The sequence below is a fragment of the Fundulus heteroclitus genome, chromosome 20 (genome assembly GCF_011125445.2).
Source record: "Fundulus heteroclitus isolate FHET01 chromosome 20, MU-UCD_Fhet_4.1, whole genome shotgun sequence".
NCBI lineage: Eukaryota > Metazoa > Chordata > Actinopteri > Cyprinodontiformes > Fundulidae > Fundulus > Fundulus heteroclitus.
Genome location: NC_046380.1, coordinates 23,539,599 through 23,748,071, shown reverse-complemented (window position 1 = coordinate 23,748,071; position 208,473 = coordinate 23,539,599). Strand labels below are relative to the sequence as shown.

Sequence of the window (208,473 nt, the reverse complement as noted above, 5' to 3'; positions counted from 1 at the left end):
AAGAAGAAAAAAGTGTTAAAGCAGTAAAAGCATGCACTATAGCCCAGTGAGGATAGGAATAAATGCCTCGGGGGAGAGGACCTGAGTGTTGAAAGCGGTGTAAAGTGAAGGTTTCTGCAGTTTCCATGTGGGAGAGGGTGATTCTGTCCACAAAGCTTTCCACAGGGGGATAGTGAGAAAGAGATGCTCATGTTGTATTTGTAGAGCCAAATGTTTTGGACCAGGCTTCAGGGTGTGTGCTGCAACCTTCTGCTGGGAAAGAATGTGCTCTCCTCATACTTTTATGCCTCTGCTCTTGTCTATATTTGAACATGAGAACCTCAGCTGTGGTGAACCAGATGCCTTTTCGCTGGGCTCAGACTGGGAGTTTCTTCTTGGTGTGGCCTTGAGATTAAACACTGTGGCAGGGAAAATTTCAGCAGCTTGGATCTCCCATCATAAACCAGAATCACCATGCAGTAATGCAGTAATGTGGTTACAGGAAGATTGGAGCTATTGTTGTGCGCATTGTTCAGTTAGGTACTAGGTTTTTTTTCTTTAGTCCCTACTTTTTTTCTTTATCGACAAACAATGGGACAAAGAACATTCCTATGGCCTTATTTTATGCCCAACAGGTCAGAAAAGTATTGACATGATTGAGATAAAGGCTTTTTAAAATATCCCATATCGGTGTAAAATTGCAAAGTGGTCCTAACCAAAACCAGATGAGCTGAAGGGGCAAATGTCTCCCCTCAGTGTTTACACTCTGACTCCCATTTTCATTCTGCACACTTTCTGGCTTCTGTTATCGTCTTCATCTTGTTATAGCTCGACATGGCTGTGCAAACATCACAGTGCACATTTGTGTGACTTTAGAGGTGGGTTCAGTAAGTTGGTTGTTGCCCCACTGGATTTGCCAAAGCTTTTCTCACCTGGATGTGAGGAGGAGGGGAGGTGGAAGCTGCACAAACCCAGCATTGTACGGATCTGTACAATAATGCCTACTCAGCAGCTGTATGCAGTATAGTAAAAATCAACAATGGGCCTGAAAAAATAAAGCATCAGAATTAATTATGGAATTAATATTAAAGTCATTGCACAATGCCTTGTACCTGTACCTGGGTAATGACAATAAAGTTGAATCTAATCTAATCTAAAGTAGTTCTAATTTTAGTAACGCATATCTTCTTGCTGGAGGTGATATTTTAAAAAGGATACATATGTTTTGACAGGATGCTTTCTTTAAAGTAAAACATGTTTTTTTATTTATCCTTCTGATATGTCTGTCTCATTTACAAATGGAAATAACATTTATTGGTTGAATACAAATAATTCTGAAATTAAACTTGACAAAGGTCTGAATAATTTTGAGTTTTAAATTTAAATCAGCCGTCCACCCCTGTGGTTCTGCAATGCTAGCTTCATGTGTGAAAGCTCATCTTTGTGAGGGAGACCACATGGTAATGATTTACAGAATGAACAACCAGAGGGGCTTGGTTTTGCAGCCGGGCTGTGTAACAGAACTGGTAAGTAAAATGGACCAGTGCTACGGATTACACACATCAATCAGCGTGATGAATTTTGAGGTTGGTTTGGTGATAAACCACCTACTTTCTTGGACTTCAATGGGCTTTCATATTGATTTTTGACTTCTGGGAAAATGTGGAGCTTCTACTGGCAGTGAGCTTAGGATGAAGAGACAAACTGAACAACTTGCTCTGTAGGAACTCCTGTGTCTAAAGTCAACAATGTTTAAATGTCTAATTTTCATACAACTTCATGCATTATCCATGATAGAGGCAGCTGCCCCCTACAACAAAATTACGCTTTTTTAATTTTCTGAAGAGAAAGTCAGCAATGTAATGCTATTTTGCCCAAATGTATAAAAAATAGATTCAAATAATATCATTGTATAAAGAAAGTTTACAAATGAAACAAGACAGATTTGGTAGGACAGACTCTACAAAACCTATACTTAACATCTGGTTTGAATGTATTTTTGGTGGGAGAAAGATTTTTAAAAGTGATGTGAAACAATTGCAGAAGGCTTATCAGATCCATTTAGGACCTTTATAGCAGTGCAAGCTGTCCATTCTATGCATTACTTTTAACCAGGTAGAAGTAATGAAGCAATAGCTTTGGAGCAAATCCCCAGGAAATAGCGCTGCACTGATTTATTGAATGCCAGGACATACCATAACACTCAGCTGTGCAACAATGAACCCCTAAAAGTGTTAAGAAAAGGGGAGGGAAAATCCAAGCTAAACCTTTCCTTTGTAGCTTGCAGTCTGGTGCCAATTATCCTGATTGGACAGGGTCTGCTGTGAGAATGTGATTACATCCCAGCACCAAAGCCTCCCAACATCAAGTGTTGGAAAAACCTGAAATAGGAGATGGATGATAAGGGGGGATTGGGGAGGTACAGCTTAGTTGCACTCACAGAAATTAGAATTCTGCCCTTTTCACAGTCAGACAAAATGAATTCCTTCACAAAATGGTGTATTAATTACAAAGTCTGAGATGCGCCTGATTTTAATTTCCATAACGTTTGCACAGTTTACCAAGAAGTCTACAGGAAAAACAAACTCACTGGTTTCTTTTCATTCGTCTTCAAAAACAGCAGCAGACATCAATGCGATTAAGGAAAGACCAGATTCAACTTTGAGCCAGAACAAACACAATCTATGGTCCAGATGGAGAATTCAATCATTCAATATTATTTTGAAATGAAAAAGATTAGGTCACTCCCTCTGGGATCATGTGTTTTTTTTTTATTTATTTATTAATTGGGAGGGGGTGGTTATTCCCCTTTCTTCCTTCACATCTCCCAAAACATGGAGAAACTCATTCAGAAAGAGACAGATAAGCTGCAGCTGTCACTTTCAGCCATATACGGCTCTGGTTAATGCAGAAGCCTTCTTCGCCACATCTGCTTCTTGCTGTTGTTTAGACAAGTTGCTGTAAACCGCTACCCATGGACATGAATGGAAAAAAGTTGGAGACTGTTTAAGCTCAACGGTGCTTCTTGAGTTGTCTCCTTGTATAAACCCGTATCTGTTTGGTCCTACAGAGCCGGAGACAGCGAAGCTCTGCAAGAAAAGGCAGCCCTCTGGGTCTGGGAGGTCACCCTGATCATGGCCCTTTTAGTCAGAGTGGACCCCTGCTTCATTGTGTCCTCCTTTTCACCTAATGCCACACTTCCTTCTGCTTTAATTAACAGCTAAAGTCTTTGCAGCCCAAAGAAGACTGCGCTGTAAAATGCCAGCCTGTGGTACGGTCTGCACAGGCACAACTGGCTCTATTGATCTTATTCAGCTACCATGACATCTGCTGTGCACTAATTGAGCGAAGCTTCGAGTGTACAACTGTCAGTGGACACAGTAAAGTCCAGACTGTTGTAAAAACGAAGTAGCCCTGTGGTGCTAACAAGTCTGTGTTATTTACTGATGGGCATTGACCAACTGCTGAAGACAACTTTAGAAAGAATATTTGTGGAGACATTTTTTGTACCTTTAAAATACAGCACCTTGCAAAAGAACACATTTTGTCGTGCTGAAACCTCAAACTTCTTTGCCTTTGTTGAGATTTTATGTCATACAGTAACACAAATTAGCTCCTGTTTTAAGGTGTAAGCGAAATGACAGGTTATAGCATGACTATTCTTTGATTTAAACATTTCAATTTAGCTCTGTGGGGGTTTTCTTGCCGTTGATGGTGCACCTCAGTCTGAAGTCTTCTGCAGCGTCTTGCAAGTTGCTTCTAAACATAACTAATGAAAAGAGATTTTTTTTTAGGTTTAACACAAGAACACATTTAAAACCCTAACATCTTCCAGCCTCTGAATGCCAGTTTGCTTTCAGAACAGAGAAAAAAGGGCTTGCTCATCAAGGAATACAAACTGGAATTTGAATAATGTTTAAAATAGTAGAAATTCACAAACACATAATAGCTACAATTTCAGACAAACAAATTGGGATGATTTAATAGTTTTTAAAAATTAAACCCAACAAAAAAACAGACTTTTTGTTGTTTTATTGTTAATTGTTAATCCTGACAATGTTCTGCTATAATAATTGGTATGGATTCAGTATGAAAGCTATAGAAAACAGTTAGTGGTTGCACAAAAAACATAAAAAAAATGGATTCCTGGGAGAAACCTTAAATCCGTTACACTAAATACAAAATCTACTAAAATATGACTTTGAAAGATGTTTTATAATTTAGTATTCCACAAAGATCTGATTATATCCACCATCCCCATGAAAGGGTATTTGGTCCTATAGCAATTTGACTGTATTCCTTAACATGTGGGCCACAGAGATCAGAGAGCAGACTGAGGGTAACAAGTCACCTCAGGGTCCAGAGGTCAAGAGGAGCCACACTTCCTGTAGCCAGCTCCGTCGAACCCCTGCTGACTTCTTTACTGGCTCTCTCATTGTTCAGATTTATCATCCCTTCCATTGATGTGGCCTCTCACAGAGGCCATTAAAGACCAAAGGAGCATCACCCCAAACCAGATGTTTCATCAAACAGCGCAGCCTGTCACAGAAGTACATGAAGGATGGGGCCGTGGATAATGTTTAGAGGTCACCATCCAAGATAATCCAGATAAAACGTTCCTGCAAATGAAAAGACCTGCACAGGTACGGGATGCTGGTTTGTTCATTCGAAGAACTACACCGAAGGTTAATTTCACGGCATCTATATCCCGCGACTGGGATAATCTCGTTGGCTATTATTTATGTTTTTGAGTTAATCATGATGCTTGAAGATTTTGGTGACAGCAAACTGAGCTAAAGTTTTATCTTACAGCATATAAAAAGGCAGTGGCTCCTATTTGTACAAACACTTTCTGCAAAAAGCAAAGAAAAAATCACAGTTATCTACATAATTCCAGTTATCTACATAATTCCAGAAGGCTGGTCCATTTTGGAGGACCAGCCTTCGTGCCCATGCTTTAATTTCCGGCTTGATGTCTTGAGATGTTTCTTCAGTCTCTCCACGTAATGATTATTCCTCATGATGCCATCTATTTTGTGAAGTGCACCAGTCCTTGCTGCAGAAGATATTTCACTGGTGTTCCAGTCATAACCTGGACTGAGCATAAAATAAGAAAGAGCTAAAAGACTCAACATCTCATCGATGAAGTGGACCCTATTGTAAACTATTAGGTTGTTCAGCCAGTTTTGCTCATAAAGATGATGTAGAAAATAAAAACTGCACGGAAAATCTTCACAAAGAAGGATATAAGTACTTAAAATCTGAAGAAAGGACAACCCCACAACCACTATCGAGGAAGATACTACTATACTCAACACAGCCGTGGAATTTAGTAGCCAGGACCGGTGTTTCAGGAAGCAAACAGCAAGGCAACCAATCAACCAGCCAAGGAAAGGCAAATTAAACAGCAGCAAATATTACAGACATCTTGGTTATTATCAGCAAAGCCAAACACATTGAGATAAAGTTAATCTTCTTTTGTGGTCTCATTCTGTTGAAAAAATATATACTATTCACATTGTATCACAAAGCCACAATTTAAGACTTACAACTTCAAAATATTGAAAATAGGAGAGCTAACCAAAATGCTAGCTTCACTAACTAATGTTCCACTAATAAAAATATTAATTTCATGCCACTAAATCTCTGAATAAATAAGGAAATTAACAGAAGTTAACCGCTAACGGACAGCCATCAGTCTGTTTCACACGTCTTCAGGCAAAAGATGCTGCACGTGCACACAGGGCACATGAGGAACGCAAGCAGCACTGCGCGTCAGAGAGGATAGTTGTTTTAGTTCAGGATGAATAAGTTACAAATTGAACATTTACACAGCAGTGTAGGCATTTGAGATGCTCCCCTCTTTGTTTTGATCACTGCTTTGCACACTTTTGGTATTCTCTCAGTAAGCTTCAGGAGGTAATCACCTGAAATGTTTTTCAACTGTCTTCAAAGAGTTTGCAGCGTTACAAATAAAGACAAACAATTGAATAAGAAGGTGTGTGCAATTGTTTGACTGGCAGTGTATGTTTGTGCACATGGTTTTTAACTGTTTGAAAGAAAAATGCAGAGACGCACCAGATGCTTTTAGCTCACATAGAAACCTGCCTGCTTACTAAGTACAAGAATTGACAACTTGTGACTAGAACATGGTTAGGTTGGACTGAATATCATTGCTAGACCAAGTTGTCAATTTTAGTGGTAAAATCAGGGTTATCAGAGTAACCAAGACACTTCACTTTTGAGTAGTATCTCAAGTGCAGGTATCCGGTAGTACTAGTCTTCTTGACCGTTTGTGTGAAAAACCAGACAGGCAGGGAACCTGAAAATCAGGCCAGACACGCTGGCAAGGTAAGGAAGGAAAAATCCAGAAACGTGATCAAAACAAGGAAATCACGCACAAAGAACCGCTACACATCTACTTGCAGTAGCTTTCAATAATCTGGCTGTTGGCATCAGCCTTAAAAGGCAAGAAACAAGTGTGTGAGACTGCAGCCCGTGAATATTCCTTGAATACAGTGGGGAAAATCCAGACAGCCCGGGTATATTTCTGGTAATAAAGGGGTTATTATCCACTTTACACTGATCTGCATGGTTAAATGATGGTTTGGGGGTCATGACCCAACTCTTTTACAGAAAATGTGTGTTTTTGCTAAATTGAAACTGAACTTAAGGTATTAGGGAAGGGTCTTATCTGAAAAAACATCTATGAAATGTTGTAAAAGCATAATATGTTGGCGTGTTTCCAACTCTGCAGTGTTGTAGATGTCATTTTCTACTGTGTCTTTGTTTGTTTTGTTTTTTTTGTCTGTGCCAAATTACACACATTCTCTGTTTTACATAGTGACACATTGCTGAAAGCCCGCCAAGATCATTGCCTCCTTTTACTGTGTAAACAGGAGCATAAACTGAGCTGTATTTGCTTACATGTTCGTATTCAAAAGTAGAGCGGTGAAAAGACTGTGCAGACATGAGACAGAAACCCACCTCTGATTCAATTACAGTGTTTATTTGATTAATAGTGCTGATAAGGATGAATAGGAGCTGTTGTTTCTGCTATTATGGAGATAGTGAACACACTGAGAAACAATACATATGTTTGATGTTGCGCTAATCAACTTTTTTGTACAATGCAACAAAGTAACTTTATGTGAATCAGAATATATCTTCATCCAGCCAAAGTTCGTCTCTCAGGCCAAACTCTCACTTTCAGGAGCTGTGTTTGGGGGAGGGGTAATGAGCTGCGTGCTGGGTGGGTTGTGGCAAATCACAAGGGACCAGAGAGGTGACGGGGCTGAACAGCACAGCAATTAGTAGCACAGTGGTCAGCCTGTGTTGCCAGATATAAAAGCTGCTGTACCGTTTAGCCCTGAAGCCACGCAGCCCGTCTGCTGCCCCATAATCAGAGACATCACAGGGTTATTGTCTGACTTTGTTTTGGCTTTGTAAATCAGCGTCCTAGATCACATGTTAAACCTAGTGTGATTTCATGACATTTGAACGGATGCTTTTGTATTAAGGGTTAATCCACAGAACATCTAGAGTGACGCAGAATAAAAGTATTCATTTTACTGAAAAATAAATATATAGTATATAATAGTTTTAGAAATATTGACGTGTCCAAAATATATAAATATTCGCTTCTGGTTACAATGCCAACGTCAACACGAAAGGATTTTCCACCAATAGGAATAATAGGTTGAAGTCACGTTAGATGAAGCTCCGGCGTTGCCAGATCGTAGTAGCTCTGTGATAGCGCTGAGAAATGGCTTCTTCTCTGCGCCACATTTCTAAGATTCAAGCGGATCAAAAGAGAAGCAAAATGAGGATGAACATCGGTCAAGCTTTTGAGCGTTGGTGCTGACTGGAAGCAAAGACACTCAGACGCAATGCGGAGGTTCCTGTGTTACTTCTGAACAGCTAAATTAAATGTTTACTAATGCTAACCATAATGCTAATGCTATCGGATCATTGGTGCTCAAAACACTAATAACAATTTTTGATTTAGCAACACAACCTGAAACAAACAAAAGTAGCATACTCCCAAATCATTTTTCAGTGTTCAGACAGGCACAGGAAAAGATTGTGGGGAGCTTAATGCAAGGAGTTTCCATAGGCTACAAAGTGCATTTCAGCATTTCACCACCAGGTGCAATACAAATGATTGCATTCAATGGTGCAAAACACTGGGTCACTGGACTATAGAGCAGTAGACATGTTCTCTGTTGCGATGAATCGTGCCCCTCCGTCTGGCAACCCAGCTGACGGGACAAGGTTTGGCAGCTGCCAGGAAGACAGTACTTTCCATACTGGACTTTGTGACATTTAAGGTTTGGTGTAGAACAGATTATGGTGTGTCTGACTTCCTTCGATTTTAATTTTGAACAGTGTCCTTTAGTGTTATGAAAGACGCTTTTCAAATAAAATGCATTGCTATTTTTATTATTATTTTTTAGTTCCATTCAAAATACTTCTTAATGCGTCGGCACATTAAGACATAGTGAACAATTGCATGAAATCTTTTGGTAACAGTTTGGAAATCATTCTATTCAGTTCAAACATGAGTGCACACCAGAGCACAAAGCAATATCCATAAGGATACAAATAAGCAGGCTAGGGATGGAAGAACTTCACTCAGAGACCTGACCTTAACACCTTTAGGATGCTTCAGAGTGAGTCCAATATATATGTTGTTTATGTTGTTTTTTCATTTGCTGTAAGTGGAAAATCATTGTATTTGAAAGAAATAAAGCCCTGAAAATGTCTGTCACTGTTTAATTAATCTATATAATCACTGCTCTAAGTGAAAAAATAGTTTTATTGAACATAAATTTCAAATAACAAAGCCAGTTCTAAATCAAATCCACATAAGCCAAGTTCAAAGTGTCATCCAACCACTTTTATTCACTGTAAGCCTTATGGCATTAACATGGATATGAAAAATAACGTCTAAAAAATCTTGACATAAAATAAACTTTTCTTAAAAACAAAATAAGTGATAAATCTCTTTTAGACTCAAGATTTCAATAAGCTCATTACTGTAATGATTTCCTTCTGTAAAATGTATTTCTTCTTGGTATTAGGCCGGGTGTCAACAAACCCATGCCACTTTGGTAACATCTTACCTTTTATCTGAAAACATGTCCCACGCAATTGTGCAGCAGCAGGATTTCTCGTGTGAAGGACCGTTCAGAGAGCTGCTGTTATCAGTCAACTTTTGAAGCCAGGTAAACATCAGAATCAGAGATTGTTTTCCTCAAGGTTTCCCCTTCCATCCAAAACACATACATACACTTGTATAGCAAGCTTTGTGCACCAAAATAATGTTTCATTTGAGGTGATATTTTACAATATTCTATTATACCAGTGGATATCGGACCACTTGAAGCACTGTATGAAATGTGTTTCACTTAGTGAATTTAATTTCTACATACCCTTACTTTAGTTTGCCTAAGATGACTGTATGCAGTAAATTAGTATTCATAGCCCTCCACATAAAAAAAATAATTTCAGTTAAGTTAGTTGTATGTCCTAAAGTTAGAAACATAGATTATGACATACCAGTAAATGGATACCAATTCAACTGGCAGTTGATTCATCACTCAAAACAAAACTTATGGCCCAGCCTTGTTCAACCGCTCTCTGATCCCTGAATTTGACAGTTTGCAAACACTGCATCCTGCTTGCTGTTTTCGCTTGTCACCAAGGCTGGTTCAGCCGGTCTACAGAGGTCTGAAGAGTTCCCTTGGGTGTAATACCGATCCATCTCGTTTCCTGACTCATTATTCAAATCAAATCTTCTTAGTTCCTTCCCTTTACCTTCTTTTCAGGGGAGAGAGGGTGTGGCGACAGGTAAAGGAGGAACAGCAGTTCATTTTTTAGACTGATCTATAGGTAGGAAACAGAGGCGTTGGAGCCACATATCTGAAATTGCTCTGGTTTAAAGCCAGAACCTCCAGGAAATAGTATTTCTGGAGATAATCAGATGTTAATGAGATATTGCAAGTAGGCTGAGCAACTCCTACTGCAGATGGAAAATTTAGTAAACATCCCTGATATGCCTGTGATGGGAGACAAAGGCATACAGTGACTTGCTAAATTTACTCATTCCCCTCTAACTTCTTTCCATTTTGTGACATAACAACTAGAAACAATGCATTTTTTTAGAATTGTATGTCATATATCAACACAAAGCAGTGCATAATTGTAAAATAAAACAGCTTATAAATTGTTTCCAAGCTATTTTATTAATAAAAATCTGACTCTGTGGTATGCATTTGCATTCAACTCCCCTTACCAAAATAAATCCAGTGAATAAAAATGTGTTTTTAAGTCAGCAAATCCTTAATTAGTAGAAGTGTGTGTCATTTAATCTTTGTGCAAATCCAGGTAATCAGAGGTTTCTTCAACAGACAGCATCAGGAAGATCTAGGAACACTGTTGGGTAGTTTAAAGAAGGATTTTTATTTTTATTTTTCTACTTAACCATTATTTCTACATGTATTCTCATGGAGTTCCGAGATCTCATTTCCAAGAGAGACTTTCTTGATAAAACAAAACAAAAAACGATAAAATTTTGCAAACACAGTAACAATACAATTAAAACATTTGATTCAATTAAATAAGCTTTTAAAATATGATTTAAAAAATCAGGGTTAGGTTGAAAGATGTATAAAAATCTGAAAAAAACTGAAAGATTTATGGCTCAACTGATGCAGATGTGGTCCACCACCAAAACTGAGAGGCCAGGCAAGAAGGGCGTTAATCAGAGAAGCAGCCAAGACACCCATAGTAACTCTGGAGGAACCACAGAGGTGCCACAGCTCAGACGGGAGAATCTGTGGACATCACAACTATTAGTCATGCCCTCCATAAAGCTGGCCTTTGTTGGGGAGTAGCGAGAAGAAAGCCGTAAGAAGCTATAGTTGCAGTTTGTAGGGGACACATACAGAGGAAGGTGCTTTGGTCAAAAGACCAAAACCTTTTGCTGTACATGTAAAATACAAGGTGTGGCAGAAATACTACACATTACTCTGGGCACATGGTGGTGGCACAATCGTGCTATGGGGATGCTTTTCTTCAGTAGGAGCATTGAAGCTGGTCAGGGTAAATGGGTGACGCTAAATACAAGGAACTTCTGGAAGAAAAGCATGTTAGAGACTGTGTAAGAGGCTCTAACATGCTGAGTCTGGGGATAAAGATCCTAAACATCCAGTCAAAGCTACAGTGGGAGGATTGAGATCAAGATATTTTTCCTTGTTTGAATGGCCTAGTCAAAGTCTACCTAAAACCAACTGAGAACATGTGGGAAGGAAATTAATGTCAATAAATGACCTTTATTCAATCTGACCGAGCCATTTAATTTTAATAAGTTAACTGGGCAATGATATTAGTCTCTAGATGAGTAGAGCATAAGATTTTAAAATGTTTCAAGAGCAACAAAAGGCTGTTCAACAGAGTATTGACTCAGGTGGGCTCGACATTGATGCACATAACACTTTTTCAGTTTTTTTTTCATTGGAAAAAATATAGGAAATCCATGAATCAGTTCTCCTTCCTCTTCACAATTATTCACTCTGTCTTGGTTGACTACATCAATGATCTTAATAACATAAGTGGATGTTGGTGTGATGCAAGAGAATGTGAAAAGCTTCAAGGGGTGAGAATACATTTGCAAGGCGTTGTAAGCGTTACAGTCACCATAATCAAGTGTCTTTCCACGAATAATTGTTGTCAACTGATGCCCTCAGTCCATCAGGAAAGGTTTATGTCCTTTTTAAATTAGCCAACGCAGGCCTTTAATCTAGTTTCAAATGACACCAATTCAGACTCCAAGCATCAGCCACTTTGACCGAACGTTACTGCTCCCTTCTCTGCCTTCATCCACTGTGAGATTCTTGTTAGCATGCCTGTTTTGGTGTTACTGACTGCTGTCAGGAGTCCCGTTACAAACCGAAGGCGACATGCAGAGAGGTGATTAGTTAGAGTAACAGCTGACCGTGTCAGTCTGCATAGGGAACATTTGGCTAATATGTCAACCAACCAGTCCCACCATCTTGTGCACCGTTGACTCTGCAAACGGTGCACAAGTAAAAGAAAAAAGTCAGTTGCTTACACAGCAGGAAATTCTGGTTATGAAACATTTGGGAAGGTTGTTGTTGACTAATTTTAAAGCTGTTACTCCACTCTAAGCTCCTTGGGGTTGTTGTTTCCCGCTCAAAATGGGTGTGAACAAAAATAAACAATGCCCAGGGAGTTTCAGGAGGTAATTCAGTCAACTGATCAAGAACATCAGAAAACCGATATTTAAAACGATGACTTTTAGAGGCTCAAATGCTTTTAGAAAGACTAGCTTTTAATTATCTGTATTTGTTGAATCACACAACTTTGCTAAATAATGAAAGCTGTTATTTTTGTGAGTTTGGAATACTTTCAACCTTTTCTAAGAGAGTTAAACAAGTATGTTAAACAAAGGCTACTGTCATAACTAATACTAATAATGCCAAATGTTTACTCTGAGAACCAGCTAATCATAAGAAGTATGCTCAACACTACATCTTGCTAATGAATATATTTATATAAAATTCTAAAAAATAACCACGATTAAAAGACCAATAAGAACTAGGTGATTTTTATAATGTTTCAGTTGAGGTGAAAGTAGGTGGCCAGGTACTGAGGATTGTTGGCTTAATATTTTACTGCGGTCTGTATTTGGACCGACAGCTTTGTTTAAACTCAACAGCTGTCCAGGTGCAGCCGGCAGCCATCTGCTGCCGGTCATCCATCACTGCTGGAACTTTGATTTCCAGATGAAAAGCTAAATGAGCAACAGTCCAGTCCTTTTTTGTCCTCGGACTAGGTAAGACACCTCTGATTCATCTGTGTCAGCCGTGGCTTAACACAAGGAACATAACAGCTGTAGCCCATATCTGAGATACTTTTTTTGAAGCACCGACTCTAGCCGAGGTCCGTGCTTTGTGAATCTCTCCCCAACTCTTAAGCTTTGCTTCAAAATCTTCCTTAGACAAGGGTTATCCTTATTCCTTGTGTAAATTTTTTCACCCACCTTTTTTCCTTTCACACAACCTTCCATGTCAATAGCTGAGTTAGTAGATTCGCAGGCGTGGTAGATTTGTCCGCCCTAATAAATCCTTAGAGAAACCTTCATATTTAAGCAACATCAAAACAAAGACACAGAACAGGAAATTCACCTTCTGGGAGAAAAAAAACAAGATGCATTTATATCGTGCAGTACAGGTTCTAAAGTGGTGAATTGTAAAATGTAATATTACCATCGTTATAATTATGAAATACATTTGGTCATGCCATTTCAACCAGGTTAATTATTCGGTAGCTACACTGTATCCAAAAGTTCAATCTGTACATTTTACAATACTACATTTCACTGTTCCTTTGCTGACCCACTCTTGCTCTTGAGGAATCTCTCGTTTTACTGTCCCGCCCTTGTCTGTGGCATAACCAGAAATCTGCTGAGCACAATGGAGTACGCGCTCCATCTAATCTGACTGACCTTGAGCTATTTGGCAAAGAGTTTCAGTCTGGAGATGTTCAAAGTTGGTGGAGACATAAAAGAAGGCTGTGATTATAGCAAAAAGACACTCAGAATACAAATGCACACTTTGCAGATTTTTATTTGTAAAAGATTTTCAAGACCAAGATCAGTTCTCTTGCTCTTCAATTTTTTTAATTATCACATGTTTATTTGTTATGAATACTTTTGCCAGGCACTGTTAGGCTAAAAAAGGCAGCTGTTTCTCTAAAATATGTACAAGCCTTTTGCTAAGGTCCATAATATCCTGCCCTGTTTACTTTCTGCAAATAAATAATCATATTTAATTTCATTAACTTTTATTTAAAAAGGAGGAATCTGTTCCCTCACATGTTTCCGCTGCATCTTCTTGTTAATGACGCACTTTCCCTCCAAGATTCAGGACCAAGCTGGTCCTCTCCACTTTTGGTTGACACGTGATTTCAATTTAGAATATGACATTTTTCCAACTTTTGTCAGACGACCTGTTCCTGACGTAAACTTTTCCCTCACAAGACACGGTGGGTGGAAATCAATTGTTAGACCACATTGCTGCCTGTTTTTAGTAGGCTTTTTTCTTAAATTGCTCAAACTCTTTAAAAGGGGTCAAACGTAGGGTTAAATGTGAGAAAATCACAGCATTTCTTTATATGAAATAAATCTTGGCAAATATAAACAGCTCACAGAGCGCTGTGATTATAACTTGTGCAGCACTTCATGACCTCTACAGACATTTTTTCTCATTATTCTCGCCGTTTCTATTTACACTCAAGCTGCTCTGGCATGTATCAGGAGATGAGGTCAATAAAGCAGTTCAGCTATCATGACAAATTCACAAAAACCTTAACAGTTGGAGACTTTAGTCTCCACCGACCAGCCAAAACAACACGCACATCTTAATCAACAAAAATCTCCGGGGGTGTTTTCTGGGAGATTTGTAAAATGATTTCTTTTTCAAATCGAATTGAGAAGACATGACATGATGAAGGATATTAAATACAGGAAGTGGAAACGTCATAGAAAAAAAAAGAGAGAAGCAGGAAGCTGGAGACTGAGAGATCTTTCAAACCATACAATGTCTGCTTTCTGTCTGTCTCATCAGTGAAACCCATCTGTGACTGCAGAGTCGACTTCATTGTGCAGAAGTCTAATGAGGCTTTTCTGTCTGCAGCTGACAGTCGGTGGCAGGACCATGCTGTGGAGCACCGCAGGGTGACAACTTATCAAGGTCACGCTTCCGACCTCAGCTTCCTGCTCAGAAGAAGGGCCGATTGTGTGACCAGGCTTTCATTCTGATTGCCCCAAAGAGACTTCTCTAACTGTGCCTTGGTTTGACAAAACTATCCTTTCTTCTACCTCATCTCCATTTTGCTCATTCGCCTCTCCTCGGAGAAGCATAATTGACTCTTCTCTGTAGCTCTTCTTATCTATTTACACCTTAAGTTCAACGGACCACGAGCCGCAACCGTGTGGTCTCTCCCACACTCCTCTAACCTCCTTTATGTGCCTGTAATATTTGGGCAACACAGAAGCTCTATTGCTCTTGAGGGCTTTTGATGTCAGTCACATGAGATACTGTCAGTCAGGAATAATGGAGGCAAACTGGGTAACGTTTATCATCTCATTTATCTTTTAAAGTCTGCATTTGGTTCCACGGAAGGTCACGTAAAGGTCATTCAACAGAGAAAGTTTTTTCCGGAGCTAAAATCAGTAAAAAACTTGGGTATCTGCAGTAACCCTGTTGTTGTAGATGTAAATGGTAAATGGTAAATGGACTGAACTTATATAGCGCTTTTCCAGTCATGCTGACCACCCAAAGCGCTGTACACTATAGCCACATTCACATTCATGTACAGTAGGAAAAAATAAGTATTTAATGTGTCATTGTTTTCTCGGTATTCTTTGAAATTCATACCAGATGTTGGCAAAAGCCAAGTTAAATCACAAATAAAACTTAATAAACGCAAAGTCATACACTATCTACAATAAAGTGGTATAGCACAGAGAGAAAGGCTTGTAATTTCTGACCAACTTTCATTTAGTAGCAAGTAGAAAAGCTTGTTTTGATCATCACAGCTTGCCTCCTGGTTGAAGAACTGGTCACATGCATTAACCAGGTGTGATTTTGACCCATTCTGTCATCAAACCTGATGCTTCTAAGGGCATCTTCTACTATACACTGACCTTCAGAGCTTTCCATGGAGTTTTAGTTACATTCAAGTCGAGCTATTAAGTGGGCCATTCCCTAAGCTTTATTTTACATTGACTGACTCAAAAGTATAGTGGACCATATTTTTTTTAACTTCGAAATCCGGTGGGATCATCTGGCTGGGCACGCACACTTGTAGTGTTTATGTATCCAGTGAGCTTCGGTGTTAGCCGTTCATTGTAGTAGCTTCGCTGCTCTTATTGTATGTTTTGGAAATGGCTAAGAGGCACAAGAAGCAAACCATCTTACAAGTTTTGAGAAGAAGAGAAGGACTCAGAAGAAATAAATAAGACCAGATTGTTTTTGGGGCGATTTTTTTCACATGATCCCACTGAGGAGTGGAATAGCAGGTAGAATGGTCTTGTGCATGCGCAGTTATTCAAAAAGTGACTTGGGCGTTTCTTACTTACATTTCTGAAAGAATTGTCTGCATATAACCTTATGTCCGTATTGTGTCGAAGCAAGCAGGTAGACAAAGTGTATGTGTGCAGTATGTGACTGTGGAGGGTTGTTTTCTGCAGCCAAACTGTGTTAGACAGAGCTGGGACGGTAAAGTAGGGACCTTGGCTGTGTAACCACAGACGGTCATGTGCCTGTGAATGGACTCTGAAAGACGCTCTCTCACTTGGATGCTTTAACAGCAAAAGCGCAAAGGAATGTGGAGAATTTGCGGCTTTGGCATCTTCCCAGCGCTTTGGAAAAGTATCCTTTGTGATATTTGTTGGCCTCCTCTTTGTAGCGTTTCTTAGATGGCCCTACAAACAAGTAAGGCAGCAAGACAATAAATGTTAAGTCCTAAATTATCCGTATAGAAATGATCAGGATCTCTGTTAAAGTTTATAATGATAAAACTTTCCACTGAACCCTGCAGGCTGCTTCTAATGAGAGGGAAATAGTTGTTTTATTAGACTGCTTAAACGGGGGGCCTCAAAAGACACTAAAAACCCAAAGTCTCCAGAGAAACTAATGTTTTTTCCATCCCCTCTAAAGCACTGTTTTTCCATGTTTTTCCACAGCAAAGTGTCCCGATGTCACGTTTGGGGTCTGCAAGATAAGTTCATTGAATGTGCTTGCTGTAGGCGGTAGCTGAGACTTGTCATCATGTCATGGTGCCAAAATGTGTGTGAGAACTGGGACATAAAATGACATGACAGGATCAGGCATGTCCACACCACCCTTCACAACAGTTCACAGTAAGAATAAAAAGACGAAAAAATGCTCTTCATTCCAGAGGCCGCTGCATGTTGATGCTGGAAATCAATCTGCAATGTTGGGATTGCTTGCAGGGAGCCAATCCAGTTTTTTGAATTGAAAAATAATTTGACACCATATAAAATCTTTGTCCTAATAAAAAGAAAGGTACAAGGGCATCTAATGTGTTACAGTCACCAGTTTCCAAAATTGACAATCAACAATTTAGAATTATACTCTCCAAATGAGTTAATATGCAATGAGTTTCTGAGTTGACTTGTAAAGTCATATGTTGTACTGAACAGAGGAAATAGGGTCTGACCCAAGGGGCACCCTTTGGCCATGAGAACCAAAGCAAGGTCTCCTGGGATATTTGGTCTGTGTCATCTCAACTGTTATGATTCCCATGAACCCAACAGTCAGGTTTATAGTAAGCAGAAGGGCAAAACAGATGTGGAGTTTCTAAATAAGTCATGTTTGACGACTTCCTGTAGTCCTCGGGCTCCAAAGATTCCTGCAAAAACAACAGCAATTCAATTTGTAGGGAAATTTGGCTCTAATTAAAACATCAAACACATTTTTTTGGGACTTAATTAGCTGTAACTGAGTACATTTTGTGAATTCTAATTAAACTTGTCCACTTATAAAAGGAATTTAAAAAGACATGTTTGATAACTCAGTACAGTAGGTTTTTGAGGAAAGTAGATGCCCCGTATATATGTGTGAATTGTGTTTTTAAAAAATCTACATTTGGGATTTAAAGTCTATTTTCCTGAATTTTCTATATCTAAAGTAGACAGAATGAGAGTTAAAAAGAGCCCTAATCATATCCAGTCTTTGTCAGAGCGCAGGCCAAAAGCTCCCCCAACTCCTCCACTTCCTGTCCAACTTTTAATAGGCTAATCAGAAGAGTCTGCGTGTGTGTGTGGACATGTCTCGGCGGTCATGAGAGGGATTCCTCCTCAGTAAGCTGATACTCTGTCTGTGCCGGAGCGTTCTCCTGGCTCTGCTGCAGACAGACCCTTGATCACTGTCCACCTCTGTGACAAAAATGGAAGCCAAATGTTGCGGTGCTCTCTGGCAATTCTAACAACTTTTTCTCATTTTCAACAGAGTCACTATTTTTTTTTCCTTTATTATTTCCTAGATTTAGTCTGTACACAACATTATTACACAATTTAAAGGTCTGCCACCTAATTATAAGAGTGCACCTTCCGTTTAGAAAATTTCCGAAACTCAGAGTTGCACAATCGCCTCGTTAGTCAGTTCACTGGAATTCACACGGAAACTGGGAAATATTATGCAAGCTTCTCCGAGGAAGTATTAATCCCTTTTACTTTCTCCCTGCTTAGCTCCATCCCACTTGGGAATTTAAATGCATTTTTCCATTGTTTCCAACACTGAAAAGTGGACCAATACAACATATCTGCTTTTAAATAGCAAATGATCCTTATGTGTAAACCAAGCCAGGACAGACAGAAAGCAAATGTCTGTATTCTTTGCTGTTATTCCTCCAAAAACTGATACTTTGCAGAGACCATTTTGGTTCCTGTTACAGCTGCAAGACACTTATCTCATGTAGCCTTGCCTCAGTCAGACTTTGGGATAAAGGCCTATTTCCTGTATGCACAACTTCAACTTTTAAATGATAGATGAGTCCTGATAAAGCACAGTGATTCTAGTTAAATTGTACTACAGTCTAGCTGTAGCTATTTCAAACATTTTAAAATATTAAATGTTTCTCTTTAATATAAATCGTTTTTGCTTATTTGTGTCACTCATTACAATGACCATCAGTACTGTATCTTCTGTACCTAATCATTGCCATTATTTTAACACCAGTCATCATTAGACCATCTTTATACATCCTGTTAATAAGAGACATCCCCACAGCATGATGCTACCAATCTGGGAGGCGTATTCTTGGCTTAATAGGTCTATTATAAAGGTTGTTTTTCTTTTTAAGGACAATAAGTTTAAAACCTTCAGTTTTAGACCCCAAATTAGCATTTGGGTGTTTGAGGTTTCTCTATGCCTTTGAGGAAACCTTAAATATTCTCCCTTTCTTGTTTAGGTGATGGCTGCTGCTGTCCCTTTAAATAAAACTCCAGCTCCATCTAGGTTTCCTCTGACTTTGTCCTGGCCTTACATGTCAAAAAGCACTCAAAGCTTTTTTTTTAATTAGTTGATTGCACTGGCCAACAACATTCCCCGAGAGGCTTAAGCATGCAAATGGTCTTCAGCAGCTAATGGACTAATTTTCGAGTCAAAAGTCAAAAAACAGTCGGCAGTACTGTGCGATAAATTTAGATCTTCAAGTTACAAAGCTATTTGCATGGATGTCTAAACTAACTGTCCCTGAGAGATTGACATGTACGAATACACATTTGCATGCTAGAGGCTGAGTAAATAATTTTCATTGGATCAAGAACCTGTGGAACCAGTAGTGTGTTTGTAACGTATAACTAACTACGAACTGGGCTGGTGGCTTATTGATTCTCAGCAGTGGGTGATAACCCTTACAACTTTGGGAAATACGCTGTTTATAAGTCCGCCAGTTTGTGATTTATTGTTCCTAAAGTCTCCCTGATGGAAGTGGAACAAACTGGACTCATGCAGCATGAACCGTATCTAAATCTTATAGGTGGCACCCTACAATCCCCTGGGCTGTCTTCACGACCTGTGCTAAATCCTTCCTGTCCTATGTCGTGCAGCTCCCACATGGCGCAATCATGCTGAAACACAAAATGCTTTCTATTGTAGCACTGTAAAGGTTTATTAGCAGCTTTGTAGAAAGTCTAGTTCATTTGATTTCCCTGAGAAAGAAGAGCTGTTGTTGGGCCTTATTCGCCCAACAAAGGCTAATTAGAGGAGATGTGAATGCCCAGGAACTTTTTGCTGTCCACACGCTCCACCGCCTCCCACCTGTATGCAGAGAGAAGCATGTTCAGTCTTTCTGGACCTCCTGTTGTCCAATATGACCTACTTGGTCATGATATATCGTTTTTATATTGTTTTACAAGAAAAAAAGATAAGATGGGTGGAGCAAAATACAGGGAAATCCTTGAAATTCCTTAGTGTTTCATGAGCTTTAACATTATTCAGCATTATTCAGAGGTGCAACAAGAAAGTCTATGGTAACTCTCCTGTAGCTGCAGAGATCTGAAGCTCATGTAGAAAATTCTGTTGACAGGACAACCTTTAGACATGCACTTCATTCACATTATGGAAAAGTGACAAAAAGAAAGCCATTGTTGAAAAGAGAGGCCAACAGTAATCCCAATGTAGTCAACAAGCCATGGAGGTGACAAAGCAAACATGTTGGAGAAGGTGCTTTGGTCAGATAAGAACAAAATCACCCTTTTTGACTTACACGCAAAACTCTTTGTAGGTCAGAAAACCAGCAAGAGGCTGGAGGTTCCCCTTCCAGCAGAAACAATCATGTTGAACATACAGCCACAGCTATATTGGAATTGTTTTAGATCAAAGTATATCCATGTTTTAGCACAGTCAAGGTCTAGGCCTCACAATTAAATGTTAGTGGAAAGACTTGAAAATTGATGTTTACAGATGCTCCAATCTGATTTAGTGTGAGCATGGACATAATCTTCAGCCTTTAGACACCCAAGGCTGTTAGGGCATACTAACAAAAGCTGGTTCTGGCTGAGAGGGGCTAAATAAAGATGGATGCAACACCTATAAAAAAAAATATTGAAAAAATGCCTCATTTTACTTCCACACAACAATTGTGTAAGATTAATACAAAGTAGAGCATAACATCCCAATAAAATATCAATGTAGATGGTTGTTACAAGTCAAATATCAAAATATTTTAAGTGGCCTGAATACTTTTGCAGTGCACCCGATATTTTCTGATCGTAAGATTCAGATTAAATGCATTTAGGCTTTAATGAACTTATTCGAAATGTAATTTACAGAACAAAATCTTAGTTGCTACTTAGATTCAATAGTCAAAGTTGAGCACATTTACAAAGCAATGTGGGGGTTTTTCAAGCCTTAATCCTAAAAAGCTTACCTCAGTATCTAGACATTGTGATTTAACAGAACCTTGTTTCGCCTTTATTTAAAACAGGAAGATCTCCAACCTTCTCACTCCTCCAATATTACCTTCCCTTGCATGGAAACCTGACATCTGTGGTGGCACCACATGCTATGCCAAGAAAGAAAAGCCTTCACATGATGCCATTCAGCTCTAATTTCCACGTAACACTGTGTCATAAAGCACTGAAGGGTCTGTGAATATGCGTAATCAGAGTCAGCAGCTCTTTCGTGCAAACCCTGCAGAGACAAAGGAGAGCCTTCACCAACTACAAAGACAGTCACAAGATCATATGATCAAATCTTTATATTGCTCACATTTATGAAATCTTGTTTATCTTATTACATCAGACAAAAAACAAGAGTCGCCTGGTTCTTTGGAGATTTTCATTTATCAGAATAAGCTGTAGGTCAAGTTCTTCTGACAAATAATGGATGCTAACTTGCTGGCCTCACTTGGATGTACCAGTCCAATCCCACATTCAAAGCGTCCTGCAGGATGAGCTCTCCTTGCCCACTGAGTAACACCTGAAACTGTTCTAAGCACCTCATGACAGTTTTTTCAGCTAATTAGTTGTTTCTTGATATTTTAGTACAGATCTGTGCTTTAATTAGAGTGTGTCGGTCAACAGAGAGGAATAACCTATCCGTGACGCTTGCCAGCCTCTAACCCCAACTCCAACTACTATTTCCATTACATGGATGATAACATCGTGGCTGGTTGGAGAACAGGAACAGCGCGCCTGAGTTTATGTTTACAGAGCTACCAGTGATGAGCATGAATAAACTCAAAGCTAACCGTCTAATTAGCAGGACGTATGCTGCGTGCTCACCGTGTTTCACTGAGCCACCCAGAGAGAGCCTGATGCTTAAACTGACCTGCACTGGATCAGTGTCCTGAGGACTGTTTCTGGGGTCTGACAGGAACAGAGCTTAACTTGGTGCACAAAAACTCAAGGCCTGGACCATGATTCACACTTGACATGTTTGGATTTAGGTTCATTTTAAAGCTACAGTTAAGTGTTTCATTGCATGTTAACAAAATGCAACCATGTTTTTCTCATTAAACAAATAATATAAATAAAAATGGCTATTTTAACTAAGAATTGAATTGCTATATTTGAAATTGCATTTCAGTACAGCCCACCCAAGGTAGACAGGTGCCTGAGGCTACTGCCCTGAAGTCGTTGTCTGGAGCGTAGTTTTGCCACGTCGGTCTTGGGACAGTTGGCTACACTCTACATTTTTTGCCAGGACATTTTTGAACGGTTTCTATTTCATGTTACCCCACAGCATTGTGGGAAGATCAAGAGTTGGACTTAGATTTGATCCAGAACTTGTCAATAATTAAATTTCCAGGCCTTGGTGGATTTACTGGTGTGTTTGGAGCATTGTCATCTTTTATGGTCCAGTTCTGCTTCAGTTTTTTTTTTGTATAGGTGGTCGCTAGTGCCCCCTGACCGTATGCTGTAATGGTGTGTCAATTTCACTCATTGCTCCAATCGGTTTACTTAGCTGCAGAAGCTTCCAAATTGGTGGTAATTTACCCAGAAATTGTTTTTCTTTTAATAATCTTTGCATTTTAAAAGCAGACATTTAGGTGGACCTTTGCACTACAATTTAAAAAATATATATTTTGCAATTTGTGCACTAGTGATTTTTTTTATTAATTTATCTTAAATTGAGATAGTGTTTTAAAGCTCTGGAAGGACAGGCTCACTGATTCATATACAGATGTTGGCACTCTTTCCAACAGATTGACTTGGAAAAAGAAATATAGGCTTTTCTATTCTACCTTTTTTCATAGCCAGTTGATGTTTGGTGCTGAACACAATGCTGTAAAGACTGAAAGCAGTGGACTCCACGTGGGTTAGTACACTGAGAAGCGTAAGGAAAGCATGGAAAATTAGCAGCTCTGGAACTGATTTGTGACGTTGCCATCTGAGGTAACATTTCCTTTAGGTTTTCAAGCAACGGCAACGACTCCAGCAAAGACATGGTTCCGATAATATTGACATTTTAACCGGAAATCATTGGAGCCTGCTGCTGGCTTTGCATCAAACCTATAACTAATTGAGTTCCTGCACATTCTGTAAGCACCTGATACAATTAAAAGTTTACAAATCAAACTACCACATGCTTGCTTGTAAGCCATTTGGATGAGTTTAGCTTATTGCTCCCTGACCTTTCTTCCTACATCTCTTTTACTGATCCCTGGTCAGCTGACAGCTAAGCAGATTGGCCATTGAGAACCAGCAAGTCTTAAAAAGCAGAACCCCATCAAAAGCGAATAAATGTTTGCTTTAGGTGTTAGTAGCAACATTCCTGTTTTAGCATTATATCTGTGAAAAAACACAGTATGTTAAGACAAAACTCCTTTCTAATCTGAAGCTGCCCTATCTTTGATAGCACGAGTTATCGGTGAGGACGACTCCAGAGGGGAGCATGAGAAATCCCCGTTTTATCTTCATTCTGCTTCTCCCTTTGAATTAATGAACAGAGCGCATTTGTAAAGTCAAAGGTGATGTAATCTTTAGCTTATCTTAAGTATACCTTTAATCTACTTTCTGTCTGCCTCGTTCCTTTTTCTCTCTCTCTCTCTTGGAGGGCCCAGAGTTAGCCGAAGTGTTAACCGGAGTGCGCGGCTGAGTTGATCCCACAACAAGAGCGGACACCGGGTTAAATGGGCCGGAGAGCTGTTAGTGAGATGTTCTGCTTCACAAAGCAATACAGCCGAGCAAACGTCGGCTACATCTCCAACCAGCTGCTCAGCTTCCTTCACCTCCAGCTGCACAGACACACGGGGAATGACCTCATTGGGTACACAGCACTCTGTGTTGACACAGCCTCTGGTTCTGGCCCGTAAATAGTTGCCTTGCCCCGCTTAAAGAGTTCAGCTTTTCCTTGAGAACGAAAAGAACTTCTGGAGGGAGTTGTATAAGATTACTAAAATCCCCTAAATCAGCAGATCTGAGATACAGTGCTGGTTTCATTTAAAGGGAAACTTGGTGACAATTGGTAAAAAGCTTTAAATGAAATGTACCTTTTGTTGTGGCAGTAGTCTCACATAAAAAATGACCAGTGTGAGACCATCCTTTAGTTGGATTTCAGTGTATGTTGTAGATTATTATGCTGCTGAAAGATTTAACTGTTTTTATGTATTCATTTGGTAGGGGACACCCCAGTTATATTAAAAATTTAGCCCACAGCATCACCAGGTCTCCACCATACGTATCAGTAAGCATCAGGACCTTTTACAAATAGTTTCACACCAAACCCAGCTAGGATGTTACAGAGAAAATCGTCCTTTGTCAAATCTGACCAAAGTGGACGATTACGATTAAAGTCACGGTGGAGTCGCGCAAACATTTTTTATATTTGAGATGGTAGAACAGAAAAAGGGATTTTCCTGCCGTGCCTCCCAAAACAACTGGCCTTCAGGTAATAGGACTCATTGATTGTTATGGAGACCTGCTGACCTCCGGCTCCAACCTGTGGCAGTGGAATGATTTCACTCTTTTCCTCCCTTACGGAGGATGCAAGTAGTGAAAGAATAAACTTGGTCTTAATTATTGCTCTGGTTGTAGATACGAGCATGTTAAGGTGTGTAAAGTAGCTATTTTCTTAGGATGATCGATTTGAATCCACAAAACTTACCCAAACGTAATTTCTTGACATTGATTACTTTCACACGAAACAAGTTAAACATTAAATATTTGGATTTTTAATGTGTGAAATTATGCTACTGCAACAAAACATTAATTTAAAGGTTTTGTACTCAATAAATGTGCCTGTACTGTTTCATATTTATAAAACAAACTTGTATTAAAGTCATCTGTGCAATTAAACATAAATTACCAGTGGTTTTTAATGAAAATAGATGCAACCGCAGTCAAACCTTCAGTAAAAAACAAGCGTCATCATTGCAATGATGCTGTGAGATAGGGCTGGACGATAATTCAACAATATATATATCGATCGACAGACGTATATCGATGGGAGCAAAAAAGAAAGATCAATAAAACATTCAATAGAAGAACAGTTTACCTTCCTTTTGCATTCTAGCCCTGAAGAGTAATACTACAGTCATTACATTCCCCTAACCAATCACAAATGCAGATCCAGGACCCAAGCCCCACCAAGAGTTCAGAGAGCATGCTTTCTTTTGTAAAAACTTGCAATTTTGGTAAGAAGTTGGTTGAATAAAGGGTTGAGTTTGAATTCAGTGTTTGTGTGTTCTGTATCTACGAATAGGTCGCTAAGCAACAGCATAAAATGGGCAGGGCTACTCTTAAAATATTTGTTTTGAATTTGTTGATAACTATCGATATCGATCAATATGATTTCTATTTTATCGATATATGCTTGTTTTCTATATCGTCCAGCCCTACGTGATATAAGACATAAATTAGAGCAAATACTGGAGGCCTGAGTCAGGAGAACATCTTTATTCCAAATACTTTAACAACAGAAATGATGCAAAGTGAGACGCGATCGTATAAAAATAAAGTGACTGTCCGGTCGGCACATGGAATGACACGAACATCCGTCAGACGTAACCAACGATGTCCTTGCATATTATCGGCTGTCGGCTGCCTGACTTCATCATAGCAGCAAAGTGGTAGAAGTCTGAACCCAGCTCATTGATGCCCGAGTGAGACTGGTGGAAAAACGGCACTTTGGGCTGCAACGGCCCAACAGGACAGGACAGGCGCTTCGGAGCGTTGGCCGCTCGGTTCAGATGAGAAGGGTCCGTGGATCTCATCCTCACTCTGTCCTCCACAGTCTTAGAGAGGCCAGACAGCTTCTTCCTCATGTTGCCAAAGAAGCCTCTCCCCAATTTCCGTCGAGGGTTTAGTTTCAGTTCTGTGGGTTCTGGACAATCCGGCAAGTCCATCCAGTTCTGTATGAGGTCTGCGAAGCTATTGTCACCCAGAACCAGAGGCTGCCGGTTGCGCCCTCTGGTCAGCAGGGAATTAGTCCAGTCCTCTGGGTCACTGACCTCGAAAGAAGTCCAGGTCTCAAGGCAGGCGTCGGACGTGGATTTAGGCCGGATGCGTCCGCTCGGCGCCCTGTTCATCCGCATGCAGGCGGAGGACGAAACGCGCACGTTCCTCGTCCTCCTGAGGACGACGCCGTCGTCCTGCCAGGACGCCTCGGAGTAACCCGAATCAAACTCCAAACTCTTCTGGCTACAGGGAGAGCGCAGGTCCCGTCTGAAGCTCAGTCCAAGCCCGCTGCTGGCGTCATCGTCGTCCTCGTCGACGTCCTCCAGGGGGCTGGCGAGGCAGCAGGCCGAGTCGTAGGTGCTGGCCGTGCTGGCCTCGGACACCCGCAGGCGTGCGCGCTGCTCCCGCTGCAGAGCCCGCTGCTGGCAGGCCCTCGCCACCGCGGAGTGACGCGCCATGGCTGGGAGCTGGCTGTTGAGGGGAGCGAGGGGGTGTCGCACTTCGGGGCAGGCTTTCCGCAGCTGCTTCAGATCTTGCAGTGACCTCATCATGTAGTGCATCTGCTCCTGCAGGCAGTCACTGGAGTCACGTAAGCAAAACTGAGGAGAGAATAGAGAAAGGTTCATTAGTCCACAAAGTTATCGCATAAAACCTACAAAGAAAGAGGACAGCGAACTTCTTCAACGCCTTACTTACTGCTAAATGTTTCCAAAAAGGGCTTTATGGGCAAGCTGGGGCTTGTCCAAGTGAACGCCAATCAATGACTAAATGCCTTTTCTCTTTCTGTAATCCCTCAGACCAGCTGACCTGCTGCTGCATAAAGAACAGGGCACGCAGCTCCTAAACAAGTACACATCGTGATCAGACACGTCTGTTTGTCCGTTAATTTGCTCAATCGCACCAACACCTTGGGTGAACGCCCTGCCTTCAATTGACCCACACGGGATTCAAACCCAGACAGCTCTGGTTACGCCTCAACTGTTTATCGGCACAGTGAAGGAAAGTAGCGGCGGGTTCTTCGTTTAGCTCCAGGGGTCCTGTTTAGCATGCCAAGAATACAATACTCCAGTTTCCTCTCCAGCTCCGAGCTAATTGGTCAAGAGTCAGCCAGGGAGACTGGATTTACTCCCGTATTCAAACAGGACATAAGGGATCATGTGATTTTGAATCTGAGAATCTTTAGGAGTAGAAGTTGAGTAAAACTGGGGATTTCTGCCAAATACATTAAACCTGCAAATTTTCATTGCTTCTAAGACAGCTTTGCATCGCTTTAACCAAAATGAGACAAAAACAAGAATAATATGCAACCAAAACCAGTAGGACAGAAAATTTCAGGGCCTCTTCAGACTCCAGTGTTAAACTTAATAAACTACTGGCTGAGTTTACATGCGTTTCTACAAAATCAGTTAAAAGGGACACAATAAAAACAACACCGACAGCCAATTCAGTGCTATTTTCTAATCTCTTCTCTAACATTAATAGGATCAGTAAGCTTCAACATGATCATATTTGCTGCTTTGGTTTGATTTCGCAATCACAGTCTATCCCAAACTCTCACTGCACACCTTATTTTCTGCGCAGCATATGCCAAAATCCAAATCTTTGCAGCCCTTTCTGTGAATTTCTGCTATAAAAAATCCAATCCTGTTGCAAAAAAAAGCTCACGTTTTGTTTTTAAACTTTTACTCAGTGTTATTTTATTTTTTTTGTTGTTGTTGTTTTTTGTAATCATGACCTCAGCAGGAAAAATACAACAGGAAACAGCGCGGGTAGACCAAATCACAAAATGTTCTCTATGCAAATTAATAATTTTGTAGATATAAACAACGCTGGGTGACAGCAGAGCTGGAAATTTCCTCTATTGGCTGCAGGAAATGGGTTAGAGATCAGAAACAAACTCCTGATATGAAGGAATCAGAGCATCACTCTCTGCCCACAGTTGCTGCTGCAGGTCTGTGGCTGCAGATGTTGTCTGCACATGTTGGGAGACTGGATTTATTTAATTCCCTAGTTTTAAATAACTCTCTAACTCAAGCAGGTCTGGTTGACAAAGCCAAATAGCCTACTATCAAACTTATAGTAGTGAATAAGAAGGAAACTCACCATCTTGTCTAGTTCTCGTATCTCAAATAGTCACCTCCTGCAAAACACAGATGATGGACCCGATTAATAACCGAGCTGTCTCTTTAAAAGAACATCCCTACAGGTTCATTACAGCACAAACACTTACCTCCGATGTGACCTTGCTTGTTCAGTGGGTCTGATTCGTCCCATAAGGAGAAAAACGTCCCGGTTCGTCTGGTGTTGCCGCGGAGAAAACACAAGTTTCCACTCTGAGAGGTTCCGTCTGAGCTGAGGGTTGGCAGCAGCCGCGGAGTTGATATTTCACTGCTGCTCTGATCAGCAGCCAATCAGCAACGACCCGCGTCCGAACGAGCCAATCAGAAAGCAGGAATCGTATGCCACTAATTTCCAAACCTGAACTCTGCGGTTCGCTGGTCTTCACCGATGTGGCCACACGGAGCTGTAAAAATACATCTCAAATTATACTCAAGCGCTATTCTTTTGTCTTCTTTGGAACAGCTGCACTCTTTGTCTGCTTGTTGAGGTCAGAAATAAAAATTACGCCTAATCAGTTTCCCTTGGCTGTCGACAGGAGGCAAGCAATTTAATTTATTCGCAATTTCAATAAAGGTAGCTACGAATTCAGGTTGATTTTTACCTTGTGTAAATGTTAGGAACTGGGTTCATTTGTGAAATAAAATCAATAAAATTCGGCTGAACAAATTAAACCTCAAACCTATTACGTTATAGCGTAACAGGTTTTAAAAAAAACTTAGATCATCGCTATGACCCAAGCTTTTTTTGTGAAATCAAACTCACTGTGGACCGATTTTGCCACATAAAGTAAAGCTAATCACATTAAGTGTTTCTGTTTGTTTTCAGTATTTAATCAAGATCAATTCCCCCTCTCTGAAAAGCAAGCTTCCATGCTTCCATCCCTTATAAAAAAAAGGGGGGGCCTGAGACAACTGATCAGACTTCTAGGTACATTGCCTGTTGTTTTTCTACTTTACCAGCACATTTTAATTAAGTTCCTCCTCCAAAGATGTTCACTTGGATTCTTCAATAAAGACAAACTGCCATCTGATTACTTTTATGCTCATAAACACACATTTGCTGGTTTTTTTTTTTAAAGTGGTGCATGTTTTGGAAACAGATTTTATGAAACCCTACACTTAACTCCATACTTCATTTATCACTGCATTAAATGCAAACTCATTGCATTTAATAAAAAATTGCAGCCTGTGTACACATATTGGAAACAGTTGTCTTTTTCCCCCTCAGTTTGTTTTCCTCTCTGTATCCCATGTCTGCTTTAATCTAAGACTTCACACTTTATTCCTGGTTGTCCTCGCATTCCTTTAGCCAGTTTAGCCTCGCTTCCTGCTGTTGTTTTGCAGTAAATGACTCATCCGAGTGAATGCAAAATGCATGAATGCAAATGTTCACCATACAGGAGCATTTAACCCATCGCCCTGGCCGTCTATTGATGCTCCACCTTTCCATCTACAGCATTCAGAAGAGTGATGTCTATGCTAATCTGACGGTGTAGGGATGAATGCTTCAACTCCTCACTGTTTGGGAGTAATCCGGGGTTGATAGGCCGCTGTTCAGGTGCAGATTCCTCCTCACATCGAGACCAGCATTATCATGTAAAACACGTCTTGACCAGGTCGTCCAATGTAAACCGGCAACACAGACATGGAGTACAACTGTTTGCAATGCCGGCCCCATCATTCATTTCTTTAAACAGGAGAATTTACATGGAAAACAATGTTGTTACATTAAAAAAAAAACAAAATAGAGTAAAATAGACATCCAAGAGAACACAGTGTGTACAATCCTATCTGCGATCTGTAGAGGGGACTGGTTCCATTCTGGTTCTGTCAAAAGGCCCTACTCCACCCTCTCTAGGTGGACAAACAGCATATGAATCAAGGACTTGCACAAGAGCCGGCTCTAATGGACCAGCGATTAATTCAATTATCTACATCTTCACCCTTGCTTTCGTAAAGCCTTAATGGGTTTTAATATTTTACAAGTGGTGCTTGACCAAATCCAGACCAGTAAAGGTCTGAGACGAGCTCTTTGTTCTCTTGTCTAACATCATACAGGTGGTCTGTGTTCTGTTGACATTATTGTCACAAATGTTGCAGGATCATCAAGCCAGGCTGGGAGCTCAGGTGTCAATAACTCAAGCAGCTTTTACATCTTTTCTTGATGTTTTGTCCTGCCTGGGGTTGTTCTGTTTTGTTTTTTAGACCCAGAGATGTGATTTTAAAAGGTCAAACACAGTTGCCTGTAGCCCAGGTCTGGATTTAAGGAGAGTACTACTGTCTCAAAGACAAGGCAGAAGATTTTTTTAAAACCCTTTCTTCTAAAAAGGCTCCAGTTTATTCCCACAGACACACATCTACCAAACCGCAGCATTCAAGAAAACGTAACATATTCTTGAACTTTTCAAGAACATCCCCCCTTTCACGTCTGGGCACACAAACAGTGAAATGTTACACTGATGGATTCAGCTTTCATGCGCAACAGTTCAGACATGGATCTGCAGCGCCCCCTGGCGAAAAAACAGATCCCTTTCGCTTCACGGTTTATAAATATCAAAAAGTAATCTTTCAGTAATTCAACTCAAAAAGTGAAACTCCTACATATACAAAGATTAAATACGCAAAGTGGCATATTTCAGTTATTCTTTTTGGAGCTTAACATCAAAATGGTATTTCATTATTTCCTTTTTAACAAAGCTTATAGTTAGGGAGGCTCATGCTGCTGTAGGCTTAGGCTACTGGAGGACATCAGGGTCTATCTTTCTCACTCTGTTGAGTTATCCTAATGTTCTCCATTTTGCATTGTCAGCTTTTAACTTTTTGTTCTCTCTCTTTTTTTCTTCATAGTAGGTACACCTGGTCAGACGTTCTGTTAGCTGTGACATCATTCAGGGAAGACAGATCACCCGCTACTACCATCTAATGTAGAACAGATCACTGGATCAATGTGTGCTTCTGTGCTTTCTGTGTCTCTGCTCTGTCTTCTCTAACCCCCAGTCGGTCGAGGCAGATGGCCGTTCATACTAAGTCTGGTTCTGCTGGAGGTTTTTCCTTCCCGTAAATGGGGAGTTTTTCATTCCACTGTCGCCTAATGCTTGCTCAGTAGGGATCGCTGCAAAGCCATGGACAATGCAGACGACTCTCCCTGTAGCTCTATGCTTCTCCAGGAGGAGTGAATGCTGCTTGTCAAGACTTGATGCAATCAACTGGGTTCCCTTAGATAGGAAATATATTTTGACCAATCTGTATAATCTGATTGAATTTGACTTTGGAAAGTGTCTTGAGATGATATCTTTCATGAATTGGCACTATATAAATAAAATTGGATTGAACTGAAGGGTGAGTTACAAAATGATATAGCTAAAGAATCTGGATGTTCACAGAGTAGCATTTTAGTGGAAGATTAAGTGGAAGGAAGAAAACTATCATTGAAAAAGGTGCAGAGGCAGCAGCAATAACCACAGCCTCAAGATAATGCAAAACAAATGGCATTCAAGAATTTGGAAAGATTCACAACGTGTGGACTGCAGCTGGAGTCAAAGCTTCAAGAGACCCCACAAACAGAAGCATCCAGGAAATGTGGCCGCAACTCTTGAATTTACTATTAGTAAAATCAGCTTTATTATCAGCTTTACAAGCAAGGAATTTGATTCCACTTTTCTTTCATTTTACAGATATTTAAATATCTAAATACCAAAAAATGTATGCAAAAGAAGCCATGACTCACTATTGTGCATACAGTATATACTGTAGACATATGGTACTTTGCTGCAGGTCCAACATTTCTGTATGAAAACACCTTTTTATTGGTCTAATGTGATGTTAATATTGTAAACAGAATTTCAGGTTTTCATTAATGTGATCTATAATAATTAAAACAGTAACAAGTGCTTGGAACACATCACTCTGAGTTAACGAAATTATGAGTTTCGCCTTTTAAACCGTCTTACTAAAAATGTATTAACTCTCCAATGATGTTGCATAGACAACATCTTTTAAAAAAGTAATAATAAAAAAACGCAACCATTTAATCGATAAATCCCAACCGAGTCCATCAGACAACCTACATGTTTCTTCCACTTTAATCTCTCTTAGAAACTCTTAAATCAGATGCAATACATTCAAAAACAGGTTCCAGTCTTCATGTGTGGTTAACATCAATTTGTTTTAATCAGACTTGAGAGTGGACAACAGGTAGAACCAGTCTGAGGAAGGTTTGATTCTTCAGCTTAATTATTTAGTAGTTTTCTTCCCATAGCATGCCTTACAACTGCTGCTGCTGCTTGCCTTGCAATACGACAGGTTCAGGCACGTCACAGTTGGCTTTGTTTTAATCTGAGGCTCTTAGTTTTTTAACTTTCTCTCTATGATATGAACTTTGATTTATAGGGAAGAATAAGGAAAAAGGGGGAGTTTAAAACTGTTATTGTGCTTCCTCCATATTAATTTCAGAATGATTTCTGTGTCTGGGCAATTACTGAAGACATGAACACGAACAGATACGTTCACCTGTTTTTAATAAAATACTTATGCATTGAATGTCCACCAGGTGGCGGTATTAGTCTGTGAAAATAGTGTGGGCTGGTTTCATAAAACGGAGAAATTTCTCTTTTCAATGGAAAACTTTGGCACTCAAACTAAATTTGATCAATATACTTTGAACACTTAAATAAGTAAATAAATAAAACACACACCTCAGAAACAAGTAGTTTAAGTGTATGCATATAATTTGATGCAAGAATTGATTAGCTTAAATCAAACAATTATGATAAATGACATAACAATATAATTGCATATTTTAGCTTTTTTAATCTGTTATAATTCAGCAATTTTTCTGTTGCTGAAGATATGAGTGTAGACATTATCCCCTAACTGTCAGGCCTCCAACTTCTCATTTTATTTTCATAATTTAAAATTATGACGCAATAGCTTTAGCCACAACCGTACAAATTTGCATCAAGCATCAAAGCAGCTTATGTGCCTCTGTAACAACCGAGGACAAGACTGCTCAGTGCAGATCAGTGGGAAAAAAGGGGAAAAAAAAAAAACAGATACAGAAATGGCTCAATAAATTTTAATATAATCCGAAAGTTTGATTTACTCAGTAATTCAAACCTATAGGTGAGACTTGTATATAGATTAATCATGATGTGCTTCAAGTGTTCATTTTCGATATTTATGATTATGGCTTACTGCTGATGAAAACCTCAGATTCAGTTTACATTTTATATAGGCCAATAAAGAAAATCATATTTTAACCTGAAATATAACCCCACTTAAAAAGTATGTTTATGCATTTGGCAGACGCTTTTATCCAAAAACAACTTACAACCGAGGATATAACAGTGCAATTAATACCAAAGCTAACAATAGGCCACTTAGAAGGAAGACCACTAGTCAGGCTCTCACAGTGCAGAAACAAACTGCAGGTATAGACTGAAGAGCGAAAAGTATCTTACAGGGTAAATAGCCCACTAAGAGAGGCTCTCTGAAGAGATGGGTCTTTAAATGATTCTCACAGATGGACAGAGACGCCCTTGTTCTGGCAGTGCTCGGCGAGTCGTTTCATGACAAAAAGAAAGAGGGGATGTATGTCCAGGTGCTGTGCATTTCAAAACCTGGTTCAAACTCCTCTGGCATGAATAACTGCATCAGTAGAGCGTGGCTTAGAGCTCATCTGCATTGTCAGCTCTGGTGTTTTGTCATCTTATTCTTCGTTTTGTTTGTTTCATTTGTGTCGAATTGAACATACAAATGTAGACAAGTCAGCATAATATAAGGCAAAAGATTAACAATACATCTATTGTTTCTGTGCTTGTTTGTCTCTCTTGTTGTGTCTCTGCTCTGTCTTCTCTAACCCCCAGTTGATCGAGGCAGATGACCGTTTATACTGAGCCCGGTTCTGCTGGAGGTTTTCCTTTCCACTGTCGCTTCATGCTTGCTCGGTATGAGGGATTGCTGCAAAGCCATGTACAATGCAGACGACTCTCCCTGTGATACAATCAACTTGGTTTCCCTATATAGGACATTTTTTGACCAATCTGTATAATCTGACCCACTCTGTATAAACTGATTGAATTTGACTTTGTAAAGTGCCTTGAGATGACATGTTTCATGAATTGGTTTAAATTGAATTTAATTGAATCTAGAATTCCTCATCGGCTTTTTTTCTGAACGTGCTCAGGAGTAGGGCCGATGAGGGTGGACTAGGGCCGAGTTGCGACGTGAGCAGCCTGGTGTTCGCTGATTGGCCAAGGGCGAGGAGAGACAAGGTTTTCTCCAAGGAAGTGCAGGGAAAAGTTAAACTGAAGAGCGACGACATTAGTATTAACGGCCACCACGAACGGAGTGGGTCAAAACGCCAATTATAATTTTACCTTTTACAAACCATAAACCGCGCCTGAAGGGAACAAAAAGGAAAAGGACACTTCAGGTTTTTGTACGCAGAAGGGCACGTTGTATTTAGTACCCTACATCAGATCTGCAGATTTAGCGAGACTTTCTCTCATTTCACACACACTGAATAAAAACTATTGTCTCAAAAATGTGTTCACAGCCCCTGATCGAACCACCGTGCGCCTGAAGAGACCTCCGCTGGGGCTCTCCTCTAAACGCTGAACTCCTTGACTGTATGTTCAGTCTTATTATTTAGGGTCACAGGTATACATGTATATTGTTCCAAGTTAAAGTCCCATGTTCAAGTCAAGACATTAGTGCACCTGCTACCAGACTTTAATCAGACTTTAATCCTGGTGTTCGCACAAGTTGTTTATAAAATAAAGTCGCTATATATTTCATTCAGGAGATGTGGTGATATTTGTGCCCAGGAGGGCGTATTTTCCCCTAAAAAATGGATGAAATAAATGTCATTCCAGCTTCTAGGAAGTATTTTTTTTAAATTGTGTAATCTGTAATCCCGTTGTTAACTTCTCCATTGATATCCGGGGTCTTCACATTTCCATATAAACTGACTCACATATCTGTTGAGAGCTTTAAAAAGTGATTGTAGTAGGGGAATGGGCATGGTTTGGAACAGATATTGCAGTTTTGGTTGGACACTTATGTTAATACAACTGATTGTGCAAAGCAGAGTAAGGAGAAGACTCATCCATCTTTCTGTCAGCTCATTCTTGACAAATACTCCACAGATTCCCCATTGGGTTAGAGGTCAAGACGGTGTGCTGTGAAATCCAACACACTGATACCACGGTCATTAAAGTAGGTTCTGGTCCTGGCAGTGTGGGCAGCTGCCAAGCTGGAAAATGAAATCAACATCTCCATGAAGCTTGTTGGAAGATAAGCGTAAAGTGCTGTAAGATCTTGAGGTAAACTACTGCGCTGACTTTCAACTTGAGGAAACAGTAAACCAACAGCAGCAGAAGACATTCCTCCATAAATCAGCACCGACTGTAAAAACTTCATACCAGACCTCAACCAACTTAGCTTCTTTGCCTCTCCCTTCAGACTTTTGAGACTTGGTATCCAACTAAAATTTAAATTGTAATCTAAAAACCATTAAGCAACGTCGTAATGCTTTTCCTGCTAAGATGGTTCTGATGTAGTGTTTTGTTCAGGAGTGGCATAACACAAGGAATGTGGTACTCAGCGGTGGGTAGTGACTACTTACATTTACTTGAGTAACTTTTTGAACAAAAAGAAACTTTTACTGTACTGTACTTCTTACTTTTCCTTGAGTAAATATTATAAGGTATTGCTACTCTTACTTAAGTAAAACATCTGGCTACTCTATCCAATGTGAGTAACTTCACTGAATAAAGAACAAGCTTGTTTCAACCAAAAATGCACCAGAGACATATGTCTACAGTTTATATTAGGGTGAGACTTCTTGTTTGTACACAAGCTTTGTTGTTTCAATGGTATTTTTTATCTGCTGACCTCATCGAGCCATTTACAGGCTAAGTAACCATACAGTTAACAGTAGATATTATTACTGGAAGTACTTTGCAATGTCCTAAATTACTGCATGTACAATACCTGCTTGGTTTCATAAGTTCTATGTTGAAAAACATTGTTTGGAAAAGTGTTTCTTCTGCGTAAATTTGTTATTTTGTAGTTGTTATTTAATTTTTTTGTCATTAAAATACCAGAATCTGTACATAATTTAATATTTTTGCCTAACAACATAATTTTTAAATATTAAATCAGTTGTTATAAATATTTACTCAGTACGTGAGGAGTCTTCTCACCAAATACTTTTTTTACTCTTGAGTAATTTCCTGGTTGGGTACTTTTTACTTTGACTTAAATAGTATATGTTGAAATAGCGCTACTCTTGAGTAAAATTTCTGGCTACTTTACCCACCTATGGTGGTCATTACGGTCAGTTGCTTGTGCACCCTTTTTTACCACACCTTTTCCTTCCACCAAACTTTCCTGAATACCCTGTATTCACCATTATATGAACTGCCATGTTCTTTAGAGATGAGTTTTTGTTTCTTACCCCCTTTCTGCATGTTTTCAGTGAAGGTCTGCTGAAAAACTGCCAGTACTCTTCCTGTGATTATGTGGGTCCCAAAAGAATGTTTCGGCATAAAAAAAAAAAAATCATTGTTTTGTTTAGCTTTCTGAGAAACTGAATTTAGGGTTTTCATTGGCTGAAAGTCATACATATCATTAAAACAACAAAATATTTGAAATAAATCACCTTTTTTCAAGTAACTTTTAAGAAGTTAATATAAAAATGTCAGTGATATTCCACATTAAGATGCTCCTGTAAAAAGACAAAAAAAAGTGTAAAGCAGTGGGAAAACATAAATGAAAGAAAAACAGAACAGAAACCAATATGCAAGAGTGATTTCTACTTTATTTAAATTAAATCATAAAGAACTTTCAAATCATTTCAACATATTTTTTTAAACCAAAAACACTAACCTTTTTTATTTTTTTCTGAATTAGATTTCCATCTCTCTTTAATAATCACTATATATTCATAGATCATAGACTGAAGGGGGAAAAAATGGAAGAAAAGAAATTTAGGAGCAAAGTAGGACAAACAGTAATGAAAGCATATCTAAGAAACTGGCTGTAAACAGAAGTAAAGGCACAAAACATACTGCAATAGACAGAAATACGTGGTAGTATAAAAAGTGATAGCATGTTAGGAACACACAAACTTTAAATACATGTTAGCATTTTGACATAATTTTCCCCTGCAGGTGAAACCATTTTTTTTCTTTTTCTAAAAAAAAAAATCTTTATTTTTTTTTTTTAATCATTTTGTAGGAATGTTAGAATAATTTGTGCAGAATACAGAGCTATTATTGGTCCTGTGGAGTCATGCAGAATAATATACGGTTTAGCTATGAATGATGAACCAATGTAAACATAATTTTTTTTTAAAAAGCACTTTTTTTATCTTTTGTGAATCTCATTTCATGTCCATGCTTATGCAGAGTCTCAAAATATAAGTTTCACATGATTAAAAGTTTCATAATTTGCACATCAGGATCTAAAAGTTAAATTTAGGCATTTATATATATATGTATAAAAAAAGTATCCTTTCCCTCCTTTAGCAATTGAAAAAAAATAGAATAATAGATGTAGATTTTTGTGGTTAAAGCCCAAAAAGTTGACGAAAACCAGCGACTGGATCGGCGATCGTTGGAGAATCTGGAAGGCTGGTTGGGTTTTCTGTTTCTTAGGTGTCTTTATTTTTTATTTTTTAAAAGCAGATTGAAGCAGAAATCATGGTTGGGCAGTGCAGTTATTCGTGGTATGTGTATAAACCCCCCGTCATGGTCATCCGAACTGTTCAAGTAATCTAAAACAACAAAAAAGATAAAACAAATTAGTCACATTAAAAAAAACAAAGATCCTAATCAAATCTCTTCTGAAGAACAATTCAGAACTCACCTTGAATCTTCCTCGGATCGGCGTTTTTAGAAGAGGCCGCAGTCCTTCAGGTTGTTCTTGATGATGACGTCAGTGACCGCGTCGAACACAAACTGCACATTCTCGGTGTCGGTAGCGCAGGTGAAGTGGGTGTAGATCTCCTTGGTGTCCTTCTTCTTGTTGAGGTCCTCAAATTTGCTCTGGATGTAAGCCGCAGCCTCCTTGTAATTGTTGAGGCCTGTTGGACACAAAGTTCAACTTTAAGTTAAAGGAAAACATGCTAAAAAAGGTTAGTTCACGTACAAATAAACTGGTTTCCCAGGGAATGATCCCCCCCCCCCCCCAACATTTGCTCTAACTGCTGTTAAAGGTTCTTATGAAGTACTTATCCATTCAAACCAGAGACTAGCCTAATTTTAACAACAAACATGACAGAAAATTACTAAATGTTTATACAAAAATACAGAGACACAAATGCTTTTTTAGATTCCACAAAAAATATAGAGCACTGCAAAAGTATCCATGTGTCTTGAAACCTTTCCAGATTATAACTCGAATGTATTTAATTGGCATTTAATTGACAAAGCAACAAAATGTATATGTATTGTATATGTATGTATATATATTTTTTTACACGGTTTTCAATTGTGGGTTGGAACTGTATTCACAGCCCTTTACTGTGTTACCCCTAAATAAATGCATTAAAAAGCAATCATCTTCTGAACTCTAATTCAGGACAGAATCCAAAATATGCTCAGTGGGGATCCAGTTTTTTCTCTGAAGGCCTCAGAGGTTTGTTACAGATCAGTGACGAAACAGCCTCATGAAGACAGAGGAGCACAGCAGACAGGTCAGCGTGAACGTTGTGGAGAAGTTTAAAGCAGGGTTAGGGTACAAAACAATAGCCTAAACTTTGAACATCTCATAGGGCCATCGACCCAAAACCGACAGGCTGAGTGAGGAGAGAATTAGCCAGGGATGCAGCCAAGAAGCCCATGGCAACTCTAGAGGAGCAGCAGGGACCCACAGCTCGGACTGGAGAAACTGACAGGACAATATGAGTTGTGATCTCTACAAACTGGCCGTTATGAAAGAGTGACAAGAAGAGGCTGTTGAAGGAAGGCCAAAACGAGTCCTGTTTGCAGTTTGCCACATGCCATAAAGGGGACACCGCAAACATGTAGAGAAAGGGGCTTCGGTCAGACACAACCAAAATGTAACTTTTTGAACCCCATACAAAATGCTTTGTTTGGTGGAAAACCAGCACTGCACGTCGCCCTGAACCCATCACCACAAAACACCATGGTTTTATTTAAAACGGCCTAGTCAAAGTCCAGAAAAATATTCCACACAGGAATCCCATTTCAGTCTCTAGATGTGCAACGCTGAGATAACCCCACAATGACCTGCGGCTGTGGCTGCAGCGAAAGCCGATTGTGCAAAATATTAACGCGAAGACTGAATCTAAATGCACGGCACGCTTTTTAGTTATTAAAAGATGTCCTAAGTATGGCCTACAACATAAGATGTAAATAAAAACGCTGAAAGTCTGTCTCATTGTGATGAAATGGGGGGATAAGAACAAGCCACGCTCTAGTCAATTTAAATTAAATAAACAAGGTGAAATGATCACCATATAGGTATAACAAAATTTAAAAACATGTTTTATGACTGAATCCAGACATCTGACTCGGAACTCGTTGCACGCAGGACAACGAGAATGTGAGACGGGCACAAAAAGAGAGACTAAACTTTGCATGAGATCGCCCAGACATGCTAATATAAGAACACCAAGAACAGCTCCAGCTAATTATTTAAATCCACGAAGAATGATGAGATGCAAAGAAGCAGATTATTCTTGGAGGAGCCAAGCTGAAGATTTACGGCTGTATAAATTAAGGGGCTACGTACACAGTTAACCCAACTGATCTGAAGAGAGTCAGAACGCGTGTTCACTTTCTGAAGCAGACTTTGGACAATCGGTACGAGCTGTGGAGACCACTTGGCCTTCATACAGTACCAGTGTACTCGGGGAAGCAGATGCTCAGGGGGCTGTGCTCAATCTTCTTCTCAAACAGGTCCATCTTGTTGAGGAACAGGATGATGGACGTCTCCGTGAACCACTTGTTGTTGCAGATGGAGTCGAACAGCTTCATGCTCTCGTGCATCCGGTTCTGGGTGCGACAAGCGAAAATTATCAGGTGATTAGAGGCGACCAGCAGGACAGACAAAGGAAATGAGTTAATTGAAGCCCCGTAGCTGCCCTCCCCATGAAAACTCCCTCAGGACGAGGCTGTGGGAGAGATCGCTTCGTCGTCTCCCAAACTCACCATCTCCTCATCTTCTGCCAGCACCAGGTCGTAGGCGCTCAGGGCGACGCAGAAGATGATGGCCGTCACGCCCTCAAAGCAGTGGATCCACTTCTTCCTCTCCGACCGCTGGCCACCGACATCAAACATCCTGTAAGAGAGACGCAGACGCCGCGTGAATGAGCCGCCTTTACTTTTTTTTTACGAGGCAGCAGACGGGACTGAAAGCGAAACAAGCACTCTTTCAAACTGACAGAACGTCCAAGCGGCTTCAAGGTCTCCGTCTCGTCGTCTCCTGAGGACGGAGTCTGGTATACGTGCATCATTCCCCATTTTATTTCCCTACAGTACGGTTGCTGTGGTAACAAGAGGACCTGAGACAGGTGGAGGCTCGACGGCTGCCGGTCCTTTTTTTTTCTTTTCCCCAAAACCCAGAGATAATTAATTCATGGAGATGGAGTAAAGTTAGGCAAAAAGAGGGTTCTTATTAGCAGCGCGCCTGACGTCTGAAAGCTGCATTTGGCTATCGAATGAAAACCTCAGGGACACAACTTTGACACCTCAGTTTTCGCTTTGCTAAATCTTACTCATTAGAGGATCGCGTTGGTTTCTCGCAGACCTTTCAGAGGCTGACTAAGAAGAGCCGACGGCAACAGTGACACACGTAGCAAGTTTGGCCGATCAATTTCATCTCGTACAGTCATGTCAACAAAGGAGAACACCCTAACCTGTGTGTTTTTATGACAAATACATAACAGCAACCAAGACAACATGGGAAAAAATTAATATGAAGATAAAAAGTTAACATAACATCTTTTTTAAACTTATATAAAACATGATTTAAATAAAAAAAGCCTTTTCATGCGAGTAATTAATTTGGACAACCTCCCATTTTAACGTGTTCTTTTAAGCAGAGTAGAGCACCAGAAGAAGGCTAAAAAAAACTCCCAGAACCTACAGCAGGCTCCTGGTACTCTTGACATGAAAGTGGATGCCAATGCAACTGTACAAGTTGTATTTTCTTAGAGGAGGTTTGTGAGGAGGAAACCTTTGTTCTCCAAGGAAAACCTGAAGGCCGGACTGAGGTTTGCCGCAGAGATTGTAGAAGAATGCCAGGACTGCTGGAAAAACTTTCTTTAAACATATATTTGGACCAGGAAAGCTGATCCAGCTTCCGCCGTCACTGCGGAGGGGGAAGCTGCAGGACGTGGAAGTGGACAGTTCTCTCGCTGCATGGACCGCCGACTACCTCCAGGACAGACCACGGTGTGGGAGTGGCTGTCTGCGAGCCAGGGGCGCCTCGGGGAACCATGCTCCCTCTGCACCTGGGACTTCAGACACAACACTGCCAGTTGTCACCTGCAGAAGTTCTCCGACGACACGGCTGTTGTGGGCTGTGTCTCTGAGGGAAACCATCTGGGCATCAACAACAACAACACCACCACCAAGGAGATGAATGACTTCCCCCGGAAGGCCACGCCAGCGTAGACAACAGGGTAGGCAAGCTTATTCAGCAGAGGCCTGTCCCCTTGACTCTACAGCATGGGTGGTGGAGAGGAGAATGTTCCTCCCATCAGCAATAAGACAATAAAAAAGCTACAAATGTAGAATACCGCCAAGGCACGTATGCTTATCTTTAATATAAGACAAATAACGTCTCATCTTCAAAACCAACTACAGGGTTCCAGGAAGCGGTGAAACACGGAGGTGGAAGAGTCACGGTTTGGGGATGCTTTGCTGCAGCAGGACCTAGCAAGCTCACCTCTACGAATCCTACCCTGCATCAGTGGGTGGTTGAAGAAAACAAGAGATGATTTGCCACAGAGAAAAAAAAAAAAAAAAAAAAAAGAACAGCAGTAAATCTACCAAGGACTGGGTGAAAAATAAGAACTGGAACACCCTTGGTCTAGTCAAAGCCCAGATCCTGATCGCACTGAGATGCTGTGGACTGACTCGAGACCCACCAGTAAAGTAGAGTGTCCTAATGTTTTCCTCAGCAATAAAATGCAATTATCTTCACACATCTTATTGAATCAGTAAAAAAAATCAATTTAAATGTAGCTGAGTACATTTGGTTAACGTTTCACAAATTGTTAAATTAATATTACTGTGCATCACTACAGAAATCCTCATTATACAGGGCACTGTACACACCGTGTCAAGCTTTATAAATATGCTAAACTACACCGGTTCCCTTTCTACTGTGGCCTGTCCGCCTACATCAGATTAAAAGTATAACATTCTTTTGCAGGCTTTCGCAAAAAGCTTTTCCATAAAACGCAACAATGAAACCCTTCTGCAAATATAAAAGGCACTTCTAAGAATCGCAGCAGAAATCTGAAAATTAGATGACACATTTTCTCTTTAAACCCTCCAGCTGTAACCATACAGTCAATAAATCGGAGTGGTATAACAAAGAAAACCAATCTTATCGCTAAAATTCGCTAAAACTAACTGCATCCATTCTGTTTGAATGACACTAATGGAGGAGATGAGACGAATCAGTTGGGTTCAGGCTGAAATAAATGAGGGAGAGACATTTTTTCCCCCCATTGAGACTTTCTAATGACAGGAAATAGTGTGTGCTGTTAAAAACAGAAGGAGAAATTTGAAGTTTAACAGGAGCAGAAAAGTCAACTTTTGGTGGTTTTCAGGAAGAAACAAATCATCAGATAGTTCCTGCTGGAAAGACACGCCACCCTACTAATTTTACAGAACTGATCACTCTTTTACTTTTAAATAAAAGTTTAATAAAAGTCTGATTTAGGCCTTCCTAAACCAAACATTTACATATTCACAGGTCATATGGACAATTTAAATAAAAATGTGTTCAGTGTACCCCTGTTCCGTGTCTACAATTCTTTAAAACCCTGAACCCTCCAACAATATATGCAGCCTACGGACGTTTTATCTTTTAGAAAAGTGAAATGAGCTTCCCCTCGGTTTAGCAGCTTTACAAACAAAAAGGCTCGAGCTTTACAAATAGAAAGGACTCTCACTTGAAATGCAGGTTCTTGAAGGTGAAATGTGTTTCCACGATGCCTGTGGTCTTGACACGGGTCCGCAGAACGTCTTGCTGTGTGGGGATGTAGTCTGACTTGCCTATCCTCTCCAGATCGTTCAGGTAGCTGAGGAGAAAAACACGATTTGACGCACATCTGTACCACTTGTGGAACACTCTTGGCTCATCTCAGCGAGAACCCATCTGAAGACCTGTTTTACTAGACTTATGTGGAAAAAAAACTCTTTTTTTTTGTTTGTTTGTTTGTTTGTTTGTTGTTTTTAGGTGATATGTTTCCACATTAGACATCCGGACTGATTAAATTTTCACTGCACAATGACCTTGAGTAGAAACACTACAGTTTCACTTCATTATAGTATTTAGACCAAGACTTTCAACCTGTTTTGATACATAGACTTGAGACGGACTGAATTCAGCCAGCTGACGAGCAGTGTGCAGAAACAGGTGGGGGAGAGAAACACTGAACAACTCTATGCTCCACACAGTCAGAGGAAACGTTGTTCTACTTGTAAATCACTCTGTTATCTCATGAAAAAGACTTCAGACTGTAGGAATAGTAGAAATGGTCAGAACAGTATCATTGTTTGCCATAAAGTTTGAGCCGTACCTGATCATCTGAGGTAACCACAGACTATTCAGACTTTTAAAAAAAGGATTAAAACATTTCTTTTTAGCAGGACATATGACTTTTAACATTTTAGAATTATGCTATTGATTTTATTCATAAGTGTTTTAAAGCGATGCTTAGTTCTAAATTTTGATTTTACCCTTCTATGATGATGATTTTACCTGTAGCACTTTGAGATTTTTCTTAAATGTAAAGTGCATTACAAATAAAATGTATTATTATTTATTATTATAAAACCAGAGAGACCTGCTTGGAAGTGCAAAAGATTGCAGCCATGGTGTATATAACAAACTGAATTCAAGGATTTAACACTCATATAAGATTATTTAAAAAAAAAAAACAAAAAAAAAAAACTTTTTCCAGTCTGGATGTTGTAACAATGCAACAGAATTGATGACAAACTAACCAGACTGCTACAGCGGCACAACAAGCAGAAAAACAAAAGTGGAAAATTAGTTATTAGCTTCTAAGGTCCTAGTATCCATGCTTCACCTAAAATAAAAAAAAAACAAAGTATTCAAAGTAATCAATTATGCTGGCAGCTGTGGCATTTCCTTGTTAAACCTTCTTTGATCTAATATGTCGGGGATGAAGTCATGCGTCGCTTAGATTAGTCTTGACGTAAAATACCTCCGTGTAACAGTGTTGGACTTATTAAACAAATATTTTAAAAAGAGCTTTAAACAATCTTTGAGATATTAAAGCAGTATTAAGCTACTACTAAAATTAATAATCAAATAATAAATATAATAGATCTACAGATTATAACAGATCTATTCTAATCATGCCCGTGCAAAGCCCGATTCGCTCATTGTGACTTTGGCACGTTAATATTGTTGACTGCAAAGCCATCCTAATGCACCTTAATGGTTCCACCATTTATTCTTTTAACAGGCCTAACTACAAAATTTGATTTCCCTACAGGATAAATAAAGTGTTACACTGCAAAAAGGAACTATAAGTAAGTAACATTTTCTTGAAAGGAGCATATTTGCCCTTAATTTGAGCAGGTAAATAGGACTATTTGGCAAAGGAATAAGATTTGTTTTCCACTTCAAATATGTAAAACATCATGATCATCATTTTATTTCAAGTGCAGTACATCTAATTATCTTATTTTAGGATAAAAATACTCATTCCATTGGCAGATCATCTTCTGTACCTGCTCAAATCAAGGACACTAATTTTAAGAACATTCTGCTTACTTTTTGTTCCCTTTTTGCCGTGTACGAATGTGAAACATATTAGGACTAAATGCAGACCATGAGCCAATATTTGAGCTCCTACTCCCTACTTCTTGCCATGTAGGAGTGGCTTTTATCTGAGACACAGAGGGCGATCACGACTGCTTTTAGCCGACACGTCAGACTTCTGCTTGATTTGTTCATGCTAACAAAACCACTGAGAAGAAGCTGAATTTAGCAAGCGGCTGCGGTGTGACAGAACGTGTAAGGTTGAAGAATGCCGCCGCACAAAGAACCCAGTAAAAAAAAATAATAATTAGGAGGATTTCTACAGAAAAGGTTGAGGTCCCGCAAAAACATAAATTTTTATATGTCGTTATTTTTCCTTCTTTAAGTCCGTTGCGAGCACACAGGCCTCCTGCCTCCCTCTCACACACTTTGTCGTCCCCTTCCTTTCTCTGGCTCTCATCAAGTGCTCAGACATGGATTAAGGCCCGATGCCAGACTCATTTAGTCCTCCCTTATATAAACTTACTCTCTCAGCACACCATAAAACCTTGATGAAACACCGTGTATTGTCCATCGCCCCCCCTCCTCCCGCTGTTTCGGCCGAGAAGCAGAAAGGTTTAGATTATAGGAGCCAACCCAAACAGAACAATATCACTGTCCCGGGGAGTCGGATCCTGCCTTTTGCTGCAGAGCAATCATTTCTGAAACACTTTACAGCCTCCTGAAGACGCGACGTGTAGAAGAGACTTCTCCGGCTACGGCCCGCTCCAGACAAATCGGCGCATCTCCTTCACGCTGCAGCTCGCAGGAGGACGAACAAAGATTTGTTTTCTTCCAGACTTCTGTATCAGATCATCCCTCAGGGTCACAGAGATAACCATCTCCTGCTTTCCACCCACAGAGTCTCACATTTACCTCAATCTCTCCGCTGTTAGACCGAGCAGTGTGGTCGACAAACACAGCACTCAGCAGCGGAGGGTCTCTGAGATAACAGAGTTGAAACTTTCACAGAGGAGGTCGTGGCTGAATGAACTGGTGCAACAGATAGCGATGGTTTAAAATACACGGCTCTTTATAACAAAAACATGTTTATTTTGCAATAAACTGCATTAAATTATTCAGACCAGCATCCAAGCAGTGCCTGAAAATCAAGCTCCTTACATCCCTGACATTTTTTTCCCCCCAAGACAGCGTAGGTAACCCGAATCTGTTTTTTTTTCTTCCAATGATTATTTATATATTATTAGAAATTATATGAAAATGACTCGAACAGAAGGTGAAATCTGCAATTTCACTGGATATCCAGCATGATTGGTAACAGGAAGACGACAATTATCATTCTAAAGTCCCCAGAAGACTGAGCCATGTGCAAAAACATTGCACCATTATGTTCAGACAAAGCAAAGACTGGTTTCCGGTATCAAGATTTTGAAAAGGTTACAGTTTAAAAATAGCCGCTAATTTTTATGAAGTTTTTCTCCCCACGGCAGCATGTCTGCTAAGCAGCTAATTGCAGACAGGCTAATGTCAGCTTGTTATAGTGTGCAATAAGCATGCCTACTTGGAAACTGCTACTAAATTTAGCAGTTCTTCATGTTATAACTTTTCCAGTATTCTATGAGTAAAAAATAAGAGACATTTAAGTTGTGTCACCTTCCAAAAATAATGGTCCAAGTAATTTTAGCCGAAAAACTATATTTGTGCCTATATCAACTTAATAACTCAATGCCGGATTATTTTGTGTGTTTTCTGAAAAACCTGGCAAAAGAAATATGACAGGCCATTATTTAGGAAGGTGACGACAAATAATATTATTATATCGACCCGTTCCAAGTTGAGACATGACGCAGCACTTAAAATTCTCGCTTTCGGGGACTCACTAGGCCGCCGAGTCGTTGAGCTGATACTCCCGGGCCCGTGTGAAGCAGCTCTGGACGCCGCCGTCGGCCCACAGTCGCTGGATGACCTTGGACAGGTCTTCTGGCAGGCTACCCTGCTCCTCTGCGTCTGCCGACAGTGAAAACAGCTGGCGGGCATCATCCTGCGGGGAGGATGCACACAACAAAGTGACGTTTGAAACTATCAGTGCTATAAAAGGAAATAGATTGCGTTTCACGATTTTCTCAAGTTCCCAATCCCAAGATTCAAAGAAAATACATTTTACATAATAATTAAAAGGATGAGACAGTAGTAGCTGATTGATTTTAGCTTTGCCTGTTTGTCTTGGAATAAACAGCCCTTTTTAAGCACAAAATGTTCTCTTTATGAAACCTCATAGTTGACAATGGATGCAGAAGAATGCATAAATGAAGCACAGATCCATTTATTAACCCTGGATGACTGATTATCCAACATAGAACAGATAAGGGGAATGATTAGCACAATGTTACTTTGCCAATATACAAACTTGCAGTTATTCTAGATATTAAGAGTTGTATTAAATGTTGTATAAAAGAAAAGCAGCTGTTTTCTGTTTATGAAACAAAATATTTCAACTGTTTAACACAAAAGAAAGAAATGAAACAAATTTAGCGCCTATTAGCCTGAAACAGGCGTAAAGCATGATCTAAAACATTCTGAGTTCCTTAGTCCTTTAAAGTTTCTGAAACCATAAAAAAAACTCCTCTGCTTTGTTCTTTTAATGATCACAAAGCAAACTTAAAGGTTAACTTTTTTTTTTTTACCACACAAACTCACTAAGCTGTTTCCAGAACATTAATGCAAACAGAAATCAGAACAGAAATCGCAGCAGGAGATTTCTGGTCAGCAATAGAAAACACGGCACCACCTTCATTTAACCCGGGGTCATCGGTGGCTCACGTAAACCTTTATTGTTTGCAATTGAGGGCAGACTTCCATGTATTGGTTAACCATTATCTGGGCCTCACAGCAGTGTCAGCTGCAGCCCAAAGGAGGCCCACTTGGCTAACATACCGCACAATGTGCACATTGCAACCGCAAATATGTTTTTGTAAAGACACCAACTGCTCTTTTTGATGATCAATAACAAATTTAGAAGCATACCAGAGTTTTTATATCGGGTGCACGTGCAAACTTGTTCAACTATGCAATTCACCACTCCACTCTGAGTCAGAATGAAGGTTATAATACAGGTACACAGGTGCAAAAGGAAGTAAAACAATGAATTTATATAAATAAATAAAAAAAATAAAAAAAAATATCCTTAATTATTCTGGCATATACAAAAAATTTAAATAACTTTGTCAATCCTGCCTAACATAACACAGGAAAAGTTTTTATTTATTTAATAATAGACAATAATATACATAAACGTCTAGTTTCAGCCGAATTTAAGGCAAAAACGAAGGGATGGATTGCTGTGATTGTGTAAAAATAAACGTTTCCTGTGAGGTGCCCCGCTGAAAGGTGGTTGTTGGCAGTTTCCTCCAACAGAAACCACACGGTTCTGCAGGCGGCCATTTTTAAAGTCTGTTCTGACTTCATTTCCAGGGATTACTATGCCACCTCCTTTAGGAGAACTGGATTAGCTCTGCAGCCTCTGTCCCACGGGATAAATCTGGGGCATTAAGGTGAAAGCTAACAATTTATATGGTTTTGATGGAGATTTTATCCCTGCATTTAAAGCGCTTCATTGCACATCAGTCTTTAGGTAAGCATCCAGCAGGTTGGATATTAATGGGTTTTAAGTTATTAAGACATCCAAAATTAGAACCTAACAATTTTCAGACGGTTTTCAGTCTCAGAAAATCCAGTTGTGTGATTAGAAAGCCGTACCGTTCTAGAACTGTCCTCGTATTCAATCTTGAGGTTGCCCATGGCTTTGATGATGGCCATGATGGACTGGATTGTGTTGCTGTAGACCACGGCTCGGTACTGCTTACACTCTTCTTCTGAGTAGCCATCTTCGTGAATAATCCTGGGGAAAACAAAATAACCAAAGCATGAAAACTGGGAAACAAAACGGAGCCAAAGGAAAGAAGTAAAAAAATAAGCTTTATAAGTATTTACCGAACACAGTAAATACACATTATGTCTACCTGATTGTACTTGTTTACTCCCCCAACTGAATTTATGATTTTAAAACTTATTTTCGTAATTACGCTGTTTATCTTTGATAATAAAACTGAGGCAAAAAAAAGAAAGAAAAAAATCTGAAATGGGAATACACTTTAACAGCACCGGAAATTTTGAATGGTGTTTTACATCATCTTCGTTAGCTTCTTGCTCCTTGTTAAAGTATTTCAGAGAGAAATCCACCAAAGGACACAAACATTTACTCGTTTTCCCAGATTTTGTTCTCAGAAAGTTAAAGGAAAAGCCGGCGCTGAACGAGGCTGAATGAGACGCTGCTCGGCTGGTGACCAAACAGAACTATCTCCCCCCCCCCCGTGTGTCACAGCCAAGATGCTCAGTAGCTGTGTGCTGTGCTGAATGGGATCTAATTAAAATTCAAGTGAGCTCTCGGTGAAACACTGTGAGCCCCCGGCCAAAATTACTGAAAGCCCATGGTGTTTTCATCCTCAGACAAACAATACAAATGATGTGTGAAGCATTTAACCACCAATTCGAGTGTCTGAAGATGTCAGGAATTTTCCTACAATAAAGACAGAGGGGATGTTACTCATTCAAGCGAATGTTCCTGTCTATTCATATCTTTATTCGTGACGTCTTTGAACGTACAAATCAACGTAAAATACATTTTTCTTCCCTAAAGGATTCAAGTCAAGCCAATTCAAATAAAAGATGCTTAGACACGTCAGCTGCAGACAGGCTATTGTATAGTTTCTATAATAGGAAGTAGTTTGGAATCTGTAGCCACACCCAGCACTGGGAAAAAACAGTAAGGCGCAAATCATGGCGTGCGTTTGTTGAGACGCCTAAATGTTCCACAATTTCCGAACTGGACCAAAGAGTTTTATAAGAAAATAGCTGAAAACACCCTTTGTTTAGGATTTTTCATTTATATTAAAGATGTTTTTAACTGACCAGTTGAAACACGAAGCAACTCTCTACAAACTGATAACACCTCTTTTCACATTATATTAAAATCTACTAAAATAGGATAATCTGTGAAAAATGAGAAAAAACTGTTAAGTAGCTTTTTTATTAAAAGTAAAAAACTAAGGAACCACAGGTCCTGAACAAAGGACTCAATCATTTTCTCCATGCTGTTTTGTACTGAAGTGCGTATTTACTTTCTGATGATTTCAGGGCGAAGTTAAACAGTGATGCATGTGCGGCACGCTACAAAACATTGATACCAGATACATTTTTCCACGTTTTGTCACGTTACGGCCACATACCTCCATGTATTTTATGCAATAAAATAACCAAAAATTGCGCCTAATTACCAAAACCAGACAAAACTTAAAGTTTTTTTTTTCCGTAGGTTTTTCACTACAAAAATCTAAAACTGTAGCATCCACATCTATTCAGCCCCTCTGAGTGGACACTCAGAACCACCATTTGCTGCAACCACAGCGGCTAGTCTTTAAGCGTGTGCGTCAACCAGCTTTGTACGTCTCAGCTGTCGATCCCTGCAGCTCCTCCAGAGTTACCACGAGCCTCTCGGCTTCTTCTCCGATTGATGCTCTCCCTGCCCACCCTGTCGGTTCAGACGGATGGTCCAGGTGTGCCACACGCTTTCCATTTCCAGACCGAACAGAGCTCTCTGTGTGACGGTCAAACCTCGGGACACTGTTTTATAACCCAGCCCTGCTCTAAACGTCTCCACAGCTTTCTCTCTGATCTGTATGCCTTGTTCGTCGCGTCTTCATGATGGCGTTTGTTCACTAATGTTCCCCAACAAACCTCCGAGGCCTTGACTTTACACGTGCGCTCATACTGGGATTCAAGTACACACAGGTGACTACGTTCAGTAATTTGATTTCTGACGCTGGCACTGGATTTTATTTAGGGGTAACAGAAATAAAGGGGGCAGAATACATACGCTCACCACAGCGTTAAACTTATTTCTGCACAACTGCAAACGATGTAATATTTTCTATCCACTTAACAATTATTCACAACTTTCAGAGAGTCTGTCACAGAAAAATCCCAATGAAATGGATTGTGGCAGTGACGTGATAAAAAGCGGAACGTTGTGAATACTTTTGCAGGCCACATTAGAGCCGTACGGTATTAAGCACACTTTATTCCGTGATGTTTGATTGTGATGTCCTTTTTTCACCTTCAGCACAGCAGCACACATTTTCCTTCAGAAGAAATACAAATAACTTGCCACGTGCTGCATGCATCCGTCCACCTACAATAACACATTGTGTCTCCGCATAAAGCAGGTTCTTTTTTTTTTTCCATTTGCATGGAATAAATTCCTTAATTTTTTTACATTGTATAATATCTATAGATTATATAAAGCTGAATAATTGCTATTTGAGTCAAAACACTACGCTGCCATTAACGATGGGAGGAAAGGCAAAACAATGAGCAGTTACTCACTTCATCTGCTTCACAATGGTGCTCTTCCCCGACTCGCCAGCACCTGCAGAAAGAACAAAAACAGGCAGAGGTTAAAAATACGCTCCTGTTAGCGGAGAAATGTAAACAGGCAGCCAGCAAGGCTGTCTCACATCTGGACCCTCGTCTTACACCCCCCCCCCATCCTCCTCCTCCTCCTCGCAGCTTTGGCTTCGGCACATTTTCCTCCTGGGCAAGCCGTCTGTTCTTCTTCAGTCAATACCCACAGATACTCTGCTTTCTCAAAAAAAAATTCGGCTGTCTGCAGCACACATTTAGACCACAAAGCCATATTTCCCACGCCTCTGCCACCCCTAAAAACCCGAGTAGGGACCACCAGCCCACAGTGCGGCCCCTCTGTCCTCTTGCCAGACAGGTTCCTTGATTTTGGTCAACATTTTCATGGAAACTTCCTGCGCTGTCAGGAAATGTTTTTCCTTCGCCTCTGCTGTGTTTATTCTAACAGCCTGAGGGGAGAAGAGAGAGCTCATCTGCCACAAGGAATCCTAATGCTTCACACACGCACCCAGGGGTGCCTTGTCTGTGCACTCCCCAGTCCCACTCGCCCGGGGTGAAATCTTTCTGGGATGACCCTCAAAACACACACACACACAACTCGGCTGCACGCAGGCCTCACGCGCTCGCCGGTCCAGCCTCTGGGTGGGAATGAGCCAGGGAACTTTCCACAGACAGCTGGCAGCGCCCACTCTTCCAGGGAACGGGAGTTCTGACCGACTAATAAATCAGAACGCAGCCTGCATCAAAACCGAGCCGGACAACATAGAGCAAGCTCATAGGGGTGATCAAAAACGCGACAGCAACAAAAAAGGAGAAAATGCATTTCTATTCAAAGGTGCAAACACAAAGTGACATTGTCTCTCCTTTTATTCTTTAACTACTCGCACATTACCAGAGGCTAAAATGGGGAAATCCTGCAGTTAATCAACCATTGGTGCATTTTTTTTAGGCTGTAAAGAAAAGAGATCACAATTACAATTGTACACAACTCATAGAAAGGCATGACGTGTGTTTAATTTAAATGCAGTTATTTTTGTCCCACAACAAAATCACTAACATCTCCACTAAGGTCCCTCTGGGTAAATCTCTCCAAGCGATAGCAGCTATGAAAGCCACACGGACGTCAAAATAACTAAATAATAATGGCATTTGAACTGCTTAGGACCTATTTAGGTATATATCTGAGCAGCTGGATTCTCTTTCACTTTCACCTTCATGTCATTTAAGGGCGGTAATAATTTATATTGATATAATTTACCCGCAGAGATCCGGTGTGGATAGTGGGCATATTATGATGAGCAAGGAAGAAACAGCAGGTGGTGGCAGTATTTACAGCAACCCAAGCCGTTCTTTGTGATATTATGATGATGCACACATGGGTGTTGCATTGGAAAATAATTTGTGCTCTATCATACAGCCCTTGTCTAAATTCGAAATAAAGTGATAAAAGAAAATGTGTATTTAGGGGACATTATTGTAACAGGCTGTTTGGAATACAGTATTTGCTGACTATTATACTCCAAGAGGCAGATATTTTACACATTTGCATGCCAATCCTATTTTTAGCCAATTGGATAAAGCCTCGCTGCAGGAGCAGCGCACGTCAGACGCAGATAACAGTACCCCTGATGCTGATGGTCATAGAATGTGTCTGACGCATCGTCATGAGCCGATGACAAAAAAACGAGGAGTGTCAAAAATGCCGATTAATCACACGTCTTGCATCGCCATTGCAGGATTTCATGATGATGTCATCACTGCATGATACAGTGCAGCCCTGATGTGCAAATAATATTTTCTTTATCAGGTCACAAAACAATCATCATTTTATGATGAGGAGCAGCGTGACTAAGAGGTTAGAAACATTTTTAATTTAGCATAGCAGAAGCAGCCTTCTAGCCCGGTGGTCATTTACAAATATACAGCCGGAAGTAGACATGTGTCCAGACATCCAAAAGCCGCTAATAATCAGAGGTAACAGGCACCGTTTGGCGCAAAACTCAACGAAACGGTTGCTTTACCAAACGAATAGAAGACTCTCGCGTTTATTGTGCTTTCTAAACCAACAAACCTCCAGATAACTAAATGTTAGCACCTAACGATCTAGCTTTATAATTCTCCTATAAAATTCTGTGCGCGTTTCTTGTGCTGAGGAGGGCGGTTCTGCCTAAGGTCAGCCTGTTTGTGAGATTCAACTCCCAAACCTGAGGTCTGAGAACTCGTCTCGAAGCTTTAAACACAAATCTGGGGTGTAGCTCCAGTTTAGACACAGGACGTTACTCGCCGCCTCCGCTCAGCTCTTACCAGGGTCTCTCTGGTCAAACAAACACAGGTGACCTCTCGTCATGCTTACACGCAGCCAAAATAACAACCCAAGTATTTGACTGAGCCTATTTCTGGAAACGTTTGCACAGACCTTACAAAGTAGCTTAAAAATCAAAAGAAAATCAAAGAAAGTGCCGATTTTAACCCAGTGGTATTTGACCGAGACTAGAAGGAAATGTCACAGCTCGTCTGTAAAAAGCACACGGAGGAAAATCGGAGTTTGGAGGAAAAATAAATGCTCCTGCCTAGCAACAGGGCAACATGTAGGGCAGTTGTGGCTGTTTCTGACTCATGGGAGAAAATTTGCTGAAAAATAAAGAGTCACGGCAGAGGAATGAATGCCTGAAGCTCCGCGATAACTTCAGTGGTACAAGGTGAAACAAATATGTTTATACTCAGCATATAGGGACAGATATAGGCGGGCTATATGGAGCTCAGCAGCATGGGTCTACCAGCAACAGCGTTTCATCGTTTGATGGGTAACGATGTGACTGGCAAGACAGGAAACTAGTGCCAAGAGGGCTACGAGCTTAACAGGGGATGGGCGCCGCTCCAGAGTTTCTCCTGGTCTTATTAACGCAACTTTTACAGAGCTGATGAGGACAATTAGACATTTTAATGTATGGGTGTCATGGGGCTTCTCATTTTGTTTTGAGTGCTTCACTACGATCAAACTTAACGCATCATCCTTTCTTGACAGTAGACGAGAATCTAGCTGCTATGAGCCGCAGGCTAATGACATTTAATCAGCATTATCTCAGGGGAAATCTGTTTTTCTCCTGATGTACAAAAAAAAAAAAGCAATGAAGGAATGCATGGCAGGCATTGTGATGCTTCAGCTTTTACCTGCATGCACAGGTGGAGTAGACACAAATTACCCTAATTAAGAGCTTATGCCGATTAAGATGCCACGCTGGCAGCATTTTTCTGATAATCCTACACTGAATGCAGTCATATTCAGAGTGATCAAATTAAACCCTGGGGATCATGCTGGTTTAAATCGTTGTCAACTCAGTCTTTTTTTCTTTTTTTTGCCAATGTACAGATAAATTGAAATATCGTATCTCTCTCTAAAAAATGTAAATAATTAAAACAAAAACAAGCTAAAGAAAATAAGGAAATGCACATAAAGCAAGAGTTGCGTTTAATCCATTGTGACCACCCTAATAGGAATGTTATTGCCCGGGCATTTCAAGCATCCTGCACCAGAAACAGCTGCTTTACAGTGCATTCCCTCAGCTCCAGCAGAGTCAGGGGAGAACAGGATTACTGTGATGAAGGCTTGGTGGTGTAGGAGGACATCCTGCAATTACTATCATCGAACCAACAGTGCTCTATCACGTATAACCAGGAACAGGGATCAGTCTGGATCTTACACTGATCCTGCCCAAATAAGGTGCTTAGTAAGCCTGTTTTGGCCCAACAGTGGCTGAATCAGTGCAATCAGTCACTTTTTAAAGGTCAGACAAAGACAGATGATCTATTGGGAGTTTCTTTACTTAGACAACCCCATACAGTCAGGCTGCATGCCATTTCCTAGAGTTTCAGTGCCGAAAGTACCCAATAACACATGGAAATAAATTCACCGAATGTTTCCAATTCAGTCAGCTGAACTTAAACTGGCAAGGGGAAGTGTAAAATAACAACTGTTCAAATCCAGGAGCATGTACGTTAGTTGAGGTATTTTAGTTTAAAACTGACCTTTTGGTGATATTGGCTTATATCTGGCAATGACTCGTTTACTGATCAAGATAAAAAAAAAAAAAGCAAAAGCACGCGCTAGTTACTGGTCTTAGGGTTCATCTCGGTTTTAAAAAGTTGCTGTTTCAAAACTGCTGAAATATTTTCATTCAATCCGCAAGTTTGTTTCTGAAAGGAAAAGAAACATGTCTCTCCCCTAAGATAAAACAATGTAAAGCAGTTAATAATAAAAAAATAAAGCTTGAATAATATGTTTATTAGAAATGAGACATGTTACTAATTACTTTTAACCTCTATAATTTGTGTAAAAATCTTTAAACGCATTTCATAAATAAACCCTTTATCATTTCTGAACAGCTTTTTGTAAGTTTCCACTGCTATTTGGAAGATTTGTTTTTGGTAATGAGCTTCAACTAAGATTTAAAAGCCTCTTTCCCATCACCCTAATCTTTGGCTCCCTCCGCAAGATTCCAGTGAGGACTTTGCCTGGGCCAATCCGAAACATTATCTTTACTTCCAGTAAGAAGAAACGTGTTGATAAAATAAAAAGCTATTACTTTAAAAAAAGGTAAATCTGCCAGGGTTACTTGTCACTAAAAAAAAAAAAACTGGCAAAAAAAGAGCAAGCTCTTGTGAATCAGTGTACATTAATTAATCGTAACTTAAAGCTAGGGTCGGCGATTTTTCCCGAAGTCACTTTTTGAATAACTGCGCTTGGGCAAGGCCGGCTTACCACGATCTTCGAATCTTCAGGAGGATTTAGTCTTAAAAAGCTCCCAAATCCACTCTGGTCTTATTTCTTTCTACTGAGGCCTTTTATCTTCTCATAAACATGAACGCAGTTTGCTTCATGCGACTCGCAGCTATGTTCAAGTCTACAGTGAGAGCAGTGGAGTTACAATAAACAGCTAACCGCCAAGCTAACCGCTAACCTGGCCGCTAAGCTAACCGGATACATAAACACTAGCAGTGCGCATGCGCAGTCAGCAAGTGGAAACTAGAAAGGAACAAGCACGCAAATTGGCGTTACGGGAGCGCAGTAGGAGAAGACGTTTCTTAGGACAACTTCCGTGTCTCCGTGGTTACAATGCCGACCTGCTGCAAAACTGTACAAAGAAGCTTAAAAAGAACCAAAATTGGAAAACAAAATATATTGCCTTAAAATATTTGCCCTTCTTTCTACAATAAAAACTACACATTGGGATTTGTGTGCCAAATTGACACTTATACATGTTTTATATCCTATTTATAGGCAGCCTGTAATTACATAATTTTTGTGTTACTTCCATATTAGTGCAAAAACATTTTCACTCAGGTTAATGTCATGAGAATCTTAAACCATCCCATGCAAACACTGTAATAGTAGAAAAAAAAACAGAATAAAATGGCCGAACCGTCTTTAATACCAGGATGTTATTTTTCTTCTAATGGTGAATCTGTTTTTTTTCCTGCAGAAAAGGAATCTTGGATGAGAGACAAAGATCCATCACCGTGTGCTTTACACAGCTGGCCAGTGAGAAAGTAAGACAGGGATGGGGTGAAGTGTGCCTAGCAAAGCTTTTTCTATAGGAATTCCTGGCACACCTGCAGCATCTACAGCTCAGTTGGTGCAACCAGATGAAACAGACAAGTTGAAACATAAATGAAAAAAGAATGAGCGCTGCTCATGTCTCAGGACTCAGAATGACCTGCTTACAGCAATCCACTACTTTTTCTCTTTATGCAGAGCCTTATCATGAACCCTTATAAAGCCAGAGCTTCATAGGCCTAATATGTAAATTTGTCAAAGACCTTCCCCCCAGTGGTGTTAATGTTTATTTATTTTTTCTATGCGTGCGCGTGACGGGATGTGTATGGGTTTAGAGCGAGCACAGCCTGTTCTGGTGGGACTGAGAGCGAGGCACAAAGGCAGCAGTGTGGGTCCCCGCTAGCAGAAAACACAGACCCGCTGTTGATGTTTGGGACTGGACTACGCCAATCAGCGCTCGAGCTCACTAGTTATTCCCACTGCTCTGCCGTCTTTTACCCAGCATGACAACTGCTATGACAGACCCCAGCCAAGCCCTTTATAGGGACAGGCAGCAGAAAATGCTTTAGGAAAAATGAAAAAAAAGAAATGAAATCTCACAGCTGACAAGAGCAACATATGGAAGTGTGAGAACTGGAGGAATTTTGGGAAGTTTGTTGGGCCATATAATTTGCCGTACTGGCTGATGGGAGGAGGGGCTCAGAAACGGCACCATAACTGCTCAGATATGCACCACAGCATCATGATATAGGAGTTAGGACGCATTTTTGTTTTGCATGGATTGCACATCCAGCTGGAACTGGAGAGAAGGCTTTGGAGGTCAAAACCAAACCACAGCAGTCTCTTATCTGCAGGTGTGCCCGCTGTGTTTGTAACTTTGTTATGCAAAAGACAACTATTAGCAGAGGAGTTTTGTTAAGTTATGTCCAGATGACGGCTCTGGTGCAGTCTCCTCCTCCAAGCACACCACATTCTATGCGTCCACACGCATTTTAAAAGGCTATACAGCCTCTTATCCAAGAAGCTGGCCCTTTGACTCAGCATTGAAGGTTGACCTAGTCTTCCATTGAAAACAGCCTAATTTTCCAGAAGGATAAGTGGCTCCTGTGAATGTGCATGCTTGTCTTTCACAAAGACAATCCTAACAGTTTACAGTGCATCAAAAGGTCCAAACAATCAAGTAGTCATAATCTTTGAAGCTGAAGTTGACTCAAGATCAAGGCCACTGAGCTCCCAAAGTAAGTAGCCAAGTGGCCACTGTGGTCTTTGCCCATTTTTCAAAATGTAATGTAATATTTTTAACAATCATCTTTTCTTCCATCATCTATTTTCATTGCAGCCTATATTGCAATGAAATGTGTCCTCTGCATGTAACCCATCCCTCAGGGAGCAGTGGGCTGCCACTGTGCTGCTCCCTGGGAGCATGCTGGGGCTAAGAGCCTTGCTCAGTGACTCAGAGTGGTAGTGTGAGGAAGTTGAACCAGGAGCCTTGCCCACTGCTCTCTAACCACAAGGTTACCACTCATTTAAATGGAAATGATTGAATCTTAAAGTTCATCCAGAATTATTGCTTTAAAATAATATCAGAAACATTTTATTTAGTATCATATGTCCAACAGCAATTAAATAATGTAGAATGAATTATTTATAATTGATAATCATGACAAAAATCATCTTTATTTAGGGTGCAAATCACCAAAACAACCCCCGTTTCCCACCGCCCCACTTGATTTTGGCCTATGCATGATTTATCGGCTGATATAAGCACACAATGCAGTTTGCTGGATCAATGGCCATAGGTCCTTAGAGAGCAGCGCATCTTTGTGAAATTGTTTTGAGCTGCGTCGACCTTGGTACCATTTTTGTAAATGGATGTTGTAAAGTTCATGGTCCAGTTGTAACCTGGAGAGACAAACGGCTTTTTAGAGCCGTGGCTTAGGAGGGGGAGCAGTCGTCAGTTCAACGGCTTGCAGCCCTATCCAGCTTTTCTTCCGACATAACCGTGACAAAGTACCCTGCGTTGCTCATTACCTGCTAATTATAATGCCAGTGTATATGTGAGTGGGTAAATGCAAACCACTCTGCAGCAAGCCATAAAACTAGAGATACTGCAAGTGAAGTCAGTCAACCACCACCCTGTAGGGCGTTTTTACAACATATGCAAAGTGACAACAGCTGAGAATTATCCAGCAAAACCGTATCTATTAAACATATGCATCAACAATATTACTTTCTAGAAAATACCTTGATTCTAAATATGAGCTAGTAGCATCTTATAAAATCAAATTGTAATGATTTTATTTTATTTGCTTTCCTTCCTTCTGCTACTGCATTAAGCATACACTCATATTCTAATATCACTTATTAACACAATGTGGAGGTTTCTGGGTTAAGTCAAAAGGGAAAAGAAGCCAGTACACTAAGATATTAGTAAGGGTGAGTTTGCAGCAAAAACTGGGCACAAATAATATTTTATTTGTTTTATAACGGCATGATACAAAAACAGCTCGTCACAAATACCACCAGGCAAGTTAAGAACAACATACTCCAGCTAAAAGTGTTGCACATTTTACTGGAGCCTTTGATGTTGCATTGCAAGAGAAGACAGCCTGCAATGGGTGCCAATGGTCTCCATCCAGTAGATGCGGGCTTCTTAACTCCTCTCTGAAAAAAGCTCATATATTCCCCCATGAAGCAGCTTCCACAAGTTGCTCTAAACATACAGCTAGGTGTAATGGCGGTTGGTTTAATTAGGTTTGCCATTACTACGAAACATTGGATATCTTATTGTTGTCACCAAAAAAGGTTTTTGTGACGGCTTGTCAGAACGTGCAAAGAAGCAGAAAAACAAACAGCACGACGGTATTCCCTTTATGCATCCATCCAATCGACAATGGAGGCCCATTGGTACATCACGTTACCACCACAGCACAGTAGTGCTAAATAAATGAATAAATATCTCATCCCAAAGTTCATCTGCTGAAATTTGAGCTAAGCTGACAGTTTGTGTCAACATTTGAAATGCCCCCTGTTGCTTTTTCGGTAATATTTTTGCAAGATGAGACGTACCTTATTTTACGTGTTCAACAAGTGTGAACTGGTGGTGGTTTTGGCCGACACAGCCTGAGGCAGTATCCTTGAATAAATCAACCACAATGCTGTCAAAACTTTCTTCCATTCCTGTTTTACAACTATAATTATTTCCAGCACAGAGTAATTACTTCAAGGCATCCGAGCATAATAAACAGATGGCAAGACTTTGATTGAGAATTAAAGCTGCAGCTAAACAATTGGTCTCTGACTGCACATGAATATTTTCAACTTCTTTAACACAAAGGAGCTGTCAGCCTAAAATCAAACTTCTTTAAAAAACGTTACTTATGATTTGCCGCTTTCCAATTTCTACGGATATGTCTGTGCAAATATGGCTTCCAAAGGGTGATGCAGGTGTGTGTCTGGATGAAGATGTTTTTTTTTTTTTTCTCGATTTCCCAGGTACAAAACCAGTGGAGCAATTCAACCCTCAGGAGCATGACACTGCTGGCTCAATAAGCTCAAACTTGTCAAAATGTTCCATCTCCGGCCACTTCCGATCCACAGAGACCATATTAAATGCCTATTGGATGCTGATAAGATTTTTTCTAAAGATGTGACCTTTGAGGAAATTAAGAATATTTTTCATGATACCGAACATGCCGCACAATGAATACTGCAGGCATACAGTGGCTCTGACATTCTGCATGCATGTTGGATAGAAGTGAAAAGACCACAAAAAAAAAAAAAAAAAACTGAGCGAATGTCTGAATAATTTACTAACATTGTTTTAGGACACTGCAGACCACATGAATGTTATACATGTTAGGTACAAATGGGGATGTTTTTGGACGTTCTTGCATGGTCCATATAAATTGTTTGAATAGTTCTGCATCATCCAATCTTCCCTTGATCGGTGATCAGCGGGTCAAGCGCTTAAAAATCTCCTCAAACTGTCCTTACATCCATCAAAACTAGGAACCTTTGCAACCTTTGGTCTCTAAACAGATAACCCAACAGCATGCAGCTTGACACACTTATTGAGATTTTTCTTTTCTGCGCTATATCCCTAGAATAATAAAGAAAATTCTGAATCTGTCAAGGTCTGAATTGGCAGGACAGATCAAGAAAAAAAAAAAAACAGGAACTTGTATGAGGAGAGACTTGATCCGTGCGCCTCCATTATTGAATGAACACTGATGTCTTTCATACAACACCACAGCCAACCTCACGCCTGTTGCGTGCTGCTTCACTGTCTATTTGGTAATCAAATTAATCTTCCGTCATTTCTCAGACGCTTCCTCTCACTATCATCCGGCACCTACACACCAACCCCGAGCGGCCCTGTGCCGCCTGTTCTTCTTGGCTACACGTTGAGAAATATGCCAACCCTGGACTCGGGACCCGAGGCTCTCCAAAAGACACATGTGGCACTTCCTATTCTCAGAGCCATTGCAGGGAGGAGGAAGCAGCAGCAGCAGCAGCTTGCACGAACACGTGTACGCGAGCGTACACATTGGTCCGGCTGAAAGGCTAGGACGGAAAGAGTCGGTCTCATCTGACAGATGGCTGCAACGCCTCAGGCAAAGACCAAGTCTGGACAGCGTGGTGACAGCTGCTGCAGAAACAGAGGGATCATAAGACCAATTTCACTTCCACTACATATACTGAGTGAATGTGACACCAGACTATAGATGGCCGCTGGATGACAATTCCTGTCTCTTAAAGGGAACAAACAATACGCTTCTTAGAATTTTCCTCCCGTTTGGAATGAAAAATTAGAAAATGCAAATCCCTCGTGTTTTGGCTTCTGTTGATCTAATCTGATCCATCCTAGTTTAATTACATTGATGGATCATTTATTAGGCTGATTATTCGGCGCTAATACCGTCCAGGTTTTCCAACTTCTCCATGGCTGCAATGCTGTGTGCACTCTACAAGAAAGCTTCAAATGCTTCTTACATGAAATAAACTATTACAGTGATAGACGGTATATTTTGCAAGCTCGAAGTTCTTTAGTTTTCAGTAATTCTTTGCTCATTTTGAGACTATATTTAAAAAAAAAAGTTTACAATGAAATTAAGGCTATTTAAGTCAGGTGTTAAATATGGAACGTGCAATAACCGCAGAATGGAGGAAGGGGGGGGGGGGGGTTGGACAGATGGATGGACAGACGGATTAATAGAGGGATGGGTGAACGGATGGACAAATAAAGGCGCACAAACCAATGGATGCACACAGTCCGACGGATCCCAACATGAACGGATGGCTCATTTAAACAAGAGGGAGTACAGTCTGGAAGCACAGCTACTGCTATACTTACTCTGACCTAAAATGAATAAAAGATAAAATGGTAAAGTGAATGCGGATTCCTGATTTTCAACTCGCTTACATGGCGCCTTGCATCAAAGAAAATTTGCTGCAGTTTATTGAAACAGTCAGCAGATTTGAAGACAATTCTTTGCAAAGATGCAACTTGTCCTTGGGAATTATGAGCTGCAACAAATCATCGATAATTGAAAGTTCAATAGAATTACAACGGGGCGAAGGAAAGCGAAAATGAGACAGCTGCTGTAAGAAGTGAAAATATAACTAACTATTACAAATTAGAAATGAGCTGTGTTCAGAAAAAAAAAAACCACAGGATTAGCCATCGTTTGCCCAAGAAGCATAGTCGTCAAAGCATTACGTCACATCTCCAGTTTAAGAAGGTGCAACAGTGACGTTGTAGGAAACCTAACCTTTAACACCATTGAGCTTTGAGGATCTACCGACCTGAATGAAAGTTAAACTAAGCAATAAAAACCAACGTCTCTAAGGTCTGATGAAAGGATGCCAAATTCACTGCAAAGAGTCGGCTCAGCTTTTAATTATTGCCTGAAATGTCAAACAGAAAATGTATAAAAGTCTAAACAAGAAACCCCAGTCAATCTAAGTCAGCCACTTCTCATTACAAAACGACCTTATTATGGTGTTTACCCATTTCTGCCCGGTGCCGTTCCAACATCTTCTCTGCCTGATTCTGCCAGTGCTGAACTGTAGATCTTTAAACCTCTTGATGGAGCAGCCTGGCAGTGAGGACCGCTACGCTGCCAGAAGAAGTTAACGCTGCACACCAGCTGGAATTGCTTCATTACTGATGGTGATCTGTATAACTCTTCTGTGAAAATAAGGGGGCAACAAGTGCAAAACCAAATTTAAATGCCACACCCATAACAATGGGGTTACACTAATTAAAAAAAAAAATTATCCAAAAGGAGGGGACAACATAGTACTGTACCAGTACGACCTGCAGTACCAGGAGTGAATAAATTCATCAATGTCAAATCACTGCCTGATTGTCCTTATGACAAGTTATATTCACCTAACATCAATATCTGATGCTTTTTAAATACACCTGCACCTAGCTTCCTTCTGCTGACATTAGCCATGCACAAAACATGATGGACAACTTTCAGCTCAGCCACGCTGACTAGTTGGAAAATCCTTTTTTTTCGCCCCAATCAGTGAACGCACCGCAGCTAAACGGCCGGTATGTGCGTCCAACAACACTCTTCACTGTGATATGGTGCAGTATTATCTTCTGATGTGTGCTACGAATAAAGGCATGCAGATCTAAAAATATTCTGATACTTTAATCTGTCCTGTACCAACTATATACTTAAAAAAATAATTAAGATAGTTATTTGTAGAGATGTGTCTGTACAACAACCTGGAGGATTTTGCAGATAGAGACGGCTCCAACCTTGAGCTCTTTCAGAGAAAATGTCTGGTTTTACTTGACTGTAACATTTCATTGTGAAGACTGTAAAAACGTCAAGACAGTCAGAAAGTCTAAAACATTTTCTTATTGCTGTTAACTGTAATTCCAAAGACAACTTGTACTTTGCCTCAAAACTGTAGCCAGGGCAATTGTCTAATATGATAGAAAATGTATTTTTTTAAGTCTTGTTAAGGTAAGGTGACAATTAAAATTAACTATAATTACATTTTGATGACTTTTGTCTTAAACTAAGGGGAATATACTCAGATTATACAGAGCTGAATTATACATCAAATTAAAATTATTGAAATCTCATTGTATGCAATACTGCAATCTCAAAGGACTTCTTCAATGTAATAATTGATAAAATACTAAATTTCAAGAGGCTTGCTTTCACACTCTGCATATTGACAATAGGTAAGCTCAGTTGGATAAAGTTGTTGGCCTTAATGTCCATAAATTGTGTATATTTTTAGCATTAGGTGCTAATAAATCTTACAGAGAGCAGCATCGTGAGGATTCTGTAATGGTAAAGAAAAAAGGTGTCTTGAAAAGCCCTACTTTTCAGAGACAGTATTGCAGTTAAATATTTTCCTAATATCCTGCAGACCTAATTTGTCTTTGTACAAGCAAGTGGCGAGGCCAGAATAAAGGCTGTTTTGCGATCTGACAATATGTTACTGTCTTAGCTCCAGACTAAAATCTGTGCTGGCATCACTGCCCATTTCAAGACAATAAATATTCTTCTCAGCCACAAACTGTTCCGTCTACAACAACTGTAAACCGATGGACCATGCTACCTCTGGACAGTCAAAGGGTTTGTTTGCTCACTTGGGAATGCAAAAAAATAGGACACAGTCATGATTGTTTTTAGCCGAAACCCAGTGGTTTTTTGATCGTTATCAGAGCTGACTTCTGGTGGCATATCTGATCTTTCTCTGTTAGACGGATGGAAATCGGAATTACTAGTTGTCATATGCAACATGTAGCATGCATGGTATAGCAGCTGGCAACAGGCTCACGAAACACAACAAAAGCTTTAGTGGAACGCAGCAGTTGCACTATAGTGCATATATAATTACGTAATGCAATCAACATAAGAAACCTCTAAATCTAGTTGCTCAGCTGAATTGCATATTCTGAACAGCACCTTCTACCGCTTATAGTGATCACAAAATATCATTGTATGTCACACAGATAAAGCACGATGTTTGAGGCCATTAACCACAGCATAGTCACCATAAAAGCCACTTTCTGCAAACTTTCAAGCTGCAGAAGCTACAAGCAGCTTAAATAAGCCCAAAGATCTTGGTGATTCTCATTGGAATTAGAAACCTGCAGTCCACCTGAAATTGGCTTTTAAGCGTTGAGAAGCACAAGGGACTGCAGCCAGAAGATAAAACTGAATCTTAGCACATATTTAATACTCTTCCACATTCAGTGAGCTAAAGTAAGATTTAAAGATACAGAGTCAGACAGTGAGGTGGTCCTAAGCTCAGGGGTATCTACTGCATCATGAGGAACAGGGAAATGTACTCCTGATGCATTATAGATACATCCATTATGAGCCCCCCCGTTTTGCACTGATCTTTGTAACCAGACATGCACACATTCAGTTGTGGAGGCACTGAAAGAAGAAAGATTCAATGAATAATGGATTCATGCATCACAATATAAGCCCCGAGCTGTGGAAGGAGCATACTGTAAGCATTTGGATAGAAATTTACTTATTAAAAAAAAAAATCCACAATAGTGAGGAGAGGATGAACTCAGAATTTTTTCTTCTATATTTTATTATTGTTATTCTACAGAAGACTAAGTTGTAATGCAAGGTCAAAAAATATAGATAATAGGAAATTACAAAAATATAAATCAATATGTATGCCTTTGAGGGTATATTCGACATATTCAGTAAAAAAAAAAAAATAATACACAAGATTTAGATAACATGAATAAAATAAAATTTTGAAACAAAAATAGGATCTAATTTCTTGTTTTGTTTTCACAAAAACTGGAGGTTTCCCAAAGGATGTGCCGTGTAAGAAGTGTAAACATCTATTGGATCTACTGAAGTACTTCACTTTTCCAGCAAGAGTACATCGTGATTGGGGATTAAATTTACCTTTTATGTTTCACAAAGGTTCTAAAATAAGTGCATTAAGTAGCTCTTTAGTTTATTGGTGAATCTGAAGGGACAATTCAGATGCCAATTGGAGCACCCCACTATATAAAAAAAGTAATTTCCATTTTTTCCATGTCTGACCCACCTATTCTAATACAAATTCGTCATGAAGACTAAACACAATACAGAAATATTGTGCTGCAGGTCCTTCAATAGAACCAGCAGTTTGTCAACGTTCCTGTTTTCAACAACAGAGTAAAACCTTTAATCTTTACTCATATTTTTTAAAGAATGTGTAACAGGTGTAAAATAATTCAGTTCAGGTTTCATCAATAACTTTTCTGTGTGATATTTTTTAGGGCCCATTAATGAGACTGTTTTTTTTTTTTTTGTTTTGGACGCCTACGGGGAGAGAAGAAAGTTGTTCACACAGTTGCCAGCCTCCAGCCTGTGCCGGGGTAATTATTCCAAGCTGAAAGGCCATCCATCAAAGAGCAGACGAGGCGACCGAGGCTGCCGGTGACGACCCGCCCTTCTTCGCAGCCTTAAAAATCAGAAGCTGCCCTGGCCTTGAAACCTGGAAACATGAAAGGCCCGACCAGACCAAAGCAGCTGACAGGGCCAAAGCAAACATCATCGCTCAGCATTTCATCTCAAGCTAAAATGTCCAGCCTGTGACTTTAACATTAAACATCCCGTTAATACGCTGGACCCTGGTAAGGTCAACTTGAAAAACAAACAACAACAAAAAAAAAAGTTTAAATAAAAAAATAAATTGCTTAAAATACAAACTTTATTTATTTTGATTTAACCAGCTCTAATTTCTTACATGAACTTGACCGGGAGACCTCAAGCGAAAGTAGCACGGCATCGTGATACAAAAACAAAAACAACAAAATGTGCTTATTTAAAATGATTTTAAATACAGAATATTAAAGCTGTAATAATGTTTTGTAAAAACCATATTTATTGTCGGAGACTTAAACTACAGCACCTGCAAAATTTAGTAACAAGTTAATTTTGCTTTCAAAGCAAGTTCTTTATGCTCATCATATCTTTCTTTTGCCGTTCTGCTTTTTTGACAGTAACCCTGAAAGTATTATAACTGAATAAGTAAGTAAAAGTTTATTTATATAGAACCTTTCACAGACATTGAGGGTCACAAAGTGCTTTACAAAGTGCACAATTAGACAATAAGATAAAACAATAAAACATCAGAGGAAAAATAAAACATTAAACCATCACTATAACAGCAAACTTAAAATGTATCTTTTTCACAAAGCTTTTTAAGCTTTCCAGTGTGTCGGCTGTTCCTCTGTGACTCTTAAAAGCATCCACAGAATCAAGAGTACGTAGCGAGAGCAGGAGATCATTTCAGAGCCTTGGAGCAACGGCCTGGAAGGAGCGATCTCCTCTTGCCTTAAAACGAGTGTGAGGGACCATGAGAAGATTGTGATCCGATGACCTCAGCCTTCGAGAATGAATATACGGACACAACAGGGCTCTTATGTATAAGGAAGCCTGACCATGAAAAGTTTTAAAAGTCAGCACCAGGATTTAAAAAATATAGCGAAAAACTACTGGGAGCCAATGGAGAGATTTTAAAATTGGGGTAATATGGGCCCTTCTGTTGACGCTGGTCAGAACTCTAGAAAAAAAAAAAAAGACTTACAATAGTCTAAACGAGACGACACAAAAGCATAAATGATCAATTCTAGATCAACATCACAAATCTTCGAAATTTCAATATATTCCTGAGCTGGGAAAAAAACAGTTCCTAGTGAGCTGCTTTGAATGATGCTCAAGTGACATCTCTCTATCAAAAGTCACGACCAGATATCTAAGGCCTGATTTAGCCGACGAGGTCAGGTCACCCAAATACTGGTTGATTCCTGGAATGAAATCGTCCGGCGCAATCAGCAGCACCTCAGTCTTATCGGAGTTTAACAGCAGAGTGTTAACGCCAAGCCATTGTTTAATTTTCACAAGGCAGTTCTTTAAAGAGTCCAATTTAAGGATCTCAGAGCAATACAGCTGAATATTGTCTGCAAAAAACCTGACTGATTACTATTTGGGCCATCTGTCCCAGATATATCTTCCTGATAATTAAAGTGCAATGGGCTTCTTTAAGGCAGCTAACTGGCAGTGCACAGCCAGTTATTTTAGAAAACGTGACTATTTTATAAAACCTTGGTATGCCTTGATGCCAGTATAAGGCCAATAGCAAATCAATACAATCTGAGATGCTTTCCCTTAAATTCCCTTTACAAAAACAATTGTCTTTTTTTTTATTTAAAAGGTTGAAAAGTCTGTTTCAAATCCGAATAATGCAAGAAAGTGATGTTAATTGAATCACAAATGACAACAGATTTAATATTTAAGTTGTTTTAAATCATATGCATGTTTTAGGATACTGCAAAATATATTCTAAGCTCTTTGGGTGCATTTTAAGTCATATGGTAATAAGCTACTATGCTTAAAAGCACTTTAAAATTTTTTTTAACTGCATTTGTTAAAGTTATGCATACATAAAAGATACAGCAAAACACTAATGCTGCAACATGCTTTAAATGAGAAAAATGCAGAGTGCACCTGGTGTTAATTAGGTAAAGGAAGTTTGTTATGAATACATGTGTGATTAAGAGTTTTTGTAACTTTGTAACGAGAGACAAGGAATGAAACATTAGAAAAAAGTGAAGGTTTTACAGCTAGAAATAGAGTGAAAAATGTTTTTTGCCTGTTATTGGTGATGCTAATCACTTGTTTTCAGTCACGAATTGCACACACAAATATACATCACTCCCTGTGAGTTTATCCAAATGTTTAAAGACTAATTTGGTAAATTGTAACTACACAAAAATCTAATTGCTCTGAAGGTTTATGATGAAGAACTGAAGCACTGTGCATCCTCAATGAAGTCACACGTATGAATGAATGATGCATGAAACCAGGCATAAAATATGAAAGACAGCTCAGAGGAAGAATTAAAAAAAAGCCACCCAAAAAGACAGGAAGTTTGTTCCTCTGCCGTCGCCATAGCAACCCTTAGTGGCAACTCGATGGGGGAAAAGAAGGCACAGGAAATGAAAAGAGGAGGGGTGAAGTGGGAGGTTTCACAATAATTTGCACATTTTTATCTGAGTTTGCAAGAAGTGACTTGCTATGCTGACATCCTTCCCAAAACAAAGCTGACTTTCACATTATGGAGACCAATGTCAAAAACTGCTAGTTTAAGCGTTCATTAACATTTGAATTTATAAAAAGAGCTGGAACTAAATGTCTGGAGCTCATTGTTACAGAGAGGATGAGGAGGTTCTGCGGCCACTAATGCACGTGCTTTTAACTGACCGCATAAGGAAGAGGCTTGTCAATAAGAAACAAAAAGTCAATGACCCTAAAAGGATCAATCCCCCACCTCCACCTGATTGTTTCATTCACCAGCAGTCTTACACAATTCATGACTAAAATGTTTGTATCCAGTTTAATCAAAAGATGACTGTTGAAAAGTGTCTCCATTTTATGATGATTCTAGAAAGCGTTACTGTGACAGTTCCTGTAGGAAGTATGCAAGAAGACTCTAAATAGCATTCATTGCTGACACGGTTGAGACGCGACTCAAAGCAAAGCTAATCACAACTGTTTCAAAGCACATCACTTTTAACAATTATTGAACAGAAATGGGATCATCGTAAGTTGTTTCTCATGACCCTTGGGGTTGAGATATTCAAAGCTTTATTTAGCTGATTAATTAATAAATCCCATATTATCTTTACAATTCTCAATAGTTATGTTGAAAGTTATACAGCAGTTTTTAACGGTAATGTAAGAGTAATGTTGTGAGTAACATGTTTTTTTTTTTTATTTTGCTTATATGAACATTAAACAAAGACGTTCAAAAAGTAGAATGGGAGACAGATTTTCCTGTTGTTAGGCTCCTCTCGTGTGGAACCAGGTCCCATTTTTTTTCCTTAGTTAGAGACCCATTCTACTTTCAGAGTTAGCTTTACAACTTTCCGTTTGGATAAAGGTTAAAGTTAAAGTGGCTTAGTTTGTCTAATCAGACGCTGTAGTTATGCATTGCATGCATGTATGGATTTATTTTGTTGTTGCTGTTTATTTATGTAATTATTCCAATAACTTCATATCCCCACTGTCATTTTACCAATGGATATGATTGGCATAATAAATTTGTCTTTGACATTGTTTCTTTTCAAGACAGAACAGTTAAAATGAGCTAATGTTGGAAAAATAAATCTTTTTCTCTTTCCAAGACATGAGCACTAAATGAGATTTTCTTTCCCATAGAAGCCGCTCCAAGACCAGTGATTTTACGGTTTGCTTTATCTCCTCTCAAACCTCAGTGAAATAGCATTTAATGGCTGCTCACATGGGGGCAGGTTTACTGGGGGTGGGTAAGTTCTTGGTGAAAGGGAGCCATTCCTTTCCACTGTTGCCACACGCTTGGTCAAAGTAGGAAAGTATAGCAAAGTCAACTATTTGATGCAATTGCCCTGGCATTCCTTAGATTGATATCTTTTAATATATTGGCAGAAATTGAATTAAACCATATTGTCTTACATTTAGAACTAAACTGGAATATGTGTCATTCAATTCAATATATCTACAAGCATAGATTTATCCTCTTTTTTGGCTTGGTCCTTGAGGTTTGTGTTGTGTTCAGGCAAAGGAAAGAGCTCGTCCCTTTTGTGCTAAGCGACTCTAACTGTAACTGAACCCTTATGCAAGCACATTCTAGCAATGACAGATCTCTGTTCCCAAAGAACTTCTGGCCTCCTAACCTGGCTTTAGAAGCCCAATTTCTCTCAGCATGCAGCACCGGCGTGTGAATAACCCACCAGTGACACAGCTAAAAACTGCCTGCGTTGGAAGATCCTGCACAACACACATAAACAAACAAGACAAATTACAAAGATGGCTTATGACATGGCCTAACCAGGTCCAGAAATACTTCCTCCCTCCTACAGAGTGATCAAAGGTGTTCTGGCCTCTCTGTCATTCACACCGAAAGGACAGACAACTGCATTTATTTTCTACCCAATCTGACAGTTTCATTGTTATCAACTCTGCTCAAAATAGTAATTGGTTGCTACGCCAAGACTGTCTTTGTTTTTCAGAAGCAGAAATATTACCAAAAGGGCAAGTTTGTCTTTGTTACACGCGAAAGCAAACAATAAAAGCTGTGTTTCAGTTGACCAGCAAAGCACTGCAGCCAGCGGTGCTTACTCTACATAGCCCGAGAAAACAGTCTGTCACACCACACTAAGAGACTTCAAACGACAGAAACCATACAACCAAAAAAATTCCACAGTTTTAAAACCAAATCTTGAAGACCTTATTTCACCCTGATTTTGGTAATTGGTCGACACTTTTTAGTTTAATAACATAGGATAGAGTTAACAGGATGCTACTTTTTTTGACCCTGTGGGGTATTTAACCATAAAGTTATGCAATACACAGTTTCATCGTTAATAAAGATATGACCTTAAACAAGTGTCGAAAAGTATGACGGCAATGGTTTTACTTAAAGGAGCAATAAGTGATATTTTACCACTAGGTGAAGCTTGAGCACTGTCTGTAGACCAAAACCAGATGCGTATCAAGCCATGCCCATTCTCCAACATGCTCCAGCACTCGCCGCCCATTTCCCCTTCTCACCTATCGGCTCGTATGCGCATGTTTGCAAAGGAGACATTCACAGCAGAACAGCATCATTCTAGTGACGAAGTAAGCAACTCACAACTTTATTATGCTGTTAGCAAGAGAACGTTTGGGGGTGCTCTCCGCCATCTTGTGTCTGGCAGTGGCATTTAATGGGTAGGGAGTGGGTAAGCCCTGAGTACGGACTGGGCCTGAGTACGGACTGGGCCGGCCCAGCTATGTAAACGAGATTGGAGAACAACAGAGAGAGTGTGTAACGTTTAACCATAGGCAATCTAAAAAGATAGTTAGTTCTTCACAAATCTATTATTTAGTTCCATCTAAAATAATGAAATTTTGCTTGCTGCTCCTTCAAAATTTCAATGTAGTAATTGTTTTTTTTTTTTTCAAGCATCCATTCAGCCTATGCTTGGTCAGGAAAATAAGCCATCCAAGGGATGATTCCCAAAAAAATAGGCATAGCTGTATAAATAAAAGAAACAAAACATGAAATTAAGTTTGAGTCAAATAATTCACCATACTCTGCTATGCTTGCAGTTTTCCTCAGAGCGTCTCTGTTTGTGCGACTAAGTGAGAACTCCACAGGAATACGGAGCACCACCACGCTCACAGAGGGCTCTTTGTGTGAGCACGTTGCCCTAAAACTAGCGTGTCTTTTGTTTATCCTCCTTCCTTTCAGGTTCTTCTCTCTGCAGCTGACCACAGAGAGAGAGAGAGAAGCGTGGCCAGGAACTCCAAGAGATGGAGAAAAAGGCTTTCAGTCAGAGAGAGATGCAACAATTTAATGTATTCTATGAGGATCCAGTTGGGCTTAATGTCCTTGATGTGTTCACGCATGAGACACTACTGGAGGACATGCTGTATGGTCAAAATTGGATTAAACACTTAAGAGCAATAACTGGTTTATTTCCTAAACTCATTCATTTTGAGTCTTTTAGTAAAACAAAAAGAAAATGTATTTAAACTGGACTACTTCAGCTTTTGGTTTATGCAACTTTAATGGAAATAACATTAAAATGTCAGTAGATTTTATTTAAAAATAATGTAAAATATGAATTCCTTGTTTTAACTATACAATGAGGTCAAACCCATACCTTTATCCATCCAAAAAGGGGCTAAAAAGTTGATTACCTTGAGCTCAGGTAGCCAATTGGAGCAACTATAAATTACTCGCTGGATAGTTGTGCACTTTTCCTGTAAAAATATCCTCAGAAAACATGAGATTTGTTTCATAACCCTCATATTCTATAGGTTCTCCCTTAGTGAACTTAAGACTACTTAAAGTCCTCCATAAGTTTAACCATAGCCTAAACAGGAATGAATTATCCTGAGCTGGTTGTAGTATTTGAACAACTCACAGGCAGACATATTCAAAAGCTTACATGTTAATAAATAAAAAAAACTATGAATCACAATTAAAATCCCCAAATCCCTATACTCAACCATACCGGTCACTGCAGGCCAGGCAAGACAGACTGGTCAGTCATTTCCTTCACAACTAAACATCTTACTAAAGCTGAAAATTTACCTCGATTCATTGTGTGGTATTAGCATCATAAAACCAAGATCTTGCAGCTAATTGAAAGCAGAAGTAGAAAAATCCCCTAAATTTAATATTCAGTTTATAGAAGATATTAGCTTCCTGCTGTCTCTTCTTTTTAATCATTTCGTTTGGGTGATTAGGTATGAAACTGAACACGAACAGCTTGACAATAAGAATATTATGCCAGTGTTTGAATCCAAAGCGTGGCACACACACAGTGCAGCGCTGTTTGAAAGTTGCCGGGTTTGCCATGGTAACTGGTATGGCAAGAAGCAACCAATTCAAGCTAAAACAGAAAAGAGGTATGCATAAGAACAGTAGATACATGTTTTTACATTTCAAAAGAATAAAAAGCTTCCCTGGAATTACCAATTGTACTTTTAATGGGGATACAGACCCAGTCACCAATAACTGTGCAGTAAAACTATATATTTGACGAAAACGTACATCTTCCCCTCTGTTATGGTAAATGTCTTGTACTTGTACAGCGCTTTAAGAAGTCTGACGACCCCAAAGCGCTTTACACTAGTCAGCCATTCACCCATTCCCACCCTGTTTAATATAAGCAGCTCGTTTCAAAAGCCTACGGCAGAAAGTTTGGTTTTACATGTCCCAGTTGACCTTTTTTATGGTCTTTCTAGTTCATGTCGAATGAGAATGACAAAGTCTCACGTGGACCTTCTAGCTGACCATAAATTATGAGAGTTCTCATGAAGGAAACCTTTGTGAAGCTATTCAAAACCCAGAACAATATTAAGGAAATAAGACTTATAATCTACCGTGCATCATCATAAATCATACATCTCCACGTCAAACAGATCGCCTAAACACAAATATCCTTTTAGCTGCAGGTACGCCTTCATTTCTACCCCTCTAACCCATTATTTTTGCAAAAACAGACCTGTTTGCTTTCAAAACAAACAGACACTGCCCTATAGATAATTACCATAGTAACGGCAGATCTGAAACCGCTAGCCGTCTCGGCCCTTCCACACATATACAATTACAGTTCACTGAGCCCCGACATGCGCAGGCTGTCATCAAACAGAGGGTCCGAGACGACAGGGCAAAGCAGATTAATTCATTAACACAGTTGCACCACAGTTGACTCTCAGCAAATAAAAGCCTTTCCTTAACAACACGCCATGGTGACCAGAGCGCACCGGGTCCAATGAAAGCACAGCAAAAAGGAAAAAGTAAAGATATCATAGTCTAACTTTTAATAACCTATAATAGGATCATTAAGTGTAAGCACCTTTCTCTGTAGAAACATCGCGCTCGACGCTCGGAGCTTAAGTTGCTTATTGCCCTGACCCCCAGCTAATCTGATGACCACTAACAGCACAACAAGTGTGTAATTGTGAAGAGCACCTCCACAGTAGGGAGAAGTTCAAGCAGTGCTTCGTCACCTCAAAGACAAAAACAGTTTCCGCCTTTCAATCAGAGGCTCTCCTTTTGCAATGTGCGAATGGAAGCGGGTTGGTAACCGGCATCAGGGGATACCAGGGTTGTGAAAAGGCAGGCTTTCAAACGTGCTCGAATTTTACCTCCTATCATTTCAACACTTCAAAGTTTTCTCCAGCTGTTTAAAGCACAGAGAAGCACAACGCTGCGCATTCAACCTGTTGCTGGGCGCTGCCTGTAAGCTGCTATAAAAGCAAAAAAATAAATATCTAAAAATAAAAACAGGCTACAACATTTTGTAGGATTGTTCTTTCTGTAATAAATAAAAACAATTACCGTATTTTTCTAACTATACATCGCCCTTTTTTCATAGTTTGGCCAATCCTGCAACTTCTGTTCAGGTGCGACTTATATATCAAATTTAAATGGTAATTCATATTAACCAGTATAAACCAATGAGTAAACATTACCGTCTATAGTCACAAGAGGGATCGCTAGGCTTGTGAAATCTATCCTGCTCCTGTACCATTTAAAAATTAATTGAAACATTAACTTATAAACAACAAAGAAGGAATACATGTACATAATGTTGTTTCACTGTTTCAGTCTGCATTCACGCAGCAGAACGTTGCATGGTGCAGCTCAAAGGGCCCAGACTGCAACAGAACCCTGTTATTGGGCTGTCTGTGAAGCTAATAACAGCTAGCGCTAGCTTACAGGTCTGTTGTGCGGGCGGGTTAAAACTTCGCTGATGCACGTGAGCTTTACGTTGCTCTGAAACATACGTGTCCTACTGTCAGCTTAGCACGTAGCATCATTACGCTAACGGTCTAATCTCAGCGCGACTATCACAACTTTCAGTGTAACGTAATGCGCTGGATTGCTAATTTACCCCATTCATCCTCCAAGGTATGCTCCATGTTATTCAGCCGTTTGTGGGTGCAGCTGTGTAATTTAATAAATTGCCTTCCCAGATTAAATATCAGTTTTCAGTCTTGGATTGTGTGAAATAAATGTATAAATAAATGCGTATAGTCCGGTGCGACTTGTGTTTTTCTTCCTCTTTATGACACATTTTTTGACTGATGCGACTTATATTCCAGAGCGTCTTGTAGTCCCGAAAAATACGGTAGATCACAGTATACATTTTTGTTACAGATCTTTTGCTAAATGTGATAGCGAACCATGTGTTTTTACCGAGGTTAGATAAGTTTACTTTTAAACAACTTTGAATGAATTTATTTATTTTTTTGCCCCGGAGAAAAAGCTGCTCAACGATTGGATATTGGAAACGTTACAGTTCCCAAGCTTTCTGGTATTTTAACACAATCACACTTTTCTCCCCCCCCCTGTAGAACAAATTTGAAGCAGGTAGTGGTGTTTGTGCCTGCTACTATACCAGTTTATGCCATTATGTCACAGGAAGCAACTGTTCACGGACAGTTTCGCTTCTTTCTTCTAATCGGGAAGCTGGTGGGTTAGTTGACAAAACAGAAAAAAACAGTTCTAAGTTTGGCACTCGCTGTGAGAAACCATGGAAAAGGTTTGTGTAACAGAACGTAAACACAAACAAGGGCATTGAGCTCCATTTTATTTTTTTCTGCTTCAACGGCTGCTTTCCAAAGCTCTGTCAGCGTATTTAGTCTGTCTACATTTTCTGCTCGCTTGTTCGCCTATGGGAATTGTCATGTGGTGCGCTCCCGTATTGCAACTCTACGATGCTTTAAGTTTGATGACATGATCCTGTGAAAATGTTTCAGTCAAGGATAAATCACAGAGCTCAAGTGCACGCTTTTTTATTTCTGACAGCTCCTTATCTTTTGAATTTACAGTGAATAACGTTAGATTCAAAACGTTCTGCATACTTCCTCCTTTGAAGGACCAGCGGCCTCCGTCCATCTCTTAAACCCACCAGCACAGCCATTCTCACTTTTCACTGTAACTGTCCACTGTCACTCATCTTTCAGGTCATCATGTCAGAAATCACTCAAACTGCAGTTTGGCCAGAACACAACTGCTCCGGATCATCGCTAGAACCTCCCTTCATAGAACCCATCACGTCTATCCCCTAAATGCCTTTCACTGCGTACCCACCAAAACACTGCATCGACTCCTCACTTTCAAAGCTCTCAATACCTTGGCACCTTCTTATCTCGTTAATCTTGTTATAACACACCCTCCCAAACTCTTTTCTCTTCCTCATCCTTCCTTCTTGTTACACCTTCTGCCCGCTTGTCGACCATGGGGTCCAGAACCTTCTCCCGTACAGCCTTCCCGGTCTCTGGAGCTACCTCCCACAACACAATTATAACTGTGATTCTCTGCTATGACTGCACCATACATCACGCATGTATTATCGCAGTATAAGGGATTGCACTACACATATCGCAAAGAACTGCCTGGAGTGCAATAACTGCTAGCTAATTATTTAAGCACCCTGCATTCACACTCTCAGTGCCCCTAATATGTTTGGTGACAATGTTTTGTATGGGGTTTTATTTAGTAGCTGGACAGACTACTCATTATCTGCGGTCTAGTTTGCAATGATCCCAAAGCAGAAATACATTAATGCTTTAATTTTTTTTTCCTATTTATCACAATAAGATAGCCTTGGATAAAGATATGACAGTTATAGTGTATTAACACAAAACAATCCAAATTAAAACGTACAACATGATCTAATTGCCTTTGTTTCAAACCAGAAAAGCCACAAGCACATGTTAATATGATGCAAGATGTTGACTATAATTGCTATGAGATTGATTTGTTGTTACTGAGCATTTAATAGATGGACTTAATTAAAATTAAGTAAACACGCATATTGCACAGAATGCAATCCTTTACAGCGGCAATTTCAAAATGACGTCTTAATAAGAGCTTATGGGCCACGCGCCATTAGCTCCCATAACATGTCTGTCAGTGTTTTTCGTATTTCCAGATAATATGTCCAGATAGCTGAATTTGTCTTCCTTGTAAGCGAGGAAACACATTAATTATTAGTCTTCTTTTTAACCAGCTGACCAGCAGAGTGCAACAACACCTCTGGGAGGCTGGACAGGAGACGGGAGACTCTATGCAATAGTTTCCATTGCTGTACTGTCTGCCAACAGAACTAGAAACTGCTAATTTTTGATTTTACTTTTCCATGAAAAAAAAAAAACATGTTCAAAACATTAAAAAAGAAGATACAAATCAGTTACTATTCATTTAACCAAGAATTACGTTTACAACAAGGTGTACCGTTAACACTAGGTGGCAGCACAGCCTACAATCCTTAATATTGTCCTTTAGAAGAAGAAAAAAAAAGTTCAGCAAAGCCTTGAAAACATCAGATTTATTTTCATAAATTACTTTTTCTTTTGTGGAAAACTGAAGTAATCATATGACAAAAACCCGGTGAGGGATTTCATTTTACTCTGTGCTGGTACTATAGGGGCCGGAAACACTGCATTGTCTATTGTATACCAGAGGGAAAATTATGATTAGCGTTCACTCTTCTGTAATAACAGAGAAACTCTACTTGAGGCTCACAAACAACACGATACGATCACTGGGATTTTTTTACATTTGCATTTCAAAGTATTTTTCCACAGTCGCTTCATGACCTCAAGTTTATAATTCAAAATATGATTGAACACATTTACTGTAAACTGTTTAGCAATACAGCTGTACTTCTAGTTCTAAACCATAGTAAGGTAGCCCATTTAATAATAAGTACTATTTTCATGTTAGGGAATTCAGAATATATTAGCCATTTGCAATAAATATAAAACATATTGTGATAAAATTCAAAGTATCACCAAGTCCCCACAGTCTACCATGTAATCAAAAAATGTTTTTCTTTTTGCTGAATTAGGGTGATAACTGAAATACAGTCACTGAAATAGTGCCAAGAAGTGAAAACTCATTTGCTCAACAGTCCATAAGACACCCAAAGGGGGAAATGAAACAGAGCTTAACCCAAAGAATTGCCATAAAGTCTGTTACTGATGGCTTTTTTTTTTTATGATGACTCTAGCCTAAACTAGAAATTCACCAGTCAAGCTGTTTTGGCCCACACTGTTTTCTTTGTGCTCTGACCTACTCTTTCGGAGTTCCTTGTTCAGGACACATACAAACTCATATATTAGAATTCTACTTTATTTCAGTGATTAAATATAACAAGCGTTGGCCATATAATAAAAATGCACTGTGGGTTTCTTGATACGTTTTGTTTTGACTTAAACAGAAAAGGGAGGGATAACAAATCTGTACTATTTATTAAGCCTATGCCCAGACCCTTTGTGATATGTAGTAAACTCAAAAAAAGAAAGGAAAAAAACAATCTGAAAAGGTGCCAATTGTTTCTATGTTTAGAAACTGAAAAGGGGGGCTTTCAGTTTCTACTCATTTAATAACATCTGATTCTTTTGGTTATGACATGCTGAAGCAAATTTGACAACTTTGATTTACTGGAGCATAGCTGTCACAGAGCTGGAAGTCATCCAGGTGAATAATTCTTTGGCTACAAATGTGGTGCACCAACATAATGACGTTTTCTCTACACAATCTGGTCCTTACCAGTTCTTTTATGTGTGTAAATGTGTGCATGCATGTGTTCGATCCAAAGCTTAATGTCCATATTAAAAGACCAGACCCCAGCAGCTGACTCATTAATCTCTCTGCACTTTAATAGTTTTCTTTTGATGTATAATGTCATAGTCTGAACCTCACCTCGCTGCTGGGTTTATACACTCACCAGCCACTATATTAGGTACACCTGGTTAATGTTGGCAGCTTACTTTCTGTTAACATTAATAACAAGTAAGCCAATCACACGGCGGCTACCTGATGCATTTAGCCATCCAGACGTGGAGAAGACGACTACCGAAAGTTCAAACTGAGCCTCAGAATGGAGAAGAAAAAGGATTTAAGTGAGTTTAAACAGTGTGGGTAACGGAATCAGACAGGTTCATCGAGTATTTGAGATATCAATTCACTGTGATTTTGGCGCATAAAAATCCAGGTTTACAGAGAACAGTCCAAAAAAAAAAGATGTCAGTGTTAAGAGGGAAATGGGCAAACGGGTACAAGATGATAGAAAGGCAGCCATCGCTCATTACAACCATGGTATGCAAAACCCCATCTCCAAATGCACAACGGGTGTGACCTCGAAGCACGTGGCCAACAGCAGAAACAGACTGAATCGGGTGTCAGCTGAGACCAGGAAACAGAGTCTACGATCTGCACAGACTTGTCAAACGTTGAGTCTGGATTTCAGCTGCAACACTCAAGATAGTAGGGTCAAAATTTGGTGCAAACATGAATGCATCAAGCTGTCCAGCCTTGTATCAATAGGTTGGAACAGTGTCAGCAGTGTAAGGGTATGGAGGATTTAATCTAAAACCAGTTTCTGTAAACGCGACAAGTTCAAGGCACTGCTATAGCCTCCTCAGTTACACTGCAAAAACGGATCTAAAAATAAGTAAAATGTTCTTAAAGTTAGTGTATTTATCCTAGATTTGAGCAGGTAAATAAGATTATCTGCCAATGGAATGAGTATTTTACCCCTAAACTAAGATAATTAGACATCTTGCTCTTGAAATAAGATGATGGAGATGAAGTGTTCCTATTTTAAGTGCAAAAATCTTATTCCATTGGCAAATCATCTTATTTACCTGCTCAAATCAAGGATAAATACACTAATTTTAAGAACAATTTACCCTTTTCTAGTTCCATTTTTGCAGTGTACCAGATCTCAATACAACAGACCACATTTGGGATGAGGTGGAGTGGAGGATTCATATCACAGATGTGCTGCAACTGGTGCCATAAATAAATCTGGAATATTTCTGACACCTGATTGAATTTATGGCAAAAAGAACATAGGCAGCCCTGAAGGCGAAAGCAGTTTCCACACGGTACAAGTCAGGTCTACCCATTGAGGTGGCCGGTGAGTCTTCATATCCAGTTTGATGTTCCATATATCAATATGAACAGCGGCGCAAACCATAACTTTGCAATTTTATTTGAGTTCACCAGGCATGTAAAATGTCCTCAGATGACTGCTGGTTTTCAAAATTTAAGATGCCTGGAAGCTGCGTATAAACCTTGCAACTGGCTTATGGGAAACAATTTAAGATTTCATAGGCATATTTCCCCTGCTTTTGCATCAAAAAGGACAAAACTTTAGAAAGTGTTTGTTAGGCTTACTTGCCAAGTTGGACTCGAAATAAAAAAAAAAGTGAATGTGCTACGTAATGTTTCAAATAAGAGGAAGTGGTGAGGCATCAATTAACTTATATTTTCTCCAACAGCTGCAGCCCAGAGCAGCAACTTCTGCAGTCTGACCCCGTTCACTTCCTGCCTCACAGGAAACATGCCGCGCGGCTCCGCCCTGCTCTTCCTGTTCCCCGAGTCTCCACTTGCACACGAGCACTTTAGTTCTGCTTAATGTACACTTCTCAATCTCAAAAATAATCTAGCTGAGCGACAGTATCAAATTAAAAAACGCCACTGATCAGGATCTTTTTGGTTCCAGTGTGAAACTCTGATATCAAAACGAGAACAAAAAGTCCCAAACCAGGGTCGCTTCCTACACTGCAGATCCAGATCGTCTGTGCTCTTGAATTGCTACAGGAAGATGGAGCCAACGAAAACGTAGCAAACTAGCAGATTGTAAAACAGCAAGCCTGCACATGTGCCAGGACCGAGCCGCACTGTAATTCAGATGTTATAGTGTTAAGCGAACAGTTCAGCTGTAAATAAAACAAACAAAATAAAAACCTGTAAAGCTGTATTTAAGGTCCCTGGGAGAACACACAGAGTGGCCCTCCCCAGAAGCTGCCATTGTCTCAAGGCTTTATTTCCACCCAGTCTTTAATCAAACAAGCGTAGAAAGGTCAGGACATTTTTCACAACCTCCTCTGTGCTCTTAAACCAAAGATCTAAAGAAGTAGTATGGGGAAGAGAGAAAATAGAGGAGACTAGTGACTATGAAAATCACAGAAATTAAATTTAAACTGCCAACTTAAGCAAGTTTTAACTTATCTTTTAAATCTGATCTGGTTTCCTGGTTTGGGAGGCGCAATGCCTAACGGGTGTACCGTTTCGCACAAAAAAAAAAAAAAAAAAAGCCGAAAAACAGGAAACCAACTTGCTGTAACTGGCAGCCCTTGTGGGCAGAACTGAGTCAGTGCATGGGTTCCTACCTACAGCCCCGTCTGCTTTTAGGAGCAAAGAGAGCAACAGGAACAGTAACAGAGAGGCTTCTTGGTCTAGACACAAAAAAGAAAAAAAAAAAATCTCACTTTTCAAACAGAATTAAATTCAGAGCAAGAAAACTAGTCTTATGAGCGTCTGCCTCTGTGGCCCATAAGCCTAAACAGGTGGTGGTGGTGGTGTGTGTGTGTGTGTGTGTGTGTGTGTGGGGGGGGGTCCTCCTCTTACTACTAACTGACAGCTGAACATGCAGCAGCGCCATTCAAACGTGACTACATGTTGTCACCTCTGCTCTCTCGGAGCTCAATCCTTCAACACCTTCTTCATCGTTCACAAAAAGGATTTAAACAAATAAGCTAAATGACTAGAAAAGAAAAATACTAAAAAAACCTGGATATAAATAAAACAAATAAATGAAAATAAAAATAGAAATTAACTCACACTACTATGCTGTGCTGGTAAGTTGATATCTGAATATTGCTGGTAATTCTCCCAAAAAACAGCTGTAGCTCAGCTAGAAAAAAAAAAAAAATAGAATCTCACATTTCTCCGACTCACACCATTAAACATGGAGCATATACTGAATAGGCTATTCGTTTAAAAGAATCAGTACAGTCTTGCCAAAGAGGTGAGCTGCACCTGGTATTGAAGAACTGCTAGCCGTACACTGGCTATGTTTAATATTTTGCCATAGCTTGCAGATGTGACAGTTTACATTATGGCCAACAACACGGAAGGAAATAATACTACTTAAGATTATCCGACATTATTGAAACATCCAAAGTGATTTCACTAAAGCTGCAGACAATTTGGTGCATTACTCCCACCTTGTGGTACCATTTGTGGCATGTTTACTTTAGGCGCTGGTGGAATAGAAAAGAGAAATTAATAAACTGTTCACAACTGTGCACTTTTGGTGACTATTTGGACTTTGTAATCAGTGTTAATTCCTAGAGTGGGCAGAGGTGTTTTCTTGAACACAGCGAAACCACAATCCAGGTGTGAATCCACAGCGAAGACTAAGCCGCCAGTAGCAGTCTGAGATTTTCATGGTACGATCACTGAGTAAACATTTCACTGCCAATAAGTGCCTTGTGCATTCTAACAATATAGTGGTTTTTAAACTTTTAAGAGCTCGATATAACTACGTCGATAACCTGCCTATCCCTTCTACCAGCAGGTACAAGTATGGCACAAGTTTTTACAATCACATACAGTCATTAAGAGTAACTCTGGCAAAATTTGCAAATATATTTAGAGTTCTTGTAACCAATAGAATTGTCTTTGATGCATAAATTTGCCGATACACCAGCGAATTGCTGATAGTTGGTATAGTTGTACCGGGCTCTTAAAAGTTTCAAAACTGCTGATGCATCAGTAAATTTAGTGCCTGTTTTATGTAAAATATGACATGCTTTGCATCACCTTTGCAAAAACACTGTATATTCCTTTGCTGACATCTGTGCATTGTATTGCTTTACTGCAGAGGTGTCCATTTGAATTTCACTCAACACTCCAAATATTGACTGAAGACAGAAAAGGCACCACAAGGGGAAGTTTTTAAAAGCACGTGAATGTCAATATCAATCTCTTGGTTTTGGTTTTCTTGTGCAACACCTCAACACTATGAGGGTGAGCTTCCTGCATGTCTGATTGTTCCGACTGTACCAATTAACTGAGCCCTGGTCCCACCCTCTCTCTCTCTCCCTCTCTCTGTTATCCTACTCAGTATTCCCTCGCTAAAAAAAGGAGCCCCATTTAGGGAGCGCACCAAACTGAGGCCCCACAGAAAACCACATAATTACAAATCACAATAAAGCCCTCAGTGTGGCGTTCGTGCCAAAAGCTCAGCTGCATGCTGCTAAACTCCAATGCAAGGCTGCAGCGAAAACCGCCCCACAAATCCTACCCCACCTCAGCCTTGTACACTAGTGAGTCACATCATGCTGCGACGGACACGAGTCGCAGAGGCTGTTTCCATCCCCCTAAATAGCCATCAAGCCCTCTCTTGAACGGGCCTAGACCAAGTCAGTGAATAATCTACAGTGTTTTTGTGCATCAGATGTTAAAGGAAGTTTTGTTGCCAAGCGGCTCTCTTATTTGCATCGTCTAAATATGGTTCAAAAACGGGCATGGAAACTTAACTGCTCTGTGCTCGTCGTGAGTCTGGCTCTGCAGGTGCTTTCTCCTTTTTTAAAGTGGGCATTTTATACCGTATACTCAAAAGATCAGAGGTTTATCCAGTATAAGTAGAAGAGGCTTTGTACTATAAAAGTAAAATGGACATGATGGTTGAGCCTGACTGGTTCATCAGGCGGAGGATGCAATGGCAAGTCTGACAGTTAAGAAGCTGGGAAAAATGTATGCACCTACATGTTTACGCTCTGACGTAGCCGTAAGCTCGTTGACTAGCTTAGCCAAAACAAACACCCCTCCGGTGAGCAGTGAACCCGGCAATACTAGGGAGGCTGCTCCCTTTATTGGTTTATGGTTACAAGTTCTCATCAAATGTCCCCTAAATCCGCCGTTCCATTTCCTCTTACAGGATCTTCGGGATAGACTTCACTAGTGTGGTCTTGATAAGCCGGTAGGGAGAAGCGAAGAGACTTTCTTCTGCTACACCACGCTGGGTTCATCATTGACAGACATTGTTGACCCTGATGGCAAGACCTTTAGCAATGATTTCCCACTTGCTTTGAGAGTACTTATCTGTAGCTGATCTTACCTGAAACTGAAGCTGACCTTTACTCCCCACACCACTAAATAACAGGCTTTTCTCAGCGTTTTCTTTTGTTTTGTTTTGTAAAACAAAGAGAGCCCAAGTATGAACCTGCATGGTCGGATTTCCTTGCCAGACTGTTAAATGGTCAGGACTGGCAGACATACTGACCACTTCTCAACTCTAATTTCATCCATTCTCCAGTCACGATTTAAGTGCCATCATTAACTGTGTCTAGATAGAAAAACTGCTGTCCTGGTATTGTGATGTTTAACCGGGTCTCGTTCCTGGAAGGCGACACTGACTGAGCCCCTTGGAGGGGCCCAAAATGTGTGTTTTAAACTGTATCTTTCCTGAACAAAACTGTTGAAGGGTCCTTACTGCCATTAACGGCATTGACCTCTTAGTCTTACATCCTTCAAAGTGTTACCTATGGGCCATTTGCAGCACTCAGTGATTTTGTGTGGTCCAAGCAATTGAAGAATACTGTAATTTTAGTCCATGTTTCCATGTTAGGCTGAAAAAGTTGATGCAAATAGAAACAAAATGTAAATTTTAAATCTAACCCAACTTTCAAATTTTAGAATCTGTCTGCCACATACTATTTCAGTGCCTTTCCCTTTTTACAACCAGTCATTCATGGTTGTGTGGGCCAGAAATATTTTTTTATTTTTTAACTCATAGGTTAGATTCAAACTACAAACCAATTTAATTTTCACTTAATGCATTCATCATCTAGAGCACCAAACCTTTTTAGCTCTGGTTTTGGAATAAATTCAACTCATTATGCTTTGTTCCCCAGAATAGACAAGAATGTACTTCCAAGCACAAAACCACCACAACAACCAAGAGATCCAATCAATAAAAAAAGAATTGAATGCTTTCTTTCATACAGAAAAATATTTGAAAGGCTTTTTTCATGTTCCAGATATACAATCATTTTCTACCAAAATTAACACATTTTTGTCTTTTCATCTAGATTTGGTGTAACGGTTGAGTTTTTCAAAAGAAAAAAAAAATCATATTGCAAAGTAGATTAGACATTCCTCACGAATAGACAGTACTAAAGTCCTACAGGCAGGCTAAGTGCTTCTAATGTTTATTGAGTTTTGCCACTAGATGAAAACATTAACAGAGCTATTGCTGCAATTACCTTTGAATACTTTCATTTTCTCTTCCACAGAAAGTACCAGTAAATATAAAAGGACCAGTTTATATTTTTGATCCTCCTGCTCTGTTCTCTCAGCACCCAGCCATATGCAGCAGACGGTCGCTCATACTGACGCTGGTTTTACTGGAGCTTTCTTCCTGTTGAAAGGGAGTCGGTCTTCCCTACTGTTGCCACGTGCTTGCTCAGGAACAGGGATTGCTGCAAAGTCAATGGCTTAACGCAATTGGCTTGGCATCCTTAGACCTTTTATCAATTGGAATTATAAGAATACAGTTATGTAATATAGTTAGAATCATATAGATCTCTATGGAAGTGAATCTTAATGAGTAATAGGACTGCAATATAACAAAAATTAAATTTGAGCCAATGTACATTGGACCTGATTGTCCCGTACAGAACCCTGATGTGGCATTTACTGCCATTTGGAGATATATAAACTGAACAGACTCAGTCACTGCACTGCTTTTTGCAGAAAAGATTTATGTTATTCTTTTCAATTTCTATAACTCTAACAGACACAGAAAATATACAATACAGTCAGTTGTATATATGAAAGATCAAATCATAACAATAGAACTTAGATGTATTCAATACAATATAACACAGGGACCAAGTAAAGCATCAATTAGCTGTTTCTCAGATTAAGAACATTCAAAGAGACATGCAGTCGAATAAAGAGCTTAAACTCCACCTCTGAGGAACCAAACTTAAGTCAATCTTTAAGCCATATCAAAGCGTGAAGGGCAAATCTCTCGAGTTAAACAGCAATTATGGTTCAGTTATTAATAAAAAGGTTGGCATGACAAAAGGGTGCCCAAATCCATAAGATACTCAGAGCAGTTCTAGTTAAATAGTTTTTCAGACCCCAATTAGAATAAGAGATTAGACTTTTTTTAAACGAGAGCAGAAGAAGACGACTTAAGGTGAAATGACCAAAATCTTAGTAGATTTCAATACACTTTTTAGGGGGGAAAAAAATCTAAGAATTAACTTTAGGAGGAACTCACAGGTACTCTGCAGCCCCGAGAATGTAATAAAGCAAAACATAAAGGCTGGAAAAGTTAAGAGTCGACACATTGTCAAATCGACAAACTAAGTTAAGAATGACTGAAATTTTCAAAAAGTAATACCTTTAATGTGACTTTCTTTATTACACATCTCCAAAGACTTGAATTGAAGCACAAATCAGAAATGACCACACCACAGCATGAGCCCAAAAGAAGAGACCACATTACCCACAGCAGGTGAAGCCATTTTTCAACCTTACTGTGCTCCATATGTAGTTAAACATTCTGCAGCAAGTCATTGGACTCATTTTTCTTTTATATTTGGCATTTTAAGCCACAGTTAAAATGTCACCATTCTGTGTCATCATTCTGCCATTATGTACCTTTTTACAACCTGCAAGTCTTTCGTCAAAGGTGCAAAGGTTGAAAATCAAAGTAAAGCACAGTAACTGGAGATAATTATGACTTCCATTTTTTACTCCTCCACAGTTGTTGAGGTATATATATATGCATAAACTTTCTTTTTTAATTTTTTTTTTCAATTTGGATAAGTACCTTCAAGCGAGAATTAGGTGCTGACCACAAAGGAGTTACACAGCCGGTGCCACTATCTTTTTCCCCTTCAGAGTAAAAATAAAAAGGCACCAATTTGAGCAAAAACATCAATTTAATCACAAAAAAACAATCAGCTGTGTATGGGATGCAATTCCTAATACTGTGGAAAAACCCTAATATTTTCAAAATATTAGTTTTCCTAACCTCTAGCTCACCGAAAGCACTGTGTGGAAAAAAGTGAAAGGAAAACAGAAAGCGTAGCTAGCCTGAGGTGCAGTTGTTGCAGTTTTAGTTATTTAAGTAGAAAGTGCAAAACTAGCCAGAGCAGGACATAATTTAGTTTGCAAAATGCAAAAGAACGGCCTGAGGTGGAGTTTGTATTTCTGAAAAAGATTTTAAATCCAGAGTAAATAGCTGTTTTTATACAGAAGTTTCCTAATACCCAGTACCCAGTAAGTAGTGCTGGATAGTTTACCCCCCCCCCCCCCCCCCCCTTCCTGCTGGTAAACTGAATGATCGGCAAGATACTGGGAACCTGGTGTCTCAGAACATGGGGGGGTATGTGTTAGCTAGAGTCTAAATATAGCATCCAACCTTAACCTGGTAAAAATTATTTCAAGGTAAGTAAATATTTATAAAAGGCACCAGCACACTAATGTTCCTGGGAAATTCCCACAGCTACCTGCAAGTCACTGCTACTGCTGGGTCTTGTCTTTTAGTTGAAACAGTACATGTAAAAAACTAAAAAGAAAAAACAGACGTTATGTAAGACCTGAGTCTTAGATGTGTGTGTGTGTGGGGGGGGGAGCTTTGGAGGTGTTTAAGGCCAAGGCACAAAATTTAGTTTACTAAAAAAGACTTTGTTATAATTTCACAAGACTTGGCATTGCATGCATGACCTCAAGCACACCCAGCAGCAAAGTGAAAATGGCCTCTAAACTGCCAGCAAGTTCGATTTGAAACGTCCTAGGGGGACATCACCCCGGTCAGTAAAAGAGAGCCTGTGAACAGCTGAGTCAGTCTTTTTGTGCCAGCTCCCTTCAAGATGAAACCTCGGGTGATTACTTGGCTGATAAAGACCCCTCACCCACCTCGCCTTCCTCCATAAATCCTCCCTTGGTGTCATTCTTCAAACAAAATTAGCCATAAACAGATAGATGTGTCAACAATTTCTGTTGGTTAGTCTCTCGAGAGTTAATGAGATACCACGATCAAATAAATGTTGATATGCCAGGTGGCGTCAAACACCACGCTCCATTTCCTATAAATCTCAGTGAACACACACACACACACACACACACACACACACACAATATTAATATGTGGCTTCGAAGACAATAACTTCTAGTTCAATATTTGCAGCGCAGCTTCATATGCCCGGATGCTCGCCTGCCTTGCAGTTTAAATATGGGCTTGATGTTGTTTTTCCCACAACGTTCACAACCCATTCTGTTTCTGTGCTCAGACCCGAGGTTTTAAATAGACACACCAACAAGCGTTCTATTATTGGAATGTCTCCACACGCAGAGACCCTGTGGGAGAGGGAGACACGGCAACGCGCTCCGACAAGCAAAACTAATAAATCACCAACAAGTGTCAGAATTTGCAAACAACGCGAGCCCAATGCTAATAAGCTGTAAGCGCCTAAACCGCTGCCATCCAGTCTTTCAATTTAAAGCTCCTTGGTTGCAACGGTTCTCCCCCTCTTGAAAAATACAAGAAAAGCTGCCTTGATCGGTTTTATTTGATGCTTGTTTATCCGACGTATGACAACCAGACTTAAGTCCTGCGTACAAAACTGCACACATGCAGAAACATGCTTACAAGTTACGCATGCCCCAGCCCAGGATGTGCTCCCTGTTTTCCAGTGAACAATTTGCTCCTTTTTATTATTCCTCCACTGGAACGGAAACAACAACACAGCACCATGCAAATCAAATTCCCTGGCTCTGCCAAACCGTTTCCAAATATCTGTTTTCATCTTAAAAGCACAATTCTGGGGATTTCTCCTTTGATATTACCGCAAATGCTTTTGAATTTTTTTCCATGACATGGCACAAACCATGACACCGACTAGTTAAAGTCTAACACGGACTCCATGATGATGCCCTTTGCGGTGCTTTGCTCAAGTCCTTTCCCACGTTTTCACCACAACTAACTTAACCACCTTTAATGTACCTTACTGGGGCGTAATTTGATTTAGCAAAATAAATGAACGCAAAATGATTGTCAGGAAGGAAGATGACAGCTTTTAATTGAGTTTGTGGAACCACTTTTATTGCTGACATCGCTGCGGCAGGTCTTTCAGATTTATCCCTATAAACTTTGTACTTCTAAAGACGGAAATTTATTCAGTTTCTTCATGGCAAAATAGCTCACGCTCACTGAGATTGGGTGGAGAGCAGATTAAGTCTCGCCGCAGATTCTCATTTGGATTTAGGTTTGGACTTTGCCTGGGCCGTTCAGACGCATGAATATGAGTTGAACCCTTTCATCGTAGCTCTGGCCGCCTGTTTAGGGTTGTTGTCCTGCTGGAAGGGGAACGTCTGTCCCAGTCTCAGGTCTTTTGGGGTCATACTGGTTTACTTTCAGGATCCACTCTTCAACTCTGACCGGCTTCCTGTCCCGGATAAAAGCACATTCCTACAGCATGATGTTGCCACCACTATGTTCTATATTGAGGATAAAGTCATCAGGGTCTTAAACTTTTTGCCAGAGTGAGCGCTAAGCATGAAGGCCAAGAGATTCAAAGCTGATCTCATCTCACCTAAGCACCACCTGGAGTGCATAAATGGTTGTCGTGTCAACATATTCTCCCACCTGAGCTGTGGATCTCTGCAGTTCCTCCAGCGTCAACGCAGCTACATACTCCACGAGAAACGAGACATTTGTTCTCGCTCCTGCAGTGAATGACGTCATTTTGTTCTCACAGCCCCTTCTTTGAGGGTCTCCCTGCATGTTCTCGACACAACGCCTGTGCAGATCTTTTTTTCTCCACGGGTGTCCGACTACTGTATTGTGATTGGACAGGATTGGATGGACGTGTTTAGGTTGCAGAGGCGGAAATGTCTCACATCTGGGAAACTGCATCCGCGCAGTATTGCAGTTCGGCTCTGGTCGTTTAAGCGGTCGAACATGCCAGTGCAGCTCACTTGTGGCATTTCCTCTATAAATTATCCAAGCGGGGCGATCCCGCCTTCTTAGCACCACATGTCCGCAGTCTTCACAAATAGCGGTAGAGCATACCGTGCGTTATTGTGTGTCTGATTCTCAACTTTCAGCTCTCCGCGTGCTCGGCTCTCTGTGCCCCCCCTCCCCTGTCCACCCGCCCGGTCAGATGTGTCATGGGGCGGACTTCTGCAGCTGAGCCTCTCGTGCCAAAACAAACTTTTTCGTGTTCTTCCCACCCCGACTTCGAGAACAAAAAAACCCTCTTTGTTCTCGTGGAGTATGTAGCGGCCTTTAGCGTGGACCTCTTGGCTGCTTTTCTGATTAATGCTTCCCTCACCCAGCCCTGTCAGTGTAGATTGGCTGTGCATGTCTTGGTAGGTTTGAACTTGTGCCGTACGCTTCTGGTTCAGATTTTTTTCCCCCATTTTCAAACAATAGACTGAATTTATTTTTTTCTGTGAGATTTTTAAAGCTATGTTGTAAAATAACTCTGCTTTGAGCTGTACTTTATCTGTCTGCTGTACTCCTTAAGGCTAGTTCATGCATGACGTACGTACGTTCGGCGAAGACAACGTCTACAGCATTTATGCTCCATGCGGCTTTTCATCCAAAGTAGCATTATTCTCCTAGACTCTAGAGGACAGCGTCGTGCTCCTACGTCAGTCGTACTGTACCCTACTAAAACAGCTGTTTTTCAAGCTTCTTACTTTCTTCCAAGCGTGACACTGACTTCTCACCTTGAATTGTTAGCAATTTGTTGATAACGGTGCTCCTTATGGGCCGAATTCTACAGATGTCTATATTTACAAACCTCCGCCGGACAGAGCTCTTGCTCGTCCGCTATGTTTTTCCCCACGGGACTGTCCGTGTAGTTAGGAATTTTCCATGGTGTAAGGAGCAGAAAGTTTTGACACAGCGGATGCGTCAAGCATAAACCGGCCTTTAGTCTTTCATGATGCTATGAATTCACTAATGTTCACTACCCAACCTCTTAGACCTGTACAGAACAGGTTTATACTGACTTAAAGTACACACAGGAGGGCTGTGTTTACCAATTAGGAGACATCTAAAGCCAGTCTGTTGTTGTAGGCTTTAGTCAGAGGTAGAAAAGTAAAGAGGCATGCATATGAATGCAGACTTACCCTATTTAAACTCTTATCCTTACAATTTCCTAAACCCATGTATCATTTAATCCACTACACAGTTATCACAGACAATCCTAAACAAATGCAATGAGCTTTGCTGCTGTAATACGAGAAATTCACTGAACACAACCAAGTATTGTCAGAAAAAACTAAGTGTCTGAGTACAGAAATATAAACAGTAAACGCTTAAAAAATAACCACATTAAAGCGGATACAAAAAACAACAGCTTTGGTACTCTCTTTAGGCGGATGCCTACAAACTGCGGACAAGACCCGTGCAACTGACGCAGGATGGGTGTGCTGGTTTCCTCTACCAGTCGAACAAAAGACTTACATTTACTTCGTTTACATGCAACCCGGCAAAGAGGAAGTGACAGAAGAGGAGGATGGGGGTTTGAAGGGTTGAAACAGGAAATGATATCAACCACATCCGTCAGAGTCTGCAGACTTGATCACAACTGGTGAAACTGAAAAAGCAGAGGGAACAGTGGAGCTGTAGACGTGTGCCAGGAAAAAGTAAAAGAAACCAGAGAAAAAACAGAAAAACAACACTGGAGAGCTAACTGATTGCTTGTGCCGCAGCTCTTCTGTAAAATCACTTGCATCAACAGAAGAGTTTGATGAGAAAGGATCAAGTTATTACGTCCGGAAAGGTGCACCAATTTATTTTTAAAGAGCAATTTGTTAAAAAAAAAAAAAAAAGAAGGCCAGCCTTTCTGCTGTAATCTTCGATCTCAAGTTTCCCAACATAATCAATTTAAAGTGGCTGAAGTGTTTTGATGCCAGTAAAACATCCACGAGGATGTTTTAAGCAGGCCAGTTTGAGGAATTAAGAAATCTATTCAGAGCCCTGGTGGGGTTATCAGGGAAAAAAAGGCATGAAAACCAGTGAACAGATGGTTGTTTCTGCTGCCTTAAGCAGCCAAAATCTACGTGTCTACGCTCAGCTGATGGAGAAGTAACTTATTAATATAAAACGCTGAGTTTGGCTTTAAAGTTTTTTTGTAATGCTCGACAGCCGAGAAGCTTTCCAGCAAGAACAGGTTAACTCCAGTTAGGCGTGGATAAAATTAACCGTTTAGTAGCAGTCATGGCAGGAAATCTGTAACAACATCATCACTGCAGGCCCCCCATAAAGGGGGAAAAAAAACAACAACATGCCTTCACCTGGTGCAACACCTAAACCAAACGTGACATCTGTCAGGCTCCCATGGACTCCTCCCATGGACTCCCGCCTTTAAAATGAGAGACGAAGAGAAAGTCCTCACAGGAGCTCCACAGAGGGCAGGATGAACCACGCTATATTCGACCAGCTCAAACTCAAACGCGCCACCTCCTTATACCTCCTATGCTTTCCTCACGTGTGAAACGCCAACACAAAGCACATTTTCTCGGGGTGATTAAAAGTCACACCATCCGTTAATGACATTTTGCTAGATTGAACACCCGGAGCCTGCTCCCTTGTTAACCTCTTGTCAACTCTCCACCAATCAAGAACTAAGATTATTAAGACTCAGGATTCAGGAGGTCTGGCTTCTGATTAGTCCTGATATCCAATAGTAGTATACACGTCTAAATACAAGAAACAGAAAAGCATCCAACCTGAGAGGTGCTAGAAACATGCACAGCGTTGGTGGCGAATCCTGAGCCTCCGTTGCCCCACAGCATGCTCTCATACCTCCAACCTTAATGGCACATAAAGACCTGTTAAACTTTGATCGACTTTCAGGACAGCAGGATACGGGGGTTCAAATAAGTCTGCAGAGCGTTTCCTCCGGTAAAGTGTACTTGAACTGTCCTGACATGTGGGATCTGAAAGCAGAGCATGTAGGCTCAGCCCCGAGGGAAACCAAGAGCACTGGACCCTCCAGTGTGGAATATTGACCAGATAACCGTGTGAGGCGAAGAAGATTGAAGCAAACTCATTTCCTATAATGGAAAGAAAAGAAGAAAAAAAAAGGAAATGGATTATAGAAAGGGGAGACGGGGGGTAATGGTTCGCTCTGTGGGCTTAATGACATGCTCAGAAAAGAAAGGTCCAACCTGTGGCTCCCCACTGCACCCAAGGGCCCTTAAAAGCATAAGCGAGAAAGAACATGACAGGGTGAGGCTAAAGGAGAAAGATGCGAACCCCCACCGCCCCCCCAAGTAAATCACGTCCAAACAAAAGAACTTCACATACAAAAGGCCACACGCTAAAACAGATGGCATCCATTGTTCTTTTTCAAAAACAAAAACTTTTTTCGGTTCAGTTTGTTTGAACCAGTGGTTCCATAAATCTACTTTTTAGCACCAAACACATTTTTCTGGCACTTCTTCCATACAGTAGAGGCTCCCTGGGATTTAGGGAAGCACTTCTAAGGCCGACGAGCATGTGGGAAATTTCTTTCCTGTCAGCGGCAGGCGTGTGGAGGACTTCTAAACACGGCCCTGCTAAAAAACAAAATTAGCTCCGTGTCCTCGCTTGTTGTTTTTAGGTTTAATCGTTTTATTGCATCTGCAGTAGGACTGGGTGACATATTTCCCATGTGACGTTTTTGCAAACCATAAAAACTGACAGGATTTTCCAAACTGCTGCTTCCCTGAGATTGAAATTGTGTTTAGCTTTACAACTGAATTGCTTTATGTAACTGATGTGGTCAAGTGGCCTACTTGATACATCGCAGTTTGCAAGGAGTGGTTTAAAGACCATGAGACAGGGACTCATTTTGTAATACTTTTACTGTATAGACACTAACAAATAAAACTAACGCTGCAGGGAGCAAAATACTGCATCCGCACAGAAACGTTTGAGTGTGAAAATAAAACCGCACCAAGCTGAAGGAGCCGTGATTGGCATTGTAATACCTAAGCCACACCAGTGAGTGGCGCTGTAATGTTGCCACAGAGGTGAAGAAGGAAGAAGAGAAACAACGAACACAGGTGGGAGAAAAAAAAAAAAAAAGAGCAAAACGAGTTAGTATAAAATCCCCAATCAATTGAAAAGAAGCACAACCCACTCTAAGGGGCCCGTTTCAAATGCTGTCGGCTTTGCGGACGATTCGCCTGGATGGGACCCCCCGATCCGACTAAAACGTTCGTCAGACACAGCCAAACCAGTCTGTGTGTGGACGGGTGCAACAGGAACAGAAATCCCTCCTACATTCACCCAGCGAGTGGAGATTTTCCCAGATTTCCAACAAACTTTCCAACTTTAGATCGCCGTTAGCATAAACTGGACCATTACAAAACGTTTTCGGCCAACCAGCCATCTCTAATTATACACGTTTGAGGTGGGATAGCCATTTACTCAAAGGCCCGTTTATTTTCCATTTGATGGCACATAATGAACTCGAAGGCAAAACAGAATAGTACACAGAGTCTAGTGGAGCTATAGTACACATAAGGGTGGACAACGTATCGCAACTGAATTGTTATCGCAATACTGTATCTCTGTACGTGACAAGAAGCGGCTGTATTGTTACTGCAAGAGTAGAGTCATGGGTTTGCATCCCAAAAGTCAGTTCATGGTTGGTGGGGAAGCGGTGCATTCTTCCTGAAAGTTGGCTGCACCTTATTAAACAATGGAAATCTGTCAGAAATGTTCAGGAATCTGCAAAAGTTATTAACATACCCCGCATTCTCAGTCTTATAATTTAATCTCTGAATATACCCTCTATGCCACTGCGGGGTTTCTCTAAACCAGCAGGAAGAGTTAAAGAAGTTTGGACTGGAGGTGGGAATGTAGACAGCGGTGAATTTATTTATTTATTTATTTTTTTTTTAAAGATATGACCATATCCGGAGCAGAGAGGATAGTGTAGCGTAAAGTCTCGGTGGACCTGCACTGAGACGCGCAGTCTGCAGGAGCCGCTCTTATCTTCAGAGCCTTGGCTGTAATTGCAGGATATTCAGCCTCTTCAACAGACACATCCACGGCCCTGCCTACCAGTGCGTCATACACCTAATTGGGCAGTGCTGTGGTGTAGACTGTTGAGTAAACACGGTCAAGTCAACCAAAAGACACGGCGCAACAGCTCATTTGAGAAATCTGAGAACTGCCCGACGTTTCTCTGTCAAAGACAAAGCTGCCAGAAGGCTTCCGTCGTTCCAGGAGCAGCGAGAGGCGTCCTCGAAAGAGGAGCCAGAGCTGTTTATTCTTGTGGAACAGGTCAGGGAGACTGGTTGTCTTCAGAGAACCAGGGACCTCTATAATGAGCCAACCGTAATTACACCTGACGCCCACTTAAGCTCTGCCTGTGCCTTTAATAAGAGGGAGGTGCTCGGTGTCTGCGCAGCGCTGACCGCAGGAGCTGAGCTGACCGACGGCAGAACATGTCACCTTGTGAAGTCATCCAGCAGGTCTGTCTGCAGTAAATACATGACCGCACCGAACGCTCAAGGTCGGAAAACAATGTGCTGCTGAAATGTAACATCGAACTCGACACAATCTGATAAACAAGCCGTTAATTAGGCGTTTATAATTGAAAATCTCTCTTGTGTTGTAGGGCACATCTGCAGCTTTAAGAAAAACTGGACCTAGGAGAAAAAGAAGTGTGTGTGCGTCTGACCCCACCTTGATGCCGGACAGTTAAATATAACCACTGTCCACCTGGAAAAGAGAGAACTGAAGCACTGCGCCTCGTGTTTCCCAAGCTCAACGAGACCCCAACGCTCTTTTTGTAAATGCAACCTGACTTTAGAAATGAGAATAATAAACTGTCTGTGTACAGTAACTGTTTATTAGGAATCCAACAAGCAATGTTGTTGTTGTTTTTTTTTAAAGAGTGTTACAGGTCTAAATTTAATTTGTTTGGCTTTGGTCTGTCCTCACAATAAATGTAATAGATACACCAATGGAAACTCATGATCAGTGCTCAGTCAGAAGATGTATATTGGGAGTGTTTTTATAAAGAAACACACAAAAAACACAATAAAAAAAAGTTACCATAACCTTACAGCTACATTAAGGTCATTTACACCACACAATGTGTACAAAAATAGCACCTAAATGTCTTTCTCAGTGAGTAAAAAATGTTCAATCTCAAAATAAATTTCTAAATATTTAAGAAAATAATACCACGGCCATTACAGTGCACATAAGACTCTGGCTTCACCTGACCCTCGTATTAAAGTTGGGTGGTTTTGATCATACAACACCGGCTATGCAAACACAAATAAACCCTGTGAAGCATGTAGATTAGGGAAAAAAAGGCAGAGATGCACTAATCGATCAGCCAGGTATCTACCAAATCTCCCTATGTCCACTTTACTGTGATCGGCAGATCAAATATAGAAGAAAAATATCAAACATTTTCTGAAAATCCCTGCAATTTGTTCATCTAATGCTAATATGCACCTGTATATCAAACAGCATGTAGTTTGATGCACTTTTCCCCCCCAGTAACAAAAGTCATATAAAACTTAAGGACATATCTTTTGTGGCATAAATGGAGAAAAATCATGTAATTCTTTAATTTTCCTGTTCCATTCTAAACTACTGCCTATTAAAAAAACTTTACTGACAATTACTTCTGTTTTATGTGTTATATTACTCAGTAAATGTAAAGAAAAAACATCTTCATAGTTCAAATAGACATGGTCAGTCCTCGGTATGGGCGGGGAAAATGGCCGGTTGGTGCAAATTTTTAAAAAAATAAACGTAATCAGGGGAAAGGAAACCCGCACTGTTGTCAATTTCATATTGACAGCTTTCAGTCTCATCTGTGCCGCAGTCTCAGCGTTAAAGAAGAGGCTCGCCTTTACAGTATGAAAGTTTTCTGACTGGTTGGCCGACATGCAGATGAGAGGGAGGGCGTCCTGAAACTGCTCCTCTTCTTTCAGAGCGTGTTTTTAAATGAACGCCATTCATTTGCTAAAGTACACATACCAGTACATCCCCCTAGTCAGTGGCGGTTCTAGACCAAATTTACCAGGGGGGCCAAGGTGGGGCCAGTGTTTTTTCACAGGGGCACAGAACAAAAAAATGAAACAATAAAATAGCAATATTTAACTGTGTAATAATATTAAGTGAGCCACTTGTGGTTTTGGAACTGCAGGTTTCAGACCCCTGATCTAGCAGTTGAAAACTTTGGTCCCAGCTCAATACAGCTAAAGCTAAACGTGAAACATCTTAGTTTTTAAATCCTTCTTAGAGTACTGTATAGGTAAAAAAATAAAATTAGTCAAAGTAACCAATCAGTTATGGTTTGTTTGCCATTGCAAATAATTATGAGAAGTGTATTTAATGTTATGTCTTTAGTACAGGGGCCATAACAGGGGCCAGGACCATTTCTACAGGGGCATGGGCCCCTGTTGGCCCCTGTCTAGAACCGCCCCTGCCCCTAGTATCTATCCAAGGGTCGCTGGATGTTCTTATTTATTCTTTTTCATTATTAAAGTTACAGAAGTTGTGAAAGCTGGGGCTAAATTTCAGATGCCTTTTGGCTTTATTTGCAAAAGCAACCTCTCTGTGACAGAATCGCACCCTTTCTTGTACAGCACGTTGCTGGCTTTAGCATTAACAGCAGCGTGTGTGGCTGCTGCAACCTCAAACTTACTGGTTTTATCAGAACAGAGCTAAATCTGGCACTTTAAATCCCCCATAACACAGTAATACGTAAGAACAACGGCGTCCTCCCGCTGGTTTCACAAACGCTGTCGAAGCCCTCGCTCTGCAACCAGAATTTGTCCCGCGTTGCCGCGTGCGTTGTGTCGCTGCACACGTGCGGTAATATGCAAACATGTGGAGTCCAGGGCCAGCGCTAACAGATTGGTGGTAAAAGCAGAGGCTTCTGGGCCGTGCCCGCAGGAGGCTCGTTTTGCATCCAGTCAGTATAGCGATGTATTTACATAACAGCACAGTCTGTCACGCCTCAGAGCAAACATGTCTGTTTACTACGGAGACCGTGAGCAGCGAGGCGTGTGTGCTTTGAGTTGGGAGGCATTTTTCGCCCCCCCCTCCACTTGTGGCTCCCGCAGTTTAAACGGAGCGCGTCTTTGTACTGAGCAGAACTGAGAACACGGTGGAAATTAACCTAAGTGTTCCTTGAAAAGACAAACCATTCACTGGACGTCAATCGCGGGTCCAAAACCGAGAGGTAAGCCTCCCGAGTGAGTTAATGAAGCCTCGAGCCTCAATGGCAAGAAATCCTCCCGGGCCGCATTAACTAATGGCTTTCTTCTGGGGGGTAGCTAACAAGACAAAATCTCAAATGGCCTTCTTTTTTTTGGAGGGGGGAGGGGGGGGGGCAGATTAAGCAAAAAGCGTTACCATAGAAACCCCTAATTACATTTACTTGTTTACTGAGGGGGGCAACATTTCATTTAGGCTGTCTGCAATGGGACTTGAGTTAGTGGCTGAAGGGCGGCGGCGACTCTGAGCTGATTCATCCTGAGCATCGCTGCTTCCGCCTGAGAACGTAAGAATCGAGGCACGCTCTTCAAACTGAAACCCCTGTGGCTAAATTCAGGAGTCTTCAATGAGACGTTACCCTGATGGTTAATATATAGGGACGCTATCGTGGCAGAGAGCTCAGAAGCCCACGCGGAGGACTGATAGGACACCTCTTAAAGGATGCGACACCTGCATCCTTTAACCACTGGCAAGGCTACTATTTCAGCTGCAACTGTAAGATATTAGATTGTTCAGCCTGTAAGTTAGGGAAAAAAAGGATTGATTTAATTTACACTGCCAAAATAGACCTAAAAATAAGATTTTTTTTCTTGAAATGAATGTATTTTTCCTTGATTTGAGCAGGTAAATAGGACTATTTGCCAATGGAATAAGATTTTTGCACTTAAAATAGGAACAATTCCTCTCCATCATCTTATTTCAACTGCAATATATCTAATTATCTTATTTTAGGGGTACAAATACTCATTCCACTGGCAAATAATCATATTTACCTGCTCAAATCAAGGGTAAATACATTCATTTTAAGAAAATTTTACTCATTTTTAGTTCTCTTTTTGCAGTGTAAAGGGAGGAACTGAAATACACACGAGAAGAGAGTACACCCTAAAAACTAAAACTGAACCCTAAAACTTTTTAGGGTTTGTCTACCCTTAAATAAACCCAGTGAAAGTTCGCCATTTACAGCTAAACATTCCAGGTTTATTTCCAAGTTGAAGCTTCATAAGCTTAGACATGATTTTGTAATTTCACAAGGGAAACAAAAACAAAACACGTTATTTGCTTGATGTCCGAAAAAAGGGAAAAAAAACGTCCCAAACTCTCGTGTAAAATCGGCCGAACCCTCGCTGGGTGCAGCGGACAGTAATTACCGATGCCAGACCCGCCCCACAGAGCAGAGTGTGTCATTAGCCGTCTATCCAAGGGCACAACTTCACCCATCCTCCTCTTCAAAGAGCCAGGGAGGGGAAGAGGCGGCGTGCGTTTACCATCGATCAAAGATCAATGATCTGTGTTCGGTCAAGGAAAAAAATAAATAAACTTAATTGAGAGAGTCGTTGACTGATTCGTACATTCAATTAGGGCCTGGTGCACAAACTCAGCTCCAATTAGTTACACAAACACGGTGCCTTGCCCTTGGACGGGTATACATACTCATGAAACCTTCTCACGATTTGTAATCTTCAAAACGTTGTGAAGTTGTTTGGTAGTTTCAGCCTTTTTTTTTTTTTTTTTTTTACAATGATTCCGCTAAATCAAATCTCGTACAACCAACTGCCTTCAGAGGTTCCCAATTAGTGAAATCCATTGACATTAGAGCGAGCGCAGCGTCATGAAGACTAAGGAACAACATCCCCTTGGAGAACATGGATGGTGGCAGCATCATGGTGTGGGGACGTTTTTGTTGAATATTGGGAGCCAAGAAGTTAAAATTACCATTTACCGGTGCTCTTCATCCATGGTGACCAAGCTTCAGCCATGTTGTAGAGGATGAGGGAAAAAAAATCTGTCTTTTGATGTGCAAAGCTTGGTGTTTGTAGCGTTGATTCAAGGAGAATGAACACATATGCAAAAGCAGCCAGTTGAGGTGGTTGGACACCTGATTAAGGATGAAGGGCGCCTCCCTTTGGGGTGGGGGGGTGGGGGGGGGGAGATAAGTAGAGGAGGGAGGGACGTATGGATGCACATGCAATGCAACAAAAAAAAATATATGACCTACTTTGTGTTAATCTATCATACAAAAGTATAATAAATAACATTAAAGTCTGTCGTTCTACTAAAACGTGACCAAGTTCAAAAGCCATCTCTGGCGCCGCTTCCACCTATTTCTACTTTACTGTTTGGGAGCAAGCTGTGGGGATGCAGGGGGGGGGGGGGGGGGGGGGGGGGGTGCATCTATCCTTCACGCACACCACAGCATTTTCCCCAAACAGCAGCTTCAGGGCACAACAACAACAACAGGGCTGATAAATCGTCCAAGTATTTGTTATGGCTGGAGGGAGCCCGTTGCAATAGTTAGGCTATTTGTTTTTATTTGGGCCTGACTTATGGAAGCCGTTTGGGGGAAATCTTAAAAAGGGGAGGTAACGAATAGGAGTGATCACTGACTGACAAACACGTGCCGTATCCGTTTCCGGTTAATCGCTCCGGACAGTTTCCGCGCAAGACGTTCGGTCGGCGGGTCGACTTCCTGGAAACGTGTCGTCAGGTTCCAGCAGAGTGACCCTGAAGTCGAGGGCAGCCGTGAGCTCAGCGTGAAACTCCCACAGCAGGACAGCCATGGATGGAAATGCCACCGCTTCGGCGTAGCACAGTACTTACACTTACACTTAAAACAAGAATGCATAAATTATCCTTACTGCTGCTAAAATAATCTTTTCAGTTTACCGGTAATATATTTTTTTAGGATCTCACTAGGGAGCGCGTTTCCCCCAGCGAGCTGACCTGAGGGGGCAGCAACAGGTGGGGGAAGGGCGGTGGTGCATTGCTCTCTATGCTTCAAACGGCAAAAAGAAAACTCCTGTCACCCTGAAAAGTTGTTTTTTTTTGTGTTTGTTTGTTTTGGGTTTCTCTTTTATAAACCATAGGGGGAAAAAATGTGGCGGAAAGCTTCACGCTGGTTGAGAATCTTTATTCTGCATATTGAATGAGCCGATGAGCGAATGCACCTGAGCTACTTATGCGTGGTTTATTAAAACACTAGAAGAGAGGGAGGGGGGGGGAGGAACCAGATGATGACATAAGCATAGATCTGTGTCATAACTACGCAGATATCAAAGAAAAGAAGAAGAAAAAAAAACTGCAGACAGGAAATAGTCATCACGAAAAAAGGACTTTGGAGAAAAGCAACATGTTTGGTACTGTTGCAAAGTCAGAGTATAATAATAATAAAACGCACCCACAAAACAAAACAGATAAAGACAGAACTGGGGACACGTTTGAAACGCCTCGCAAACAACTAAATGAGGCTGTTCTCAACCCTCTCTGCATGTGCCCTGGGAACAGCCAGGCCTGTTCATCCTCTATCCAAACGCCAGCCCACTCATTATCAACCAGACCCTGCCAAGTCTGACCTCCCTCTCAGTCAAGCCCTGCTGAGAGGAAGAGGAAGAGGAAGAGGAGGAGGAGGGAGGGGGGGGTCACTCAGAAAGCTGGCCTTACAATAAACAGAAAACAACTTTACTGCATGGTTTGAAAGGACAGGACTGGAAAAAAGTACAGCCGCTACTCTAAGCTTTCCCCCAAGCAAGAGCCTTTGCGAGAAGGTGGGGGAGAGCAGAGAGAAATAAAAGCAACGGACATGAATTAAAAGCCTCTATTTTTTTACATTGTAGGAGGACCAGAGAGCGTCCTGTCTGTTATCCATTGGGGTCTCTCTCTTTTTTCTCCTTCCACGCAGTTACACAACTCGCAGGGCAATTTTGCAAGCCTGGCGTGTGAGTGAGCGTTGTGACAGTGTGTACTCACCCAGCAGCAGCAGTTTCACTTCTCTCGCCGCCTTCTCCCCATCTTCTCGCAGGTTCTTGTCGATCATTTTGGACCTCTCGGCCGCGGCTTTATCTTCCTGACTCACAGTGCAGCCCATGGTTCCCAGTGCGCGCTTCAGGTCTGCTGCTTGTTCGGGGGGAAGTTCAACAAACGAAAAAAATAAAATAAAATAAAATAAAAAATAAAAAAGGAGAGAGTCTGAAATCCTCCCTCTCCCCGGGCTTAAAAAGAAAAGAAAACAAAAAACAAAACAAACAAAAACAAGTTGAGTAAGGAGACGACTTTTTCTTTTTATTATTATTATTATTATTATGGCGATTAACGACAAACGTGACGTATTCCGTTCAAAACGATTTTTAGGGGGATTTCTTTGCAAACTCTCAAAAAACACATTAGTCTACTGCTCAGTGGGTCGACATTTGTTACCTTTTTTTTTTTAGTCCAAAATACAGCTCGAGTGACTTTTTCTGCGGATCATCAGAGCAGGTCTAACACCACGAACGCGGCCCACGAAGTTCAGCATTCAAAAAAAAAAAAGCAAGAAGTATTCCAGCTGTTCAACACCGAGCGCACCCAGAGAAAAAAAACACACACACTCCACGCTGCCCAGTTTAAGCTACCTTTTCCTGTCGCTTTTCTTTTCTTTCTGACTGATTTTGTAAATATTCGTCCTAATCCGTAAAGCCTTCACGCATTCTTTTCCCCCCTCGCGTAGAGATTTATCACATTTGAAGCCACGCCCGGACCCGCCGTTAAGTTCCCTTCAGCTCCGACGGAACAGCGAGACAGCGCCGACAGTCGCCTCCCCAGCCCAGCAGCTACAGGGAAGGAAGCAGCTCCACACGCCGAGGCTCCGCACCAACTCCGCGCCGGCGCACTCAGTCGCCGGCAGGAGGGGGAGGCGTCTGATGAGGAGAAGGCGGGGTCTGCCAAACACTTAGACTTAAACTTAGACTTAGACAGACTTAGACAACTTTATTTGTCATTCTTTATGACAACTTTATTTGTCATAAAGCTGTATGCAATTTCGTTGCATACAGCTTGTAAATTGCAGTAAAATTAAATTACAGTATAAGGTGCAGCAGTGATTTAAAGGGCAAGGCAGGGCAAATTTATTTATATAGCACAATTCAGTACAGAGACAATGCAAAGTGCTTTACATGATTAAAATGTAGGAATAAAAGCAAGTAGGGATAGAATGTAGAAACAAAAAAGAACATTGAAAAGTAAAACAATTGAAATGTAAACAATGCAAGTAATACATTCAGTACATGTATGTATGTATGTATGTATGTATGTACAAATGTATGCACGTATGTTTATGCACATATATGCACGTAGGTACGTATGTATGTAGGCGCATAGATATATGTATATATTTAAGTATATAGATATGTTTATATATATATATATATATATATATATATATATATATATATATATATATATATATATATATATATAGACCACTAAGAATGTAAATAAGACATCATATGCCCATTCCTATTTACTTTTTTGTATTTTTTGGTATTCTTTTTGATCCATTGTATATATGAAGATTCACTGTATATAGCTGAATGCACCTTCCCTACTCTGCACCTTCTTGTATGAGCCGATGTGACGAGTCAATTTCTCCATTGTGAGATCAATAAAGACTATCTTATCTTATCTTATGCAAGAGAAAGTCACAGTGTTCAGGTGAGTACTTTTAAAAACCATTTGTATGTACAGAATTTGACTGTGCAAAGGGCGTTTGTGCAAGAATGCATTTAAAGACTAAGAGTTCGGCAGCATTTGTAATGCTAGATGGAGATGCAACGATGCTAAATGTGCAAATATGCGAATGTTGTGCGGAGTTTATGGGCTATAGTTCAGCAGTTCAACAGCAGTAGGATGCTAGTAGAAGAGTTAAATATCCAACTCTTTAATATCAACGTCCATTTTTTTTTTATCTTGGAAAGTAAAGTACACAAGAAGGGAATAAATGTGGTTGAAATAACTTCTTCAAGCGAGATTTTTTAGGCATTTTTTTTTGCACGTAGAGCCCGTTTAAAGTCAACCCAGATGGACTAAAATGTGAAAACATGGAAACCCATGCAAGGACAGCACCATCAATGTCAGCTTCGTTTACGAATAAAGAATACGTTGATTTGTTTTCTCTCGTCGCAAACGAGCCCTTCGCCTTTCCTGACAAGTTTTACAGAGACGCTGGTTTCATTTCCAGCAGGACTTGATGTAAACAGTATCTGCTTTAATCACCATGGTGTCGCTTGGCTCTGACTTAAATCTGGATGCTGTTCACTGGGTCCACGTTCTGTACTGAAAATCCTTTCAGTTTTTAAGTCTTCTCTAATTTACTCTGAAATTTAAAGGGTTTCATTAACAATAAGCTAGAAACATCAAAATGAACAAATATAAATGCTTGCAATATGCAATAAACAGTGGTAATAATGACGTCAATGAGATTTAGCATTGACTTTCGTCATCACTTCCTTGCTGGATTTGCTAGTTGGAGGGTCCAATTCTACTTCAGCTTTATTTCTGCAATAGTGGTTGCACTGGAACAATATAATTTCACCTTTTACCATTACAAAGGTACCAACAGTTCGGATTTACACTTTATAGCTGTGGAACTTGAACTTGATCTATGTCAGGTATGTTATGTCAGGCAGAAAGTGCTCCTAAATCCTTTTGGGGCTTAACAGGCTTTAGAAAGCAACACCTCCCGTGGAATTTAAAGCTGTCAAGTCTCACTCCGACTGTACAAACATGCACTTTCACATCAACAGCAGTAATAGTACGTTTAACTGATCCACCTTTCCTACTTTGCACCTTCTCTTATGAGCCGATGTGGCAAGTGAATTTCTCCAATGTGAGATCAGCAAAGCCTATCTTATCTTATCTTATCTTAAATGTACGTTTAATTATGAGGATTTGAGACCTTTGGAGGTTTCTTGTAGCAGCCTCTTCCAGTCAGCTTTCAGCGTGAACTTACCTGTAGGCCCAGACCTGGGGATGCTGTTTATTAATTTTATTTTATTTTCAATGTCCTCACTTGTATAACTACTTTTAGAACACCAGAATGACCTCTTTAAAACCCTTTCCAGTTGCTACAGCTGATTTTTATCATTTCATCTTTTTAAATGAAACTTTTGCACAGAGTGCAAATGGAATATCATTAAATCAGCAGTCTGTGTTAAACCTTTCAGCCAAATGGCCTTCTTCCTCTGTCAAGTCTACAGGTCTTCTTTCTGAGTCGTGTGCCGGTTGTTGCAAAAGGAGCAAACCCGCCCAAAGAGACAAAACGCCCCCCTCCCCCCCGCAGTGTTTTATGGGAAATGTAGTGAAATGAGTTTAGAGTCGGGGATTGTTAAACAGCTGCAGGCAAATGTTTGTAATCAAGTCCTGTCATGCCAATGGGAATTTTCGACTGAATCGTTGATAGCTCAACTACTACTGATTTCCTGGACCCTTTTTAATTAAATTAAATTTTATTTATATAGGGCCAATTCACAATACACCTCATCTCAAGGCACTTTACAAAGTCACATTCAATCAAATCATTCAGATTGTTTAAAAAAGTAGTTTTTACAGAGCTTTCTGTAAATAAAATCCTACATCAATGAATGCCACAAGTAATAAACAGAATCTAATTAAGTTAAATTGGTTTGTTCAAATAAGGGTGAGTTTCAATAGTACTACATGTAATATTACAGGCAAGCCCAACAGAATAAACTGAGTCCAAACTACTAAACTAATTCACAAAAGCAATCGTCACCGAAACCAGCTTTCTCTCCAGCTCTCTAGTTCCACCTTGTGCCCGGTTATGGCGCTACGTCTCAGACACAGCCTGGGTCTTTGGCTGCCATGAAAATGCAATCAACAATCCAATTTTTCATTGAATAAAATTGAAATAACAACTTTGGGGTCGCACAAAAATGTCATGTTTTTCCAAAGAAAACTCACATTTTATGAATGAAATGAGATGCAAAATATAGTTCGTTGACTATATATATCGTTGACGAGGTTGAAAATAACAATCTAAAAGTAATTTTATCCTTCAAACTTTGCTTTCATCACAACCCTCCATCCACATCACTTACAACCTTGCAGGCCTTTGGCATCCTTGATGCCAATCTGTTGAGGTAATCTGAGGAAACGTCGACCCATGCTTCCTGAAGCGCCACCCACAAGCTGGTTTGGCATCATGGGCACTTATAGTCCAGCTGCTCCAATATAGGCAAAATACAACATTAACAATGTCTGGACAGTATTTCTATAAATTTAATGTTATTTTAAATGAAGAAAACTGTGCTTTTTATACAGAATATAAGGACATTTCTAAGTGACCCCAAACTTTTGAGCTGTAGTGTACATTACTGTAAATGATTCCTACATTGAAGGAAGAAAAACTATTATCAGGGTGTTCAGGTTGCTTTTGTAAGCAACATGAACAACATTGTTAAAGTGGGCTCCAGAGTTGTCGGTGTTGGTCAAAGAGATCTGGCCTCTCTCTGGGAGAGTCGGGTCACTAAGACTGCTGGTCAGATCATAGACATGTTTTAGTTTCATGCCCTCAGGTCGGCGTTATTACATGCCTATGAACAAAACTAATCATTATTCTAAATCTTTTATACCTTCTGCAATTAGGTTATTAAACTTGAATTAAATGTCTTGTTTGTATTTCTGACCGTTGTGTGTGAAAGGTTGTGGCCCATACATGTCTGCTTGTCTGATTTTTTGTGTGTGTGTCTAGCCTGGTCGCAGCAATTAATTACCTTTCAATGGAATTAATAAAGTTTTTCTGATGCTGATTCCTATCTGAGAAATGAAGAAAGGGAATCGTGTTACCCCATTATCTTTATTGCAACATCATTTACAGTACAATAACTGCCAGCAACATATTAAAATATAGAGAAACAAGAAAATAAGACATAAATTGAAGGACAACAAGGTTTAAAAGCACTTTGAAAAATGATTACATAATACTCTTTTTAATCTGACTAGATCTTTAATTGCTATTTACATTATACAAACTAGATATGAATATAGAATATAAAGGGCGTACATTTATATACATTATTTATAAATGCTGGCTGATGTCATTATTTATTCAATATGTTAGGCTGTTCAATCAAATGCATATTAGGAAATCACACAATCAACACTGAGGTCTCCTTAGAGATCATTTTGTAACCTCATATACTGTTGCTTAATTTGTCAGTTTTTAATTGTCAGTTCTTTTTTTGCATGGTGTAAAGACATATCTTTGTGCAATGTTATCGTTATTATTCTTAAATCAAATGGCCTACTTATGCTTCCGCCAAACATTAGGTTCAAACAAGGAAAGGGATAAATAAAAGCATAAATTAGCTGATCATCAAACACTTTGTTATGCTACAGTGGCCGATTCAGATGATTTCTCTGCAGACAAACACATAAAAGTAACCGAACATATGTAAGATAACAAAAAGGGATTAAAAGAGGTTTGTTGTGTAACAAAAGACAGACAAGACAATATTAATATATCCATACAGCACTTTTAGAAGTCTGGTGTAAGATATTTTATCATAAAGAAAATAATGATGTGCAGGCAAGCTCAGCAGCTTCCTAACAACTCCGAGTTCGTATAGGTTTGTGTCTGCCAAGAAGCAGCGAGGAAGACAGACGTGACCACCGATGATGATAAACCACTCACTGTATATATATATTTATATATATTAAAAAAACAAATCAAATTCGAGAAAAACAATCATCTTGCATTTCTTCACGGACTCGGATTCACCCGAAATATCCAGATAAAACATCCAACATGACGTTTAAAACAACGGTTCACCCATCGACGGTTAGACGACAAACACTAGATTTATTATATAGCTAGGATGGGATTATACTGTAGGTGGGAGTTTAAACCACACGAATGCATGAAGGTATTATGGTTCACTTACAGCGGAGTCATGTTTTCTCTTTTCCAGATAACACAGACACCCAGAAACCTCCAACAAAACATCCAATAAATTATTCTTCATATTCAGGGAGCACGTTACAGGACCGTATTAATGCTCATCTCTAAGGAATGTTAACTTTGATGAGAGTTATTGCAGGAGATATTTGACACCTATAAACACGATACAAAGCCACTAGGTTAGGCAGAACAATCAAAGGTTGAGTCAAACGAATGGGGCTTACCCTTAAGTCACATCTGGCAGATGTATTTGTTTGCATTTCATCTCCTTAACCCATCTACATTGTTGTGCTCTTAAAAGTAAAAGTGCTCTTGCTAACCGCCTCCTAAAAACCGACACCCTATGGTTGAGACAGACCTGTCTGTCACTGGTGTTAGGAATTAAGCTTGTGCTAATATTTTCAGTCACTGACAGTAAACTCCTTGGTAAATGACCCTGTTGTTGGTGGGGTTGTTTTTTTTTGTTTTGTTTTTTTCCCCGGTACTTTGCAGAAACCGATTCATACCCCTTAATTTCTATTTTATTTTTCAGGCAACAACAAAAATGTCAGTGAGTTTCAAAGAGATTTTGTGTGATAGACCAGCACAAAAAGGAGAAGAATTGTGAAGTAGAAGGAAAACAACACAAGGTTAATTCAACCAATTAACATCCACAAGGATATCTTTATATTCATACCCTTAAATTGAATCCAGTTGCCTTCACAGGTCAACTAATCAGTAAACGGAGTCCTCCTCCTAGCTTCACAATAACCCCTAAACCAAAACAAAATAAAAATTGAAAAATCTGTGGCAAGGGCTGAAAATTTTTTATAGTTGCTCAATAGTTGTACTATTTGACTTGGGCTTGAGCTGCTTTGTGAAGAAGAATAGCCAAAAAAAACAACAACAGTATCTATACTTGTAAAGCTAGTAGACACCCCCCAGAAGACTGCATCAGGTATGCAGTGAAAGGGGGTGTGATAAAACATTGACTCAGAAGGCCTGAATACAAACACTTTTTAAACTTTTAGTTGTACAAAATCTTTAAAACCATGCATCCTCATATGTCCACGTGCCTAATTATGTGCTAAGGATGTGCGTTGGCCAATGAGACGTTGACATAAGATACTGTCGTTCACGGTTGAATCGTGACAAATGTAACAAAGAGCAACATCGCAAGGCGCTGTACGCTTTGGTCATCTTGCGTTACAAATGACTGAAAACGGTTTAATCAAACCCTCCAGGAAACACATCCCCAGGCCTTGCTGATAAGACACCCTGATCGTCAGCAGTGTTCTCTGCATTGCAGTCATCTTTTCAACTCGAAGCAGTCCAACAGACGAGGTCCTCAGTACCATTTCTACCTGTCCTTTAACAAGGCAACACTGAAAACAAGGAATACCTACACCGTATGGGCATTCTTGCATGTATTGTGCTATGATGATAGAATTTAAAACGTTTCTGCCAGGGTATCCAGAACCAGCTAATCAGCCTTAGCCTTATCATCTAGTAAAAATAAAAATACACATGCTTTTTAGGCTATATCTTATAAGACAGATGTAACTGTGCTTTAGTTTTACATCCTGGTCAACAGGAAGGGTTGAGAGAATGTATGAAAGCCTTAAGCTACAGAATAAAGCGCAGCAGCAGGAGTTAGAGGAGCATAATGTTTAGGTGGCCCACCTTGAAGAAACACCTGCGCATCCGAGCTTCATCCGCTGAACTAATTGGCCACGTATTTATCCTCAGTAAAGAGTGTGCTCGCAGTAGTAGTGGCCAAAATTTAGCGATAATTGTCTTTTACACTTTTAAAGTGCAACTGCTATGAAAAGATATAATTGCATAATTAATCATCAGTACAGAAATTCTAAAAAAATATATAAATCATTTTACATTAGCTGGTAAACAGGAGACGAGTCAAACTATCTGTGTATTTTGTAGTTTTTTTTCCTATTCTAGATCCCCTCAGGACTAGAGCTTACTTTTTCTTTGCTTTTCCACTTTCTCCCCACAACTCTCAGCCTCCAAGTGTCACCGTCAATCACAACACATCTGGCACTTCAGTAAATTAACTGTTAGCTGTCCAAGCACTGTTACCGGCCCAGATCCACTGTTACTGTTTGGTAGGATGTACAGTACAATTTATCTCCATCAGGACAAAAGCGTTTAGATAGGGGAGAGTTCCCTCTCCCCTTACCAAAAAAAATAAAATAAAAATACTGTTGTCTCTGTGGGAGATATTCTCTTACAGAAAAGGAAGGGCGTCTTTAAACATCAGTGATTGGACGTCAAAAATAGTAACATTACAACACAAATCCAAATCAACGATACAAAAGCAGAAACAAAACACACATCATCAGTAAGTGTCTAATGGCCACTGCTGGCTTTACTGCTGCCTGATGTCCAGTCGATGATGATAAAGCTGAGACTCATTATCATAAATAGGAACCCGATCCCAGCGAAACAGGCGGCCTGAAAGACAAACACAGAGAGTTGAAGGAAGAGACAGACCGACTGGGTGATTTTTGTGGATACAGAAGGTCAAAAACAGTCATTTTCATTATGATCCAAAAGCTGTGGCATCCAAAACAATTATGCATTGTTTTACTATTAAAAATGCATAAATCATTGTGTTGGGAATATTTTTTCTTATTTTCACTCACTCAACAATAAACAAAAGCTGCTATATTTACATTAAACTAAATAAGGCTTTTAAAAAAAAGGTGGAGAGGGGTTTGTAAATAAACGTAGAGGAGGCTTACACGTTTTTGGAGTGGACTTTTTTCTACTTTCTTGGTCCAGGAAATAGTTTAGTCTAAGCTCAGCAGCAGAAAAGGCAGAATAGTTGTGGGTCTATATTAACTAAACGTTTGTCCTAATAGAGAGAATGACCATGTCTGCTTTTTATTAACAATTACTGGGTTTTTCTTGTCCTGTTTAATAATTTTTTTTACCTGAAGATAAAGGCATGGCCAAGAAAAGTTTTATACTTCATATTGTACCAAATTTCGGTCAGAGGCCGCGTCATATCACTGCAGGGGTCTCCAACGGCCCCTGGGCTGCACTGTGGGCACCGTGTTGCAACAGATATCCAGCGATGTGGCTGGCCTTCAACACAGCCACAGCCACACACTAATCTCCATTAAATGTGTCATGGCTTGTTGAATCAAGACACTTGAACTCCATTAACAGTTGGTTATGGTCAAACATGACAACTGCAAGTTACTGAAGCCAAACAGCCTTCTGTCGTTTGTCCACTGGAAATAATGTTAACTCCTTCTAAGTCAGAGCAGAGAAGTCAGGACTAAACTGAACTGATCCTTTGATGCACATGTTAACCAAAGGATTATCTAAACACAAAGCACTCACTGATAATTTCTTAGGGATATTATCGTATTGATCATAATGTCTCCTGCACACTTATTGGCTCCCGTGGTTAAGATCCATAAAGAACCTTTAAATAAATGATCGTTTTGTTGCAGTTGCATAATCACTTTTCCAACTGTAAGCTTTGGTGCTTTACTTCCTTTATACAATCTTCGTCACTGTTACACGGATATAAACACGGTTCTTCATTCAACCTCCTGTGTCGGCAAACGACTATATGGTTTTAAAACCTAAAGGCCCATCTATTTTACTTTAATGACATGTTTTTTTGTCATTCCCATTTTGAAGAGTGCCTAAAAGAAATTGGCCTCTGTCCCACATCATAATTACGCCCCAAGGAAACAGGAAGTCATGCATAAATAATTAAGTTATTAAACATTTTTATTGACTTAATAAAGTCAATTTTATTTAAGTTCATTTTGAAAGGACCAGTATTGATATTAAAACACTGTTTTACTTCTCTTGTATGACTTTTTAATTGCTTTACACAAAATAAAGTTTGGAGAACAAGATTATGTTGCTGCACTATAATACATTCATTTTGAGCTTATTTAGACACATTCAAGATTGATTTGATTAAATGTTGAGGCCCCATTTCCTAAGTTGAACTGATGTGAAGGAAAAATAGTGAACTGAAACAAGATTTCCAAGAGATTCTCACCAGGATTTTTGGAACTGAGCGTAGAGGCTCCTCTTCTTTGGGTACGATACGGATATAGAAGACAGCGGGGAAAATGAAGATGAGACAGGGAGCGGACGTGGCACCTGAAAGCGCATAAAAAAACATTTATTTATTCAGAAATCCGTTTCGTGTTGACTCTCCCTTTCATCCATTTCTTCACTACTATTATGACAAAATTAAACTAAAAACTGGCAGTATAAAAGTTTTAAAGTTAAAACTATAGGTCTGACAAGTAGAAATAAAAACAAAAACAGTTTTCAGAAATATCAAAGCTCTGAAACCACATATACCTCTTGAGCAGTGGTCGGCACACCTAACAAAAAAGTTAGCTTTGCAAACTCATATCCCCCAAAAATATCAGCTTCGTTACTGTTAAACCGATGATAAATAAGGAAATTCGAGGAAGCTAATGCTAGCCGCTAACTGATCCTTTAATGCTGCTCTTGTGATCTTTGGCCAAAATGAGACCACTTTAAGTGTTTTTATCCATAAAAACAATAAAAATTGATTTCTATGGTTTTCAAGCCTGCAAAGAGTTTCCACAACATAATTAAACACAAGTTACAAGGAATACATCTTTTTTTTTGTTTGGTCGTTAGCTTTTTTTATATTATTTATCAAAATACCTGCTTTTATCCCAAAAAAAAACTCTACAAATAGTATTTTTTTATTCAAGAAAAAAACAAACATTCATTCTCTTGTAAAAACGTGATGTTTTTCTTTGTTCAAAAAATTATAATAATAATGAGATTAATTAATCCATAAAACAAACAAATTCCATCTGGCAGATTATTTAGGTACTTTTATGTACCTCTAGATAAATTCTACTAAGTAGGTCCAAAGCCAAAAATGGCTCTTAAATTGCTGACCCCTGAGATGAATATAATAGTTTTTGTGCAACGTCAAGTACCGTGTAAATAATCTATGTATAGGAATATTTATTGTGTCCAACACACAAATAATATGTTTTTTGAATCCTAACCTGATAAATGTACATCTTTTTCCCAAGACAGATTTTACCTACCAATAATCCCAAAGATGCCCAAGATGTTTGGGGCAAAGATGACTAGCAGGTTGATGAACGTGAGCAAAGTGATGGCAATCGCAATGTGACGAGGCCAGTAGAAGGTTTTATTAGGGAACATCATCTGCTGGATGGCTCTCCTTACCTGATCATAACAAAAAACATAAACATTTTTGAAAATAATTTAATAGTTGATGAGCCAGAGTGTAAACATTGAGCACTAAAATAATTGTACTTACAGGAAAGAGCACGATTGGTACCGTAAGTGTGACAGCAGTGAGTACAGCCACACGCACACACAGGATTAAAGTGTCATAGGGGTCAATGCGGCTGTAGGTGTGAAGCAGCTCTGCTTCCACTTCCTCTGCGAGCGGCGATAACAGGGAAACAGAAAGAGTCAAAAGAATGTAAAAGCATTAAAATTATAGAAATTATGCGATATTCATTTGTAAAATTAGACTACATCTATTTAAATCCTGCTGATTTAGAGGAGTTTGAAACATTATGGCACCATTAAAATCTTGAGAAAAAATGTAAATACTGCCCTTAAATTTTGTGAAAGGTTTCCATCTCCATCATTCTCTTTCAATCATCATTGATAAACAAAGTTATTCTGCAATCAGGGGCAGCAAAATGAATCAGCAGGTTGCCGATGGCCAGCAAGCACATTGGACACCCCTGATCTATATTTCAAAAATAACTCGTTAAAATTCCTTCTCTAGGTATTGAATTGTTTCTTAACATGACACTGTTTTTCTCAATAAATAAGTGTACTCACATTTCAGGATGTATTTTTAATTGGGAAAAAGAAAATAAATGAAATTTGAAGTTGATGTTTTTTACACGTCCTTGTTGGATTTTCACTAGAGACCACTAGAGGGCAGAAACACACCATGATACTTAATCTACAAGCATTTCATTGAAACAGATTTGCAATCAAGTCATTTTGATCCATTCATTTAATGAAAATGTAATTTTTAAATGCTTGTTTCTTGTGCACATTATGAAAGAATATCATTACTAGCTCAGATTCGCACAGTTTGCTCTGAAAGTTATTTTTTTCTACCAGAAACATTAGAGTGACTGTTCATTAACGTAGCTCTTTGGATCAACTGCAAATCTTCATTCATTAAGGTATTACTGCAAAAATCTGGTAGGGTTTGGTCATTCTACCTATGAAAACATCTAAACTGGAATATATGTTCTATTTGTTCTCTGATGTTAGATTTTCAAGTTCCCAGTCGGAAAGAGGAACAAGCACACCTCCTGAAATCAAATCTTTCTGAGGAACGCTAACTCTAGTGTCCAATATGTCTCCTCACATATAGACTTTTAATAACAGTAGCAGTATTAGCAGTTGTTTAGCTGATGGTTTGTATCTGGTTTAATCGGTAGCACAAATAACTGACCAATGGCGATAAAATGTGACTTGGATCGACAGGAATCATGAATTAATCTGAATAGGAGCTGATTGGCCTCTCCTCCCCAGTTAGAATATTTAAGTAATTAGAGACCAGCATGAAGTCACACGGAAGCCAAAAGGTTACAAAGATACATAAAGACTCATCTGGCCTTGACCTTTGCCACACAAAAAAGCAATGGGAATGTCAAAAAAAATCAAAAGTCTTTTATGAGAAAACAGAGATGATAATTACTTTTTATTCTGTAATTTATGTTTTCTGTGTCTACACTTTTACCTGCAAGTTTGACTGGGCTGGTGCAGGCGCCTACAGACAAGCTGCCACTGGCACACATACTGCTGTAAAATACCTGCTCCTTTTTTTTATTATTATTTAATTTTTATTTGGAAGTTTGAAGTTTAGAGCACAATATTTTTTAAATATAATACATTTTCTGTAAAATATCTACTTCTGACTATGTTCCTTTTGTATTTGAACATAAAAAGAGAGAAACACTTTATCAGCCCGTGTAGCTAATAAACACACCAAAACAAATAGCAAATCCCACAGTATTCTGACTTTCAACTAAAACGTCTCAACTCTGGTGCAATGTCATTTCCATTGTCCGAGTTCCAGCGATTGACCCAGCAGCTGTCAACGTGTTCTTAAAGACAGAAAGACAATTTGTTAAAAATGAAGGAGGATGAGGGCTCACCATAGAAAGTCAGGTATCCAAAAAGAGCAGCCAGGAAGTACATGATGTACATAACTGCGATGGAGATGTTGGACACATGCTGCATCTTTTTCTTGGTGGGACTGAAATCAGAAAATATCACCATGTGGTTACACCAACACACCGTTTAATCATGTTTCTAATGTAACGCCCGCTAAACCAGGCTGAATGACGCTACCTTCGCCTTTATCCCTTGAAAGAAATTAGCAGCTTGTTTCAACGTGGGTTTGTACATTTAGGCTACCGACATGCCACACACCACGAAGCAGTGCAGAGACATTTCAGAATACAGTGAAAGCAGTGCATGTGACTAGAATATGGCAAGCCAAGCACAAAGCACACACAGTAGCTTTCCTCTGTTTGTTAATGTCTCGTCCAAAAACAAAGTTAGCAGGAGGTTTCCATCATAGGAACATACTTGCGCAGCTCTGTGTAGATGGGGAGGACTTCAGGGTGGCACACAAAGGCGAACGCCAGGATTGGAATGGTGTAGGCCGTCTGTAAATGAACCCCAACAGGTCACCATAGATACAGCAGCGCTATCCCAGACGTCTTACCACCAACCTCTTGCTGCACTGGCCATTACTGCCTCAGACACATCACAGAGAGCTAATTGTTTTTCGTGATTAACTCGGGCCTGGCAGTAGACCAGCTTTAGCCTTATTAAAAAATGTCTTGCCGCCTTGTAAGCTGCTGACCGGTTTTGATCGGTCCTAGTACTACCCAGTAAGAAAAAGTATGGGGATGCTGACAAAACGTTAATAGGACTTTAGGAAGAACCCAAAACAAGGAGAGAAAATTACTACTGCTCTGAAAGGTAAAACTGTTCCAGGAAATTACGTAACGCTGATGTTATCCTGTCTATAAGTAAGGGTGATTCAAAAAAAGAAAAAAAAAAGAAAAAAGAAAGACCTTAGAAAAGCATCAGATTTTTTCATTTTACTCTTTACATCTTCCTGTGGTCCTTAGATATCAAATCTGATGGTTTCTCTGTGTAAATCAAAGGCCACCATGTCTGCTGCACATCTTCAGAGTCCAAACAGGTGCTGGTCATTTTGCCCCTTTGCCAGTTTGTACCCTTGTATTTTTGGTCTTTCCTGTCTGCCGTACAACGTTTTTTTACCAAGCATGGGGAAGAGTAAGAACGGACGATTTAAAGCAATGTTCTACAATTTGCTCTTGCTTTACTGGAAGGAAATATTGTTGTGTGACTTAATTGAGTAATATCCAGCAGCAGTTGACTGACAAAAATGGGAATCAGAGCCTTAATTATTGTAACACCTAAATGTTTCAGAGAATCAAAGGAACCTCAATACAGAAATAACTTGAGTAAAACGTAGCAGTTTTGAACTAATGATTTAAATTTTTAAAGGAAAAAAAGCTATCTGAACCAACTCGGCCCTGTTTTGCCTTTTGTTGAACACATTTTTTGGAAACCTTTTCTCTAACTACCCAGGCCCGATTACTGCCAAACCTCCACAATCAAGAAATCTCTTAAATTGAACCTGTCTTAAAACATGAAGTAGGCTAAAATATCTCAAAAGGCAACCCATCGTGTCCCCATCTAAAGAAATAAAACAGTATCACTAATATTTATTAATCTGGTGAAGGGTTACAAACCCATTTCTGGGGCTTTGGGACTACAGTGAAGCACAGTGAGAGACATTACCTCTAAATGGAGTGGCGGCATACCAAAATTACATCAAGAGCCCATCGGTAACTCATTCAGAAGCTCACAAAAAAAAAAACTACAATGACATACAAAGTTGTAGGCCTCACTGGCCTCAGTAGAGGTTAACGTTTATGATTCAAACATAAGAAAGAAACTGGGCAAAAATGGCCTCCTTGGAAAGATTCTGAGGTGAAAACCATCGATGACCAAAGTGTAAACAAGGACTCGTCTGATATTTACCAATAAACATCTTGATGCTCCCCGAGACATTTGGGAAAATATTTTGAGGATCGCGAGATAGAAGTGGATCTTTTTGGAACCTATGTGTCTCATCACATAATTGCATCCAATATCATACTGAAAATCAAACGCGGTGGTGGTGGAAGTGTGATGGTTTGGGGCTAATTGGCCTAGTCAAAGTCCGGCCTTAAGTCTGGATGAGATCTTGTGGTATGACCAACAACAGGCCTTTCAGTTATTTTTCATAGAGGGCCAGGCTCTTTATGGTTCCTTTACAAAATAAATCCTCACATACTGTACTTAACTAAAGAAAGAAATAAACTGATATTTGGTTTAGGGAGGGAAATTAACTACTCGCAGGGACAAAATGGAAGTAGGAAAGGACAAAAAGGTAATGCATAAGTAAAAAAAAATGAGGACACAAATTAACAAGGAGGCAAACTGACCCAGAGCCTCTTCAGGCAGTTCGGGAGGGTCATTCTGTCTTTGAGGCCTGCATTAATCATAGCAGGTTTGCAGGAGGCTCTGATCTGTGTTTCAAACCAAGATTCCCATGCTTTTGTTGTGAGAAGGGGCCGGCAACATGCTGATGGCTATGACTTAAGTGGGTGGCTTTCAGTGCCCATAGCAGTGCAGGTGAACTTGCAGTTTCATAGAGAGTTATACATGCAGACACGTACTTGTGTGTTGAGGTTGGCCATCTTGGGAATGCAGGCCGGGTTGTCCTCGCCTCCAGCGCCAGCGGCAGTGACATTCAGCACGCTGCCAGTGCTGTTATAGGAGAAGTCCACGAATGGACAAGGGAGGTTGAACTTCTTGTAGATGACCTGCGCAGAACCCAGAGACAAGAGGTGTTAAAGCAAAACAAAAAGCAGTGAGACGGTTAATATCTAGACTGGCTGGAAATATGTCAATGAGAGAGGGCCGGAAAACAAAAAAAAAAAGAGAGAGAGAGAGCGAGGGAAGGCAGATTAGAGCTCGCACAGCCAAAACTAGGTCAGAGAAAGAAACATAGCCTGGGACTGCAGCATGCAAACATTAGTCCATAGCAGTGAGTAGGGAATACTAAAGAGCTGTAGGGAAGATCCCAGTGAATTTGGCCTGCATGTAACAGACCAGGAGCAGGAAACAACATGAGACATTTGTAACACACAAATGTACATTTAATTCTCAGAGGACTCACAGAAATGAGGAAGAAAACCATGCAGCTCAGGGAGAACCCACTGGTGTATCCCAGGTATCCTGAAATATAAACACTTCATCAGCATTTAACATCATCAGCGAGTACACGGCCATGATTACTGCAGACCTAAAGTTTGCCATCTGTGACTCAGCGCCTTGCAAATATTTAAGCTGCATAAAGAGTCTCATACATTTTTATTTTTTTTGTGTCATAACCACAAACAATGTATTATACGTATTATGTAATATATTGAAATATTATGACGGACCAACACAAAGTAGCACATTAGTGTGAAGTGGACAGAAAATTCAACAAGTTTTAAATTATTTGCTTTTTTTACAGATACATATCTCAAAATGTGGCGTGCATTTGTTATTCAACGTCACGTAACGCCCCTGAAAAAGATACAGCTTAACAGATTGCCTATAAATGTCACCGGTTACCATCCACCTGTGTGTCTTTTAATTTCAGTATAAATACAATGATACTTTCTCAAGACATTTTAAGCTCACATGAATCAGAAAAAGTAGCATTTTCTTTTCTCAAAAGTTACCATCCATTAATTTGTGCACTAAACTGGCTTAATGTGACAGGGAATTTAGTATTGGAATGCATCCAGTGCTTCTTTTCTCAATTTCCAACCTGGATTTCTTCCTTTTTTTCTTCTAATTATTTTTATCTTTAAATTATTTTGTTTTAAACTAAAACTCTCCTGATAACCAAGGGAAAACAATTAAAGCTAGCATAGACACAGAGAAAACTTTCATGCTGCTAGGAATGATACTGTTAATAAATACAATCAAAAGCTGTCAGGTAAGAACATAAAATAAAACACTTAAAGTTGGGTCAAGATATCTTTACAAATCTATTTACATTTACAGGATCAGAGGAGAGTCAATAAGTTTTGTAACAATCTTTAGATCTGTTCCTACTCAAGCAAAAACATGAGGTTGACATTTTGACAATGTGACACATTTTGCAGTCCTCGAGCTCCCAGTTCAAAAATTCAAGGTTATAAGATTCGTTCTGTATCTGAAATTAGATGTTGCAAAAGACAGAATAGTTACAGTGAATCAAACTTCAGGAACATAATGACTGACTTCAATTTGAACAATTTATGCTTTAATATCCGTCAGTTCTTGGCAGTTTCATCAGACATTAAAGGAGCGGCGTGTAAAATGTATTGATATCTAGTCTTGCTATCTTTATATGTTCTTCTTGTTCTAGGCATCGATGCAAGAATAGAACTAATGTGGCTGCTAATGATGCAACCACATGATGATGATGGGGAATTTAAAGCCCTTCCTGCAACCGGGTGTTAGTTTGCCTTGTCAGTGACTGTTAAAATATTTCTCTACAACATGGCAGACTGTCAGAGAGAAAATCCTGTGCTCTCTCTTAACATTTGATTTCATAGTAACCAAAAGATGCCTTTTCTCGTCATTATAAACAAATGTATCATTGTTATAAATGTTATATATCATTTGTTCAAAAACCTACAAGCCACTGTTGTGCCTATATGTATTGCCAGCTATAGCAGGTCCTCTGATAAAGATAAAGCAAACACGTTTATCAAAAACGAGAAGTTAGAAATAGTATGCCTTAATTAAAGTCATCGGTGAAAAAAAACTTTATGGAATGTAAGTACACATGATAATTTAACAACTTGTAGAAACACCTCTAGTAATAACTTGAAGCAGTTGTCAGAAATTACTCTACTATTGTCTCTCGGTGTGCTGGAAGAAATCGTAGCCCACCCCTCTTTAAAACATCGCTTCAGTTCGTTAAGTTATTTATGCACAGTACTCGTAAGGGTCCACTGCATCATTTCAATTGAGATAAGATCTGAGCTTTGACTAGGCCATTAAGGAAATTACATCTGGGATCATTGTACAGCTGGTAACCAAACTTGGACCAAGTTAATGCAGCTGGACAGACGGCATCACATTTGACTCTTTAATACGTTGATACACAGGACTTCGGACTCAGTGACTGCAAGGTTCGGGTAAAACAGATCAACCCCGAATCTTCGATCCTCTAAAACAATGCTTAGTAGGAGGTGTTCATATTTGATGTGATGTGTCAATGCTCCTTAGAGTCAGACGCCTCTACTTTTGTGTCCATTGGTACAAAAGTCTTGTGATTATTGACATAAATTGTACTTTTCAGAGAAAACTTAGAGGTTTAGCAGCACCACCAAACAAGTATGCATGTTTGTTCAGCCTTTATCTAGGCTTGCTTTTACAAACTTTAACGATATACTAACTAATCGAGGCTTGTAGACTCCTCCATGTAGCTGTTCTTGTTTTTGGTCTGTTTTTTTTTTTTTTTTTTTATTAGTCTGAGCATTGAACTAAGGTTTGCTTGGGGGACTCTTTTAAATGTTTCATCTAGTAATCTTTCTCTCTGTAGAATGGTTGTTCTTCTGCTTATTTGAATGGACTTCATACCCCTTCCCAGAACCACAGCCAGGCGTTACTGGTTCTCAAAAGCCATTGCTGATGCTTTTCCGCCCTGGCATTGAGTCAAGACAAACCTGCAGATGCTTGCTTTGATGGAGGTGGTAAAACTGATGATGATGATGATGATCAATTCAATAAATGCATTTGACTGGGAATATATCACTGCTACTTTACCTCCTAAATCCTACGGAAGCAGCAAGGGTTGATTTAGTTTTTACCAAGATGTCTTTCTTGGTCCTGTATGATCCAATAGTTGTAGTGGTTGTTTAGCAATAATCCATAACTGGGGCTCCAGAGACCCTTACAGGTGTAAAGATAAAATTGTTGTCCTCTTATAAAAGCCATAAAATGACACACTCACCTAGCTGTTTCATCAGAGCCAGCGGTAATATCACTGCCACAGAGACGATAATGACCAGATAGTTTCCGTTCAGGTACCATTCACTGTAGAGGAGCAGACAGACACAGCAATTATGCTTATTGATTAGAAATTACTATAAAGACTCTCCTCAGTCACAATTCTTTTAAGGCATTTGTACTCAGATAAACGCAGGAGAGATGAAAGCTAAATACAGGTGCAGGAGAAATAAGGGATGTGGAGCTTTAGGAGCAAGAGATTATTTTCTACTTGCTGCATTGCTGCGTCATGTTGTTTGATTCAAGGCTGAGCAGAAATTGCAGTAATACAAACCAAACCAAACCAGCTTGGATTGAAATATAAAGTACAATTCTTGGTGCTCTGAAAGATGGGATTTTTGGGGAGTTTACTAAGATGTTCAGGAAAAAAGCAATGCTACTTCAACATTAAATTTATACAGAGAAATTTAAAATCCACCACTGATGTGACCTTTAGACACTTTTTTATACACAACGTGCATGTACCACAATAGCATGAGATTACACGTTGGTCACGGAAAATTATCCACATTTTTATACCTAGTTGCATAAAAAGTTAAAATTTACACAAATTTCACTTTGCAGACTGGAAAGATGAAACTAATATTAAAGATATTAACCAGAGGTTAAAGAAATCACGTTGTGCCCATGTGAACTGATAGATAGATAGATAGATAGATAGATAGATAGATAGATAGATAGATAGATAGATAGATAGATAGATAGATAGATAGATAGATAGATAGATAGATAGATAGATAGATAGATAGATAGATAGATAGATAGATAGATAGATAGATAGATAGATAGATAGATAGATATGCACAAACCTGGCATTTTGCACATATTCATTAACTGTTGTTATTCTGTGTTTTAATATTTTGCCAAATTTATATTTATGTAGACTATATCCTCTTTCGTTGCAACACGCCTACACAACACAAAGCCAGAATAACGAACATGTAAATATCTGCCATGTTGTTCTTTCTCTGCAAATAGTTGGATTATTCTTATGTATTATTTTATTAATCTTAAACAACTGTTGATTCCACATTATATATTTCTACATTTAGGCTACTTATGTCAACAGTATGTTTGCATATGTGTAGCACTTAGCATCAAAGCAAATTCCTCGTGAATAAAACAGGAATACAGCAACACAGCTCATTCTGATTCTGAAAATAGTAGAAACATTTTTTCTTTATTGTGAGCTATCTTTTTCCTATTGTAATGTGCAGCTGTGGAAAAATGACAATATTTTTCATGATCACATATAACTAGAATTTATTGGTGGCAAATCTTTGCAAAAACTGATAAGATTTGTGACTGTTGAAAAATTGCGCAAAATTTCACTCTCTGTCACAATGTTTTTTGTTCTTTTGAGTTGTAAAATAACATTTAACCCATAAATGTCTATTTGACTTAATAATACCAGAAGAGATTAGTGTGCACCCCATTACACAGAATCCTCTGAAACAATCATCCGTGTTACGATCACATGGCCATCTCTGTCGAGGAAAGAAAGCTCCGAGGTTTATTTTTAGAGCCACACAGCGGGGGTGATTAATTTCTCTCCCTCTGTCAGGTGGGAGCCACCACCACATGCAGCATCTGCTGCAACTCTCTCACGTTTTTAAAGGAATATTGACACTATCTCTCTTTAACATAAAAATATAAGAAAACTTACAGTATTCTGTATGTTACTTCCCACTCGTTGTAAGGAGCTGGGTAGTTGATAAGATACAGAAAGAATAATTTGACAGTTCATTACTGAATGAACGAATATACTTTTGGATGTCTGCTGTTTCTTCAAAACAACTAATGTTTATTTATGTGAAGACTTCATAAAACAGCAGCAACACCACCTAAAGACTGGAATTTAAAAAGAAGCGTTACAGCTCTTTTATCACGAACATATTACTTTACATGCACTTGTTTTTGTTTCAGCATAACACTGATTGTTAGATGCCCCTGCTGTTTAGCCTGGCCCCACACAATCTTGCGAAACAACCCCCCCCCCCCCCCCCCCCCCCCCACCATGTTCTGGCAGGATGAGACGCCATCAGGACAACCCAGTTTGTCGTGTTTGATAAACACGGATTGTTGACCGCGGCCCACAGCTACTCAGTGAAATCAGGCTGAACACAATGTGTGCATGGTGTCACTTCCACAAGAGTGTTACTCATCAACATTTCCATGCAAAATGTCGCCGCAGCAGCAGCAGGTGTAATTTTCCTCTTTGAATCCAGCACAGATCAGTTAAATGCAAAGTTTATGCCAAAGAAACGCTTGGCCCATTTAACACGCCGTTGTGTAACCACGCTCAGAGACGAGAGGCAGGTGAAGACACTCTCCAGCTATGACTGCATCCATGAGAGCGGGTTTTGTTTGTCTCCATGGCCACCTGCAGTAAGCAGTAATATCCCACGGTTTACATTTTCAGCTGCGGGGTCTTGCTGTGTTTTGATGCGGTCGCTCTCAGTGGCCATGCCGCTCAATCCCCCCGTCCCACCTCTCCGGGGTCACTATCCCAGCTGTTCTCACACCAGCTGCTCCAAGCATCCAGCGTGGCACCAGGCCCAACAACTGGCACAGCTTGGCAGGAAGCTTCCACATCGGCGTACAGTTAAAGCTTTGTCTGCTCCCACTGGGAGCTGATGGAACGACTCATTTCCTTCTTGCAGATTGCTCTTTCATCATAAAGTGTGAACCGGAGGCAGATTTCTTTTGTCTTTATACACTTAATTGCTTGTAGAAGGTGAGAAAAGCTAATTGATTTGACTTACAGCGCCTTGCGAAAGTATTGATACAATATTTTTTTGCATTTCATCACATTAAAACCACAAAATTCAAACTTTTTCATTTTATTTGATATGCAAACACAAGGTAAGGCATAGCTGTGAAGTTGAAGAACAGTGTTTAAAAAACAACAACTTGAAAACTGTGGTGTGCATTCTGCTCTCTTTACCTAAATAAAACCCAGTGCAACTAATTGCCTTTGAAACCCACCTTGCTGATAAATAGAGAATCTTAATCTCAGTATAAACCCCGCCGTTCTATGAAGGCGTCAGACGTTGATTTGAAAACATTAGTTAACAAGCTGCACCATGATTATTGAGGAAACACAGCAGACATGTCAGGGAGGAAATTGTGGAGACGTTCACAGAAGGATTAGGTTATTAAACAATAGTTTGGACATCACACAGAGCACTCTTCAATCCACCATCTAGAAATGGATATGGCACTGCTGCAAAATGTCTAAGTCCTGGACGTCCTCCTAATCTGACAGGCCACGCAAAACATTGGGAAAGTGAGCAGCACAGATGAACCTGTTAATTCTGGAGTTTCAGAGACCCACAGCTTAGGTGGGATAATCTGTTAACTGGGCAGCTAAATAGAAGGGTGGCAAAGAAGCCCAAAGAAGTCCCAGTTGTAACATTCCATAATCCAGGTAGAGCACACTACACGTGGAAGAAGGTGCTCAGATCAGATCCAAGTTGAACTCTGTAACTCTCATCCAAAATGTTGTGAATGGAGGAAAACCACAACTGCGTATCACTTCGCACAAACCATCCCCAGGTGGATAACAGCATCATGCTGGGAGGGGGGGGGGGGGGTTCACATCAGCACAGGAAAGGGAAGTTGTGTAGAGTTGGTGGGAAAACAGAGAGGTGTTACGAACAGCACAAAGCTGGAGAAAACTCTGTTAGAGGCAAAAGACTTGAGGTGGAGGTTCACCTTCTAGCTGGAAAGCAAACCTAAACATACGCCAAGACGACATTAGTGTGTTTGAACGGCCCAGTCAAAGGCCAGTCCTAAATTTAATCGAGACTCTGTGGCAAGGTTTTAAAACTAATGTTCACAGATTCTCTCAGTCTGGCTGAGCTATTTCACAAAGAAAAATGGGAAAAAAATGTCTCTGGACAGGCGTAGCTGCTCTGATCATACGATCATGCTATGATCATCATAGGAAAATAATAAAAACCATGTATAATTTTCTTCATGCTTTTCAATTATACACGACTCTTTGTGTTTCTACAACTTTATCTCTTATGAGAAAATGTGGAAAAATCTAGGGGTGTGAATACTTTTGCAAGGCATTTATATTATATTAGCAGACTAAAAAGGTATTATTAAAACTTCATATAAAGTCATTGGTACAAAATAAATAGTGTGTCAGCCACTCACCCTGCAGGGTTGTCTACCTTCAGAAATGCCTGGATGACCAACGGGAACTCATACTTGACTATGTAAAGATAACTGGACATGGCTGTGGACCAGAGAGAGATACATTTACAGTACAAGAAGAAAAACATGGCTTTCTCACATCTGAAAACACATTGGGATATTTTACTTCCAACCAGGAAATTACAGGATACTTTTTTTGAGTCAAAAAAATGAAATTGTGATAAATAACTGCATATTTTATCCACCTTTAATGTTGTAAACTGTATATCTTGTAATATTCAGCTGAAAACAGACAAATCAGTTAAAAAAAGTCAAAAATCAAATAAATACTTAAGTAACCTGGTTGAATAAGTATAAGCTAAAACATGTTTGAACCACTTTTTGATTCAAGGCCAGGATTCTTCCTTCTTGGGTTCACGCCTGCTATCTTTTATAGAAATTAAGTTCAGCTGGGCTGGTAGTGTCTTCTTGACATCCGCTTATCTGCATCCTTTAGCTACAGCCATGGTTTGCAGATTGGTTTCAAATGGATCAAAAATTATCTAATAGTCCAAAAGTATCCAAGAGAAGAATAATGAAGCAAAGACAGTGGTACATTATTGGAGAGAGAAAGAAACAACTGTGACATTACCAGAACTGAATGTTTCTTCAAAGTGTATCAAGACAAGAAAGAAATTGGCCAGGAAGGCTGTCAGGAGCAGTACTCAGCAGGATCTTCTGGTGAGTATTGATTATGTTCTACATGGAAAAACAGTCTACTGTATTTTTTTGTTTTCATGCTACAAAGACACATCTCCTGCCATCTCCTGAAAAGCTTGTGGAAGGATGTGTTGAGATCTGATTAAATCTAAGCTGAACTTTTGGTCACCTTTCTGAAAGGTACGTTTGGCACAAAAGCAACACAGCACATCACCAAAAGAACACCACAGCCACAGTGAAGTACGGCCGTGGCAGCATCAGGCTCTGGGGTTACTTTTCTTACAAGGAACTAGACTTCTGGTCAAGCTGGAGAAATTCATGTTCTCAATACCAGACAGTTTCAAGCCTAAATCTTGAAATATCTGCTGAAAAAGCTGACCATGAATACATCAAAACCAACAGAATTTTGGCATTGCCATAAGTAAATCAAAGACTTGAAATGCCAAAGGCAAAGTTAAGAACAAAATCTGATCAAACATTTATGGGGACAGGAGAAGAAGGTTGTGGACAAAAGATGCCCACACAATCTGGAAGACTGAGGGGCGTTGGACAGATATTGTCAAGTGAAGAATGAGAAGGTGCTTTAGCAAAGGATACATTTAAAGGTGTGTGCACTAATGCTACAGGCTTGTTGTTGCTATTTTATTAAAACACTTCTTTACTTTAATTTAAGGGATATGTACCACATTGAATATGGAAAAGGGGATTTATCACAGCCTCATTTTTTTCAGTCAAAACTTTAAAACCACCTGTGATTCGTTTTAATAACATTTCCAAGCTACCAGAGTTCCCTGTAATAATTTCAAAAGATCTTAATAATCAGCTGTCCAGACTTTTTTCATTGGACGTCAGTAAGTTTTTCAGCTAGGAAGCCACCTTGTTGGTGGTAAAATTTGTGTCACTTCTGACTAAATTTGTTCCCTTCGGTGTTTCTTACAGAATCAACTAAAGAAATTGGCACAATATGAGACAGTGACAGGCTAACAATAAAAGGGACTAAAGACACAACACAAGTTCATTTTATGAGTTTAGGAGTCTTTCTGACCTGGATGATTGAGAGCTCAAAGTTAAACAAGAGCTTAACAAAGAAAAAAAACTAAATTTCTGTAAAAAATATCAGGTATTGGACAGAAAACAGCACGAGAAACCCCGGAAAAATATCAAAATTTAGACTTCGGCATAGCAGTTCTGCAAAAGCCAGCGTGAGACCTCACCTCCAATGTTCTGGAGCGTTATGGCGATTCCTGCTGCCATCTTTCCCGGGGTCCCAAAGGCCCTGTAGCCAAGCTGCTCATACGCTCGAATACCTGAACCACAAGCACCACAAGACAGAAGAGAGAGACAGGCTATTAAAAGGATAAATACAATCCTATTTGTGATACATTCAGATCAGACAGCAAAGGTAGCTCACACATATCATTTCAGTATTTTCTTTTCTGAGGACATGGAGTACTTAGATGCTTACGTACCTACAATACCAGATGACTTTAGCAGTAAATGGATGGAATATGACGAGAGAACGGCAACCACTGTGAGGAGCAACCTGAAACCATCAGAACAATAGACCTGGATTAGCTCCACCGCAAACAAACTTCAAAACAAATACTTTATTGTATCGCTTATGGTATTAACTGTTAATAACGCGAAGTGATGCCTTTCGTTGTTGGATATTCACATTGCAGGATTCTCTGGAGGTTATTTATACAGCTGCAGTTCAGGCATAATGTGTTTCGTATGGATTCTATGAGAAAACCCTGCGGTTCTCCTTCACACCAGTCTGTTGGTCCAGCTGAGCCGCAGAGGTTACCCTGTAAACCCCCCCTGGCCTCTGTGACCAATTCACAAACACGCCGACCGGCCTCTTCAAGGAAACAAGAGACACACGAGATAAAATTTCTCTTTAAACATGTCTTTCACCTCAGCTCTGGAGTAATCCACTCGTCACCATAAGTCATTACTGTCATTTTCAGCAGTTTCGTCCAGAAAAACATGCAATCCTCTCTTTGTTTATTCCTTATCACTGGTGTATTGCATTCACTTCCCGGATTATGAAGCAAATATCAAGTTTTATTTTAATTTTTTTTCTAATTTCAGATTGCACCATTTGGTTGCTATATTAACTGCTCAATTACTATTTTCCTTTAAAGAATCTGAACTGAATTGGTTTTGCAACTTCATGAACATATATGACTGCTACCAACCCGCAATAGAAAAAAAAAAGATCTTATTTCGAGACCTTCTGTATTCACTCATGATCATCAAGAATACAAATGGTGATGAATGACATCTATATTTACACAAAGCACTGTTTTAGATCAGTGACCAACATTCAGTTTTGCGGTCATGAGCAAATTGTTCAAAAGACGAATCTGAGGATTTTCTTAGAAATGAACTCCTGGGATAAATCCACAGCCTGAGGGAGTTTTATGAATGGTACCCTGATCCGCTGGCATTCTTTGGCCCAGTCCACCTCATTCCAACTATTTACTGTTTCGTCTTTTGTTTTTTACTACTGGCAACATTAACTTTCCCTCCCACACAAACACTTTCTCAATCCCTCTCTCCCTTTTGAAAGACCAGGCAGTCCCGTCTTTCACTTCGACTTCAACTCTTGGCCGACAAACAATTTTCTTTTTCTACAAACCATGTGGGAGAAAGCTTAGCTGACCCGCGGGTTTGGGTCAATCAGTCAAGTGGAAAGTGGGAAGACAGATCTGCTGACACTTAGACAGACTGACACACTTGGGTCTCTGTTGCCCGGCTCGCTGAAATTCCAGCATTCCTACTCAGGACCAGGACCACTGACCCGTACCGCACCCACAGAAGACATCTCAAACAAAGGACGCTACCAGAGAGGTATTAAATGTAATCAATTATCACTGCACACCACAAAACTGCCTACAATTAAGGAACATCACTGTATTTAAGCCCAGAGATACATTCGGAGATTGGGCGGTGACAGAAATCTGACAAATTTCAGTTTGATCAGCCCCGACCATCATCATTGGCTCCTACTCCTAGCAACGTACCAAGAGTTACCAGGTTCACAGTAATAGCAACCCTCGCCAATGTGGACCCTGCTACCGAGTGAAAAACACGAAAATCTAACTATTTTCAGTATCACTGATGTGTTCAAAAAGTAACTCTGAGGAGGATCAGAATGTGAGAAGCTTTTAAAAAGCAACTGTATTCTCTATGACGCATTGAAACGTGTCTGTGGTTCATTCAGGCTGCAAGAGATAACAGGAAGGCTGAATGTACTGTATAGCAACAGTTTGAGCTTTTATCCTTTGTCTATTATGGGAAACGTTGGATTTTGTGATGTTAGCAGCATTCTGAAAATCAATGTACGTATTCTCCAGAGAATACACACCGAGATTCATGTTTTTGCGATGTTAGCATGGCTGACTGTGCTGGTAGTGTTAACTGTGCTATTATGAGACACTAAACGTAGTTTAAATATGTACTGTATGTCATACAAAACACATGAAAAAGAAAGTATGACTTTAAAATGTATATGGGACACTGTCCTAATGTAATTATACATAATGAATTGTTGCTGAATCGCTTAATTAATTATTCAAAAAGTAGATATAATTCTCTGGTGAAAACTGCAGCAAGAGATTCAGAAAATGTATTTTGTTCATCGTGTTTGTGTGATATGAATTTTTTTTTCTATGCTAAGAAAAAATAAAAATGAGCCCAATGTATATTTGTGCACCACATCTCTATGCTCGCTGTTAGGCATGGTGGAGGATCTGTGGTCTGTGGTTGGGTCTTAATATGCCATAGGAAATATTTATCTATATCTAGCAGTAAGGTTGCTACACAGCTGACCCCTATCTTTCATGTTTCAGTCAACTAGTTTAACAATTACTGATAAAACATAGGTGGATCGGAGCAATGCATCTTTCTGCACTGTACTCACTGAAGTGGCAAGACCCCTTCAAAGTTCACCACAGACAAGATTTATTGCTCAAGGAGATGTGTTAGAGGGGAGAAAGGGAACAACTTATACCACAAAATGTGCGCTATGACCATTGTTACTGATGGCATCCTGGTTCTGCTTTTTTTGTTTTTTTTTAGCAAATCCTTAATTTCGGTCCTCTGACTGTATTAGGAGGGCAGCCCTGGGGTTCAGAATGAGTCAGCATACTGGCGAAAAGAGAAAGGGGGCAATCTCAAGCCTGTAGCCTTGTGAGCACCACAGATCTGCCAGTGTTTCTCAGCCAAATATGTCACACTTGTTGCTTGTCCCTCTCAGCAGCTACTCTATTGTTCAACACAAGATCCGACATAAACACAAATACGCAGCCTTTCATCTGTAACAGGACAGACGACTGCGCGCTATCTGCTGCAGGGAGTCACGTACTGCCAATTAACACGTGACCGCATCAATATATAATGTCGCCCGGCTGACTAAAGGATTATTTTCAGCTTCTGTCTAGCCGATTGTCAGAACTGTTGCCGTTCGGTGACAGAGAGTTCAGTAAGTTTAGTCAGCTAATATCCAGAGAAACCTCAGTCGCACCGCTCAGATCAAAACAAGAAGACTTTTCCAGCATAAGGGGAAATCCTCCTGACAAGACTGCCAAGGAGAAGAAGGCAATTTACATCCTGAAGGATTACGTTTTGGAATATTAAAAATGGCAGCTCTTTTCTCCTGAGGAGATGTGAACCTGAAACAACACAAATGAGCAACTTGTCTCGGATACATTCAGTTTCTCACAATTAATCTGAAGAGAATACACGCTTCTGGAGTCAGGAAACAATCAAAACAGAGCTTGAACTTAGTGTTTAGCTTGGATATTTTACACAATGATAATTAAATTAAGCCATCTTATGGGCAGCATCCTGAAGAGGTGTCAAAACAGCCTTAAGAGGAAAAGAAGATTCTGCCATTGGTGCTAAAGGGAGGGTCATGCCTAGACAACACAAAGAAGTCCTCCATCCATCTATCCATCTATCCCCTCCATCGTCTATACATGCTTATCTCTGCTGGGTCAATGAGGATTCTTTTAGAGAGCACAGTCAACCTAAGAGTCATGATTTTGTACTGTGGGAAGAAGCTTGAGTACCCAGAAAAAGTCAACGAATGCATTGGGAGAACATCCAAACTCCATTAAGAAAGAACCCAGAATCAAAAACAAGCTAAACATGCATTGCCCTAACAAATAACAACTACCACTGATAATCTCTTTACTGTGGCAACTGTTAGCAGACAGCAAGTAAACATTTTATCCTTTTCATTGATGTGATAGAAGGAGGAAAAAATGGGCACGCAAATGGATTTGGTTTGACAGCGGCCAATTTGTGAAGGCGTTCCTAGTCTGCAGTCAGTCCCTATCAAAGGTGGTCCGGGGAGGAACCAGTGGTGAACCAACGAAGGCTCACTGATGCCCACAGGAAGCAAAAGTTGGCCTGTATGGTCTGATTAAATCAATAAACTAAAAAAAAATTCTACTGTGAAAACAGTGCATCAAAGTTTGTCGCCAGTGAAGTGGCGTAGCTGCAGAGCAATCAGGGTGCCCATTGTCACATTGGCTTTAGAGCTGCTCCACAAAGCAATGGAGTGGCCTGGTCTGATGTCTGACATTTTCTTTTCTTTTAAGTGGATAGCTTGGTACATGAGGAGCACATTTTACCGTACCAGGTTACACAGTGTGATGCTTTGGGCAATGTTCCTCTTGGCAAATTTGACTACCACCTACCTAAGTGAAACATGTGCACCAATTTATTAAAACAGTATTTCCTGATGACTGTGGCCTCCTGAAACAGGATAACGCATCCGGTCACAAAGCTGGATATGACACAAACCTAAAATATATACATAAGTAAAATAACCCCCCGTTTATATGTGGCATATTTCAAGCATGAGTGGGCATTGAACAAAATCTTCATGCCATGTACTTTCACAGACATGTCTGGCAGGCCAAGAGATGAACACTGTCTTCAAGCAGACAGTTTTCTGATCCTGCTCATCGTTATTTTTTTTATTTTATTTTTTTTTGGCTCTAAAGGTCTTTATTTAGCTGCTTGACAGGAAATGGGTGAAGAGAGGTAGGTGGAATGACATAAACAGCAAAGGTGTCCAGGTCGAGACTCGCTCCCATGGGTTGTGTTTTTCTGCCTCTGCGCCACTGCCGTGCCCACAATTCAACGTATTTAATCAAAAAAGCTTTTTAATAAGCCTTGGTGGGTTTAATGTTTAATCCCCTGGTTATTAAAATAAAGTTACTATGGGCCTTTGGATACAAAAACAGCTGGATTTCTTTCATGAGAACTGAGGAAGAAAACATTGTAACCTTACAGCCCAATTTCTAAAGCAGACCACTTAAAACCCAAACGAGAAAGGCCCAATTTCTTTTCTCTAATTTAGCTTGTATTAAACAGTTTTAGAGGAAATGAAAATATACAAAGCAAATCCCAATTGTGCTGCAATTCTGGGAGACTTTATAAAGTTTTGTTTAAAGTCCAGATTTTTACCTACCACCCAACAAGAGCACAAAGCCACTAAGCACATGCAGGAAAAACAATAACAGCCAACCATCTGCAAGAGAAAATGAGTTTTGAACCATAATGCTTGTGGCCTTTTTTTTTTTCTTCATGTCAACGAATGAAATTAAAATGTTACAAGAAACATTGTTCAGATGGTGCTTGTGAGGTTTGTTCCTTAAAGGTCAAAAGCCCTCAAGTCTTGCATCTGTTGTCTCAGGCTGCTATGCAGGAGACCGTTAAATGTTATGCGGCTAATTCATTATGCATACAGACAGACTGACTGAACGTACAGAATCAATTACATGAGAAAATATTAAAAGTCGTTATTTTCTGCATCTTTGACTGTAATCAAACTTGCTTTATGATTTGAATAAATTATTATTAGGCTACTATCAATGTATTTAAGCATCAAACCTACCCAGTGTCCCTAGGTTGTGTGTCAATAATAAGGTCTGCTAGAGGGTTAATACAAGGTGATTACAATGCATTTAGAAGTGATTTATGCCCGGTGCACACTTGCACTGGAAAACCCTCAGAGGTTTGAAAACAAAACAGAGTGCTGAGAGCTGTAAGTCAGCAAGAGTAATTCCAATCCAATTAGGGTATAAATGTATCATCAGCATTAATGCGTGACTTACAGAAACAGGACGACGCCTGTGTTGGCCATGGCGTACGCAAGTCCTAAAATTCCACTTCCCATGATGGCATTCCCCAGGTTGAAGACAGACATCCCAAAGGAGGTTTTCCCTTCAAACTACAACCAAAGCAGGACAGAGGGGTGGTTGGAAGTGGAGTAATATTTCTATAAACATCACTGAATGAGGCCTATGATCATTATGGAGCTAAGCTGTGCGTTAACTTACATCCGTGAAGCGTGTTGTTTTCTTGTCTTCAGCCCCTGATAGGAACTCCTGGCTCTCTGGGAGGCTGGCTTCTGTGTTTTCTGTTCTGTGAGGGCTAAAGATTAGAAACAATTGAAACATCTGTGTTGGCAGCGCCATGCAAACGTCTTTACACCACTGTTCCCTTGAACTTTTCTCTCATGACAACCAAAAACTTTAATGTACTTATTGGGATTTTACGTGATAGAAAAATGCACACACACACACACACGCACGCGTACATACATACATACATACATACATACATACATACATACATACATACATGTAAGAAAGATTTTTCACAGTTTTCAGCTTTGCAGAATCATGGCTCACTGCATTTAAAGCCGCAAAGACGTTTGTGGTATGTTTAGCAGCTTTTTGTGCATCTAAAGACTGAAATTTTCACCTGTTCTTTTTACCCAAAAAAATCTAAGCTCTATGTTGGGTGGAGAGGATCTGTTAATTTCCAAGTCATACCACACATTCTCAATTGGACTTAACTCGGGCTTTGACTAGGTCAGGAAATGAGTATGCTCTAAGTCATCCTAGTGTGCTCTGGCTGGAAAGTGAACCTCTGCCTTGGTCCAAAGTGTTCTGCACCCTCTAACGGGTTTTCTTGTAGTATTTTCCTGTACTTAGCACTTTATGTCTCATCAACTATGATCAGCTTGCCCGGTCGCTGGTGAAGAACATCATCCAAGCAGCATGATGCTTAAGATTGTGTTAGATTGTCTACTCAAAACAACCATGTTGTTTTATATTTAGGTCAAAAAGTTGAATTTTGCAGTTTTCCTTGTTTTTGACGATGCTGTTTGTTCACGAATGTTGTCTTACAAACTTCCTAAGGTTTTCACAGAACTGCTCTATTTATACTTATATTAAATTTACACACATCTGGACTGTATTTTAAAAAAAAAAAAAAATTTAACTTTTGAAGGCATATAGTTGCACGGCATTTCATTTTGGGGCCTCCAAGTAAAAGGGGCCAATTGCAAATAATTGTCCTTCCATGTAATGATTATGCACTGCGTTGTGTTTGTGCATCACATAGAAGCCCAATAAGGTACAATAAAGCACGTGGTTTGAAAGAGGGGGGAAAAATCAGAAAAAGTTAACAAGGGGATAAACACTTCTGCAAGGCTCTGGGTTGCTACACAAGACACAACATGCAACAGTCAGCCCCGAACGAGTGTGAAACTCACCATTCTCATTATTATTTTTCATACATACCTAACATTCTGGGTGCTATTGGCTAGAGTTTCACTACAAGTGCTGCAGAGAGAGGTCATCCATCACCCAACGACAGCACAAAGTGGAAAACAACACCCACAGTCATAATATAATAAGCACATTGACAAGAAACTACATCATCATCTCAACCCCAGAGAGAGGAACTTTAATTAAACCATCGATTACACCGACAGTGCAAAAAGGAAGAAAAAAAGTGTTGAACAACCTGATGTGATAATTGGGTCTTTATCTCAATCCTTCTTCAAGCACAAATTCAAGTACAGCCAGTGAGCAGCTGAAGGCTAAGTGTCTTGCCCAGCAGGGCCTCATCGGGGTCTTCGCTGGAAATATCAAAATGATTGACAGGTTTTTGTTGTTCTCTGGTTTTTCTTTCTATGTTTGGAGTTTTTATTGGTTCTCCATTGACTATTATCTGAGTGCTGTCGGTTTGCACTTTGCATTCTTGCAGGAATTTCTTTATTTGCTCTCCGGTTTGTTTTTCTTAGTCTTTATTTCTGCTCTCACCTTACTCCTCCTTGTTCTCTAATTACAGAAACCTGTCCTGAGATGCTCCTTTGCTTCCAGAGTACATAAGTCAAGGTTTCCAATTGTTCCCGTCAAAACTTGGTTCCTTTTTTTGTTTAATGTAGTTATTTATTTTTGCTCTCATTGGAAAATGTTGTTTTCAAATACTCATTTGTTTGAAATAAAATGGTTAATCACCTCTATTTGCTTCTAGAGACTTGTCTAGCATGGCACAGATTTTAATATTACAACTGCAGTTCGTTGTGAGGGTTGAAAATGTTTAGACTGAGAAGATGCATATAAAACTAAAGAAAATGTTGATGAATTTCAGGCACACAAATGTAGTTTGTATTGTTGCAGGCTAACACAAATGAGTTATGGCCAATAGGCTACTGTTCAGCGCTGTATGTTTCATTAAAAACATAAGCATAACATCCAGGAAGTTAGCATCTTTAGGGAGGGTGCTAACACGCATTAGCTTGAATATTATAACACGAGTAAAGTAAAAGGGATAATGAGAGTGCTAGTCTTACCGAAGCTAGTTTTCATAATTGTGATGCATGACAGAGACGTTCATGGCCAAACACTGACATACACAGTATAAAAAGGTACAAGTCACTGCCTGTTATCAAATCAATGTCTTAGCATTGCTAATAGTTATAAGTGAGTGTTTAAAAGAAATGTATTGTGTGAATTAATTAGAAATCTGGAAACCTAATGTCTAGATATCCAGGGTAAGCATTCAAATAAAAAACAACAACATTCAAGCCTCAACAGAAACAACAAAATCTAATTTAGTGTTTTGTTGTTTTTTGTTATTGGTATGAAATTGTTTAGCAAACAAAATTGTTCATGGCTTTATATGATAAATCATATGTCACTCAGCTCCAAACTTTTACTAAGAACCTTATAGGAACACCAGCAATAAATCTTTTGTGCATTTTCCAGGCACTTAAAAGTTTTCCTTTTTTCTTTTTTTGTGTGAACACGTTAGATCAGTTTACACTGTGATGATGTGCAGCACTCACTTTTCACAGTCTTCTGCAGGAGGCGTTTTTGCAGATGCTGTGATCTCTCCGGGTTCATGGCCCTTCCCATTAGGAATAGTGTTCGCCTCCGCCGAGGAATTTTCCACCGTCTCAGCTGGTTTATCCTCACTCATGTCTCCTCGGATAACTAATATTCTGTCCTTTGAAATGTGTAAATACCCGACTGTAGTAAGTGCTTTGAAAGTGTTGTTTTGATTCTCCTCCTGGGATCTGCAAGAGAGAGAAAAAACACACAGACAATTGACATTTCTGAGAGACTGTTTAGGAAGTGTGGGGGGATCATTTTCTCCATGTCTATATGCCTTAAACGAGCTATGTTGCTGAATTGCCATTTGTTTTACAGGTACATCTATAAAAGTGGCCTATGAATGTCTGACATGAAAATAAATCACTTTTACTATTTTTGTTTACTATTTATACTGCCATGGGTGTTCAGATTTAGATTTACTTCTTTCAAATTTTTGGTAAAGGACAAAAAAAACCCTCTAAATAAAGGTTAGAGTGATCATAAGACTTAAAAAGAAGCGTCTGTATAAATTACCCAAAAAAAAACACAGCAGGGCGGAGGGTGAATAGCTGTTTTGGCAAATTCATGAATAATTAACACATTAACTGACAGGTCTTCCCTTTAGAGGAAATAGAGCTTTTAGCCTGCCATGTCACACTGGGCTTTGCATCAAGCCTTCATTTCCTGGGTGTCCTGTTGTGTTGTATTAGTTGACCAGCTGGCTTGTGGGGCCCAGAAAGGCCCCACTGACATGTAACTCCTAGATGCTGTTGACTAATTCCCCCCTGTCTGGCTGGCCCTAAATGATCTCTTTTGCTGCAGTGCGTAAACAGGGGCTATAATGGTGACCATGTTAAGATCTGTAGAGAAGGAACATACAAATGGTTAAACTCCCCCAAACAGTGATGAGATAAAAGGAGAAGAACCAGTCAGGACCAGCTACGGACCGGCTCTAGCTGTCTTTGTGCCCCTATTTCTCAGCTTGTCACTTTTCTCTTGGTTTCCTCTTTTAATTGTGGAGGGTTCAGCACAGCCACAATGCTCAGGGTTCTCCCTGCAACAATTACTGGCAACGACTCTGCTGGCCTTTGTTTCTGCGGGCCTCTTGTGCTTCTTTGTCAACTCTTTTCAAGGTAGCTTAATCTGGGAGGAAATAATCCAAAACCTTAACCACACTGAGGTGAAACACCCCGGTTCTTCACCTAGCAAGTCCTCCGAACCTACCAGCCACATCATTGTGAGCCTCACTGCACAGACAAACCTCTCGGTGTCCCTGGGCAAAGCTGGGTAACGTGGCCGGGCAGCAAAGCACCGGGCACAATGGCACATGTTGTGCGGTTTCCTGGGAACCGGTTGGGGAACAGTGGTGCTATTGTGCCAGCCATCATTATGCTGCCAGGGCCCCTTGGCTGTAGTTCGCCAGGCCACTAGAGAGGCTGAAAAGGTATTTCACTCCCTAATTGAAAAGACGCCACCTTGAATTCAACAAATGCCAGCATCCTGGTTTCACGCGGAGTTGTAGCATAGCTGCTGACGGCAGCATTGGCTGAGGCTGGACCGGCCTTGTGGGACAAATCACTGCACAGAACCGCTCCGCCACTCAGAAGGTCCACAAATCACAGAGCGGCTGGAGCGGCCATTGACGGACAACACTCAATGAGCCCCCCAGCTCCTCCTCAATGGCCCCGAGCAGTGGTTCTTCAAACAGAAGGCATGATTGGCCTGAGTTGTGTCTTTAACAATCATTAGGTTCTGCAGCACTGACGGGTGAAATCCACCTGCTGGTTGGACTCTCATCCACAGAGGGATTTTGGAAAGTTGGAGGGTAGTAAGTAAAGGTGGACCAGGGGTAGCAGAAATGAATTCAAGAATAAATGGGGCTTAGAAAATGTGACAAAAGTTAAGTTAAATACAGATTTATAAATAATGACTATTTCATTAAATTAATAATTAATTAAAAAAATATGTTCTTAGCTTGCAGCTCCTTAGAAAAATATCCATACTCCTTTTAAAGTTACAGTTCAGCCACAAACTTTGTCACTACAAATAGCTCATCATTGTGAAGTGGAAGACAACAGAGATTTGGTTTCTATCTATTTATTTTTTTTACAAATAAAACTATTTCAAAGTGTGGCATGCATTTGTCGTTAATATCTGCTCTTCTTTGCAAAAGGGCTAAATCTGCATTGAAAAACTTTATGTGAGCATCAGTTGTCCAGTTTTGCCACAAATTCCCAATTTGACTTTGATGAAGACCATTCTAACAATCCTTCAATCTAAGCCAGTAGACCTTTAGGGTCCTCTGTTTCAGCTGTGTCCCTGCTCAGGCACACCTCATTGAACTGACTGCTTTACGGCATCAGCATGCCATCAGATTTAAGACATATTTTAAACCTGATGGCATATTATAAGTGAACGAGGGAAGAGACGGAGCAGTTTTAGCCATCCAGCCGCAGGAACACTGTGATCTGAAACAATAGTCTGGCTTTCCAGATGACCTCATTGTCTACTGTTTGTAGACGCTACGCATTGCAAGAACATGTATTTGTTTGCTTAGAAAAGTGAACACATGCCTCTATTATTTTAAGAAACCGTGTCTTTCAGAGTACAGAGGCAGGGCTAATTAATAGAGTTATCTGCAGTTTCTAAATGAGTGCAAATGTGAGTTATTGTGGTCTTTATTTCTGACAAAGAGGCAGATCTGTTCCTGGTATAGCTAGCACTTAACTCCCTGCACCAATTCAGCTACTCACATTAAAATTAGTCATTATTTAGAAAATGTGGAAAATGCCTGTTCATCTTAATATGTATTTATCAGAGACGACTTGTTACATACTTTATTTTTTCTATATATATATTTTTTGTATTCTTCTCTCTGCAGGTCTGCAACACCATTCTGGGACACATCAGGGACAGGATCTCCTCCACAGACCTTCTTGTCTTTGCAACCTAGTTTAGCGACAAATATTTTATGAACATCACAGATGAATTTTATCTTCTGTTGGTTTATCTGTTTTTATCTATTTTGTTTGTTTTTTAATCTGTACTGTTTTTATTTGTCTTTTATTGCCTTTTGATTATTCAGTGCTTTGTATGAAAGCACTTTATAAAAAAAAAATTATTATGGCTCTGCACCTTGAAGACCTACCCAATGCTGAATGGAAGCAAGCTGGAAACTGCCACTATTTTAAAAATCAGCATTCCCTCACCCATGAGCACAGCAGAAGCTGAGAGGTGCTTCACAACCTTGAAAAGAGTAAAAACCTTTCTCAGAAACAGCATGACACAGGAGAGGTCTGTGAAATGAAAGATTTCAATCAGTAAGTCAATGAAAATTTCTTGGCATGAATGAGAGGAGAGCAACATTTATGTTCAAGTAGAGTTTGGTGCAGCCACAGAACGATACAGGATTTAAAAAAACAGTCTGGCTGTGTCGATGAAGTGGATGGTGTAGGATGACACAGTGTTTGTAGGTCTTGTATTATTTCTTGTATCTCAGAAATAGTTTAGTTACTTGTTCTTCATCCTCTTAGAAACAAAATACAATACGCAAAAAACGTTGCATGCTTTAATTGACCATAAGATATTTCATCTCCAACTTCAGGTTTATTCTTATTTATAAAAATAAAAAAAAACAAATGCTTTTTTTCTTCTTCAAGGCAAGAAGTTCAATGTAATGAATAGAGTAACACACACACACACACACACACACACATACACACACTACTACATGCCAAATAGACCAGAGGGACAAAAAAAAGACATTCTCCAATGTTCATTTTTAGTGAAGCTCTTGCAGGGAGCGCCTGAATCTTTTCACAGCAACAGCAGAAGCTCGGTTCACTCCAGTTGTCCTTCAGAGCATCGCAGAGTGTGCGCCTCAGCTCTGTAGCCCTGACGTAAGCAGCTCTGCAGAGACGTCATCCCACACGGAGGGAAGCGGAGCCAGGCAGCATCTCTCATTGGTATTCCTACTGTGACACCTGAGCTATATAACACCGCTCATGCTGATTCACTCCCACATTTTTCTTTTTTTTTTTTTTTTTTGCATTTGTCCTTGTCGTTTATTCATAGCTTGATACTGTAATTAAATGTGTGGCTTTGTGTTTTTGTGCGTGGGGGAGGGGGTGTGCAGGTTATGTAATATAGCTGGTAATCTCTCTAATACGGCCTCTTCTGCCCCTGCTTGATGACATGTTGCTGTAAAAGCTTTCTTAACCGATTACTATCAATCTACGTCTGTTTATTTTACATGTGGCGCTATCAGTGCTATTAAAGCAGAGACAAGCTTTTCTAATTGTGTTCAAAAACGTCAGATTAATCATTTGCATCAGGATCTTCGCACATCCTTTAAAATTGTATGTCCTGCCAGTCTTCAATATTCCCTGTACTGAAACAATAAAATACAAAACATGAAGATATTTGCTTATCCTCGCTCTCAAAAAGAGATTTTATGCAGCTTTAAATATTTCAAATACTGATGAGCAGTTAATAAGTGCGCCAGGGGGAATTTTAGCATAAGGCTTCAGATTTAGGACAATCGGGATGATAGAGCAGATCAGATTAGAGCTCATCTCACAGAAACAGGAAATCGGGAATAAAACCTGCTGAGGTTATTTCACACAGTCCAGCTTAAAATAGCTGAAGAGGAGAGAAAAGCATCAGGATGACCTTGCATCATGTCACGCATTAAAAAAAAAAAAAAAACAAGAGATGTGTTTGAGCGCTTGTTGCATGCGCTGCATAATTACAATAGCAGCTGCTTAAAATAAGTGGTAACCGTTCTCTGAGCGCATCAAGCAGCCATCTGCCGTGGTGTTCTGCCTCCTCACACCAGGCTAAGCAGTGACAATAACAGGCACGGTGCCACACAGACACGCACACATGACATAGACCGCTTAATTGTTAGAAGCAGATGTTGTAGGAGAGGGGACATCACAATAAAACTCTCATGAGTACAGAACGTTTACAGAAAGGCAAATCTTAATCTAGCATGTTTGCATTAAGAGAAATGCGGGGAAATAGTCCAGAAACAGCTGCACTTATTTTGGCTGACGTGTGAACACCAAATGGATAAATGCATTATAAAGAGAAGGTTTCCAAAGTTTTATTTTATTTGTTATCTTTGAACTGGAAGGACAGATTACAATGCACAAGTTTTCAAGTAGCCTAAGACGAGTTTAGATTTAGTTACTGTGCACAATTAAGCGCTGCTTTACCATCGCTGTCCTCCCATCTCACTCGCTCGTCCCTCCTCCTCTGCCAACGTCATTAGCCATCAGGACAGAATAGCAGACTAACTTCTGACTGGGAGATTTGTGTTTTAATTTGTCTCGGGGATTTCTATCAGTTGCCACATAACGCAAATGTCAGAATTTTGAGTTCCATAAAGCATGTTATTATAGCCCAACATTACACTTAAATGTCTGCTTTAATGACGTTAAGATGGAGCGTTTGAATGCTATCATCTCACAGACAAACAGCTTCTGTTTATAGTTATAACTCCACAATTTCCCCTCAAATCAAAAAGTTATTAATTGTTTGTTGTGAAATCTGTCATAGAAAACTGAGCCTATGAGGTAAAGTGGCAGAGATTGTTTAGAAGTTGTTTTTTCTTTATAGTTTTTCCAAACTTATTTGGTTTCCTTTACTCCTCAGCCAGGCGTAATGAAGCAGAAACTTTACAGTCTGAACAGCTGCCAACACTGCAGGCTTCATATGTTCTCTGGACTCTTGTTATCGCATCAAGATGTCAGCGCAGAGGGAGATCTTTGAACAGGGAAATCTACAAAAGAAGACTGCAGGTACATATACGTTTACTTTCTGAATATCTGAATCTGCAGAACGCACCAAAATGGCAGAAAAGTTGCTTTTCAAAGATTAAAATTATGTTGGATATTCTATCCTGAGTAAGAACTGGAAACATGTGGTCAGATAAGCTAATATATGAACATTTCATGACTGTATCAATGACTCTTGACTTCATAGACAAAAAAAATTGAAAGTGATATCGTTGGACATTATTATTATTTTTTACTGAGGGTTTCTACAGAAAAGATAAAATTTTGAACAAAACACTTTTTTGTGAAAACAATCTAAGAGTCTTGTTTAGTCTCAGAAATTCTCCACTGTGTCAGAATTGAAACCATTCTGCAAATAGAAGTGGGCTAAATAGTCTCCATAGAGATGTAAAATACAAATTTTCCCAGTTATGAAAAGGCTTGACGGCTGTTGCTTTAAGGATGGCATGACCTTTGAAATTCTACTTTAGTTTTACGATTAATTTTATTTTAAATTGTTGCTGTTTTCCTTCTCTGAGCCAAGAAATGTTCATGTGATGCACCATCAGGAAAAGAGTTATTGATTGTGATTAGAAAAAAACTGTTTCTCCGTCAGACTAGACGTGTCTGCTGTTTTGTCTCCTGGTCAGACCGGCCTGCAGCGCCTCCAGGGTGGCGGATCTTCACACCACCAGGTTAATCGACCCAGGACAGAGTGATACATGCGGCAGCGTGAATTGTCTTTGGTGAATTGCCTGTGTGGGTAACACCAGCACGGTGGTGACTCATTGAAAACAGGATTTATTTATAGAAGCACACGACACTTCCTGTCACTCTGGCTCAACTCTAACACTGACACCCCGCAGACAAGAGCAAAGCTGGAGCTGCGTACAGCTTAACCAGCTTCAAAGCTATGCAGGCAGGACGTGATTTGTCTTATGCAAATGCCTACAGAGAAGAGATGAGAGTTTAAATACAAGTGAATGACGTGTTGCTGCTTTCATCAACTGTACAAAATCAGAAACCGAGTTACGGTTTCTTGAATCTTGGACTGGAGACTGAGTTTGTGAGGAAAGCCTAAACAGTAAAGTCATTTGGTTAAAGAAGCATGAGAATAACTGTCATGGTTAAATGTAAAATTGTTATTTCTATGACTGTAGCCCTTTTCACATAGACAAAGACCAATTTTAAGCCTGTTTCAGTGTAATGTGTGGACCGACTAAAGTGAAGCAGGGAGCACCACGACACATGAGCTGCACACTGAAATAGTCTCAAAGCCAAAATACGTGTAAGGAAGAGATTTCAAGAGATGGTTATTGGTTTAAATGGGTACCATGATAAAATTGAACAGCATTGCCTTTTTCTGATTAAATTACTTCATTAAATGAGGTTATTCTCTGCAGGACAGCCGGGATAACCTAAAAATAATCTTTACTTTCCCCAAACATCAATACAGCGGATGAGCTGAGATACAAACTTCACAATAAGAGCCTTAAACATATACACAATGCTCTAAATTACATATATTAAAGTTAATCTGTACAGTTTACCGTATTGGTCATGCTTCTAAAAACGAAACAGCGTGACTACTGGGTGGATTGTGTGTTAAGGTAAGAGGCACTCTGAAATTTGTGTCTTACTTGCTTTAACAAAGGGAACTATGAAAAAAAAAAAACAGTAGAAATAATCCTAAAGTAGGGCAAATCTTCAGTGATAAGTGGTGAGAATAAATATAAATATATTTTTGTTAAATATTGACCAGTTGTTGGACGCGCTGCAAATAGCCTCCAACAACGTAAACATAACATATTTAACAAATCCCTCTTGTGTTTGGCATGCGCTTATTTCATTGTGTCCCAAAACATTCATGTGAATATTTTACAAATATAGAAATCAGTTGTTACTGTTATTAAAACTATTATAATCTATATGTTGTTTATTTATATTACATATACTTTTTTATCATTCTCGGTGCCTGGAAACTGATTAAAACAAACATTTTTTTTTTGATCAAATCCGAACAGGCATCGGTTATTCCACTGGACTGTCTAACATTCAACACATCTTCATTTAGGTCACATCACATCATGACGTGGCTTCTTCTCCACACAAGGTAATATCTTAACAGAGCAGATACACAGAGGAGATTTAACGAAGCGAGCACAGACTTCATCACCCCACAGACTTACACGATTAGATACGTAAGGAGAGGAATGGTTATGAGAGATATAGGATTATAAAATGCGTGAGATGATTGCATGAATATGGAAATACATACATCAATATCACAAAGGATCATACATTTATGTATTAATTATTATTATTATTATTATTGGGGGGTTTTTTTGCTTCATGTTTTGATAATTAAGGGAAGTCTTGAAGAGGCAATTGTTTTATGGAGCTTGTACATCCTTCAGCACAATTTCTAAGATGGGTATAAACAGATGTGAGATGGACGCACAACACATGCAATCTACATGTGTTTCTCCTCTGAGGAGTCTCTGTTTAGAACAACATCATAGATATCTAAATGGTGTTCTCAGTACTGCTGTGGTTTAATCCCGAATGAAGAAAAAGGTCCACGGAGGCTGTGGTGGGGACGGAGGGCCAATAACAGGCGATAAGCAGTGAAAGGAGTACATGAACTTTGGCTACTTTCACTCTAAATATGTTTATGTTGCACCTTCCAACAAAATTAGGAAGAGGTTGTATATTCAAATTTGGGCAGAACACAGAATAAAAACAACAAATACTGTTACCTTTTCTTGGTTCTCCTCCCGCTCCAGCTAATAGAAACTGGGTTTACTGACATTTGTAAACACAAACACCAATGAATTTTCCTGTGAAATGGCTTCAATGTGCCAAATGTTACAAGCTACCAAGGGCAATGCTGTAAATGGTGGTTTTAGTGGATGTGATTCTCCTTGTTTATGAAAAGATTATTTCTCCAACATGAAACCTTGCCGTGTTGCAGATGAATGCTATATTGCACTTTCTAATGCAATAAAACGCTAGTCCACAAAAGCAGTTTGTCAAATAAAAACAAGATTATTGGCCATTTAAAGTGACTGATGCTCAGGTCAAACACACAAATCTAGTTTTTATATTGTATTGAGCATTTAAGGGTTTTATCAATCTAACCTTGCAACCCCACAGGATATATCATCAAACCTGCAAAAAAAAAAAAGTGTTTATTTTGTTCCAACACTCTTTTGATTTTCTATTCACACAAGCATTTGGTTTATTTTGTGACGGAAATCATTTATCACACAATTATAATCTGCTTTGAGGGTAATGTAGTGGTTTATCTTTTTAAATTTAGCGCTTTGATGGTGCTAATATTTGTTTATTTATTTGTACCTATTCAATTAGTAATTTAGGAAATTAGACCTACCAGTATAATTTCCTAAATTCTCTAATAAACACCTATTGAATCCTTGCTCTGCACATACTGGATGGTTATTAACATGAGTAGTCAATACAAATACAATTTAAGTCTTTTCATCACTGTCCCGGGGCATTAGAGAAGCTCCGAGCGCAGGAATGTTTTTAATGCAGAAAACGTTTAACTCAGCAGAGAAACATTTGCAGCGTCTCAAAGCCAAAGGCTTCTGGAGCCACGTCTTTCTTCAGAGGATTAGGAGCTACCTCTAACAATTGACAGGTTAACACATTTCTGTGCTCTCACATCTGTGTCAACAAGCCTCTGTGATGGAGAAGAAAGTATTGACTTGATGTGAATGTAGTCTCAGCTCTGGGGCTGACATCACAGCTTTTTTTTTTTTTTTCTCTGTGAAAAAGACAAGGTGATGAGTTCCCGTCCGGGCGATAACTTAATGCCGGCATGGTTAATGCTGTTCTCCAAGCTAAATCAAATTCGGTCCAGCTCTAGACGCCGTACGCCAGAGTGCTCATCACGAGATAAAGACAGCTTGACAGCTGCGGTACGAACAAGCACAATTGTCTCCCTCTCAAGAAATAGCAGACGTTTCTTATCATGAATGTTAGATTCAACTAAGGATATTTTAAGAACATGTTGGGATATGACAAGTCAAAAGATTTTTTTTTTTAGATCAAATCACAAGTATTTGAGTAATTAAATAATCCGTGGTGGTTCCGTGAATACATTAACCTTTGAGTTTCTTCTGATGAGGTTCTTGAAATTCCTCCCGTCCCCAACTGCTGGTGGAAGAAGTTGATAATATTGATACTGCAAGTTTTTTTTAAATGTATTTTTTTGGGCCCTTAAAATCTGTTTCTCTATCAATCTCTTTGATCTCATATACTGCATAAAAAGGGGGATTATGGTGGCACAACTTTTATTACGCAAAAGAATGAATATTTGAGTGTCTAAAATCCATATTAGCTTGCAAACTGTGATCTGAAAATGTCATTTTGAGATTAATTCAGGTTCAAACACTGTGTTTAGAGTACATTTAGTTTCCTGGGCCGTGTTGAACCAAATTCAACTTTAAAACATGTTGCTCTCTGGAGTATTTTGACCATAACGTGAAACAAGCATTTCATCATGGCGTTAGGTCTTTTAGTGTCAGCTTGCTAAAAAGATAAGAAAAATAACAAAAATAAAAGAACATAAGGATGTCTAATTTTTTACAACTTATTTCCAGGTTGATATGTGGGATTAAAACTACAGGTAAATCTGCATTCTCTTTTTCACAAACGTTGTTATTTCCCAAATTTCTGAGTTAAATCTACTTCAACTGTTCAGCGAGCTAAGCAGAGCAGCCTCGCAGGAATGTTCACATCCTTGCACTCAAAATAAAAACTGTTCTGAAAAGTTTTTTCATAGGTAACCCGCAGCCTTAGTGCAGAAAGTGAGATTTTTAAGTGGGTCACGTTTAAAAGTAGGTTTTGGTATCCGGAAAACACAGAGACAAGGTCAGTTAGCTGCTACCAGTGAGGTAAAGCTGGAAACTCCAGTAAAATGAAATAATGACGGTGCTGTGATGGAAAGCACAGCTTTAAAGAATGAATGGTGCGCTTAAGAGTCAGATTATTCAGATAGAAATGCACTGGCTTAATATAAACGGTGTAGAAACTGTACTGTATTTATTTAAAAGTCTAAAAAAAGATTAAAAAAAAAACAATGGTCATTAATGCTCCAAACCACTGTTTTCTTGATGATTTTTTTATTGTTTTCATTGTTTTACACACCTCTTTACAATATGATTCAGCTTTGTTTTAGCTTCCAACTTGTTGTCACCAAGAGGTGCGTTCTGCTGTTACTGGTTGGCTGAGACATTAAAAAATGTTAATCCTGAAGGAGATGCTCACTCTTTGGTTTAAATATCCCTAATTATCCACCAAACATAGTGACTTATGAAATTCTCTCTATTATTTTCCAAATTCCACTTTTTCCAGTTTTTAATTTCTGAATTTCACCCATATTTATTAACCCACAAAGTGTGTTGTTATGAAGTGAATAGAAAAAAACAATTCAGCTACTTCATAGCCACATTTACTGCTGTTCAGCCTTTACAATTATAACAAATTGCTGTGGCTCAACCAGAATATTGAGCGCTTTTGCAAGGTATTTAATAGCGTTTTCCTTTTTTTTTTTTATAAAAGAACAAAATACTAGTTGTGCAAAACAAAGAATCTCACATATATTAAAAAATATATATTCTTCCTTTTAAAATGCTTTAAGTTTGAATTCAACACAAGTTGTCAGTGTTTTTTTGTTTAGCTCTCGTGTGATTCACTCGATACTTTACTTAACCAAAGTACAAATGCTATATTCTTTGTACAATAATGTATGACAGTATCATTGATAACGATGTATTTTTCTCCATCATCTCCATTCAAATACAAAGGGAACATTTAGATGAATAGATATTTCACAGCAATTTGTCAGGCCTTTTATGTTTTATGAGATTTAAACGCCAGAAGTGCTCATAAATAGTTCATACAGGAAGCTTTTTACCACGTTTTCATGCACAGCAGCCATATTGGACAGTAAACTCAAGGCTGCTCAGCGAGCTTGGACTTTCCAAATCAGAACTTCAACTTAAGGAAGCATTTTGTTGCACTTCTAACTAGAATAAAAATCAACTTCCAAATACAATGAAAATACATAATTTATAGGGAAAAAAGGAAGCATCCACGAGTAATTAGTGAGTGAGGAGTGAAAGGCAGAGTCCCAATGCTAACGTACGATATGCACACACTGATGAAATGCAGTGTTGTAAGCTACCTATTCTTTTTCCTCCAGGACAATTAACTCTGAATATAAGGATCCAGTACAGACACAATCCCTATTTTGACATGAACACTTGACTGTAACAAATCTATTTCCACTTATCATGACAGGGTAACAAATATTGTTTGAAATATCATTCGAAACTGGCAAACAAATATATCATTCAGTCATTTTTTCAGTCGTCAGAAGTTGCAGTGAGCCGAGGCACCAAAAGCAACAGCACTGACAAAATCAGGGGTAACTGTATCCCGGCTCATTCCATACGCAAAGTAGAAAAATTGGACTGAAAGTGGACTACCATCCCAACAGTCGTTTCTCATCACCGCACACTTCAATGCCACCTCTGTCTCCCCTCCATCATGTGGCCCGAAACAAAGCGCCGCACTTTTCCGTGGGCTTCCACCGTCCGATTCTCTCCTGCTTCCTCCCGGTCACGTGGGGATGGAAGAGGAGGACGGTAGTGCAGCATGGGGACGAAGGCATTCATTCAGCGGGAAGCACAACTCCGAGCAGTGTGCGGCCACCACGGTGGATATTGTACTGCTGATTCTGTCACATGCCACAGCACCCCGGAGGTCCAAATCCCAATCCACTGAAAGAGAAGTCCTTAGCACAGCAGGTACCCGACGTAAGCAGATCAATGCGGGACTTAACAATCAAACAAAAAAAAATAATTAGGTACAATACCCGCCCACAAATGCAGTGTAAGAGTGAAGTAATTTGATCACACGTTGAGTTATTTGAGGCTGTTTAATGCTAAGACTTTCTTTCATCTGCCCTGGAGAGTTGTGCTCAAGAATTCAATCTAGCCCGACGGACACAGTGTTGGCGCGCCTCAAACCTGGAGGTTAAAAAATGAGAAAAAAGGCAATTCAGCTGCACAAAAATGTGTCAGATGAGACGTGTCGGATGGTTGCTTAGTTTTCTTTTTAAATGAAAACAGTATAAAATACAGTTTTCATTTCTCTATGTGTACGCTTATACTTAAGCATATGTATATGGTATAATAAATACAAATGTAATTCTTTTTACTTCCTTGCAGCAAAGAGGTCCTGGTTTTGAATCACGGGTATTGCTTCCAAAAAATTGTCTGCAGCTCTAAATTCTTCTTAGGTGTGAGTTTGTGCATGCATGGTTGTTTGTCTTATGTTTCTGTTTCCCTGTGATGGACTGGTAACCGGTCCTTGCCTCTCACCCATGGATGGGTGGATGGATGGATGGATGGATGGATGGATGGATGGATGGACCGGTGAAGCTAGGTAAAATCTTCTCCACCAGAAGAATCATCAGCACAGCACTGCACTGAGTCTGCTGTGGATCACATCAGGTTCCAGGGAACCACCCTTTCTCTGGACTTGAGAGACGTGTCCTCACACATTGACACTGTTCAGAAGAAGACCCAGGAGAGACGGTGTATCCGGCAGCAACTCAAGAAGTACAACCCTCCTGAGGAGCTGCAGGTCATCTCCTACACTGCCATTATTGAGCCTGTCCCTGTGTGGTTAGGCTCCTCCACAAAACAGGACCAACTCCAACCAAGAGAATCATCAGGACTGACCTTCCCTCCACTCAGGACTTGAACAGGTGTAGGGTTAGGAAAAGAGCAGCTAACGTCTCTTCAGACCTCACACATCTTTAGAATTGGACCTTCAGGTTGACGCTACAGAGCGCTATTAGCCATTTAGTATCGGTGATTGGTCTCTGAATCTTTCAGTTCTCTCTGTGTAGTAATTTCTCTAACTGCTTTAGCTGGTCAGGTGATATGATCTTTACAAGATGCAATTCATGGATTATATTGTTTAGGGTGTCTTAAAAAATACCCCTAGTCTTTCATAAAGGGATGCATAATAAAGATGAGAAATACATATTAGCATGTCACCGATGGGGAATGAGGTCTGACCTGCTGATTTGATGTTGTTTGATTCTAATTTTCTTTTTAAGGACTATAACACATTAGATTTGACCTGCTGATCATCTGGGAAGTATTACGTATTGTATTGTATTCTGGTCCATTTCTTATATGTGCATGTCTAGCGCAAATAGAGAGCTGAGAAAAAGTGTTTGCTCTTTTGACTTTTTTGACACAATTGGATGTTTCAGATCATTCACACCAGGCAAAGAAAACCTGAGATACCAAATATTTTTTTTAAACTGATGATAAGGCAAACGTCTACCCAAACCAGCCTGGAACTATGGGAAAAAGTAATCGCCCCCTCAAACATAACTGGTTGTGCCACTCTTGGCAGTAGCATCTGGCATCAAGTGCTTGTGATAACTGGAAATTTACCTTTTACATCATTGTTATGGACTTATCTTATTTTGCAGAATTGATTTAATTTAGCCTAATTAGAGGGTTTTTGAGTGGATTTAACTCCAGACTTTGACAAAGCCACTCCAAAACCTTCATTTTGTTTTTCTGAGACATTCAGAGGTGAACCTGTGGGTATGCTTTGGATCACTGACTTTCAGAGAGGTGGCCTAGTGATTAGGGAGCCAGGTCATTTGGGTCTCAGGGAGGGAGAGGCAGCAAAGGTCACTGGTTTAAAACTCAGTCTCATCTGTTCTTGAATGCTTTCAGATCAAGGGGGGCTTTATTAGATCTTTTAGCCAATTTCATGTTGGTGGACCGTATTTCTAGATTTTTTAGGACTGGAAGTAATCAGGCCTGTGTTTAATCACATAGGGCCAAGGTCGTTAAGACAGTTTTTAAATTTTAAAGAAGGAAATTATTCTGTAACCCAAAATTTAAGGTTGAGGGGGGAAAAAAAGCAAAAACTTAAGAAATCTGTAAGGGGGCAAATACTCTTTTGCAGCCCTGTACACTACGTGTAGATATTACATGTAACTTAAAAATGTTTCATAGTAGCATTTTTTACTAAAATTATGTTATTAAATAGAGTCTATATTCTATAAATTCATTCTCTACATTGTGAAAAATTTTTTTGTCATTGACTAAAACAATAAAATGCAGCAGAATAAATAGTTACACAATTCATTATTAAATGTATCAAATCTATAACCAGAAACTGTGAAAGCCTCTTTTAACATAGAAACAAATTCATGGCCAGACGTCCCTTTTTTGTCCTTCATAAAACTACAAGAGTGGGAAAAATCCCTTCATGTTTTCTTTTCATTCTCGCAGCTGTGAACCAATACTATTGCACAACGTGGAGATTGCGGAATCCCCGATGTTTTTGTCTACTCTGATAATAAAGAAGAGAAGGCAGGAGAAGCAGGTGCCGGTTTCTCCTTTCTTCAAAACTAGCAGAATAAAACTTCTCCCTACTTTTAAACTTTGCTTGCTTTGGAGACTGCATTTTTGTCAAATACACAGTTGTGCACAGTTAGACTCCATTTATCTGTGTTAAAGGCTGTTGTTAGCTAATTGCTTTTTTGCTACTGCTTTGCATTATTGACATCGTTACACATCAGTTGATAGGAGGCTAACAACAGCTACACTTTATCACATACATACTGTAACTATGGGCAAGAATTAGTAGTTAAAATAATAAACAGATTCTATGTATAGATGATCCTGACTCTTCTTCACTTTTCTTTTAAATGGCATATTTTGTCATTGACTTTTGAGATTTAAAAGTATTAATTTGCATTACCACAAACTGTGTCATTTATTTACTTATTTACTTATTTCTTTTTTCTGTGGATGTTAAGGTGGACGCTACAGTAAGGAAAAAATCTAATGTGTGCCAGCATCCTTTACAATAAAAACTTTCCGATTCTGATGCGTCTGAACAGGATGTGAACAGAACAGGAAAAACTGAATCAGCCAAATGAAAGGTTTCAGAGGCATCGTGAGTTTGCAAACAATGTGATTTCTCTGTATGATCAGGTAGAAGATTGGATGCAGCTTGACCATACAACTCAATTAAAGCGAGCCAAGCAGGTCAGATAAAAACTTGCCAGGTAAATCCAGGTAAAGCTAAAGTCTTTGAAAAGTCCCTTATCAAGAAAAGAACAAATCCTGGACAGTCTGTGGAACCTCACATGCCATAAACTATTGCTAAAACACTATCTCTGCACACATTTTAGTCTGAGAAGTGATCGTGATTTTACTGCTCTACCCACCTGCACTTTGACAGGTGGAAATTAGCAAACGTGCAACTTTCCCTTCACACGATGGTGGTTTCCTTGTGCATTTTCTAGATTAAATAAATATTAGGTACACTCACCATAGTGGAAACAGTTTTATATCTCAATGGATCAAGAGGTTGGCAACTTAGAAAGAAGCACATGCTCTAAAAATGTATACCCTCAAAGCTCGGCTGAAACTTGATGCTGCTCACATGGCCGAGCCGGATAAAAGTTTCATGGTCAGACAAGGCAAAGATTGAGTTTACTGGCCACATTAGAAAGAGGTTTGCTTCAAGTAGTCAGGATAAGGCTTTCAAACTGAAGAGCGCTGTTACATAGGTCAAGCATCGTGATATTAGCATCATGCTGAGGGTCTGCTTTGCAGCCAAAAGCACTTGTGCATTGCACAAAATGGATGGCAAGTTGCAGAAAGACCAGTTCTTGCACTTCCCCTCAATTCAACAGCTAGAAAACATAAACCTAAACACAACTGGCTATTTCATTGAGATAAAAGACAAGACTGAATGAAGCACAAACTTCTGAAGCACAAGCTTCTGGAACGGACAGGTGGGCTGACATTAAGTTTTAGGAATTAACTCTCAAAATCCCCAACCTCAACTTCATTGAAAATCTGTGGATCAGACTTCAGAGTAGGATATGTGATTTGAATCCAAATTATTTTAATATACTTAACTAATTCTGCCAAGAAGAGCGGTCCAACATCGTGTCAGCATGATTGCACACGCTATTTGAGGGCTACAAAAAGTGCACTTTTTTGAAAGAGGCGTACTATAATGGAATATTGCTTTACAGATGCTTGCAGTATAAGCAGTATCTCCCAAAAGTGAGTTCACCCCTCACATGTTTGTAAATATTTCATTATATAACTTTGATACGATGGAAGGAAGTCGGCGCACAGCTTGTACAACTGTGTAAATATTGCTATCCCCTTAAAATAACTCAACACACAGCAATAATGTCTGAAACGCTGACAACAAAACCGAGGACTACACCAAGTGAAAATAAAATGAATTTAAATGTAATCTGTTAAAATGAATAGCTAAATAGCTCAAATTTATATGACATTTATGGCTACAATTGAAACCTCTCACTGAAACAGTATATATTCAAGATGTAATTCAATACATGTGTCTTAGAATATCTAATTAGGTCTGGAGATGGTTTAATAAAATCCCAGCATAATCACTTTCATCAGACCAGTGAGGTTCTGACCAAAGTGGAAAACAGTTAAAAATGTTTCATAGTCGTGGGAAACCCATTACATCCAAATATGTGCCTGCGTCTGATTTGCCTCTATACGAGGATTTATCGCATAATATCTACTTGGTCTTGTAACACCAGATGTGTGAAAACCTCCCACTGGTCATTAAAGATCACCAACCAAACATGAAGAGCATATTTCACCTGTGGCCACGCTGTGAGCCAGCTGTGGAAACCTAATCAGCGCAGTCCGGAAAAATAACCGACAAGAAGCTATAAAATCTGAGCACGCATGCCACAGGATGGCATGAAGTGGAATTGATTTCAGTCAAAAAAAGGGCCTGATCTGTGATTTCTTCATCTGTCTATATTATAAACACAAAGGACTGTTTGGGTATAAAATTGCATAGGCTAAAACATTTTAGAAGCTCTGCCTTTACAATCTGGTTATCATTAATATGTTTTGGATGGACTTTCACTGTCATTTTTTCTGCCCATGTCAAACATATATCTTAGTAACTACGATGTTAAAGTTCAATGAGCGTTGTGAGGTCATCATAAAGGTGAAAAACTATACGAGTAAGAAAAATGTGGCCAAATCGTAGGTGATATCAACATCACATTATTTCAAAATTCTATTGCAATTTCATATTTTTCTAATATTTCACCTAATAGTTTGTGTTATTTGAATAAAATCGACCAGAAATAATAATCTACAGAGCCAAAACCACAGAGAGCCTCCAGATCTGTTCATGCCAAAGTCTGCCGTCACTATCGCTCCAGTTCAAAGGCATGCAAAAGTATTCATAGCCCTTGGATTTTATTTCCGATTTTCTGATGCCAGAGCCCAAAATGTCACTGCATTTAAGTTGAGATTTTATGTCGCAGACAGACACAATGTAGGGCATGACTGTAAGGCGGAAGGAAAATGATGCATGCTTTTTTTCCGCATTTGTATTCATCCCAACGGTGCAACACATTGCAGAATCACCTTTTGCCTAAATTACAGCTGCAAGTGTTTTGAGAGTAAGTCTCTACCGGCTTTGCACATCTAAACATTTAAACATTAGCAAGATAGCTCAAGCTGGGAGGAATTAGATGCAGAGCAAGAGTGAATATGGCTGTGCTAAATATATATATATATATATATATATATATATATATATATATATATATATATATATAAATTTTCCATCGATTTTTTAAAAAAAATGCATTTTCCACTGTGAAATTAAATATGTGAGCCAGCATTTCAAGCTCACATCATTTCAAGCTCTCACTCCACTCCGGGAGGTGAATTTTTAATTTAATATTTTTAATAATGCACCAGGTTAGTGTCCAAATAGCAGCTGCAGATATCTCTGGTGTTCTCTGTTTTCTACCCTGGATCTGTTTGGGTATTCTGCCCCACAGCATGTTTGTGAAAGCAATCGTCTCAATATTCACCATTAGCTACCATTAGTTTATTCATTTGCTGTTGAATGTTAATATAATACTAATATGTTACATAACTACACATGTTATGTAATTGAGGTAACAGCTAAAAAATTTTTTTTTTAAATACCAGCAATCCCATTTGAGATCAGATCGAAAAGAAATTGATTCTAAATCCTTCAAAGCGAATCAAAGCGATACTTGGAATTGGAATGAATACCCAGCCCTAACAGTGAACATAAATTCTCAATGTGTCGTTAAACAACCATGCAACACCACCTTCTTTATATGGGTTCTAGTTTCACTCAAGCCCCAGTTGGGAGAAGTTGCTTCCATCGGTGCTGTTGCACCGTTCTGGATGCCTGACCAAAAATCCCCTTAGGAACAAAACAAAGTTGTGTCTACCTTCTCAAAAATAACAACTTTTGTCTTCTTGCATCTTTCTTTAGACACTGGTGTTCTTCTAACTCTTACATTAAGGATAGACGTGTAGCGAGCACAACTAATAATTGCTATTTGGACAAAATTTTCCACCTGAGCAGTGGATCTTTGCAGCTCCTCCAAAGGTAACATTGTTATCTTTATTATTATTATTATTATTATTATTACTTTCCCCCTTCCCAGCCTGTCAGTTTAAGTGGACGGCTGCATCTTGGTGTGTTGGGCATTGGGGATGTTTTTGTTAAACCTGACCCTGCTTTAAAAGTTGTCCACAACACTATCCCTAAACTATCAGGAGTCTTGGTCTTAATGATGCTGTTTGTTCTCTAACGTTCTCTAACAAGCATTCACAGAACTGCTGGATTCACACTGACAATGAATTAAGCCGGACCTTATGTACGGATTAGATGACTTCTGGGGGAAAGTGGTGAGCAATGCATTTATTTAAGGGTAAAGAATGCAAACTAAACTTTTTCACATCTTATTTGTGAATAATGCAAAAAAAATAAAAAAAAATAAAATACACGACCAAATTATGTGCAACTTTGCGCTGATGTCTCAGACAATATCCCACTGAGATATACTGGATTTCACGTTGCCCGGTCAGCGAGTGTTAACAGCCCTGTAGTAGACAGGGTCACAGTTTGACAGCTCTCCTTATTCTGCCAAAAGATATTCTGGGGTAGAAGAAACATTCTACTGTGAAGGAAATCATTGCTGCAGATTTGCTGCTGATAAGCCCCCGGGAATAAAGCCGACACAAAAGGACACCGTGTGTGGTTAAAAGATTAATCTTCGTGATCAAGCGCACCCTGTCCGCAACTGTTCAAATAGCTCTGGTTGGACTTTTACATTGAATGGACAACTGGTCAGCCTTGAATGGAGGTTGCTGCACACGCCACATACAAAATCAGGCACAAATAAAGTGCCTCTTTATCCACTGCAAATTAAACGCATTCCCTGTTATGGTGAAACGCCGACAAAGTCTCGCACAGCACATAAAAAATGTCAAGGTTCACATATTGAGCGGTCTGGTGTCTTACCAGGGGAAGTAGCGGTGCCCTCTTCCAACTCCAAATATCTCCACGCAGCTCTCGCCTCCGCTCGCAGCTCGGCTCTGTCTCGACCCTCTTGTCTCGCCTCTTCTGTCCAGCGACACGTCCGAGCGCCTTCCCTCCCCGCAGCCTCGCTGTCATGTGTTTCCCCGCTAAATTATCCTAGTAATCTTCTCCAAAGTGGCATGTGGAGAGTGCTCGGGGCCCGCCTACCGCACGCACACAGCTGATGATGCTGCAAGTGTCTGTTGCGAAGCCGGCGCGCGCAGGAGCGCTTGGCACGCGCCTTTGTAATCATTTTTTTTTTGGAACGGACTGTTCCGTCACGAAGGCTGAAGCGCGCGCGGAGCGGTTTTTTTTTTTTTTTTTTTTTTTTTTTTTTGTGGAGAATTTCGGCAGTCTGTTCACATGGTGCTGGTGGCATCTTGCGCATTTAAAGCCGCGTTATGAACGGGGAGTGGAGGACAGAATGTTAGGAGGCATCGCGCATGTTATAAGGCGTTCATTTAACGAAATGGATGAGTGTCCCTTTAAAGTGCACGCCGAAATCGAACTCTTACTTTAATAAAACTGCAGTGTCTCCATTTTTGGCACGCAATCGGTAACGTAAACAGATGCTGCCCGGGCCATGTGCCACCGCTGCCGCTTACGCACGCAGGACGGGCAAGGTTCGTCCCATTTTTAGGTCATCAGCGGACAGCGCGTTTTGATGTAACGCCGCTCCCGGGATCAGGTGTTTTTTTTTTTTTGTTTTTTTTTTTTCTCCCCTCCCGCTGTCCTCCAGCTCAGGTTCGCTGAGGAGGACGACAAACGCACCTTTAGTAAAATTAGACCAGGTGCTTTCCTGTATAGGCCTGTTATATTCAGTCTCATTTAGAAGAAAGCTCACACAACCGTCAACTATTTATTTGAAGGAGCGCTGAATCTGTCGGACCTGCGGCCTAAACTGAACATCTGTTCTGTAATTGGCCCCTTATAGAGAACATATAGGAGAGATGCTGAAAACGAGAGGCTTGTGCATACCACAGCAGGTGTACGTCTGACTTATTATTGCATCACAGGCCTCCTCATTAGAAGGCCACACCTGTTGAATTTGATGTCGGCGCAAACAGAGAATCAGCCACACAAATGTCAGTAACACAACTCATTAACATAGATGAGGAGAAGACAGTTTGCTGAAGTTCAAATCCAGGATCTGGATGGGGGAAAAAGGGGGGGTTTTAGTGATTTTGATCGATGCATGGTTTATGGCGCCAGATGGACTTGCCTGAGTATTTCAGAAACTGCTGATTTACGGAAAGTTTGCATCCACCACATCCCATCTCCCGGGTTTACAGAGAATATGCTAGAAAGAAAAAAACTGATTTGTGTTGATGGCAATGCCCTGTGGGGGTCAAAGGAAAAGGGGCAGACTGGTTTCAGACAGTAGAATCCAATAAAGACCTATCACAACCAAGGTATGCAAAACACCAACTCTTGATGAGCAACATGGAGAACCTTGAAGCAGGTGTGTCACAGTAATGAAATGGGCCCACTCTTGTCAGAAATTAAGATTGTAGTTCACACAGTTCACCAAAATTGGACAATATTAGATTGAATAGATGTTGTCTGGCAGAATTTCATTTGTTCATGCACCTCATCCCTTCTGACCTCATCATTGCCCACACTTTATAAATATTTTATTATTGTATTTTATATTGCATTCTACATTCACCTAACTTTTGAGCAGTAATCTAAATCTACATGACTAGATGCCAAATTTGAAAATTGTTTGACAATCACGTTGGTCATATCACATTTTTAATTAAAAATAGCACTTTGGAATCTCCCTGCATAATAGAAATATACCCTAACTGTGCTGTCTAAATGTGTAACACATAAAAAAAACATGTTTGTGCTTGAATAAATAGAAAAAGAGCACCATTCAAGCAACGCAAATTGACAGAAAAGTTACGTTTTTTTAACTTAATTTAATTTCATTTTGCTTTGCTCAGTTCGCAGTTTGGCTTTGCTCTTTTTACCCATTTTATGCCATTTGCATCGCTCAAAACGCCTCATTCCCATCGTGGACTGTTAATTTGCTCCTGAACGTACCTTCACGTAGTGATAACATGTAAATCACTCGCTCAATTCATTTATTTCGCGTTCGGTGTGAACGCACCTTAAGTCCGGTGGCTTCTAAGTAACCAGCAGGTTTTTGAAACCTCACCATGAGATCACGGCAGGGCTAAGATCAGTAGAATTTCTTCCAAGGTCTCAGAGCTGTAATCTTCATGCCAACTCTATCTTTTTTACCTTCTGACACAGTGATCCATCATGCTGGAAAATTGGCAGATTTTTGCCAAATTCTGGTTGGATTGTATGAACTACAGTTGCTCTTGGGAGACATGTTGTTACATGGCTTGAATGATGATAAAATCACGCGTTTAGATTTTATCTGAATGCTTCACCATTGGCGTGGCCCAGGACTGATAGCTCTTACGGTGTGTTCACACAGAATGTGAATGAAGCATTTGGAGCAAGTGATGTCAATTTTATCCCTTAGTTAATGACGCTTTCAGGGGCGAATTAGTGGTCCGTGATGCACACATCGCAGCGTTTCAAAAGATGCGAAGGGCACAAAATGGGCGAATGGAGCGAGGCAAAACTGCAAATGGCACTGTTGATGCACAAATAGAGCAAAGTAAAACTGCGAACAGAGAATGGAGTTAGCCGAAATTTTACTCGAGTTGAAAAAAATCTGAACTTTTCAGTCAATTCGCATCAACTTAAGAGTGTTCCTTGTCCATTAATTTAAGCACACATGTTTTTTTGATGTGTTGCATATTTAGACAGTACAATTAGACTATATTTCTATTAAGCAATCATGGATTCACTCACCAAAAACATCTGTAGTTGGTCCCCCAAAGGGTGATCTATGTCCCGGGGGGGAGATGTGTCCCCTGACGTGGGACAGAAGCTCCTTATGCTATATTACATGCAGGAGTATGACCCACTCCGTAAAATCAGGTCCTTGAGTTGACAGTTTGTGTCCCGGAATAAGATCCGTCTGGCAGCAGATCCTCCTGCTCGGCTCTGGAAAGATGGAAGTACCACTGGAAGCTGAGATCATCCACGCAGCTACAGGTGGTGGTAGCAACTTCCTGAACCAGGTGCATCTCCGGAGGATCTGGTGCACCCAGGGGCACCAATGCCATTGTTCTGCTTTCCACATTCAGTACAGCATTGTGACTCACTCTGTAAAATCCATCTTCGCGGCTTGGTGAATTAATATTTGGTGTGCCAGATGGATTTATGTGTCCTAGGGTGAGATGTGTCACAGATCAACAGATCCTCATGCTCCTGTCCTCTTTCCAGGACCGAGCATGAGGAGGTCCCGCTGGAAGCCATCCACATCCACAAATAGCTACAAGTGGTGGTACTCGCAGAACCGGGTGCGTCTCTGGAGGATCTGGTGCACCCAGGGGTGCCGACGCCATTGTTCAAACTGAGGGAGGGAGAATAATCAACACAGAAGGAGCTGTACTAAGACACAAAGAAACTACTAGCCAAGGTGGAGATTCTCACAGGGATCTAAGAGAAATAAAACCAACAGCTCCAGAATAAACTCAGAAACTAAATACAAAGTATTACCTAATATGGAAACACCTTACTAAGAATGATGAACACAGATAATTAAATCAAACTAAGTATGGCAAGACTTAAGGCTGGTTCACATGGCAGGAGTTGAAAGTTGCCGGCCGATTTTCAAAGCCTGAGAGATACCACACGTAATGATAAAAAATCTTAAATAAAGCATGTTTGCTTGCACAGCGTGTGGTATCCGGTCAAATGGCGAGCACAACACACCACAGATTTCACTTAAAATATCATTCAGATGTCAGATAGGAAATCTTTCAAATCCTTTCAAAATCAAAACGTGAGTTCAGAGTAAATGAATATGGACAACCAGGAAGAATAATTGTGATAGTTTGTGGACTTAACAGAGGAAAAAACATAAAAAGAAAAGGAGTTGTTTAAAGAAGTGGAGACGAAACGGGCTGTACGTTTGCTGCACTGTGAAATGGAGGCGAGTTGGGGGTTTATTTTCTCTCAGGGAATCCCTCAAATAAGCTTTCTGATTGGCTACACATCACAATCAACAGGCTGCCTGCTTGTGTATCCTCGGGGACATCGCACGCGGTAGGACGTCAGGGCAAGACGATCCAACATGTTGAACAAACATAAATGAGAAGAACCCAAACAGCAAAGGATCGCAACAGGAGTGACTTCAGCTGTACTTTGACAAGTTTGCCTGTTTATCAGATGAAAACTAAGCCGGTAAATGATGTTGTGCCAAGTTAAAATGACATTGAAAAGGATTTGTGTCAGAGTTGCTGTTGTACACTTGTTGATACGCATAATGTTGCTGCACAAGAACCTAAAAACAAACAACCGAAGTGACAGAATTTGCTAAACACATCCCTGTCAACACTTTTCAGTCATGATAAAACGGTATACATTTTAGCATTCTGTATCATCTGTTGACTAATGAGCAAAAAAAAAAAAAGGGTTAGACTAAAAGATGATTGCTTCCTGCATCAGAAAGGAGATGGTTTTATTTCAGCTGCAGACTCCTCTGTTCTTTCCTCTTTTTAACAAGGCGAGTATCACCTTTCCTCACCTACCCGTCAGCCTCAAAGATGATACATGAGTGGTTCCCTGGAGTTCTCTCTGCCAGCCCAGACCAATTCACATTACAGCGTAACCATAGAAACTGGGCGTCACAGGTGTCTATTTCACAAGTAAGATAAGTAATGAGGAGCGACACTTTAACTAAATGAACCCAGAGGTTTTAGTTCTGCTCAGGGTTCAGATAGCATCAGACGTCTTTACTGAGTCATGATGTTGTTGGGAGAATGCATTAAATCCCATCCATAAATACAGGTTATACAGCATCATTAACATAAGGAAACAACATATCGGAGATTACACAAAAAATGTTGTTATACCTGAATTTTATCTGATTTCACCTGACCTATTGATAAGTCATTAGACTTACAATAAAATGTTATTTTTATGGGTTTTACACATCTTTGACAGAGGCGTCAGTCATTTTAGACGGTGCTGAACGACAGGCTGCAGAATTACAACACTACATCAAACGCATTGGTTTTTCATTTCAGCTGGTTACATAAATTGCTGTTGCATCTTTATCTTTATCCTGAAAAATAGTGCAATCTACTGTGCTTTTTAGAGTGATTTCTAGAGTGACTTTTTTCAAGCTGTATGCAAACAAAATTTCGTTCTGTACGCACTTTGTGCATACAAATGACAATAAAGATATCTATCTATCTATCTATCTATCTATCTATCTATCTATCTATCTATCTATCTATCTATCTATCTATCTATCTATCTATCTATCTATCTATCTATCTATCTATCTATCTATCTATCTATCTATCTATCTATCTATCTATCTATCTATCTATCTTTATGACGTCCTAAGCACTTTCAGAGCACTGAGCTATAAAAAGAAAGAAAGAAAGAAAGTTAACATCTACTTAGTTTCTACAGCACCTGAGGAGGAGCTAGAGGGGTTTAGCAGCCTTGCTAAGAGGAAACTCAGCTTCTTGATCCTTAAATGGTTGTTTATTCTTTGTGTTTCCTTCCATATTTCTCCCTTCCTGTTTAAATGCTGCTCTTTCTCCTTGATGGCTGCAGTCCTGTGCTTCTCACTGATAGCTCACCAAAGATTAACACTCGAAAGCTTCAGCAAGATTTTTCTCCGGTGCCTGATTGTCGCCAGTGGTTGCAGTAATCATGCGCTCCTTAAACCATGCGCCTAGGCAATTTGCTTTGCTTACATTCAAAATCCAAGTCCGGCTAATTACAAATGCCAACCATTCATTATCAGCCTGAACACCACCAACTTCCCGTACTCGCTTTGCTCAGACTTTTTTTCCCAGTATGCCACTCGACAGCTTCTGCAAGATAAATAAAGCCCTCATTTCAGCACTGTTCAGCAAATCCTACCGCAGCCATGACCACTGGTGGTTCTTGCATGAATGCAACCCTGGGGGGAGCGCCTGGTCCTGTGCCCAAGCTGCTCTGCTCAATATTTAGTACTATTTGGTAGATTGCAGATTTATTTTAGAGAAAAGTGACAATATCAATTAACTTTTGTTTTTTGACAGAAACGGGCGTCAAAAACCCAAAGTGTGCTTCAAAGAATTTGCAATCATGGTTGAATGATTCACTAGTGTATACATTTTCATGCTCGTCTCTACTTTAGGTTGTCTTGATCCTGGAAAAGCATAGAAAATACTCTTTATTCCATGTTCACAAACAACAAATGTTTGATAAATCTCAAACTGAGTTGTGGAGAATCTCTGTTCGCCTTGAACTATTCAGCTGAGGTTTGGTCGGCGTAGGTAGGTTAGATTTTGAACTAGAACTAATCAAAAGCAGTCTAAATATAATTTAGCGCCAGATACAAATACCGAGACAGTCACTATCTTTCTTATCCTGCTTGATATTAACTCAAAGTCTGCTCCATGTAATCTGGAAATAGTTCAGTACACACTTAACGAATAACAGCTTTTTTTTATTTTCAAGTGCTTGTTCTACCCATTACAAAATGATGACCTGGGTGGGGGGGGGGGGGGGGGGGTCATATCAAAACCCACCACTGGCTGCAGGAACTGATTGTCAGTTTATGAATGCACTCGGGTCAGGTTTATCATTCTTAACATGACATGGTGATGACAGGGTGGAGCGCTGGGCTGCTCCTTTCTGCCATTCCTGCTGGTGAAGCGTAGTAGTCAGTTTTTATGCCTGGATGCCTCTCCATCTTTTGATGTTATACTATCCAGTTCTCAATATTCTGAAAAGAGTTGATATCAGACTAAAAGCCAGATTCTTATTTCCAAAAACAACATCCATCCATTCATTGTCTATGCTCGCCTTTCCATGCAGGGTCACAGTGGAGCGGGTGCTTCTCGCAATTGGGACAGTCTCCAAATATTACACTAAAATATTTTTTTTTTTTTATTCATGCATATCAAAAGGAGGAAAATGTTGGCATTTTGCTTAGATTCCTTTAAAATTGAACGAATCATGCAGAGACTGTTTCACAAATTTGGCCTTCCTGAACTCCTTTCATAAGTCTGTGGAGCTGCGTCTCCAATCCTGGATGTCTATTTATGACCTGAGGCTAGGTGTGTCCTTTCCTTGAGAAAAACAATACTCACTTTTACCTTTTCATCATTAAAGCTCTTTTGGAACAAAACAGTCTTTCCTTTGGTATTTGGATTTCTATAATTAACTACAGCTCTGTGTTACACAAGACTGTGTTGACACCAAACTCCCGGTGTAAAACAGCAACACTAAACTCCTTTTAGTCCTCACATGCAAGTTTTAGTATTTCACCTTTTGTTGTGTTTTCAAAATGCAATTCTTGCTATGTTACGTCAAACTAATTATAACAACATTCCTATGAAGGACACATAGCAAGCCAAAGCGGTCAGTGGTGCTTTTGTTGGCTTGTCTTTGGGCTGATGTTATTGTTGACACTAGAAAAGAAAGTCAGAAATGGAAGATTATAATGTTTCAAAATGTGTAATTAACCAGTGCATTTTAATTATTGCATCATTTTTTCCCCCAGTAACTGTTATTGGTCAAAAGCATCAGAAAAAAAACATCAAGCCCACTTTGAACAAAGTTCAAACACTGTTCCACATTGTGCACAAAGTAGCACAGCCCTCTGAACGGCTTTAGATTCTGAAACAATGGTGACTTCACTGGGGTCAGGCGAGTGTGTAACAGTGCAAGAGCTTAGCTGAAGTATTTTTTTTTAAAGTAGATTAGGAATTTGTGATGACAATTCTTCACTAACATAAGAAACAAACTGGCCACGTAGCATGTTGTGTGATACGTTCTTAGCTTTTCTGACAACTCCAGAGTTTGGTTCGTGTGCTTCTGTCCATCCTCCACAGATCCGCTGGCCCTACCATGCATAATTAGGAGCAACAGGAAGAAAAGACCTCGCCACAGACCACTAAACCCATTCAGTAGATTGTGTTGAATGCTGCTGGATGACGATGCACTCAGTCAATTAAGGTCAATCTGCTGGCACATTCATCATGCAGGGAGTGGATGGCAGCCACCGAATGATTATCGCTGCAATGTGGTCCACTCATGGATGAGCAATAATTAGCAGCGCGGTGGAAATGATGTGGTTATGTAATTACCTGAAAACTGGTCTCAGTGAGTCTTCTCAGGGGGACCATAAGCAGTGGAGGGGTTTTATTAAGGTTGTTAGTCGAGTGGGGTTATAATTTATGCTCGTGCTGGGTAAATATTGCACCAACAACGATCAAACATGACACAGGTGTCAGTCAGCCCTTGTGTGTTAAACAACATTAAAATGTGTCTATCTTAACTTAAATATGGACCTAAACAATGTACATCCATATCCCAAAACTATTAAACAATACATTCATGACGAACTATTAAATATCAAGAGAGAACCCTAATCTGCAGTTGTCCTGGATTTGTTCTTTTTTTATTAACCATACATTCACTAAATCGTCTTAAAAATACTGACACAATGAAGGTATTGCTGTCAACACAAAACAAGGCCATGCTTTCATTCTCACTAGATTAGATAACTACAACAGGGTCTTTGAAGGTCTCTAAAAAATCAACCAGGCAGCTGAAGCTTATCCAAACTGCAGCTGCCTGTGTCCTGATCAACACCAGAAAAATGGATCATATCACACGAGTTCTCAGATCGCTGCAAATATAATCCCTATAATATATCTTTAGGTGAGTAGCATCAGACAGAGGAGGTTTTTGATCCTGGTGATATGGCTGTACGTCCAGGGCACCACAGCCCAAGGAGCACCATAGGGACTCGGCAAAATCCAGTTGCACCCTGGACAGGTTTTCTATTGCTTACAGTATTTGCATATCCAGCCAATAAGTAATGGGTGTTCCTTTGGTGTTTCTGGTCTCTTAATTTGTTGCTCAGGAGGACAGAATTTCTGAGGATTCAGAAATCCTTGCAAAAAATCCATGCAAGGATTTCCTGTTTGCCTGAGAAATGAACCTCACAACATGTTCAAAAATAGCATAATCCATTTTTTGGCTCGTTTACTGCAACACCAAAAATATTATTATTTTTTAGTATATTGCTCCAGAAAAGAGAAAACATTTTAGGAGAAATCAGTGAATGTGACGACCAAAAACTGGCATAGAAAAAAATCGTTTTCAACGCCGTGTGACCGCAGAAACAAAGTTACACTTGTCTTTGGAAAAAAAAAGGTCATCTCACTGTATACACTCCGAAACTGATTGCAAAAGTTGAAAAGCATGCAGTTGCAGTTATATACATCATAATGTATCTGTCACAGTTTAAATCTAATGAAAAATATTGCCATTCTTTTACAAATGAATCAATTTGTTGATGGACTCTGCTAGAGCGTTCAGGTATGTTTCCCTTTCAGACACATTTCAATAGGGGTGCAATCTATTTGACTGATCCAACATCATGAAAAAAACAACAACACATTTACAGTGGTGTAAATGTTACATCATGACGCAGTCAGCTAGAACAATCAAAGAGTTACAGTAGCATTTATCAAGAGGAGACATCTGCCATATAAGAGAGTTGCTGTTTGTTGTTCTGTCCGGACTTCAATCATTTCAGAAAGTTTGTACAGTAAGAGTTCATGTCCCCTCTCCTACACATACAAACACATACTTGGGCCACCTGCCTGCCGTCCTCTTTTACCATCAAAGAGGCTTTGCTGTAGTGCGCACCAACACACACAGCAAAGACAAAAAAAAAAAACACCCCTAACATTATTCCCCTCTGCGGGAGGAATTCCCTCAAGGAGCAGTCTGGCTGTTCCAGGGAGGATATGAAACATCAGGACCCAAAAACTGAGAAGAAGGTCATTGTGTTAAAGGGTTCAGGCAAGAAAACTTTAGCTTTAAATGTGCTTTTTTTAATGTAATTTAATACATTTGATATATTTTTAAAATAGAAGTAGGTTTGATTATTTTTGATCCTGCATTCAAACATTGCACATCTGAGAATGCGAGGCCCTTATCTGAATCAAAAATGTTTTTTTTAAGGACCTAAACTATCATAGGGTTTCAGTGTCATTGGAACAACTTTGTGACACGGTATAGTATCGCCTTATCTGCTATTACTAATGCCCGGATAAAATAGTGACGCAGTATACTCTGGTAGGCGTATGGTTCCATCTGTAATGTGCAGGACAACAAAAAAAAGAGAAAAAAAGCATTTATTTAATATTAATATGCAAATTAAAATGGTCTGCGAGAGATTTCAAACAGGGGGTTTCAATATCAGATTCTGAAAAGAGTCATTAATGAGGAGGAATTTACCAACATAGAACTCCAGTCCAATGTCGCATTGTAGCTTTTTTCCCCCAATCAGAGTCTCTTTGCTGCTCCAACACAAGATAATCTAGGTTATGAGGCTGCTATCATTTTCCAAAGCACATCATCCAAATTGCATATGGTTTTATCATTTATCGTCTGGTTCCAAAGCTGCTCAACACAAACATCTACAGTCTTCAGTAAACTCTCGTTGTCAATGTCAATGACAGGAAGCTTCAACGGCCAGTATAGTCTCTCTTTCACTGTAAATGTTGTTGTAAAGTTTTAAACCTATATAAACCTAGTATATGTAATCTTTAGCTGCCATAACACAGAATAACACACAAAAACATCAGTGCATTAAACACATTGGGGGTGCGAATAACACAAAATCACAGACAGTGAACCAACAACAGAGAACGCAACTTTAGTCATAGAGTCTGATCTTGGTCATATAAATGGAGGGAAAACACAAAAAATAGATACATTTTGCAAGTGTGACTTGTGAGAATGTATATGATTGCCACATTGTGAAGTTAGGTTTACCTTTTAAGTTTTCATTCTAAGCTAAATGAGAAGCTCAAATGTAGGTTTGCAATCAGCCAAGGAGTTTTTATAAACAATTTATTAACTCATATAAACATTGCCAGAAGTTAAATGAACCAGAAATTCCTAAAAGATAAAAGGCATAATGTAGCAAATATGCAACCATCTAAAAATCAGAGCAAGAAGAGCACACAAAACATATTATTTCTCCACATCAGAGGAATTCAGTCCATATAGAAATGTTCTAGTCTTAGTCGTATTTACCACTTAAAGCACATTCATCCAACTGCACACACATTCATACACCAATTTGTAGATCAATAGGCAACTTGGGATTACTCTCAAGATGGAATCTAACCCACATCTTTCTGACTGCAAGACAACTACACTAGCCAGTGAGCCACAGACTCTCCAAAAAGTAAGTCTATGTGGCTTCAGCTTGGAATATGTTTAAAGGAGACCTATAGGGCTTCCTTTTAAACAAGTTAGGTCTGTGGGCTATACGAAACGTGTTCATTACATTTTTACATAAAATCATTCTCAGATACAGTAACTAGATTTCTGACTAGTTTGGTAGCCTATTGTTAGCATTAGCTTGTGCTGTACAATGGCCGTTCATGCCGAACAGCCATTGTACAGCCGATCCAGCGATAAAACCAGCTGAGGAAGCTCGGTGAGGGGCAGTGCCCGCCAATTGTGACGTGATAAACGGGACGTTTTTTTGAAATGGCTCATTTTCCAGACATCAACAAAACATTTACCTCTCATCAAAAACCAGTTGGATGGGTCCAAAGACCGCTTGGACTGCTTTTACACGCAGTAGAGACTCGAACGGAGGTACAAAAATGTGCACAAAGTGAATTTTGCATAATAGGTCCCCTTAAAACGAAAAAAAAAAAGCACACCTCACTGCATGTACATTTTTTTAATCACACATAAACCAAAAGAGACCAAACATTCGAACATATCTAATTCCTTTAATCTCTTGAATGACACACTTATGCAATCTCTCTATGCTGTTTTACGTGTGTTACGTCTCTGCGTATCTTCTCTGTTAAGAGATTACTTGGTGCAGACATCCGTCTGCAAAGCATGCAGTCTTGCGAATAAACAAGATGCGACACGGTGATGTAGTCTGACCTACATAGAGAAAATGTTACCCAGCATTGTCTTTGCCTGTTTGAAAAATATGAGCGAGCTTGCTAGTAATAACAAGAAAATACATTTGCCCTCAGCTTTTGTTATTTACGTTTGGTATTCCTGGACTTTGTTATTTTACACTCAATCATCCTAAGGGTATTCTTATAAAAAGTATGCAGCACACTCAAATATAACTAATAATAAAGCAGAATGCCTTCTTTTATGAATTCCAAGGTTCAATAATAAATTTAAACCCTTTCTAAATGAATGTGCAGATGTTAAGTTGCTTACATATTAAATTCAGTTTATCTCTGTTTGGACAGCTGGCCTAAAGGTTTAAGCAACTCTCCTGCATGAGACAAGTGCGTGTTCCTCTGTTTGAAATGTTTTTATTCTGAGTTTAGTCTTAGATGTATTTCCTTTTTGATCCCAGAGGAAGGAAAGGAACACAAACATTTTGGTTGCAAAGAAACACAACATTGTACTGCGTGTCCTTAGGATCAACGAGTACATTCAGAAGAGTGGAATAAAACGAGAATGCAAAGACTACAGCTGGTTTACAAGCTACTGGTATCAATCTGGCTGCATCTTTGAGTACCCTTCTCTGGAGAAATTGTGGAATTTGATTAAATTGGTTGGTTTACTGGTGTGGACCCTTCTCATAAATAAAGTCCAATAAATTTCCACAGGACTGATGTCAGGGATTTAAGAAGACAAGCTTAATTTTAGCCTCCTCTCGTTATTTCAAAATCAGTTCTGATGTGTCTTTGGAGCTTTGTGAATTTAGCTTTTAACCATCTGACCCAAACCTTTACCCTTATATGAAAGGAAATTGGTGAGGATTTTCAGGAACAATTGAGGAACCACCGAAGTTCAAGGCAGCCATGGTCTGAAAACTGCCTCAGTGTCACTGTTCACAGTTTTTATCACCATGGACTGAGAGACCATACAAAATCTGTTCAGAAATCCAGACCTTCAAGCTTGGCTAAAATGTGTGCACTTGGACAAGCTAGATCTGTTCTGGAAAAACACATTATGGTTAGATGAAACAAAAGTTGAAGTTTAAATGGCGAGGAGAATGTCTGGGATATTCAAGTAAAGGCTTTCAGATCTAAGACTCGACTATCAAGCATAGTGGTGGTAGCTTCGTGCCGAGGGTCTACTTCACTGCTAGTCGTGCTGAGGTATTTTACTAAATGGATGGCATACTGAATAAGAAGGGTGGCCTCCAAGTTCATACTTTTTTTTTTCCTTTCAATAGCTAGAGGACTGAAACCTGGACACAACGAGGCGTTTCCACAGGACAATGACCCCATTCACCTCAACATTGGTTTCGGAATAACAGACGAAGCTGTTGCAAACTATTGTTTCAGAGGACCCAAACGCACAATGGAGGCAGACACAAACATGATCAAAGAGATGATTTTAAGAGATAACTGGGTCAAAAAATATGTGAACAAGGATTGATAGCCACAATGTAACACAATGCATATGGGAATACATGAAGCACAAGAGGGACTAGGAGCACCAGAGCATGATGGGAGCCAGCAGGGGGATCTGGGAATTGGATGAAATTAGGAAGCATAAATACCAGGAAGAGATATTACAGGAATAGGTGAGTCTGATTAAGGTGCCATGATTAAGGAACCAAGACAACTGAGGAAATACTGATGACTTGAGAAAATTACAGAATAGGTACAGACCTCTAACATTTGGACCAGGAAAAAACGAAGGTGATAACTGAGCACTGGTTAGCACAAAGAGAAAATATATTAAATATACACACTAAAAATGCAAAACCATCAGAATAACACATTATAAATACCAAGGTCCTACAAATCGTGACCATAGCCAACTACCGTATTTTCTGGACCATAATGCGCACCGGATTATAAGCCGCACCATCAATTTTTGAGAAGATTTAAGGATTTGAAGTGTGCCTTATAGTCCGAAAAATACTGTAATATGATACAAGCAGACAACAGAGCTAATACTACATGGCTTCCTAAGTGGGATCTATGATTAGGGTGTAAATAAACCAACTCTGCCACAACAATTTATTGACATTTATAGAATAACATGAACAAGTTAATTGATAAAAATGGACACCAAAATCCTCTTTGTAACACCGAATCCTAAAGAAACTATTTTGCATAACTTCACGACATCAGGTGCCAAGACAGCTATTTCAGCCTATTTGGCTTGATGTTAGCTTAACGTACACAATCAACTGGGCTTACTACTGACACATCTGTGGATCCCTGTTCATCTTAAGACTATCAAGGACAACCTGAAGGAAAAAGCTGCCCAAGGTAATTTGGCACATTCCTGGCAGGTGGTTACATTTTTTTTTTCTTTGAACACAGTTGAAACACTCCAAAACTGATGAAAGAAGAAAACAAGTCAAATCTGTTACCTTTTGTGCAATCATTGCACGATGTTTGGATACAAATATGAGAGAAGACCTTCAAGAGTTAGAGCAGCTTTATTGTTTTGCAATGCACAAGGTGAAATGCAAGCAGAAACACAACATATACCCCTGCAAGGCAACAGCAGTTTTTGGGTCATCCAGCCAGCTCCATGGCCGCATGGTGATGAATGCCAAAAGCAAGGACATAACATCTGCTCTGCATAAAACTTCAAATAGTAAAGCAATTGTAACAGACAGGCACTTTATGAGATTTAGGAATACCAGACAGTTGTTTGAACATAGCGGGTGTGTGAGGGATGAAACGTACTCAGTCCCAGTCTATACATTTAGGATATTAACAAGTATATATATATATAACAAGAGGTCAGCCTCACTCTTTTATATGTTACTGGGTGCTGAACTGTTATGCAAAACAGCTTAGTCAACTGACACAAATTCTGGTAAGCTGAGCCAGAGCCACGCTGAAAACTGAGGAGACGTTCCCAAGTGTCCGCGTGAGGCATTGTACATCTTTGTTCTGCATTTTTAATCAATGGGGAGATCAGAGATGTCAGGCGGCTACGACTAAAATGCCGCACTGACATCCACCGAGAGGAGACCCGGGGAGGATTTGGCATCCTTCTTTTTGACACACTTATACCTTGCAGCAGCATATTTATTGATAACATCACCAGGGAGGTTAATTAGGAAAACTCATTCACTTAGATTGTTTAACTGAATAACTATTAATAATAAAAAAATCAAAATGATTCATTTTCACCATTGCAAAACGAAAGGTTAGAATATAAATACCTTGCAGGACCCACATAAAAGTCTTCAAAAATGGATACTGCCCCCAAGTGATTAGAATGAGAGTGAAGAGTTGCTCATAAAATACTCCTGTACAACACAGCCCTCTGCTGATCCGGGACTCACAAAAACAATTGCAGGAACTCAAAGTAGACAAGGATCTGTGTTACCTAAAGTCAAAGGTAACATTTTTATACATGTTTTTTTAAGTTTATAACCTCATATTTAACTTTTTTTCCTGCACTAAGTAAAGAAAAGGACTGATCATACTTGAAATGACCTTTCAAAGGGATGCTCATGGACATCCAGTGTTCAAAGGCAACAGCCTAGAAAAGATACTGCTTCATGTCAGCACAAGTTATCAGTAGTCATCAGGGGAAACAGCATAGAAATAAATTTAAAAACGGAGTCATCATCAAAACATGTTCCCGTAAAGCAATTATTGCCGGTTCCTGGATGAATGCTGCCCTGCCAGAGTTCCTCCTTCTGTAGCTCTGCCCCAATAGAAAACCAAATACACACCTTCTTCCCACATGAACACCATTCTAAAAAAATATATATACTTTTATTGTGAAACTCATCAGAAACACTAAAAACCAACAAATGTATTCACTGCTCAACACTATTCTTTTGCTTTACAAAAACAATTTTATAGATGACCCAATTATACCTGTAAGGATTTTGGATTTTAAACTAAGGATGATTAAATGGGGCCATGGTTCTTTGATAGAAATATTTAAATAACTTGGAAGTTTTAAAATCAGTGCTGCCTACAGTGCTTGCAAAACACCCCATTGACTGAACGGGCAAAGTTAACTAGCTTGGGGTACGACTGTGCATGTGACAAAACTTGCAAGCATTAAAAGGCAACTCCACAGCCGTGCCGCCCTGGTTGGAGAGCCATATTACTTATTTTATAAAACACAAATAAAAAGTGATAGGTGTAACGTCAGATATTAAAGCCATTAAAGCCCAAGTAGCTGAGTAGAGGGACGTCTGGGCCTCCCTACAGAAGCTGCTACCCCAAAACCCGACCCCGGATAAGCGGAAGAAGATTGATGGATGGATGGATGGATGGATGGATGGATGGATGGATGGATGGATGGATGGATGGATGGATGGATGGATGGATGGATGGATGGATGAATATTAATTTAAATAGAGGTCAGGTATGCACACACCATTTTTCTGGGTGCTGTTTGACAAGAAACCATTTATTCTAACAAAAAAAAGTGGCAGTTGGTTGATTTAGCAATAGAATTTATGCAGATGTTAAAATGTATGTCTGAACCCTGTAAAAGTGGTGATTTCTGTCCTCTGTCTGCATTAAGGAGGGCATTCTGACCCATCAACTGATTGAGACAATGGACACTCCTATTAGGGTCTGTAAAAGACTCTGATCATGAGGTAAAACAGAAATCTAAAGATGTATAATCTGGTCCAATCTGTATAAATTGAATTGAATTGAATATTCTAAAATCTAAAGACAAGGACACTTTTGGCACACTTCTTGTAGATTTGAGGGATCATCGCAAAATCAATTTATATTAATACAAACTCTATCAAAAGTCAAAATCGAATGTACATTTAATGATATAAACTATTAATATGACAGGGGGGGGGGAAAATCCTTCTCACAACAAACATTAAGGTTTTACATTCCTGCATGAGTAATTTTCACACTTCAATTCTCTCCGCCTCAGTGAAGCACGCAAGCAGAGCGTCACAGACGGGATCCTAGTAGGTGTCAGATGGTAAGACTCTTTATGAGCTTCCTTTATTGCCCAAACATGTGCCTTGGTTTCCTAATTAGGCATGTGGGAGACAGTTATAATAGGAGACAAACCACACAGATGAAAAAGGACAGACAGGGGATGATGTCAAAGAAGGCTATGAATCACCCATATTCTGGAAGAATTGTAAAAGAGCTAATTGATTTTCTAACTAGGTTTGATGGTGCCCCAGACTTTTGCCCTGCAGCCAGCCCATTGCTGGTAACACTTTTTCATGATATTAGGTCTATGTTTTGCAAAATATCCATAGTTTCTGTTGACACTCAATGACAGAAGTAAAAAAAAAAAAAAAAAGAAGCAGGGTCAGAATCAAAGGCATGCAGCTACACATGAAGTTTAACTATTTACATACACAACTGGAGATGGTGATTGTCTGGATCTTTTCTGAGTTAGGCTACAATTAAATGAGTTTTTTAATGGTTATGTTATAAAAAAATAAGCATTGTTTTCTAAAAAAAAAACATTATACTATAGCTGATGCATTGGGTGTTGAACAGATGGCAGTGAGCAGAATATTTATAGCTTGTTGCACATTTATCTCCTGCTGTTTGATGTCCTCACCTTGTGGAGGTCAGAGAGCCGATCGTGACGCGGAAGAGCCTCTATTAAGGGGAACTGCTGCTGACGCAGCGGGCGACACTAACCATCTTCTCCTGCTCTGGTATTTCTCCCTCATCATCTGCTACTTTTTCCATGCCGCTCTCTTATGGGTCACTTCTCTCCCTGTCACTAATAAGAAAAGGAAAAAAAGAAAAGAAAACATGATGTTTTAAAGAGAAATGGAGCGTAGAAACTTTTTACTTTAACTTGCTGATTGACCTTTAATTCAATGATGAATTACTGTGTTTTACCTATATATATATATATATATATATATATATATATATATATATATATATATATATATATATATATATATATATATATATATATATATATAAAACGATAGATAGATAGATAGATAGATAGATAGATAGATAGATAGATAGATAGATAGATAGATAGATAGATAGATAGATAGATAGATAGATAGATAGATAGATAGATATAGCTTTAATCACTGCTGTTCAAATCTGGCATTAAAATCCATCTAAACATCTCATCAAGTTAGCTCTACATGCAAAAATACACTCTTGCCCATTTCACACAGTGGGCTGTTAACATGGCCTCTGATAAGCCCGCTGATGCTTCTGTAATATCAGCAACACATTTATTAACACCTACATTTCACCTGATAATCAAGTGCATTCAATTACAAAAGCTTCAAACTCTTAATAAAACTTACTTATGCACCCTTTATTAAAAAAGGATGAAAAACCATATCATGTGGCTGAGCTGGATCTCACCCGGCTGTGAAACAGCAGGACAGTCGGTTCTTAACAATACCAAACTAGCTTCTCTCAGAACAGGAAGTGCACTCTTGACAAAAGCCTAATTAGCTCCGAGCAACATTATGCTTTACCTTACGCACCAGATGGTTTGGTAAACAAAAACCATCTGGGACATCATTGCTAGAAATGCTCTGAAAAGAACAAGGCCTTTGAGAAAATAATTAGCAGGTGACAGGATAAATGAATTTTTGATGAGGCATTGCCTAAAGGTGAAGCCTTATTGATCTCAAAAGTCAGGATTGTGGATGGGAGGGAGACCTTTCGTTAATCAAACCATGCTAAATGGGTTAGTAATTATGGAGGTCCTCCATATGTGTTGGTGTGTGGGCATGTGCTGTCCAGTGGTCAAGTTTAGAATGATTGTTAATGAAGTAAACATACAGTTGCCTTCTTACCAACTTGTGTCGCCTAGCAAGTCTTTCCCTTTCAAGATTTGTTTTGCCATGCCTTTGTTTTTTAGTTTTTAACCCCACAATATGATGTCATGTCTATTAACACCGACTAGACACACAGTTTACTGAGTGTATATAGCTTCTGTATATACATCCATTTTATTTTTATTTTATTGTATTTTTATTTTTTGTCTGCACCATCAACATGAAGTCAAATTCCTTGTAAGTGCAAACCTACTTGACGATTAAACTTGATTCTGATGATGAAAAAAGCAGCAAAATCCAAAAGAATATCGGAAGAAAACTATAGTGAAAACCCACTTTAAAGCAATCACAAGAAAGTCTGATTTTCTTGGAAGCAATTGTTTATTTTTACATGTATTATGACAGCGATTTAGTCGTGCAGAGCTTTGGGTATTCATTTATTTCGCGGATCTGCTCCGTCGCCGCGGGGTGGCGCTGCAGTGCCAGCGGAGATGGGGCGTTCAGTGGTCGATCCGCAGAAGCAGACGTTTATTCTCTTCGTTCGCTGCAGTCAGTAACACAGCGTTCTCGACTGAGGGGGGTAACGCCAGTTCATCAAATCACTTAGCATATCTGATAACCTTCTACAGCGGATGTGTTGTGTCTTTCGCTGGCCGGGGATTAAGCGCAAAGTGGGGGTCGCCTCTGCGGGACGACTCGCTGGTTCCCACCCTCCGTGACGGACATCAGGAAGAAGGTAGCTAGCTGGCTAACGTTAGCACATTGTTAGCTTGTTTGGTCTGGGGCTGTTTTTTTTTTTTTTTTTTTTTCAATGGCGATCTTCTCTCTCATTTTCGTAGTTTGAAACGATTATGCTGTTCATTGGTTCCTCTCTGGTTGAAATGAGGCGTTATAACGTGACAGTTTGAGCAACCTCTGACGTAGAGCCTCTGTTGTTTGGTTCCGGTGTGTCTCCCTCCAGTCATCTTCCGGGCAGAATGGCCGAACCGGAGCTTCTGTTGGACTCCAACATCAGACTCTGGGTGGTTCTACCCATTGTCTTCATCACCTTTCTCGTCGGCGTGATTCGGCATTACGTGTCTATTCTTCTGCAGAGCGACAAAAAGTTGACCCTAGAGCAGGTTTCAGACAGGTGAGCAGAGCTGTGCCTGTGACAACCTGGACACGCCCCACTCATGTCCAGCTTTAATGTTGTGTTTGTGTGTGTTTTTTTTTTCTACATTTCCAGCCAGGTGCTTATTCGGAGCAGAATCCTGAGGGAAAATGGAAAATACATTCCCAAACAGGTTAGTTCAAAACCGCCTCAAAGCTAAAACATATTAACAATGGTCAGTTTTCAGTCGGTCCATACCAATAGAGGGTTTATGTGCCATTGCATTTAGTAAAAAAACAAACAAACAAATGCTTATATTCTGTAGATTTTTTTTTTTTTTGACAGGTCGTGTTTGCAAGTGAAACGGGTTCTGAAACAGTTTACTTGGTAAAATAAATGTTACAGTAGTTTAGTTTAGCTTTTTGGTTTGTTTCAAATTTAAACTATAAGAAAAAGCATAACAAGAATAAAACCCATCAAATCTAATCCAGACTGTATGAAAAGTGGGTCGGTAGTCGTTAAAATGTCCTATTCCCTGACCCCGCTTTGGTTTTATCAGCTTCCTAAATTGTTTCCGTGCAAAATAAAACGTTAACAATCCCCCAAATTTTCCACTTTCATTGTTGCACAACTGAAAATGTGTTGAAATCTTTAAAGCTTTATAAAAAATTTGTTTGTGGCAGGCATGCTACATTTGGGTTTATTAAGGTGCAGACATAAGTCGGTGCATGGAAATATAACCCAGAGATGATGGTCTAGTTTAAAAAGCTTCAAAATAGAATCACTTTATTGCAACTAAGGTTAGTTAAATCGCTTTGATAAAACCTTTTAACATTATTAAATGACTCAATAATTGTATATATTTAAATATTTGATGTTCCTTCAGAAATCTGTAGCGTCTTATTGTGAAACTAAATGGTTTAACTTAAAATGAATTTTAAAAACAAAGTTCTTTCTGCTAAAAATATTATTACAAAATAACGCATTGAAACAAAACCTCAGAATACATCTTTGTTCAAACAGTGGCTGACAGAATATTTTTTTTCCTACACGTAATAATAGTTTTCAGCTTTACCTTCAAGAGACCCGGCCGTTAAGTTTTGGTTGATTATGAGAAATTGTTCTGAATGTGTCTTCTCTGCCTAAATAAATACAAACAAAAAAAAATCATTAGCATCATAACGTAATAGATCAGGGGATATTTTCTTTGGTTCTTTTAAGTAACATGCCTCCTTTTTAAAAGCATAAAGAGTTTGCTAAAAAAAAAAAAAACTAATGTAACTGAAATGATTGGATGAGCTGACGTGTGATCAGCCTTCCGCTTTTCTTAACCACGCCTGTAGCGTTAGCGGCACTGTTGCTGATGATCTTTCTGTGTTTTAGTCTTTTTTGATGAGGAAGTTCTACTTCAACAATCAAGAGGACGGCTTTTTTAAGAAGACCAAAAGGAAGGTCGTTCCACCGTCTCCAATGACAGGTACACCAGCTAACCGCTGCCTTTCATGATGTGGTCGCTGGGGTGTGATCTTGACCGAGCGCCTGTTTTTGTTTCGAGTTCAAAAGTTGTTTTGGAATATTCCAAATAATGTTTGTGGTCTGCTGGCTCGCATGGGCGCATTAAGTTAGTTGACCGGGAGGTTTTATTCCAGACAGGAACTTTACTGACTGTTTTACGTGTCTTTCAAACATCGAGGCATTTAAAAGAAGCAAGCGATGCTCAGCCCGGGTGGGCAGTGGCTGAGCTAATCAATACATAACAGTGTTCTGAGCCAATCAGAACACTGATCACAAAGCTCTGGTTTATTGCAATTGTACATTTTGATGAAGTTTGTCTTCTGGCTTTAACTCGTCTCTTAGGGAGCAGTAGGCAGCCTACAAAGTCCAGCGAGCAGTTTGGGGCTCAGGGACCCATAGTGTCAGTCTCTGAGGCTTGAACCAGGTACCTCTAGCCTTCTCAATGCAAGCGAGCTGCTCTACCCACTAGGCCATGACTCCCCCTCCAGACATTAGACATATATTACTGTACAAATAAAAACTGCAGTGAGACTATGAAAAGTGACCCGCGATATGGCAAGGGACCACTGTAACATTGATTACTATATATAGATATATACTGACTCAACGTGTTTTACATTTTATGTCCAACTTTTTACCAAATAGTCCATCCGTCGTTTTCCGTTTATCCGAGATCGGTGCATGGGGGCATCAGATCCAGGAGGGAACCCCAGACATTCCTCTCCCCAGCGTAGTCCTCCGGATCATTCTGGGGGATCCCAAGCCAGATGTGATACATAGTCACAGGGGTCTGTCCCAGTGGGACATGCCCCTAAACCCAAAGGGAGGCGCCCAAGAGGCATCCTGATCAGAAGTCCAAACCAGCTCAGCTGACTCTTTTCAATGCAGAAAAGCTACTTTGAGCTCCCTGCAGATAACGGGGCTCCTCGCCGTATCTCTGAGACTGAGCCAAGCCATCCTCTGGAGGAAGCTCATTTTGGACGCTAATATTTGGGGATTTCGTTCTTTTGGTCGCAATCCACACCTGCTGACTGTGGGTGAGGGTTGGAGCCGGTAAATCGACAGCTTTGCATTTTGGCTCAGCTCTTTCTCCACATCACACCTGAGCATCGCCTGTTATACTGCAGATGAAGCTTCATGGTGAAACGTGGAAAAGTCTGGGATTTACTTTACCGGCGATGTGTAGGAATGGCATTTAGCATTGTGTGAATGTGGAAAAGTCAAACTGTGGTGCTTTTACAGATCCCAGCATGCTGACAGACATGATGAAAGGCAACGTCACCAACGTGCTTCCCATGATCCTCATCGGTGGCTGGATCAACTGGACCTTCTCAGGATTTGTTACAAGTAATATTATTTCTGTCAATGTGATGCAGCTCCTGTTACATAATGAGTTCCATACAATTAAGTTTATTGTGCTGAATTATAACCAAGTTTTTATGTAACTGTTATTTTCTCTTTGTGTTTTTTACACAGCTAAGGTTCCTTTCCCTCTCACGCTGCGGTTCAAGCCTATGTTGCAGCAAGGGATAGAGCTGCTCTCCTTAGACGCTTCCTGGTAAAGGAATAAAACATTCACATCAAATTTATGCAAGCGTGTGACCATGGCAGAATTAAAAATCTTCTCTGTGTGCATTGCTTTATTTTTTTCAGGGTGAGCTCAGCGTCATGGTATTTCCTGAACGTCTTCGGACTGCGAAGCATGTACTCGTTGATATTAGGTCAAGATAACGGTAAGTGTAGTTAATGAAGGATGGTTCCCAGCTGCGAACAGGCGTTCCCTCGTGCCGATCGTCACCGTGCAACTGAATCCCTCCAGGTGCCGACCAGTCGAGGATCATGCAGGAGCAGATGAGCGGCGCTGCCATGGCCATGCCTGCAGACACAAACAAAGCGTTCAAAGTATGTACCGCAGTGGCAGCATAATGAGATCCTTTGGGGAGGAAGGGCAGCTCCTCATGTGATGTTCCCCGTTGTTTGTAGGCTGAGTGGGAAGCACTGGAGCTGACGGACCACCAGTGGGCGCTGGAGAGCGTGGAGGAAGATCTGATGAACAGGGAGCTGGACTTTGAGGGCATGTTTAACAAAGAGCTGCCAAGTGGCATCTTCTGATCGCCTGATCTGAATTTAGTCATTGCAGGGATGTTTTTTTTGTTGTTTGTTTTTTTTGTTTGTTTTTTCATAATGTGCAACGTTTACAAGCTTACGGTCATTGTCCGTTCAAATACTCCTTTTGCTGTGCGTAAATTATGTTAACCTACTGAAATATGCTAGCCCTGTTGCGGTCTCATGGCTATGAAACACATTTTTTTTTTTTTTCAAGTGTCATGGTTCATGTGTCATGATTTTAACAAGAAACTAATCAATCCATTGTTTGATTGGAGAGCAGTTCTGAGTCTTCCTCTAAAGGCTGAAAGCAGACCTGGGACCAGCTGTCGTGTGTGTGTGTGTGTGTGTGTGTGTGTGTGTGTGTGTGTGTGTGTGTGTGTGTGTGTGTGTGTGTGTGTGTGTGTGTGTGTGTGTGTGTGTGTGTGTGTGTGTGTGTGTGTGTGTGTGTGTGTGTGTGTGTGTGTGTGTGTGAGAGATGGAAATGTGTTTTCAGTTATCTAAACGGTTGCTTTTCCAAGGTTAAACATTACTTTGCATTTTGTACAGTCTAGAAGTAGTTTGGATCAAATCTGTTTACCTCCATTTGAGACAATAGATACACATTTCTATTAGGTTTTTTTTGGGTTTTTTTTGAAAAACAACTAGTTTGATAATCCATCTTTCCCTTAACGATAAGTCAGTGTTACTAACATAAGGGTAGTGAATGATCCGGCATCGTCAATATTAAACATTGTAAACTGATGAGCGCTTAGGTTTTCAATCAGACTGAGTGTGGTGGGGAATGTCTGCTATACACCAATTATAAGTCCTGATGCACAATGAATATTTCTCATCTGCTGGTTCACAATAAGACTGTAATTGCTCATTTGTTATTCAACTTTGACCAAATGTGGAAAAACTATAGCTGTCAGTTGTAAAGAAAATTTATTAAATTAAAATGTGTTGCTAATGATTGTGATCGGTTAATTTTTTTTTAAAAAGCATGCTTTATTTGATAACCTTTCAGGTGTAATGTACCCCAAAAAAAAGCTGATTTGGACAAGCCTCAACTACATGAGTGTATTTGTTGATTTTGATCTATAATTCAATCTTCTGTCTAATGCACTCAGCAACCACTTTTTTAGGCACACCCGTTCAACTGCTTGTTAGCTACTGGCAAATCCCATGGCATCAATTTGTGTTTAGGCACCTAAATGCGATGATGACATATTGCTTTAGTTCAAACGGAGCATCAGAATGAAGAAGAAGAGATGATTCAAGTGGCTCTTTGCAGCAGCAGATGGGCCGGTCTGTTTATTCCAACTGTGAATCTGTTGGGACTTTCACTCACAACCATGGAGTCTACAGAGAATGGGTCTGAAAAAGAGAAAATACCAACCGAGCTGCAGTGGTGTGGAGAAAAATGCCCCGATGTCGGAGAATGGGCTGGCTGGTTTGAGATGCTAGAAAAGGTAACAGTAGCTTGTAAAAAAAAATGTTACAACAGGTACCATCTTTGAAATTATAACAAAAAACACCTTAATGCATATGGGGAACGGGAGTAGAACCTCACACCAATTGTCACCCTGGTCAGTTAAGAACACAATTTGCTCAAACTCAGTAAAGTTGGACAAAATGAGTTTGTAAACAACTTCGGTATATTCAGGTGGGGAAGATTAACAAAGTTCTACTAGGTTAGTTCTGATCCAGACAGAGTGCATTGTAGCTTTCTGTGTATGGGGAGGCAGTCTATATAGTTAGTATATATTTATGTATTAGCTGTGGCCTGGGTCGACTTCACCGAAACATGTTTGAGCTTTCACTGTGGCTGTAGTTCCCTGTGGCGCCTGCAGGGGGCGCCGGGTACGAGCTGCGAGTTACTGTCCGTCCACTGTAGAACAGTAGCATCCATCAAGAGGTTTGGAGATGCTCTCTGACTCATTTCTATTTTATAATAATTGAACTTTATTGATTTAACAATGGAGAAATCATATATTTTACCAAGATTTCCAGGTTAAAATCCGAGGACAAACTCTAAACTTGCCTCGTTTTAATCCCACACTTTTACCATTTAGTCTGTGCTATTTACTTACCCTGTCAATAAGTATGACTGCACTTTGCAGTGTTCGTGGTGGTTTCCCACATGTCGAAGCGGCTTGATATTTGGGGCGTCAGGGGTGTTGTTCCCTGCTGCGTCTGTGCGTCGCAGAGGAAGAGCGTCTGGCAGCGAGACGCTCGCTCCTGCGCGTCAGTGACGGCGCGTTCACGACACCGGTACACTGGCTGCATGATGGCCGAGGGAGGCGGACCTGAGTCGGGCGGCGCGGCGGACTCCGACTCAGAGCCGGTAGCCGCACAAATGCCGACCCCATCCATAGAAAACCAAAAACAGACTATCGGGTCACTTTTGAAGACGACTTTAAAAAAGGGCGACGAATGGTAAGGACCGGCGACATTCAAACGTTGTTTGTCTTAGTCAGGGGCTAGCTAGCATGAAACAGGAAGTGCTAACATGCTAAAGCTAACGAGCAGCGACGAAAGCCCCCAAACCGAAAGCTGTTGCGCTAATGGCAAGCTAATGACACAGAGGGTAGCATGCTAACAGCTAATCGGTCCGACTGTTGTGGTTGAAGACCACGAACACAAACGTTGGTTTATAAAAGACCAGACGTTCACCCAGACAAACTTTACGTACAGAGAAATAACCGTAACGCCCGTTTCATAAGTTGGGAGAAGCTAACTGTTTTGGGATAGCTAGCAGGCCCCGTGTTTATCTGACAGGGCTTTCGTCCAGTCAAACCGGCTTTCTGACAAGAGATCATAGTTTTTATTCATCGTCATTTTGGCAATGCAGTTCAAGATCTTGAGAAACGGACCGGGCTGACAAGTACAGACTAGATCATACTCGGTACAAACTCCTTTTAATGCACGGTAAAATGGGAAATGGACAGAAAAGCAGTTATTTACTTTGCGTTAGTTCGGATCAGAGGTCTCAAACTCCAGTCCTGGGGGGCCGGTGTCCTGCAGCTTTTAGATAAGTCTCTCCTTCAACACAGCTGAGTCCCACAGCAGAGCTTGGCTGCATGCTAGTGAGGCGGTTTAGCCATTTGATTCAGGGGTGGAGGGCAAAGGACACATCGAGAAGTTTCAGGACACCCTGGCCCTCAACGATTGCAGTTTGAGACCTCTGGTTTAGATGATATCCTAGAACTGAAGACATGACTGGTCGCTGTAGATAGTCAACAAGCGCTGTAATGAGAACAGACATTTATTTACAGTTCTCTATAAAACTAAGTATTATTTTTGGTGTCACGTGGTTCTGCGTCTCCTTCTCATAGTCTGGCAAAGCCTGGTTTGCATCGAAGAGCAAAGCTGGTAGTGCCGAATGACTGCTCAACGCTTCCAACTCAAGCCTGTTAACTAAAGGAGACGCTTTAGACGAGATTAGCTCGGAACTAGCTTGCCGTTACTATATCTGCAAATGCCAAGGTGGTTTGGTGTTGCGTAATGTTCTGTGAAGGTATAAGGCTTTGTGCGCGTTTCTTATTAACCTCCCCCTTTGTCACTTCTTACCCTTTTTTTCTAAAAGACGAGAGAAACGGGCTTCCCTCGGACTGGTTGGCTTCTAACTTTGAACCGATGTCGTTTTTAGGTATCTTATAGACAGTCGGTGGTTCAAACAGTGGAAGAAGTACGTGGGATTTGACAGCTGGGATATGTACAATGTTGGGGAACGCAGCCTCTATCCAGGACCAATTGATAACTCTGGGCTGTTCTCAGGTAAAATTGGAGAAATCTGTATTCTCAGGTTATTAATTTCTAGGAAAAAAACACTTGTGTTTCTTAAAGCGAATGCTTTTCTTTTTAATCTTAAAGACCAGGAGACTCAGGCCCTGAAAGAGCACCTTATAGATGAGCTGGACTATGTCCTCGTACCCACTGAGGCGTGGAATAAGCTTGTCAGCTGGTATAGCTGCCTGGAGGGCCAGAGACCCATTGTCAGGAAGGTACAACTCCTTTTTTTTTTTTTTTTTTTTTTTTGATTGCATGCCATTTTGATTTATGGCAAGCTATTGTCTGCGCTTTCCTATAATGTTGTCCTTATCCTCTAGGTGGTTGAACATGGCATGTTTGTGAAGCACTGTAAGGTGGAAGTCTATCTGCTTGAACTCAATCTGTGTGAGAATGACAACATGGAAAATGTCATCACGCGCTATTTCAGTAAAGCTGACACCATAGGTATGAAGCGGGTCCGGATTTCCGTACGAACCAGAGGCACTTTAAGGTTTGTGTGCTCGTTTTTCACATTGTGGTCCTTCTGTTCCCAGACACTATAGAGAAGGAGATGAGGAGGTTGTTCGAGATCCCTTCAGAGAAGGAGACCCGGCTCTGGAACAAATACATGAGCAACACCTACGAGCAGCTGAACAAGCCAGACAGCACTGTGCAGGATGCCGGTCTTTTCCAGGGGCAGGTAGTTCAGACTTTTGGTATTTCGATTACACCGACAGAACTTGGAGTGCAAACACGGCAGCGTGTTGGGATGTTCTGAGGTCTGTGTACCTACATAATTCATTCAAAGCGTTGCATTAAAAAACAGGAGCATCGCTCTGCCTAATGCAGAGCTGCACATTAGCCCCACAGGAAGGTTAGTTTGTCTTCTCCCTAATGATGGATCTTATCTTGTGATTGGTTGGTGCAATATTGCAAATGTTGCTTCACTTTCTACTTAAATGAATGATGAATTTGGTGGAGGCTAGAGAAGCGTCTTTCAGAATAAAAAACTAAATCTACAAAAACAATCAGCGAACTTTGATTTGTTTTGGAAGCTCAAATGAAACAAATTTCATGCTTTCTATGAAACAATTAATAATCATCACGCAGAGTGATGAGCCAAGATATCAGGTGTTTATTTCTGATGATTTTTATGATTGTGGTTTACACCTAACAAAGCAAAAATGAAAGTTCTCAGAAATGATTAGAAACTGTTATTTTATCACCAAACTCTTGGCCTGCTACAAAGTAATGTCCATGTACCCAGTGCTTGGTTGGGGCTCCTTTTGCATTATGTTGCATCCCCTCAGCGTAGTGTAGCAGCAAGCAGCCTGTGGTTCTGCTGAGGTGTGTTGGAAGCCCAGGTTGCTTTGGTGGTGACCATCAGGTCATCTGCATTGCTGGCTCTGGTGTCTCATCTTCCTCTTGACAACAAGCCGTATTATGCTGGAGAGTCAAAGCTCAGTAAGACCGAAGATTGTCACTGACTGCAGAAACTTCACCATACTGGACGTCAAAGAAATTGAATTTGTGGCTTTCTACTCTTCCTTCAGAGGAATATTGATCTTGATAAGGGAACAAAATTGACTTTTGTCTGAACAGATGACTTTGGACCACGGAGCGACAGTCCAGTTCTTTTTTTTTTTATCGTTTGCCTTGATAAAATGCATCTGTTCCTGGCTTTACACCAGGATTGCTACAGTTGTAGCTCTGGTCTTGGCTTCCTCTCTGTGGATGGATTTTTTTTATTTTTTTTTTTTTATGATATTCTACTTTATTGAGATGTCCCTGTAGATATGGCTGATGGTTAGCTAATGTGTTGACATGATCGCAGTGAAAGGCTAAAATTAAGGCATGATCAAATCTGTTTAAATAAGTATAGATTAAAACTGAACATTTTTACACAATGCGCTATACATCGTTTGAGAAACCCCTCCGGCACCTAACAATGACTTTGCAGCAGCGAACATATTTATGGTTAGCTTTTAACCTGAGACGTAATAGCTATGAAGTAGATATAAATTTACCAAGCTGGGCTTTTATTCTGCTCATTTTCCCTCAGGTTCTTGTGATCGAACGCAAGAACGAGGACGGCACGTGGCCCAGACAACCCTCGCATCCCAAGTAAGCAAAACGCTACTTTAAATATAAAATGGTCAAGGATTTTTTTTTTTGTCTTGTAAATAGTTGTTGTTGTTATTGTTGTTGTTATTAGTATTATTATTATTGTACGTAGTGGATTCAGAGTACTCTCTGAAAAGTGCTTCTGCTCTCTCCAGGTCCAGTGCCACTCCCTCCAGGAATTTTACTACCTCCCCGAAACTCTCCTCAAACTCATCAGCTAGCGCATCGCCTACAGTTACCAATGGCGACAGCAGCAGTAGCCCTGGATACGCTCTCAATAACAGCACTTCATCTAGCAACAGGCAAGAAATCTGTTCTCATGTCTTTCCTCTCATTTTCTTCTCTTGCATGTAATTAGTTGTTTCAACATTGTGTGTGTGATGAGGGGGGGGGGGGGTCCTATTTATGCATAGAACAGCCAGGTAATGCATTTTACACGAAAGCAGGTGGTTCCTCCTTTGAGCCAAGAGCTCTACCATTGAATTTAAAATAATTAAATATAACTGCGGAAGCAAAAGTTTAGTGAGAAAACCTTTTTGCATTTGTGAAAAAAGTGTTTTATTTTCCCCAGTTGCCCAAGTGGTGAGTTTACTCTTAAAGTCTAATATTTATAATCCGCTTAGCTGCTTTCCAAGGGAACGCATTATTGCTTTCCTGCAGAGTTTGCTGGAAACACTTTTTTTTTTTTTTTTTTATCATAGAGATCCTGAGAAATTAGACAGGATACGCTAATGCCCTGAAGACAACAAACTTTTATTGAATTGTGGAAAAAATTGTCCCAGGCTACTTTACAGATTTTTTTTAGGGGTTGCCTGATTTTATCAATGCACTAAATAAAAACAGGAATGGGGTCTTTATGATCTTCTGATGGATATTGGCACTAAATACATTTGTTTCCTATCTTATCTTGTTTATTAATGTGATTTTTGCTTTAAACCTGTTTATATGGGTTTGTGTTAAAATATACATCATTTATTTTTGGCACTGTAGCTCCTTTCATGGATAGATTGTGTTAAATTTGCCATTTAGAAGTAATGCTGCTAAAGCTTGGGTCGTCATCTAATTTACATATTTGTTTGTAGATTCCAGAACGTCTAGTGCTTTCGGTAAAGTCGCCATTTAAACAAGTCGCTAAAAGTTGTTGATACAGGAAGTAGCAGGTGATGTTGGTTTAAAAAACAACTATATTTTAACTTTTTTTTATATTTAAATTCATTTCAATCTCTTTTCATATTTAAATTCATTTCAAACTCTGATTATGGTTAGTTTAAGTGCACAAATATAGGCTATACATAATATAGTGTGTGTATATATATCTCATATACTTTACATTGTTTTCACATATTTTTTAAAAACCTTCATTCTGAAGGTTTAGCGTTTTGCTGTAGCGGTGCGCCCTCCTCTGCTCGGCGCCTGCCTGGTGTTTCTTGTTTCCTTGGCAGTTTTGTATAACTGTACAAAATTACTCGTTATAATGCAGGGGGAAGGCTGCACTTTGTAAGAGTTCTTACCAAAATATTACTTTATTCTTGTAATTTTCCAAAGAAAAAAGAAAAAAACAATCACCACTTGCCATAATGGGGTCACCAGTCTCTGGCACTGTTACTTTGGGGGTCGCAGGCTGGAAAGTTTGGGAACCCCTGCCTTACATAACCGTAGAGAGGACTGCTGACCTGCCTGCCGTCCAGCAGGCGGATATTAATAGCCTCTGCAAGGAGATATTTTAATTTATCGAAATGGACCTGTGGCCTGTATGTGTTTCAGGGTTCCAACACAGTCTGGGAAATTATTCAATTCGCTTTTAGCCTTTTCTAGTTCTAAATAAGTCTGGGTAAAAGAAATTATTCCATTGGCCAGTCCAAACCAGCTTTATTTCTAAAGGGCTTTAAAACGCCATACAGGACAAAAGTGCTATACTTGTATTAATAGACACAAGAATAATGGCTCATATATAAAAAAGGGGTAGGAGTAATCATGCAATACACAAGAAACGGGCAAAACAATGGAGTAAAAAATCACGTTGTGTCAAAGGCCAGAGCCATGAGATGAGGTTTAAGAAGTGATTTTTAAAATGGAGAGAAGAGTGGAGGCGCTCAGAGAGGTAGGATGGGGCAACACTGATCAATATTTAAAATGTTTTGTGCTTTGCCCAATCACAGCTTGAGATTTATTAAATTCAGATTGTTTTTGTTTATTTTGATCCTTCCAACACAAAAAAGGCAGTTTCACTCCGTTTTGGATTTTAAATTGGACCTAAGGCTCTTAAGATGGGCCTAGTTCAGAAGCAACGGTGTGAAAGTGTTGTTTTTCCTTATTATTTTTACTAACCGAATAAATGTAGCACAGAATACGAATTACACTTGAATCTAAAATCTGTATTTTTAAAGTCCGCCTTAGATCTTTAACAGTTGATTTAAATTAGAATTAAGATTGAAATAGACCTTTTCCACGTTAAAAAAAGCCAACTCACTGTTTTCACGATTTGTGAAACATTCTGCTCATAAAACCCAACTAGGGAAATATTTAAAGGGTTGAATTAAAACAATCTCTCCAACCCAAATTATTTCACTCTGCTTCCATGCAGTAGAGCTCTACGGAAGAGGATTAGGGCCATTAAAAAAAAAAAAAAAAGTCTATTCAATTCTGACTTTTTTCTCAGAATTCTGAGATTAAAGTCAGAATTCTGACTTTTTTTCCCCGAGCTTTGATGGGTGATCTGGAAAATTCAGTCCAGCAGCAGTAACAAATGGCCTCTCTCCACAGATATGGGGGCTACAACTCATACAGCTCGTCCTACAACTACAGAGAGTCGCAGTCGCAGCCTGGCCTGTGTGGTCTCAGCAACCTGGGCAACACGTGCTTCATGAACTCTGCTCTCCAGGTAAAAGAAAGCAAACCGACACGAAACGCCTTCAAAGGTCTGCAGCTTACAGGAGGAGAAATGTTTATTCACTTTACATAATCCACTCTCTCGTTCCTCTTCCTCCAGTGCTTGAGCAATGTGTCTCCACTCACAGAGTACTTCCTCACGGATCAGTACGAAGCAGAGATCAACCGCGAGAATCCTCTGGGAATGAGGGGCGAGATCGCCGAGGCTTACGCCGACCTGGTGAAGCAGATGTGGATGAGCCGCAGCAGCTACGTGGCCCCGCGCACCTTCAAAGTCAGTTTTGCTTCAGACATAATCTGAGAACAGTCCTGTTGGTGTGAAAGCTGTGAAATGAAAGGCGGGTGAGGAGGAGGAGGAGGAAGAGGAGTAACGTGTGCCCGTTGGTCTCCAGACCCAGGTGGGACGCTTCGCGCCGCAGTTCTCAGGCTACCAGCAGCAGGACTCTCAGGAGCTGTTGGCCTTCCTGCTGGACGGGCTCCATGAAGATCTGAACCGTGTCAAGAAGAAGCCTTACCTGGCCCTGAGGGACGCAGAGGGTCGTCCAGATGACGTAGGCAGCATGCTTTTAAAACATCGTCAAAGCAGCATTTGAGGCTACAGGGTTTCTGCTACATGTAATTCCTCATGGCGCACAGCCACACCAAAATAAAAGCCGCCACACCTTCAGAATGAATCTAAGTATTTGTTAAAACAATGTAAAGCATACAATATGGCATACTGCATATTTACACATATATTCTAATTATAATCAGTTTAAAATGAATTTAAATATCACAAAATGTTAAAATCTACGCCGGTTCCTGTCTCGCTGCGAAGCTGCTAGTGTCTGAAGCTTATGAGCTGCACTGCTCTCTGTAGTGAAAGAAAACTGGAGACGAGAGATCAGCGTTGCAAACATTGTGACTCTGTGGCTAGATTCAGGGACTTTTCTGACCCCAAATGGCAACTAGAAACAAATCTAGTGACATTTCTGTCTTTTCGGCAATTTTAGCGACTTCACGAGAAAGCAGCAATCTCTCTCTCAGCTGCTAGAGCTGCGTGAGTCTCTCCCTACTTCCCTCAGCGCGGTCTCACAGGCACATGAAGCTGCTGCTGCCTCGTTCTGAAAGACCTGCATGCAGTCAGAGCAAAGAGGGAAGAGAGGAGACCTGCTCCGTTTTCACATTGCAAACGCAATGATTCCACCCTGGATTACAATACAGTTTTTAATCTGGTCTTTCTTTTTTTTTTCTGAAACTGTTGCACTAAAATAAGTAGCTAATTCCACACAATTTGTGCCTCTAACTGCCTTTTTGGTAAAGTTACATGCATTTAGTGTGGATTCAGGCAATGTTCATACATTATTTCATAAAGTAATCTCAACACATGTTGCATTTCAATGACATTTAACAGTAATGTATTTAATTATAGTTTTGCTACAGTCTTAAAGTTGCGTACAATGAAGTCTTTCACCTTGGGTTGTTTGATTTACAGATTGTTGCCAAGGAAGCCTGGACAAACCACCGCTTGCGCAACGACTCCGTCATAGTCGACATTTTTCACGGCCTCTTTAAATCCACACTGGTGTGTCCGGAGTGCTCCAAAGTGTCTGTGACCTTTGATCCGTTCTGCTACCTCACGCTGCCTCTCCCCATGAAGAAGGACCGCACCATGGAGGTGTTTCTGGTCCGATCAGACCCTCAGTCAAGACCCACTCAGGTAATGTCAGACCCAGGCTTCAGCTTTCATTAGGAAGACGGATCAGAACCCAAACTGTTTGGCTGGTTCTCAGTACTTTCTGCACTCGTTTGTTTTCACATTTGCTCACAGTACTTCCACAAACTTCAGTCTGCAGGTTGTTTGTGATGGCCCAACGTGAAGTAAAAGGGAAATGACACACGGACTGGAAATTCTGGCAGAGTCTGTGGCAATTTCTGCAATAACAAAACCCAATTACATTCTTCTTTTAAAATGCACAGCAAAACGGCAAAGAATAATGGCGTTAAATCATATTTAAAGATGGAAAGAATGTTAAAAATCTAAATATTTCTCTTACAAAAACAGTTTTGGAAAACTAGTTTAAACAGCAAAGGCAACAATCCCCCATACGGCCGGTTTTTTGGAGTCTGCAGACCTGATCAGAGTTTATCGTCTCGATTTAATTAGAATTCAACCTTTTTGCTTTTATCTCAATGAGAAGTCTGATAATTGCTCATCCTATTCAGTCCCTTTTACTCTGAAACTCTCGAATTGGGTGCAAAGAATAGTCTACTATGTGTAACTAAATGTCTGTATAAATACAGATATTGTGTGAAAGCTTCAGAGGTTTGTCAGACAAGATGAGGCGAAGACGGCGCATCATGAAGACCAAGGAAAAAACGTCTTTCTAGAGAGGTCATTGTGTTCAAATGGGTGTGTCATTCTGCTGAGCTTATTGTTCGTTAAACATCTCTTTTTGGATATTACTGGTTCGTGTGCCTTCTATCTCCTCTTCTTCTACCTTGTTAAAGACATTTTTATTTTATTTCAGTGGGACTTCCTGGTGACTTAAAGGTAGAAAAATGCAGGCCAGTCGTGAAAGAAAAGCTGTTTGAGGCTAAAATAACTTGATACTGAGGTGGAGGTTGTTTTATCTTCCAGCAGGATGAAGCCAGGGCTACCAGCAATCAGTTTAACTCAAAGGCTGATTTGACAGAAGACCGTCCAGCCCAGAATCTGGAGACAGACTTCAAAATAGGTGGAAAAAGTCCAGGCAGAAAATCAGCCTCTTAATGTGTAAAGCCGGTAGAGACGGATCCCAGGCGGCATGCGGACGTAATTTCAGTGCCAGGTGGTCCTGAAAAGACGGAGCGCAGATAAACGCTGCCCTTTTAGGATGTTTATCTGTAGAAGATAGTTTGGAAAGCTCGTTTTCCTCGCACTAACCGCACAAATCCCCAACACAACACACTGAAGTGGAAAAGTTGAAGGGGTTTGAATACTTTTTCAACGTCCTACAGACATTTTTAACGTATTTAATGAAACCTTTCCCTCTGCGCTGTTCTTCCTTGGCAGTACCGAGTGGTGGTCCCCAAGCTGGGGCCAGTGATGGACCTCTGCAGCGCCTTGTCCAGACTCTGCGGGATTCCTCCCGAAAAGGTCCGATTTCCTCCCGTTGTTAATGGCTTCATTTGGGCTTCGGTCGGCGCTCACGACCCACAACCCTCTCGTGTTTTGCAGATGGTGGTCGCAGACGTTTACAATCACAGGTTCCACAAGATTTACAGGCGGGATGACGCCCTCACCCAAATCATGGACAAAGACGACATTTTTGTGTAAGTCTCGTGTCCCCGAAAGTCGACCCCCCCCCCACCAGACGCTTTGTGATTAGGTTTTGGTCTTGAACCCGGCGCGTGTACGGCCTTTGCAGATACGAGGTCCAGGAGGAGGACAGCGAGAGGATGAACCTGCCCGTCTACTTCAGGGAGCGCCACTCCAAACACGTCGGCGGCTCCTCTAGCACCCTGCTGTTCGGCCAGCCTTTACTCATCTCCGTGCCCAGACATAACCTGTTAGCCGACATTCTTTACGACAGGATCCTGGAAAGGATCGGGTAAGGAGCGACCGGATGAGTATATGTAGATTAAAACGGACTCTGTAGTCATGATTGCTGCTTTCTGTCTGCAGACGCTACGTAAAGCAGCAGCAGCAGCAGCACAGTGCTAACAGTGAAAGCAGAGCGTCAGCCTCTGCCACTCTATCCAGCTGCAGTCAGGCTCCTGAATGTTCCACGTCGTCTACCGCCAACGCCAGCCTGGGCGCCTGCGGCAGCCCCCGGTCGGACGGCGCCTCGTGCAGCGCCAGCTCCAGCAACGGCAGCAACCACTCAGGAACCGGCAACGAGGCTAACGGGCTCTGCGACGGTAGCTAGTAGTTGTAGTTATGGCGGTATGATCGGGGGAAAAAACCGCATTCTCACAATAAGCTGTTCATTGTTTGGTGTGAAGAGGAGGCCATGGATCACCAGGGGAGTCCTGAGCCAGAGAACGGGCAGTCTGAGGAAGAGGAGGAGAGCGTAGACCTGGAAAACGGCTCCAAAGGAGACGCGGCGAAGCTCTTCACCTTCAGCATCGTCAACTCCTACGGAACGGTGAACATCAGCCCGCTGCCTTGCAACGGAAACGTCCTCAAACTCAACCGTCAGTGCTCCTATTTTTTTTGAATGTAATTTGAATAAGTTGTTTTCATTTTTTTTAAACCACTTGGTGCCAAACAATTTTTTTTCCACTGCAGCTCATTCTACCGTGGCGATCGACTGGGACACAGAGTCGAAGAAACAGTTTTATGATGAGCAGGAAGCAGAGGTCAGGGGGCCCGATTTTATTTTATTTATTTTTTTCCATCTTTCTTATTTTATATTTCAGCAATGCGCTCCAACACACCACATGCAAACTCACTGATATTTATGCAAATATGTGTTGAAGGCCTATGAGAAGCACGAGAGCATGCTGCAGCCTCAGAAAAAGAAAACCACCGTGGCTCTGCAGGAATGCATCGAGCTTTTTACCACGATGGAGACGCTGGGAGAACATGATCCTTGGTAAAGATTGTTATTTTTTTTCAGTTAATACAATGTGAAAGTTACATTTGTACCACTGTATATTAATAACTAAATTACTATTTTTTGTTAAATGCAGGTATTGTCCAACGTGTAAAAAACATCAACAGGCAACAAAGAAGTTCGACTTGTGGTCGCTGCCCCGCATTCTGGTCGTCCACCTGAAGCGTTTCTCCTACAACCGATGCTGGAGAGACAAGCTTGACACACTGGTGGACTTTCCCATCAGGTATAAAACTAAATACGATCATTAAAAATAGGTTGAACTATAACTTAAAAACAAATGACCGCATGTGTTTGACACTGCAAGGCAGCCAAACCCAAACTGTTTTTAAGCTTCCAGCACAGAACAACCAACAAAAAAAGGTTATAATCAATGAATTCCTCACAAGAACCAAAATCAATGAATTCCTCCAGTCTGATACTAAATCATTACAAGCACACTCATGGGTATTATCTGATATTACCGTTTTATACGTTGTTCAGCAGGATGGGTTTGGTGGTGGGTCAGTGTTGGTCTGGCCAGGCATCTCCATGGAGGGACGTACGGACCTGTAGTGGATACATTATGGCACCTGACTGCCATCAGGTGTCAGGATGAAACTCTTAGACCAGGGGTGTCCAAAGTCCAGCCCTGGGGCCAATTGTGGCCCTCTGAATGATTTTGGGTGGCCCTCAATCACAATTGAAGAATGGCCTAAATTAGGTTTTGCCAGCTCAGATGGTTGAGGCGATGCACTTTTAAAAAAAAAACTGGGCAATTTTCACTGATATGAGGCCTTTCAAAAAAAAAAAAAAAGACACAAATTAAAATCTTCTTAAAAGGGAAAATGTAAGGTGCAAATATATTTTTGTCTTTTTTTCAGACATATTTTTGCTTTGAATTTAAGTTGACAGTAAATGCCTATTGGAAAAAAGACAAACTTTTTTCCAATAGGCAGACTTGGGTGCACCCATTTATTTAACTCGGCAAAGTAAAGCAGGAGTGAGCCCAGCCCTGTTCTCGTTGCTGAAAAGACACAAAAGGAAAAGAAAAAGATGATCAACCCAAATGATTTAGGATACTGTTTGCTGGGCGAACCTGCAAGAATCTTGTTTTGTTTCAAATCTAAAACAATATACTTGTTTCATTAAAGTATTTTTTGTTTGTAGTTTATTGTTGAGCCAGTAAAAAAAAAAGAAGAAAAAACAGTTTTTTGACATTTTGATAAAAAAAAAAAAAGGGTTTTAATTTTCTGGCCCCTGAGTTCTTTCTACATTACATTATTGGCCCCCATGGCAAAATGTTTGGACACCCCTGCCTTAGACCCATCGTTAGAGCCTTCACTGCTGTAGTGGGTCCAGGGTTCCTCCTGGTGCATGATAACGTCCGGCCTCATGTGGCATGGGTATGAAGGCAGTTCCTGGAGGACGGAGGAATTGATACCATTGACCAACCTCTGCTACCCTGACTTGAATCCAACAGAACATCTCTGAGGCATCATGTTTAGGTTCCCCAGGTTCCACCTCGGACCGTCCAGGAGCTTTTCAGTTTCACTTCCTCTGTGACTTCGGATCCAGCGCTCAGCGGGACCAAACGATGTGTTCCTAACCGATTTACCCATTTCAATATCAGTACCGACATCCAGCAGGATTTGTTTTTTCCAATTAAGATCTGAAGTGCTTTCTGTCTTCCTTTTGATATTTTGAGCAGTGTATACAAGTTTTTAAATGTGAACCATAACGCTGAAACTCCTGCAGGACAGGATTGTTTTAAACTGGAACAAAAAAAAAACACATATGTGAAGGAAGAAATGCTGAATGTGAACTCGCTCACTTGTCTTGGAGACCTTAGATCAGACGTCAAAGAATGAGAAAACCTTTAGTTCCTTGTTTTTTAATTTGTAAATAATGAGTTTTACCTCTGTGCGAATCTATTTGTTTGTCATTAGAGGCAAGATGTGTGTGTGTGTGTGTGTGTGTGTGTGTGTGTGTGTGTGTGTGTGTGTGTGTGTGTGTGTAAAATGGAGAAGTGGCCTCAGGATTGTGCAGCCTTCCCAGCTACAAAATCACATGCCGACTTCTGTTTGGAAACTCGTGTTGCTGATGTTTGGGTTAAAAAAGGAGTTGCGCAATTTTCAAAAGCGTTGTTTTTCTCGGCCTAAATCGACAAACCGATTGTCTGTCGACAGGGACCTAAACGTGTCGGAGTTTGTCTGCGACCCAAAAGCCGGGCCTTACGTCTACGACCTCATTGCTGTTTCTAACCACTATGGAGGAATGGGAGGCGGTCACTGTGAGTCAATGTATTTCCCCTACTGATTTTAATCCACACCTTGTTACCATAAGACGTTGTTGAAAAGTATTTCTAATTCAGTCGTTACCAAACCATGAGTCAAAATTCACACTTGGGTCCAACACATACCGAAAGGTGCAGTAAGTAAGAAATTTACTGCCAAATCAACCTAAAGTAAGAAAATTAGTTCTCAAAACAGAGTATTTAGTATTTTTTCTTTGCAAAAGAGCAGCAGCCTGCAAACACAGAAGCCAGTAAGCGAAGCGGACCAGAAATAGAGCAGAATACAACATTATAGACCTGTCCTGTGGAAGTAAAACTTTACAACAGCAACACATCGTTTAGAAACGGCACATTAGATTGTCATTGGCAGGCTGTTGTACCAATTTGAGCCACTAGGTGTCATTATGACGTATTCCTCCTTTTAATGTGTCTTAATAGCCTTACGGTGTCTGTGTGATCAGATCAGCTCTTTCTGGCTAAAATAAAGAGCCTGAATGGTGGTTTGCTAACGCCCTCTGTGTCCTGAAACAGACACGGCTTACGGCAAGAATAAAATGGACGAAAAGTGGTATTACTTTGACGACAGCAGCGTCTCGTCTGCCTCAGAAGATCAAATTGTGGTGAGTCTGACTCTTTAATGATTGCTTTATGCACTAAAAGAATGACTCTTTTGTCTTCTCAGCTTACCGTCTGCCGTGTCCGGTGTCCTTGTCGTAGCGTAACCCTAACCCCGTCGTCTCGTTGCAGACTAAAGCAGCCTACGTGCTCTTCTATCAGCGCAGAGACGAGGAAAGCCCCCCCAAACCCGAGCCGTCGGCCTCGCTGGGAGGAGCCACCGAGGCGGCCGACGACCACATGGACACAAACTGAGGAGCCTTGACTAATGAACACATCCTGGATAAAAAAACGACAAAAAAACTTGCTGATTAGAGACTCAGTGCTTCATTAGTGGTAGAGGACTCCACAGACTCATTATCCCCCTTCGTTCCTCTCGTTTATTTGAATCTCGTCTGTTTTCGTCTCCAACGAACGGCCGAAAAACCGAGAGGCTTCCCTCCCGCAGCAGGTGATCGTAGCGTACTAGTCTGGGACGTAGGAGGAACGCGGATAAGTACAAGCTCTCGCCGGAGGAGCAGACTGTTAGAAGTGCCCCGCAAATTCTTCTGTCGCCCACGAAATCATTGAATTATTTAAAAGAATTAAAAAAATAAAGCCAAATCCTCATATTGTTTCAACCAAAGCGATTCTAGGTATTTATGAAGAGACGACGCGGACGTTAGCAGGGTACTGGCGCGGTGCCCGTATGTGTTGTTGAAATTCTCGCTGTGTTGATGTAAATGCAAGTTTATTAGTGTGTGATGTGCGCACAGAGTAATAACCACGGGAGAACCTGTGCTGCGTCCTGATTGGTGGATTTCACCGCTGCTTCAGCGTAGCGGTGGCAGCTCTGATGCATCAAGGTTGATTTTTTTTTTTTTTTTTGTTTGTTTTTTTTTTTTTGACATTGGACTTGACAAGTTGAAGCGAGTCGGCCTTGCTCTTGTTTTTCTGTTTTTCTTTCTTTTCTTTTTTTTTTTTTAAATAAAGCACAGCTTGATCTTTGCTGTCTCTTGGGCCCGTTAACGAGAAGATTCCCACCCTCCTACGAGTTTTCTTTTTTTTTTTTTTATAATCTAAAAGAAATAAGCGGCCTTTTTATTCCTGCAAACCTGACGAGAAGGAGGCACTTTGAAATCTTCACGAGTACATAATCTACCTGCTCCTGGTGTATTTAGTCAGAAAGGCGTGGCGTGGCCGAGGATCAGGCTCCGTCATGCCCTTTCTAAATCACTTAAGTCTTTTTAAGGGTCAGTTGATTGCTGCTGGATCAGAACCAGCTCACCTCGCAATAGCTCGTCCTCTTTAGTCATGTGCATTCATGCAGCTCTACTGAAATGCCTGTTCTTTGATGTTTCAAAGCACACCGAGTGAAAGAAATAAACTGGTATAAAAGTAGTTTTATTCGTGGACTTCTGTCGCCCACTGTGTGTGTGGGTGGGGGGAATTGGTGCATTCGGTGGAAAAACCCGAGCAATTTTCCTCCTCTGGGTCTAAAAACGCTGGTTTCTCTGGTGTGGAAAGACTTTCTTGTCATTACTGGCACAAAGTGAATGCAGTTTAAAGTGTCTTAAAAATTATAACGAAGAGGATGGAATACATTCTATAAAAGGATGTTTGTGTTTACACTGTCGTGTGACCAGAGGTCTGGACTCTTGTTGCAGTAGCGTATGTACGGGAGGGGCTACGTCTGCTGGTTGGATCTGGCATAGTGGCTCCATTCACAGATAAATTGTGTGCAGATAGGAAAAAGTTTCTACCTGTTATAGTGTGAGTGCTGAAAATTCCTGGAAGAAAGCTACATTTGGTGGGGAGGACAAAAATGCGTAAAAGTATGTTGGTTCATAAATTGTCTATCAAAGCTGTTTTTAAAAAGGATTTGATTTCCTATAACAAAAGACTGAGACCCTCAACGAGGTAATTATACTAATTGCATGAATAAACCACAAACTGCTTTACTGCTATTTGATTTTGCTGAGTTAAGATTGCTTTGCAAAACTATTTGTGAATCAGTTCATATTAAAACCAAAGAAGGTTTGGCATAATAGAAGTGGAAGGAAAAAAGGATATTAGAGTCCTTTAAAAAAAATAATAATTCAGAAACATGTACATATGTACTCAGCTCCCTTTTAATCTGATAACCTAAAAATTAATTGCAAGCCGTTGCTTTCAGGAACCTTTACTGGATGTTGTCCAGGTAAAAAAAAAAAAAAAAAAAAAAAAGTCCATGAGCCAAGGCCACACCTAAACTGACTCAGGGAGAGTATTTAGCAGATCTGCACACCACACTTTCCAAATGTTTAGTAAAAAAAGAAATAACCCTAAATAACCTTCTACTTTAGCTGAGTATAAATACTTTAATGCTCAGAAATGTGCTTTAGTCTGACCCAAAGCAGTGATTACATGCAGACACTTGATGCTGGCTTTGTGCTGCAGAGTAACCTGTAGTTGCAGGTGACGCAACCTTAATTAGCAGCCACTCCTGGCTGCATGATGGACTATGATCTGCAGCAGTGCGTAAGCACAGGAGGCCGCAGGTCAAAACCCCAAAAGCACAAAGCAGCTATTTTGCCAAATGTTTTCAACTTTTCTTCCTGAGGAGTGAAAGAGGATCAAAAAAAAAAAAAAAAAAAAAAAAAGGCAATGCGGCCTGGAGCTTCATTGCTAATCAATTTAAAAAAAAACAAAAAAAAAAAACAGACAAGAGTTTTGGAAAAGACTTCATTTATTGGTCGACGTCATCTTATCACACCGCGGCTGTGCTTTACATGCAACTGATGCAGCCGTAAACGTTGCACCTTTTTACATTTCATCCGACACCCCCCTTACACCTGGTTTCAGAGGATGTCTTCATGTAGTAGAAACGGCAAAGCGCTGCCACATCAGACACACGAGAGCACAGAGGAGGAGGTCAAAGCCACCGAGCCTGTAGAGAAACCCAGGACGGATTACAAGCGGGCCTAGGTTTGGACGGGGTTGGGTTAGTTAGCCTGGCTGAGGAGCTTCTTGATGTCTCCCTCGATGTCGCTGGTGAGGAACCTCCTGCTGTAACGCTTGAAAGGCACCCCGTCCGGCCCAACCAGGAACTTCTCAAAGTTCCAGGACACGTCGTTCCTGCTCACCGGGCTCCACATGATCAGCTTGGGGTCGTTCATCAGGGACGAGGGGTCGTCGCTGGGGAAGGGCAGCTTCTCTTTAAGGAACACAAACAGGGGATGGGCGTCCTTCCCGTTGACGTCCACCTTCTCCAGGAGCTGAAACTTGGGCTCGAAGCCGTTTCCGGGACGGACGTGCTTCAGGGACAGGAGGATCTCCTCGTTCTTGCAGTTCTCCTGCGGGTTGATGGTTAACAGTGTTATTAGATAGCGGCCTCTCTCATGCTTGCTCTTATCTAGATCAAGAGGGACAAAGGAAAGAAAAATCTACTTCCTTTTTCCTGGTGAGAGTTTTTTTTTTTTATAAAAAGACTATTTGAGCCTTCTCAGAAACCACTTAAACAGCCACTTTCTGGTTTACTACATTAAAAAAGTAGCTATTTTATAACATTAAAAAGTAGAAATTGCACATTTCTGTAGCTGCTGGGTGTAACTCTTGTTCAACCACAATTTCCTCTTTTCGGTCAACACATCTCAAAACTCAAAAACTACTCGCACATGGAAGGAACAATCTCCCAAAGTAATCTAGAACATAATAAAAGCCTAATCTCTTCTATCTAAACTGATTTTCTTTCTTCCCCAAGCCAATCGAGACCATAAACACGGAAAAACTGACAAAAATAAATAATAAAAAAACAAAACTCAGAAACGATCTGTAACGCCGCCCCTGTAGTGAACAGGAAGGTCAGTAAAGGTGGGTCTCCTCACCTGGTGGCCGAACTGGTTGCAGGGTACTCCCAGGACGACGAGCCCCTGGCCGGCGTACCGCTCGTGGAGCTCGTTCATCTGGGTGTAATCCCTGACGGTCGTGCCTCAGAGAGACGCGACATTCTCAATGAGGACGACTTTCCCCTGAAGCGACGAGAAATTCAGCGTCTCTCCCGTCAGCAGTTTGGCCGCCAGGCTGTAAAACTTCGACGCCATCGTTCAGTTGTTCCTCCAAGGATGCCGCGGAGCTCAAGTTCACCGCTTTTTGTGCGCCGTCTTGCTCCGCCCTCCACGGTTCTTAGGGCGTCAAAGAGTCTAAGTTTCGCTTGTCAAGATAGTTACCTGTCTACAGCTTCAGGAGGCGTACATTTCCTTCGTGCGTTTACGTAGACGCTTCATCACGTGCTGGAGCGCCGCCATATTGGATGGGTCTCTCCTACTCAAAGCTGGCATAGGAGCAAACGTGAAAAAACGCAGAGGGAGCCACTTTGGCCGTAATTTCTGCATCTTACGGTTACAATAACCGACAAGAACTACTGAAAGTAGATGAGTTTTTACTTGGTGAGAACAAAGCAGAAACCCAACAGATGGACCAACATTTTCTGTTTGTTAATTTGTTATCGCCGTAATTCACAAATTAAGGCTCGCACGCCGGAGTTACAGATGTATGAAACTCCGTATGTATTAAAGAATTCTAGTCAATGATTTATTTATCTTATTCCTTTGTTTTTCCTATGTATGTCTGTAATGTTTTACGCTCATGTACAATAATTTGAATGTCTTGTTACTGAAAGTGATGTATAAATAAACTTACATTACCTTACCTTACATGCAAGAAGTTGTGCAAAACAGTTGTTTTCAAGGATCTTAAGCTCCAGCCCTATTTGCAAAGCACAGTAGTGAAAGACATTGAAATGACCTGGAAATTTTAAAAAACAATTTTCCAGGCCTTTTAAAAACATATGTGTGTGCATGCACAGCACGCATAAATATAAAGAAATTATTGGTGTGTAGCGAAAGCTCAGACTTGTACATGTGTGAGAGAGAGTAAATTATTTTTTTAATGAACAATCCAATTTTTTTTTCTTTTTTAAAATATAAAATATATTAATTTATACATTTATTAATTTGTAATAACACATGTCTTTGTTAATAGCATAAAACAAAGTATTTCAGGATGAAAACGCATATTTATTTACATATTTAGCCGGGCCAATGGAATCTCGACCGGAGGCGTTGCAGTGTCTTGGCGACTCCAAAGTGACCTGCCCCCACAGAGCCATGGACCATCTGGAGCACCTTGGCCCGCAATTGTTTGGGCACCAGCAACTGGAGAACGTCACGCTGTGCTGCTGGAGCTTGCCACTGTCGATAAAGGAGCCCACCGTGGCAACAAATGGTGGACCACTGGGAGTACAGTGCCTTAGTCTCTGGATCTAGAGCTGCTATCGCCTCCCAGGTGGGCCGCTGGCCAGCCTCCACCCACTGCTTGATCCGAGCGAGAACAGGATCCCGATCTTGTTCCTCCTGCAGTTGTTCGGCCTCCATAACTTCCACACCATCCACAGACTCTTCGGTCACCCTGAGACACCTAGGATGTTGTGGGTTTTTGCTGGTGACTTGTAGAGCCACGGTCTGGGGGCCCATTGACTCACGTCCTTCCACCCGTTGACACTGCTTACAGCCAATTCCTGTTGCACACGGCCGGCGGGACAGGGCATCAGCATTGCCATGAAGCCGACCAGCCCGGTGAACGATTTGGAAGTTGTAATCCTGCAGTGCCTCCAACCACCGTGCTAGTTGCCCCTCTGGCTCTTTGAAATTCAGCAACCAGGTCAGGGATGCATGGTCAGTGCGAAGAAGAAACTTCCTCCCATAGAGGTAGTGGCGGAAGTGTCGAACCCCCTGGACAACAGCCAGCAACTCCCGCCGGGTGACACAATAGTTCCTTTCTGCCCGGCTGAGGGTGCGGCTGTAATAAGCAACAACCCGTTCTCCTGTCTCTCCCCCTTGCGAGAGCACCGCCCCAATGCCTCCATCACTGGCATCAGTATCCAGAATGAAGGGTTGGTTTGGGTCAGGATACTGCAGTACTGGGGCCCCCACCAGTGCCATCCTGAGGGCAGAGAAGGCAGCAGCACAGTCTTCATCCCAGTGGAAAGTTTGTCCCTTTTGGGTCAGCCGATGCAGGGGGCTGGCGAGAGTGGCAAAGTCCTTTACAAATCTCCGGTAATAGGAGGCTAGCCCCAAGAAGCTACGCAGCTCCTTAGTGTTCCGAGGCTCTGGCCAATTTCTCACTGCACTGACCTTGTCTGGGTCTGTAGATACTCCGGCTGCACTGATGATGTGGCCCAGGAAAGTGGTCTCTCTCCGGAGCAGGTGGCACTTCCGTGGGTGAAGTCGCAGGTTAGCCTGGCGAATGGCATCAAACACTTCCTGAAGGTTGGCCAGGGCAGCCTCGAAACTGTCTGCGTGCACCAGAAGATCATCCAGGTAGACCGCGCAGCGGCTTCGTGGAATATGGGCCAACACCCTTTCCATGAGGCGTTCAAAGGTAGCTGGGGCGTTGCAGAGACCAAAAGGCATCACCTTAAATTGCCACAGTCCCTGACCAATGGTGAATGCTGTCTTTGGGCGAGCTTCTGGAGACAGTTCCACTTGCCAATAACCGCTGCGAAGGTCAAGGGAACTGAACCAACTGGACCCAGCAATGTAGTCCAGCGTATCGTCAATGCGTGGGAGGGGGTAGGAGTCTTTGCGGGTGTTTTCATTCAGTCGTCGGTAGTCAACACAGAACCGCCAGTCTTTGTCTTTCTTTCCCACCAGCACTACCGGTGCGGCCCAGGGACTGTTGGAGGGCTCTATGACATCGGCCTTTAGCATCTCTTCGATCTTCTTCTCTGCCACAGCCCGCCTTGAAAAGGGCAGACGGTGGGGTCGTAGACGGATAGGTCTCGTTTCTCCAGTGTCGATGTCGTGCTGTACCAGATTAGTGCGAGTACACTCCTCATCTTTAGCAGCAAAAATGTCAATGTAGGCCTCCAACAGGTCCTGTAACCGTTCACTCTGCTCCTGGTCCAGTCCTCCACAGCTTTGCAGGCACAGCTCCCGTACAGCCTGCCTTGTCTCCTCTGATGGCAGTTCTGCATGTGCCTCCTCCGTCTCCACCAAGTCATCCAGTGGCCTTTGAGGAGCCCCGTTGCGGTCTTCTGCTAGTGTTGGTGCATTAACCTGTTGCACCTTCTCTTGACGTTGGGAGTGAAGTTGAATGGCTTTGTGGCCCATTCGGAGCGTGGCTGAAGTAACATCTATGATGCCCCCCCACGCCGCCAGCAAGTCCAATCCAATAATACAGGGGTCCTGGATTTTCGCTAGCCAAAACATGTGTTGACTTTTCTGACCCTCCACCTCCACATCAAGGACCCGCCAGCCTTTCATCCTTGAGCGCTCCCCAGTGGCCGTGGTGATGTATTTCTTAGTTAGGGACCATCCTCTAGGTCTTGGTGCCTCTGTTCCAGGCAGTATGCCCGGTCGAACCAAGGAGGCCGTGGAGCCAGTGTCTATCAGAGCACAGAGGGCAACACCATTTAGCATAATGTTCACATATAGTCCATGTGGGCTGCCCAGTCGTCCCAACCGCATTGCATTTTCAGTTGTAGGGGTGTATTCTGGTGGTGGCAGGCCCCCTCCAGTACCACCCCCAATCAGTTTAAAGGAGGCTGTAAGTCTCCTTTACGTGGAGCTGGTGCGGGACAATCACGAGCCAGATGCCCCAGCTCTCCACAACGGTAGCACTCTGGTCTTCTTCGTCGCCGGCCCCCGGATGGTGCTCGCGGTTGGACAGCTGCTGCTTGTCTCAGGTTATCCTCATCATCGCTCTCAGTACACGCTTGGTTTGCGTACAGCCTCACCCCTGGAGCAGTATTCTTGATGCTTAGAATAGGCTCTACCCTCTCTGCCTCCTCCAGCACCGCTGCCCAGCTGTTATGGGGGTGGACACTGATATGTTCACGAAGTCTGGCTGGCCGAAGTCCCCTAATGAAGGCTTGGAGGGCAAGTTTCTCCTGTATTGCTTTCTCCAGATCAGGGTAACCTTGTCGAGTTTGTAGCAGAATGTCGGCTGCATAAGAGCCTAGGGACTCACCTTCCAGGCGCCGGCGATTAATCAGCTGTTCCCTTGCATGTTCGGCATAAATCCTTCTGCCAAAACGCCTCCGGAGAGCTTCCTGGATCAACGGCCAACTGTGGCGTTCTTCTTGGCGCAGGTCAGACAGTACTTGTAGGGCACCTCCCTCTAAGCTCAAGGCGACTTGGAGCGCTGTCTCCTCTGGGGACCAGCCACCCAGTTCGGCAGCCATCTCCACCTGGACAAGGTAACCATCCAGTGCCGTCTCCCCATTATAACGCGGAAGCTTGGGTAGAGTTGGAAGGTGACGCCGTCGGGGAACCTCCTCCCTAGCGATCCTCTCCTCCGACTCTTGCCTTCCGATGGTAGGCGGGGAAGCAGGGACGGGGGCACCCGTCAGCCTCGACAAAGGCCGCCCTCGGACAGCGCTTGCTCCATCCGGTCGGCTGCTGCTGTCTCGAGTGTCCCTCGCGCTTTGCTCCGCCGTCTGCCTTAACAAAGGCAATTTGCGTCTTCTTTTCCGTCTTTCCGAGCCAGGCTGCTCCTCCGTGAAAGTGAGTTCTTCTTCCAGTTCGGCTAGCAGCCGTTCAATGTTCTGTAATGATGTCATTTTTAGCATCCCATTTCTGACACCAATGTAACCTCTGTTGAGGGCTTCCCGAAATCACCACACACAGAGTCGGGTAGTCAGAACATTCACGTTTTAATGGCGGAACACACAGGTCTTTTCATTCGAACACATAGCCTTTTCGCTCACGGTTCGCTCCCTCTTCTCTGCCGCTAAGCCTCATGGGAAAACACATAACAACATAACATCACCCTCTAATCGCTACAGTATGAAAAATCTGGTAAAATCTAAGTCATGATTTATTTTGGTTGGGCAATCAGTTTTAGTTGAGCTTCCTTACAAATAAATGCACTGGGGTCGCGTAAGAGACCCATCCAAAATGGCGGCCGCGCTGAAACGTCTGTCAATGGATGCGATCTATCAAGATAGTTCACCCCCTTCAGTTGGAAAGTAACCGAGTTGAATAAAACAGAAAACAAATGAGATTTGTTAAATGTTGTTGCGTGTCCGTGTTGTACATGGATGTCCTGTCAGAGTCTACCACTTGTTCGCCAGAAAAACAATGAAGACGTTCCTGAAGTCGGAATTCCGGCTGGTTTTGTATCCAATATAGTTGCTACTAAAGTTGCCAGAAAAAGCTATTTATTCGCATTTCTGACATGTCTTATCTCATATCAGTGACATAGTCTTGCATAGTCAAAATATCAGTTTTTTTAACATGTTCCTTTTATTTATTTATTGTTTTATATATAAAAAATAAATTCTTCACAAAACAGATCAAGCACAATACAATTTAAAATACCTGAATGAAAGGAGAAGAAAAAAAAAGAAAATTGTATATTATCACAAATAGTTAAACCAATAATAACTTTAAGTAATTACCTGATGAACGCTGATACAAAAACGATGACCATTCCATGTGAAATATATCTATCTGGAGCAATTAGGCCATCTGTTTATAATAGACAGTTAATCTAGGAGCTCTCGAAGTTTACTGTTTTATTTACCTGAACTACTGCGGCATTTTTTCCTGTTGTAAATCTTTTAAGATTATAGAAATCCGTGTTTGTCTCAACCATACTCTGACTAGAAATTAGCTGGAAAAACTGTTTTCTAGTTTCATAGTGAAAAAACCAAGAGTTTTATTTTCGGTGCGTAAGACTGACTTCTCATGAGCGTCTTACAGAACCCCACTAAAAAAAAAAAATATTCCAGTAAACTATTCCATACTATACTATTCCAGTTAATGTCCTATCTCTATAGTTTTAAGTATTTGTTAAAAAAGGAACAGATTATTTTGTGACAAACCATATATTTCTATTGTTGTCACAAAAAGCCACAGCAGCTTTTCTGTTCTGGGCAGTGTTAATTCAACAGGACGTAACATGAGTAAATAACAGCCACATGTTGGAAGTTTTTGTTGTGTTCACCTCTGTTAAAGATTTCAGAGAAAGACAAAAGGTCCCTTTCACATAAATAAACCGATCAATATTAACAATGATGCTTGACAGAACAGCTGAGACCAACCAAAGTGGTGGTTTCTCTGAAAAACATTTGGTTATGTGTGCATTAGGAAAATAGGTATGGAAAACCATCTCTGAACTGGGGTTGTGGTTTCCAAATCAGATCTCTGCATTTCCCTTCATCCGGAGCATCTTAACCAGCGTGACTGCAACAACTCCAACATCTCATGACGATGGCCAGTCAGGTGATTTAGAAACCCCGCATGTGACTGCATTCCTTCTGTTCAGAAAAACAGTAAAATCTCAGTTTTATAAAAAGCACACTTTCCCCCAAACCAAGAACAACTTGAAGCTGAAGGAAACTGAATGATGAGGAGGTGAAAAGATTTTAGAGGCAAAAAATAAATACTTCCCTCCTTATAACATAGTTTTACTCATAGGTCATCTCCTTTGTGCTATGTACTTTCTGGGCTTCCCTTAAAATATCATCAAAGTCTTCCTTGGGAGAACTTTTCTTGGATTCAATTCAATTCAATTCAATTCAATTTTATTTATATAGCGCCAAATCATGAAACATGTCATCTCAAGGCACTTTACAAAGTCAAGTTCAATCATATTATACAGATTGGGTCAGATTATACAGATTGGTCAAAAATGTCCTATATAAGGAAACCAGTTGATTGCATCAAAGTCCCGACAAGCAGCATTCACTCCTGGGGAACCGTAGAGCCACAGGTAGAGTCACCTGCATTGTACATGGCTTTGCTGCAATCCCTCATACTGAGCAAGCATGAAGCGACAGTGGGAAGAAAAACCACCCATTAACGGGAAAAAAAAACCTCCGGCAGAACCGGGCTCAGTATGAACGGTCATCTGCCTCGACCGACTGGGGGTTACAGAAGACAGAGCAGAGACACAACAAGAGAAACAAAAAGCACAGAAGCACACATTGATCTAGTAATCTGTTCTACATTAGATGGTAGTAGCGGGTGAGCCGTCTTCTCTGGATGATGTCACAGTTAACAGAACGCCAGACCAGGTGTACCTACTATGAAGAGAAAAGAGAGAGAACAGAAAGTTAAAGCAGAAATGACAACACATAATGCATAATTGAAGAACGGTAGAACTCAATATAGTGAGAAAATTAGATCCTGATATACTCCAGTAACCTAAGCCTATAGCAGTAAAACTATAAAGGTAGCTGAGAGTAACATGAGTCACTAGTTATAATTTTTGTCAAAAAGAAAAGTTTTAAGCCTAGTCTTAAAAGTAGACAGGGTGTCTGCCTCACGGACCAAAACTGGGAGTTGGTTCCACAGGAGAGGAGCCTGATAGCTAAAGGATCTGCCTCCCATTCTACTTTTAGAGACTCTAGGAACCACCAGCAGACCTGCGGTCTGAGAGCGAAGTGCTCTGTTAGGAACATACGGGGTAATCAGAGCTCTAATATATGATGGAGTTTGATTATTAAGGGCTTTATACGTTAGAAGAAGAATTTTAAATTCTATTCTTGATTTAACAGGAAGCCAATGAAGGGAAGCTAAAATTGGAGAAATATGATCCCTCTTGTCGATTTTCATCAGAACTCTTGCTGCAGCATTTTGGATCAGCTGAAGGCTTTGAACTGCATTTTGTGGACTTCCTGATAGTAAAGAATATGAGGAGCATGAAATTATTATTTTATTTTTATGTGTTTTATTTGCAATGTTTTAACATGACGTTTAT

At 40.3% G+C, this 208,473-nt stretch overlaps 6 protein-coding genes across 7 annotated transcripts; 2 read left to right on the top strand and 4 right to left on the bottom strand.

The window, feature by feature from the left end:
• Positions 1-25,415: 25,415 nt before the first annotated feature.
• LOC105927082 (PAK4-inhibitor inka2) lies at positions 25,416-28,311 on the bottom strand. The gene is made up of 3 exons (XM_012863683.3): positions 28,167-28,311; positions 28,040-28,076; positions 25,416-26,535 (listed from the first exon to the last, which is right to left on the bottom strand). Exons 2-3 carry the CDS (start codon positions 28,040-28,042, stop codon positions 25,537-25,539), a joined length of 1,002 nt encoding a protein of 333 aa, XP_012719137.1. The 5' UTR covers positions 28,043-28,076; positions 28,167-28,311; the 3' UTR covers positions 25,416-25,536.
• Positions 28,312-37,258: 8,947 nt separating this feature from the next.
• Positions 37,259-103,317, bottom strand: LOC105927121 (guanine nucleotide-binding protein G(i) subunit alpha-2). Its single transcript, XM_021317099.2, has 10 exons — positions 102,912-103,317; positions 102,465-102,706; positions 51,502-51,544; positions 48,817-48,958; positions 46,941-47,101; positions 43,217-43,345; positions 40,239-40,368; positions 39,929-40,082; positions 37,930-38,146; positions 37,259-37,837 (listed from the first exon to the last, which is right to left on the bottom strand). The coding sequence occupies exons 2-9, from the start codon at positions 102,580-102,582 to the stop codon at positions 37,956-37,958; spliced, it is 1,068 nt and encodes a 355-aa protein (XP_021172774.1). The 5' UTR covers positions 102,583-102,706; positions 102,912-103,317; the 3' UTR covers positions 37,259-37,837; positions 37,930-37,955.
• A 4,010-nt stretch (positions 103,318-107,327) lies between these two features.
• LOC105927120 (sodium-coupled neutral amino acid transporter 3) lies at positions 107,328-157,194 on the bottom strand. Of its 2 annotated transcripts, XM_012863729.3 has the most exons (17): positions 156,920-157,194; positions 136,661-136,891; positions 135,108-135,149; positions 133,857-133,950; positions 133,632-133,747; positions 127,965-128,038; positions 127,710-127,802; positions 125,797-125,878; positions 121,574-121,656; positions 118,751-118,809; positions 118,248-118,394; positions 116,074-116,153; positions 115,638-115,738; positions 113,762-113,886; positions 113,523-113,667; positions 112,478-112,581; positions 107,328-110,901 (listed from the first exon to the last, which is right to left on the bottom strand). In XM_012863729.3, exons 2-17 carry the CDS (start codon positions 136,792-136,794, stop codon positions 110,797-110,799), a joined length of 1,584 nt encoding a protein of 527 aa, XP_012719183.1. In that variant the 5' UTR covers positions 136,795-136,891; positions 156,920-157,194; the 3' UTR covers positions 107,328-110,796. The 2 variants fall into 2 exon arrangements, with proteins under 2 accessions (XP_012719183.1, XP_012719188.1); XM_012863734.3 differs by lacking the exon at positions 135,108-135,149 and having other exon boundaries at positions 156,920-157,192.
• Positions 157,195-176,308: 19,114 nt separating this feature from the next.
• Positions 176,309-180,648, top strand: emc3 (ER membrane protein complex subunit 3). Its single transcript, XM_012863846.3, has 9 exons — positions 176,309-176,529; positions 176,755-176,925; positions 177,022-177,079; positions 178,270-178,363; positions 179,644-179,748; positions 179,878-179,959; positions 180,055-180,134; positions 180,221-180,303; positions 180,385-180,648. Exons 2-9 carry the CDS (start codon positions 176,771-176,773, stop codon positions 180,511-180,513), a joined length of 786 nt encoding a protein of 261 aa, XP_012719300.1. The 5' UTR covers positions 176,309-176,529; positions 176,755-176,770; the 3' UTR covers positions 180,514-180,648.
• A 1,969-nt stretch (positions 180,649-182,617) lies between these two features.
• usp4 (ubiquitin specific peptidase 4 (proto-oncogene)) lies at positions 182,618-198,126 on the top strand. Its single transcript, XM_036151555.1, has 22 exons — positions 182,618-182,928; positions 184,142-184,269; positions 184,366-184,496; positions 184,602-184,728; positions 184,818-184,963; positions 186,326-186,387; positions 186,543-186,689; positions 189,151-189,268; positions 189,377-189,550; positions 189,669-189,827; positions 190,751-190,975; positions 192,311-192,394; positions 192,476-192,570; positions 192,666-192,848; positions 192,923-193,158; positions 193,243-193,434; positions 193,529-193,599; positions 193,720-193,835; positions 193,933-194,082; positions 196,025-196,128; positions 196,663-196,751; positions 196,879-198,126. The coding sequence occupies exons 1-22, from the start codon at positions 182,633-182,635 to the stop codon at positions 196,999-197,001; spliced, it is 3,156 nt and encodes a 1,051-aa protein (XP_036007448.1). The 5' UTR covers positions 182,618-182,632; the 3' UTR covers positions 197,002-198,126.
• A 1,309-nt stretch (positions 198,127-199,435) lies between these two features.
• Positions 199,436-200,883, bottom strand: LOC105927167 (glutathione peroxidase 1-like). The gene is made up of 2 exons (XM_012863807.3): positions 200,592-200,883; positions 199,436-200,060 (listed from the first exon to the last, which is right to left on the bottom strand). The coding sequence occupies exons 1-2, from the start codon at positions 200,805-200,807 to the stop codon at positions 199,710-199,712; spliced, it is 567 nt and encodes a 188-aa protein (XP_012719261.1). The 5' UTR covers positions 200,808-200,883; the 3' UTR covers positions 199,436-199,709.
• Positions 200,884-208,473: the final 7,590 nt, after the last annotated feature.

Bases quoted from the DNA above. Each gene is read 5' to 3' on its own strand.
- LOC105927121 (XM_021317099.2), bottom strand. From the start codon at position 102,582: ATGGGCTGCACTGTGAGTCAGGAAGATAAAGCCGCGGCCGAGAGGTCC. The intron at 51,545-102,464 runs GTGAGTACACAC...TTCTTTCTGCAG, and splicing joins AGTGAAACTGCTGCTGCTGG to GTGCTGGCGAGTCGGGGAAG. The intron at 40,083-40,238 runs GTGAGTTTGGGA...TGTCGCACCCAG, and splicing joins TGGCAGAAGATGAGGAGATG to AACCGGATGCACGAGAGCAT.
- LOC105927120 (XM_012863729.3), bottom strand. From the start codon at position 136,794: ATGAGTGAGGATAAACCAGCTGAGACGGTGGAAAATTCCTCGGCGGAG. The intron at 135,150-136,660 runs GTGAGTGCTGCA...CTCTCTCTGCAG, and splicing joins CCTGCAGAAGACTGTGAAAA to CACTTGTAGTGAAACTCTAG. The intron at 113,668-113,761 runs GTAAGTACAATT...TGTTATGATCAG, and splicing joins TACCAATCGTGCTCTTTCCT to GTAAGGAGAGCCATCCAGCA.
- emc3 (XM_012863846.3), top strand. From the start codon at position 176,771: ATGGCCGAACCGGAGCTTCTGTTGGACTCCAACATCAGACTCTGGGTG. The intron at 176,926-177,021 runs GTGAGCAGAGCT...CTACATTTCCAG, and splicing joins CTAGAGCAGGTTTCAGACAG to CCAGGTGCTTATTCGGAGCA. The intron at 177,080-178,269 runs GTTAGTTCAAAA...TCTGTGTTTTAG, and splicing joins GAAAATACATTCCCAAACAG to TCTTTTTTGATGAGGAAGTT.
- usp4 (XM_036151555.1), top strand. From the start codon at position 182,633: ATGTCGAAGCGGCTTGATATTTGGGGCGTCAGGGGTGTTGTTCCCTGC. The intron at 190,976-192,310 runs GTAATGTCAGAC...CTTCCTTGGCAG, and splicing joins CTCAGTCAAGACCCACTCAG to TACCGAGTGGTGGTCCCCAA. The intron at 193,600-193,719 runs GTCAGGGGGCCC...TATGTGTTGAAG, and splicing joins ATGATGAGCAGGAAGCAGAG to GCCTATGAGAAGCACGAGAG.